This window comes from Lolium rigidum, chromosome 2, assembly GCF_022539505.1.
Source record: "Lolium rigidum isolate FL_2022 chromosome 2, APGP_CSIRO_Lrig_0.1, whole genome shotgun sequence".
NCBI classification, from domain to species: domain Eukaryota; kingdom Viridiplantae; phylum Streptophyta; class Magnoliopsida; order Poales; family Poaceae; genus Lolium; species Lolium rigidum.
This window is the reverse complement of record NC_061509.1, coordinates 8,374,868-8,663,225: the sequence shown is the minus strand read 5'-3', so window position 1 is coordinate 8,663,225 and position 288,358 is coordinate 8,374,868. Positions and strand designations below refer to the sequence as shown.

The 288,358-nt window shown below is 45.2% G+C and overlaps 4 protein-coding genes and 1 pseudogene across 6 annotated transcripts in view; 2 read left to right on the top strand and 3 right to left on the bottom strand.

The window, feature by feature from the left end:
* The first annotated feature begins 9,865 nt into the window (after window positions 1-9,865).
* On the top strand, window positions 9,866-36,817 carry LOC124689182 (probable staphylococcal-like nuclease CAN1). Its single transcript, XM_047222749.1, has 7 exons — window positions 9,866-10,030; window positions 35,010-35,087; window positions 35,175-35,362; window positions 35,444-35,503; window positions 35,593-35,752; window positions 36,263-36,331; window positions 36,461-36,817. Exons 1-7 carry the CDS (start codon window positions 9,866-9,868, stop codon window positions 36,560-36,562), a joined length of 822 nt encoding a protein of 273 aa, XP_047078705.1. The 3' UTR covers window positions 36,563-36,817.
* Window positions 36,818-39,573: 2,756 nt separating this feature from the next.
* LOC124685931 (BTB/POZ and MATH domain-containing protein 1-like) lies at window positions 39,574-41,007 on the top strand. Its single transcript, XM_047219954.1, has 2 exons — window positions 39,574-39,734; window positions 39,841-41,007. Coding segments are annotated over exons 1-2 (1,020 nt in total). The 5' UTR covers window positions 39,574-39,733; the 3' UTR covers window positions 40,860-41,007.
* An 88,031-nt stretch (window positions 41,008-129,038) lies between these two features.
* On the bottom strand, window positions 129,039-230,511 carry LOC124689181 (annotated as a pseudogene).
* Window positions 230,512-232,655: 2,144 nt separating this feature from the next.
* On the bottom strand, window positions 232,656-236,047 carry LOC124691246 (tyrosine-sulfated glycopeptide receptor 1-like). Of its 3 annotated transcripts, none has more exons than XM_047224516.1 (2): window positions 235,507-236,047; window positions 232,656-235,395 (listed from the first exon to the last, which is right to left on the bottom strand). In XM_047224516.1, exons 1-2 carry the CDS (start codon window positions 235,975-235,977, stop codon window positions 232,822-232,824), a joined length of 3,045 nt encoding a protein of 1,014 aa, XP_047080472.1. In that variant the 5' UTR covers window positions 235,978-236,047; the 3' UTR covers window positions 232,656-232,821. The 3 variants fall into 3 exon arrangements, with proteins under 3 accessions (XP_047080472.1, XP_047080471.1, XP_047080473.1); XM_047224515.1 differs by having other exon boundaries at window positions 232,656-234,714; window positions 234,799-236,046; XM_047224517.1 differs by having other exon boundaries at window positions 232,656-235,327; window positions 235,507-235,611.
* A 46,396-nt stretch (window positions 236,048-282,443) lies between these two features.
* The window catches only part of LOC124689180 (receptor-like protein 2), an 8,795-nt gene continuing 2,880 nt past the window's right edge, over window positions 282,444-288,358 (bottom strand). Inside the window, exons 2-3 of the mRNA XM_047222748.1 lie at window positions 284,890-285,286; window positions 282,444-284,628 (exon numbers count right to left, since the gene is read on the bottom strand). Coding sequence (XP_047078704.1) covers window positions 282,444-284,628; window positions 284,890-285,286 — 2,582 coding nt within the window. The remainder of the gene's footprint in view (window positions 284,629-284,889; window positions 285,287-288,358) is intronic.

Here is a 288,358-nt window from a genome sequence, read left to right as displayed (position 1 = left end):
TAAAAGACATATTGTAAACATTATAAGACTTTACACCGTCTTCCTTGTTGTTCAAACTCAATACTAGAAATTATCTAGACCTTAGAGAAACCAATTATGCAAACCAAATTTTAGCATGCTCTATGTATTTCTTCATTAATAGGTGCAAAGCATATGATGCAAGAGCTTAATCATGAGCACAACAATTGCCAAGTATCACATTACCCAAGACATTTATAGCAATTACTACATGTATCATTTTCCAATTCCAACCATATAACAATTTAACGAAGGAGAAACTTCGCCATGAATACTATGAGTAGAAACCAAGGACATACTTGTCCATATGCTACAGCGGAGCGTGTCTCTCTCCCATAAAGTGAATGCTAGGATCCATTTTATTCAAACAAAACAAAAAACAAAAATAAACCGACGCTCCAAGCAAAGCACATAAGATGTGATGGAATAAAAATATAGTTTCAGGGGAGGAACCTGATAATGTTGTCGATGAAGAAGGGGATGCCTTGGGCATCCCCAAGATTAGACGCTTGAGTCTTCTTAATATATGCTGGGGTGAACCACCGGGGCATCCCCAAGCTTAGAGCTTTCACTCTCCTTGATCATGTTGCATCATACTCCTCTCTTGATCCTTGAAAACTTCCTCCACACCAAACTCGAAACAACTTATTAGAGGGTTAGTGCACAATAAAAATTAACATATTCAGAGGTGACACAATCATTCTTAACACTTCTGGACATTGCATAATGCTACTGGACATTAGTGGATCAAATAAATTCATCCAACATAGCAAAAGAGGCAATGCGAAATAAAAGGCAGAATCTGTCAAAACAGAACAGTTCGTATTGACGAATTTTAAAATGACACCAGACTTGCTCAAATGAAAATGCTCAAATTGAATGAAAGTTGCGTACATATCTGAGGATCATGCACGTAAATTGCCTTAATTTTCTGAGCTACCTACAGGAAGGTAGACCCAGATTCGTGACTGACAAAGAAATCTGGAACTGCGCAGTAATCCAAATCTAGTACTTACTTTTCTATCAAAGGCTTAACTTGGCACAACAAAACACAAAACTAAGATAAGAAGAGGTTGCTACAGTAGTAAACAACTTCCAAGACACAAAATAAAAACAAAGTACTATGGGTTGTCTCCCATAAGCGCTTTTCTTTAACGCCTTTCAGTTAGGCGCAGAAAGTGTGTATCAAGTATTATCAAAGGGTGGTGCATTCTCAGCGGGGTGCGGAGTTTTCTCAACTATGCATACTATCTTTTCTATGTGAGTTTCAGAGGCTCCCTTTTCATTAGTCTTAGGCGTGCTACTCTCATCAAACAAATTTTCAGGAACAAGCCAAGCATAGTTATTTTCTAGTGCATCATTCATAGCTAGGAGCTTACATGGTATTGGTGCTTTGATCTCCCCACCATCATCAATATTATTAGTGTATCTTATTCTATCCATGTCCATCTTTTCAAGGAGACTAACAAAATTAGTATGGGAACCAAGCATATTAAATTTAGCAAAGACCTTTCCGGCTTCTCTTGCTAGACCACCAAATTCTCTAAGAAGGGTTTCTAAAACAAAATCTTTCTTTTCCCCTTCTTCCATATCACCAAGTGTGAGAAACATGTGTTGGATTATAGGATTAAGATTAACAAATTTAGTTTCCAACATGTGAACTAAAGAAGCAGAAGCAATTTCATAAGTAGGCGCAAGGTCTACCAAGTGTCTATCTTCAAAGTCTTCAATGGTACTAACATGATTGAAAAATTCTTCTATATTATTTCTCCCAACTATAGACCCACGTCCTACCGGTATGTCTTTCGTGGTAAAATTAAAAGGGAACATGATGAAATAAGTAAAGTAAATGCAAGTAACTAATTTTTTTGTGTTTTTGATATAGCAAACAAGATAGCAAATAAAGTAAAACTAGCAACTAATTTTTTTGTATTTTGATTTAGTGCAGCAAACAAAGTAGTAAATAAAACTAAGCAAGACAAAAACAAAGTAAAGAGATTGAGAAGTGGAGACTCCCCTTGCAGCGTGTCTTGATCTCCCCGGCAACGGCGCCGAAATCTAGCTTGATGGCGTGTAACTCACACGTTCGTTGGGAACCCCAAGAGGAAGGTATGATACGCACAGCGGCAAGTTTTCCCTCGAAAGAAACCAAGGTTTATCGAACCAGGAGGAGCCAAGAAGCACGTTGAAGGTTGATGGCGGCGGGATGTAGTGCGGCGCAACACCAGGGATTCCGGCGCCAACGTGGAACCTGCACAACACAACCAAAGTACTTTGCCCCAACGAAACAGTGAGGTTGTCAATCTCACCGGCTTGCTGTAACAAAGGATTAACCGTATTGTGTGGAAGATGATTGTTTGCGAGAAAACGAGTAAAACGAGTATTGCAGTAGATTGTATTTTAGTAAAGAGAATTGGACCGGGGTCCACAGTTCACTAGAGGTGTCTCTCCCATAAGACAAACGAGCATGTTGGGTGAACAAATTACGGTTGGGCAATTGACAAATAAAGAGAGCATGACCATGCACATACATATCATGATGAGTATAGTGAGATTTAATTGGGCATTACGACAAAGTACATAGACCACCATCCAACTTGCATCTATGCCTAAAAAGTCCACCTTCGAGGTTATCATCCGAACCCCTTCCGGTATTAAGTTGCAAAGCAACGAGACAATTGCATTAAGTATGGTGCGTAATGTAATCAACAACTACATCCTTAGACATAGCATCAATGTTTTATCCCTAGTGGCAACAGCACAACACAACCTTAGAACTTTCCGTCATCGTCCCAGGTGTCAATGCGGGCATGAACCCACTATCGAGCATAAATACTCCCTCTTGGAGTTACAAGCATCTACTTGGCCAGAGCATCTACTAGTAACGGAGAGCATGCAAGATCATAAACAACACATAGATATAACTTTGATAATCAACATAACAAGTATTCTCTATTCATCGGATCCCAACAAACGCAACATATAGAATTACAGATAGATGATCTTGATCATGTTAGGCAGCTCACAAGATCCGACAATGATAGCACAATGGGGAGAAGACAACCATCTAGCTACAGCTATGGACCCATAGTCCAGGGGTAGACTACTCACACATCACACCGGAGGCGACCATGGCGGCGTAGAGTCCTCCGGGAGATGATTCCCCTCTCCGGCAGGGTGCCGGAGGTGATCTCCTGGATCCCCCGAGATGGGATCGGCGGCGGCGGCGTCTCAGTAAGGTTTTCCGTATCGTGGCTCTCGGTACTGGGGGTTTCGTCACGGAGGCTTTAAGTAGGCGGAAGGGTAGGTCAAGAGGCGGCGCGAGGGGCCCGGACCATAGGGCCGCGCGGCCGGGCGGGGGCCGCGCCGCCCTATGCTCGGCTGCCTCGTGGCCCCTCTTCGTTTCGTCTTCGGACTTCGGAAGCTTCGTGGAAAAATAGGCCCCCGGGCGTTGATTTCGTCCAATTCCGAGAATATTTCGTTACTAGGATTTCTGAAACCAAAAACAGCGAGAAAACAGCAATCGGCACTTCGGCATCTTGTTAATAGGTTAGTTCCAGAAAATGCACGAATATGACATAAAGTGTGCATAAAACATGTAGATAACATCAATAATGTGGCATAGATCATAAGAAATTATCGATACGTCGGAGACGTATCACTTGACGCGGAAGCTGCCTCCTTTCTTCTATTTAATGCAGCTGTCTGTTTTTCCAATTATCTGCTAACACGAGCGAGTCTATATTGATAAGCTTGCAATTCTTCTGCTGTCGCAGTTGTGGTCATTGGTTCAGTGCCATCCATGGCTCTTGCGGCTCTATCCCACGCTTCTTGCGGGAGTTGAACCCTTAGACGTGGTGTAGGCCCGACATATTTAGTGCCTAAACCTCGCCTAAGATCAGCGGGATCGACATATGGGTTTCCCGCATTGTCGAAAGCCTCTGATGTCCCCGGCTCTGCTCGGTTTGCTTCCTCATATGCGTATATCTGATGACATTTTGAATTTTGCTTTTTGTCAGGATTGGTGACACCATCGTATAGATTGGCGAAGACCTTTCAAATAACAACAGATCTGTCGATGAAGTTGAAGCTATCGACGCTGTCTGAGTCGCTGCTTATATCAGAGTCCGCAGATGACTCGAAGGACATGTCGCTGAAGATCTTGGCGAGCTTTTCGCTTGCCATGGAGCTGATGAAACGTGGCGACGAAATCTCTTCTTCGCCTGATGAAAAATCGGAGTCGATCGCTGATAATTCCGACGACATCGGAACTTCGAGACGATATGACCCTTCTTTCCCGACGCAGAATCGGAATTTTCCGAACGTCATCTCCATGGGCTCCTCCAGATACGCACATGCATCCAAACGGGAGGGTGGGTGAGGTACAAAATCGACTAGACCAGTTTCGATCTGTTTACCTCGATCCATCGCGTTGCTTGCTACTGACGAAGTCGATGATCTTGAACGTGCCATCGAGATCAGCTCCTTGACGCCTCTAATTCCCACAGACGGCGCCAATTGACAAGGTATTAACTTATCAATGCCTACAGATTGTAGACTAGGGTTTTGTTGGAAGTAGAGGGCAAGTAGATCTCGAAGGTTTCAGCCGAAAAGTACTCGACGATTATGAAACTAGGGTTTGGTTGACAATTGATTCGATCCTTTCTTTGTCCCTCGACTCCCCCTTATATAGGAGGTGGAGCCGAGGGTTTCGTAATATACAAGTTACAGATTCCGGGAGGGTTTCTAACCCATCCCGTAAAATTACAAGTCTCTATATTTCCTAATACAATTCTAACTTTCCTTAACACCAATTGGGCTTCCGATCTTTATATTCTTCGACTTGTAGGCCTCCAGTAAACCCCGGGTACCATCTTCGGCAGGCCCATTGGGGATGCCTATGTCACTTAGGCTGAAGATTTCGAGGGAACATAGCATTATAAACCATTGCCAATGTCTTTGTACAAAACTCAAGATACTCCCGAACTTGACCCGCATGGTCTTGGAATCTGACAATCCGTCGGGTCCGATCTGGGGTAGACCAAAAGCTAGAATTGTTTTGTAGAGCAAGTTTAACGAGAAGGTCTGCCCTCGCATCAACTCGTTGATCCTCGGCAGCAGCATCTAAAAAGGAGCCTACTCAGGGAAAAGGACACAATGAGGAGTGAAAACAACAGAATAAGTGAGAAGAAGAGTAAAATTTGTGAGGCATACCCGCCATATCCAGACTCGCGTCAGTCATCAAGTCAAGTATATAATCTTCTCGAGAAACAGCTTGTGCAGCCCCAGCAACTGCAGCTTCTTTCAAAGCTAAGGCTTCATGGGCCTGTTGAAGAGCTAATTTTTCCCGCTCGGATGATTTGCGGGACTGGTCAATAACGATAACAGTTTGTTTCGTCATCGATTGAAGTTGCTGTCGAAGTTCATCCAGTTTTTGCGAAAGTTCAACATTTGAAGAATCTTCAACAAAATCGTCGACAGGGGTTTTCCTCGAGTGGGAAGTAGCAGGCAAAGCATCCAAGGGACTAGGTGCCGCAGTATAGTTGTCAAAAACCAACTGGAAAGAAAAATCTCAACATCAATCATTTTGCAAAATAGCATTCCATTAATCATCATGATATCTACATGTTCATTACAAAAGTCGGCTCCTAGCGAACCGATAGTAAGCTGTCGCAAGTCACAACTAAGGTGACAGCATCAAAAGAAGAGAAAAAAGGAAAACACAGAGACATGATGGTCTACTTGAGCTCCGTCTTGGCAGTGCTGGTAGAACCAGCGGACTTCAGCGTGAAGAAGGCGATGATCTTCTTTGAGTGAGGCTTGGCATCCTTCACTATCGCCTTCCACTTGTCCTTGTTGATCTTGCCGACGACTCCAGCTTTGGCCCAGTCTACGTGTTGGCCGCTGTTAGCGACCAGAGCAATGGTTCCTTCAACACCGATCTTCAGATTCTCGCGTTGATAAGCCAGAGCGAGGTCTTCTTTCGGCAGGAAGCGCTTGACAAGGTCAGAGAAGATCTCCGGCTCGGTTTGCTTGGGGAAGAAGCGAGGGAAGAGTAAGCAGCCCTCACTACAAGAAAAGTTGCCATAGCCGACGAAGTTGAAGTCGTGCCGTGGTTGCTGGTGCACCATGACCGATGATTTTTGGTCTCTCCGTGGTGCATGCCAAAACTTTTTTTTCTCGTTTTTGAGGCCACCTAGCCCGACGAAAACGGCCAAAACGTCGCGTATGGTGGCCCGGGACGTGGTGCATCACGAATTCTCGGGTTCGCCGACCGAGTCAACGCAAATCCGCACCGCCCAGGGATGTAGGGCCCAGATGGCAGCCTCTCTAGCATTGTTTTTTTTTCGATCGCGCCATCTCGTTCAACGCTCTCCGATCTAGCCATCTCGATCGCGCCATCTCGAACTCTTCCTTCTGAAATGCTGGGCGTAAAAACGGAGTTTGACCGCAAAGTATTGCTCGTAGCAATATGGGCAAACCCTGTTTGCCGCTAATAGCGTGCAATTGGGGTATCGTCACCTGATGCTTGATGATGCTAGGTCCGTTTCTATTTTTTTTTCTTTTCTTTCTTTCGTCTATTTCATTGTACCTTTGTTCCTTTCTAGTTTACCTTCCTAATTTATTTCTATTTTGCAACCCTTTTGTAGTGTGGTTTATTTCTTTTCTGCTCTGACCTCTAACCTTTTTTATGCAAATACATGAATAGTTATTAAACACATAAGCATTTATTTTTGAGTGCTTGATTTTTATTTATTTAAATACATAATAATATGAATTTGTATAAATGGGCACCGTGTTCTGGTTTGCCTTTGGTCCCCTGAAATCCCAGTATCGGCCCCGTGCCCCACGTTGAAACTAGCATCTACTTTTGTCTTGGATGATGCATATGTCAATGTCTAATATAGTTCAAATTACATAAATTATTTAATTATATTTTGTTAGAGTTTAGTTCAATGTTGGCATCACATCCCCCGGAATCCGAGTATAGGCTCCCCACGATTGAAACTAGCATGTACTTTCACCTTTGATGATGCATATGTCAATATCTAAGAGCATCTCCAGCTGCGTCCCCAAAGCGTTCCCCAAAGGGATTTGAAGCGCGCCGAACAAAAAAAAGTTTCCAGCCGCGTTCCAAAGCCTCTTTTTGTCCGGCGCGGTCCAATATGGTGTCCGGCGCCCCGAGCCCGTCCCTGCCCCACAGGGGATGCTTCGGGCACGCTAGACATAACGAAAAGCGAGGCGGGCTCTCACATGTCGGCGACTATTTCCATAACCGTTGGTTCACGCCTTTTATTTCTCATCACGCCTTTCCTCCCGCGCCTCCCACCCCTCCGCTGCCTCTGGATTTGCTGGCCGTTTCGACGGCTGATCTCTTCTGAGAGTCGGCACCGTCGTCGCGGCTGGCACTCTCGCCGGCCGTTTCGCCAGCGCGTCCGAGAACGCGGCGTCAAATCCGTCCCACCTCCACGCACACAAGGTGTTCGACGACTTGTCAGGTAGGCGCGATTGGCCGTTGTTCGTTGCCTCGTCTGCCGCGACGTAATTTTAACCATTGATTTTGCTTCAGACATGGATAGCGAAGACGAGATGCTTGTCTGACTGTTGGAGGACGAGCAATCCTTCGACGACGACATCCGGGAGCATTTGCTGATCATCGCGTCCCTCGAGGACATGCTTGACGCCGAGGCGGAGAAGAGGAAGAGGCTGCACCGCGGAGGATCAAGGTCGGGGAGAAAGAAGTCGAAGCCCCGGCAGAGGATGGAGGGGCATAACATGCTGCACAATGACTACTTCGCAGATGACGCAACACAAGCCGACAATTTTCGGTGCCGGTATAGGATGAGCAAGGGTTTGTTCATGAATATTCTCCACGGCGTTCGAGAGTTCGACCCCTACTTCAAGCTCAAGCACGACGCTGTAGGCGTTGCCGGGTTCTCGTCGATTCAGAAGTGCACCGCCGCCATGAGGATGCTTTCATACGGAGCACCTGCCGATACACAAGACGACTACCTTCGCATGAGTGAGTCTACTGCCATTGAGTGCATGTACAAGTTTTGCCGAGCTGTGGTGGGAAAGTTTGGCAAATACTACTTGAGAAGGCCAACTGAGAAAGAGACTGCAAGGATCATGACACAAAATGCTGCCAGAGGATTCCCTGGAATGCTTGGAAGCATCGATTCCATGCACTGGTCATGGAAGAACTGCCTGTTTGCCTGGCAAGGTATATACAAAGGGCGTCAAGGATATTGTAGTGTGGTGCTTGAAGCTGTGGCAGATTATGGCATGTGGATTTGGCATTCTTTCATTGGCATGGCGGGATCACACAATGACATCAACGTGTTGCAGCGGTCTCCGGTGTTCAGCAGACTAGTGGAAGGGCATGCTCCACCATGCAACTATGAGATCAATGGCCACCAATATACCAAAGGCTATTATCTAGCCGATGGTATATATCCAAAATGGGCCATTTTTGTCAAAACAAAATCGGCTCCATCAGGTCAGAAGAATTCCCACTTTCTGCGCGATAGGAGGCTTGCAGGAAGGATGTCGAGCGGGCATTTGGTGTGCTTCAAGCTCAATTTGCAATTGTCCGGTACCCTGCTCTAAGCTGGTCTTATGACCAAATGTGGGAGGTGATGCATGCTTGTGTGATTATGCACAACATGATCACTGAGGATGACCGCAAGAATCATGCCAGGACACATGTTGGTCCCTATGAGTGTCAGGGCCCTTTTGCGGAGGTTGATCATAAGTTGCCTATACATTTTGCTGATTTTTTCGCCATGCATGCAGAGATCCGTGACAGCAATGTTCACGATCAACTTCAAGCTTATCTCGTTAAGCATATGTGGAGGATCAAAGGATTATCAGCAAATGCCGCGGCACCTTGATCTAGCCCCATTTATTACATTTGTTTAGTTGTTTTATTGTTTGTTGTATTTTCATTTGAAAACAATCTTCGCAAACATATTTATTTGTATGATATATTTAATAAATGACTGTGTTTTTATAAACCCTTTAAATTTTTTTGGGGGGCGGCAGCGTTTTGGGGACGCGGCTGGGGAGCAACGTCCTCCAAACGCGGCACGAACAAAACACGTCCCCCAAACCCTCGATCCGGCGCCGTTTGTGGCACAGTTTGAGGGACGCGACTGGAGACGCTCGAATATAGTTCGAAGTACATAAATGAAAGTTGAAATATATTTTGTTGACTTCAGCTCAACGTTGGCGTCAAAAGAGGTTGTACACTGCCAAAGATATTATCCACACAAAAAAGGAGGCTCCATGGAGGAAACATATGGTTGCTGCGCTCGTATTTACAAGTTTCAAAAGACCTAATTTTTTTTGGAGAGGTTATGGACACAATTTCTACGAACGTGCAAAATTGACTTAGAAAATATGCTGTATTTTGGTTTTACGAAAATGAGAAAAAATGGGGCTTTAAGTAGTCATTTACAAAATTCACTTTTGGAGTCTTTTATATGTAGGGCGCATATGACTGACCACATAATTCAATGAAAAATTCTACGTACATGGTAAACATCTATATGTACTTGTATGCTTTTTTTCGAAAACTTTTCGAGTGAAAACATGAGGTTTTCAAAAAGCAGGCTCCATGAAGCTGGGTTCCATTTGATGTTTTCTCGAGCTGAACGACCCGAAACGCCCAGTCGGGCCCAAGCCGCCGCCGCGCCGCAGCATCCCCACGCTGCTGACCTGGCCTTGCCCGGCGCCGGCGAGCCTCCCTTGCCGCCTCCGCGGCGCAGTGGGCAGTCGCGGCGTCCCCCAGGTCCGGCTCGGCGCTCGAGCCCCGAGGGTTCCATCTCCTCAAGCGCCTGGTGGCATGTACGCCACGCACAGCCACGGGCGCGTCGCCGCGAGAGGGGAGGTCCATGCCCATGGCGGCGTCGCCAGGAAGCGCGCATCGCTTTCTCCGCTGCAGGTGCTGTGCTGCTCCATCGGCGCCATTGTCCTCATCGCGAACGCTCGCCGCGCCCTGTTCCCAAAGGTATATATTGCTTACTTTCACTTCGGAACTAGACATCGCTAGTGAAAATAGCACCACCGAGTTCTTAAGCATGAACCGATGATTACTACATATGTCTGGACTAGCGACTTCTCATCAGATTTTTCGTTCCCGAAGAAGTTTCTGTTGGTTGACCTGTCAGGTTTAAGAGATAAACATTGACAAAAACGTTCTAGTCAAATAAAGTTAAGGAGGAGGCCCACGAACCAACGTTCGTGACCACCTCGTTCGCATCTCACGCGCCCTGATCGGGGGCACCAAAACCAACTCGATGGTTTGGTCCCCTGTCGCCTGCGCCATATAAAAGGGGGAAGCCTGGCTGCAATCGATTACCCCAGTTTTACGATCAGCTTGCTGCTTCCCCCACAACTCCTAAAGCCCTACCGATCTAGGGACGCACATAAGGGACGGGAAGACCAGCCTACACCCCGGCGGTGCCAGGCAGTGCCGCTAGAGACCGGAGGGGATCAGGAGGATCTCCAGATCATCTACCTCGCCCACAGCCTCTCTGCTTCACGCCTGCAACGAGCAGGCGACGGTGGGATCTTCAATGCCCCGTAATGCATCTCTGAACCACTCTGTTCATGTTCACTAGGTGTTCTAGACTGCTGCTTCTCGCGATCTAGTGCTACCCCTAATGTTTTAGGTCTAACCATGGTATCAGAGGCCTAGTACTGCTAGCAGTAGAACCCTATTTTTTTATCTAGATCATGTTCTTAGGCAAGTACGGTAATGTTTACCCCTCAGATTTAATGTTCCTGGTTAGTCAGATGCCGAATTGCCCAATATTATGCAATGAACTCGAACCCTAATTGTTGTTCCCCAATTTCTGAGAAAGAAATTGCAAGATTCGGAGAATAAAATCTCACCTAACGCCGCCGGGTCACTGCCTATCCCTCCGGGGCCGTCGGAGCAGCTGCTGCTCCGGCGAGGGCAGAGATCCCGCGCCGCCGTTCCTCCCGACGGAGGAGTGCGCGGGTTGATGCGCGGTAACGCGCGGAATGGACGAACCCGCCGGTGGCCATCGCGTCGCCGGCCTCTGTCGTCGCCTAACGGCTACCGGCCTCGCCGGTGAGCACCCCCACTCACAGACGCGCAAGCAAACGGCGCCAGTAGCCACACTCGACGGAGGAGCGCGCCGGACATGGTCCATCGCACGCTGCTCCGGCGAGAGCAGCCACCGCGCCGGGATGATGAAGGCGAGGCTCGCGCGCCTCGCGCCGCCGGGCCCTGGCCGCCACGCGCGCCTCGGTCCGCCTCGCGCGCCTCGGGCCGCCGGGCGTGGCCGCGTCGCGCGCCTCGCGCCGCTGTTTTTGGCCGCGTCGCGCGCCGGGCGTGGCCGCCCCTCTCTGTCGGCTGCGGAAGAATCGGGGGGAGGAGGCGAGAAATGATTTAGGGTTAGGGCTCGGCCGCTGTTTTTGTTCTGGCCGCGGGGGATCTCGGCCATCCGATCGATCGAACGGTCCAGATTGCTGCGGGAAGGGGAAGCCGGGCCGGGGTCCTTTTGGGCTAAATCTGAGGATGGGCTTCGGCCCAGGTTGTCGGTAGTCCAGTAAGTTTTTCTGGGCTGCCGATTTTCCTTGTCTGTTTTCTGTATTTTTGTGCATTCTAAATGTTTTTCCTTATGTTTTTTGCACTATTATACAGAAAAATCATTGCCTATAAAATATGATCAGAAACATGTTATTGTTCTGGAAAGAAATTAACCAACGAGATTTTCTTGTCTAGAATATTTAATATGTTTTAATGTTGAATACTCAAATTAAACACCAAATATGTTGTTCCTTAAATGCTTAATGTTGATGTTTAATTTTGAAAATGTCATGACTGCAAAAATAATTCTGACCAATGTTGTGTTATTTCTGCATGTCAACCCCCTAATGTTGTTTTATTTCGTGTCATTTCTGCCCAACGGTGTTTGACATAGAATAAGAATTTTATGGCATGTCTATTTTATATTCATGCAATTTTACTTATGAATGTCCATGTCAATTTTCAGCTTCCGCTGCGATGCGTTATGATGTTGTCGAGCAGTTGACCGGCAGCAACTTTCCTCGTTGGAAGAACTCCATTGAGCTATGTTTGGCTTTCAACGAGTTTGATTATGCCTTAAGGGAGGATAAGCCCGTGGCGCCGATTCTTGGTGCTACGGGGTATGATGAACTAAAGAAAACTTATGACTCCAAGATGGAGAAGTGGGACAAATCCAATCACATTGCAATGCTCGCGATGAATTCTTCCATTTCACCTGAGATTATAGGGGCTCTCCCCAAGAAAGATACTGCTAAGGAATTTATGGAAGCCTTGGAGGAGCAATTCAAAGGCTTTGAAAAGGTTTATGCTCATGAGCTTTTTCACAATCTACTTGGCAAGTATAAAAATGATGGTGATGTTAGGGGACACATACTGAGAATGATAAATGCTTCAAATAAACTGAAGCACCTAAAGTGTGAGCTCAGTGACAACCTCCTTATCATCATGATCTTGGAGTCCCTCCACGAAGAGTTCGATCAGTTCAAGATCAACTACAATTCCATGAAGGAGAAGTGGACACTTGCTGAGATATCCCCTCGGATTGTCCAGGAAGAAGAACGAATGATAAGGCAGAACAAGGATCATGCTTTTCATGTTGGCTCCTCAAAGAGAAAGCATGACGGGTCAGGCCCTTCAAAGTCGCCAAAGAAAACCTTCAAGAAGGAAATGCCAAAGTTTAAAGCAAAGGAAAAGGATAATGGACAGTCTTCAGCACCTACTGATAATGTGTGCTTCCACTGTAAGAAGGAAGGCCATTACAGGAAGGACTATTCTGAATACCTCAAGTGGATGATGAAGAAAGGTACAGATGGAATCACTTTTGTTGATGAAATGTTATATACTGATTTCTCTTGTACATCATGGTGGATTGATTCAGGTGCAACTGCTCACGTTGCTAATTCTATGCAGGGATTAAATACGATCCAAACCATAACAAGCGGGGCAAGACGACTTAGAGTTGCAAATGGAGTTGAAGTTGATGTCGAAGTTGTTGGGTCACTCACCTTGGAGCTCCACACCGGCTTTCACCTTCATTTAAATAATGTTCTTTATGTACCTACTTTAAGTAGGAATTTGATTTCGAGTCTCTTGTCTCGATGATAACATGTATGAGTGCAAGTTTGGTAACAAACAATTTGTTTTAAACTATTGTAATAAGGATGTTGGTCTCGGTGTCAGACGAGGCAAACTATATATGTTATCTATGAATGATTATGTTTTGCATGTGAGTAATGTTTCAAATGTTGAGAAGAAATGGAAGGGTACTAGTACTTCTTCGAAATTGTGGCACTATCGTTTAGGCCACATTTCGAGGGGGAGAATGGAAAGACTTGTTAAAAATGATGTACTCCTCCCATTAGACTTCTCTGATGCGGATAAATGTGTTGATTGCATCAAAGGTAAATATGCAAAAACAATTAAGAAAGGAGCGGTAAGAGCCACGAGTGTCCTCGAACTCATACATACTGACATATGCGGACCTCTTAATGTTAAGTCTATAGATGGTTTTGATTCGTTCATCACCTTCACAGACGACTTTTCCCGTTATGGGTAGATTTACCCTATACGTGATCGATCGGAAGCTTTGGACAAATTCAAAGTGTTCAAAGCCGAAGTTGAGAACCAACTGAATGCAAAAAATTAAAGTTGTACGATCTGATCGCGGGGGAGAATATTACGGTAGGCATGCTCCTTATGGGCAAATTCCAGGACCTTTTGCTAAGTTCCTAGCTGAGAATGGAATTGTTGCCCATTATTTGATGCCTGGTGAACCTCAACAAAATGGTGTGGCTGAGCGCCGCAATCGCACACTTTTGGATATGGTGCGTAGCATGCTCAGTTATGCAAGTTTGCCAGCAAGCCTATGGATGGAGGCATTGAAGACGGCTGCACATATTTTAAATCTTGCTCCCACTAAGTCAGCACCGAACACACCTCACGAGATGTGGACGGGAAAGAAACCGAGCTTGAACTATTTACGTGTGTGGGGCTATCCTGCTGAAGCTAGAATTTTCAATCCACAACTTAAGAAGTTAGATCCAAAAACGGTTAGTTGTTTCTTCGTCGGATACCCGCACAGGGGAAAGGGATATCGTTTCTATTGCCCCGGTCATACCACTAAGTACGTGGAGACCCGGAAAGCGGTATTTTTTGAGGATAATGAATTTAATGAAATAAGGAAGATCGATCTTGAGGAAAAGCGGGTGTGTGCTCCATCCCCGATTATCCAAGAGGTCGTTCTACCAATGCATAGGAGAATCACTTCTGATGTTGAGACTGAACCTCACAGTTCTGGTCCTCAACCTGATGGTGATCCTGAACCTAATAATAACGGAAATCCAGAAGGTGAAGAAAATCACCAGTCGGATAATGAAGAAGATCGTCATAATAATGATGCCCCTCCACCACCATCGCCTGTGAGAAGATCACATCGAGAAAGACGAAAAGCCATCTCAGATGATTATATCACCTACATGAGTGAGGATGTAGATGATATAGGAAAGGTGGAGGATCCAACCTCATACAAGGAGGCCATTAAGAGTTTGAATTCGTCCAAGTAGCAAATCGCCATGGAAGATGAGTTGAAATCTATGGGCTCAAATGATGTTTGGGACTTAGTAGAAGTTCCTAATGATGCCAAAAGAGTAGGTCGCAAATGGATCTACAAAACTAAGTACGACCCCAAAAGGGAACATCGAAAGGTTCAAAGCTAGACTTGTGGCAAAAGGTTTCACACAGAGAGAAGGAATCGATTACAATGAGACTTTCTCTCCTGTGTCATCTAAAGATTCTTTTAGGATCGTCATGGCTCTGGTAGCTCATTTTGACCTAGAATTGCATCAAATGGACGTTAAGACGGCATTTCTAAATGGCGATCTTGATGAAGACGTGTACATGACTCAGCCGGAAGGTTTTGTTGTGGAAGGAAAGGAACATTTAGCATGTCGTTTGAAGAAATCCATCTATGGCTTGAAGCAAGCTTCAAGACAGTGGTACCTCAAGTTCGATAAGATTATTAGAACTTTTCGTTTTACTGAAAATGTTAAGGACAACTGCATTTATGATAAGTTTAAGGGCAGTAGGTTCACTATATTAGTCCTGTATGTGGATGACATATTATTGGCCCGCGAGTGATAAGGATATGCTGCACGAGACCAAGAATTTTCTGTCTTCCAATTTTGATATGAAAGATCTCGGTGAAGCTTCATATGTCCTCGGCATTGAGATTCATCGAGATAGGTCTAAAGGTGTGTTGGGACTATCACAAAAGCCATACTTTGAGCGACTACTAAAGAAATTCAATATGCATAAGTGCTCTGCTCACCTGCCCCAGTAGTCAAGGGCGATAAGTTTGGGACATTTCAATGTCCGAGGAACCAAATTGAAACTGATCAGATGAAGTCGGTTCCTTATGCTTCAGTTGTCGGAAGCATCATGTATGCACAAGTTTGTACACGCCCTGACTTGGCTTTTATAACCGGGATGCTTGGCAGATTCCAATCAAATCCAGGACTAGACCACTGGAAGGCCTGATTGTTGGAGATATGCCCAAGAGGCAATAATAAATTTATTATTATATATCTTTGTGTTTATGATGAATGTTTATATACCATGCTGTAATTGTATTAACCGAAACATTGATACATGTGTGTTATGTAAACAACAAGGAGTCCCTAGTAAGCCTCTTGTATAACTAGCTTGTTGATTAATAGATGATCATCGTTTCATGATCATGAACATTGGATGTTATTAATAACAAGGTTATGCCATTATGTGAATGATGTAATGGACACACCCAATTAAGCGTAGCATAAGATCACGTCATTAAGTTCATTTGCTATAAGCTTTCGATACATAGTTACCAAATCCTTTCGACCATGAGATCATGTAAATCACTTATGCCGGAAGGGTACTTTGATTACATCAAACGCCACTACGTAAATGGGTGGTTATAAAGGTGGGATTAGGTATCCGGAAAGTATGAGTTGAGGCATATGGATCAACAATGGGATTTGTCCATCCCGATGACGGATAGATATACTCTGGGCCCTCTCGGTGGAATGTCGTCTAATTAGTTTGCAAACATATGAATGGTTCATAAGAGACTACATACCACAGTACGAGTAAAGATTACTTGTCATGAGACGAGGTTGAACGAGGTATAGAGATACCGATGATCAAACCTCGGACAAGTAAAATATCGCGTGACAAAGGGAATCGGTATCATATGTAAATGGTTCATTCGATCACTAAGTCATCGTTGAATATGTGGGAGCCATTATGGATCTCCAGATCCCACTATTGGTTATTGGTCGGAGAGAAGTCTCAATCATGTCCACATAGTTCGCGAACCGTAGGGTGACACACTTAAGGTTTGATGTCGTTTGAGTAGATATGGAATATGGAATGGAGTTCGAAGTTTTGTTCGGAGTCTCGGATGGGATCCAGGACATCACGAGGAGTTCCAAAATGGTCCGGTGCATTTATGGAAGGTTCTAGAAGGTTCTAGAAAAGTTCGGAAGAAACGCACTATGGAAGGTGGAGTCCCGGAGGGACTCCACAACCCTGGCCGGCCAAACCCTAGAGGGAGGAGTCCCAGGTGGACTCCACCTGTGGTGGCCGGCCACCCCCCCCCCCCACCAAGGAAAGGTGGGAGTCCCACCTTGAGTAGGACTCCCTCCTTGAGTAGGTTTCCCACCAAAGGTAGGTTTTCTTTTGGGGTCTTAATCGAAGACTTGGGATACAACACTTGGGGCTTCCACCTATATAATGAGGGGCAAGGGGAGGGGGCCGGCCACCCCAAGCACCACAGTTGGCCGCACCCCAGGCCGGCGCCCAAACCCTAGCCGCCTCCCCAACCCTAGCCGCCTCCTCCTCCACCACAACTCCCGCATACGCTTAGGCGAAGCCCTGCCGGAGTTCTCCACCACCGCCACCATGCCGTCGTGCTGCCGGGATTCCGAGGAGGATCTACTACTTCCGCTGCCCGCTGGAACGGGGAGAAGGACGTCGTCTTCATCAACACCGAACGTGTGACCGAGTACGAAGGTGCTGCCCGATTGTGGCACCGTCGAGATCAAGATCTTCTACGCGCTTTTGCAAGCGGCAAGTGATCGTCTACATCCACCCCGAGATCTAATATCGTTAAGCTTTGCGAATCTTTGAGGGTTAGTCTCTTCATCTCCTCATTGCTACCGTCTACTAGATTAGATCTTGGCTTGTGTTTCGTTCTTGCGGTAGGAATTTTTTTGTTTTCTATGCTACAAATCCCATCAGTGGTATCAGAGCCGTGTCTATACATAGATTGGTTGCACGAGCAGAACACAATTGTTTTGTGGGCGTTGATGCTTTGTTGTCTTTAGTTCGAGTACTTTGCATCTTTGTGGCGTAGTGGGATGAAGCGGCTCGGGCTAACTTTACATGACCGCGTTCATGAGATTTGCTCCACGCTCGACATGCAACTTGTATTGCATAAGTGGCTTTGCGGGTGTCTCGTCTCTCCTACTATAGTAAAGATCCAATTTACTCTTTCTATTGACAACACTAGTATCACCGTTGTGGTTCATGTTCGTAGGTAGATTGGATCTTATGCGAAAACCCTAAACCACGTAAAATATGCAAACCAAATTAGAACCGTCTAACTTGTTTTTGCAGTGGTTTGGTGATGTGATATGGCCATAATGTGATGATGAATATGTATGAGATGATCATTATTGTATTGTGGCAACCGGCAGGAGCCTTATGGTTGTCTTTAAATTTCATGTTGAGTAGTATTTCAAAGTAGTTGTAATAGTTGCTACATGGAGGACAATCATGAAGACGGCGCCATTGACCTTGGTGATACGCCGACGGTGATGGAGATCATGCCCGTTGATGATGGAGATCATGTCCGTGCTTTGGAGATGAAGATCAAAGGCGCAAAGACAAAAGGGCCATATCATATCACATATGAATTGCATGTGATGTTAATCCTTTTATGCATCTTATATTGCTTAGATCACGACGGTAGCATTATAAGATGATCCCTCTCACTAAATATCAAGATAATAAAGTGTTCATCCTTAGTATGCACCGTTGCTAAGACTTGTCGTTTCGAAGCATCTCGTGATGATCGGGTGTGATAGATTCTACATGTGCATACAACGGGTACAAGCCAGTTTTGTACACGTGGGTACTAAGGTTGCCTTGACGAGCCTAGCATGTACAGACATGGTCTCGGAACACGGGATACCGAAAGGTAGAGCATGAGTCATATGATTGATATGATGAACACTTGGGTGTTCGCCATTGAAATTACATCTTGTTCGTGATGATCGGATTTGGTGTGGTGGATTTGGTTCGTGCGATCACTAAGACAATGCGAGGGATATTGTTTTGAGTGGGAGTTCACCTAGTTTTTTATTTTGTTGAATTAAAATTTGAACTCAATTTGTCATAAACTTAGTCTAAACTATTGCAAATATATGTTGTAGATCATGGCGTCCCCATCAATCAATTTTAACTAGTTCCTAGAGAAAGAAAAGCTTAAAAGCAATGGTAGCAACTTCACCGACAGGTTCCGTCATGTGAGGATCTTCCTCAATGGCGGAAATCTGCAATATGTGCTTGATGCACCGCTAGGTCCCCCACCACCTCCTGCAGTGTCCGAGGAAGAAAGGAATGCTTTCGAGAATCAGACTAAAGTGTACTCTCAAGTTCAGTGTGCCATCCTATGCAGCCTAGAGGCAGAGCTCCAAAAGCGTTTTGAGCACCATGACCCCTGTGATATGATCAATGAGCTCAAAGTTATCTTTGAAACTCATGCGGCTGTGGAGAGCTATGAGGCCTCGAAGCAGTTCTTTGGCTGCATGATGGAAGAGGGCAGCTCCGTTAGTGAGCACGTGTTCGCTATGTCCGGACACGCGAAGAAGCTCAGTGACTTGGGGATTATCATCCCCAACCAGCTGGGTATTCATCGTGTTCTCCAATCACTGCCACCAAGTTACAAGAACTTTGTGATGAACTACAATATGCAGAACATGAATAAGGAGTTACCTGAACTCTTCTCCATGCTAAAATCTGCTGAGATTGAGATACAGAAAGAGCACCAAGTGTTGATGGTCAATAAGACCACCAAGTTCAAGAAGCAGGGCAAACCTAAGAAGGACCTCAAGAAGGGCGGCAAGAAAGCTGCCGCTCCTCCTGAGAAGCCTAAGGGTGGCCCTAAACCTGATACCGACCGCTATTACCGCAATGGGAAGGGGCACCGGAAGTGGAATTGCCCCAAGTACTTGGCCGATCCGAAGAGCGGCCTTGTCAAGAAGAAGAAAGGTATATCCGATATACATGTTATAGATGTTTATCTCACTGGTTCTCGTACTAGTGCCTGGGTATTTGATACTGGTTCGGTTGCTCACATTTGTAACTCGAAACAGGAACTACGGAATAAACGAAGCCTATCGAGGGATGAGGTGAAGATGCGCGTTGGAAATGGATCCAAGGTCGATGTGATCGCTGTCGGCACGCTCCCTCTACATCTACCATCGGGATTAGTTTTAGACCTCAATAATTGTTATTTGGTGCCTGCGTTGAGCATGAACATTATATCTGGATCGTGTTTAATGCAAGACGGTTATTCATTTAAGTCTGAGAATAATGGTTGTTCTATTTTTATGAATAATATCTTTTATGGTCATGCGCCTGAGAAGAATGGTTTATTTCTATTAAGTCTCGATAGTAGTGATACACATGTTCATAACATTGATGCTAAGCGAATTAAATTGAATGATAATTCTACTTATATGTAGCACTATCGTCTTGGTCATATTGGAGTGAAACGCATGAAGAAACTCCATTCCGATGGACTACTTGAGTCACTTGACTTTGAGTCACTTGACAGATGTGAAGCATGTCTAATGGGAAAAATGACTAAGACTCCATTCTCTGGTATTATGGAGCGAGCTACAGACTTATTGGAAATCATACATACGATGTGTGCGGACCAATGAGTGTAGCCTCGCGCGGTGGTTATCGTTATGTTCTAACCTTCACAGATGATCTGAGTAGATATGGGTATATCTATTTCATGAAACATAAATCCGAGACTTTCCAGAAGTTTAAGGAATTCCAAAGTGAAGTAGAAAATCAATGTAACAAGAAGATCAAGTTTCTACGTTCTGATCGTGGAGGCGAATATCTGAGTTATGAGTTTGGCATGCATTTAAAGAAATGCGGAATACTTTCACAGTTGACACCGCCAGGAACACCACAGCGCAATGGTGTGTCCGAACGTCGTAATCGAACTCTCTTAGATATGGTTCGTTCTATGATGTCTCTTACCGATTTGCCATTATCGTTTTGGGGTTATGCATTAGAGACAGTCTGCATTCACTTTAAATAGGGCACCATCTAAATCCGTTGCAACGACACCGTATGAATTATGGTTTAATAAGAAACCTAAGCCAGTCGTTCCTTAAAGTTTGGGGTTGCGAAGCCTATGTAAAAAAGTTACAACCGGATAAGCTAGAACCCAAAGCGGAGAAATGCGTCTTCATAGGATACCCTAAGGAAACTATAGGGTATACTTTCTATCACAGATCCGAAGGCAAAATCTTTGTTGCCAAGAATGGAACCTTTCTTGAAAAAGAGTTTCTCACTAAAGAAGTGACTGGAAGAAAAGTAGAACTCGACGAGGTTACTGAACCTTCTCTCATTGATCAGAGTAGCGCAGTACCGGAAGATGTTCCTGTGCCGCCCGCACCGGTAACAGAGGAAGCTAATGATAATGATCATGAAACTTCGAGCGAAGTAACTACTGAACCTCGCAGATCGACAAGGGAACGTACCACTCCAGACTGGTATGATCCTTGTCTAAATGTCATGATTGTGGACAACAATGATGAGGACCCTGCGACGTATGAAGAAGCGATGATGAGCCCAAATTCCAACAAATGGCAAGAATCCATGAAATCCGAAATGGGATCCATGTATGATAACAAAGTGTGGACTTTGGTAGATCTACCTGATAGCCGTAAGGCTGTCGAGAATAAATGGATCTTCAAGAGAAAAACAGATGCTGATGGTAATGTTACTGTCTATAAAGCTCGACTTGTCGCAAAGGGTTTCCGACAAATTCAAGGTGTTGACTACGATGAGACTTTCTCACCTGTAGTGAAGCTAAAGTCTGTGAGGATTTTGTTAGCAATAGCTGCATTTTTCGATTATGAGATTTGGCAGATGGATGTCAAAACGGCGTTCCTTAATGGTGACATTGAGGAAGAGTTGTATATGGTACAACCCAAAGGTTTTGTCGATCCTAAAAATGCTAACATGGTATGGAAACTTCAGCGTTCCATTTATGGACTGAAGCAAGCATCCAGGAGTTGGAACCGACGCTTTGATAAGGTGATCAAAGACTTCGGGTTTATACAGTGCCATGGAGAGGCCTGTATTTACAAGAAAGTGAGTGGGAGCTCCGTAGCATTCCCGATATTATATGTAGATGACATATTATTGATTGGGAATGATATAGAACTATTAAGCAAGTGTAAAAGGTTATTTGAATAAGTGTTTTTCAATGAAGGACCTTGGTGAAGCAGCGTACATTTTAGGCATCAAGATTTATAGAGATAGATCAAGACGCCTAATAGGGCTTTCACAAAGTACATACCTGGACAAGATTCTAAACAAGTTTAGAATGGATGAAAGTAAGAAAGGATTCTTACCAATGTTGCCAGGTAAGGTCTTGAGTAAAACTCAAGGTCCGGCTACGACAGAAGAAAGAGAGAGGATGAATCAGATCCCCTATGCCTCGGCAGTAGGCTCTATCATGTATGCCATGTCGTGTACTAGACCGGATATAGCACATGCCGTTAGTTTGACTAGCAGTATATCAAAGTGATCCAGAATGGAACACTAGACAGCGGTCAAGAATATCCCGAAGTACTTGAAAAGAACTAAGGATATGTTTATTTGTTATGGCGAGTGACCAAGAGCTCGTTGTAACCAGCTACACCGATGCAAGTTGGAACACCGATCCCGATGACTCTAAGTCTCTAGTCTGGGTACGTGTTTATATTGAATGGTGCTGCGGTAAGCTGGTGCAGCTCCAAGCAGTGCACGGTGGCGAAGTCTTCAACAGAATCGGAATACATAGCGGCTTCGGAGGCTTCATCGGAAGCGGTATGGATGAAGAGGTTCATTGTTGAGCTCGGTGTGGTTCCTAGTGCATTGGACCCACTAGTCATTTATTGTGACAACATGGGTGCCATCGCCAATGCACAAGAACCAAGGTCACACAAGAAGTCGAAGCATATCAAGCTGCGTTTTCATTCGATTCGCGAGTACATCGAAGATGGAGAAGTAAAGATTTGCAAAGTACACACTGATCTGAATGTTGCAGATCCGTTGACTAAAGCTCTCCCTAGGGCAAAGCATGACCAACACCAAAATGCCATGGGTGTTAGGTACCTTACAATGTAATCTAGATTTTTGACTCTAGTGCAAGTGGGAGACTGTTGGAGATATGCCCAAGAGGCAATAATAAATTGGTTATTATATATCTTTGTGTTTATGATGAATGTTTATATACCATGCTGTAATTGTATTAACCAAAACATTGATACATGTGTGTTATGTAAACAACAAGGAGTCCCTAGTAAGCCTCTTGTATAACTAGCTTGTTGATTAATAGATGATCATCGTTTCATGATCATGAACATTGGATGTTATTAATAACAAGGTTATGTCATTATGTGAATGATGTAATGGACACACCCAATTAAGCGTAGCATAAGATCACGTCATTAAGTTCATTTGCTATAAGCTTTCGATACATAGTTACCAAATCCTTTCGACCATGAGATCATGTAAATCACTTATGCCGGAAGGGTACTTTGATTACATCAAACGCCACTGCGTAAATGGGTGGTTATAAAGGTGGGATTAGGTATTCGGAAAGTATGAGTTGAGGCATATGGATCAACAAGTGGGATTTGTCCATCCCGATGACGGATAGATATACTCCGGGCCCTCTCGGTGGAATGTCGTCTAATTAGTTTGCAAACATATGAATGGTTCATAAGAGACTACATACCACGGTACGAGTAAAGAGTACTTGTCATGAGACGAGGTTGAACGAGGTATAGAGATACCGATGATCAAACCTCGGACAAGTAAAATATCGCGTGACAAAGGGAATCGGTATCATATGTAAATGGTTCATTCGATCACTAAGTCATCGTTGAATATGTGGGAGCCATTATCGATCTCCAGATCCCGCTATTGGTTATTGGTCGGAGAGAAGTCTCAATCATGTCCACATAGTTCGCGAACCGTAGGGTGACACACTTAAGGTTTGATGTCGTTTGAGTAGATATGGAATATGGAATGGAGTTCGAAGTTTTGTTCGGAGTCTCGGATGGGATCCGGGACATCACGAGGAGTTCCGGAATGGTCCGGAGAATGAGATTCATATATAGGAAGTCATATTCCAAGTTTGGAAATGATCCGGTGCATTTATGGAAGGTTCTAGAAGGTTCTAGAAAAGTCCGGAAGAAACGCACTATGGAAGGTGGAGTCCCGGAGGGACTCCACAACCCTGGCCGGCCAAACCCTAGAGGGAGGAGTCCCAGGTGGACTCCACCTGTGGTGGCCGGCCACCCCCCACCAAGGAAAGGTGGGAGTCCCACCTTGAGTAGGACTCCCTCCTTGAGTAGGTTTCCCACCAAAGGTAGGTTTTCTTTTGGGGTCTTATTCGAAGACTTGGGATGCAACTCTTGGGGCTTCCACCTATATAATGAGGGGCAAGGGAGGGGGCCGGCCACCCCCAAGCACCACAGTTGGCCGCAGCCCAGGCCGGCGCCCAAACCCTAGCCGCCTCCCCAACCCTAGCCGCCTCCTCCTCCACCACAACTCCCGCATACGCTTAGGCGAAGCCCTGCCGGAGTTCTCCACCACCATCGCCACCACGCCGTCGTGCTGCCGGGATTCCGAGGAGGATCTACTACTTCCGCTGCCCGCTGAAACGGGGAGAAGGACGTCGTCTTCATCAACACCGAACGTGTGACCGAGTACGGAGGTGCTGCCCGATTGTGGCACCGTCGAGATCAAGATCTTCTACGCGCTTTTGCAAGCGGCAAGTGATCGTCTACATCCACCCCGAGATCTAATCTCGTTAAGCTTTGCGAATGTTCGAGGGTTAGTCTCTTCATCTCCTCGTTGCTACCATCTACTAGATTAGATCTTGGCTTGTGTTTCGTTCTTGCGGTAGGAATTTTTTTGTTTTCTATGCTAAGAATCCCATCACTGATACCTTGTGAAGCACACGTTCATTGGGAACCCCAAGAGGAAGGTGTGATGTGTACAGCAGCAAGTTTTCCCTCAGTAAGAAACCAAGGTTTATCGAACCAGTAGGAGTCAAGGGCCACGTGAAGGTCGTTGGTGATGGAGTGTAGTGCGGTGCAACACCAGGGATTCCGGCGCCAACGTAGAACCTGCACAACACAATCAAAATACTTTGCCCCAACGTAACAGTCAGGTTGTCAATCTCACCGGCTTGCTGTAAACAAAGGATGAAATGTATAGTGTGGAAGATGATGTTTGTTTGCGAAGAACAGTAGAGAACAATGATTGCAGTAGATTGTATTCAGATGTAAAGAATGGACCGGGGTCCACAGTTCACTAGTGGTGTCTCTCCCATAAGATAAATAGCATGTTGGGTGAACAAATTACAGTTGGGCAATTGACAAATAAAGATGCACATACATATCATGATGATTACTATGAGATTTAATCAGGGCATTACGACAAAGTACATAGACCGCTATCCAGCATGCATCTATGCCTAAAAAGTCCACCTTCGGGTTAGCATCCGCACCTCTTCCAGTATTAAGTTGCAAACAACAGACAATTGCATTAAGTATGGTGCGTAATGTAATCAACACAAATATCCTTAGACAAAGCATTGATGTTTTATCCCTAGTGGCAACAAGCACATCCACAACCTTAGAACTTTCTCGTCACTCGTCCCGCATTCAATGGAGGCATGAACCCACTATCGAGCATAAATACTCCCTCTTGGAGTCACAAGTATCAACTTGGCCGAGCCTCTACTAGCAACGGAGAGCATGCAAGAACATAAACAACATATATATGATAGATTGATAATCAACTTGACATAGTATTCAATATTCATCGGATCCCAACAAACACAACATGTAGCATTACAAATAGATGATCTTGGTCATGATAGGCAGCTCACAAGATCTAACCATGATAGAACAAGAGGACAAGACAACCATCTAGCTACTGCTATGGACCCATAGTCCAAGGATGAACTACTCACACATCAATCCGGAGGCGGGCATGATGATGCAGAGCCCTCCGGTGATGATTCCCCTCTCCGGCAGGGTGCCGGAGGCGATCTCCTGAATCCCCCGAGATGGGATTGGCGGCGGCGTCTCTGGAAGTATTTCCGTATCGTGGCTCTCGGTAATAGGGTTTTCGCGACGGAGAGTTTAAGTAGGCGGAAGGGCAGGGTCGGTGGAGGCACAGGGGCCCCACACCATAGGCCGGCGCGGGCCCCATGCTGGCTGCGCCGCCCTATGGTTACGGCCCCTCGTGGCCCCACTTCGTATGCTCTTCGCTCTTCTGGAAGCTCCGTGGAAAAATAAGACCCTGGCATTGATTTCGTCCAATTCCGAGAATATTTCCTTTGTAGGATTTCTGAAACCATAAACAGCAGAAAACAACAACTGGCTCTTCGGCATCTCGTTAATAGGTTAGTGCCGGAAAATGCATAATAATGATGTAAAGTATGTATAAAACATGTGAGTATTGTCATAAAGGTAGCATGGAACATAAGAAATTATAGATACGTTTGAGACGTATCAAGCATCCCCAAGCTTACTTCCTACTCGCCCTCGAGTAGGTAAACGATAACAAAGATAATTTCTGAAGTGACATGCTATCATAATCTTGATCAATACTATTGTAAAGCATATGAAGTGAATGAAGTGATTCGAAGCAATGGTAAAGACAATGATTAAACAACTGAATCATATAGCAAAGACTTTTCATGAATAGTACTTTCAAGACAAGCATCAATAAGACTTGCACATGAGTTAACTCATAAAGCAATAAATTCTTAGTAGAAAGTTTTGAAGCAACACAAAGGAAGATACAAGTTTCAGCAGTTGCTTTCAACTTCAACATGTATATCTCATGGATAATTGTCAACACAAAGTAATATAACAAGTGCAATAAGTAAACATGTAAGAATCAATGCACACAGTTGACACAAGTGTTTGCTTCTAAGATAGAAAGAAGTGGGTAAACTGACTCAACATAAAGTAAAAAAATGGCCCTTCGCAGAGGGAAGCATGGATTACTATTTTTGTGCTAGAGCTTTTATTTTGAAAACATAGAAACAATTTTGTCAACGGTAGTAATAATTCATATGTGTTATGTATAAGACATCCTATAAGTTGCAAGCCTCATGCATAGAATACCAATAGTGCTCGCACCTTGTCCTAATTTGCTTGGATTTACATGGATTATCATTGCATAACATATGTTTCAACCAAGTGTCACAAAGGGTACCTCTATGTCGCATGTACAAAGGTCTAAGGAGAAAGTTCGCATTGGATTTCTCGCTTTTGATTATTCTCAACTTAGACATCCATACCGGGACAACATAGAAAACAGATAATGGACTCCTCTTTAATGCATAAGCATTCAACAACAGATAATATTCTCATAAGAGATTGAGGATTAGTGTCCAAACTGAAACTTCCACCATGATTCATGGCTTTAGTTAGCGGCCCAATGTTCTTCTCTAACAATATGCATACTCAAACCATTTGATCATGATAAATCACCCTTACTTCAGACAAGACGAACATGCATAGCAACTCACATGATATTCAACAAAGGTGTAAAAGTTGATGACGTCCCCAGAAACATGGTTACCGCTCAACAAGCAACTTATAAGAAATAAGATACATAGCAACATATTCAATACCACAATAGTTTTTAAGGCTATTTTCCCATGAGCTATATATTGCAAAGACAAGGAATGAAATTTTAAAGGTAGCACTCAAGTAATTTACTTTGGAATGGCAGAGAAATACCACATAGTAGGTAGGTATGGTGGACACAAATGGCATAGGTTTTGGGCTCAAGGTTTTGGATGCACGAGAAGTAATTCCTCTCAGTACAAGGCTTTGGCTAGCAAGGTTGTTTGAAGCAAACACAAGTATGAACCGGTACAGCAAAACTTACATAAGAACATATTGCAAGCATTATAAGACTCTACACTGTCTTCCTTGTTGTTCAAACACTTCACCATAAAATATCTAGACCTTAGAGAGACCAATCATGCAAACCAAATTTCAACAAGCTCTACGGTAGTTCTTCATTAATAGGTGCAAAGTACATGATGCAAGAGCTTAAACATGATCTATTTGAGCACAACAATTGCCAAGTATCAAATTATTCAAGACAATATACCAATTACCGCATGAAGCATTTTCTGTTTCCAACCATATAACAATGAACGAAGCAGTTTCAACCTTCGCCATGAACATTAAAAGTAAATGCTAAGAACACCAGTGTTCATATGAAACAACGGAGCATGTCTTTCTCCCATACAAAGAAAGCTAGGATCCGAGTTTATTCAAACAAAAACAAAAATAAAAGCAAACAGACGCTCCAAGTAAAGCCCATAAGATGTGACTGAATAAAAATATAGTTTCACTAGAGGTGACCTGATAAGTTGTCGATGAAGAAGGGGATGCCTTGGGCAACCCCAAGCTTAGATGCTTGAGTCTTCTTGAAATATGCAGGGATGAACCACGGGGGCATCCCCAAGCTTAGACTTTTCACTCTTCTTGATTATATTGTATCATCCTCCTCTCTTGATCCTTGAAAACTTCCTCCACACCAAACTCGAAACAAACTCATTAGAGGGTTAGTGCATAATCAAAAATTCACATATTCAGAGGTGACATAATCATTCTTAACACTTCTGAACATTTCACAAAGCTACTGAAAGTTAATGGAACAAAGAAATCCATCAAACATAGCAAAACATGCAATGCGAAATAAAAGGCTGAATCTGTCAAAACAGAACAGTCCGTAAAGACGAATTTTTATGGGGCACTTAACTTGCTCAGATGAAAAAGCTCAAATTGAATGAAAGTTGCGTACATATCTGAGGATCACGCACGTAAATTGGCATATTTTTCCGAGTTACCTACTGACGGGGCAGCTCAATTTCGTGACAGTAAGAAATCTGTTTCAGTGCAGTAATCCAAATCTAGTATCAACCCTACTATTAAAGACTTTACTTGGCACAACAATGCAATAAAATAAAGATAAGTAGAGGTTGCTACAGTAGTAAAAACTTCCAAGACTCAAATATAAAACAAAAGTGCAGAAGAAAAATAATGGGTTGTCTCCCATAAGCGCTTTTCTTTAACGCCTTCGACTAGGCGCGAAAGTGTGAATCAAGTATTGTCGAGAGATGAAGCATCAACATCATAATTTGTTCTAATAATAGAATCAAAAGGTAACTTCATTCTCTTTCTAGGGAAGTGTTCCATACCTTTCTTAAGAGGAAATTGATACTTAATATTACCTTCCTTCATATCAATAATAGCACCAACAGTTCGAGAAAAAGGTCTTCCCAAAATAATGGGACAAGATGCAATGCATTCAATATTCAAGACAACAAAATCAACGGGGACAAGATTATTGTTAACAGTAATGTGAACATTATCAATCCTCCCCAAAGGTTTCTTTATAGAACTATCAGCAAGATTAACATCCAAATAACAATTTTTCAATGGTGGCAAGTCAAGCATATTATAGATTTTCTTAGGCATAACAGAAATACTTGCACCAAGATCACATAAAACATTACAATCTTGACCTTCATCTTAATGATGGGCTCCCAACCATCTTCCAACTTCCTAGGAATAGAAGTTTCAAGTTTTAGTTTCTCTTCTCTAGCTTTAATGAGAGCATTCGTAATATGTTTTGTAAAGGCCAAATTTATAGCACTAGCATTAGGACTTCTAGCAAGTTTTTGTAAGAACTTTATAACTTCAGAGATATGACAATCATCAAAATCTAAACCATTATGATCTACAGCAATGGGATCATTGTCCCCAATATTTTGAAAAATTTCAGCAGTTTTATCACAAACAGTTTCAGCAGTTTTAGCAGTTTCAGTGCGGTTTTGCACGCTTTGCACTAGGAGTAGAAACATTGCCAACACCAATTATTTTACCATTGATAGTAGGAGGTTTAGCAACATGTGAAGCATCAACATTACTAGTGGTGGTAATAGTCCAAACTTTAGCTACATTATTCTCTTTAGCTAGTTTTTCTTCTCTTTCCCACCAAGCATGCAATTCAGCCATCAATCTAATATTTTCATTAATTCGAACTTGGATAGCGTTTGCTGTAGCAAATGACTTAATATCTTTATCTTCATCGGGCATAGCTTTCAATTTTAAAAGATCAACATCAGCAGCAAGACTATCAACCTTAGAAGCAAGAATATCAATTTTACCAAGCTTTTCCTCAACAGATTTGTTAAAAGCAGTTTGTGTACTAATAAATTCTTTAAGCATGACCTCAAGACCAGAGGGTACACTCCTACTATTGTTGTAAGAATTACCATAATAATTACCATAACCATTACTATTATTAGAAGGATATGGCCTATAGTTGTTACCAGAATTATTCCTATAAGCATTGTTGTTGAAATTATTACTTTTAATGAAGTTCACATCAACATTCTCTTCTTGAGCAACCAATGAAGCTAAAGGAACATTATTTGGATCAACATTAGATCTACCATTCACAATCATAGACATAATAGCATCAATCTTATCACTCAAGGAGGAGGTTTCTTCAACAGAATTTACCTTCTTACCTTGTGGAGCCCTTTCCGTGTGCCATTCAGACTAATTTATCATCATATCATCAAGAAGCTTTGTTGCCGCCCCCAAAGTAATGGACATAAAAGTACCTCCAGCAGCTGAATCCAATAGGTTCCGCGAACAAAAATTCAGTCCCGCATAAAAGGTTTGGATGATCATCCAAGTAGTTAGTCCATGGGTTGGGCAATTCTTTACCAAAGATTTCATTCTTTCCCACGCTTGGGCAACATGTTCATTATCCAATTGCTTAAAATTCATTATGCTACTTCTCAAAGATATAATTTTAGCAGGAGGATAATATCTACCAATGAAAGCATCTTTACATTTAGTCCATGAATCAATACTATTCTTAGGCAAAGATAGCAACCAATCTTTAGCTCTTCCTCTTAAGGAGAAAGGAAACAATTTCAGTTTTATAATGTCTCCATCTACATCCTTATACTTTTGCATTTCGCAAAGTTCAACAAAATTATTAAGATGGGCAGCAGCATCATCAGAACTAACACCAGAAAATTGCTCTCTCATAACAAGATTTAGTAAAGCAGGTTTAATTTCATAAAATTCCGCTGTAGTAGCAGGTGGAGCAATAGGTGTGCATAGGAAATCATTATTATTTCTGCTTGTGAAGTCACACAACTTAGTATTCTCAGGAGTACCCATTTTAGCAGTAGTAAATAAAGCAAACTAGATAAAGTAAATGCAAGTAACTAATCTTTTTTGTATTTTTGATATAGAGAAAGCAAACAAGACAGTAAATAAAGTAAATGCAAGTAACTATTTTTTTTTTTGTATTTTTGATATAAGAACGCAAACAAGATAGTAAATAAAGTAATGCAACTAATTTTTTGTGTTTTTGATATAAGAAAGCAAACAAAGCAGAAAATAAAATAAAGTAAAGCAAGACAATAACAAAGTAAAGAGATTGGATGTGAGAGACTCCCCTTGCAGCGTGTCTTGATCTCCCCGGCAACGGCGCCGTGAAAAGAGCTTGATAATGCGTGAAGCACACGTCCGTTGGGAACCCCAAGAGGAAGGTGTGATGCATACAGCAGCAAGTTTTCCCTCGCAAGAAACCAAGGTTTATCGAACCAAGAGGGAGTCAAGGGCCACGTGAAGGTCGTTGGTGACGGAGTGTAGTGCGGCGCAACACCAGAGATTCCGGCGCCAACGTGGAACCTGCACAACACAATCAAAATACTTTGCCCCAACATAATAGTGAGGTTGTCAATCTCACCGGCTTGCTGTAAACAAAGGATTAAATGTATAGTGTGGAAGATGATGTTTGTTTGCGAAGAACAGTAGAGAACAATGATTGCAGTAGATTGTATTCAGATGTAAAGAATGGACCGGAGTCCACAGTTCACTAGTGGTGTCTCTCCCATAAGATAAATAGCATGTTGGGTGAACAAATTACAGTTGGGCAATTGACAAATAGAGATGCATACATATCATGATGATTACTATGAAATTTAATCAGGGCATTACGACAAAGTACATAGACCGCTATCCAGCATGCATCTATGCCTAAAACGTCCCTTCGGGTTAGCATCCGCACCCCTTCCAGTATTAAGTTGCAAACAACAGACAATTGCATTAAGTATGGTGCGTAATGTAATCAACACAAATATCCTTAGACAAAGCATTGATGTTTTATCCCTAGTGGCAACAACACATCCACAACCTTAGAACTTTCTGTCACTGTCCCAGATTCAATGGAGGCATGAACCCACTATCGAGCATAAAAATACTCCCTTTTGGAGTCACAAGTATCAACTTGGCCAGAGCCTCTACTAGCAACGGAGAGCATGCAAGAACATAAACAACATATATATGATAGATTGATAATCAACTTGACATAGTATTCAATATTCATCGGATCCCAACAAACACAACATGTAGCATTACAAATAAATGATCTTGATCATGATAGGCAGCTCACAAGATCTAAACATGATAGCACAAGAGGAGAAGACAACCATCTAGCTACTCGCTATGGACCCATAGTCCAAGGATGAACTACTCACACATCAATCCGGAGGCGGGCATGATGATGTAGAGCCCTCCGATGATGATTCCCCTCTCCGGCAGGTGCCGGAGGCGATCTCCTGAATCCCCCGAGATGGGATTGGCGGCGGCGGCGTCTCTGGAAGTATTTCCGTATCGTGGCTCTCGGTAATAGGGTTTTCGCGACGGAGAGTTTAAGTAGGCGGAAGGGCAGCGTCGGTGGAGGCACAGGGGCCCCACACCATAGGCCGGAGCGGGCCCCATGCTGGCCGCGCCGCCCTATGGGTACGGGCCCTCGTGGCCCCACTTCGTATGCTCTTCGGTCTTCTGGAAGCTCCGTGGAAAAATAAGACCCTGGGCGTTGATTTCGTCCAATTCTGAGAATATTTCCTTTGTAGGATTTCTGAAACCAAAAACAGCAGAAAACAGCAACTGGCTCTTCGGCATCTCGTTAATAGGTTAGTGCCAGAAAATGCATTATAATGATGTAAAGTATGTATAAAACATGTGAGTATTGTCATAAAGGTAGCATGGAACATAAGAAATTATAGATACGTTTGAGACATATCAAGGCCGCAAAGAAAGTCTTGCGTTATATGCAAGAGACAAAAGGGTACATGCTTACGTACAGAAGGTCTGATAACCTACAAGTTGTTGGTTATTCAGATTCTGATCATGCCGGTTGTGTGGATAGTAAGAAATCCACGTCAGGTTATGTATTCACACTTGCCGGAGGAGCTATATCGTGGAAAAGCTCCAAACAAACTATAGTTGCTTCATCTACGATGCAAGCAGAGTTTATAGCATGTTATGAGGCCACTGGGCAGGCTGTATGGCTAAAGAATTTTATTCCCGGACTTAAAGTGGTCGACAGCATTTCAAAACCACTTCTATTGTACTGCGATAATGAACCCGCAGTTTTCTATGCGAATAACAACAAGTCAAGTGATGCTGCCAAACACATTGACATTAAGGGTGTGTTTGGTAGCCTGTGCCACTTCAGATTCACTTTCTCAGTTGAGATATCTGACCTCATACAAGCTTGCCTCAGATTTTGTGATGTGTTTGGTAGGCTGTGTGTGTTGAGACAAGCTGAACTGATACTTTGTTTGGTTAGCATGTATGGGTTGAGCTTGGCTCAAAAAATAAGGAATTACAGAGAGGTCCTAACTGTTGCACAAAGGACTCTAAAAAAAATAAAAAAAAGCAATCGGCCCCCTCGTCTCCACCACGCCCAGCTCGGTGTCGGCGGCGCACCGCGGGGTACCGACGGTGGGCGTTGGCTCGACACGGCGGCGGGTGGTGACGTGCCGGCGTGACATGCTTCCTGTGCTGGGGTGGTTCCCGTCTTCGTCAGCCGCCGGCGCGAGCTGCTGCCTCCCTGCTCGAGCTCGGGTCCGAGGCGTCGAACCTGGGGGAGGGCGGCGCGGGGCGGAGGTTTGACACGGCTAGGAAGCTCCGGCGAGCTGGCTCCGTGGCGAGGGAGCTCCGGTGGCGGCCCAGGCGAGGGAGCTCAGCTGGCCATGGCTGTCCGAAGTGAGGGAGGGGTGCTCTCCGGCCGAGGCGAGGCGAGGGAGCTCCGACCGGCGTCGTGGCGGGGGCGGCTGAGGTGAGGCGAGGGAGCTCCGGCCGGCGTCGAGGCGGGGGCGGCCGAGGCGAGGGAGCTCCGGCCGGCGTCAAGGTGAGGGGCACGCGCGGAGTTGAGGGAGAGCGGGGTTGGGGGAAAATGAGGTCGGGCGTCTCCGACCCCTGTTGGATTTCGTCCGGGTGCGAGGCGCGGGGGGATTTTTCCGGGCGAGGTCAGCCCTGCCCAGGTGCGAAGCTCGATTTCAGCTTCTCTACCGGGCAGGGCTGAGAGGCCTTTTTCGGGTGAGTCGGGCAGTGCCCATAAGAGATAACCGGGCTACCAAACAACCAAAATTTTAGAAATCTCTGCTGAGATGAGAATTGGTGGGTTGGCCCGGCCTACCAAACACACCCTAAGTATCATGTTGTGATGCATAGGATCCAGGATCAAACAACTAATGTTAAGCATATAAGTACGACTCGTATGCTTGCGGATCCGCTAACGAAAGGCTTACCACCAAGAATCTTTCGTGAGCATGTTGCCGGCATGGGATTACTGGAAGCCTTATGATTCTGGAATAAAGGGACCATAATAAAAACCACTCCCAATAAGTATTATGTTATCCATTTCAAGATAGGCTGGTATGCCATAAGTGTTGAGGTTCAATAGCATTTCATTGGTTGTTGTAACACCTCACTTTGGTTTATTATTCCTATGGAGAATGGGCAAATGATGTTAAACCTAACGATCAAGGGGGAGAATGTTGGTTGACCTGTCAGGTTTAAGAGATAAACATTGACAAAAACGTTCTTGCCAAATAACGTTAAGGAGGAGGCCCACGAACCAACGTTCGTGACCACCTCGTTCGCATCTCACGCGCCCTGATCGGGGGCACCAAAACCAACTCGATGGTTTGGTACCCTGTCGCCTGCGCCATATAAAAGGGGGGAGCCTGGCTGCAATCGATTACCCCAGTTTTACGATCAGCTCGCTGCTTCCCCCACAACTCCTAAAGCCCTACCGATCTAGGGAAGCGCATAAGCGACGGGAAGACCAGCCTACACCCCGGCGGTGCCAGGGCAGTGCCGCTGGAGACCGGAGGGGATCGGGAGGATCTCCAGATCATCTACCTCGCCCACAGCCTCTCTGCTTCACGCCTGCAACGAGCAGGCGACGATGGGATCTTCAATGCCCCGTAATGCATCTCTGAACCACTCTGTTCATGTTCACTAGGTGTTATAGACTGCTGCTTCTCGCGATCTAGTGCTACCCCTAATGTTTTAGGTCTAACAGTTTCTGCACGATTTGATTGGTTGCTGAACCTTGCCAGTGCTTGCAAGCAGCATTGAGCAGATTCAGCATGTGGAGCATGGCACTGAACTGACTGAATCCTCCCCTAATTCGATGCCTTTTTCGGTGATTGCAGGAGTCGTATCTTGGTTCCTTTTGGAGTACTACCACGAGCAAACCGCGAGGTGTGAAGTATGAGCTGCGGACGCTCCCTGTGAGTCCTTGTTGTCTTGATATGTCCTTCAGAATTGTCCAGGGAAGGTGAATGAATGGCTCACAAATCTGTACGCTAGTTCACTAGGTGGATGCAAAAGCTGTGGCTGATGATGACACGATCACCGTGTATGTTGACATGGTTAATCCTCACGAGTCCAGAAATGTGCCCCATGAAGTTCGGGAAGCAGCGGTGGAGCGGATCAAGGCACGGGCGGCCAAGAACTACCAGAAGGCTGACGCGCTTCAGAAGATCATAGTGGATGCTGGATATAGGTCACTTCAAATTAACATCGATGACCTGCCTGCTTGCGTATGGTGTCAGCTTCTAAAACTTTTTATGACTTCCAATTACAGGCAAGTCCCTAACTTGAGTGGGGAGCAGGTTCTTGCAAAGAAGTACCGGATCAGGCTAAGGTTTGTCCACTTCTTATGCTCAATGTTTGAGGACTTTGTTCAAGTTGTACTGCAGTTGAGATAAGATGGAACACAACAATGCAATGCAGAGGGATCGATGCACCAGAGAACGCGATGCCTTATGGTAAAGAGGCAAAAGTGGAGTTAGTGAAGCTGGTGCAGGGAAGAACCTTAAAGATTTCCATATATGATACTGACTGGTACGGTCGACTGGTTGGAGATGTTGAATGCAATGGGGTCTTCGTGCAGGTACGAAGTTATACTTATTTTGTTCGAATCTCAAAGTCATACTATTATCACTTTGGATTGTCGTTTTGGAGGTCTGTATACTGGAAATAATCAATGGAAGTACTGAATTCTATTTTTATCCGTGTGCTCTTTGGCTTCTTGTAAAATATCTCTACCCTTGCTATTGCATGTTCACAGTCAAAGAAAATAAATGTATTCAAGACTCTGAAAATGCCTATGAATCGGCACAACAGGCGTTTGATATCAAATTCTGCAACTGGAAATACCTACTTTACAAGCTTATTAGTAAATACTTTGCCACACTCTGACTAAGAAGGAAATAATTTTTAATTACATGTTTATTTGAAATTCTGCAGAAAATTCTAAATTGGCTCAGCTGAAAGTACCTAGTTCTGTATAACCTTGTTAACTACTTTGCGACATTCTGACTAAGAAACAACGAAGTTCTCATCTTGCTTTTGTTTTTTTTTTTTTGAAACGGGCAAAGTTCTCATCTTGCTTTTGGACCAGGAACACATGCTGAACAAAGGGCTCGCATGGCACTATACTGCTTATGATCGGCGGATGGAGCTCGCCAAGGTAAGCAGTGACACACAGTTGTCATCCTCAGTTGACTTGGCTGAAGAGCAGTAGAGCAACCTCTGCACATTTCTTCAACCATATATACACATGACATGAAAATGCCTTGACAAACTGGAATTTTGTCAGTGGGAGAGCCAGGCGCAAGCGAGCGGGCTGGGTCTGTGGGCGCTGCCGAACCCTGAGAAGCCATGGGAATGGAGGAAGGAGAAGCGCACAAGGAAATGGTGAGTCAGTCAGCCGTGACCTGTGACCATGAAGAGTTGAAGACAGAGCTTGTTTCATTCGCTCTCCTGTGATTCCTAGACCAGAGCAATAGCTTCAGACACTGTAGAATTTGTGCTCCGTCGACACATTCATGTTGTAACAGCAGCTGCAGAGAGAGAGCAGAGATCTGGGGATCTAGACATTTTTTCGCATTAGATTGTTGTAAACATGATGATAACTGGGTCTGATTGACATAGAATCATGAACTTTAATTTTTGACCAAAGGGATTCAAATTTTCTCTTGATTCCATTGTGGAACTTGTAACCCTAGATATCCATTGAGGCCTCGCTGATGGCATTGAGAACCTCCAATTGAGTTGTTGAGGCATGCCTCAACCTTTTGTAGGTTTCATAGCCACCTCGACCGGCACCACTTAGTGGAGAAGTGAAGTTTTCATTTGTAGCGGGTTCAGCGGAAGAAGGTGAGGCTTTTGTGGTGTTGGTTTTGTGGTGCCACACCTCTGTAATGTAGACGTACCTCCCTTAACAAGGAAGGAACTACGGGAAACAAATCTCGTGTCTCCTCGATATTACCTCATTCCTTCAACCCACTCTATTTGTTACTTGTTTCCTTTGCATTACTTTGTGTTTGTATCATCTAAGTTGTTCAACTTTGCAATTGTTCATCTTTACTTTGTTGCATAAACCTTTAAACTCGAAAAGAGTAAAACTTTGTTAGCATCTATTCACCCCCTCTAGTCACCACTAGAAACCTTTCACCAAAGTCATATAAAGTCAGAGTACATTTTTTCGATAAAGGGAATATATTAATATCAAAAGATACCAATTACACCCAGCCTCTGCAACAACGCCCCACCCTAATGGTAGTACGGATGCACACAGCCAAAAAAGAGAAAAGAAATCTAAGAAAGAAAAGTCCCGCTATAGCCTTCTAGACCTAGCAACAGCAATACAACCACCACCGTGACAACACCTGAAGTACAGACTCTCCAAAAGAGACGCCTCCAAGAAGGAAACAGTGCACCAGCGCCGTCGTCGCCCGACCAAAGGTCTTAGGATTTCTCCCTGAAGATAGTCCCCACTCTCAAAACAATGTCTCCAACAAGAACATTGCCAGGCACAACCAGTTAAGGTCAGACCTTGGGTTTTCACCCTGAGAGGTAAGACTCCGAACTTCCCCTGTGCTGCTGCCCCCACATGCATACCACTGCTGCAAGCCCGGAACGCCAAGCAGATCCCTCATCATCACGTTGACTCGAACCTCCTTTAGTCAGTCCACCAATCCGGCCTTCATGATATTCCTTCTTCGACTTCACCATGGACCAAAAAGTCACCGGATGTCAACACAGTAATATAGCTTCGCGGCGCTCCCTCCGGAACCAAACGGTCGGAATAAAAACATGGGTGCGCGCGACCGAAGACCACTCGATCCAACAAACCGCAGGCAAAATATGCACTGTTCCATTCGCCAGCGGAGCTTTCCGGAACTCATCTCTCCAGCCAGCATCAAAGCAAACTGACCTCCGGTAGATCTTCATCTTCGCTTGCGAGAAACCCGAGGACCGCCACCAAAAACAAAGCAAGACCAGCAGCCCCCACGCCGCCGGTCCCTCCCCGCCGGATCACCAGGGAAGAAGACGGCGGCGCGGATCATACGTACCACCGCTGAACCGTCACCGGGGGCGGAGGCCGCCACCGCTCCACCGAATCCTCCATGGCTACCGACGGAGAGCAATAGGCCCCGGCCAAGTAGCCGTGCCGCCCGGCTTCCTCCACCGACGCTTCATCACCTCCCATGGAACGCCACTGTGGAAACCCTCTCCCCCCCCCCCCTCGTCGTTCGACGGAAGGGGCGCCGCCACCGCCGCCGTGGCCGAGGCCGGGGTCGGGGCTGTGGCCGGGCCGGGGCCGAAGCCGGGGCCAAGGCCAAGGCCGGGGCCGGCAGCAGCGGCGGCCGAGGTACGGCGATCCGGGGGCGGCTGCTCGGGCGGGGCGGGTAGATCCTCCGCCGCCGCCCGGGAGGGGGGCGGGAGAGGAGGAGGCGGCAGCTAGGTTAGAGGAGGTCCTGGCGCAAGTCAGAGTACATGACATAGACAACTGCTCCATCCGTTACCTATCGCATATTTGGATGCATCTAGACACCTTTTATACATATATATGTTACAATTACAAGCTAAGAATGTAACACCTATAATTAAGTTGACTTCTTGCGCAACAAGGTCTTCAAGAAGTATACCCCCTCATGACATCATCATGTTCGGCTGCTACTTCCTCCATTTTATATATGTTATGGCTGATTTGGATGTATCTAGATATATTTTATGTATAAATACATCCAACTCTTCGACAAATAATATGAATTGGAGGAAGTAGCACGTAAGCAAGGAGAGGACACATTTGATAAGTTAATGTTGCAAGTTTCTGGTTGCTACTCATCAACCAATAAAAAGCAACAAGAGTGTGGATATAAAGTCATGCTCGAATCACCATCTTTTATAGATTTCTACATGAAAATCCTTCCAATTAATCGTCTTTGTCCTTGTTGATCTCACAAGCGTGTTCTTATTTTGACATCAAAATATATTATTGTCGAGAGATGAGGCAATGGTGTTTGTGTTTGGCATCTTTATGAACGAAAAACATATAGGTTGGGTACGGAACTCTCTGGTTTACACAATGAACACTTACGTCTTGACGAAATTGGTTCGGTTGACATAGAGCAACGGAAAATCTCAAAGATGCATTAGTGAGTGATCAAATGGTATCATAAATACACTTTCTATTCCTGTCAAAAAACTATTACTCTAGCTACTTTTATGTCGTTTTTTGTTTCCATTTTGGTTTCACTTTGACTGCGAGTACCTTAACCCGTGTAGTCCTAGTGCGGCCCATATACACGCACCACCAGTGTGGCCTCGTCGGAAGCCCGCAAAGAACAGTTCTGAGCTCAAGGGTTTCCCTGCGAGAGGCGGCGGCCACGATTGCAGGCGCGAGGGCAGCTCAGGCGGACGCACGGCGTACGGCGGAGGTTCCGAGACGGTGCGGGGAGGTCAGAGGATCTGTCGGCGGAGGTTCCGAGACGGTGCGGGGTGGTCAGAGGATCTGTCGGCAGAGCCTCAGCACTAATCGCCACCACCTTCAGGCCAACCGCCGCCACCCCCGGCAGCTGAAGCCAGTGAGTGCCCTCTTGTGCTCTTGTTTGATTCGCCGGATTGATTCATTCGCCTAGCTCAAATTTGTTTGCGGTAATTTGTTCTTTCATCCGCTTACAAATTGTTCAGTGAACAAGCGAGCCAAGATAGCAGAGCCGGAGGCCCGGGCCACCATTGTAGGCTCTTGTGTCCAGCTCAGAATTGACTACGAGCAAAGCAAGCAGCTTCCCATCGGCAAGTCTATCCTCTCCGACGTCATCTCTGCCGGGGGACACCTCTGGAGGATTGCCTTCTACCCGCATGGGAGAACGGTGGCCGACAAGGCCGAGTATATTTCCATCTTGCTCGTTCACATTAGCGAATCCAGGAGCGTCAGGGCCCGGTTGGAGGTCTCCATAATGGGCAGGGATGGCAAACCATCGGACATAGGAAGGATATGTGGAACCTTCGAAATCAGTGAGGATGACTCATTGGGATGGTCGTCTCAGTTCATGAAGCTTAGTGATGTAGAGAAACATTTCTTAACAGAGGGACACATCACATTCACATGCACGATCATGGTCATGGATGACAGTGCTATTCCAGTCCCGCCTTCAGACATCGGGACTCACCTTGGCCTCCTGCTAGATAATACTGATGGGACAGATGTGTCATTCACCGTCGACGGCGAGAAGTTCCCTGCTCACCGGGCAGTGCTTGCTGCCCGCTCACCGGTCTTCAGAGCAGAGCTGTTCGGTTCCATGGCTGAGGCTACAATGTCATCCGTCACGTTGCACGACATCACACCTGCAACATTCAAAGCTATGCTTCGGTTCATATACACGGATGAATTGCTTGCAGAACCCAAGCCTGCAGACTCCTCCATTGAGATGTTTCAGAATCTACTCGCTGCGGCTGACCGGTATGCACTTGACAGACTAAAAATTATTTGTGCCCAGAAGCTATGGGAAAAAGTGTCGGTAGATACAGTTGCAACTATCTTAGCTTGTGCTGAAACCCATAACTGTCACGAGTTGAAGAACAAGTGCATCGACTTCTTTTCGGCGGAGGAAAATTTCAAGGAGGCCATCTTCACCGATGGTTATGCAATGTTAGTTCTGAAATTCCCATCAATTACTGCTGAGCTCAAAAAGAGGGTTAGGGCATAACACGTCTATACTTCAGGCGTTCAAGCAGAGCTCTGGTATGGTGTTTTGGTATATACATGGCGAGTAGTTTGTAGTTCCTCACAGCAGGTCAAGCATACAATCTCTGTCTGGGGAGCCTGGGAGCTTGATATTGCAGAATCTTGCTAAGTGTTGGGCTTAGTTGCTATGAGTACCGATAAGTGTGCTGTCAGATAAATCAGATGCAAAGTTAAGGACGTTGTGTTAAATCAGCATCCCGTTCTGTTTTTGTTTCTGTTCTGGTTTGGACATGTCTTGTCCTGAAGCTTTTAGGATGTTCACTTTTGCTATGTTGGTCCATAACTATCTAACTACTACTATTTTATGATCGGTGCAAGTATGCTGGGAGTTAGAAATTCTGTGCACTTATGTTGTCATGACAAAGTTCTGGAATATGCCTTTTGCATAGTGGTATGTGTACTTCTATTACTCGATTCATCTGATACTGAAATCAGTGGTGTCGATGGGACCTATCACGTGCAAAAAGTACAGACTAGGTTTTGATTGTTATTCAAAGTTGCCATAAGGGGGAACAGTTTGCTGATTGGTAAGCAAATGAGTGTCCTATCATAAATACAATGTTTTTTTTCTTGGAAATGATACTTCAGCAATATAGAAAACAGAATGCTATTATTTTCATCAACTAGAAATTCTAAAACCATCAAACAAGTGATATTCCAAACAAAGAAAACCTTGAAACATGTAGAATGGGGGAGAGGGAGTGGGTGTTAGGATGGGTTCTGAACATTGGGAGGTTGATCTTTTTTCTTGAACTCTGAGAATCACAATTGCTCTATTGACTTGCGTCTGCGTGCTCCAGAGAATTCTGTAGGAATGGTTCAATATTTTCCAGACCATTTTGTTTACTGAAGATTGAAGATCCTGAGAATGAGAACAGTTGGACCCGTACATATTCACTTTGACGACATACTCATATGCTGCAGATCGTCTCATGTTTTGTATTCTGCGATGCATTTGGAGTTCCTGAGAATGACTACCGCAACCTGACATTCATAGACAAATTCTTCTACCATAGCTCAAAAGCTGCAAACACCATAAGAGCTACTGAAACAAAATAAATACTAGCATACATAACAGTAAAAATCGACGATCATACACTCAGCGATGGGTACGAATTTACCTATGGTGTAGAGGTGTATCATGGGGTAGCTTGGATTCAAACCATTACAGATGGTTGGTTCATGTAAAACAAACTAGAATTCAAAGCAGGTGTTGCTATGTACAATCCCGAGTCACCACTAGCACAACCAATAGTTATAACATCCAGATATCAACACCAATCCAATTCAAGCCATACATAATTCGGCTAGTTTTCATCATTATTACTGCGTCCAAGACTGCATCTCCCGAGGTGAAGCGGCATGCCAAATAATCATTCTGGGCTTGCTTGGATGTATGATTTGTAGCCACTTTCTTCTACTTGCATGTTATGATGATTACGGGGGGAACATTCACTTCAACCAATGCAATAACAAGGTACTGGTCAGAAAAAAAACTCTACTTGGTACCTCCTGAACAATCTTCTTTTCAAAGCATGTCATATATTTGTGTGCTTATCTTCACCCTCGCGGCATTGTACTATTGTTTGTTTCACGAGTGATGTTTATACAGTTTATAGAATCAGAAAAAATGAATTATGCTATTGTTCTGGACAGCCTTGTTGCCTGGTGATGTGGGCATAACCCTTCGGGTACTCGATATTGTCATACCCGGTGCAAATTATGAAGATGGACCAGCACAAGGACTCGACGAGCTGGACACGCAAGGAATATCAACTTGGACTACAACGAAAGAAGACTCCAATACGAATCCTACTAGGACTCTTGTAAACCCTAACTTGGCTGATATATAAAGCCAAGCAGGGGCACCCCTTAGGGACACACATATTCAGAAACATAGAACATAGAGGCGACACGCCTAGAAAGAACTAGACTAGATCCAACAACTCCGCCTATGGCGGCCCCTGTACACATATATTCATATAGTGGATTGCTAGCAGGACGTAGCAATCCTTCACCGCGGGGACGTGAACCTGGGTACGTCGTGTACCGCCTCGCTCCCGGGACTTCCATCGTCGCCTTTCTCTAAAACCCAAGCCCCTCATGGTGGGCATTTCCGAGAAACAGCCTCGTCAATTGGCGCCGTCTGTGGGAAGCGCGACGGCTGGATTTTGTCATCCGGACGGGATTCTTCATCGACATCTGCAACAAGATCTTCGACCAACATCAGGGGTAGCAAATTCATCTACAGCGAAGCCATCGCAGTGAACATGCCAAGAACACCACGCGCGGGCTTTACCGGGTAGCCCTGTGCCGCAGCACGACGGCACGCAGCGGAAGCAACTTGAAGCGTTCGACACCTCCAGATCATTCTAGACTTGAGTGCGCGGGTGACGAGCCGACCGAAGGGTCAAATCATAATCAAGACAATTAGATTATCGCGCAGGCCGATCTCCACCAACGCGTGCGCTTACGCGCGGCAACATCAATCTACGTACATACTAGAAGCCTATGCATTGGAAGAGAAGAAAAAGCTACATCAAGTCATCGTGAGAATCATGGATATATCAAAAGGAGAGATACAGATTGACTACCGGCCGGAATCAGGGACAAATTGATTTTTACCGATATGATCACTAGATCAGGAATAAGGTCAGGTGACTTTGCTTTGTCGACCCGTTTCACCATCATGTGTCTCACCCGTCGCGGAACTGCACGTTGGTTACGCCCTCTTCGTTGACTGCTACTCCCCTACATGGATCAAGTCATCCGAGTTCATCAGCAACGACCGTACACGCAAAAATTATCAGGTGCTATATTTCTAATTACGTAAAATTTACTTCGTAAAATATTCTTTGTCGTACTATTATTTGCGCGCAGGTTTGTGCGCCGTAACATAACTGCAGATTGAAGCAAAACTTCGATTACTCTGTTCGGTCGACCGCGCCCGCTGTCGCGCACTTGCCGTACTCGGGGACTTGCGTGTTACAGACCCGACATTATGGACTCAATATATTCGGATGCTCACCCGCTGCGGATCGGCCATGTCAACTGCGTCCTCTTCATCGGCCACGTCAGCCAGGCGCCGCATGGACTATCTTGGATGGCGCAATTATTTCGGCTGCGCCCGCCGCATGGACTATCTTGGATGGCGCAATTATTTCGGCTGCGCCCGCCGCATGGACTATCTTGGATGGCGCAATTATTTCGGCTGCGCCTGCCGCATAGACTATCTTTGCCGAGTTAATGGCTTCATCATCTCTGATTACTCGATGGACTTATCTTCTTCGGCTCAGGATATATCATCACCTACGGTTATTAATGGATTCATCTCCTATGGCTATATAATAAATGATCCGGTGCACTCCCGGGTCGATGGCTTCATCATCTATGGTTATCAATGGATATCATCTTATATAAATGATCCGATGTACTCCCGACACTGGAATTACTCGGGAGCTCCTGGAATATCTTCGAACTATTGCGGTTACTCTCATCGGGAGCGTTGGTTCGCTGCAATTACTCGGGGGCTCCTGGAATATCTTCGAGCTATTGCGGTTACTCCCATCGGGAGCGCTGGTTCGCTGGAACCTAAGAAGATATGAAGACTATTACTCCCATCGGGAGCGCCGGTTCACTGGAATTCAAGAAGATATGAAGACTATTACTCCCATCGGGAGCGCCGGTTCACTGGAATTCAAGAAGATATGAAGACTCAAGTTTTGAAGAATTGCAGTAATTCGGGACACCCGAACTACATCGTCAGGAACCTTGTTCGTATATTACAACGAACATCGGTGCGATGGAAAATACACCCAGAGATTGCACTCTAAAAAGCCTCTGAAACTACGAGTGCTATGATGCAAAATCGACGGGGATCTTGCTCTTTTCCTTTGCTATAGATGCCTCAAAGAGTGCCGCAGATAGCAAGGATCATGAAACACGTACGAAAACGACCCACGCTCGACACTTTAAATTACAGAAGTATCAAAGAGCAATGGAGTCATCGGTAGATCTAGTGCCACCGATCTATTCGGGAGCTGCTGTCAAGTCATGCATCGGTTGAAAGCAAAGTTGCACATACAACAGGTTTAGCAAAACCTGCAACACGAGCTGATCACTCAAATAATTTGCTGCCGATAAACTTACAAACAATGGCATCAACGATGCTCAAGGTGCATTAAAAATTGCCCCTTGAAATAAACAACATTGTGTCAACGGCACCTGAAGAAAACTATAAACATCGAGTTGCTCGACTTGAGTCTACTCACGGTTGCAAGCATTAGTGCCCAGACTCGGGGGCTACTTCCATCGGGAGCGTTGGACGCGCACCCGATAAAGTTATCGGCTCCTCCGGGATATCACCCTAATCATCGGCTCCTCTAGGCCATCATCCAAATCATCGGCTCCTCTAGGCCATCATCCAAATCATCGGCTCTTCTGGGACATCATCCAAATCATCGGCTCCTCTGAGATATCACCCAAATCATCGGCTCCTCTGGGACAAGATCCAAATCATCGGCTCCTCTGGGATATCATCTAAATCATCATCTCCTCCGGGATATCGTCTAAATCATCGACTCCTCCGAGACATCTACGGTATTCGACTCAGCATTTTTTACACCCTATACATAATTATTTCATATTCATATACAGGCTCAAGGGCTACTCCCATCGGGAGCGCTAGTTGCGCACCCGATAAAAAAATGGAAGCCTCGCCGACAATGAAGAATAAACCCGAAGACATCAACATTAAGATCTTCGAGTAGTACAACTTGAGTCTATGCGTGGCTGCAAGCACCCGCCCATAGACTCGGGGCCTACTCCAGCGCTTCGCGCACCCGACAAAAAGCAACTTCGACTCTGCATCAAGCGCAAGATTCAAGACTCAGTAGAAGATCAAGACATTCGGACGATAGCAACTTTAGTCCCTGCCCGAAGCTTCACTTCGGCCAGACACTCGGGGGCTACTGATGTGGGCATAACCCTTCGGGTACTCGGCATTGCCATACCCGGTGAAAATTATGAAGATGGACCAGCACAAGGACTCGACGAGCTGGACACACAAGGAATATCAACTTGTACTACAAGGAAATAAGACTCCAACACGAATCCTACTAGGACTCTTGTAAACCCTAACTTGGCTGATATATAAAGCCAAGCAGGGGCACTCCTTAGGGACACACATATTCAGAAACATAGAACATAGAGGCGACACGCCTAGACACCACAACCCGCAGATTAGAACTAGACTAGATCCAACAACTCCGCCTATGGCGGTCCCCTGTACACATATATTCATATAGTGGATTGCTAGCAGGACGTAGAGATCCTCCACCGCGGGGACGTGAACCTGGGTACGTCGTGTACCGCCTCGCTCCCGGAACTTCCATCGTCGCATTTCTCTAAAACCCAAGCCCCTCATGGTGGGCATTGCCGAGGAACCGCCTCGTCACCTGGGCTAGCATCTCAGATGTCCATCGCAGATGATAGTAACTTCAACAATGGAAAATGAATCACATCAAAGCCTACTTCACTGACGCCTATAACTAAAACAGACATTGCAACATGGGGAGCAGCGTTTTGGCTCCCGAGCTCATCTACTCCCGCTCGTTGATTGGCTATGAGGAGCATTGGAAGTCGTGCTGATGTATTTCACCTAGCAAATACAAGCCTTTTGAAAATATCGGATACGCATATGCATCGTACATCTAATGGACTATGTGAGTCTGTACCGATCCAGAATTTGCATCAGTTCCACTGGTAATACATGATATCTCATTCTCTCGACTGAGATTATCGGAGGTATCTAGTTGTATCTCCACGATTCCAACGAGACCTCTAGCATGGGAACGGCGGTGTGAGGAATCTTCAACGGAGGGACGCAACCGAATACTGATTGATCGTTTGAGTTTGCGCGGATGAAAAATGCGCGAACACGGGGCAACGCATAGTGATCAGATCATCTGCGGAGGTGCAAACGCGGTGTAAATTTGCGCCCGGATGCGTCGCGGCGAACGCTCTAAGTGTCCGCTCGCTTTTCCAATAGGCCCGCTTGGCAGCGAGCCACGACTGTATCGAGCGCATTGCTTCCGCGGTCATCGCTTCCGCGTCTGCATCTGCGCCGCAGCCTTCGCAATTAATATCGCGGTTGCCTCTTCTGCACGCCACTGGCGGGCGGTGGCTGGACTTCTGCGCCACCATCAATGACATCGTGTCCCGCGCGCGCCCTGCCTTAAAAGTCGACCGACATCGTTCCTGCCATTGCCCACACCACCGACACCTCCACTCCTACCCCTCACCGCCGCGCGCCGTCGCATAACCATGGGAAAGAAGAAGCACGACTCCGAGGCATCCATCAGCGGCACCAAGAAGGCGGAGCGGACGAACATGGTGCCGCTGCCCGTCAAGGTGGCGCGGCTCATGCACGAGAACTAGACGCCATGCGACGGCTGGCGGGACGTGCACCTGCCTGCCGGCGGCATGCGGCTCAGCCACCTCTGGGTGCCTATCCCGCCCGTGCCTCTGCGCGAGCCAGACATGAGCGCCGAGATCCGGCGCAGGCGGTGGTACCTGCCGCCGGACCTCCGCCACCGGCGTGGGCTGCTCCACCGCCGGCGGCACCGGCGTATGTTCCGCCGGTTGCCAACTGACCGTCTCCGGTACCGGATTTCGTCGTGCTCGACGACGATGGCGAGTAAGCGCAGGCGTTAGTTTTTTATTTTTTTATTTTCCTTTCTTTACAATGTAAATTATGTTTTTGTGTTGCAAAAATGCAAAACCGAAAAAACGCGTTGTGCCGCTGGGAGCACCCCGACGCAAACGGATGAGCGGTCGATTTCGACCATTTGAGCCGACGCAAACGGATGCTTGCGGATATTTTAGGCGTCCGAAATGTGTCGCCCCTTTGGAGATGCCTTGAAGGAAAGGAATTACGGTGTGGATGAATGAAGTGACCTCATCGAAATTGCAGCCGATAGAGGGTTAACATCAAATCCAACGCGTGCCCACGACTCCTGTGCCTGGTTATATCTGGTTTCTCCTTTGATTCATGTGCTCGGAACTCTTGGATCTGGTGTCTCCATCACCTTCAGATCATTTACGGTGATGTGCTTCCCACCCCGTGGCAGCAGGTCTTCCGCGCGCGACGGCCGTCACGACGCCCAAGTCCCTATAGCACAATATGTCCACCAAGCCCGTCCTACACTCTGCTCAAATCCCGCATCGTCATCTCCGCGCCCAATTCACTCCACCACCTTGCCTTGCTCCTCATGGAGTCTTTGCTTCGCCAACGCGTTCGCGCCCACTGTCTCCGCCGCCAAATGAGCTCGCCGACCCATCGCTCTACCACTACGACATCTTCTCCAAAAACATTGTTGTCCGTCATGGTGGCCTCCGTCGTGCGTGGCAACTGGCAATTCCCGAGCCCTCCCGCACGTCTCTCTCTCCCACTTGGTCAACGCCTCCATGTCTTGCATGTCACCTGATCTGTGTCCGCACAAGTGCAGCCTTCATGTCTTGCATGTCACCTGATCTGTGTCCGCACAAGTGCAGCTGCTCGTCGCCTCTGACTTCCCCTTCCTCAATGCCTCCTCGTTGCTCATGCTCCGGCAGGTTGAGGACGGGAACAATGTCGTGATGCCGTGTGAGCGCGACTACCTTTAGTTCTACCTTACCATAGATGTTGGCGTTGCTGCGCGAGCATGATGACCACGAATCCAGAGGCTGCTGACTCTGTACTGATGAGTCATGGCATGCTCGGTAATACTAGAGAGAGCGCCACAGCTGTACTGCCAAGCAACAAGCGGCTTTCGTCTCATTAATTGATCAATGAACGTGGACTACTGACACTGTGCGTAAAAACCAGAACAATTAAAATACGACGGAGAAATACAGCCGTTGGCATGGATACGGGTGACAGCCATTGGTCCAAGCCGCGGGAGCATCTAGACCCGAGTTCCGAATTGAATATCCGTTGCAACATGTGGCTACATAATTCAACAGTAGATTATAATTCATAAGTTTGGCTTAGCACAGCTCACCGGGGCTAAGCATCTTACTGTAAAACAAGTATATGTCCAATTGTATATGCTACAGCCAAGGCATGCTCAGCAATTTCGATATGCAAAATGTCATCGGAACCATGGAGGCAAGTAGAACTGTAGAAGGTCACAAACAGAGCTGTCACAAGCTACAGCAAGCATGTGCCATATGCTAAAAATTTGTATAGGGTCAAAACATTAAAAAGCCAGTTAAAAAAAGAAGGGAGTGTATAACCATCACCTAGCTGATTTTCCATTTGGCCATAAGTCAGATTTTTAGTCTCTGCTTTCCTGAGCCTCTCATTTGTCGTCTTTGATTTGTAAAAACGCTCAGTCAGTTTTCCTGGCGTCTGGGTTTTCCCCCTTTTTCCCTTCATTCCTCACATGGAACAACACATCTTGTGGTCTTCGCGAAAGCTGAAAGTATTTTTTTTTTTTGACATAGACTAATCTTATGAAATGGAATAAGTAACCGTTCAGCCAAGTCTTAGCATCTATGTTCAGAAAAAGACTAACTGAAAAAGATCGTCTACATAGGTCTTTTGAAGACTATAACCCTAGAAGCTAAAAAATCATTAAGTGATAGAACGTGAAAATGAACTAAACCTAGAACTAAGAGTGCATCTCTGATAACTGAAACCCCACCCAAGTTCATTTGATGTTTAGTTGGTGAGAAGAGAAGATGTCAAGACTGAAGAGAAAACTAAAGAAATAAGAGCATATATAGAGTACAAGTTTTACAGTGGTTGGCATTTTTAATAGCCGTTCATCTGCCCTGATCTGATGGTGGTAAATAGATGGAACCAAACAGACGGAACCAAAATCGTAGGACCGGAACCAAAATCTGTGGGACCGGAACCAATAATATATTTTACGAAGATAGTAAAAACCGAACAACCTTTAGATCCGCCAAACTATTGGATTAGTCTGCACAAATCTTAAAGTCACCCAAGTCTATTTACCCTGTTTTCCTCACCCATCTCTCGCATCTCTCAGTCTCTCACGGATGAACTCTCGTATCTTTCTCCCAATTCCGATGAGCGATGGCAGGCGAGGCAAGGATCAGCGGCGGTGGCCTGTCGCGCGCTACCCGGCACTGCCAGGTACTGCCCCCTGCTGGCCTCGTGCGACGGCCTCCGCTTGCTCGGCATCGGCCGCGCCGCCGGCCACAGCGTTGGGCAGTACCTCATCTGCAACCTTACACGTGAGTGGAGCAACCTCCTGCGGCCCTCCGGCAAGTACTGTCTCCGTCTTCAACATCCACGAGCCCTCCGGCAAATACTGGCTCCTGTAGTATGCCACGATTGAGTTGTTCATCAGCGGCCAAGCACCATACTACTACGTCTTGCCTTGTCGGCTGGTAGCGACGTGCCACGGAGGCTGAGCGTGCATGTCACGCCCATAGAGCAGATCGCCGCATACCTGGCGGAGACCCGACCATGAATTTGGAAGCTTCTACAACCTTATAATGCTGGCTCCACGGACACTTGCAGAGTTGCAGTGGCTGCAGCACATGGATTCTGGGCTCATTGGCAAGATGGTGGCGTTCGACACCGTGGCCGGCCGAGAAATTCCGGCGAATGCCTCCTCCGCCCGGACCGCCCGTGACTTGGAAGTAGAACTCGAACCTGCTCGTCGTGGATGGGTCGCTCATGGTGCGAGCTGGGCCATCTCACCTATGTGGCCAGTGGAAAGGAGAGGTGGGAGTGTCAGCACCACATCGAGGTGCCGTGGCAAGCGGACAGTCTGCTCGTCGCGGCAGGTGACGGCCGGGGACAAGGTTTGACTGATAATAATGAGATGGAATGGCTACAAGTCTACAAGGTTTTACTGGTTCTTTCTTGTTGATACCGAAGTTGCTGAAGCCGATGATTCTCTTACGTATTTTGACTGATGTTTTACTCGTAGAGATGGAGACCACCACCGCCACCAGCCATAGTTGGTGTGATACACCGCTGTTTAGGGACCGTTTTTCTTATATACGTATAAATATTTTCTTCAAAGAGAATGCACTCGATCTCATTGTTGGTGATATGACACAACCATTACTCATTGGTCTGGGATACTCAATCTAATGGAAAACTCATGAAAACTGGGAAAATTTCGTACTGACAGTGCATATGCTTTTCAAAACAGAGTGCGATGCCTAGTAGCCTCTATGGCATGTCTACTTCTTACTTTCAGTTAATCTTTGCTTCTTCATGTCTTCACACATTCGTAATACTTCAGCAGTATTATGCCTGAAGTTTAAACACGAGGCCGACAAGTAATAGCCCTTAGCGGTGTATGACTTGCCTGCTCAAGCCACAACATTAGATCGTCCACAAGAACAAAATGCTCAAAAGCAATTAAGCTCAATCTGATCGAGGCAGAGTCAACACATAAGACATATCATAATAGACTACTATCAAATGAAATGACAAGACTGGACATCAAAGCACACCCATTCTCAAGAATATTCTCCTATACTGTGTTTGTCTAGGTAAAAACACCATGTGGAATTCATAGCTTAGCACAATAATTCATGCTCGTAGATAAAGTACTAACGGCGTTGCCCAACATTGTTCGCATACTATCGTTTTAGGATAAGGATGAAGGACTTCAAAACTCTTGGAAAACAGAAAGCATCCTTTTCCAGGTTCGCTTAAAGAGTATTGTCCTGTAGGAGACCATCTCTGATCTGCTGGGCGACATCCTTGACGGCTCCAGGACCATGGGGATAAACACTGAAGAGGATTTGGACGAGTCCCCAATCTCCTCCATGGTGTCGAAGTACCAGGTCACCAGAACCATATCCGTGATGTCCTTTGCAGTGGTACCGTGCACATTCTCTAAGATTGCGAGGACGCTGTCTCTCAGCCCATCAACAAGCTACTTGGACTCAGTTTCTCCTTCAGCTCTCTTGATGTGAAGAATCTTCTCTGCTTCGGTTTTTTCATTGACTGCCGACCTCATTCTGGCAGCTGTTTCACAAAATAAAGGAAGATATCAATACAAAACTGAGCATCAACCCCAGCGGAGAATAAAATCATAATATCGTCTAGTATTAATCTGATGCATATGGACTGAAAGCAACCAATCATTAGCACTTACCTGCATTGATGTCATTCATGTGTATATATTCACAGAATACTGTAAAGGATTTAACTACCACGAACTGTAAATCTGACCTTCAAACACAAAAACTATATGTTAGAGCTAGCTGCTGGTTATGACCAAACCAATACAAGTAGCAGTTAATTATCTTTCGCTTTTTTGAAAGATCAATGCGCCATTTCATTGATTAGCATAGGGGAAACTGTACATGGAATGCCCTAGAGTAACAGCAACCACTGCGGTTGCTGTTTTAGTTGTGGATATATAACATATGTGCTTGGTCTACAGTAACCGCAGGCACTCCGGTGGGCGTTTCAACAAAACGAATATTGCAAGCAGATGGTACTACTCGTCACAACCATACAACAGGACTTTTTGATCTGTTGGGATGAAAAGCCTCCTGTGGCATAACTCCTATAAGTGAATAGGCTTGCTTTCATCCTATAATTGTACCAGTCAAACAAAGGATCCGAGGCCATGCATTTTCATAAATATATAACTAGCCCTACCAGCAATATTGTATCTAGTGTTGAACATGTAATAGCATGCCCTTTGCAATGTGATTATAACATAAATAAAAAAAATTCTAGAGTTTGTTGACTGAATGTTGTCCGCATCCTTCGGGATTAAGCTAACCACTTTAAATAGTTAACACCAAGATTAGCAAATTCTCTGTACAAAACTGAAACATGTGCAAGAACGTAATATGGTAGTGCTGGTGCATAGCTGTGATGCAAATTCAAACCTAATGAAAAACTAGATTGAACAAACTAAAATGATAAATATATGCTCTGTCCTGTTCGCTGTTTGCTGTGACAATCAATGCGAAGAGCAGGACGGGGCTAATGATGAATCGGAGCTTACCGACGGCAACAGAGGCGATCGAAGGAGGCGGCGTGGACGGGGAGGCAGAGACGCATCCGCCGTGATCTCGGGCGGCGCTCGTCAGGTAGGGGATAGGGGCTGGATGCTCCCGGCGATCCTAGCGACATTCCGGCCGATCCCCGCGATGGAGGGGAGGGGGCTGCGATGGAGAGGGTGGCGGCGGCTGGCGGCTGGCGGCTGCGACCAAGGGAGGGGCGGCGGCGGCGGCTGACAGCTGGGATGGCGATCAAGGCAAAGATAGCGGCCGGGTGATCGTCTGGACGTTGATTTCCTTGTATTGCAGCAGCCATCAAGTGGAGATCGCGGCCGGGTTCTCAGGTCCCTCCCGCAGCGATCAAGGAGAGAAGATCACGACGGGGATGTCCTACGGCAGCGACAGGATCACGGCTGGGAAGATTTTCTGTGGAAACGGATCTAGCAAGACTTGTTGACTTTCAAAATGTCCGTTTGGAATTGTTATAGTACTTTAGAAGTTACACACCGATTTAATCAACGGCTACGAAAATTTATATTAGACGGAACCTAGATTCAGTTAGACGGAACCTCGGTTCCATGCCAATCACCGTAAAAGAGAACTATTAAGACAAAAGAGACAATAACCGAGAAACTATTATTATAAAAGAAATCAACACCGATGAGTCCAGTATTCCTGGATTGATCAGCCTAACATTGAGCCTGTCATGCATTGATGGCAGCAATGAAGCCGATGTACGCTTTAGTGGTAAAGGAAAGGTACTTGGATACATTGGAAAAATTGTCAATGGACAGAGTGAGACTCTCGTTTGTTTCACACCAGCATTGGGCTCATCCGGACCAACCTAAAACATTAGAAACCAAAATCAAGGAAATTATCAGAGTTAAACTCTCGGTTGTTTCTCACTCGTAGTGGACTCATCCGAACCAACGTAAAACATTACAAACCAAAATTAAGGCAATTATCATTGAAGTGTAGTTCTCATAAAGGGCATCATAAAGAACGGGGCAGCCCGGAGTCAAGATCACTTTAGGTTGTGATTGTGCCCATGTATCTGAACAGAAACAAAACCACTATGAGATCATAGTTTTCATGCTATTACTCGGTTTCTGTTTTCGACTTAAGTTTGATAGTTGTCTCCTCTATCTCAATAACCATTCCAACAAACAAACGTGTGTGGTAAACAGATATGACATACTTTGCTAGTGGAATGATAAATTCAGAAGGGTTAGGAATATACTAAGGGTTAGAGAAAATAGTGAAACAACTGTTTGTATCTGCATCATGAGCTGCTGCTGCTGCTGCAAGAACACCTATATGTATGCATGCTATCGTCTGGTAGCACAGGAAACAACATAGTTGTCCGAGGACAATTTGCATGATGAATGCCCAAGAGAAGATGGTTATTATCACGTGTCCCTAGTAAACATGGAGAAGTATCTAGTGTAACACAAATAACAACCAACCTAAGGCATAATTCAATGCATCAACAACTTTGCAACATGGCAAAACCAACATGGGAAGACACAGTTGCCGGTGAAGACCGAGCCTTTTGGCGGGCGATGGCTGCGTTCTATGTTGTTACCTTGATGATGGCATCACTGAGCAACGACTGTCGACCTTCGCGTGCCGCTCCAGGGGAAACCCTAGGTTTTGGTCTTCTAGACCGGATGATGGCAGCACTGTGGTGTCGTTTTCTCTCTTGGGAGCATCATTTATGGAGTAGCACCGGATGACAGAGACTAGAGAAGATGTCAAGTCATGCATGTTCGACAGGTGCTACGCATGACAGATCTTCCATGGTGGCGTCGACAACAGGCCTGACAAGATCTATGCGGATCTCTACCCTGAAGATAGACCAATGGTTTTATGGTGGTGATGGCTTCTAATGCGAGGGCATAGGCGGTCGCCAAGGATCTACTAAACCGGTTGTAATCTCATATTTCACCATAGAGTGACTCATAGATGCCCTCAGTTTTTATGTGTGGGGCGTTTGTTTCTGTTTTTAGGGCAAAGGCATTACGACGGTTAACTTCACCCATTGTCGGATTTCTAGGTATTGAGTGGTGGCTTCGAATTTTGTGATGTATGATCTTGACAGTTCGCTATTGAATAATGATTAAATAAAGTTGTATGCATCGCTTTGATGGGCTAAGGCTCCCCCATTCCGGAAAAAATACAACTTTGCAACATGGGAGCTGCAAGAGATGAGTACCCAACCAAGCAAGACCACACTAACAGTCATCCTGGCAGAAATAAAAAGAATAATTCTAGTGATTAAAAGAATGCTAGAACCTGGCCTACGTGGCACGATTGACGTTGCGCACCGTTGACCAGCCGACGTGGCAGTGTGTGTGGCGCCGCTCCCACGGGCGCCATGCATTGAATGTGTGTCGCCGCTCGGAAGGGCGCCACACATCCTGTTATATGTGGCGCCCGAGCCGGGCCTTCTTCTCTTCTTTCTCTTCCTCTCTGCTTCGACATCAACTACCGCTGCCGGCCGCTTCTCCTCCACACCCACCCACCAAATCCACCACGGATTCGACAAATCTGGCCGGCCATTTCGATCCCCATCCATTCTTCAAGGTATTCCCGTTCGATTCCCTTCGATTCATCCAAGATTTGCTCAGATTTAATTTGATTTAGACATGGAACCTAGATGTGAAATTTTAGACGTTGAAATCCATATTAATCCATGTTCTCATGTATGTTGTTGGAACCCTAGATTTGTTGGAACCCTAGATATCAAGTTTCCATGAATGTGTATATGTGTTGGAACCCTAGATATGTATGTATCCATATTCTCATGTATGTACGTGTTGGAACCCTAGATTTGTTGGAACCCTAGATATCAAATTTCCATGAATGTGTATATGTGTTGGAACCCTAGATATGTATGTATCCATATTCTCATGTATGTATGTACGTATGTAGGTATGTATGTACGTACATACGTATGTATGTATGTCACTACAAGAAAAGTTGCCATGGCCGACGAAGTTGAAGTCGCGCCGTGGTTGCTGGTGTACCATGGCCGACGATTTTTGGTCTCTCCGTTGTGCATGTCAAAACGTTTTTTTCTCGTTTTTGAGGCCACCTAGCCCGACGAAAACGGCCAAAACGTCGCGTATGGTGGCCCGGGACGTGGTGCATCTCGAAATCTCGGGTTCGCCGGCCGAGTCAACGCAAATCCGCACCGCCGAGGGATGTAGGGCCCGGATGGCAGCCTCTCCGGCATTGTTTTTTTCTCGATCGCGCCATCTCGTTCAACGCTCTCCGATCGAGCCGTTTACGATGCGGGATCATGGGTCCCGCATGTCATCCTCTATGAACAAAAATTCTTTCTATTCTTGGATTTTTTTGACCCCCGATTTCCGGCTACTTCCTTTTTCTTTTGATCCCTTGCCGCCTTGGAAACGTTGAGACCGCTGCTGCTAAATGGGACCCGCATGTCATCCTCTATGTGCAATCAACTTTCTTTTCTTGGAGTTTTTTTGGCACCTCATATTTGGTCACTTGCCTTTTTCTTTCGATCCCCTGCCGCCTCTCAAACGGTGATACCGCTGTCTGCTAAATGGGACCCGCATGTCATCCTCTATGTACTATAAAACTTTCTTTTCTTGGATTTTTTTGGCACCTCATATTTGGTCACTTGCCTTTTTCTTTCGATCCCCTGCCGCCTCTCAAACGGTGATACCGCTGCTGCTAAATGGGACCCACATGTTATCCTCTATGTACTATAAAACTTTATTTTCTTGAATTATTTTTGGCTCCTGATATTTGGTCACTTGCCTTTTTCTTTCGATCCCCTGCCGCCTCTCAAACGGTGATACCGCTGCTGCTAAATGGGACCCGCATGTCATCCTCTATGTACTATAAAACTTTCTTTTCTTGAATTATTTTTGGCTCCTCATATTTGGTCACTTGCCTTTTTCTTTCGATCCCCTGCAGCCTCTCAAACGGTGATACCGCTGCTGCTAAATGGGACCCGCATGTCATCCTCTATGTACTATAAAACTTTCTTTTCTTGAATTATTTTTGGCTCCTCATATTTGGTCACTTGCCTTTTTCTTTCGATCTCATGCCACGTTTGAAACGTTGAGGAACCTGCAGGGTCATGGGACCCGCATGTCATCCTCTATGTACTATAAAAGTTCATTTTCTTGGTTTTTTTTCACCCTCTGATTTTTGGCTATTTCCTTTTTCTTTTGATCCCTGCCGCCTTTGAAACGTTGAGGACTCTGTCGGCTCATAGGTCCCACATGTCGGCCTCTATGTACAATCAAGTTTCTTTTCTTGAATTATTTTTGGCTCCTGATATTTGGTCACTTGCCTTTTTCTTTCGATCTCATGCCACGTTTGAAACGTTGAGGAACCTCTTGGCTCATGGGACCCGCATGTCATCCTCTATGTACAATAAAACTTTCTTTTCTTGGATTTTTTTGGCACCTGATATTTGGTCACTTGCCTTTTTCTTTCGATCTCATGCCGCCTTTGAAACGTTGACTAAGCTGCTGGCTCATGGGTCCCGCATGTCATCCTCTACGACAATAAAAGTTTTCTTTCTTGGAGTTATTTTTGACCCCTAATTTCTAGCTATTTGCCTTTTTCTTTTGATCTCCTGCCCCCTCTGAAACGATGAGGACGCTGTTGGCAGGTCGGTCCCACATGTCATCCTCTATGAACAATAAAAGTTTCCTTTGATGGATTTATTTTGAACCCCTAATTAATTTCCGGATATTTCCTTTTTTTCTTTTGATCCCCTGCCGCCTTGAAATCGGCGAGGATCGTCGTTGCCTCATGGGTCCCGCATGTCATCCTCTCAGAACGGTAAATGTTTCTTTTCTTGGATTTTGTTGACCAAACGATTTTTGGCTTATTTTTTCTTTCGATCTCCTGCAGCCTATAAAACGTTGAGGATGCTGCTGGCTCACGGGTCCCACATGTCAGCCTCTATGAACAATAAACGATGAGGATGCTGCTGCCTCATGGGTCCCGCATGTCATCCTCTTATAACGAAAATGTTTCTTTTCTTGGATTTTTTACCAACAGATTTTTGGTTTATTTTTTTTCTTTCCATCCCCTGCCGCCTTTAAAACGTTGACGATGCTGTTGGCTCATGGGTCCCCGATGTCAGCCTCCCCGTACAACAAACATGTGATATCTTGATTATTTTGCAGACAATAAACAGTGTATTGCGCTCTGAGCTATTTCAAACGGATAAATTAAATCTTTATTTTTACATAAACAAACTTATATGTTGAATCTCCTTGTTTTTTTGTTTTTGCGAAGCATAGGACTTTCCTGTTTTTTTTTAGAAAATTCCGAACTTTCCTGTTTTGGAGTGGGCTGAAATTGTACGAGTCAAAAGGCCAAGCAGGATAGTTCGAAGGCCCAGATGTCCAGATGCAGCCCAATTGAAATCTTTCTTCTTGGATTTTTTTCACCCCTTGATTTCTGGCTACTTCATTTTTCTTTTGGTCCTGTGCCGCCTTGGAAACGTTGAGACCGCTACTGCAAAATGGGACCCGCATGTCATCCTCTATGTACTATAAAACTTTCTTTTCTTGAATTATTTTTGGCTCCTCATATTTGGTCACTTGCCTTTTTCTTTCGATCCCGTGCAGCCTCTCAAACGGTGAGACCGCTGCTTGCTAAATGGGACCCGCATGTCATCCTCTATGTACAATCAAGTTTCTTTTCTTGAATTATTTTTGGCTCCGATATTTGGTCACTTGCCTTTTTCTTTCTATCTCATGCCACGTTTGAAACGTTGAGGAACCTGCTGGCTCATGGGACCCGCATGTCATCCTCTATGTGCTATAAAAGTTTATTTTCTTGGATTTTTTTCACCCTCTGATTTTTGGCTATTTCCTTTTTCTTTTGATCCCCTGCCGCCTTGGAAACGTTGAGTAAGCTGCTGACTCATGGGACCCGCATGTCATCCTCTATGTACAATCAAGTTTCTTTTCTTGAATTATTTTTGGATCCTGATATTTGGTCACTTGCCTTTTTGTTTCGATCTCATGCCACGTTTGAAACATTGAGAAACCTGCTGGCTCATGGGACCCGCATGTCATCCTCTATGTGCTATAAAAGTTTATTTTCTTTATTTGTTTCACCCTCTGATTTTTGGCTATTTCCTTTTTCTTTTGATCCCCTGCCGCCTTGGAAACGTTGGGTAAGCTGCCGACTCATGGGACCCGCATGTCATCCTCTATGTACAATCAACTTTCTTTTCCTTTTGATCTCAAGACGCATTTGAAACGTTGAGACCGCTGCTGCTAAATGGGACCCGCATGTCATCCTCTATGTACAATAAAGTTTCTTTTCTTAGATTATCTTTGGCTCCTGATATTTTGTCACTTGCCTTTTTCTTTCGATCTCATGCCGCCTTTGAAACATTGAGTAAGCTGCTGGCTCATGGGTCCCGCATGTCATCCTCTACGAACAATAAAAGTTTTCTTTCTTGGAGTTATTTTTGACCCCTAATTTCTAGCTATTTGCCTTTTTCTTTTGATCTCCTGCCCCCTTTGAAACGATGAGGACGCTGTTGGCAGGTCGGTCCCACATGTCATCCTCTATGAACATTAAAAGTTTCTCACATGGCTCCTGATATTTGGTCACTTGCCTTTTTCTTGCGATCTCATGCCACGTTTGAAACGTTGAGGAACCTGCTGGCTCATGGGACCCGCATGTCATCCTCTATGTACAATAAAACTTTCTTTTCTTGGATTTTTTGGCACCTCATATTTGGTCACTTGCCTTTTTCTTTCGATCCCCTGCCGCCTCTCAAACGGTGATACCGCTGCTCCTTAAATGGGACCCGCATGTCATTCTCTATGTACAATCAAGTTTCTTTTCTTGAATTATTTTTGGATCCTGATATTTGGTCACTTGCCTATTTCTTTCGATCTCATGCCACGTTTGAAACGTTGAGGAACCTGCTGGCTCATGGGACCCGCATGTCATCCTCTATGTACTACAAAAGTTCATTTTCTTGGTTTTTTTCACCCTCTGATTTTTGGCTATTTCCTTTTTCTTTTGATCCCCTGCCGCCTTTGAAAGTTGAGGACTCTGCTGCCTCATAGGTCCCACATGTCAGCCTGTATGAACGATAAAGCTTTCCTTTCTTGGAGTTTTTTTACCCCTAATTTCTGGCTACTTTCTTTTTCTTTTGATCTCAAGCCGCATTTGAAACGTTGGGACAGCTGCTGCAAAATGGGATCCGCATGTCATCCTCTATGTACAATAAAAGTTTCTTTTCTTGGATTATGTTTCACCCTCTGATTTTTGGCTATTTCTTTTTTTCTTTTGATCCCCTGCCGCCTTGGAAACGTTGACTAATCTGCTGGCTCATGGGACCCGCATGTCATCCTCTATGTCCATCAACTTTCTTTTCTTGGAGTTTTTTTTACCCCCTAATTTCTGGCTACTTTCTTTTTCTTTTGATCTCAAGCCGCATTTGAAACGTTGGGACCGCTGCTGCAAAATGGGACCCGCATGTAATTCTCCATGTACAATAAAAGTTTCTTTTCTTGGATTATTTTTCACCCTCATTTTTGGTCACTTGCCTTTTTCTTTTGATCCCCTACCGCCTTGGAAACGTTGAGTAAGCTGCTGACTCATGGGACCCGCATGTCATCCTCTATGTACAATCAACTTTTTTTTTCTTTTGATCTCAAGCCGCATTTGAAACGTTGAGACCGCTGCTGCTAAATGGGACCCGCATGTCATCCTCTATGCACAATAAAGTTTCTTTTCTTGGATTATCTTTGGCTCCTGATATTTTGTCACTTGCCTTTTTCTTTCGATCTCATGCCGCCTTTGAAACGTTGAGTAAGCTGCTGGCTCATGGGTCCCGCATGTCATCATCTACGAACAATAAAAGTTTCCTTTCTTGGAGTTATTTTTAACCCCTAATTTTTGGCAACTTCCTTTTTCTTTTGATCCCCTGCCGCCTTTGAAACGTTGAGGATTCTGCTGGCTCATGGGTCCCACATGTCAGCCTCTATGAACAATAAAACTTTCCTTTCTTGGAGTTATTTTGACCTCTAATTTCTGGCTATTTCGCCTTTTTAAAATCCTGTGTCGCCTTGGAAACATTGAGAATGCTGCTGCCTCATGGGTCCCGCATGTCATCCTCTCAGAACGATAAATGTTTCTTTTTTTGGATTTTTTTACCAACTGATTTTTTTCCGATCCTCTGCCGTCTTTAAAACGTTGACGACGCTGCTGGCTCATGGGTACCCGATGTCAGCCTCCCCGTACAAGAAACATGTGATATCTTGATTATTTTGCAGACAATAAACAGTGTATTTCGCTCTGAGCTATTGCAAACGGAAAAAATAAATCTTTACTTTTAAATAAACAAACTTATATGTTGAATCTCCTTGTTTTTTGTTTTCGCGAAGCATAGGACTTTCCTGTTTTGGAGTGGGCTCAAATTGTACGAGTCCAAAAGCGTCCAGCAGGATAGTTCGAAAGCCCGAACGACGCGATGCATCCCAATTGAAATCTTTCTTTTCTTGGATTTTTTTGAGCCCACGATTTCCGGCTACTTCCATTTTTTGGAAACGTTGAGAACGCTCGCTGCAAAATAGGACCCGCATGTCATCCTCTATGTACAATAAATTTTTTTCTTGGATTATTTTTGGCTCCTGATATTTGGTCACTTGCATTTTTCTTTTGATCTCATGCCGTCTTTGAAACGTTCAGACCGCTGCTGCAAAATGGGACCCGCATGTCATCCTCTATGTACAATAAAAATTACTTTTCTTGGATTATTATTTTTGGCCCCTGATATTTGGTCACTTGTCTTTTTCTTTCGATCTCATGCCACGTTTGAAACGTTGAGGAACCTGCAGGATCATGGGACCCGCATGTCATCCTCTATGTACTATAAAAGTTCATTTTCTTGGTTTTTTTTCACCCTCTGATTTTTGGCTATTTTCTTTTTCTTTTGATCCCCTGCCGCCTTGGAAACGTCGAGTAAGCTGCTGCAAAATGGGACCCGCATGTCATCCTCTATGTACAATCAACTTTCTTTTCGTGGCTACTTTCTTTTTCTTTTGATCTCAACTCTCAAGCCGCATTTGAAACGTTGAGACCGCTGCTGCAAAATAGGACCCACATGTCATCCTCAATGTAAAATAAAAGTTTCTTTTCTTGGATTATTTTCACCCTCTGATTTTTGGCTATTTCCTTTTTTTCTTTCGATCCCCTGCTGCCTTGGAAACGTTGAGGATGCTGCTGCCTCATGGGTCCCACATGTCATCCACTATGAACAATAAAAGTTTCTTTTCTTCGATTTTTTCACCCTCTGCTTTTTGGCTATTTCCTTTTTCTTTTGATCCCATGCCGCCTTGGAAACGTTGAGGATGCTGCTTCCTAATGGGACCCGCATGTCATACTCTATGTACAATAAAAGTTTCTTTTTTTGGATTATTTTTGGCTCCTGATATTTGGTGACTTGCCTTTTTCTTTCAATCTCATGCCGCCTCTCAAACGTTGAGTAAGCTGCTGGCTCATGGGACCCGCATGTCATTAACTATGTACAATAAAAGCCCATTTCTAGTTATTGGGCTTCGATAGCCTGAGCAAGTAGGCCTATAGCAAATACCATGTAGATGGCCGTTGGAACCCAAAAGTATTTGTTGCCTAGACTTAGAAAAAGTATTTGTTGCCTAGACTTAGATGCCAAACTCAGGCACTCAGCCTTATTGACATGAACCTTGCTATCCACACGACAATTTCAGTCCGATCCGTGTACGCAACACAAGATCAAATCCAACGTGTGAGGAAGCAGGTGGCAGCACACCTCCAGATGCTCAATCGTACACATATCATATAGGAGTTGTCGTATGTACATGTAACATCCCAAAAATTACAAAACAAAGGAAATGAATTTCCATAATTTTTCCCAAAAATTACAAAACAAAGGAAATGAATTTCCATAATTTTTGCAAATTTTGGAACCAACAAAAACTTTTCTTAAACTAGGTTTGATACATAGTGATCTTGCTTAATTATTGTTTTATTGCCATGATTGCTTGTTATTAGTTTTTGAAATGATCTTAAACCCTAAACCTCACCCCTCTTTTCACCACCTTAGTCAAATAAAATAAAAGGAAATTAAAGAAGAAAAAAGGTATATGTGCCTATGGCTATTTTTGTAAATCTTTACCCTAGGCCTTTCTACTTTGTTTAGAGGTTTGGAAAACCTTCACACACCTTACCTAGTACTTATCAAACCAAATCCAAGTTGTTTCCAAAGAAAATAAAAAGAAACTAAAAATGCCATAGAGGCATATGAGAGTAAATAGCAAATTTGTGAATTTAAGAATCTTGACCCTAAGACATGTTGTGAATGGTTGGATCACTCCTATATACCATTTCAACACTCAAGAACCTCATTTGGGTCTGTTGCGGTCAAAACCCACCGGCGGGCAGCGACGGGCAACACAGTAGAGCCGGGAACAACTTAGGGCTGCGGCTGGCCCTGGTCCCTCCGAGCGACGGCCCGCAAAGCCTCTGGTACACACGTCCGATGCTGATGCAAGGGCGTGCCACCTGACCTATACCCGGTCGGGAAGGTGATGGAGATGCCGCGCTTAGTTTCCTGCATGGCATACACGTAAACATTAAATACGAGCCTCGATCGGCTCTCGGGTTGTCTCCGTGAATCGGCTCAAAGAGCCGATCCAACCATGATTCGTACGAGGTGCACGAATATATGGTGGTCCTGCTTGATCAAGATAAAGCTAAAACGATCTACGACGATCTGGGGTTTTCACCGCATAATCGGATCATCCTACTCACGATTGGGCCTCGCGGCCACGCACGGTGATCGTAAGCCGATCCTAGATAGGGCCTAAAAACCAACACGAGGTTGATCCCCGGAACATCCTATCTAGGACTAGCAAACGACACCCTACGTGCCGCTGGATCCTCCAACCCTTTGTAAGGCCTAACTATTGCAGATGTTAAACTAATCCTTGTAGAACAAGGAGCAACCGTAACGGATCGGATCTACTAAATTATGATCAAACGGGGTGCCGCCCCCACACCTAAGATAGGTGTGAGGGCGGCTAGATATGCAAGGGTCGCACTACGATAGCATGTTATACGAAGAACTATGCTAACCCTAACACATCTATGATAACTACGTTGCTCGCCATCAAAAAGGCTTCAGTACGAGCAACGCATGAACAACATGAAGCTTCTGCTGCCTAGATCGCAAGATGCGATCTAGGCAGCATGATGCTTACCGGTAGAAACCCTCGAGACGAAGGAGTTGGCGATGCGCCGAGATTGATTTGTTGGTTGAACGTTGGTTGTTGTTTATTCCATAAACCCTAGATACATATTTATAGTCCAGGGGACTTTCTAACGTGGGAATAATCCCCACCGTGCACGAGACAAACTTTACCTAAACGACACGTATCCTACTATATTACAGATACACGGGCCAACTAGCCCAGACTTTGTATAACAGGCCGATTCACGTATTTCCTCCGTGTATATTCTTCAAATCCATCTTGATCGCGGCCCACCTCTGACTCGGTCAAATTCTGGTGATAACACATGCCCCCCTGGTTTTGGAATTGATAATTCCAAAATCACTCTGTTTTTCTTCGAAGGGTCATGTCGTGGCAGAGCAGAACCGTTGCAGTATCCTTCATCATGATGTCCTATCTTTTCAACTTCTCTGCCAAATTTGATAGCTTTGGCATCGTCTCCTCGTAAACTGCAATGGTATTAAATCTCCACCAGGCTCCTTATTATTTAACCGTGCCGATTAGTTAGCCCACTTCATCCCCTTCCTCTATTCCAGCTATCGGCACCAAAAAACCCTCTTCCCCTGTAGCAATGTCTTCCCCTTCTTCCTCCTCCGCCTCGTCGGTCTTCTCCGACTCTTCCTCATCTCGCGAGCCGACGCCGGAGTGGGGCTCGTTGGCGGCGCACGACATTCTCGCCCTAACATCGTGGGACAAGGAGGAACACGATTCCTCCGTTTGGTCCGAGGATGATAAATCCTTGACCGATGGAGAGGGCGACCTTCAATTCCTCGTCGACGGGGAAGAGGAGGCAGAGAGCGAGGATGACCGCTTCTCTTGGGATGATTTCACCTCCTCCGAGGAAGAAGCGGAGGAGGATGACGACGACTCCCTCGAAGGTTACCCACCAGCGAAGCGCCTCCGCACCTGGTGGGATGACGACGGTGATGACGACGATGAGGAAGACGAGGCTCCTGTAGAAGGTTACGGGAGTTCCGATGAGGAGCCTATCAGCAGCCGCGCCAGCGGCAGCGACGACGAGGGCAGCAACGGCCCTTAGATTAGGGACTAGTAGTAGTAGTCAGCTTTTGCCCCCTTCTTTTCTGAGCAATCGGCTCTTTCCTTGTAAGAAATCCCTCTATTAATGAAGAGAATGTTCCTCAATTAATTTCGCTTCCTTGTTAACTTGGCCGATCGTAGAACGAAGTCGTCGTATAGGGAGCCGATAGCAGGACATCGGCTCGTAGTACAAACGCGATCTGAGGCCAAGCCGTCGCCCAAACACGCGGTCCAACAGGTCTGACTCTCGCCCAAACCACATCCAAACTATCAGATTGAACCCCTCAGCAAGCCACTAGGAGACTCATCCCAAATGTCATGATTTCTGGCCTATACCGATCCCATTAACCTGCTAATTTGAGCTTATCCCTCTAGAGTCGATAGTAATATATCGGCTTTATTTATGCTGAAGTCGATGCCCGTACATCGGCTGTACTCTGCTGTCTCCGCATGTTTTCTTAAGTCGATGTCTGCACATCGGCTGTGATTTTTTTTACTGGCCGATTTAAAATCGGCCTCCATACCTTACTGCCCATCATCCCACATGCTTGGGAAATACTTCTTGAGGTGTTTACCATTGACGGCTACTGGGAACTTCTCGCCGTCTAACTCTTCCATCATGTATGCATTACCCTTCAATTCTTCAACTGATGATTTTGAGATCTGGTGGATAAAGTAGAGTCTTCAGGAAAGCCTTTGAATTCTTCCAACCAAACCTAATGGTCTTCTTCAAACACTCATCATTTTGTGAAGAAGGTTGCGACGAAAGATCAGCCGATGGTACCCCAATCGGCTCTTAAACAGAGCATCTACCAGGCCTGCTGCCCCCCGAGCCTTACTCGAGGCGAGAATGTCAGTGAAGATGCACCAAAGCCGATCACCTTTCTCCCTTCGAAAGCCGATATACCTCTTCTGTCAACACTGCTGAACTAGCACCAAGGGCTGAAAATCCTCGACAAGAAAGTTCAGGAACCCGAATCGGCTCAAGGCAGCTGAAGAAGCTCTCATTGTTTTTTCTCCCTCGAAGAAGCAGAAGGTCCCACAGCTGAACTGCACTTGGCGGAGAAACTTGGTGAATATCCGGTAGACCTTGTATAATTGCACTAGAGTCGATGGCTGCGCATCGGCTTCGTTCCTTAGTTCTAAAGTCGATGCCCTTGCATTGGCTGTAAAATTTTTTTTTTTACTGGCCGATTTTTCCTATCGGCCCCAATATTTCTCCTGTGCATGTTCACATGTTCATCGTGTTCAGGTGCCCCCCGAGCCGAATCTGTCAGGGAACGGCAGATATCGGCTCTGTAATTTGTACGTCGGCTCTAGTAGGATCAATGTCGAACACAAGCAGAACATGTGGTGAGGATAATTTTGGCCGATTGCTGGAATCGGCCTCCATACTGATTGAAGCGCTCAACGAAGGCTCTGTAATGTTCCTTCATAGATCCTTGGGGCCGATCCAAAGGATCGGCCTCGCCACGTTTCTCATTGATTTGTTCTTGCTACTCGGTTAGGCCAGTGGATAAGACCAGCCTAACCCTGGCCTTCGTCACGTCGATGCGCTCGCAGTCGTCCACCTCGAGTGCATCGTGTAATCGTGGAGCACTAAGATCCGTCGGAAGGACGAGCACCATGTTTGTGCCAGCCGATGTTTCATCATCGGCTTTCCTTTGCTTAGGGCGCCACTCCATTTTCCGTGGACGACCCTCTTCGTCCAGGGTTCGCTGAACTTTCGCAGCCAGATCAGGTCGTGCCTTCCTCAGCGTATGCAAGTACAACCTTTCGGCTTCCTCCAAGCCGCGCAATCGCTGAACCCTGCGCTTTTGGGAACGGCTGAGCCCATCAGGGCACCACCTTGGACGGTGGTACCTGTCTTCTTCTTCTTCTCCCTCGTCTTCTGAATCTTCGAGATCTTCCAACCGAGGGGACTCAGCTCGTTTGCTCCGAGGCGGGAGAGGCCCTAGGCGTTTGAACACGGACACGTTGGCTGCCTCCTTCTTCTTCTGGTTGCATTCTGGGCAATTGCCGATTGTAGGCAATCGGCTCATTCCTGAATCCCAGCGAGTAGTCGAAGAAGGGACAGTCCCAGTGCCTGTCCTCGTCGTCTCGCTTCCTTGCCTTTCCTTTGGCACGGCGCTCGTGCTCCTCCTCATCGCGATCATGCCGACGATGTCTTCTGGCTTCTCTAGCCAGACGATCTCTTTTATCATCATCGCTGGATCGTCGGCGTTGGTCATACTGACTCACATACTTGTTGAGGAGGTGATCAGAGAGGGGTCGCTGACATCTCATGTTCTTCACTTCTCCCTCTGTGACGTAGCGCTTGCCATCATGACGGAGCCGATTGCGTGGAGCGGCCTCCTCTGCGTCCTTGCTACGAGAGCAGCTGCCCTCGTCTCCATCCTTGCCAGAGGGGTGTCCAAGTCCTACCATGTTGATGCTGAACGAGGATCCTGGCTGGCACCCTTCAGGGTAAGTGCATTCCACCATGTTAACGGTGGGGAAGGGTTGGGTGTCGACTTTCATGGCGTACTGACTGAATATCAGACGTCCTTGTTCTATCGCCATTTGGATCTGCTGACGCCACACCCTGCAGTCGTTGGTGGCATGGGAGAGCGAGTTGTACCATTTGCAGTATGGCTTTCCGTTCAGCTCTTGTATCGTGGGGAATTTGAGACCTTCGGGTATCTTCAACTGCTTCTCCTTGAGCAGGAGGTCGAAGATTTGCTCAGTTTTGGTCACGTCAAAATCAAAACCCCTGGGCGGACCTGGTGGCTTAACCCATTTGCAGGACACGGGGATTGCCCCCCGATTCCATTCAGCCACTGCTACCTCTTGATCTCCCGCAGAAACTTCATCTTCCTCTGCCTCGACCAGGACTACTGCACGCTTGAATTTGTCCTGGTACAAGTCCGGGTGGCGCTGTTCATATGCCGACAGTTTCTGAACCATGTGCGCCAGTGAGGGGTAGTCTGCTTGGGAGGCCATGTCCTTGAGCGGTGCTGCAAGGCCCGCTACTGCCAACTCGACTCGCTTCCTTTTCGGTCACACGAACCGAATAACATCGGTTCCTAAGATTCTCGAAGCGCTGGATGTGATTCCGTCACGGTTTCTCCACGCTTCGACGTATTTGTGCTAGATCGGCAAGGCCGGACTCGGAAGCCTCCGAGTGGTACTCGCGTATGGAACTGTTCTTCCAACCGCTTCCAAGTCCGGATCGAGTCCGGTGGCAACGAGGTGTACCACCCGAAGCCGATCCCGTGAGGGACCGTGAGAAGAGCCTCACGCGTAGTGGATCCGACACCGAGGCCGTTCCTAGGCTGTGCCAAATATCGGCTCACATGCTCGATGGAGCTGGAACCATCCGATCCACTGAATTTGGAGAAATCGAGGAGCCGATATTTAGGTGGTAGCGGGATCAACTCGTACTCGTCGGGGTACGGCTTGGAATAGCCGATTGCCCTCCTTTTCGGCACCATGCCGAACTGGTCTCTCGATATAGTACCGATCTGATCCGCTGTGTCTGGCCGCGGGAGTTGAACTCGAAGATTCGCCGGGTGGCGTACTTAGCCAGCCATGCTTGCTTTTCCAGCTCCGAGCCAACCTGCGGAGCTGAGCTCTGGAGGTTCGTCGGGGTGGCATATTTAGTTAGCCACGTCTGCTTCTCAAGATCTGTTGCTGACGTTCCTCCTGCTTTCCCAGAAGTCCCTGATATAGCGGCCTGGTTTGTGAGCGCCCAGTTACCGCAATCTGGCACATACGTGCACATGTACCCGTGAGGGATCTCCTTAGGCGCCTCATGCAAGAACTGGCAGTCACTAGGGTCACCACCTATCTTGTAGACGACGAATGCCGGTGAATTCGGCACTTCCGGTGCTGCCCACGCAAATGGCGGCGGTGGACGGGACCGGAGTGGCAACTCCCCTTGATGCGTCCCGAGAGCTGGTCCTGACGGCGAGTACTGGTGCCTCATGATCTCCTGGATCACGCGAAGAGCGACACGCTCCAACGTGTTTACCAGGTTCTCAGAGTGGCGGTGTAGCGAGTGAGCCACCAAGTAGTTGATCTCCTGCCGCAGGGACCTGGTGCGTTCTTCTGACGGGGCAGAGGTCTATCCCATCGAGTGCACCATCAGGCGTGAACCCCTTCCACCTGATGCCATGTGAACGGGTTCTGTGGAAAGAGCCGATGAGGTCGGCTTCGAGGATGGCTTTGACCTCGTCATACTTCTTCTTGAGCTCGTCGGTCAGATCCTCGTACGTGACTGGCGTGCCGTCCGCCATCTCAGATGTAGATGGCGATGTGGTTGATGTAGACGATTGTCCCACCGGGCGTGCCAGAATGTGTTGCGGTCAAAACCCACCGGCGGGCAGCGACGGGCAACACGATAGAGCCGGGAACAACTTAGGGCTGCGGCTGGCCCTGGTCCCTCCGAGCGACGGCCCGCAAAGCCTCCGGTACACACGTCCGATGCTCGATGCAAGGGCGTGCCACCTGACCTATACCTGGTCGGGAAGGTGATGGAGATGCCGCGCTTAGTTTCCTCGCATGGCATACACGTAAACATTAAATACGAGCCTCGATCGGCTCTCGGGTTGTCTCGTGAATCGGCTCAAAGAGCCGATCCAACCATGATTCGTACGAGGTGCACGAATATATGGTGGTCCCGCTTGATCAAGATAAAGCTAAAACGATCTACGACGATCCGGGGTTTTCACCGCATAATCGGATCATCCTACTCACGATTGGGCCTCGCGGCCACGCACGGTGATCGTAAGCCGATCCTAGATAGGGCCTAAAAACCAACACGAGGTTGATCCCCGGAACATCCTGTCTAGGACTAGCAAACGACACCCTACGTGCCGCTGGATCCTCCAACCCTTTGTAAGGCCTAACTATTGCGGATGTTAAACTAATCCTTGTAGAACAAGGAGCAACCGTAACGGATCGGATCTACTAAATTATGATCAAGCGGGTGCCGCCCCCACACCTAAGATAGGTGTGAGGGCGGCTAGATATGCAAGGGTCGCACTACGATAGCATGTTATACGAAGAACTATGCTAACCCTAACACATCTATGATAACTACGTTGCTCGCCATCAAAAAGGCTTCAGTACGAGCAACGCATGAACAACATGAAGCTTCGTCGCCTAGATCGCAAGATGCGATCTAGGCAGCATGATGCTTACCGGTAGAAACCCTCGAGACGAAGGAGTTGGTGATGCGCCGAGATTGATTTGTTGGTTGAACGTTGGTTGTTGTTTATTCCATAAACCCTAGATACATATTTATAGTCCAGGGACTTTCTAACGTGGGAATAATCCCCACCGTGCACGAGACAAACTTTACCTAAACGACACGTATCCTACTATATTACAGATACACGGGCCAACTAGCCCAGACTTTGTATAACAGGCCTATTCACGTATTTCCTCCGTGTATATTCTTCAAATCCATCTTGATCGCGGCCCACCTCTGACTCGGTCAAATTCTGGTGATAACAGGGTCAAGCCAAGTCATATTAGAAATCAAATGCAACATATGCATAGAGGCATATGTGACACCTAGCCTTTTCATCAAACCTTGACCTATGACTTCAAACCTTGACCAAATGGTGTGAAACCATCTATAAACCTAGTATAACACTAAATTTACCCTAACCTATGCCTAAGTAAAGCAAGGGGGAACAATTTACAAGAACAATGAAATTTGACATATCACCTCTTATGTGTTATTGCCATTTTTGCAAATCTTTGAACTAGACCAATTGGAATGGTTTCAATGGTTTGGAAATTGTTCCAAACTAATAAGAATCACCTTAGAGTCAAGAAAAGTCAAATCAAATGAAGAGAAATCAATTAGTGAGAAAATCTCATTTTTCCTCACATACACATAAGGCCAATTTAGCAAATCATCACCAAAGGCCATCTTTGCTTGATCTTTTGCTTGTAGAACACTTATATAACTTAAACAAACACAAATGCACCAAAGAAACCTGAATCAAATCCAAATAAATCTCAAAACCATCTCACATATGATCATGGTCATATGTGCACTTTTTAAACATGTTCCTCACTTTACCCCTCTCGGTTTTATTCCTTCTTAATCTAAACTTGGTCAACCATTGACACCTCATCCAAGACCATGTCAAAGTCTACAACTTTCATGCTGACCACCATGGTTAAAGTTGACCAGGATGACCGAGTAGAGAATGGACAAGTGGTGACTTTGAATCAATATGAAGATGACCTCAAATTTGAAATGTCGTAAATCAATTCCAAAATGAACACCACCACCACCAATCTTTCACTTCAATTATATAAATGAGATGTACCAAAAAGATTTCCAAAATTCACCAAAAAAGTTCTTGCGGGCATTGTGCCGAACACCTTGCTGGCATTGTTCCAGGATTGTGTTACACACTATTATCCAGTGGTTTCTTGCCTAAACCCCTTTAACTTGTGATCATTAGACCCTCCTGCATCCTCTGCACCGAGCTTGGTACGTGCTGTGGTCGTTTAAAGTGGAAAAGAGAGGAGAGATGCACCTCACCGAGCCATGCCGGCCACCTTTGGCATCCCTCTCTCTGGCCTCCCTCTCAACCTTTCTCCTTGTCCTGGAGCATCTCTGCAGCTCAAGGACACCGACGGTACACGCCCAAGCAAAGCCAAGCCACGGCATTGGCCAGAACGAGCTCGCCCAAAACCCTGCCAGTACACGCCCGTGCACGCGGTCACCGCGCTCTGGACGCGCCAGGACGCCGCGCGATCGAGCACCCTACTCCACCCCTGCAAAGACTACGTCTGCGTCGAGCATCTACTCCACACCCTCTACCGCCTAGACACACTCGAGGAGCTGCGGCGGCCTCATCACCGTCGTCCTCGTCGGATAAGTACCGCGGGTACTGGGCATGATGAGCACGCGCCCGATCGCTCCCATCTTCTTTTCTCTGCGCTCGCTGCACCCTGAGCCTCGCCAGGACGACGCCTAAGCATAGCCGTCCTTGCCTTGCCCCTTTGAGCACCAGAAGCGCCGCGCCATGGACGCTCCTCCACAGCACCCTTCGGCCACCTCCCTCCCGCTATAAATAGAGGACCTCAGCCCTCCATTTCTTCACACAACCTGCTCCCCTCTCCTCACTGATCCTTCTCCCCCAGTCAATTTCACCCCACCTCGCCGGAGTAGCTCGAATCGAGAGCTCGAAGCCACCGGAGCCCGCGGAAGCTCTGCATCGACTGGAGCCTCACCGAGCTCCGCCGCTGTACCAGGGACTTCCTCATCTACTTCCACTTCACCGAGCAGCCTGCCCTTCCTCTCCGACGGCCTGGTACCCTCTCCGACCCCCTAGTCACGCCGTGAGCTCGTCGGAATCCCGTCGGAGACGACGACGCTCACACGCCGTTGATCTCTGTTCTAATCCAACGGTCTGGCTTGCGCGTACCGTTTCGCTCCGTTAAGAGCCGCTGACAGGTGGACCCCACCTCGTCAGGGCGGCCCAAGCGCACCAGTTGCTTGTTGGGCTGCGCAGTGAAATTCAAAACCGTTTCGGCCCGTTACCATTTCCCGCCTAGCCCACAGATTCAAACCTAGCATTAATATTTATTCAAAAACCCTGCTGATGCTGTAGTAAATTTTGAATAGTTTGAAATCTACCAAACCAAATCTAGCAAACTTCATACCGTTGGAAAGCCAACGAAATTATCTATCCAATGCCACTGGTCTCATCTCCAATTTCGTATTAGAATTAAAATGCTAAAAATAACAAGACAGGGACTTTTGCAAATTGAAACTTAATTTAAAATTTAACCAAAATTGATTTTGAGTTGATTCCAACTCTCATAAATCACAATTGATGTTCTTTAATTGTTTATGCAATAATATAGCCAAGTTGTTTGCATGATCATGTACTGGATCAAAATAATGGTTAAATAGCCATTTCTAGTGCATTTAAATTATGGAATTTAAATCTTATAAATAGTATGAGAAGCCAATCTCTCATTTAAAACTTGATCCTAAGTAATTAAATAAGAGGTAATGACCTTAGTCTAATGAACCTCATATTTTATTACTTAGTGATATTAAATCATTACCATGCTAGTATTAAAAAGCATGAGGTGTAGCACCTCATTTAAATTCTACTCTCAAATATTAGATATGAAGTGTTGACCTTAGTCAACCAATGTTCATACCTTATTATTATTTGAAGAGATTAAATCTTAACAAGATTCAATGAGAGGAAATTATTTCCTCCAAAGCATTAAAGAACTATACCAATAAATAATTATAATGAGAGGAAATTATTTTTCTTTAAAATAAAACAAAGTAAATCACCAGGTTAATAAGATGTGATGCTAGCATAGGCTTGTGTAAATATTTGGTGTGTTTAGTCTAGCATGCAAGTTTTAGTGTGGTGATTGTATCCTCGTATTCGTTTATAGACACTAGTACTGAAGGCTACGAAGGGGACGACGAAAACATCTACGGAGAAGAAGAAGGAACATTTTGATCAATACACCAACCAAGGCAAGCTAATATTCTTGCAAGCTATTACCAATGCAAGCTAACACTCTTGCAAAGCACCAAGTGCAAAGCTCTACAAGAGCAAGGCACCATCACCATTTATTTTTATGTCCAATAAACCTATCCCATGTTTTTACCTTGCAATTATTTTGCTTATTGTATTTCAAAGCTTATTTTTGATTTATGATTCACTTGGTCTAGATATAGAATAGAACAAGAGCATCAAACTTAGCCTAGAAAGCTATAAGCTAGTTAGCACCCCTCATGACTAGTTGCTAGTGCTAACAAATAAAATTGACTACTCTAGATGGGAACATGTGAAATAAAAAGACTTTGAAAACCTTGGAATAATGATTCATTCTATTGAAAGATTTTGAAGGTGAATATGACTGGTGAATGAAATGGTGAACTTTACAAAAGCTGATGGTTGGGTTCGGATGCGATACCATTCCAATTTACAAGTACCCCCACAATACCTGATTATGGGTAGGGCTTAACTGGAAGTTTATGTGTCTTAGTATGGGTTCCCTCTAAACAAGCGTCATCGGGGTTATGCCGAAAGCTGCCTCCACAACACAAAAGAAACGACGTTAAAGATGAGGTGAATGTCCGGCCCAAGCCCTGTGCAGTTCCCAGGCTGACCGTCTGTCTTCACTGGGAGGCCAAGGTCATGGGGAGAGGTGCCTATACTAGGATATGTAAGTGAAAGGTTATGGTTGATGATCCGCGTACCGAGTTACGATTATTCAGGGTTACCCCTGACGGATGTAATCAAAAGTTGTGGCACAAGTGTACAACCTCTGCAGAGTGTAAACCTATTCGAATAGCCGCGTCCACGGTTAAGGACGGTTGGAAAGGCCATACTGTTCCGTCATCAGACCATTTTCGAAAATGTGACATATGACTTGTGTTTTGAATTTTAAAAGGTGAATAGCGAATTTGATTTAAATCACAACCGAGTTGTGGGAATGACACTAATGTTCCCACTTGAATTAGTTAGCAAATGAGGAGGCTTTTACTAAATGTTTGTGAACTAAAATTGGCTTTATGCAAATAAACTTAGAGCTTAGCACCCCTTACTAAAATTGATAAGTACTTACCTTAGTATTAGTTTGCGAGTACTTTAAAAGTATTCATGGCTTTGTCCCTGGCTATTCAAATGGCCAGACTTTGAAGGGGAACAACAGTACGAGGAAGATGGACAGCAGGACGTCTACGACAACTAGGACTACTCCTGACGTCAAGCGTTGGCCTGTGGATTAGATAGCCACTACTACTTCGCTTTTCCGCTATTTGTGATGTTCGTTGATCGATAGGTCAACTACTATTGTAATATTGGATCAGGTGATCCACCTGTGTAAGACGATTATGTGTTGTAATAAATGGTGACTCTATGATATTCAACTATTATGTCTCGCAACAACAATATTCCTGGGATTGCGATGTATGGCATAATAGGCATCTGGACTTAAAAATCCGGGTGTTGACAAGTTGGTATCAGAGCCATTGTTTGACCTTAGGAGACCCTAGTTAGAATGGACGTTCTGAAAAATCTAAGTTCAAAAACAAATGAAGTGAATATTTTTGAAAAACTTAGCCACTTTCGTCTCTTTGAGATCTTGTTGAAAATCAGAAGTCATGCTCTTCCTTATAAACCTACATAAAATTTTGACACACTCGTTCACTCTCTAACTTACTCATCTAATTCCCTTTCAGATGGAGCCAACCAACATCAAGTTTTACCAGCTTGGGAATGGCGGAGACTTGATCTTCGAGAGGGACCTTGATGCCCTGTCGGACTTGGACGCCCCCACCCCGAGTTCCACGGAGTTGAGGTCAACGACCAGCAAGGCGGGGAGCTTCAGTGGGTGATCACCGCTGATCTGAGAGGCAAGATGGAGCCTCCTACTTCTGAGAGGATCCTCTTCTCTTTCAGGGAAAGCAACTGGCTGGACGGACTGGCACGTGCTCTTCAGGAAGCACTTGCCCGTCTATGCGGGCAGAATGAGGCCGCCATCCAGGGAGAGCGCTTTGCGCATCTCGCAAGGCATGACTCCGATGGAGAACCCATGGGCCTGCCGTTCCACCCTGAGCTGAGGCACCATGTGGATCACCTAGACTTCATGCTGTTCCAGACCCAGAAGGAGCTGGACAACTCGCGTGCCTACGCCAACCAGACCCACATGGCATTGGCTCATCATGCCGATGCTATCAAGCTGCTCGCCAAGGACCACAAGTCACTCCGTCTGCAGCGTGCCAAGAAGGACGCTACCCTTGAGCGCCTTCGCGCCCGGATAGCATCCTTGGAGGCCACTATCAAGGCTCAAGAAGATCAGCTGAATGGGATGGATGAAGACGGTGAAGAAGGTGAAGACATCCAGGGAGGAGAAGCCTTCCTGAGTGATGACGAGGACTTTGAGGAGGATGAGTTCACTGATGAGGAGGACTATGAGTTTCTGGAGGCCGGAGAGGATGGAATCATCCCGATCGATGTGGATGAGTAGTTGCACCTGTTCACATGTGTAGGTGTGGGTTTGTATCAGGATCCCCTTGTATCGTAGAGCGATGAATGGTTCTTAAAACCAACGGTGTGTTAGCTTTGTAATGGGTGATGTTTGGTATGAATGAAAAAGTGTTGTTGGTTGTACCCCCTCAACACTACTCAAGTTTGGAACTTTTCAAATTTTATCTCAAACAAACCATAGAAATTCCCCCCTTATCTTATGATCTACCTCATTGTTTAGATGGCCCCTCCTACCCGCAACAACCCCCGGCCCAAGCCAACCGGATGCACATTGAGCACGCCAAGATGGCTGACACCATCAACATCCTTGCAATGGAGCGCAAGGCACTTCGCCATCGAGCACGCCAAGAAGGACTACCTCATTGCTCGCCTCCGCGTGAGGATAGCATCACTGGAGCAGCTCATCCCAATACCCAACCATGCCCCCGGAGACAAGTCCACTTGTGACTTGCTATGAATGTGGTCTTACTGGTCATTACTCTAATAAGTGCCCGATGAAAGCCGCCAACAATGCCCCAAGGATCGGAAGCAATGCTTGTACCCATTGCCCAAAAGGACAAGTCAACGGTAACCTGCTATGAATGTGGAACTGTGGGTCATTACTCCAATGAATGCCCCAAGAAGCTTGCCAAGATTGCCCTCAATACCGCTGCACCTGCCCAGCAGCAGCGCTGTGTCGCAACTAGAAGGAAGTTTGCCCCAAACTACCCAAACAACCGCAACGGTCGTTACTACCGCTTGAATATCACTGAAGCCCAGGAAGCACCTCAGACCATGCCAAGTATGTCTTCCTGTTAATCCAATTACTCAATCTCTCTTAGGAACCTAACTTTTCTTAAAATCTCGGGACGAGATTTGTTTAAGGGGGAAGGGTTTGTAACATCCCAAAAATTACAAAACAAAGGAAATGAATTTCCATAATTTTCCCAAAAATTACAAAACAAAGGAAATGAATTTCCATAATTTTTGCAAATTTTGGAACCAACAAAAACTTTTCTTAAACTAGGTTTGATACATAGTGATCTTGCTTAATTATTGTTTTATTGCCATGGTTGCTTGTTATTAGTTTTTGAAAGGATCTTAAACCCTAAACCTCACCCCTTTTTTCACCACCTTTGTCAAATAAAAAAAAGGAAATTAAAGAAGAAAAAAGGTATATGTGCCTATGGCTATTTTTGTAAATCTTTACCCTAGGCCTTTCTACTTTGTTTAGAGGTTTGGAAAACCTTCACACACCTTACCTAGTACTTATCAAACCAAATCCAAGTTGTTTCCAAAGAAAATAAAAAGAAACTAAAAATGCCATAGAGGTATATGAGAGTAAAATAGCAAATTTGTGAATTTAAGAATCTTGACCCTAAGACATGTTGTGAATGGTTGGATCACTCCTATATACCATTTCAACACTCAAGAACCTCATTTGGGTCAAGCCAAGTCAAATTAGAAATCAAATGCAACATATGCATAGAGGCATATGTGACACCTAGCCTTTTCATCAAACCTTGACCTATGACTTCAAACCTTGACCAAATGGTGTGAAACCATCTATAAACCTAGTATAACACTAAATTTACCCTAACCTATGCCTAAGTAAAGCAAGGGGGAACAATTTACAAGAATAATGAAATTTGACATATCACCTCTTATGTGTTATTGCCATTTTTGCAAATCTTTGAACTAGACCAATTGGAATGGTTTCAATGATTTGGAAATGTTTCCAAACTAATAAGAATCACCTTAGAGTCAAGAAAAGTCAAATCAAATGAAGAGAAATCAATTAGTGAGAAAATCTCATTTTTCCTCACATACACATAAGGCCAATTTAGCAAATCATCACCAAAGGCCATCTTTGCTTGATCTTTTGCTTGTAGAACACTTATATAACTTAAACAAACACAAATGCACCAAAGAAACCAGAATCAAATCCAAATAAATCTCAAAACCATCTCACATATGATCATGGTCATATGTGCACTTTTTAAACATGTTCCTCACTTTACCCCTCTGGTTTTATTCCTTCTTAATCTAAACTTGGTCAACCATTGACACCTCATCCAAGACCATGTCAAAGTCTACAACTTTCATGTTGACCACCATGGTTAAAGTTGACCAGGATGACCAGTAGAGAATGGACAAGTGGTGACTTTGAATCAATATGAAGATGACCTCAAATTTGAAATGTTGTAAATCAATTCCAAAATGAACACCACCACCACCAATCTTTCACTTCAATTATATAAATGAGATGTACCAAAAAGATTTCCAAAATTCACCAAAAAAGTTCTTGCGGGCATTGTGCCGAACACCTTGCTGGCATTGTTCCAGGATTGTGTTACACACTATTATCCAGTGGTTTCTTGCCTAAACCCCTTTAACTTGTGATCATTAGACCCTCCTGCATCCTCTGCATCGAGCTTGGTACGTGCCGTGGTCGTTTAAAGTGGAAAAGAGAGGAGAGATGCACCTCACCGAGCCATGTCGGCCACCTTTGGCATCCCTCTCTCTGGCCTCCCTCTCAACCTTTCTCCTTGTCTTGGAGCATCTCTGCAGCTCAAGGACACCGACGGTACACGCCCAAGTAAAGCCAAGCCACGGCATTGGCCATAACGAGCTCGCCCAAAACCCTGCCAGTACACGCCCGTGCACGCGGTCACCGCGCTCTGGACGCGCCAGGACGCCACGCGATCGAGCACCCTACTCCACCCCTGCAAAGACTACGTCTGCGTCGAGCATCTACTCCACACCCTCTACCGCCTAGACACACTCGAGGAGCTGCGGCGGCCTCGTCACCGTCGTCCTCGTCGGATAAGTACCGCGGGTACTGGGCATGATGAGCACGCGCCCGATCGCTCCCATCTTCTTTTCTCTGCGCTCGCTGCACCCTGAGCCTCGCCAGGACGACGCCTAAGCATAGCCGTCCTCGCCTTGCCCCTTCGAGCACCAGAAGCGCCGCGCCATGGACGCTCCTCCACAGCACCCTTCGGCCACCTCCCTCCCGCTATAAATAGAGGACCTCAGCCCTCCATTTCTTCACACAACCTGCTCCCCTCTCCTCACTGATCCTTCTCCCCCAGTCAATTTCACCCCACCTCGCTGGAGTAGCTCGAATCGAGAGCTCGAAGCCGCCGGAGCCCGCGGAAGCTCTGCATCGACTGGAGCCTCACCGAGCTCCGCCGCTGTACCAGGGACTTCCTCATCTACTTCCACTTCACCGAGCAGCCTGCCCTTCCTCTCCGACGGCCTGGTACCCTCTCCGACCCCCTAGTCAAGCCGTGAGCTCGTCGGAATCCCGTCGGAGACGACGACGCTCACACGCCGTTGATCTCTGTTCTAATCCAACGGTATGGCTTGCGCGTACCGTTTCGCTCCGTTAAGAGCCGCTGATAGGTGGACCCCACCTCGTCAGGGCGGCCCAAGCGCACCAGTTGCTTGTTGGGCTGCGCAGTGAAATTCAAATCCGTTTCGGCCCGTTACCATTTCCCGCCTAGCCCACAGATTCAAACCTAGCATTAATATTTATTCAAAAACCCTGCTGATGCTGTAGTAAATTTTGAATAGTTTGAAATCTACCAAACCAAATCTAGCAAACTTCATACCGTTGGAAAGCCAACAAAATTATCTATCCAATGCCACTGGTCTCATCTCCAATTTCGTATTAGAATTAAAATGCTAAAAATAACAAGACAGGGACTTTTGCAAATTGAAACTTAATTTAAAATTTAACCAAAATTGATTTTGAGTTGATTCCAACTCTCATAAATCACAATTGATGTTCTTTAATTGTTTATGCAATAATATAGCCAAGTTGTTTGCATGATCATGTACTGGATCAAAATAATGGTTAAATAGCCATTTCTAGTGCATTTAAATTATGGAATTTAAATCTTATAAATAGTATGAGAAGCCAATCTCTCATTTAAAACTTAATCCTAAGTAATTAAATAAGAGGTAATGACCTTAGTCTAATGAACCTCATATTTTATTACTTAGTGATATTAAATCATTACCATGCTAGTATTAAAAAGCATGAGGTGTAGCACCTCATTTAAATTCTACTCTCAAATATTAGATATGAAGTGTTGACCTTAGTCAACCAATGTTCATACCTTATTATTATTTGAAGAGATTAAACCTTAACAAGATTCAATGAGAGGAAATTATTTCCTCCAAAGCATTAAAGAACTATACCAATAAATAATTATAATGAGAGGAAATTATTTTTCTTTAAAATAAAACAAAGTAAATCACCAGGTTAATAAGATGTGATGCTAGCATAGGCTTGTGTGAATCTTTGGTGTGTTTAGTCTAGCATGCAAGTTTTGGTGTGGTGATTGTATCCTCGTATTCGTTTATAGACACTAGTACTGAAGGCTACGAAGGGGACGACGAAAACATCTACGGAGAAGAAGAAGGAACATTTTGATCAATACACCAACCAAGGCAAGCTAATATTCTTGCAAGCTATTACCAATGCAAGCTAACACTCTTGCAAAGCACCAAGTGCAAAGCTCTACAAGAGCAAGGCACCATCACCATTTATTTTTATGTCCAATAAACCTATCCCATGTTTTTACCTTGCAATTATTTTGCTTATTGTATTTCAAAGCTTATTTTTGATTTATGATTCACTTGGTCTAGATATAGAATAGAACAAGAGCATCAAACTTAGCCTAGAAAGCTATAAGCTAGTTAGCACCCCTCATGACTAGTTGCTAGTGCTAACAAATAAAATTGACTACTCTAGATGGGAACATGTGAAATAAAAAGACTTTGAAAACCTTGGAATAATGATTCATTCTATTGAAAGATTTTGAAGGTGAATATGACTGGTGAATGAAATGGTGAACTTTACAAAAACTGATGGTTGGGTTCGGATGCGATACCATTCCAATTTACAAGTACCCCCACAATACCTGATTATGGGTAGGGCTTAACTGGAAGTTTATGTGTCTTAGTATGGGTTCCCTCTAAACAAGCGTCATCGGGGTTATGCCGAAAGCTGCCTCCACAACACAAAAGAAACGACGTTAAAGATGAGGTGAATGTCCGGCCCAAGCCCTGTGCAGTTCCCAGTGCCGACCGTCCGTCTTCACCTGGGAGGCCAAGCTCATGGGGAGAGGTGCCTATACTAGGATATGTAAGTGAAAGGTTATGGTTGATGATCCGCGTACCGAGTTACGATTATTCAGTGGTTACCCACGACGGATGTAATCAAAAGTTGTGGCACAAGTGTACAACCTCTGCGAGTGTAAACCTATTCGAATAGCCGCGTCCACGGTTAAGGACGGTTGGAAAGGCCATACTGTTCCGTCATTAGACCATTTTCGAAAATGTGACATATGACTTGTGTTTTGAATTTTAAAAGGTGAATAGTGAATTTGATTTAAATCACAACCGAGTTGTGGGAATGACACTAATGTTCCCACTTGAATTAGTTAGCAAATGAGGAGGCTTTTACTAAATGTTTGTGAACTAAAATTGGCTTTATGCAAATAAACTTAGAGCTTAGCACCCCTTACTAAAATTGATAAGTACTTACCTTAGTATTAGTTTGCGAGTACTTTAAAAGTACTCATGGCTTTGTCCCTGGCTATTCAAATGGCCAGACTTTGAAGGGGAACAACAGTATGAGGAAGATGGACAGCAGGACGTCTACGACAACTAGGACTACTCCTGACGTCAAGCGTTGGCCTGTGGATTAGATAGCCACTACTACTTCGCTTTTCCGCTATTTGTGATGTTCGTTGATCGATAGGTCAACTACTATTGTAATATTGGATCGGGTGATCCACCCGTGTAAGACGATTATGTGTTGTAATAAATGGTGACTCTATGATATTCAACTATTATGTCTCGCAACAACAATATTCCTGGGATTGCGATGTATGGCATAATAGGCATCTGGACTTAAAAATCCGGGTGTTGACAGTACATTAGTTCTGTATTGACATGTTTTTTTCTTTGGTTAACATGTGGGGTCCGCACAGTCACTTAGGTCGCACATCAACTTCTTTGCTCATAGTTGATGCATGTTTAGTGGCCTGCAGTAAGAATCGCTGCCCCCAGGGATGTACTTTACCCTTTAGCGGCGAAAAAATAGGAATGGTCCTCTCATGACTATGATCAACAAGAGGTGGCTATATTATAAAGGACGTACACACATTGTAATTATAGTGCTGAAATAAAGTCAATCCTAAAACAGCCATGCATGGGTTATAATATGAAGGCAACACGAAATACAAAAGGAGGGCAGTGTTCAAATAAACTGATTCAAACTAGTACATACTAAAAACAGTGTACTACTTCTCAACACTTCAAGCATAATAAAAAAGTGTGTCAATGTTTTCTTAAAGGTAAACACCGAACGGGCAATGTTTAAAGCAGGCTTAAACCACATAGCCGCTTGTCGGACACTACCCCAACTATCTCTGGGAAGGCTGATAACTCCCACAGTCTCACCTTCATCTGGCTGGAGGTTGCGGCGCAAAATTTTAGGGTATTGATTATGAAGATACTTCCGGTATGCTCGTGTAGACGCAGTTTTTCCTCATAAATGGAACCAATGTGCCATCAGGAGCTTTGGATTCACGCTTCTTCAGGTTGGCAATGATCGGGTAATTGAGTCCGAGGTACAGAGAGTTGTCGCCGAGGCTGTTAACCTGCCTCCAATGAAAGTCCCCTGCACGTGCTGCAACGAACACAGATATGGGATCCTGCTCAAAGACGTAGGTGGCAACAGGAGGATACTGCCGTAGCTGAAGCCCATTAGCAGCATAGGGAATGTCAGGAGGTACTTCGACATTGGCAATCCCAATGTTGTTTACTGTAAGGATGATCATCAATCGCTTGCCATCAGCAGTTGGAGCGAGGAACCACGCGTACTGCTGATCATCCACCACCGGTGGCGGGATTATGAATGGGGACATCGGGTTTTCTGCAATATTAGAAATGGAGACGAATAGGGTGTTACTGGCAACCATATTCAAACAGCAGCACTGTTCATCGTTCATGCTCACAGTATAAATACGACTATGTAAGCTAAGGACATTGGTCATTCATGTGTTCAAATCGAGTGTCCAATATATCGGTTATACTTGCATGCATCCCACGAAACTAGTCTTAACTTCGCCAAAACTAGACACTAGTTAGTGTATACACGTTATATACTACCTCTCGTCCCACCGAAAGTGTACGAGATTTGTCCCAATTCAGATGTATCTAGACAAGTGAAAGCATATAGATACATTCAAATTTTGACAAATATATCATCTTAAGTTTAAGTCTCGTGTTGTAGTTAATTCCATTTGTCTTAAGTGATCCAACGGTGTATATGATTAGATATTTGTATACAATATAGGAGTACAGACAATCTAACCAGTTGGTCCAGTTTTAAACTGAGTATAGAGCTTCAATCATGACCCTTGGAGTGCTAAATCTAACGGTGCACAAAAGCAGGATTCTCTGTGAAGAGTGCACATAGCTAACTCTACAATATTTTAGAACCATCACGTGAGCCTTGGGTCTACCCCAAAAAATGACCAAATATCTGAAACCCCTTAAGCATAGGAATAACCCCGTTCAAAGAAATCGCTATTCAGCACTGCTACATGGATCAATGGAAGGTTCTTACGGTCTCAACTCTCAAGGAAACATCAAAGGAAAAGGTAGATAAGAAACGAGTGAGTGTTAGATGTACACATATTTTTTATTTTTTATTTGTTCCCTTCGTTTGCCGATCGATGGGAAGAAACATCTTTTTTGTAGGACCACTCTTGTTTTCGTATTTTATATATGCATTGTTGGCAATATTTTCTTTCGAAAACCATGAATATAGCTCGAGCTACATGTAGCATGGTTTTTGAAAATTTTGAGAGCTGCATTTTGAAGTTCCAAAGAAAACGGAGATTAAATACGGGTGTCAACAATGTTGTGTTCTACCAACATTCAAATGTCCAAATCAAAATATCTTATATTTAAGGTTTTGCAACAACAACAAAATATGACATATATTTTCCAACATTTTGTAACTTCAAAATCTATCAGATTCTGTCATTTTTGTGCGGCCCAAATATAGGGTATCTCAATTTCAGATTTTACACTCTGGTAGAATAATACATTATCTACATCTATTTTTTTTATAGATTTTTTATATTCTTTCAAAACTTGCGAAAGGCATGCTATAAATATTCTTTTGATTATCAAACAGAATCTTTAATGGTTTGACGTGCATACATACTAGTAATATAAAAATATAAAAGTTCTCGCCTTGTACATATTTTGTTGATTTTTTGGAATGAATACAACATTCAATTTGGTAGATAGAGTACTAAACATTTCATGGGAAACTTAAAGCAGCTTGGCAAACAAAGGCTAATAGAAAAAAAAATAGAGGTATGACAGGCATAACATCCACGATGGGGTTGAAATATGCATAAGCTTCGGGCAATTTGGCAAAGAAAATCTAGCCGGATAAAGAACAGAATTATAAAAGGTACAAGTTAAACTAAGTAAATTAGGCATAACAAGTATTTCATTCTTGTTTAGTAAATAATTGGATTTTGATTGAGTTACTTTTCTAAGGGAAAAAGGAGAAGGCAGATATTCAAGACACTTTTGGTGGGACGGAGGGAGTAAATCAAAAGTAAGAAAAAGTTATAACATGTTTCATGAGATGGAGTACTAAATAACGGCCATATGCATCTCTTCGATGCAGAGGCCGGAGTACCTCGCCCTCTATTTCGAGCAAAAATCAACTAGTTATATGAAACAATGGGTGTAAAAGTTAATCAAGAAGGGTGCCTTCATTGTGCTACGTTAACATTTGAGATACTTGTTAATTACATCCATATTCTGCGAGTGGATAGAGTTACTAATTCAGGATTGCATTCACATACGGAGTATACTATGTTTGCTGATGACTGATTAGTACTAATTCGTTGCAAGCAACGGTTCATTCATATTCAGATAAAGGATGTGATCGTTAAGTCATATACTTATGAAAGTCCTTATGCATCTCTCTGATGCAGATGGCGGGGTCTCTCGTCCTCCTTTTGGAGCAAAAATCAATTAGTTATATATGAAACAATGGGTGTAAAAGGTTATCAAAAAGGGTGCCTTCATAGTGCTACCTTATCTTTTGAGATACTTGGTTAATTACATCCATATTCTACGAGTGGCGTAGAATTACTAATTCAGGATTGCAATCACATACGGAGCATACTATGTTTGTTGGTGACTAATTAGTACTAATTCATTGCAAGCAACGGTTCATTCATATTCAGCAAAAGGCGGTGTGATCATTAAGTCATTTATGAAAGGTAAAATATAAACAAGGTAGTTCATGAATAACTTCATTGATTAAGGCAGTGTATCATGCAATGCAACATAAGGACTGAAAAATACCATTTGCGGTGTCCCAGCAGTACGTGTAGCCCGTAATTTCGTCCACCGCAAAAACTTGGCCACCGAGTTCAATGGCATCACAGAACGTCGGAAAAATTTGTTCAGGTGTACGGTTCTTCAGCATTCTCCAGTCGCCACCCCCTTCAAGGTAGAAAATCCTTTTGTCGAACAAGGCGATGAGCTTGTAATCTGCGTACCTCCCACCTTTTGTGGGCACTTGGCAGATTACAATCTTCAACAAATTAATTGGTCGACCCCATAAAACAGAGTATACATCATTAGCAGAATCATATGAAGCACTATAATGACCAATCTTCGGATCAGGTAGGGATGGAAGGGGGATATGTCGCTCGGTGTAGACGTTCACGAGGCAGAACTGGCACCCATGATGATCGGCGGCGGCGATCCAGTCGCCGTTCGCGCCAAGCCATTTTCTGTCGTGCATGAATGGCAGGGCGACAGAACGGCGAGGATGGTCGAGGGGCACCAAGTCGTACACGGTATCATGCGAGACGAGATGCCGTCGCCACGTCCCAGTGTTCATCGAACCAATAAGCGAGCGGAGGCATCGGCGGGCAGGGTTCATCCCAATGGTGCATCTTACCTTCATCATTGCTGATCTGGTCGTAGAGCTCCCTGGAACATGCGGCAAGTCGGATGGTGTAGGTAACGTCCAGATGCGCAGCGATGAGGTCGATGTTGTCGCCGGTGAGAGCCTCCAAGTGGCCGTCCCCGCCGCCCTGGCAAAGCCTAGAATATTCCATCACGTGAAGATGGATTTAGGTGGATGGCGGATGCAACTGCGCTTGGGGTTTTCGGAGGAGAGGGCGAGCGCTATGGAAGGAACGATGCGGTGCGCGGCCGGCTGGGGTGAGGAGAGAAAGGTATAGTACTAGTGATGCGGCGTGGTGGGGATCGAGATCCTGCGCGTGCGCGTGATTCTGGGAGGGTGAAGAAGAAGATGATAGACATGCAAGGGGCAAAAACTAGGTAGTACTCTAGGCTGCTGCTGCGATTGGGCGCCGATTTGACTGTTGGTATACTAGCACGCCACCCATCTATAAATTTGCGACGACGTTTGGTGCAGTGATGTTTCGTCACATCAGGTTGACCAGAGAGCGGTTTTTTTACAGTTTCCATTTCGATATATTTTTCGCCAATAATCGTAGTTCTCTACATGCCAGAGACACGTACCTTAACACGTGGGCAGCATGCAACTGCGCGAGTACCAAAATGAAATGAGAGATGTTTTAGAGCAGAACTTCATTTTCAATGCCTTTCCTAGCTTGGTTTGGAAACCGGACAGAGCTTCAGTGACTTGATGCTTCCAAGATACATTGTGACTATGTGCCACCATCTACCATCCATTTGAGATCCAATGTTCCAAACTATAAATCGAAATATGCATGATTTAAACTAAATATATATTTGCTCACAAACCTATGATTCAAATCGAATGAAACTTCACCAAAATATAAATCGAAATATGCATGATTTACTGGAAGTTTTTCAAATTTTTCATGGTCCATGGGGTCCTCCAAAGTGCAAGTTTTTTTTTCTTGGTTGGTACTTCAAAACCGAGTTTGGATGGTGGCAAGACTTGCACAAAGAGGATGTCAAAATTTTGGCCTTTGTGAACTTTGCAATCAACATCAAGTGTCGGACTCTCGAGAAAAAATAAGAGTTGGCGCCCACCTTTCTTTCAACCGTTGGTTCTCAATCCGAGGGTGCTCCAACTAGCTCACAAAATTGGCTTGGTATTCATGGTCTTGAACCAACGATTTGGCATGGCTTTCAATCGGTATGAGAGGTGATGTATGGAGGTGATTCATATGAGAGGGCAATAAAGAAATGTTTTGCCCTCCTCGCAAAGCTAGTCTATTTGGAAAGAAATGAATAATTGTTTTTCGCAACGTTGCATGATACTAATTCATGATACTATGCATTGAAGGTGTTGTATCATAAACTAGTATCATATGTATGATACTAGTCTACGATACTTCCCATTGTGACTAGTCTAAGTGCTTTTGCACCATGAACACTAGCTATGCACAGACCTCAAAAAACACTTCTCCATTATTCTACTATTCACACTTTCTTTTTCTAATAGAACTACCATTGTTTTTAATATAGTCTTGTGACGACAATATATATTTATAAATAGTCATTTATGTTTCGCATAAGCTCAAAGAGGGGTACTTAATTATGAGAGATATCTTTCAACTAATATGTTGTAGGGGTACTTTAATTATGTGAGTTATCGTGTGAAATGCTTACTAGAACGAGTACAAAAGGTGTTTGATAACATTACAGGCCACACGCCCAGTGTAGCCTGCATTGTAGGAGCATTACATCAATTTAACAACTACGGAGGAGTAGCCTAGGTAGAGATAACAGGCAAAGGAAATAGTTCAACAGATAGTACAACACAACTACGGAACGGGAGTAGCCTAGGTAGAGATAAACATGCAAATGAAATAGTTCAACAGATACAAATCTTGCATTACAACACGAGTATTACATAAAGTACATCAGCCTTTCTTTCTGGACCTGTGACGCGAAGGCAGGTTCCATTGTCGGGCGTTGACGAAGCTTGGGATGAACCACAACGGAACCTGCCGCCATGTCCATCTAATGTTGGTTTGGAAACCAACAGTACAGTCTTCAGAATTCAAACTGAAGCGGCAAATTTCTGGACAAGGAGGATATACAAGGCCTACTGCATGGTGCGATGTGTAAACAGAGTTGCTTCTCGCCATATTTGGACGGTCATGTTCTGCCCCGTCTTCTACTGGAATGATAATCGGATAGTTCACTCCAAGGAAGAGAGAATATGATCCAAGGGAAATAATCCTCCTCCATGGCCTCGGTGGCATCAACTGACAGGTTTCCATGTTGTACACCTCGCAGCCAAGTAAACCCTTACCATACCCACGAATAGTGCGACCATGACGACCCTCAGAGGTAGCAGCAGCAGGTAAATTCCGAACCAGTCCAGTATAATCCCGCCCGTCAGCAACGCCCCAGGTATGGACCAGAAAAAGTCTAGAACCATCAGGAGATCGTGCTAACTGAAGGAGATATGCCCTAGAGGCAATAATAAAGTGGTTATTATTTATATCTTTATGTTTATGATAAATGTTTAAATATCATGCTATAATTAACCGAAACATTAGTACATGTGTGATATGTAGACAAACAAGAAGTCCCTAGTATGCCTCTTAAACTAGCTTGTTGATTAATGGATGATTAGTTTCATAATCATGAACATTGGATGTTATTAATAACAAGGTTATATCATTATATGAATGATGTAATGGACACACCCAATTAAGCGTAGCATAAGATCTCGTCATTAAGTTATTTGCTATAAGCTTTCGATACATAGTTACCTAGTCCTTATGACCATGAGATCATATAAATCACTTATACCGGAAAGGTACTTTGATTACACCAAACACCACTTGCGTAAATGGGTGGCTATAAAGGTGGGATTAAGTATCCGGAAAGTATGAGTTGAAGCATATGGATCAACGATGGGATTTGTCCATCCCGATGATGGATAGATATACTCTGGGCCCTCTCGGTGGAATGTCGTCTAATGTCTTGCAAGCATATGAATAAGTTCATAAGAGACCACATACCACGGTACGAGTAAAGAGTACTTGTCAGGAGACGAGGTTGAACAAGGTATAAAGTGATACCGAAGATCAAACCTCGGACAAGTAAAATATCGCGTGACAAAGGGAATTGGTATTATATGTGAATAGTTCATTCGATCACTAAAGTCATCGTTGAATATGTGGGAGCCATTATGGATCTCCAGATCCCGCTATTGGTTATTGGTCGGAGTGAGTACTCAACCATGTCCGCATAGTTCACGAACCGAAGGGTGACACACTTAAAGTTGGATGTTGAAATGGTAGAAATTGAATATGGAATGGAGTTCGAATATTTGTCCGGAGTCCCGGATGAGATCCCGGACATCACGAGGAGTGCCGGAATGGTCCGGAGAATAAGATTCATATATAGGATGTCATTTTATGTGAATTAAAATGTCGCGGAAGGTTCTATGGAAGGTTCTAGAAGGTTCTAGAAAAGTCCGGAAGAAAGCACCAAGGAAGGTGGAGTCCACATGGGACTCCACCTCCATGGCCGGCCAACCCTAGTGGGGGAGGAGTCCCAAGTGGACTCCCCCTTAGGGGGCCGGCCAACCCCCCATATGGGAGGTGGAAATCCCACCTTTGGTGGGAGTCCTAGCTTGGCTAGGTTTCCTCCTCTTATGGGAAGTTTTTGGTTCGGGTCTTATTCGAAGACTTGGAGACCAACTCTTGGGAATCCACCTATATAATGAGGGGCCAAGGGAGGGGGCCGGCCACCCCAAGACCACAAGCTGGCCGCCCCCCTTGAAGTGGCCGGCCACCCCCTCCCAAACCCTAGCCGCCCCCCTCTCCTCCATATCTCCCACGTAGCTTAACGAAGCTCCACCGGACTTCTCCACCGCCACCGACACCACGCCGTCGTGCTGTCGGATTCAAGAGGAGCTACTACTTCCGCTGCCCGCTGGAACGGGGAGGTGGACGTCGTCTTCATCAACAACCGAACGTGTGACCGAGTACGGAGGTGCTGCCCGTTCGTGGCGCCGGAACCGATCGTGATCAAGATCTTCTACGCGCTTTTGCAAGTGGCAAGTGAACGTCTACCGCAGCAACAAGAGCCTCCTCTTGTAGGCTTTGGAATCTCTTCAAGGGTGAGACTCGATAATCCCCTCGTTGCTACCGTCTTCTAGATTGCATCTTGGCTTGGATTTCGTGTTCGCGGTAGAATTTTTTTTGTTTTCTATGCAACGTTATCCTACAGTGGTATGATACGTCTCCAACGTATCTATAATTTCCGATGTTCCATGCTTGTTTTATGACAATACCAACATGTTTTGTTCACACTTTATATCATTTTTATGCGTTTTCCGGAACTAACCTATTGACGAGATGCCGAGAGGCCAGTTGTTTGTTCTACTGCTGTTTTTGGTTTCGAAATCCTAGTAACGAAATATTCTCGGAATCGGACGAAATCAACGCCCAAGTTCCTATTTTCATCGGAAGCATCCGAACACCCGGGAAGGACCGAGAGGGAGCCACAGGGGCCCCACACCACACCCCGGCGCGGCCGGGGGGGCCGCGCCCCTATAGTGTGGGCCCCCCAGAGACCTTCCGACTCCGATTCTTCGCCTATTTAAGCCGTCGTGACCTAAAACTTCGATACCAATTGACGAAACTCCAGAAAGACTCCAGGGGCGCCGCCACCGTCGTGAAACTCCAATTCGGGGGACAGAACTCTGTTCCGGCACCCTGCCGGGACGGGGAAGTGCCCCCGGAAGGCTTCTCCATCGACACCGCTGCCATCTCCACCGCCATCTTCATCACCGCTGCTACTCCCATGAGGAGGGAGTAGTTCTCCATCGAGGCTCGGGGCTGTACCGGTAGCTATGTGGTTAATCTCTCTCCATGTACTTCAATACAATGATCTCATGAGCTGCTTTACATGATTGAGATTCATATGAGTTTTGTATCACAATTCATCTATGTGCTACTCTAGTGATGTTATTAAAGTAGTTCTATTCCTCCTGCATGTGTGTAAAGGTGACTAGTGTGTGCACCGTGTTGGTTCTTGGTCGTAGGCTATGATCATGATCTCTTGTAGATTGTGGAGTTAATTATCATTATGATGGTATTGATGTGATCTATCTGGTTATGTTTATCTATCTTACACTATAAGGTTACTAAAATATGAACAATATTGTGGAGCTTGTTAACTCGCGGCATTGAGGGTTCGTGTAATCCTACGCAATGCGTTCATCATCCAACAAGAGTGTAGAGTATGCATTTATCTATTCTGTTATGTGATCAATGTTGAGAGTGTCCACTAGTGAAAGTATAATCCCTAGGCCTTGTTCCTAAATACTCGTTGAGTTACTACTTGCTTGTTTATTGCTTTCTTGTGTTACTACTCTGCTGCAATACTACCACCATCAACTACACGCCAGCAAGCTACTTTTCGGCACCGTTGCTACTGCTCATACTATATTCATACCACCTGTATTTCACTATCTCTTCGCCGAACTAGTGCACCTATTAGGTGTGTTGGGGACACAAGAGACTTCTTGCTTTGTGGTTGCGGGGTTGCATAAGAGGGATATCTTTGACCTCTTCCTCCCCGAGTTCGATAAACCTTGGGTGATCCACTTAAGGGAAAACTTGCTGCTGTTCTACAAACCTCTGCTCTTGGAGGCCCAATACTGTCTACAGGAATAGGAGCGCAAGTAGACATCAAGCACTTTTACGGCGCCGTTGCCGGGGAGGAAAGGTAAAAGGCACTCACACTCCGATCCTCGGCTACCAAGCTATTTTTCGCGCCATTGTACGTGTACTCGAAGCTATTTCCTTTAGATCCTGCAATTGCATCTTTTTGTTTCTTGTTTACACTAGTTAGGCATAATGGAAAACAACAAAAAATTTAGTGAGCTTTTTAGTCTTTTTCCTGATTTAGAATTGTTTGATGCGAAAATTAAAAAACCTATGGAACCTTATTTGCATGCTAGTAGCGATGTTATTAGTATGAATGCGATTACTTGCTAATGCTATGAAGAAGTCTAAGCTTGGGGAAGCTAGTTTTTGTGGTCTTTTTAGCTTCCCATCTTTAGGGGAGAAAATTTGTTACGATAATGCTTTATCTCCCATATGCGATAACTCTAATGATGCTTCGATATTTTAAATCCACCTGCTGAAAGTATTCCGTATAAAATACCCATGAAAATTATTGAACGTGTTATGGACAACCACTATAAAGGGGATGGAACTGTCCATCCTAGAGATCATTTACTTGTTTTTGCACGAATTATGTGGGTTATTCAAGTTTGCAGGTATCTCTATGGATGAAGTGAGGAAGAAGCTATTCTCTGTTTATTGTCATGCAGTAAAGCGGCGCATTGGTATAAATTGTTGGAGAATAGGCATTCTCTTGGTTGGGAGGAAATTGCATCTCTCTTTCATTCTAAATTTTATCCTCCGCATGAAGTGCATATTGATAGGAATTATATTTATAACTTTTATCCTCGTGATGGAGAGAATGTTTCTCAAGCGTGGGGGAGATTGAAGTCACTAATGCTCAAATGTCCCATTCATGAGCTCCCCCGTAATGTTATTGTTAACAATTTTTATGCGAGGCTTTCGGGACAACACAAGGACTATCCGGACGCGTGTTCGGAGGGATCTTTCACAAGCAAGGAGGTTGAAGCTAGGTGGGATCTTCTTGATCGGATTGAGGACAACGCTCGAAGGATGGGAGAACGACAAAGGTAAAGAGTCGGTATAAATTATGATTATGAATGCATTGAAGCTTTTATGGATACCGATGAATTTCGAAATATGAGTGCTACTTATGGTCTTGACTCTCAAGTTGTTGCAAATCTTTATAAAGCCTTTGCTTCTCATTTCGAATTGCCTAAAAATAATTTTGATAAGTATCATGAACCTTTTAAAGAGGCTTGCATGAAGAATGAAATTGTTGTTAATTATTGCAATAAGCATGCTCAAACTCCTAAGAATGCTATTTCCTATAAGCATGTTAATTTTTGTGGAATACATAGACCTTGTGGAATTAATCAAATCAAAGATGAATATTGCATCCATCATGCTAATGAAAAAACTAGAAAGTGGTTTAGGGCTCTAGATGATCTTGGTAAAAAAGTTTGTGCCCTCTATCCTTTTATTTGTGAAGTTTGCCATGAAGTGGGTCATTTTAATTTTCAATGTTCCTCCAATGATATTTTGAACCCAATGAGTGCTGCAAATTTGTATTGTGATGATGAAATTACTCCTAATCAGCATGATGAACTTACTTTATTTTTGGGGTGTGAAGAACTGTCGAGAAAAATCTCTTTGTTACATATGAGTGATCTTGATATTGATGATGTCCTGCATGGGTGTTTTTCTTATTGCATTGATAATAGCCATACAAATACTTACATACAAAATATTTTAGAAGATGACACCTTGCCAAAATATGATAGGACCGCTGTGTGTTTTCAACTAATTAATGAAAAGGAGGGATCCTCCCAAGTTTCTTCTATTGTTTCGAAAGTAAATCAGGTTATGCGGACAAGCCACCCTTCAAGCCTCTCCCTCCTGAAGAAGGGAATGATGAGAAGGAAGAGAAGGAGAAGAAGAAGGGAACGAAGAAGAAGAAGAAGAAGAAGAAGAAGAAGAAGAAGAAGAAGAAGAAGGAGAATAAAAAGAAAGAGGTAACATCATATCCCCGCGTATATGAGATAACAATAGGTAACCGTAAGTATGTTGCTCCTAATGATTATTGTGATAATGAATCTGAATATGATGATCTTCCTATGCCCTTTACATACATTAGCAATAATGATTTGAATGAGCACACTACTTTTGATATTGCAAATCTCTCGGGAAATTAATTCTGAAAATGATGACAATGTGCCTCCGATCCCTAATGATTATTATAAAGAATGCTATGATATAGGTTCTAACTATCCTTATGAAACTTGTCATAGTCATGATTGGGTTACTAAAAACAATTCCCTTAATATGACAACTTGTTTACCATGTTCAAATTCTTGATAATAATCTTGCTCCAATTACTATTAATGAGAATAACTCTTCTTACGCCAAATTTAATGATACTTCTATGCATATGAACCATGATAAGAATGGTTTAAGTGATGGGTATATTGTGGATTTCATCAATGATGCTACTGAAAGTTATTATGAGAGAGGGAAATATGGTCGTATGCATCTTAATAATATTAAGTTTCCCCTCTTTATGTTGAGAATCTTGAAGTTACTCGTGTTTTATTCTCTTATGCTTGTCACCTTGTTCTTCATGAATTCATTTGTGTACAAGATTCCTCTTCATAGGAAGCATGTTAGACTTAAATTTGTTTTGAATTTGCCTCTTGAAGCTCTCTCTTGCTTCAAATACTATTTCCCGCGAATGGATTATGAAAACTGCTGAGCCCATCTTAATGGCTATAAAGAAAGAACTTCTTGGGAGATAACCCATGTGTTATTTTGCTACAGTACTTTGTTTTATATTTGTGTCTTGGAAGTTGTTTACTACTGTAGCAACCTCTCCTTATCTTAGTTTTGTGTTTTGTTGTGCCAAGTAAAGTCTTTGATAGTAAAGTAAGTACTAGATTTGGATTACTGCGCAGAAACAGATTTCTTTGCTGTCACGAATCTGGGTCTAATTCTCTGTAGGTAACTCATAAAATTATGCCAATTTACGTGAGTGATCCTCAGATATGTACGCAACTTTCATTCAATTTGGACATTTTCGTTTGAGCAAGTCTGGTGTCCTAATAAAATCCATCTTTACGGACTGTTCTGTTTTGACAGATTCTGTCTTTTATTTCGCATTGCCTCTTTTGCTATGTTGGATGAATTTCTTTGATCCATTAATGTCCAGTAGCTTTATGCAATGTCCAGAAGTGTTAAGAATGATTGTGTCACCTCTGAACATGTGAATTTTTATTGTCCACTAACCCTCTAATGAGTTGTTTCGAGTTTGGTGTGGAGGAAGTTTTCAAGGGTCAAGAGAGGAGGATGATATACTATGATCAAGGAGAGTGAAAGCTCTAAGCTTGGGGATGCACCCGGTGGTTCACCCCTGCACATATCAAGAAGACTCAAGCGTCTAAGCTTGGGGATGCCCAAGGCATCCCCTTCTTCATCGATAAATTATCAGGTTCCTTCTCTTGAAACTATATTTTTATTCAATCACATCTTATGTACTTTAATTGGAGCGTCTGTTTGTTTGTTTCTATTTTTGTTTTTGTTTGAATAAATGCTTGTGTGGGAGAGAGACACGCTCCGCTGTTGCACATGAACACATGTGTTCTTAGCTCATAATATTCATGGCGAAGTTTCCTCTTCGTTAAATTGTTATATGGTTGGAATTGGAAAATGCTACATGTAGTAATTGCTATAATGTCTTGGGTAATGTGATACTTGGCAATTGTTGTGCTCATGTTTAAGCTCTTGCATCATATACCTTACACTTATTAGTGAAGAAATACATAGAGCTTGTTAAAATTTGGTTTGCATGAGTGGTTTCTCTAGAGTCTAGATATTTTCTAGTAAGATGTTTGAACAACAAGGAAGACGATGTATAGTTTTATAATGCTTGTAATATGTCTTTTATGTGAGTTTTTCTGTACTAGTTCGTGCTTGTGTTTGCTTCAAACAACCTTGCTAGCCTAAACCTTGTATCGAGAGGGAATACTTCTCATGCATCCAAATCCTGAGCCAAACAACACTATGCCATTTGTGTCCACCATACCTACCTACTACATGGTATTTTCTCGCCATTCCAAAGTAAATTGCTTGAGTGCTACCTTTAAAATTCCATCATTCACCTTTGCAATATATAGCTCATGGGACAAATAGCTTAAAAACTATTGTGGTATTGAATATGTACTTCTGCACTTTATCCCTTATTAAGTTGCTTGTTGTGCGATAACCATGTTCACTGGGGACGCCATCAACTACTCTTTGTTGAATTTCATGTGAGTTGCTATGCATGTTCGTCTTGTCTGAAGTAAGAGCGATCTACCACCTTATGGTTAAGCATGCATATTGTTAGAGAAGAACATTGGGCCGCTAACTAAAGCCATGATCCATGGTGGAAGTTTCAGTTTTGGACATATATCCTCAATCTCAAATGAGAAAATTATTAATTGTTGTTACATGCTTATGCATAAAAGAGGAGTCCATTATATGTTGTCTATGTTGTCCCGGTATGGATGTCTAAGTTGAGAATAATCAATAGCGAGAAATCCAATGCGAGCTTTCTCCTTAGACCTTTGTACGAGCGGCATAGAGGTACCCCTTTGTGACACTTGGTTAAAACATGTGCATTGTGATGATCCGGTAGTCCAAGCTAATTAGGACAAGGTGCGGGCACTATTAGTACACTATGCATGAGGCTTGCAACTTGTAAGATATAATTTACATGATACATATGCTTTATTACTACCGTTGACAAAATTGTTTCATGTTTTCAAAATCAAAGCTCTAGCACAAATATAGCAATCGATGTTTTTCCTCTATGGAGGACCATTCTTTTACTTTCAATGTTGAGTCAGTTCACCTATCTCTCTCCACCTCAAGAAGCAAACATTTGTGTGAACTGTGCATTGATTCTTACATACTTGCTTATTGCATTTGTTATATTGCTCTGCATTGACAACTATCCATGAGATATACATGTTACAAGTTGAAAGCAACCGCTGAAACTTAATCTTCCATTGTGTTGCTTCAATATCTCTACTATGAATTTATTGCTTTATGAGTAACTCTTATGCAAGACTTATTGATGCTTGTCTCGAAAGTACTATTCATGAAAAGTCTTTGCTATATGATTCAATTGTTTACTCATTGCATTTACATTGTTTCGAATCGCTGCATTCATCTCATATGCTTTACAATGTTATGATTAAGATTATGTTGGTAGCATGTCACCTCAGAAATTATCTTTTATCGTTTACCTACTCGAGGACGAGTAGGAACTAAGCTTAGGGATGCTGATACGTCTCCAACGTATCTATAATTTCCGATGTTCCATGCTTGTTTTATGACAATACCAACATGTTTTGTTCACACTTTATATCATTTTTATGCTTTTTCCGGAACTAACCTATTGACGAGATGCCGAGAGGCCAGTTGCTGTTTTCTGCTGTTTTTGGTTTCAGAAATCCTAGTAACGAAATATTCTCGGAATCGGACGAAATCAACGCCCAAGTTCCTATTTTCATCGGAAGCATCCAGAACACCCGGGAAGGACCAGAGGGGAGCCACAGGGGCCCCACACCACACCCCGGCGCGGCCAGGGGGGGCGCGCCCCCCTAGGGTGTGGGCCCCCCAGAGACCCTCCGACTCCGATTCTTCGCCTATTTAAGCTGTCGTGACCTAAAACTTCGATACCAATTGACGAAACTCCAGAAAGACTCCGGGGCGCCGCCACCGTCGCGAAACTCCAATTCGGGGGACGGAACTCTGTTCCGGCACCCTGCCGGGACGGGGAAGTGCCCCGGAAGGCTTCTCCATCGACACCGCTGCCATCTCCACCGCCATCTTCATCACCGCTCGTTGCTCCCATGAGGAGGGAGTAGTTCTCCATCGAGGCTCGGGGCTGTACCGGTAGCTATGTGGTTCATCTCTCTTCCATGTACTTCAATACAATGATCTCATTGAGATTCATATGAGTTTTGTATCACAATTTATCTATGTGCTACTCTAGTGATGTGTTATTAAAGTAGTTTTATTCCTCCTGCATGTGTGCAAAGGTGACAGTGCGTGCACCATGTTAGTACTTGGTTTATGCTATGATCATGATCTCTTGTAGATTGAGAAGTTAACTATTGCTATGATAATATTGATGTGATCTATTCCTCCTACATATGCATGAAGGTGACAGTGTGCATGCTATGCTAGTACTTGGTTTAGTCTCGTTGATCTATCTTACACTAAAGGTTACTAAAACATGAGCATTATTGTGGAGCTTGTTAACTCCGGCATTGAGGGTTCGTGTAATCCTACGCAATGTGTTCATCATCCAACAAAAGTGTAGAGTATGCATTTATCTATTCCGTTATGTGATCAATGTTGAGAGTGTCCACTAGTGAAAGTGTAATCCCTAGGCCTTGTTCCTAAATACTGCTGAGTTACTACTGCTTGTTTACTGTTTTACTGTGTTACTACTGCTGCAATACTACCACCATCAACTACACGCCAGCAAGCACTTTTCTGGCACCGTTGCTACTGCTCATACTTATTCATACCACCTGTATTTCACTATCTCTTCGCCGAACTAGTGCACCTATTAGGTGTGTTGGGGACACAAGAGACTTCTTGCTTTGTGGTTGCAGGGTTGCATGAGAGGGATATCTTTGACCTCTTCCTCCCTGAGTTCGATAAACCTTGGGTATCCACTTAAGGGAAACTTGCTGCTGTTCTACAAACCTCTGCTCTTGGAGGCCCAACACTGTCTACAAGAATAGAAGCTCCCGTAGACATCACTGGCGCTGCTGGCTGCCGCCCTCGACCCGACGCATGCGCTCTTGGACGACCTTCTGCAGCAGCACAACAACATCTTCACCGAGCCACAGGGCCTACCTCCGGCGCGGGCCTGCGATCACCGCATCCACCTGCTGTCGGGTACGCCGCCTGACGCAGTACGGCCGTATCGCTATCCCCAGCTGCAGAAGGATGAGCTCGAGCGCCAGGTGGCGGTCATGCTGGCCCAGGGCATCATCCGGATTTCGACATCACCCTTCTCGGCGCCGGTGCTCTTGGTGCGCAAGCCCGACGGCACGTGGCGCTTCTGCATCGACTACCGCACGCTCAACGCCGTGATGTCCAAGGACAAGTTCCCCATCCCGGTCGTGGACGAGCTACACGGGGCGCGCTTCTTCACCAAGCTCGACTTGCGCTCGGGCTACCACCAGGTGCGGATGCATCCGGATGATGTTCCGAAGATGGCCTTCCACACGCACCACGGCCACTTCGAGTTCCTGGTGATGCCGTTCGGCCTCTCCAATGCGCCGACAACATTCTAGGCTTTGATGAATGACGTGCTCAGTCCCTACTTACGCCGTTTTGTGCTTGTTTTCTTTGATGATATTCTCATCTACAGTGCCTCGTGGGCGGAGCATCTACAGCACGTCGCCATCGTCTTCAATGAGCTTCAAGCGCATCATCTCCACCTAAAGCGCTCGAAGTGCTCGTTCGGCACGACCTCCGTCGCCTACTTGGGACACGTCATCACGGCGGAGGGCGTCGCGATGGATGTTGATAAGGTCGCGGCCGTCGCTGCATGGCCGACGCCGCAGTCACCGCGGGCCCTTCGTGGCTTCTTGGTGTTCGCGGGCTACTATCGGAAGTACATCCGGGACTTTGGCCTCATCGCCGCGCCTCTGACCCGCCTCCTGCGCCGCGACGCCTTCGCCTGGGACGCGGAGGCAACGGAGTCCTTCAAGGCGCTTTAGCGGGCGCTCACGACGGGGCCCGTGCTCCAGATGCCGGACTTCGACCTGCCTTTTGTCGTGGACTGCGACACCTCCGGCATCGGGTTCAGCGTCGTCCTCCATCAAGGAGAGGGGCCGCTGGCCTTCTTCAGCCGGCCGTTCGCCACTCGCCATCTCAAGCTCGCAGCGTACGAGCGCGAGCTCATTGGGCTTGTTCAGGCCGTGCGCCATTGGCGGCCCTACTTGTGGGGGTGCACCTTCCGGGTCCGCACGGATCATTACAGCCTGAAGTTCTTGCTTGATCAGCGCCTCTCCACCGTTCCGCAGCACCAATGGATCAGCAAGCTCTTCGGGTTCGACTTCACCGTCGAGTACCGTCCGGGCCGCCTCAACACGGTCGCCGACACGCTCTCTCGTCGTGACACGGAGGAGCTTGCGGACTCCCTCGACGACGGCGGCGTGATCATGTGCATCCGCTCGGGGCCGTCGTTCGCCTTCATCGACGACATCCGCCGGGCCACGGTGGGAGCCGCGTGTCAACACCCGGATTTTTAAGTCCAAATGCCTATTATGCCATACATCGCAATCCCAGGAAGATTTTTGTTGCGAGACATGACAGTTGATATCATAAGTCATCATTCATTACAAACCATAATCGTCTTACAAAAGTAGATCAGATGATCCAATATTACACAAATAGTTGATCTAATGATCAACGAACACATTACATAGCGGAAGCGTAGTAGTAGTAGTGGACTATCTAATTCCACAGGCCAACGCTTGACATCAGAAGATCTCCTAGTTGTTGTAGACGTCCTACCGACCGTCATCTTCATACTGCTGCTCCTCTTCATAGTCTGGCCATTTGAATAGCCAGGGACACAGCCGTGAGTACTCTTAAAGTACTTGCAAACTAATACTAGTGGAAGTGCCATCAATTTTATTAAGGGGTTGCTAAGCTCTAGGTTTATTTGCATAAAGCCAATTTTAGTTCATAAACATTTAGTAAAAGACTCCTCATTTGCTAACTAACTCAAGTGGGAACATTAGTGTCATTCCCACAACTCAGTTGTGATTCAGTTCAAGTTCACCATTCATGTCACCATTCATTTCACCATTCAGTTCAGAAAACATCTGGCAACGGAATAGTTTGGCCTTTCCAATCGTCCGTAACCGTGGACACGGCTATTCGAATAGGTTTACACTCTGCAGAGGTTGCACACTTGTGCCACAACATTTGATTACATCCGTCAGGGGTAACCCTGAATAATCGTAACTCAGTACGCGGATCATCAACCATAACCTTTCACTTACATATCCTAGCTTGGCCTCCCAGTGAAGACAAACCGTCAGCCTGGGAATTGCACAGGGCTTGGGCCGGACATTCACCTCATTTCACGTCATTTCACATCATTTCACTTTTAACGGAGGCAGCATCAGCATAACCCCTATGACGCTTGTTTAGAGGGAACCCATACTAAGACACATAAACTTCCAGTTAAGCCCTACCCATAATCAGATATTGTGGGGGTACTTGTAAATTGGGAAGGTATCGCATCCGAACCCAACCAACAGTTTTTATCAAATTCATCAGGTCATTCAAGTCACATTCACCTTAAAAATCTTTCAAAGTCATTTCATTTCACATGTTCCCATCTAGAGTAGTCAATTTTATTTGTTAGCACTATCAACTAGTCATGAGGGGTGCTACTAGCTTTGATTGCTCTAGGCTAAATTTGATGCTCTTGTGCTACTCTAGACCAAGTGAATCATTGAATCAAAAAGTAACTTTGATAAATCAAATTCAATAAAGCTTGTAAAATAAAAACTTGGGATAGGACCATTAAGCATAAAATAAACTGTGGTGATGCCTTGCTCTTGTAGAGCTTTGCACTTTGCAAGAATATTAGCTTGCCTTGGTTGGTGTACTGATCAAATTGGTATTCTTCTCCCTGAAAGTAGACCTCCTCCTCCTCCTGGTATTCCTCGGTACTAGCGTCTAAAAACGGATACGGAATACACAATCACCAAACAATGCTTAAGATCTAGGCTAAGCACACACATGTGTCACACAAGCTAAGCTAGCATCACAACATTAGTATGGAAGAAGTCCATTTTGCGTCCTTAAGCTTTTTCAGAAGTTCATTTTTCGTCCTAAATGTTCTTTTAGGTACAAAACAACCCCTCAACTTTGCTAATGGTCTAAACAAGCGGTTTTGCTGGATTTCATGGGTTACCAGAAAACCACAAGCTAAAGGAGAAAAAAAACCCAGACCCGTACCTAATGTAACCCAACCCGGACCAAGCCCACACTAGTCAAAATAATGCGGGAGTCGGCATTCGATTCCCCATGGTGTAGGTCGTCGGCGCCTCGGCGGCATGCCATGGTCGGCGGATCGTCTGCCGTCGCCTTCGCCCGCTGGGTGGTTCCACACCTCTGCCAACCCCTAGTCCGCTACGTCGGGCCCGCTCGTCCGCCGCGTGAGATCTTGGGCGACCAGGCTCGTCGATCTCTGCAGCCACCGAAGAAGCAAGCACGGACAATATCCAACTACTCTAAGAAAACTCTATCTACTTTGCAGCTGAAACCCATACAAAATGTGAACAGGTTCATACGTACAAATCTACACACGTCGCCGAACAACATAATTCAGTCTCTTGTCATGCTCCTAATCTTCCTTCAGGTGGGCAGATGTAGCAGGACGTGTAGTTTGCAAGAGGCCGCGTGTGGCGGCGCTGCTAGGGTTTCTGGTGTTGCTTACGTGAAACTGGAAGGGAAAGAGAGAAACGAGGATGCGCACACACACGATCAGTTCCATTTGATTCGCCCACGATCGGTTCCGCCTGATTCGCCCTTCCTCTTTCTTTTGGGTCTGGGTTTTGGCACTGGTCTGGCTTTTTACCTTCGGTCTGTGGTTTTCTCGTAACCCATGAAACCCAGCAAAACCACCTGTTTAGACCATAAGCAAAGTTGAGGGATTGTTTTGTACCTAAAATAACATTTAGGACGAAAAATGAACTTCTAGAAAAGTTCAAGGACAAAAATTGGACTTTCTTCCATTAGTATTATGTTGATTGACTTTGTTTTCTTCTCAAGAAAAATAATTTCATCTCATTACAAATATTAATTAGGGTTTTTATTTAATTCCTTTGAGAAATAATTTCCTCTCATTGAATCTTGTTAAGGTTTAATCTCCTCAATTAATAATCTATGGTATAGGTTGACCAAGGTCAACTTCTTCATAATCCTCATTTGGGCAAATGATTTAAATGAGGTGCTAAACCTCACGCAATTTAATACTAGCATGGTGTTGATTTAATGTCACCAAATAATTCACTATGAGATTGTATAGACCAGGGTCATTATCTCATGTTGAGTTACTTGAGACAAGATTTAAATGAGAGAATTACCTCTCATATGATTTAATAATTATTAGTTAACAGTATAATGGAACCAGCAGGAGCTCTCCACAGCGCTCGGACGTTCTGGGCCATTGGATGCACGTATTCAACGCACCAGATCATCCCTTACTGGAACCAATTCCCCGTTAATTCGCATGAAAGGCTAGCCCAACATTATATGGGCCGCTACTCTGGAAGCCAACCTGGGAGTTTTGTGGTTAACCGGGCCGAAAATTCTTCCATACAGGCCAAGTGGCCCACCATCCGATCCACTTTGCCCCTTGCCGATCGATGTAATCATGTCGCATCCACACCTGGTGCAAACACGGAGTTAGAGCATCGTATTTCGCTGCCCCGTATAAGTCTCTTATTTCGCTCCGTATCGAAAAACTGCTCCATTTCGAGCCATGCCGTCTAGCAGACCCCGTATTTCGCCCCGTATTTTCAAAAATTAAAACCCCGGGAAGTTCATCTTCATTGATCATACTAGGGATCATACATACATTTTGATCATACTACGGATCATACTACATCTAACCTACGTCTACTCGTCAAGGATGACGTAGGGGATGAAGGCGATCCTCGCCGCCTCCTCCTGCGCCTCCCGCGCCTGCCGCGCCTCGAACTCCTGGACGGCGGCGATGGCCGCCGCCTCCTCCTCTGCCTCCGCCGCCGCTTTCTCGGCGGCATCCGCCTCGGACAAGGCGACCGCACGGCGGTAGGCCGCCTCCTCTTCCTCCTCTTCCCGCCGCCGCCGCTTCCTCCTCGCCGCCTCCGCTTCCTCCGCCGGCTGCTGCTGCTGCCGATGGTCGCCCTCCATTCCGCCAACGCCGCGCGGTCGCGCCGCCGCTGCGCGCGCCATTTCTCGAACGCCTCGCCGCTCATCGGCTTGAGCGGCGGGTCCTGCTTGTACCACCGCCCACCCGCGGCGAACTCGCGGAGCGGCTCCGGCACGTACGGCGCGCCGGCGTACTTGCGAGCCGCGCGACGGCTCCCGGCGGAGGAAAGCTTGCACTTCGGCCGCCACGCTTCCTCTACGGTGTCCGGCGAGCGGGATCGCTTCGATCCGCTCGCCGGCGAGGCCCTACTGCGGCGGCGGGAGTCCATCCTAGCTTTGGGGTGGAATGCGTGGCGGGGAGCGGCTAATTGCTCGGCTGGAGCAGCGAGGAGGAGGCGGCGGCGCGCGGCGGAGCTAGGGTTGCGAGTGAGGGGTTAACCCCTCACTCGCACCTGCGCCCACTATATGTACGGGGCGACGGGGCCGATTTCCTGGGCCCCGTATTCCGCCGAAACGGGGCGGCCCGAATACGGGGCCTGCTAGACGGCCCAAACCGCGCCTGCCCCGTATGTCGTCGGAATTTTACGGGGTGGGCGGGTTATACGGGGCCTGTTAGACATGCTCTTAGGGAGGGGTGAAGCGTCGCTGCAATTGCAGAGTTATGTGTTCCGGGCGATTGAAATCTCCATTGAAGGAAGCAGTGATGTGTGCCACTCGCTAAATCAATAAATGCCGGTACGTTAATGTCTCCGGCGAAACGAAGGGCCTCTCCTCCTCATCATCGTTTGTCTTCCCTCCACCTCTCTCTTTCATGGGGAGCTGACGATTGTACACCCAAAACCCTAGCTGTGACTCATGGTCGATGGCCAGGCGGCTGGGACGGTGGGTGTGAGGGGCCTCCAGGGAGTCATGTATGTGTGCGTTCGAGCATGTCGGCGGCGGAGAGGACCACGGTGAGGCTGGAGTGCGGCCATGAGATCTTCTATCTCAGTAAGGACTAAGAAGTTATATAACACGAATCTTCCAGTAATTTGATTCTGAGTTTCGATCCCCACCCACCTTATTTTCTCCTTTCTGTAGCAACCATGCTTTTTGCCCAGGTAGCAGGCCTCATGCCTTGGTAGTTGGTGCAGATCCGATAGGGTCGTTGGGCTTGCTCCCTCCCTATGATTTGATCTTGAGTTTTAAGTTTCAAGTATTTGACAAAATGTTAATGATACTCATGTATTATTGACAGATATAAGGGACAAGCTAATAGGGGCAAAAAAAATCATATTTTCCTTAAAGAGCATTGTGTTTACTACAGTATAATTTAGTAAGCAGAGATTGCAGAGACTACTCATAAGAATGAATGAATCACCTGTTAACGATGAGTCTGGTGAGGCAAGGCTAACCCTGGGGAGGCCCTCTCCGTGCCGAAGTCACTGGCGTTGGTACAGAAGCTTGCTGGTTCATGATCTTCTTTTCGGCAGCGGGCAGGCGTAAAGGAGGAATGGGGGAAAGGCTGTAGCTGCAGCTTGCCGATGCAACTGAACACGATGCCACCTTTCTTTATCCAGGTGCCCTGGTGCTCTCGATAATTTGCCTCTCTTATGGTTACAAAATTGTCCTACTGCATGGTTTTTTCTGGTAGCAAATTGTAATGGTTTGTTTTTCCGCAGGAGTATAACAGACTGAGACCATCAAGTTACCGTGGATCTGATTTGTTTCTTTTTTCCTTCTCACCTATCAGAAGGCCAACTGTAAGAATGTCCCAAGCTTTCAGTTTAAAGAATATTCCAAGGAAGGCACCAGACTTATTCTTATTCATCTTATGCGAATAAATTTTTGCTCTATCTATTGCTGGTTCCAAAAGTTCCTTGGATAATTCTATGACATCTTTTGTATGGCTACTTTCAAAGATCTGACTATCTTATAAGCTTGTTGGGCTCTTGGCATGTCTATCATGATCGATGAATGGTTTTCTTCTTCAGTGACACCTGTGCAGAATGTTGCTTACCACATACATTTTTTGAAAAATTAAATATATCTAATTCTTATATAGAGGTGCTTGTTCTCATGCATGTGAGCTATTAACCTACCACTACGGTTTCGATGAACATCAGTCCAAGAACTGTTATTTCGTGTCCACTACAAAAGGTTCTTTTCAATCGGTACTGTTGTGTTAATATTAGTACTAAAATTTTCTGATGTGATCTTGCATTTCTATATTGTTTTCCATTTCAGGGGCTAAGAGTTTTTGTTTTCCTTATATCATTGGAACTGTTTATGATTGCCAGGTGTGATATCCCGAAGATTTTATCAACAGCCACTTATAGCACTTTGCTTACTAGAAGGTTTATCAGAAAATGCTAACTCCAAATTCAATATGTACAGATAATTTCTTTCATGTGAAAGCACAATGTTCTCCATCTAAAAAGACATGGATCTAGGATTGCAAATGATGGTTTGCCCTAGATACCCACAAGTTGTGGTGCCGGTTTAATGATTCTTCAAGTCAAACAGTTTGCAGGTCAGAACACTTATTCTACTTATGTGCTCTCAGCCTCTCACACATGAAGCACCTATCCCAATCACATCCACTGTAAGATATTATTACATTCAACAATATATGCGTATATTGGATGTAATAATGTGAATTATTTTTAATTCTATTTCAAAATGTCAAAAATTCCAAAAAAAAAATCACCTGTGCCTACATCCAGACACTCTTTGCTCACAAAAATGCGCGGGAAAAAAGACATTTAAATGGACCATGTAAAAAGACAAAAAAAATGTAAAGCTATTTTGAAACACTGAAAATTTTCTTTGTGTGCGAACATACTATGTCTTGAAGTACAAACAGATTTTATTTTTAAAATTTTTGACATTTTTATGCAGAGAGTGTATCTACACCTATGAGGAAAAAAATTCGATGTAATAGCATCTTATATTACGGGACAAACGAAAAATCTAATAGCAAGTACAATGGGACTTAAACAATCATAACATTGATGAGTATATTATTCGAAATTTGGAACAGTAATATATTTTACCCATATATTTGCGAAAATTTCATTTGTTTATATCAAACAGGACGGGCGCAGCAACGCGCGCCACTATGGTCTAGTGTTTGGATAAAGTAAATGGACTAGAAATAGCCATAGAGCCATTATTTAATCTAGACCATGATCATACAGACAACTATGTGATGTTTTTACATAAACATGTAGAGTAGATGAAATGTGATTTTTGAGAGTTGGAATCAACTCAAAATCACTTAGGGTTGATTTTTAATAATTGTTTGAAATTACAAAAGTCTCTTCCTTGTTATTTTTGTCACATTAATTCTACAAAGAAATTTGAGATGAGACCAGTGGGGTTGGATAGAGTTTTTCACCAGCTTTCCAACAACACCATATTCATCAAATTTGGTTGGGTAGATTTGATTCTATTCAATTTTGAAAATAGCATCTGCAAGCAATTTTGGAAATAACTGAAAAGTCGAATTTGAATTAAGTGGGCTGGCGGGAAACGAAACTGGGCCTAATCCGTTTAAAAATGCAAAGGCCAGCCCACCACGCGTCCAGCACGCGTGCGCTGCCTGATAGGGTGGGCTCCACCCGTCAGTCACTCATCAAACGCGAACCGGTAAGTTCTAATCCGCGCCGCACGATTAGAACCTGATCCAACGGATCAAGTTCATCGTCGTCGACAGCGAGAGGGGAGATCTGACGCGGCGAGGGGAGGGGGTCGACGGCTCACGGGCGGCGCGGCGATCGTCGGCGATGGGTTGCGGAGACGTTGTCGAAGACGGTGGACCTCCTGGTAGCAGTGGCGTCTCCGGGGATGGCGCCTATCTTCGGCGAGCTTTTGCGGCGGAGCACGGGAAGTGATGAAGCGATTGGGGGTCTATGGTGGGCAATGTTGAGCAGAGAGAGGTCGAGGAGGGTCAGAGAGGAGAGGGGAAGCTTGCGGTGTGCTTGATTTGGAGAGGGAGGCCCTCCTTTTATAGCGGCGAGGCGAGGCCAGGGTACTGCGGAGGTGGCGACCATGGCGACGCGTCTACAGGGGCGCTAAGGCACTGGCGATGAAGCGCGTGAGTGGGCGAGGTCATGGTGGTCACGCCAGGCGTGATTGTGGTGAAAACGAGGCAAGGACGAGGGCAGGAGGGTGACGAAGGCTGGCAGTACCGCGGCGGTGGTCGTCGACGAGGTCGTCGTCTACATCGTTCCCGCGGCCAAGTGGGCATGTCCTGGCGTCTCCTGGTGGCGTGGCGCAGCTGCTGGCGAGTGGAGAGAGGGAGTGGTGGCCATGGTCAGCGGGGCGACGTCAGCGCCTGGCGCGCTCTGGCGCGTGCCCGTGCGCGTCCTGGCACGTCCTGGGCGTCGCTGGGCGTGCGTGTTCTGGTGCGTGCGGTGCACCAAAGCGTCGAGGAGCGTGTCTAGCAGGTCCAGGAGGGTGCGATGAGGCTATGTGACAAGGTTGGACACATTGGAAACGACCAGAGAGGGGAGTGGCATGGAGAGGGGTTGGCATGCCACGTCATGGCAAGATTTTGTCAAAGTGGTGACGAATTGGTGTACCACTTCTTGTCTATGGGGCTTGGCAGGGTGTAGAGGGGTCAGAGGAATACAAGTGATGACCTAGGGTCGATGGGAGAAGCTTTGGTCCACTGGATTTTGCAATGCACCTAGTTGGCAGGTTTATGCACACAACCTGTTCGACCCAATGGCCACAAGAAAAGAAATTTGGAATTTTTGATTGAATTTTGGTGGGTTGTAATCATATAATATTTGAAGTCTACTGGTGGTGGTGGTGGTCAAATTGGAGTTGGTTTGCAAAATGTCAAAATGCACATAATCTTGAATCTGCTTCAATATCTCCACTTTGCTTGATCATAACTTTGAATCTAGAGGGAGTTTGTAGGGGTGTTCTTGAGCAAAGTTGTTCTCCTTGATGAGGTCTTGGATGAGGTGCAAAGAGTTGGATTTGATTGGTTTAAGAAGCTCTAACTACAGAGGCTCAAAGTGGGCATCGTGCTAAAAATGGCAGATTTGACCATTAGTGCATGTGAGCTCATTTTAAATTCAAATTTGATTTTATTTGAGTTTTTTTGATTCACAAAGTGTTATTAAGTGTTTATTAACATTTTACAAGCAATGGCACAAGCTAACTTGGCCTAGATCAAAGATTTGCAATTTGGCCATAAGCACATGTGTGTGTTGAAATTGTAAATTTTCTATTTCTTTTTATTTCTCTATTATTGATCATGGGATCATGGGTTAGGGTTTTAGCATCATTGTTCAACAAACAATCAAGTATCATGGCAAATGCAAACTAACATAATAATTAAAGATGAGTTCTATGCATATCACTTGTATTATTAAAAAGTTTTTGTTGGTTCTAAATTTTGCATTTTGGGAAACTCTCTTTCTTTATTTATTGAAAATTGGGATGTTACACCGCCAGCGCCTCGACGCGGGTGAGCTCGCCGCGCCCTGGCACCTGGCCGACGGGCTGCTTCTCCATGTGCGCCGCATCTTCGTGCCCGCTCAGGACGATCTTTGTCAGCAGGCCCTGCTTCTCGCGCACACAGCAGGTCACGAGGGCGTGCAAAAGACGCTCAAGCGTCTCCGGGATGACTTCTACATTCCTGGTGATGGTGCGCTGATCCGCGACTTGGTGGGGTCGTGTGTGACGTGCCAGCGCAACAAGACGGAGACATTACGGCCAGCGGGGCTACTTCCAGGGCCGGCCCTGGGGGGGAGGGGCCGCGGCCGCCCCGGGCCCCTGGACCCAAGGGGGCCATAGGTCCCAGCTAGGCAGTTAGATATGTTATGCTGGGGATGCGGCGCCATTAGAGCTGGCCGTAGGAGAATTTTTCTGTGCTAATACAACAGAGACGAAGGGTAACACACGAAGGCTACCGTGAAATTTCTTGGGCCCTTTTCGTTTTGGTTAGATGGGCCTTATTCATTTGATTAGCCTTTGGCATTTTACCCTTTAAAAAATATATGTACAAAGGTATTAAAATCGCTGGAGCCCATGGATGGAGCCGGTCCAGCAACACATCCAGCACATCTTCCTACCCAACAGAAAAAAACTGATTCATATTCCTTTTGTATCGACTGTCCATTTCACTAATAGTTGCAAAGCTGAAAATTATGATACGTTATCTAAAATTAATTTGGTATAAATACAGGTAAAATTGTTTATTTGTATAATTTTATAGATACATATATAATTTATTATTGTTACACTCATAGGCCCCGGATCAAAGAAGGGTCACGTTGCTGATTTGATTTTTCCTCCGTTCACAATAAGTAAAAACAACAATTTATCAGCTTCGGTATGAATTTCAAAATATTAAGAATGAAGTCAAATTGAGCCGATCGGCGCAATCGAGTGTTACACGGTTGCCTTTCCATGCGCTGATCTGCATGACTGCAACTGCATACTAAATGGTGCCAAACCTAGGCGTAAGAATCCAAAATAGATTTTGTGAAGGGTTCGGACAAAAAAATAGTTTCCCTCAAAGCTCGGATTTATCAAAAAAATATCGCATCAAATAGTCGTGTCATCTAAAATTTATGAATTGGGCGGTGAAAAATAATTAGTCAAGCGACGCATAGATATTTATCGATAATTTAAACCGATATCTATAACTTTATGCATCAGAAGGTGAAAATAATTTATTATTATGTAATAAATATTTTAAGGGCCCTAATTTTTTGTTTCGCCCCGGGCCCTCGAAATCATAGGACCGGCCCTGGCTGCTTCAGCCGTTGGACGTTCCCTCGCAGGTGTGGGCGGATATTTCCATGGATTTCATCGAGGGCCTCCCTAAGGTGGGCGGCAAATCCGTCATCCTGACGGTGGTCGACTGCTTCTCCAAGTACGCCCACTTCATCCCGCTCGGCCATCCGTACACAGCCGCGTCCGTGGTGCGGGCCTTCTTCGACGACATCGTGCGCCTCCATGGATTCCCGTCGTCAATTGTCAGCAACCGGGATCCTGTGTTCACGGGGCATGTGTGGCGCGATCTCTTTCGCCTGGCGGGTGTGAAGCTTCGCATGAGCACGACCTTCCACCCGCAAACGGACGGCCAGTCCGAGGTGGTTAATAAGATTATTGCCATGTACTTGCGTTATGTTACAGGGGATCGTCCGCGCGCTTGGGTGGACTGGTTGGCATGGGCGGAGTACTGCTACAACACCTCCTATCTCTCCGCCCTGCACGCCACCCCCTTTGAGGTGGTCTATGGGCGTCCACCGCCGCGGACGCTGCCTTATGAGTCAGGCTCGGCCCGTTCGGAGACCGCGGGCGACTTGCTTCGGACCCGTGATGAGATTTTGGCTGAGGCGCGCCAACGTCTTCTTCAGGCTTCTTCAGGCACAGCAGCTTGCGCGGAAGTATTATGACGCTCATCATCGCGACGCTGAGTTCGCCGTGGGCGATTGGGTCTGGCTGCGCCTACTTCACAGGACGGCGCAGTCGTTGGATCCGCGTGCCAAGCGCAAGTTGGGGCCTCGCTATGCCGGGCCCTTTCGCGTGCTGGAGCGTGTCGGCACGCTCGCCTACCCCTTGGAGCTGCCGGAGGGTTCCCGTCTCCACGACGTCTTCCATGTGAGCTTGCTGAAGGCTCACAAGGGAGATCCTCCGGCCAAGGCACCGGCGCTTCCTCCTCATGATGATGGTCGCGTGCTTCCGGGTCCCGAGAAGGTGTTGAAGGCGCAGCCGCGTAGGGGCGCTTGGCATATACTGGTGCCGTGGGCTGGCCTGCCCTCGGAGGACGCTACATGGGAGAAGCTAGAGGAGTTTCGGCAACATTTTCCTGATGTTCAGCTCGAGGACGAGCTGTTTGAGAAGGCGGGGAGAGATGTTATGGTCGGTATCTCCTATTCCAGGAAGGGGCCCAAATAGTGGGCCAAATTAGGGGCTTAGCCCAGTTATTCTATTATATAAACAGATGTAATCAGACTATTTCGATCAAGTAATAATCAATCTCATTATTGCCGATTTCCAGAGGAGTCGGCCTTCTCCTGCTGCGCCGCCTCAAACCCTAGCCGCCGCCTTCCCAGCTCTCGTGACGGCGCCCTGCCGCCGGCGCCGCCTCTCTCTCTCTCGCTTGCAGCACTTCCACCCCTACAACCTACGCCCTCGTCCTGGTAGAAGCCTAGCCTCTACCACGTGCACTATCAAGAACTCCATGTAAACCATTGTTAGGGAAAGACAGGTACTCCAACGAGGTTACATTGAAGAGTTCATCTGGTAGTGTTCCACTGATGTTGTTGTACCCAGCCCTTAGCTCTGTCAGCATGGAGCAATCACCAAATCCTTGGGGTATGCTGCCACTAAATTTGTTGAAACGCAGATCAAGCACAGTGAAGGATCCCAAGCGACGCTGAGATGCGCCCTTCGAGGCGCTTTGAAACCAGCAAGACACTGGTGACCGTCCTGTTTGGGCTGCAGGTGATCCCTTCCCGCTGGCAGCAATCTGTGGCATGCTGCCAGGACGCAGAGAGGCCACCGTCTTGTGAGAGCCCATCGAGGAACTGGAGGAGAGAGCCCTTCTCCTCCTCGGTGCAGGAACTGGTAGGAGATGCCAGCAAGGAGATCAGCAGCACAAGAGCAAGGCCAAGGGAAGGTAATCTTCTGTTGTATTTCATGTATGGAAAGTGGAGTGGCTGCATGGTTTGCTGCTGGAGCTAGCATGTAAGCCAGATGCTTATGTTTTTGTCCTGGCTGTATAAAGCATCAATCAATGGCCTAATCATGAAAGAGCATGAGGGGAAGAAGAAGCAGATCTTGCTGCTCCCATTTTGTTTTGTCCCTTGTCGTGTAGCCAGTAGTCCACCAGCAGCTTCCTGGTTCACACGCTGACATTTCAGTGTTTCACTATGGGCCGCCTGCTAATAATCTACTGACAAGTCGATTGCCCAATCTTACCTTAATACTGAAAGTACAGCCATCTTTCGTAGTCACCCCTGACTCTATTCTTATTGAGTTTTGACAACATACTTGGCCTGACATCACTTCTCTTAACGGTTTCTCGAAGCAACTCTAAACCTCTTTCCCACTAACACTTGACAAAAATTTATTTCTTGATACATCTTTTGCCCTTTGGTGACCAGGAAAGTTTTACAAGATAGTATCACCAGGAGATTTGCCAGGACACCGATTTGGGAGATTGTTCGGAAAGGCCCTTGCAATCTAGACCAGTCATCAGCGTCGCAGTCAGTGTGTGGATGGCAACAAGTGCAATCATGTAGCCTAATTGACGTGGTGGATTGGTGGGTGACGAGATCTATGCTCTCATCTCACCTTCGCCTGAGGCGTTTACTTCCTCTTATCACACTAGCTTTGCCTGATGGACATGTTTTGCTGCTGATGTCCATTTCCCGGCTCCACTCGCGCACTACTGTGGACCAGTAGGAGCTGGTCGATCACTTGGCTTTGAGCGTCTGACCATGCTTGTGGGAATGCTTGTGTCGTGTGGACTTGGTCTCAATGGGAACACATGGTGATGGGATTGTTAATTCTAGTTTAGTAAGTACACCGGTTGAATAATTGGTTTTACCAATTACATGTCCTCGTGTGGACTTGATCTTTGGGATGGGAACATATGGTGATGGGATTGTTAATTATAGTTTAGTATTACATCAGTTGAATAATTGGTGTTACCAATTACATGTCCTTTTCCGTGCTTGTTTCGTTGAGTTTTTGGATTATGATGTGCTGATGCTAGCTGCACTGTATCACTATTATTACACAGAAGATGTTGCACTCCATCATTAATAACTGTAGATGTATTTAATGGTATTCCTCTTCTGTTTGAGAGAAAGCAGCAAGTGGCTGGCAGTGGCGGAGCCAACAGGGTGAAAGGGTGGGGCCCCACCCTAAGATTTGGCCCAGCCCATATGTCTTATATAAAAAAAATAAAAAAAAATACAAAAGCCCAGCTAAGTAAGGTCTGCCCCACCCTAACACAATGGGCTGGATTCGCCACTGGTGGCTGGCATCCTACAAAAAGAATGCTGCCAGAAATTGCGAAAGTATCTTGTACAGTGCTCGTTCAAGAACTTGTTTAACATGTTTCGGGGACTCTAAAAGATCTGAAAATAAATATACACATTACAAAATAGGAAAAATTATGTTGTATTTTGGGCTATACAAAAAAGATGGATTTCTGACAAAAAATGGAGTTTTCTATCCCTATTTATAGCCAAAAGAATTTTCTTGTATCTCACACGTGTACAGAGAACGCGTAGTAGATTGATTCGTAAAGGAGTCGCAAACAATGATTCGTAAACCATGCATTCAAAGTACGACAAAGAAATAATTGAAACTTATCATCATGAAACATGTTTTTGGTGAAGAGTGTCATGGGTGACAGCTGTAAGAACGAGCTTTGATTCCGATGCTTGATTCAAAAGATATTTCATTTTCCTATTCAACTATAAAAACAAGAGCATCCACACCATTGCTCGAGATGACTCTCTACCGAGTTGTGTATGAGGATTGATGAGGGTACACATGATGGAGAGAACTCCCCAAGGCATGGTTGAAAATGAAACGGAAACGGACGGAAACATGCTTTATCGTTTTCGTTTCCCTCTATCTTGTCGGAATCGGAAATGGAAACGGAATCCCGGAAACGAATATAAAAACGGAAATCATCAGATATGAATACGGAACGGATACGTAGCGGATACGTTACGAAAACGAATATTTGCCACAACACAATGCGTCATGATACCTTGGTTTGTAAACCAAAAGACACACATAAAGAAAAAAGACAGTAAAACAAGATATAACATTTAACTTCGATATGCGGAAATTCACATAAAGTAACTCACATAGTTTAACAGCTGCATGCACACGCAATTATACATAGTGATTAGGGTTAGAGTACTTAGTGGACTTGATATGTGGCCAAGGCTGGTTTCATGTGTAAATGTAGGTCTGCTAAAGGCACGGGCCTTTCTAGGTTATATTTCCGGAAACTTTTCGTATTTATTTTTCCGAAATTTCCTCTGCAGTTTCCGTTTCCGTCGGAAAGGGCTCCCTCGTTTTCTTTTCCGTTTCCGTTTATGCTTTTGTCGTTTCCGTTTCGTTTCCTCAAAATGCCGCTTCCTTTCCCATATTTGGTCCTTCATTTTCTTTTTCTTCGAAAACGGACGGAAAGTTTCCGTTTCATTCTCAACCCTAGTCATTTGGCATAGGAGATACCTAAAAATTAACCTCTTCAGGATGGCACCCTTTTGTAAATAACTGTTGATTTTCAAAGAAAAAAAATACGCCGCGACATACATGTTATATTTGAGGGAGCATATAAGGATGAGACAAATACACATACCATCACACATCAGTCTACGAGACGCGGTAGCCACCCACATAAAATAAATATGCACTGTTCTTCTTTTTAGAAATCCTGGTATTTGCTAGATTGGTACTTTTTTTCGAGCTCACTTATCAAACTCCTTTTTTTAAGGGGAGACGCTTGTTTTTTTCAAAGGAAGCTACACATAAAGAGAAAATAAGTAATTGCACTTGTTCAGCCCGGCCCGCTTCAGTGCATCCTACTATCGTTCGAAGCCCAACAAAACTCCACTTAACAGCTTAGGAGAAAAACTAAGTAATTCCTCACACGAGGTTGCTCGGCGCGGCGGCGCCGCCCTCCTCCGGCGGCCGTGAACTGCGCTCTGCCAGGACAGCTCCCTGTCAGGGGACGGTTCTCACTGACTTGGTTTTGGCACAAGATAGGAGTGAGTCGCTCCGGCGGCGCTCATCGACGAAGGGAGGGAGACGATAAACAGGAAAAGTAGGGTTTCATATTTCATAGCGTGCCTCCCAGCCACCCACCCCTGCCCTTTATATACCGGGACGGGGTCACGCTTAGTTTAGGTAAACTTGATTACAAACTGCTAATAGCAATTAAGGCGGGAAAAACACAAATTAAACACGATCACCAAGGACCGTTGGATCTTGTCGGAATCTCTATGAGCCGCCCGATAACTGAAGGAGTATCACCTCAACAGGTCACTGTCCTGACAATGCTCCCCCCTTGAGACAAGACCTCAGGGCTTGAATTCAGGGAATGTCTTGGTGATGAAGTCGGCATCTTCCCACGTGGCTTCATCAGCTGTCATTCCTTCCCATTGGATGAGCCATTGAGGCACCGCAACATCATATTCACCAGCACTGCGAGGGACTTGGCGTCGCTGCAACAGAGCCACAGGACAGTACTTAACCTTACCTGCTGGTGTTACCAAAGGCAAGTTCTTGGAAGGAATAGCATTAGGGCCGAGGTGCTTTTTGAGCTGGCTGACATGGAAAACATCATGTAGTAAGGTGCCTTCTGGTAACTGCAATTTGTAGGCTCTGTTTCCCACTAGCTGTATCACTTTGTAGGGTCCATACCACTTGGAAGCCAGCTTCAAAGGGTTGCCTGCTCCCAGTGCTGTTTCTCTCTGTGGCATCATCTTTAAGTAGACCATGTCCCCCAGATCAAAAGACCTTGGTGTCCTATGCAAGTCAGCATACTTCTTCATAGACTTTTGAGCTTGAGCCAAGTTATGTTGCAGAGTCAGCAGCATTTTTTCTTTGTCCAGTAGGGTTGTTTGTGCAGCAGGTGTCATAGAGGAGGGTGCAGGCAGTTCAGTCAATAGGGGAGGGGCATACTCATACAATGCCTCAAAAGGTGACATCTTGATTGCAGTATGATAACTACAGTTGTACCAGAATTCAGCTGCTGGGAGATAGTCAATCCATTTCTTGGGCTGCTGAAAGACCATGCATCTGAGGTACTGCTCTAGACATTGATTGACTCTCTCAGTTTGCCCATCAGATTCAGGATGATAAGCAGTAGAGAAATGCAGAGAGATTTTTAATGCAGCAAATATTTCCTTCCACGGTTGCTCAGGAATATGGTGTCTCTGTCAGAAGTGATCACTGTTGGAGGACCATGTAGCTTGATGATGTTGTTGATGAATATGTCAGCCACTGTTTGGACTGCATAAGGGTGAGACAGAGGAAGAAAGTGGGCATATTTAGTGAGTCTGTCCACTACCACCAATATCACATTCTTCCCTTTTGACATAGGTAATCCTTCTACAAAGTCCAAACTCACCTCAGACCACTTCTTCTGGGGAATATTCAGTGGTTCCAATAAGCCAGGGTACTGGACCTTTTCTGTTTTTGAGATTTGGCACACGAGACGATCGCAATTTGCTCTGCTACATACTTGTTTCATCTTGGGCCGATAAAAGCTATGTTTGAGTTTATGATAGGTTACTCTTGCTCCAGAATGCCCTCCAAATATGGAAGAGTGGAAAGAATCAAACACTCTCTTCTTCAGGTCAGTTGTTATGCCAATGTATACTCTTCCTTTGTATCTAAGGATGCCAGATTGAACAGAATAATTAGCATGGCTGGTTGGAGCAATTGTTACCTCTTGAAGGAGTTTGGAGGCCACTTCATCACTACAATAGGAAGCAGTAATGTCATGTGTCCAGGAAGGGACAGCCATAGGTAAAGCTTGGCATTTTTCTTGTTCCTCAACAGTTTCTGGAGGTTGGTTTTTCCTGGAAAGGGCATACGCGGCAGTATTTTCCGACCCCTTTTTGTATTGGATGGAATAATCAAATTCCAATAGTTTGAGCATCAGTTTGTGTTGAATTCCCTCCAACAGCCGTTGACTTGTAATGTATTTGAGGCTGCACTGATCTGTTCTGATAATAAGCTTGTTGCCCATTTCTTCAAGGTTTTCATGATAGCCAGTGCCTCCTTTTCATAGACAGACAGAGCTGCATTTTTTGGACCCAGAGCACGACTGAAATAAGCCAAAGGGCGTGCTTGTTGCATGAGGACAGCTCCTAAGCCAATATCACACGCATCAGTTTCCAAAGTGAAGGGCATGGAGAAATTTGGTAAAGCCAGCAAGGGAGGTTGAGACATGACTTGTTTGAGTTTGTCAAAAGCTAGTTGCTGTTCGTCCTCCCATGCAAAGGAATTTTTCTTCAAGGCCTTGTGAAGGGGTTGGTAGATGAGAGCATAGTGTGGTATGAATCTCCTGTAGTATCCAGTCAACCCCAAGAATCCTCTCAATTGCTTTATAGTTTGTGGTGTTTTCCAGTCCATGATGTCTTGGATCTTGGAAGGATCAGTTGCCACTCCTTTGCCAGATATGATGTGTCCCAAATATTCCACTTGGGTCTGTTCAAATCTGCACTTGGATAGTTTAGCCTTAAGCTGGTTGTCTTGAAATGTTTGCATCACAATTTCCAAGTGTTTCTTGTGCTCTTCTATATTTTTGCTATAAACCAGTACATCATCAAAGAAAACCAACACAAATTTCCTTAGATATGGTGCAAAGATGGTGTTCATGAGCTGTTGGAAGGTTGCTGGGGCATTGCATAGTCCAAAGGGCATTACCAGATATTCATAGTGTCCCAAATGAGTGGAGAATGCAGTTTTGTGGATATCTGCCTCATGCATTCTGATCTGGTGATACCCAGAGCGCAAATCAAACTTAGAGAACAGTTGTGCCCCATGTAATTCATCCAGTAAATCCTCAATGACAGGTATAGGAAATTTGTTCTTGATAGTTTGCTCATTCAGGCCCCTGAAGTCAGTACACAGTCTCCAAGATTTATCCTTCTTTTTTACTAGCAATATAGGTGAGGAATATGGGCTAGAGCTCAACCTGATCTCTCTGTTCTGGAGCATTTCCTGGATAATCTGTTCTACAGTAGTTTTTTGGCTGTGAGACATTCTGTAAGGCCGAATGTTTGGTGGTTTGGAGCCAGGCAGCAATGGAATTGTGTGATCATGTTCACGTTGAGGAGGCAGTCCCTTTGGCAATTCAAATATGTCTCTGTTGACTGCCAAAACCCACCGGCGGGCAGCGGCCTTGTCAACACTGTAGAGCCGGGGGGAGCCTAGAGCTGCGGCTGGCTGAGACCCCTCCGAGCGACGGCCCGCAATGCTCTTCTGGTCACACGCGGCGTTGCGAAGTGCAAGGGCGTGCCACCCGACCTATACCTGGTCGGGAAGGTGATGAGATTGCCTCGCTTAGTTTCCTGCGGGGCATACATGTAAACGTTAAATACGAGCCTCGATCGGCTCTCAGGTTATCCTGTGAATCGGCTCAAAGAGCCGATCCACCCATGATCCGTACGGGGTGTACGAATACTTGGTGGTCCTGCTTGATCAAGATGAAGCTAATGAGATCTACGACGGTTTAGGGTTTTCACCACATAATCGGATCATCCTACTCCAGGTTGGGCCAGATGGCCACGCACGGTGCTCGTAAGCCAATCCTAAACAAGGCCAAAAAACCAACATGAAGTTGATCCTAGGAACATCCCGTTTAGGACTTGCGAACGCCACCCTACGTGCCACAGGATCCTCCCCCCCTTTGTAAGGCCAAACTATTGCGGATATTAAACTAATCCTTGTAGAACAAGGAGCAATCGTAACGGACCAGATCTACTAAATAATGATCAAGCGGGGTGCCGCCCCCACACTGGGATAGGCGTGAGGACGGCTAGATATGCAAGGGTTGCACTACGTAAGCATGCTTAAACGAAGAACAATGCTAACCCTAACACATCTAATGATAACTACGTTGCTCGCCATCAAAAGCGCTTCGATACGAGCAACGCATGAACAACGTGGGGCTTGTGCTTGCCTAGATCGCAAGATGCAATCTAGGCGGCATGTCGCTTACCCGATAGAAACCCTCGAGACGAAGGAGTTGGCGATGCGCCGAGATTGGTTTGTTTTTGGGGTTGAACGTGAGTTGTTGTTTATTCCATGAACCCTAGGTACATATTTATAGTCCGGGGGACTTTCTAATGTGGGCGTGCACTAAACCGTGCACGACTAAGATTCTATCTCTTATAATAAACTACTAAGTAAAGATACACGGGCAATTCAGCCCAAGACCCTTCGTGCCGGGCCGCCTTAGAATCCTTTCACGGGTAATCGGCACAAGCCCGGCCCACCTCCTGATTCGTCTAAAATCTGGTGATAACACATGCCCCCCTGGTTTTGGAAATAACATTTCCAAAATCATTATGCTTTCCCTTCGAGAGGTCACGTTGTAGCAGAGTAGAGCCGTTACAGCATCCGTCATCATTATGCCCTGTCTTCTCGAGCTTCTCTAAAAATCCCGACAGCTTTAGCATCGATCCCTTGGAAGTTGTAATGGCATTAATCCTTCGCCGATTCATCATTATTTAACCGCGCCGGCCGGTTAGCTCTCTCTCATTCCATCCCTGCTATCGGCACCAAAAAACCCCCTCTTCCTGTAGCAATGTCTTCCTCTTCCTCTTCTTTCTCCAAACTCTTCCCCCAATCTTCGCCGAAGAAGAAGACCGAAGGCGATCTCCACCCCGCGGTGAATCCCTTCTCCTCCGACGAGGAGAAAAAGAAGGAGAAGCGGCGAAGGCCAAAGCCTCTCCTTCTGCCCAGCTCCCGCCGAAGAAGCGCCCCCGCATGTGGGCGGACAGCGAGGACGAGGATGATGACGAAGAGGAAGAGGAGGAGGACGACTCTTCCTCCTCCATCGAGTACCCGCCGACCAAGCGCTTCTGCTCCTGGGCGGACAGCGAGGATGATGACGATGACGAGGAGGAAGAGGCTCCGGCCAAGGGCTGGGGCAGCAGCGACGAAGAGCTCCCTGGGAGCAGCGCCGACGACGTCGACGGCGGCGATGACGAGGACAGCGACGACTAGTAGTATAGGACTAGTAGTAGCGAGTGCACTAGGCACCGAGATCCCTCTTTTGAGAGCCATCGGCTCTTTCTTGTAAAGCCGCTCCTTGGAATTAATGAAATTGTTCTTTCCATTTATCCTTTAATCGCTCCAATTTCATTCCCTCCGTTTGCCATGCTAAGACCGACGGCAACGCGTCGGACTTCTTTCCTTTCTTGCGGCAACGGCACGGTCCAAACCCTGTACTAGGCGTCGGCTTTTCCTTCCCGAGTTCCTACCGAGACGGCCATGATGCGGCCGCGGCCGAGGTAATCTTGATCGGCTCCCAAGAACAAGGCATCTTCCGGGCTTGTTGCCCCCGAGTCTCGGCCAATGTAAAACGGAGACGAGGAATACGCGCATGAGCTGTGTAGACACTGGGCCTGATTGTGTGCGGGGAAATTCCTTATGTAGCGTCGGCCGATTTGAACACAAATCGGCCTCTCGAGCGGAAAGCCTTCAAGGTGAGCTGCCCCCCGAGTCCTTACTCGAGGCGAGAATGTGCCACGGCCGATCCTCTTTCTTCCTCGACAGTCAGACAATCTTCCGTTCCGAGTTGTACTAACCCCACAGATTGGATAATCCTCGCACAACCGAGTCGATGGCTACGCATCGTCTGTTTCTTGATTCTTGACATGCTGCTCTCGACATTGTCCTTGAAGAAATTTCCCTTGAGTCGATGGCCCCGCATCGGCTTTCATGTCCTTAAGTCGATGCCTGCTGCATCGGCTGTGCATCGAATTTTTTTTTTTTTTTTTTTTTTTACGGCCGACCTGTGTATCGGCCCCCATATTCCAATAACCATCAACAAAAGATGAGATGCTTCTGTTGTATACCCTCATATTTCCATATACTCAGGCGCCCCCCGAGCCGATTCTGTCAAGAAAATTGATGGTATCGGCTCCGTTGGATAACATGTTGAACCCGAGCGAGAAAGGTAGGTGAGGACAATTTTGGCCGATTGCTGGAATCGGCCTCCACGTTGCTTGTTCGTTGAAGGTTTTGTAAGTTCCCTTCGTAAATTTTTCGGGGCCGATCACAAGGATCAGCCTCTCCCGGTTTGCCCATTGGTTTGATCTTGCTACTTTGTCGAGCTGGATGAAACCAACCCAACCTCCGACTTGATGCGCCTGCTGTCGTCCACCTTGTGCGCTCCGTAGAGTCGTGGAGCGCTACGCTCTGTCGGCAAGACGAGTACCATGTTTGTGCCAGCCGATGTCTCATCATCGGCTTTCCTCTGTTTAGGGCGCCACTCCATTTTCCGTGGACGACCCTCTTCATCCAGGGTTCGCTGAACCTTTGCAGCCGAGATCGGGCCGTGCCTTTCTTAGCGTATGCAGGTACAACCTTTCGGCTTCCTCCGAGGCCGCGCAATCGCTGAACCCTGCGCTTACGGGAACGGCTGAGTCCGTCGGGGCACCACCTTGGCCGGTGGTACTGTCTTCTTCCACTTCCCCCTCGTCTTCGAATCTTCAAGATCTGCCCAACGAGGTGACTCAGCACGTTTGCTTTGTGGTGGGAGAGGCCCTAAGCGCTCGAACACGGACACGTTGGCTGCCTCCTTCTTTTTCTTATTGCATTCACGGGCAATTGCCGATTGTGGGCAATCGGCTCATTCCTGAATCCCAGCGAGTGTACCGAAGAAGGGGCAGTCCCAATGCCCGGCGTTGTCGTCTTGCTCCCTTGATGCTTCCGTGGCATAGCGCTCATGCTCCTCCTCATCGTGATCCTGCCGACGATATCTTACGGCTTCTCTAGCCAAACGATCTTCTCTATCAACGTAATAGGGTCGCCGGCGTTGACCATACCGATTAACATATTTGTTGAGGAGGTGATCGAGAGAGGGGTCGCTGATATCTCATATTCTTCACCTCTCCCTCCGTGACGTAGCGCTTGCCATCATGACGGAGCCGATCGCATGGGGCGGCCTCATCCGTATCCTTGCTCGTGAGAGCAGCTGCCCTCATCTTTATCTTTGCCGAGTGGTTTCCGGGCCCTACCATGTTGATGCTCGAACGAGGGGCCCGGCGGCAACCTTCGGGGTAGGTGATTCCTACCATGTTAACGGCGGGGAAGGGTTGGGTGTCGACCTTCATGGCGTACTTGGTTGAAAATTAGCCGCCCCTTCTCTATCGCCGCTTGGATGTGCCGACGCCACACCCGGCGGTCGTTGGTGGCATGGGAAAGCGAGTTGTGGAATTTGCGGTACGGCTTTCCGTTTAGCTCTTTCGCCGTGGGGAACTTGAGACCTTCGAGGAACCGTCAACTTGTTTCTCCTTGAGCGGGAGGTCGAAGATTTGTTCGAGTCTTGGTTACGTCAAAATCAAATCCCACGGGCGGCCCTGGTGGCTTTACCCATTTGCGAGCCACGGGGTTCCTCCCCGAGTCCACTCAGCCACTTGCTATCTCTTGGCCTCCCGCGGGCACTTCATCCTCCTCCGTATCGACCATGACTACGCACGCTTGAACTTGTCTTGGTACAGGTCGGGGTGGCGCTGTTCATATGCCGATAGTTTCACGAACCATGTGCGCCGGTGAGGGATAATCTGTTTGGGAGGCCATGTCCTTGAGCTGTGTTGCAAGGCCCGCTACGCCAACTCGGCTGCTTCCTTTTCGGTTATACGAACCGAATAACATCGGTTCCTAAGATTCCTGAAGCGTCTGGATGTATTCTGTCACCGTTTCCCCGCGCTTCGACGTAGTTGTGCTAGATCGGCAATGCCGGACTCGGAAGCTTCGTATGGTATTGCATATGGAACTCGTTCTTCCAATTGCTTCCAAGACTGGATGGAGTTCGCCGGTAGAGAGGTGTACCATCCAAAAGCCGATCCCGTGAGGGACCGTGAAAAGAGCCTCACGCGTAGCTGATCCGACACCGAAGCCGGTCCTAGTTGAGCCAAATATCGGTCGACGTGCTCGATGGAGCTGGAGCCATCTGATCCACTGAATTTGGAGAAGTCAGGGAGCCGATATTTTGGTGGCGGCGGGATCATCTCGTAATCGTCAGGGTACGGCTTGGAATAGCCGACCGCCCTTCTTTTCGGCATCATGCCGAACCGGTCTCTCGGTATGGTGCGATCCGATCCGCCGTATCGGCCGTAGGAGTTGCACTGCGAAGATTCGCCGGGGTGGCGTACTTGGCCTGCCACGTTTGCTTTTCCGGCTACGAGCCAGCTGCGGGAGCTGGGCTCGGGAGTTTCGTCGGTGTGGCGTATTTAGTTAGCCACGTCCGCTCTGCCGCCGACGTTCCTCCTGTCTTCGCCGGAGTCCCCGATGTTGTGGCCTGGTTTGTGAGTGCCCGGTCACCACAATCCGGCACATACATGCATGCGTACCCATGAGGGATCTCCTTAGGCGCCTCCATTAAGAACCGGTAGTCACCGGGGTCGCCACCAGTTCGCAGACGAGGAATGCCGGTGTAGTCGGCACTTCAGCGAGTGCTGCCAACGCAAATGGCAGCGGTGGACGGGACTCGGAATGGCAATTCTCCTTGATGCGTCCCGAGAGCTGGTCCTGACGGCGAGTGCGGTGGCTCATGATCTCTGGATCACGCGCGAGCGACACGCTCCGGCACGTTAACCAAGTTCTCGGAGTGGCGGTGTAGCGAGTGAGCCACCGGGTAGTTGATCTCCTGCCGCGGACCCACGGTGCGTTCCTCCGACGGGGAAGAAAGGTCTATCCCATCGAGTGCACCTTCGGTGAGAACCCCTTCCATCCGATGCCACCGAACGGGTTCTGCGAAAAGAGCCGATGAGGTCGGCTTCGAGGGTAGCCTTGATCTCATTGTATTGCTTCTTGAGGTCGTCGGGCGGATCCTCGTAGGTGACCGGCGTGCCGTCCGCCATCTCGGATGTAGATGGCGATGTGGTTGATGTAGACGATTGTCCCACCGGGCGTGCCGAAATGTGTTGACTGCCAAAACCCACCGGCGGGCAGCGGCCTTGTCAACACCGTAGAGCCGGGGGAGCCTAGAGCTGCGGCTGGCCGAGACCCCTCCGAGCGACGGCCCGCAATGCTCTTCCGGTCACACGCGGCGTTGCGAAGTGCAAGGGCGTGCCACCTGACCTATACCGGTCGGGAAGGTGATGAGATTGCCTCGCTTAGTTTCCTGCGGGGCATACATGTAAACGTTAAATACGAGCCTCGATCGGCTCTCAGGTTATCCTGTGAATCGGCTCAAAGAGCCGATCCACCCATGATCCGTACGGGGTGCACGAATACTTGGTGGTCCTGCTTGATCAAGATGAAGCTAATGAGATCTACGACGGTTTAGGGGTTTCACCACATAATCGGATCATCCTACTCCAGGTTGGGCCGGATGGCCACGCACGGTGCTCGTAAGCCAATCCTAAACAAGGCCAAAAAACCAACATGAAGTTGATCCTAGGAACATCCCGTTTAGGACTTGCGAACGCCACCCTACGTGCCACGGGATCCTCCCCCTTTGTAAGGCCAAACTATTGCAGATATTAAACTAATCCTTGTAGAACAAGGAGCAATCGTAACGGACCAGATCTACTAAATAATGATCAAGCGGGGTGCCGCCCCACACCTGGGATAGGCGTGAGGACGGCTAGATATGCAAGGGTTGCACTACGTAAGCATGCTTAAACGAAGAACAATGCTAACCCTAACACATCTAATGATAACTACGTTGCTCGCCATCAAAAGCGCTTCGATACGAGCAACGCATGAACAACGTGGGGCTTGTGCTGCCTAGATCGCAAGATGCAATCTAGGCAGCATGTCGCTACCTGATAGAAACCCTCGAGACGAAGGAGTTGGCGATGCGCCGAGATTGGTTTGTTTTTGGGGTTGAACGTGAGTTGTTGTTTATTCCATGAACCCTAGGTACATATTTATAGTCCAGGGGACTTTCTAATGTGGGCGTGCACTAAACCGTGCACGACTAAGATTCTATCTCTTATAATAAACTACTAAGTAAAGATACACGGGCAATTCAGCCCAAGACCCTTCGTGCCAGGCCGCCTTAGAATCCTTTCACAGGTAATCAGCACAAGCCCGGCCCACCTCTGGATTCGTCTAAAATCTGGTGATAACAGTCTCTGAATTGATGTAGTAGTTGGCCAATGGCATCAGATACTAGCTTCTGCCTGCCTATCTTGCTGTTGGTCCACTTCAGTGTATAGCAAGAAATACCCAGTAGCCCCTTGAGACAACAGCTTGTTGCATGTATCCGAAGAAATTAGCAGCTTGTCAGTAGGTAGAAGGTGATCCTTGAAGGTGAGAAGTTTTCCTTGTACCCCAATAGTGAGCTGTCTGCCAATGAAATCAAAAGTAACAGGGTTGTGTTGCTTGAACCAATCCACTCCCAATATGATGTCAGCCCCTTGCAACTCGAGGATTCTGAAATCTGTCATGAAGGTTGTGCCTTGGACAGTAAACTTGCACTTGTATGCCATGAAACCAGAAGCCAAGGTGCCTCCTCCTGCTACCTTTACTGTTCTTTCCTGAGTAGCTGTCAGGGGTATATTATGTGCTTTGGCAAAGGACAAATCCATAAATGTGCTTGTACTTCCTGTATCAGCAAGTGCCACTGCCTGTGCCTTGTGGAAGTTCAGAAGTAAAGATATAGTTGAATCACTAGGAGAGCCTGTATAAGCTGCATCTGAGATGCACATAGCTAATTCCTCTTGTTGAGCTGGTATCTGTTGATGCTCAGGTTGTTGTTCAGGCACTTGTTCAGGCCTTACTGCTACCTGTTGTATGGCTGGTGGTGGTGGATCAATCAACATTTGTGCAGGCTGATCCTGCTCCTCCTCTTCTTCATAACCTTGGAGGGCAATCATATTGAGTGTTCTCTGCATCTGTGGACATCTATGACCCAGGAAAAAAATTTCATTGCAATACCAACACATCCTAGGGCCCCTGTTGTTGTTTTGTACTCTGTTTCTGTTGTCTCTAGGAATGGCTGGTCTCTGGTTTTGCTGTTGAGGAAAAGGCCTAGGAATTCTGCATGTTGGGGCTTGCTTCTTGACATTCGGGAGGTAAGCTTGCTCATACTTTCTTGCATACCAATAAGCGAGATAGTAGAGTTTCAGGTTTTTGACATTGGACCAAGTGTTTGATGCTATCTTTGAGCCCACTGGTAAACCTGTCCACAAAGAAATCCTGTGGTAGATAGCTGCGTTCTCGTTTCATCTGTTGCATCCATAACTCATATTGGTCGATGTATGCATTGACCGTTGTAGTTTGCTTGAGCAACTGGAGTTGGTCCATTGGATCATTAGCTAGAGTATCTGGAAAGCGGTCAATTAACACTTGACTAAGTTCTGGCCATGTTAGTGATTGAAAATGAATGCCAGAGCTACAGATCCATGTCTTTGCTTGACCCCTGATATGTGCTAATCCCCATTTGACTCTGCTGGCCACTGGAATTTCCACGAGGTTGAACACATCTTCACACTCAAGTAACCAAGCTCGTGGTGCATCTCCTGTGAAGATTGGTAGCTCCACATGTGGTGTACGCAGGTGCAAGTCACTGGCTATGTGTTGCTGTTGGAAACGGTGTCAGGGAAAAGGTTGGTTTTGTAAATGATTGTGAGTATAAGGCATGGTTTGTTGGGTTGATTGGCTGTATGGAGGGTGTGATTGACTGATGTGGGGAGAAATTTGTGGGCTTTGGGTGGTGGTGGGGTTTAGTGGTGGTGGCTGTGGATGTGTGGCAAGCGTGGGTTGGTAATACTGGGGTTGTGTGGACGGGTTGGTGCACTGCACCTGGTGGTGGCGAGAGGATGAGCCTGCTCCCATGGACACGATGGGCTCGCTCTCCGTGCTCACTGCTTTCTGACGGACATCTTGTGTGCTCGGTGGTAGGGGCAACTGCGTTGGCGTGAGTCGACCCAAGTTTGGTGGGAAAGGTGGTGGATTTGCGGCGGAGGCTGGTGGATTTGTGGCGGAGGCTGGTGGGGTGGGCTGTGGTGTAGGGAGCTCAGGGATGGGGGAAAGGTGCGAGCTTGAGCGTGGAGGAGGTGTCACAAAGGTGGGAGCTTGGCCGGTATCGGGTTGGGGCGTACCTTCGGGCTGCGACAGCCGGTCGATGCTTGTCTGCATCCGCTCCATCAGCACGACCATGTTCTCCATCTGGTTTGTGAGCAGGTTGATGGAGGCCGTGGATTCAGCCTGGTAGTTGCGGAGGCGCCTCCCCACAGATCGCGCATCCCGCTCCTGGCGTTGCTGTGCTCGGAGCGCGGCGAGCTCCGCGTCCGTTGTCGACGCCGATCCGAGGATGGGAGCGTCGTCGTTGCTTCGATCCCTTGAGGAATTACGAGATCGGGATGAGTTCCTGGATCTGGGCCTGCTCGCCATGGTACAGAAGGAAGGTAGGTGGGAGGGTGGATGATTTGGGAGGGAGGGAGGGCTTCGCCGTTGCTTAGCCTTAGGTCCGAGAGCCGATTTGCTCTGATACCACCTTGTCAGGGGACGGTTCTCACTGACTTGGTTTTGGCACAAGATAGGAGTGAGTCGCTCCGGCGGCGCTCATCGACGAAGGGAGGGAGACGATAAACAGGAAAAGTAGGGTTTCATATTTCATAGCGTGCCTCCCAGCCACCCACCCCTGCCCTTTATATACCAGGACAGGGTCACGCTTAGTTTAGGTAAACTTGATTACAAACTGCTAATAGCAATTAAGGCGGGAAAAACACAAATTAAACACGATCACCAAGGACCGTTGGATCTTGTCGGAATCTCTATGAGCCGCCCGATAACTGAAGGAGTATCACCTCAACAGGTCACTGTCCTGACACTCCCCCGCGAGGGCGAGACTTCCATTGGCAGTGTCCCGGCGCGACGGAGGCTCAGAGTACCTGACGATAGAGCAGCGAGGTCAAGCCACGCGCCCGCACTACGCTCCCGAGGTACAGAAATCGTGCAGAAACACTTGCTGTGCGAAATTCGGGGGCGTAATTACCATCGTCTTGCCGAAAACCTCTGATATGCAATCCTTGCGAAATTTGTCCAGTCGAAGTGCGCTCCAGCCTCCCTTATGAGATCTATTCAATTGCTGCAGTTACTCTAGCAACTGCCGTCTATTTGTAAGAAATTTCGTGATGGGTTTCCGGGGTGAAACTGTTCGGGAAGAAGATTGTCATAATAGGTAGGTAAACATGAGTAGGACTAGCCTACAAACCTTGATAAAACAAAATAATGAGATCAAAGTACTAGCACCCCTTATACACGAGATACACTGGTTTACCCATCGTTTTTTTCTTTTTTGAAGGAACTCGTGAGCTTTATTGATTAGGCAATAGAATTCTTACAATCTTCAGTGATCTCCACCAGAACGTAGTCTGGGTAGAACCACTTAACACACCATTATTACCGTTTTTGCCTAAATGCGCTAAGGCATGTGCTACCCTATTGCTCACGCGGACTATCGCCTAGTTCTAATAAAAAACCTTGACAAGAATATCTGATCATACATCACACCTATACCGAGGAACGCACTGAAGGCAATCACAAAGACGGTCTTTTCTTCTGTTGAAAGAATAGTATCCCGAGATGCTTCTGTTGTAAGAGTAGTATCACAGCTGCAACTGAGAATACGGCCACATAGCTTTGTATTCCCATCGAAGCTAGAAGTTGGAAATGTGTTGAACTGGCCTCCAGATGGAATAGGACCTTCCAGGTCATTGTTAGAGATGTTGAATGCTGAAAGGAAGTGCAGCATGCTCAATGCAACTGGGATTGAACCTGTGAGATTGTTTCTCGACAAGTCTAGCACCAGCAAGTTTTTGAGATTACCTATTTGTTCTGGTATCTGTCCTGTTAAATCATTGAAGCTCAGATTGAGTGAAAAAAGGGCTTTCAACTGGCCGATTTCCATGGGGATCTCACCAGTGAATTTATTATTGCTTAGATCCAGCACTTTGGAGAAAGCACTGGGTACGCGATATTCAAGTGATAGACCTGCATAAAGAGGCAGCTCGAAGCGCCTTGGGTCTAGATGGGCTTCATTCTTCTCTGACTTTAGCATTGGCATATCCATCAGTGTCGTTGGAATCCCCCCTGTGAGATTGTTACTTGATATATCCAGATAGAAGAGATTGCTAAGGGCTTTGATCCAGGCCGGTATTGATCCAGTGAGTTGATTGTCAGATAAGATTAACATCTCTAAATTTGCAAGCTTTGATATCCACAGAGGTATTTTACCAAGCATATGACATCCTTCGATACTAAAAACCTGAAGATTCTCAAAACCATCAATTATATCATCCTCTGGTATGAACTCATGGTTGAAGTTGCCACCAATAAGAAGGGTGGTGAGATTCTTGAGTCCCCTAAGTATCTGAAGTGCACTTGTGATATTTGTAAGTGAGCAATCAGCAAGTGATAGGAATGACAGGGACTTCAGACTGCCTATTTTTTGTGACAACTGACCACGGAAATTATTAGAAGACAGCCTCAGTGCAGTTACATTGCTGCACAAGTAGATGCTTTCTGGAATTATTCCACTGAAGTTATTCCACATAAGATCTAAAGTTTTTAGATTGGGTAGATTGGAGAAGTTGACCTTTGTAAGCTCTCCACTGAAATTATTGCTCTTGAGGTCAATTGTTATGAGATTTGTGCAGTTGCTCAGTGTTGACGGCAGCTCCCCAGACATATTATTGTTGTTCAAATAGAGCTCCTCCAGTCTCTGAAGGTAGCCCATAGATTTCGGAACCTTGCCGCTGAAATTGTTCTCTCCAAGATCAAGGGTTGTCAGATTATTCAGTTTGACCATATGTGCACCTTCAAGTGTTCCTTGTAATCCATTATTGGGAAATGAGAGGCACTCCAACGAATTAGCATTAAAAAGTTCATCTGGCAGAGTCCCACTGAGGTTGTTGCGGCCAGCCTTCAGGACTATGAGTCTGGAGCAGCTACCCAGTCCAGGTGGAATTCTTCCACTGAACTGGTTGAAACAGAGGTCCAGAACCGCGAAGGATGGCGAGCTATTGCAGAATTCACTTGGTATTGGCCCTGTAAAGCTGTTATTGCTGGCATTCAGTGCTATAAGATTCTCCATTGCCTTCCATGTTGTGGTTGGAAACGTTCCTGTAAGTAAGTTGCTTGAGATATTCAGTACCTGCAGAGGCCGGGCAGGGGTTGAAGATGACAACTCCTGCAAGTCTCCCTCAAGTTGATTAAAGCTGACATCTATGATGATGATGCTGCCTGAAACCATCAATTCCTGTGGTAGGCCACCTGATAGAAGATTGTTTGACAGGTTGAGGCGCAGCAGTCCAGTGAGGTTCCCAAGAGAAGGTGTGATGTACCCCTGAAGACCCCTAGAAGCCAGCAAGACATCGGTAACAATATTATCTCTGCTACATGTGATACCTTCCCACTGGCAGCAATTTGTACCATGCTGCCAGGACGCAGCGAGCCCACTGTCTTGTGAGAGCCCACCGAGGAACTGGAGGAGGATGCCCTTGTCCTCCTTCAGACAGGAACTCGTAGGAGATGCCAATGAAATCAGCAGCAGAAGGGCAATGCCAAGTAAAGGTAAATCTCTGTTGTATTTCATGCATGAAAAGTGGAGTGGCTGCATGGTTTTCTGAAGAAACTAGCATGGTCTAATCAAGAAAGAGCATGGGTTGAGAGAAAGATACTGCGCCTGCTTCCATTTTATTTTGTCCCTTGTAGTCCTAGTCACCACAAAGAAAACTGGGGTCAAGAAAATTGGATTTTACACTACTGCAGTTTCCTAGTTTACACTGACGTTTCAGTGTTTGAATATGGGCTGCCTGCTATAATCTCGGACTATCAATCGTTGAATCTTCATTAATACTGGCCCTACAATTATCTTTTGTAGTCATCCTTGACTCTATTCTTATTGTGTTTTAACAACATGCCTTAATTTACTTGACCTGACATCACTTCTTTTAACGTTTTCAGTAAACAAACCAAACAGACTGACAAAAATATTATCCTTCTGCCATTTGGTGAACAGGAAAATGAGTGTATTTGAGAAACAAGAGATTTGTGAGGACTTGATCTGCAATGTAGTTCACGGGAACATCATTCGGAAAGGGGCTAGATGGGGAGCAATTATGAACGTCTCAGTCAGTGTGTAGACAAGGCCAAGTGGAGGGAAATAAGAAGTGCAATTTTCTAGCTTAATGGAGTGGGTGATCAGTGGTCTCTTCCATTTCTTTCACCTGAGGCGTTTACCTCCTCTTGTCAGTTATCATGCGGGCATCGTCCGATGGATACGTTTGGTGCTCTTTTTCATTCTCCTGACTCCACTGGAGCACTACTATGGACGATTTTGGCTATCATGAATTACGAAGCGGTTCAAGTAAACTGGGGTTGCGTGTGAGGGCTGGCAGTGTTGGCACTTGGTTCTGATGCTTTGTGTAGATAGACATTGTCTACAGGCCGGTGAGGCAGGGCTACTTGTAATAGTAGTCCCCTTGAGTAGTTCTGTTTAAATATTTTGGAGCAATTATGTTTTGATGTTCGTTAGTTTTTAGAGAAAAGGCCGGACCCCTGCTTTTTATAGGAAGCAATAAGTTCTTACCGACTTGATGTTCGTTAGTAGGGTAGATGTCCCTGAATATTGCATTGCACGGGTGACTAATAATACACTTCTAACTAACAGCTAGCTGTTTACCAATTGGCGAACAGTCACTTTTTCCACCGTCCGATCTTATTCTTCATTCACCGATCTCAGCTTTGTCCTGTCTCGTTGTTTTTGGGCTTGTGTGGGGCTGTCTATCTTTTTTTTTTCATTTCCACTGTCATTTTCGCTTGGGAGAGGAGGGGCAGGCCGGCAGAGGCTGCCATTGCGGAGCGGTCGGCGGTGACCCCGCAGCTGGCGCCACCGGTGATAGAGGGAGCGGTACTTCGGGTGCCAGCAGCACCCTCGGTGAAGATAGAAGTGTCCCCGCAGCCGTTGCAAGCGGTGTCAGAGAGATCGGTGTAGCGCGAGCCTGCTCAACCTATTATACCATACATCGCAATCCCAGGAATATTGTTGTTGCGAGACATAATAGATTGATATCACAGAACATCATTCATTACAAACCATAATAGTCTTACATCAAGGGATCACATGATCCAGTCTTACAATAATAGTTGATCTAATGATCAATTACAAAACACACCGCGAAAGAAACGTAGTAGCGGTATATCTGTTCCACAGGCAACGCTTGACGTCAGGAGTAGTCCTAGTTATCATAGACGTTCTGCTGTCTATCCTCCTGGTACTGGTTCTTCTCTTCATAGTCTGGCCATTTGAATAGCCAGGGACAAAGCCGTGAGTACTTTTAAAGTACTCGCAAACTATCACTAATAGAAGTACTAATATCTCTAATGGATTCTAAGCTCTAGGTTCATTTGCACAAAGCTAGTTTTATTTCATAAACACTTAGAAGTCAGAGACTCTTTATTTGCCTAAATTTACTCAAGTGGGAACATTAGTGTCATTCCCACAACTTTGTTGTGATTCAAGTCAAAGTCTCATTTCAAGTTCAAGTCACAAGTCACCAGTCACATGTCACATTTTGAAAAGTTCTAATGACGGAACAGTATGGCCTTTCCAACTGTCCATGACCACGGAAAAGTTCTGATGACGGAACGCCGGTGGTGACTTCATCAAGATTGAGCTCGGGACATGGGCTAGGCACATTGCCAAAGACATTGCAGCAGCACCTCGAGCTGATGAGGCTTGGAGATCAACGACTAGCTTCGGTAGAACGTCCATTTTCTGGATAAGATCGCGGACATCGCAGGTCCGGCTGTCCTTGATCGCCAAGTTGTGGCAGATCTTCCGGCAGGCTGAGATCAAGTCCTTGCAGTCGTCTCCGGCGAGCTGGATCAAATCGTCGCGCGGGAACATGTTGTGGCGGTCCTCATCATATCCCAGTGGTTCTGCACAAAAAATTTGATCGGAGTTAAGCATTAATTAGAATTACTGAGATTTTGCTGACCTTGGGTTTCCGGATACTTACCCATGACATCGGTGTTGAGAAGATCCCAGCCCTTCTCCGCCGTCATCATGTAGTCCCGGAGCCCCTGGACTTCATTTTGAAGTTTTTTCAACGTTTCGCTGTCAACTTTCCGCTTAGCCACCAAGTCAGCCTTTTCTTTGATAAACTCGGAGTTTTTCTCGGACAACCGTTTCTCAGCAAGCTCTCGTTTTTTCTCCGCCTCCTCCAGCTTTGACTCTAGGTCCTTGTTAGCAGAGCGCATGGCTTCGAGCTCTGATGAAGCAGTGGCCAAAGAAGTAGATGCACCTGTTCAAATAAAAGAAGTAAGTTTCAAGATCGGAATTTAGGAGTTAAAATACTTTGGCCGGAACCATACTTTGAGCTTCCGCCAGCTGCTTCTCCAGCTCCGCAATCTTTTCCTTAGCATCACGGATTCTATCGGCCTGGTTAAGGGTAACACGACGCTGCAAGGCGATATTCTTGTGGAGCTCATAGTGCAGCGCTTGTTGTTCCTATAACAGAAACAGAGTAGGAATAAGTTCCGAATGCGTTTTTAAATATTGACCTTTTCGAAGCATTATTGTCGGACATATTTCCGCTGTAACGCTTGGGGGCTACTATGACTCTTTAAAATTCTTTCTTAGTTTAGTTTACTCTAAGTATCCAGGTGCTAACTCTTACTAGTTTCCGCCTAGATAGTTGGGGGCTACTGGGAGGTACCTTGCGCTTGACGAGGAGCTGGTCGAGGAACTCTCCGATCTCCTTTTTCTGACTATGAATTTCAGAAGATTCAGTATCGGCTTTGCCCTAGGCATTGTTGAGCATGGAGCTTAACAGATCTTGTTCCAGCTCCCACTTCTCCAGTTCAGTGAGTTTATTAAATAACTTGTGAGAATATGCTTTTGGGGTGGATAAAAGGTCGGAGGGATCACCAAAGTTCTTCGGAAATCCAACGGCATTCTTAGCCGTAGCTTCAGCCTTTTCAAAAGAGTTAACTTCCGCCTCCTCGGGACCTTGGACTTCAGCTTCTTCTGGAGCAGGTCGCTTCGCTCCAGAGCTACTTCCGCCTCCTTTCTCGCTACTCACTGGGATAATTTCCACTTGAGCGTCGGCAGCGAGATCGGCGGAAGGTTGAGATTTGGGCGGAGATGGTTGGGGAGCAGCGTTGGAGGTGCTTGGCGGAGTTGGGGTGACGGGGCCGATAGCCGGAGATGCTTTCATATATTTTGTGATTGGTTTCTGGATGTTGGCCCGAAAGGTGGTGGTCACCGGATTCCTGCAATAAGCAAAGGAAAAATATAAGTAACAGAGCTATACAATCAGTAGGTATGTGTTTCCGAATACTTACGTGGCACCAGGGATTATCGGGCGAGATCCTTTTCCTGCTGTGGCCAGTAGCTTGATCCGATCACGCTCGGCTTTCTTAGAGTCGAGGCGCGGGAGTGGCTTGGTCTTGGCCTTCTCTGCGGAGGCCTCGCCGCTGGCTCCGGCTTCGGGGCTGGAAACCTTGGCACGGGGACGCTTTGCTGCGCGAGGGGCAATCTTCTTTGGAGCTTGCTCTTCCCCCTCGTCGCCCTCCTCCGGATCCTCCTCCATCTCTTCGGCGCTAGCAGGTACACGGAGAACATTTCTAAAACTATCCTCCGCCAAAGTATTGAGCTGAAGAGGAAATGTGGAAAAAGTTAGAACATTCCAGGACTGTGAAGCAAAAATGACTAAAATGCAAATACATACCGGAGGACACTTGTTGTTGATGGCGATATCTTTGTAAATCTCCGGGACCAGTTGGCCCCGGGTAATCTTCAAAAGTGTTCGGATCCTCTTGTTCAGAGAATCCATCGGCGGGTTGTCGCGGGTCACTCGCAGTTGGTCTTCGGCCCCGGAGTATTCACAGATCAGCCGCTTATTGTACTTGAGCGGCTGGATCCGGCGAGTGAACCAGCTGAGGGTTAAGTCCATTCCGGTTAAACCGTCGTGAACTAACCAAGAAATCCTCCGCGCGGCCCTATCCAGTTTCGGATACTGGGCGAGGGCGGGGATGAAGCTCCAGATGGCCAACTCCTCCGGGGGTTTGTTGATGAACTTTGGGAGACCTTCGTGGACGCCCGGAACCGAGATGTTCCTCACGTAGAACCATCCGGCGTTCCAGTACCGGACGGACTCGTGGGACGAGAGGGCCGAAAACATCCTCTGAGGGCGGAGCATGAACGTCATGCTTCCGCAGTTGACCATAGCCTTTTCTTTGGTGTAATGTCCCAGGTTTAGAGACGATCGAGGGGTAGATTTTAGAAAGGGATGTGCATTGCATAGTAAATTCTGGGGAAATTTCGCGCTTTTAAACAAAAACTGCATCGAAGGGGGACAAGTTTCTCTCACGACACCTTACAGGGATAGGGTTTCGAGAGTGCGACAAACTTGTAACTCACCTAATTGAACTAGGGTTTTGAGAAGAGAGGAGAGTATTGCATTACAACTTAAGTTGCATGATTGAATTCAAACACAAGAACTTTTGAATTTCAAATTTAAACATAATATGAATATCCCATAATTCAAAATTGAGGTAATTCATTAAACAAATATGAATAATCAAAGGATATAAACATTACATTTATTTAGTAAAGCTCATTAGGGAAACTTTGAGCTTTATTAATAATCACACAAGATACAATGTCATTTACAATATTCAGATTTGAATTAAGAAATTACAACACATTACAAGAATTGGATAAATAGAAACAGAAAAAGGAAAATTACAAGATATCTAAATGACCTAAACTACATGGTGATTTTCATGAGTTCTTTGATCCTGATGATCTTGAAGATCATCTTGGTCATCACTTTGTTCCTGCACACAAGCACAACAAAGAAAGAAATTATGCCAAGTGGCATTGCCACTTGGCAGGTTAGCTAATAATGGAAATGAAGAGGATATGATCAAGTTTCTGCCGAACCAATCCATCCAAAGTCCAAGTGCATAGTACCTGGTGTACACACACACACAGCCTGCTCACAAGGCTGTGTGCATGCAGCACACACACACAACACAGTGAGGAGTCACCAAAGTAACAAGCAAGTGTTGTCGACCATAGAAGCTAGGGCCAGCCATATAAAAGCATTTTCACCAGCAAACCCTAGGCTGCTCCTCGGCGAAAATCTCCAAAGGGTAAGAACTAGCAAGAACGGCTCAAGAACACCAAGAACGAGGTGAACGGCCGGAGTACGTCTCACCTATTCCCCATCACCACAAATCAATCAAGCATCACCAGCAAGGCAGGAGGAGCAGGGCAGGCACTAGATCATCACAGAAGCAAACCCTCTACATCAACAACCTTTCTAGGAGCTGGAGTGAGGTATACCACACAAGAGCCTGAGCAAGATTATATCTAGCTCATACTTAAGCATGCTTGCATCACAGGAGCACAGAAGGGTAGAAAACCCTAGGTGTATCATCATTTGGTTACTAAACCAATTGGTGCCAGCAAGTACAACTAAGGCTAACAGGAAAATAAACCGAGGGAACACTGGTTATGACAACACGAGTGTCAAAACCGAGAGAAATCCGAGCATGGATTTGTTCCTTGCAGCCAATTCGAGATCACAAAGCACCTATTGACCTAGCTAAACCATCGGACTTAGATAGGCAATACTATGCCTATTTTGTTTATCAACATCAAGAGTTACGGACAATCCAATAAATGAATCAGCCGGACAACCTTTGGTAAGCAACGAGCAAGCCAACGGATAGGGGAGCCATCCCGGGGCAGCACTTGTATACTGCCGGGATCACCTCAACCCTTAACCAATTCCAACAAAGAAACCATGCACGAGATATCATCACCCGAGTAGGGTTCAAAAGGAGGGTTAGGGTACACAGCCAGGTGTTGGCATCCATCTAACCCTACCAAATCCATTGAGATGATCATCACTGAATCTCGAGTTCACATCATTTATCCATCTAATCAAGCAAGGATAAACGGATAAATGAAACGAGACAAGCAATTGATGCACCGGGGTCTTGCCAATGATCAAATGGATCATGACGGGCATCAATTGATGCTTAAGCAAGCAACGACACACATCGGGCCAGGCACGTGTGATACACAAGAGAGCAACGGTGAGGCACAGACACCAAAGGGCAGCTGTTTCAAGCAACTGGTGATCATGTGAACACCAGAGGCTTGATAGAGCATGCTACTGCATGCTAGAACTCATTCTAAGCAATTAACACATGAACAGATAATTAATTAACTGAACAATTGCATCATAGATAAGGGCATCAGGCTTTATTATTGTATCCAGAAGCACATCAAAGGCTTGATGAACCAAAGGATCACAATATACAAGAAAAGCACATGACAATTCATCATCGAATCACCTTGCTAAGCCAACGATACAGCTCAATGGAGCATAATCATGAATATGAACTCAATGAACTAGCCCGGAAGCAACGGCACTTGCTAATATGCAAGAATTAACCACCACAATCAAGCCGAGGGACGGGATTAAGCACACACGGTATGCCCTAGTGACGGTAAAAAGAATAGGAGCATGCCGGTAGGCCATGAGCATCCTTTGGATGCTCATGAGCAATCACGGGAGGGCCACGGCCGAGAGATGGAAATGAACGAAACGACTAGGAAACACGAAGCATGGTAATCACAACACGATGGCAGGCATACGCATAGTTGTAGAGCAAGCACACTAGCTAGGAGCCATGGCGCGAGCGAGCGAGCGAGCACGGGCACAAGGAACAACAAGAATGGCCGGAGTTAGTCTAGAAGGAAGGGGAGAGAGAAAGATCAAGCGGTAGAGCGAGAAGGAGGCGGTGTACACTTACGAGTCACGGAGGAACACGGCCATGGCGGCTACGGCGGCACGCGCCGGAGCACGGCGGCGCCAGGCCAAGCCGGGCCATGGCGACACCACGGCACCACCCGCACCACGGTGGCGAAGCCAGGGCGGAGTCCAAGCACCAGGAGCGCCTGGAACGGCGGGATCGAGCAGATCCCGTAACCCTAGCCGCCGCGAGGGAGGACGGAGACGAGGCCGGAGCAGCGCCCGCTCCGGATCGACGCGGATGAGGATGACCGCCGTCGAGAGGCGCGTCGATTGCGCCCCATGGCGTAGGCCATGGCGGCCAGAGTCCGCCGGAATCGACCGGCGACGACACGGGCGACGCAGGTCGCCAGTGAGAGCGGAGGGGATTAGGGTTAGGACGAGCGGCGCGTGGCGTGGGAGTGAGCGACCGACCGCTCGGGTCGGTTGGACCCGAGCTGGTCTAGCCAAACCAACGGGCTCCACTGACAGGTGGGCCCAAAGGGCAAAACAGACTTTTCCAAATTCCATTAAAAACCAGGAAATTGGAAATTCAATAGAAAATTGATAAAAGCTCTAAACAAATAATTAAAAATATGAAAACAGATTAGCATAAAATTATCTATCATAATAAAATACCAAAAGAGAGTTTTTAAAGACAATTAAAAATAAGTCTTCATTTGAGGATTTAAATAATTATTTAAATCACCCATCAAATTTTCAATAATAAAAATAAGTCCATTAATGAATTAGGACTTCAAAAAACACCTTGACAACATTTCAAGGTTGGTTTTTACTTTAAATCATGTATCCCCAAATTATTCTTAGTATTAACCTCTTACATGAAATAATAACGATATCGGAAGGGGGGAAAACAAACCCTAAAAGCTGAATCATGCATAATTGCTTCTTTAACCATTGCCCTTATCGGACAATGATGCTATTTTTCAGAACAAGAGGACAAGGGTCGGTCCACACCATCCAAGCTGCAGCACTTTGCGGTGTTCGAGCAAGTTCATCACTTGCTCATGTCATTTGAAGTATTTTTATCAAATTACTTGCAAAGTATTATGGTTATCACTATTGCACAAAAATCAAAACCACTACTTTCATAATTATGAATATGACTATGTGGTGGGCAATGGAACCATGGATTGTGATGATATGGTGGAGGTTCCATTGCACGGGCTTATATCCATCTAGGATTAAACAACAAATGTCGCCCGTGATTCTTGTGCCGTAATATCCGTGTTAACCATAAGATCCGGAGTGGGACGGAGTAGTCAAAAGTGTTTCCACCTCTCGTTCATCAACGGATGCGCTTTACCGTAGACACTTGTATCTGTCAGGGCAAGCGGTGGGCTGGGGAAGCCTTAAGTCCCCACGGCATAGTCAGTAGACACTTGTCGCTCGAAGTGCAAGTGGTGGGCTGGGGAAGCCTAAAGTCCCCACGGTATTGCGGTCTATGATGGGTTGCGGCTACCGGCGAAGGAGTTTGGTTCGATCCCAGAGCTGTCGTCGTGGTCGGGGTCCACCCGTGAAGTACGGGAATAATGGGACCGGCGAGGACCCAGGGTCGGGGCATGCAACAAAGGGTGGGTGTTCGAGGTAGCGGAGGAACATGATTGTCTAGACCTTATACCGGGCCTCACACCTAAGGAAGTGTGGACGGGAAAGCTGCCCGGTTGGCACCAAGGTTAAGATCTCTTATGGGTAAAGCAACACACCTCTGCGAGTGTAAGAAGCTGTGACCTGTCACTCCCTGTTCCGGGATTGAGGAAGCTGCGAACGCGGCCGGAAAGGAGCTCCATGAAGTTCTAGTAAACCGGTGAAGGTTGACGGACATAGCTCTTTGAAATAAAAGCAATCTCTTGAAGAAATGTTTATCAAAACTTGCATTGGTATTAGACTTTCTGGTCTAATATCGTAGCTAGTGCATTAAACACCTCTTATCTATAATGAACTTGTTGAGTACGCTCGTACTCATACCACTCTTAAACCCCATGCTTAGATTGTCTGAATCGTCTGGAGGAGGACTACGACAACACTGAAGGAGCCGAGATCATCGGCTATGAAGAACCTGACCTCTCAGGAGGTGTGGAAGGCGTAGACTACATCATCGTCTACGGATCCGGGGAGGCTTCCGGAGGAGAACAAGCCTAGAGATATCTGAGGAGGAGTAGTAGCCGAGCAGCACGAACTCTTACCGTGTTGCTGCTCGATTAAATAAATGTTTTGTTTAATGAGACAATGGTATTGTAAGTTAATATGGGTTCACCTCGAACCCGGGAGATGTCCTCTTAGGACCCAAGAGGAGCTACGAGACGACTTGTGTATGTGTATTGTAATAATATGTGAATGAGTTATGGACCTTGCTATGTTACTGTTGTACTACTGCGAGGGATGTGATATTTGCGGAATGGTACTTCGCGAATGTTATATCAACGGCGGCATACTACAACATGCGGTGGTATGCGGGGTCACCACGGTTGGTATCGAGCAAAAGCTTTGACCTTAGGTTGGAACCTAGTAAATGGGACTAAAACGTTAGGAGTCAAATAGGATTAGTAAAGAATTCTCTAAAAATATGGTGTATATTCAATTGAGAATACAACAATCATATCTTTTAGTGCGATAATTCTTTATTATCTCTATTATGATGCATTATTACTAATCTCATAATCTTTCTATTTCTACAGCCATCATGGCATGTTCACGACCAGGGAGAAACGTGAAAGTTATGGATTCCACACTGAACGAGTACCAAGGAGGACTTGCTGATATCCTACGAGCCATGTTACTAGAATTTGGGTGCGATCCCCAGATTCCAGTAAAGAAGTACATGTTCTATGATGGACCGGTGTTGGCCAGGTGCAGAGTAGGACTGCGACTTCCCGAATCTTTGGGAATGAGCGTAGTCATGCCGATTTGGAGAAGCTAGGACAACCAACACAGCCTATCATATAGCTGTTATGAGAGCCATAACCGACATTCGGGAGCATAAGACGAAAGCGCTTATGGGTTCCGAATTCACCCACATTCCTCATATGGAGGAAGATAATGATCCCATGCTGAACCATTTCAAATATGCCAAAAGTAAACCAGTCGAAGCAGCCAAATACATGGACAATAGCCGTAACTTCATATCATTACTCTTTCAGTTGAATCATCATCTGATAGGAGCTATTGATACGATGCTTGAGGAGTTCACTGAACCCAAGGAGGAGAGTAGGGGCAAAGAACCTATGGAGAATGTGGTACACACACCAGTTTATTCAGCTGGTGACTACATCGGTTTTGATCCACCCGCACGTGAACCTACACTGTTACACCCGGGAACTACCTGAATAGTTCCTATGGGGGATACTGAAGGCGGCGAGGAATCCGGAAACAATCAGCGTTCCGAGACTCCAATCGAGAATTCCAGGGGTTGGCGTTGGGGTAGTGATATCGGAACCCATAGTACTACCGAGTACTATGATGGAGAGATGAACGATGATGCAACAACCCGGAACCGAGCTATCCTAGTAATGAAGGAGTGGATGGAGGATATCCGACACAGGTTGAGTCGGGTATGGGTTTTGGTAACCCTTATGGTTGGGCTACAGGAGAGTACACCCGATGGGTGGATTATGATGCACTCAACGATCAGTTTGTGAACACTGATTTCTCCTTAGGGTCATCATCGGATTCGGATTACAAGCCAACGGGGAGACCTTATGTTCCAGGGTCTATCAGGAGGACGACACGTTCGACCGGATGGAAGCCTGGAATGTATCGGGAGTGAAGACCGAGTAGAAGTCCACCAGGGGAGGCGTGGCTATAATACACAAGTACCACGTGTATTATGGTTTGTAATATTTGTATAAATTTGTACATACACTTTAATAAGTGAGTTTGCATACTCACATCGACTTGAGTATTGTAATAAGACCACTTATGTATGTATATACAGGGTATATGTTTTGTATGATTTGAATTTGCTTCTTGATTTCCATTGCGTGACTAGTTCTGTGCACAATGTTGAGCTCAGAAAACTTGCGCATGGAGTAATTATGAGTATCATCTTGTGTTGCAGAACTAGGGGGATTATGTCGGGAACGTTAGGAAATGAGACGGAAGCGCAGCGCATGGAGCGCGAAGCAAAGGAGAAGGAAGAGGCTGAGAGTGCAACTAGAGATCAGTTTCCACCACCACCACCCATGACGCAGCAAAACTTTATCCAATATATGCAACTGGCGGAAGAGAGGCAGCGTGTAACACTGGAGCTGCAGAACAAATTCCTTCAGGATCTGATGCAGCAGAATAGGGTGGAGAGACACGAGAACCGGGGAGTCACATTAGCAGACTTCCAAAACACCAAGCCGATATCTTTCGCATACGCGCCCGAGCCGATGGACGCGGAAGATTGGCTGATGGATACTGAGCGCAAGCTCAACACTGTTGGATGTAATGACCAAGAGACGGTTAGATATGCTACCCATCTTTTGTGTGGACCTGCCGCAGCATGGTGGGACAATATTGTAGCCGTGTATCCGGCGAGAAAGGTATTTACACGGGAGGAGTTCGCAATGAAGTTCGGGGAATCCAATGTCCCCGAAAGTATTGTGGAAGCCGAAGCATCGAGAGTTCGAGAGTCTCGAGCAGAAGGATAAGGCAATCCTGACCTATGTCAGGGAGTTTTCCAAGCTGTCCCGGTATGCGATTGAGGAAGTCAATACCGAGGACAAGAAGAAGAAGAGATTTCTGAGGGGGTTAAGTCCCCAGTTCAAGGTACGGCTACGGATGATGAGAGCAACGGAATTCCAAGAGTTGGTGGATGCAGCCATCACTCTTGAAGATGACTTTAAACAAGCTGCAAGAAGAAAAGAGGAAGAAGGCCAAGTATGAGCCTAAGAGGTTTGTTAGTAACAAGCCCAATACCAGCTTGAGTTTCAAGCCACGGTATAACAACAACAACAACAACAACAACAACAACAACAACAACAACAACAACAACAACAACAACAACAACAACAGCAATCAGAGGAGGAACCAAGGATATCAGTCTGTCAATCAGATTAAATGCCATTCCTGTGGTTTAAAAGGACATGTCATGAAGGATTGTAGGAAACCCAAGATCATATGCTTTGGGTGTCGTCAGGAGGGGCACATGCTGAAGGACTGCCCCAAGAAGAATAGTGGAGGAGGAGGAAATCGAGGAAACACCGGAGGGAATTGGAAGAATAAGAAGCCATTCGGCAAGCTGAACTGTACCAGTCTGGAGGAGGTGGTCAACTCGACCGAGGCGGTGATAGGTACGCTTCGGATACTCACTCATCCTGGCAAAGTACTTTTTGATATCGGTGCAACTACATCATTCATTTCTCAACAATTCATCATTAAACATGGGATTAGTTGCACTAAGTTAGATACACCCATAACCATACTTTCACGCGGGGAAACGATAGTAGTAACCCATGCCAAACAAAAACAAGTCATTATGATCAATAAGTGCGCGTTTGACGCGGACCTGTTCATTTTACCGATGAAGGACATTGATGTCATTCTTGGTATGAACTGGTTAGAAGCTAATGGAGCATTGATCGACTGTGTAAACAAAACGGTGTCATTAAAAAGTCCCGATGGAAGTAGAATGATCTACCAAGGAGACAAACATACCCAGATTGAAGTTGAGCTACAGCTGAATAGTATGAAGGAGGTGAAGTTAGAAGATATACCTGTAGTAAATGAATTCCAGGATGTATTTCCTGCGGAATTACCTGGTATGCCACCAGATAGGGAGATAGAATTCACTATCGACCTAATTCCAGGAACAGCACCGATTGCCAAAGCACCATATAAAATGGGGCCTAAGGAATTGAAAGAACTGAAGGAGCAGTTGGATGACTTGGAACAAAAGGGGTTCATTCAGGAGAGTGTTTCACCATGGGGATCACCTGTGATCTTCGTGGATAAAAGGGATGGAGGAAGAAGGATGTGCGGAGACTACAGGAATCTGAATAACGTCACAATCAAGAACAAGTATCCACTCCCAAGAATACAAGATCTATTTGATCAAGTAAGAGGCGCGGGAGTCTTTTCCAAGATTGATCTAAGATCCGGTTATCACCAGATAAAGATCAAGAAGGAAGACGTTCCGAAAACTGCCTTTGTCTCAAGATATGGACACCATGAATATCTTGTAGTACCTTTTGGATTGACCAATGCCCCAACAATATTCATGAATCTCATGAATAAGATTTTTATGCCATATCTAGACAAGTTTGTCATCGTGTTTATCGATGATATCTTGATATATTCCAAGAACAAGGCTGAACATGCTGAACATTTGAGGTTAGTGTTGCAAACACTAAGGGAACATCAACTTTATGCCAAATTCAGCAAGTGTGAATTTTGGCTAGATCAAGTGGAATTTCTTGGACACGTCATTAGTAAAGATGGAATAGATGTTAACCCGAGCAAGGTAGCAGCAGTTTTAGAATGGGAAGCACCCAAGACTGTCAAGGAGATCCGAGGATTCCTAGGAATGGCAGGATATTATCGGAGATTCATTGAAGGATTCTCCAAGATAGCAGGACCAATGACAAAGCTGTTAAGAAAGAACACACCATTCGTGTGGTCAGAGGAGTGTGAGAAGAGTTTTCAAACTATGAAGGAAAAACTCACCACGGCACCGGTGTTAGCAGTTCTCGAAGTCGGCAAGGACTACACCGTGTACTCGTGACGCATCCAAACATGGATTGGGTTGTGTACTCATGCAAGATCGGAAAGTGATATCTTATGGATCGAGGCAACTCGGACCTCATGAAGTGAAATATCCAACACATGATTTGGAATTAGCAGACGATCGTATTTGCACTCAAAACTTGAAGACATTTTCTCTATGGAGCTAAGTGTGAGCTCTATACAGATCATAAAAGCCTCAAATATTTCTTCACTCAGAAGGAACTCAACATGAGGCAGAAAAGATGGCTAGAATTGATTAAGGATTATGATCTGACAATCAATTACACACCAGGGAAGGCTAATGTAGTAGCAGACGCCCTGAGTAGGAAGAGTACCGGAGGAGTGGAACAAGAAATATCACCGGAGCTGAGGAAGGAGATAAGCCAAGCCCAAATACAACTTTGGGAGAAGGAAGCCCATGAAGGATTATCGGCGTTGCAAGTAGCCGATGAATTGAATGTCAACCTGAAGAATGAGATAATGATGGGTCAGTTGGACGATCCATTTATTGTAGAAGAGATGAGAAGAATAGATGAGGGAAGACCATCAGAATTTCATCGCGGAGAATCTGGATCATTATGGTTCCAGAAAAGAATTTGCGTTCCGGATATTGCTGAAATTAAGGAAGTAATACTCCGAGAAGCTCATCAAACCCCATATTCCATACATCCGGGAAGTACAAAGATGTATATGGACCTAAAGGAACTATTCTGGTGGAATAACATGAAGAGGGAGATAGCACAATATGTTGCAGAATGCCATACCTGCCAGCGAGTGAAGGCTGAACATCAGAGTCCGGCAGGGAAGTTACAACCTCTACCTATTCCGGAGTGGAAATGGGAGGAAATAGGGATGGATTTCATCACCGGACTACCCATGACTAATAAAAAGAAGGACATGATATGGGTAATCGTGGACCGGTTGACGAAAAGCGCCCACTTCTTAGCGGTAAACCAGCAGGATAAAGGAGAGAAACTCATTGATCTTTACATCAAGGAGATCGTGAGTAAGCATGGAGTACCTAAGAAGATAGTATCGGATCGAGGATCCGTGTTCACATCAGCATTTTGGAAGCAACTTCACGAAGCTTTAGGATCCAAGTTGGACTATAGTACCGCTTACCACCCACAAACAGGCGGACAAACTGAGAGAACCAATCAGATCTTAGAAGATATGCTTAGGGCTTGTGCCCTAGACTTCGGAGGATCGTGGGAGGAGCATCTACCTTTAGCAGAGTTTTCTTACAACAATAGTTATCAAAGCAGCATCAAGATGGCACCATTTGAAGCTCTGTATGGAAGGAAGTGTAGATCACCCATTTGTTGGTATGAAGCTGGAGCAAGCAAAGAGTTCAATCCCGATTATGTCAAGGAAAAACAACAAATCATTGACATTATCAGAGACAGGCTCAAGATAGCCCAGAGCCGGCAAAAGAGTTACGCCGATCAGAAGAGAAGGACATGGGAGCCACAAGTTGGAGACATGGTTTATCTTAAGGTGAGCCCGATGAAAGGACTTCAGAGATTCGGAGTAAAAGGAAAGTTGAGCCCTAGATACATAGGACCCTTCAAGATACTGAGTCAGAATCGAGGTTTAGCCTTTGAGTTGGATCTACCGGGAAGGTTAGCTCAAGTTCATAATGTATTCCATGTGTCACAACTTCGGAAATGTTTGAAGACTCCAGATGAACCAATATCACATGAGGAGCTTGAGTTACAACCAGATTTAACATACATCGAGAAGCCAGCCAAGATTCTCGAGGAAAGCTGGAAACAACTCAGAAATAAGGCGATCAAGTATTGCAAGATACAATGGAAGCATCACCCCGAGAGGGAAGCCACCTGGGAAAAAGAGGAAGACCCGAGGAAAACATAACCCGAACCTGTTCGGGTATTACAACCACAACTTCGGGACGAAGTTTTCTTTAAGGGGGAAAGGCTGTAATGTCCCGGGTTTAGAGACGATCGAGGGGTAGATTTTAGAAAGGGATGTGCATTGCATAGTAAATTCGGGGAAATTTCGCGCTTTTAAACAAAAACTGCATCGAAGGGGGACAAGTTTCTCTCTCGACACCTTACAGGGATAGGGTTTCGAGAGTGCGACAAACTTGTAACTCACCTAATTGAACTAGGGTTTTGAGAAGAGAGGAGAGTATTGCATTACAACTTAAGTTGCATGATTGAATTCAAACACAAGAACTTTTGAATTTCAAATTTAAACATAATATGAATATCCCATAATTCAAAATTGAGGTAATTCATTAAACAAATATGAATAATCAAAGGATATAAACATTACATTTATTTAGTAAAGCTCATTAGGGAAACTTTGAGCTTTATTAATAATCACACAAGATACAATGTCATTTACAATATTCAGATTTGAATTAAGAAATTACAACACATTACAAGAATTGGATAAATAGAAACAGAAAAAGGAAAATTACAAGATATCTAAATGACCTAAACTACATGGTGATTTTCATGAGTTCTTTGATCCTGATGATCTTGAAGATCATCTTGGTCATCACTTTGTTCCTGCACACAAGCACAACAAAGAAAGAAATTATGCCAAGTGGCATTGCCACTTGGCAGGTTAGCTAATAATGGAAATGAAGAGGATATGATCAAGTTTCTGCCGAACCAATCCATCCAAAGTCCAAGTGCATAGTACCTGGTGTACACACACACACAGCCTGCTCACAAGGCTGTGTGCATGCAGCACACACACAACACAGTGAGGAGTCACCAAAGTAACAAGCAAGTGCTGTCGACCATAGAAGCTAGGGCCAGCCATATAAAAGCATTTTCACTAGCAAACCCTAGCTGCTCCTCGGCAAAATCTCCAAAGGGTAAGAACTAGCAAGAACAGCTCAAGAACACCAAGAACAGGTGAACAGCCAGAGCTGTCTCATCTATTCCCCATCACCACAAATCAATCAAGCATCACCAGCAAGGCAGGAGGAGCAGGGCAGGCACTAGATCATCACAGAAGCAAACCCTCTACATCAACAACCTTTCTAGGAGCTAGAGTGAGGTATACCACACAAGAGCCTGAGCAAGATTATATCTAGCTCATACTTAAGCATGCTTGCATCACAGGAGCACAGAAGGGTAGAAAACCCTAGGTGTATCATCATTTGGTTACTAAACCAATTGGTGCCAGCAAGTACATCTAAGGCTAACAGGAAAATAAACCAGGGAACACTGGTTATGACAACACAGTGTCAAAACCAGAGAAATCCAGCATGGATTTATTCCTTGCAGCCAATCTGAATCACAAAGCACCTATTGACCTAGCTAAACCATCAGACTTAGACGAATATCGTCTCGTTTGTTTTCAACATCAAGAGTTACTGACAATCCAATAAATGAATCACCAGACAACCTTTGGTAAGCAACAGCAAGCCAACAGATAGGGGAGCCATCCCAGGGCAGCACTTGGATACTGCCAGGATCACCTCAACCCTTAACCAATTCCAACAAAGAAACCATGCACAGATATCATCACCCAGTAGGGTTCAAAAGGAGGGTTAGGGTACACAACCAGGTGTTGGCATCCATCTAACCCTACCAAATCCATTGAGATGATCATCACTCGAATCTCAGTTCACATCATTTATCCATCTAATCAAGCAAGGATAAACAGATAAATGAAATGCAGACAAGCAATTGATGCACTGTGGTCTTGCCAATGATCAAATGGATCATGACAGGCATCAATTGATGCTTAAGCAAGCAACGACGACACATCAGGCCAGGCCTGTGTGATACACAAGAGAGCAACAGTGAGGCACAGACACCAAAGGGCAGCTGTTTCAAGCAACTGGTGATCATGTGAACACCAGAGGCTTGATAGAGCATGCTACTGCATGCTAGAACTCATTCTAAGCAATTAACACATGAACAGATAATTAATTAACTGAACAATTGCATCATAGATAAGGGCATCAGGCTTTATTATTGTATCCAGAAGCACATCAAAGGCTTGATGAACCAAAGGATCACAATATACAAGAAAAGCACATGACAATTCATCACTGAATCACACTGCTAAGCCAACAGTACAGCTCAATGGAGCATAATCATGAATATGAACTCAATGAACTAGCCCAGAGGCACTGGCACTTGCTAATATGCAAGAATTAACCACCACAATAAAGCCAGGGACAGGATTAAGCACACACAGTATGCCCTAGTGACAGTAAAAAGAATAGGAGCATGCCAGTAGGCCATGAGCATCACTGGATGCTCATGAGCAATCACAGGAGGGCCACAGCCAGAGATGGAAATGAACGAGAACAGACTAGGAAACACGAAGCATGGTAATCACAAGACAAGAAGCGAGCATACGCATAGTTGTAGAGCAAGCACACTAGCTAGGAGCCATGGCGCAGGCAGGCAGAGCAGCACGGGCACAAGGAACAACAAGAATGGCCAGAGTTAGTCTAGAAGGAAGGGGAGAGAGAAAGATCAAGCAGTAGAGCAGAAGGGAGGCGGTGTACACTTACGAGTCACGGAGGAACACGGCCATGGCGGCTACGGCGGCACGCGCCGGAGCACGGCGGCGCCAGGCCAAGCCGGGCCATGGCGACACCACGGCACCACCCGCACCACGGCGGCGAAGCCAGGGCGGAGTCCAAGCACCAGGAGCGCCTGGAACGGCGGGATCGAGCAGATCCCGTAACCCTAGCCGCCGCGAGGGAGGACGAAGACGAGCTGGAGCAGCGCCCGCTCCAGATCGACGCGGATGAGGATGACCGCCGTCGAGAGGCGCGTCGATTGCGCCCCATGGCGTAGGCCATGGCGGCCAGAGTCCGCCGGAATCGACCGGCGACGACACGGGCGACGCAGGTCGCCAGTGAGAGCGGAGGGGATTAGGGTTAGGACGAGCGGCGCGTGGCGAGGGAGTGAGCGACCGACCGCTCGGGTCGGTTGGACCCGAGCTGGTCTAGCCAAACCAACGGGCTCCACTGACAGGTGGGCCCAAAGGGCAAAACAGACTTTTCCAAATTCCATTAAAAACCAGGAAATTGGAAATTCAATAGAAAATTGATAAAAGCTCTAAACAAATAATTAATAATATGAAAACAGATCAGCATAAAATTATCTATCATAATAAAATACCAAAAGAGAGTTTTTTTGAAGACAATTAAAAATAAGTCTTCATTTGAGGATTTAAATAATTATTTAAATCACCCATCAAATTTTCAATAATAAAAATAAGTCCATTAATGAATTAGGACTTCAAAAACACCTTGACAACACTTCAAGGTTGGATTTTACTTTAAATCATGTATCCCCAAATTATTCTTAGTATTAACCTCTTACATGAAATAATAACGATATCGGAAGGGGGGAAAACAAACCCTAAAAGCTGAATCATGCATAATTGCTTCTTTAACCATTGCCCTTATCGGACAATGATGCTATTTTTCAGAACAAGAGGACAAGGGTCAGTCCACACCATCCAACTGCAGCACTTTGCGGTGTTCGTGCAAGTTCATCACTTGCTCATGTCATTTGAAGTATTTTTATCAAATTACTTGCAAAGTATTATGGTTATCACTATTGCACAAAAATCAAAACCACTACTTTCATAATTATGAATATGACTATGTGGTGGGCAATGGAACCATGGATTGTGATGATATGGTGGAGGTTCCATTGCACGGGTTTATATCCATCTAGGATTAAACAACAAATGTCGCCAGTGATTCTTGTGCCGTAATATCCGTGTTAACCATAAGATCCGGAGTGGGACGGAGTAGTCAAAAGTGTTTCCACCTCTCGTTCATCAACGGATGCGCTTTACCGTAGACACTTGTATCCGTCGGGGCAAGCGGTGGGCTGGGGAAGCCTTAAGTCCCCACGGCATAGTCCGTAGACACTTGTCGCTCGAAGTGCAAGCGGTGGGCCGGGGAAGCCTAAAGTCCCCACGGTATTGCGGTCTATGATGGGTTGCAGCTACCGGCGAAGGAGTTTGGTTCGATCCTGGACCGTCGTCGTGGTCGGGGTCCACCCCTGAAATTACGGGAATAATGGGACCGGCGAGGACCCGTGGTCGGGGCATGCAACAAAGGGTGGGTGTTCGAGGTAGCGGAGGAACATGATTGGCTAGACCTTATACCGGGCCTCACACCTAAGGAAGTGTGGACGGGAAAGCTGCCCGGTTGGCACCAAGGTTAAGATCTCTTATGGGTAAAGCAACACACCTCCGCAGAGTGTAAGAATCGTGACTCGTCACTCCCTGTTCCGGATTGAGGAACTGCGAACGCGGCCGGAAAGGAGCTCCATGAAGTTCTAGTAAACCGGTGAAGGCTGACGGACATAGCTCTTTGAAATAAAAGCAATCTCTTGAAGAAATGTTTATCAAAACTTGCATTGGTATTAGACTTTCTGGTCTAATATCATAGCTAGTGCATTAAACACCTCTTATCTATAATGAACTTGTTGAGTACGCTCGTACTCATACCACTCTTAAACCCCATGCTTAGATTGTCTGAATCGTCTGGAGGAGGACTACGACAACACTGAAGGAGCCGAGATCATCGGCTATGAAGAACCCGACCTCTCGTGAGGTGTGGAAGGCGTAGACTACATCATCGTCTACGGATCCGGGAGGCTTCCGGAGGAGAACAAGCCTAGAGATATCTGAGGAGGAGTAGTAGCCGAGCAGCACGAACTCTTACCGTGTTGCTGCTCGATTAAATAAATGTTTTGTTTAATGAGACAATGGTATTGTAAGTTAATATGGGTTCACCTCGAACCCAGGAGATGTCCTCTTAGGACCCAAGAGGAGCTCCGAGATGACTTGTGTATGTGTATTGTAATAATATGTGAATGAGTTATGGACCTTGCTATGTTCTGTTGTACTACTCTGAGGGATGTGATATTTGCGGAATGGTACTTCGCGAATGTTATATCAACGACTGGCATACTACAACATGCAGTGGTATGCAGGGTCACCACATTTGGTCTCCTTCTTGACACGGTAGAAGAACTGCCAGAGGCGGACATCGGGGCGGATTCCGAGATGCTCTTCGCAGCGCGTCACGAAGTTGGAAAGAAGAAGATAGGAGTTTGGGCATATGTTGTGAGGCTGGAGGCCGTAAGTGTTGAGGATAGATAGAAAAAACTCGGAGGGAGGAAGAGATATGCCACGCTCCATCCAAGCCTTGGTGAAGACGCGCTCGTCAGGTTCCGGCTTGGGGGTGCTGGAGTCCTTCTGGAAACTCCAAGTTTCCGGAGCAATCAGGCCCTCCTTCTCGAAGGCTTTGAGCTCCGAATCTGTGACTTCACAGGGCCACCACTGACCCTTTTCACCTTCACGAGTCCGGGCCTTGGACCCCTTCTTTTGTTCCTCTTCCAGTACCTTCGCATCCATCCTTGCCTGTCCTTCTAACTCTTCTTGGATTTCTTGAAGTGTTGGGATCTGGCCTAAGTTATTGCTGGAAGAGGCAGAAAAAGGTTGAGATAACCTGGTATCGGAAATATGGGGCGGTAGGAATGCTAAAGGTTCAGAGAAAGATGGTTCCAGAGAGTTTGGCTTTGGGCTATTCAGAGTAATATCGGTGAATTTAGGTGAATTAGTGGACATGTTTCCGGTTGCATGCATATGGTGAAACGTTTGAGTATCCGGAACTAACTAACTAACTAGGTCGTCTTCTACGAGTCCGGTGGACTTACCGGCAATGGCGTGGCGGTTCCACGTGACACCGGTGAGGAGGAAGGACCCGGACTTGGCGAGCAGAGCTCCGGTGTGACCACGAATCGGCGGCGGAAGTGATTTCCCGATCAACCATGAGCAGCTCAGGTCGAGGAGGGCCTTGGAGTGGCAGCAGTTGAAGCTTTCTGGGGAGCAGTTCGCCGGAATCAAGATCTTTTGGGCGGCGCTGGCGCGAGGAAGGAGATGAAGTGGTGAGTGCGGTGAAAGAATGGAATTGACCGCACGCGAGGGGTATTTATAGACCTCGAGCGGAGATTCGTGAGTCGAATCCGACGGTGGGAACGGAAGGGTCACACTATTGGATGGCCGCCACGTGTCTTAGGTCAAAGCGGTGAAATGGATGCAGTGGTGACCTAACTGCGCGCCTCCAAAAAAATTCGGCTAAAAGACTCGCATCTCCAAAAATTTAGCGCCGGAAAAGAGTAAGTTGTGCGCCATATGGACGAAAAATCTGCTAAGTTACCGTTACAGAAGAACAAATGATTTCCAGTTGAATGAAGCCGGAAACGAGGAAGTTTTGGAAGCTCTTCAAGATTCTCTTCGGATCTGGGTAGATGGAGTAGGAAGAATGATGAATCTCGGAGAACTTCGGGGGCTACTGTTGTGGGTATACTTTTATGGGTATATCAACGGCATGGCTAGATCCTGCAAGCCCGGCTGGCCCACAGACGGTGATGGTGGCATGTGGCTCATTGGGCGACCCAGTTGCTGTAGATCAAGATGGACGAAGTCCAGCCCAGGAAACAGGAGCCGGATCTCAACCGACCTACGAAGATAGTCAGATCCGTGAAGGCCCATGAAGTATCCGGATCCAGTACGACGAATAAGGGAAGCTGGATCCTTGACGTGCACGACAATGTAATATTCCGTAGTTAGACATCTTGTATTCCGGTTAGGACTCTCCGAGTAAGCCTAGATCTTGGCGCCTTTATAAGCCGGATCCTGGGAGCCCAAGAGGCACAACCACAACTCATTGTAACAACGCGAAACCGCCCAGATAATTCCAGACAAGCAGCAGTAGGCCATGTCATCGTGTAGGTGTTCCGAAGCTGGGTAAACCGCGTACCACCGTCCTAAGGAATCTCTGCCCGATGGCCCCTACTTCTTCTTCCCTCCATGAGGATCCCTCCTATGGAGTACCGTCGAATAGACAACGACAGTTGCTAAAAAATGTCTCCTCCAGCAGGCAAGACATCACAATTAGCTGAATAATCAGCATTCTTGTCTAGCCTTTTCCTAATTTTTGGGCATATTCTTCCATGCCATTTGGTTTGTGCTTCAATTAGCTTGGACTCCATTCTGTGAATCAGCTTCCGCAATATATTATCGAGCATGGACTGTATTGGAAGCTCCCTAGCTTCTAATATGTAGCTGACAGTCAATGCTATTTTACCTGTTTAAAACCTCACATATGTTGTTGAGAAGGATATCACACTTTGGAAAATCAGAGAAGAATGCTTTCACCCATGTGTTAGGTGGCAGCTGCTCTACCCAGTCATAAGCATCAATGCTGTCAGACTTCATCTTCTCCATATTCTTCTCCCACCTAGGAATATTTGAGCTTCTAGCAATTGCTGTAACATCCCAAATTTTAAAACAAAAAAAATGAATTTCACTTATTTCAACAATTGGAGCCAACAAAAAATTTGGGTTTACTTTCTCTTATGTGCATAGTGCTCATACTGAGTATTGTGAGTTTTGCTTTGATGATTGTTGAAGTTAATTAACAATGCTCCTAAAACCCAAACCTTGCTCTTTGAAGTCAAAAAGAAACCAAACAAAAGAAAAGGGAAATAAAAGAAAAAGACATATGAGAGCAAATAGCAATTTTTCAAATCTTGGCCTAAGCCATTTCTACATTGTGGAGATGGTTGGAAACCATTAGTAAACTTAACCTAACACTCATTGAACTCAAAACAAGGACCTTTGGTCAAAGAAAAATAAAATAAAATAAAAACATGAAATCCACATATGAGGCTATGGCCACTTTTGCAAATCTGTAAACTATGACATTTTACTTTGTGCCAATGGTTTGGAAACATAATTAAACACTAAATAACACCTTTTGGATCAAGGAAACACAAATCAAATCAAAGGAAATATCAAAACCGAGTTACATGTGATAATGGTCACATGTGACAATTTTAACATCTTACCCTCTTTGAGCCCCTGTGTTAATAGATTCTTAAACCAAACTCTCCCAACTCTTTGCACCTCATCCAAGACCTCATCAAGCTGAACACTTTTGATGTTGACCACTTTGACTAGTTCCTTTTCTATTTCTTAATATAAGGATGCAAAGTGGCAATGTTGAATCAGATTTAAGATCACCCCACATTTGGATTTTCACAAAACCACTCAAATTTGCCCACCACCACCACCAACAGAAGCCAAACCATATTTGTTTCACACCCATAAAAGGATTTGGCAAAATTCAAAAATAATTTTCTTTCGGCCATTACATCAAACACCTTGTGTGCAATTTTGGTGATATGATCATACCCTCTAATATCCATTGGGTATTGGTCTAAACCAGTGCTCAAGTGTGATGATTATCATCCTTGTACCTCCTCTGGATCAAGCCGTTCTTTGCAGCAATGATAAAAGTGGAGAAATGATCTGATGAGGACATCCCTACCACACTACCACCTCCGTCATTACCTACTGAAGATGAGCCTGCTGTGAAGCTCAAGTCCAATGAAGTCAGGATTGGACCTATTACAAGAGCTCGTGCGAACCTACTTAAACAACAGGTGAACTTGTTCCTAAACGATACTTTGATTGATCAGAACTTTATACTACCTAAGTCCTATTACTTATGTATCATCAGGTATGAAGAGGAGACAAGCATCGCACGAGGAGGAGAGGAGCAGCTGGACGTGAAGATGGACGTGGAGCTGGACAAGGAGATAGACATGAAGATATCTCATGGACACGCGAGGGAGGAGCGGGAGGCATGCGCGAGAGGAGAAGATGAAGTCCATGCCGGCCCAGCACTCGGTTAGACCGGCCTCCACGTCGGCGCGCCCGGTTCCTGGCCCGGTCCGACCGGGCGGCAGGCCGGATCCACCCCGGCGCCAACCGGGCGCCACGCTGACTGCTGATACGTCTCCGACGTATCGATAATTTCTTATGTTCCATGCCATATTATTGATGATTCCTACATGTTATATGCACACTTTATGTCATATTCGTGCATTTTCTGGAACTAACCTATTAACAAGATGCCGAAGTGCCAGTTGTTGTTTTCTGCTGTTTTTGGTTTCAGAAATCCTAGTAACGAAATATTCTTGGAATTGGACGAAATCAAGTCCCAGGGTCCTATTTTGCCACGAACCTTCCAGAAGACCGAAGAGCATACGAAGTGGGGCCACGAGGTGGCCAGACCACAAGGCGGTGCGGCCAAAGGGGGGCCCGCGCCGCCCTGTGGTGTGGGCCCCTCGTCAGCCCCCCGACTCTGCCCTTCCGCCTACTTAAAGCCTCCGTCGCGAAAACCCTGAGGAGAAAAAACCACGATACGGAAAACCTTCCAGAGACGCCGCCGCCGCCAATCCCATCACGGGGGATTCTGGAGATCTCCTCCGGCACCCTGCCGGAGAGGGGATTCATCTCCCGGAGGACTCTACACCGCCATGGTCGCCTCCGGAGTGATGAGTGAGTAGTTCACCCCTCGACTATGGGTCCATATCAGTAGCTAGATGGTTGTCTTCTCCTCATTGTGCTTCATTGTTGGATCTTGTGAGCTGCCTAACATGATCAAGATCATCTATCTGTAATGCTATATGTTGTGTTTGTCTGGATCCGATGGATAGAGAATACCATGTTATGTTAATTATCAAGTTATTACCTATGTGTTGTTTATGATCTTGCATGCTCTCCATTATTAGTAGAGGCTCGGCCAAGTTGAAGCTAGTAACTCCAAGAGGGAGTATTTATGCTCGATAGTGGGTTCATGCCTGCATTGACACCAGGGGAGTGACGAAACCCCTAAGGTTGTGTTGTGTTGTTGCCACTAGGGATAAAACATTGATGCTATGTTCGAGGATGTATTTATTGATTACATTACGCACTATACTTAATGCAATTGTCTGTTGCTTTGCAACTTAATACTAGAAGGGGTTCGGACGATAACTGATACGTCTCCGACGTATCGATAATTTCTTATGTTCTATGCCATATTATTGATGATACCTACATGTTTTATGCACACTTTATGTCATATTCGTGCATTTTCTGGAACTAACCTATTAACAAGATGCCGAAGTGCCGGCTCTCGTTTTTCGTTGTTTTTGGTTTCGTAAATCCTAGTAACGAAATATTCTCGGAATTGGACGAAACGAAGACCCAGGTGCCTATTTCGCCACGAACCTTCCGGAAGATCGAAGAGCATACGAAGTGGGGCCACGAGGTGGCCAAACCACATGGCGGCGCGGCCAAGGGGGCCCGCGCCGCCCCGTGGTGTGGGCCCTCGTCGGCCCCCGACTCTGCCCTTCCGCCTACTTAAAGTCTCCGTCGCGAAACCCCTGAGGCGAAAAACCACGATACGGAAAACCTTACTGAGATTCCGCCGCCGATCCCATCTCGGGGGATTCTGGAGATCTCCTCCGGCACCCTGCCGGAGAGGGGATTCATCTCCCGGAGGACTCTACACCGCCATGGTCGCCTCCGGAGTGATGAGTGAGTAGTTCACCCCTGGACTATGGGTCCATAGCAGTAGCTAGATGGTTGTCTTCTCCTCATTGTGCTTAATTGTTGGATCTTGTGAGCTGCCTAACATGATCAAGATCATCTATCTGTAATTCTATATGTTGTGTTTGTCGGGATCCGATGGATAGAGAATACCATGTTATGTTAATTATCAAGTTATTACATATGTGTTGTTTATGATCTTGCATGCTCTCCGTTACTAGTAGAGGCTCGGCCAAGTTTTTGCTTTTAACTCCAAGAGGGAGTATTTATGCTCGATAGTGGGTTCATGCCCGCATTGACACCGGGACAAGTGACGAAAGTTCTAAGGTTGTGTTGTGCTGTTGCCACTAGGGATAAAACATTGGCGCTATGTCCGAGGATGTAGTTGTTGATTACATTACGCACCATACTTAATGCAATTGTCCGTTGCTTTGCAACTTAATACCGGAAGGGGTTCGGATGATAACCTCGAAGGTGGACTTTTAGGCATGGATGCGCTTGGATGGCGGTCTATGTACTTTGTCGTAATGCCCAATTAAATCTCACTATACTTATCATGTCATGTATGTGCATTGTTATGCCCTCTCTATTTGTCAATTGCCCGACCGTAATTTGTTCACCCAACATGCTTTTATCTTATGGGAGAGACACCTCTAGTGAACTGTGGACCCCGGTCCATTCTTTAATACTGAAATACAAATCTGTCGCAATACTTGTTTTTACTATTTTCTCTGCAAACAATCATCTTCCACACAATACGGTTAATCCTTTGTTACAGCAAGCCGAGTGAGATTGACAACCTCACTCGTTTCGTTGGGGCAAAGTACTTTGGTTGTGTTGTGCAGGTTCCACGTTGGCGCCGAATCCCCGGTGTTGCGCCGCACTACATCCCGCCGCCATCAACCTTCAACGTGCTTCTTGGCTCCTCCTGGTTCGATAAACCTTGGTTTCTTTCTCGAGGGAAAACTTGCTGCCGTGCGCATCATACCTTCCTCTTGGGGTTGCCCAACGAACGTGTGAAATACACGCCATCAAGCATATTTTCTAGCGCCGTTGCCGGGGAGATCAAGACACGCTGCAAGGGGAGTCTCCACTTCTCAATCTCTTTACTTTGTTTTTGTCTTGCTTTATTTTATTTACTACTTTGTTTGTTGCACTCTATATCAAAAACACAAAAAAAATTAGTTTACTTGCATTTACTTTACTTGATTCATCATGTTTCCTTTTAATTTTACCACAAAGAACATACCGGTAGGACAAGGGTCTATAATTGGGAGAAACAATATAGAAGAATTTTTCACTCATGTCAGTACCACTGAAGATTTTGAAGATAGACACTTGGTAGAACTTGCTCCCACTTATGAAATTTTTGCCGCTGCTTTAGTTCGCATGTTGGAAACTAAATTTGTTAATCTCAATCCTATAATCCAACACATGTTTCTTACACTTGGTGATTTGGAAGAGGGGGAAAAGAAAGATTTTGTTTTAGAAACCCTTCTTAGAGAATTTGGTGGTCTAGCAAGAGAGGCTAGAAAGGTCTTTGCTAAATTTAATATGCTTGGTTCTCATACTAATTTTGTTAGTCTCCTTGAAAAAATGGATATGGATAGAATAAGGTACACTAAAAATACTAATGATGGTGGGGAGATCAAAGCACCAATACCATGTAAACTCCTAGCTATAAATGATGCACTAGAAAATAACTATGCTTGGCTTGTTCCTGAAAATTTGTTCGATGAGAGTAGCAAGCCCAAGACTAATGAGAAGGGAGACGCTGAAACTTATGTATCCAATATACCATGCATGGTTGAGAAAACTCCAAACCCCGCTGTAGGTGCACCACCCTTTGATAATACTTGAGATACACTTTCTGCGCCTAGCTGAAAGGCGTTAAAGAAAAGCGCTTATGGGAGACAACCCATGTTTTTACTATAGTATTTTCGTTTTATATTTGAGACTTGGAAGTTGTTTACTACTTTAGTAACCTCTCCTTATCTTAGTTTTATGTTTTGTTGTGCCAAGTAAAGTCTTTGATAGAAAAGTAAGTACTAGATTTGGATTACTGCGCAGTTCCAGATTTCTTTGCTGTCACGAATCTGGGTCTATCTCCCCGTAGGTAGCTCAGAAAATTAAGCCAATTTACGAGCATGATCCTCAGATATGTACGTAACTTTCATTCAATTTGAGCATTTTCGTTTGAGCAAGTCTGGTGGCCTAATAAAATCCATCTTTACGGATCTGTTCGTTTTGACAGATTCTGTCTTTTATTTTGCATTGCCTCTTTTGCTATGTTGGATGAATTTCTTTGATCCATTAATGTCCAGTAGCTTTATGCAATGTCCAGAAGTGTTAAGAATGATTGTGTCACCTCTCAACATGTGAATTTTTATTATGCACTAACCCTCTAATGAGTTGTTTCGAGTTTGGTGTGGAGGAAGTTTTCAAGGATCAAGAGAGGAGTATGATGCAACATGATCAAGGAGAGTGAAAGCTCTAAGCTTGGGGATGCCCCGGTGGTTCACCCCTGCATATTATAAGAAGACTCAAGCGTCTAAGCTTGGGGATGCCCAAGGCATCCCCTTCTTCATCGACAACATTATCAGGTTCCTCCCCTGAAACTATATTTTTATTCCGTCACATCTTATGCACTTTGCTTGGAGCGTCGCTTTGTTTTTATTTTTGTTTTGTTTGAATAAAATGGATCCTAGCATTCACTTTGTGGGAGAGAGACACGCTCCGCTGTAGCATATGGAAAAATATGTCCTTAGGCTCTACTCATAGTATTCATGGCGAAGTTTCATCTTCGTTAAATTGTTATATGGTTGGAATTGGAAAATACTACATGTAGTAATTCTAAAATGTCTTGGATAATTTGATGCTTGGCAATTGTTGTGCTCATGTTTAAGCTCTTGCATCATATACTTTGCACCCATTAATGAAGAAATACTTAGAGCTTGCTAATTTGGTTTGCATATTTGGTTTCTCTAGAGTCTAGATAACATCTAGTTTTGAGTTTTGAACAACAAGAAAGACGGTGTAGAGTCTTATAATGTTTACCATATGTCTTTTATGTGAGTTTTGCTATACCGTTCATCCTTGTGTTTGTTTCAAATAACCTTGCTAGCCTAAACCTTGTATCGAGAGGGAATACTTCTCATGCATCCAAATACTTGAGCCAACTACTATGCCATTTGTGTCCACCATATCTACCTACTACATGGTATTTCTCCGCCATTCCAAAGTAAATTGCTTGAGTGCTACCTTTAAAATTCCATCATTCACCTTTGCAATATATAGCTCATGGGACAAATAGCTTAAAAACTATTGTGGTATTGAATATGTACTTATGCATTTTATCTCTTATTAAGTTGCTTGTTGTGCGATAACCATGCTTCCGGGGACGCCATCAACTATTCTTTGTTGAATATCATGTGAGTTGCTATGCATGTCCGTCTTGTCCGAAGTAAGAGAGATCTACCACCTTTATGGTTGGAGCATGTATATTGTTAGAGAAGAACATTGGGCCGCTAACTAAAGCCATGAATCATGGTGGAAGTTTCAGTTTTGGACACACATCCTCAATCTCATATGAGAATAATAATTGTTGTCACATGCTTATGCATTAAAGAGGAGTCCATTATCTGTTGTCCATGTTGTCCCGGTATGGATGTCTAAGTTGAGAATAATCAAAAGCGAGAAATCCAAAATGCGAGCTTTCTCCTTAGACCTTTGTACAGAGCGGCATGGAGGTACCCCATTGTGACACTTGGTTAAAACATGTGCATTGCAAAGATCCGGTAGTCCAAGTTAATTAGGACAAGGTGCGGGCACTATTAGTATACTATGCATGAGGCTTGCAACTTGTAAGATATAATGTACATAACTCATATGCTTTATTACTACCGTTGACAAAATTGTTTCATGTTTTCAAAATAAAAGCTCTGGCACAAATATAGCAATCGATGCTTTCCTCTTTGAAGGACCTTTCTCTTTACTTTTATGTTGAGTCAGCTTCACCTATCTCTCTCCACCTCAAGAAGCAAACACTTGTGTGAACTGTGCATTGATTCTTACATACTTGCATATTGTACTTGTTATATTACTCTATGTTGACAATTATCCATGAGATATACATGTTACAAGTTGAAAGCAACCGCTGAAACTTAATCTTCCTTTGTGTTGCTTCAATACCTTTACTTTTATTTATTGCTTTATGAGTTAACTCTTATGCAAGACTTATTGATGCTTGTCTTGAAGTACTATTCATGAAAAGTCTTTGCTTTATGATTCACTTGTTTACTCATGTCATTACCATTGTTTTGATCGCTGCATCCACTACATATGTTTACAAATAGTATGATCAAGGTTATGATGGCATATCACTTCAGAAATTATCTTTGTTATCGTTTTACCTCCCGAGCAGAACTAAGCTTGGGGATGCTTGATACGTCTCCGACGTATCGATAATTTCTTATGTTCTATGCCATATTATTGATGATACCTACATGTTTTATGCACACTTTATGTCATATTCGTGCATTTTCCGGAACTAACCTATTAACAAGATGCCAAAGTGCCGCTCTCGTTTTCTGCTGTTTTTGGTTTCGTAAATCCTAGTAACGAAATATTCTCGGAATTGGACGAAACGAAGACCCGAGTGCCTATTTCGCCACGAACCTTCCAGAAGACCGAAGAGCATACGAAGTGGGGCCACGAGGTGGCCAAACCACATGGCGGCGCGGCCAAGGGGGGGCCCGCGCCGCCCTGTGGTGTGGGCCCCTCGTCAGGCCCCCGACTCTGCCCTTCCGCCTACTTAAAGTCTCCGTCGCGAAACCCCTGAGGCGAAAAACCACGATACGGAAAACCTTACTGAGACGCCGCCGCCGATCCCATCTCGGGGATTCCGGAGATCTCCTTCGGCACCTCGCCGGAGAGGGGATTCATCTCCCGGAGGACTCTACACCGCCATGGTCGCCTCCGGAGTGATGAGTGAGTAGTTCACCCCTGGACTATGGGTCCATAGCAGTAGCTAGATGGTTGTCTTCTCCTCATTGTGCTTCATTGTTGGATCTTGTGAGCTGCCTAACATGATCAAGATCATCTATCTGTAATTCTATATGTTGTCTTTGTCGGGATCCGATGGATAGAGAATACCATGTTATGTTAATTATCAAGTTATTACATATGTGTTGTTTATGATCTTGCATGCTCTCCGTTACTAGTAGAGGCTCTGGCCAAGTTTTTGCTTTTAACTCCAAGAGGGAGTATTTATGCTCGATAGTGGGTTCATGCCCGCATTGACACTCGGGACGATGGACGTAAAGTTCTAAGGTTGTGTTGTGCTGTTTCCACTAGGGATAAAACATTGGCGCTATGTCCGAGGATGTAGTTGTTGATTACATTACGCACCATACTTAATGCAATTGTCTCGTTGCTTTGCAACTTAATACTGGAAGGGGTTCGGATGATAACCTCGAAGGTGGACTTTTTAGGCATAGATGCAGTTGGATGGCGGTCTATGTACTTTGTCGTAATGCCCAATTAAATCTCACTATACTTATCATGTCATGTATGTGCATTGTTATGCCCTCTCTATTTGTCAATTGCCCGACCGTAATTTGTTCACCCAACATGCTTTTATCTTATGGGAGAGACACCTCTAGTGAACTGTGGACCCCGGTCCATTCTTTAATACTCGAAATACAAATCTGCTCGCAATACTTGTTTTTACTATTTTCTCTCGCAAACAATCATCTTCCACACAATACGGTTAATCCTTTGTTACAGCAAGCTGGTGAGATTGACAACCTCATCTGTTTCGTTGGGGCAAAGTACTTTGGTTGTGTTGTGCAGGTTCCACGTTGGCGCCGGAATCCCCGGTGTTGCGCCGCACTACATCCCGCCGCCATCAACCTTCAACGTGCTTCTTGGCTCCTCCTGGTTCGATAAACCTTGGTTTCTTTCTGAGGGAAAACTTGCTGCTGTGCGCATCATACCTTCCTCTTGGGGTTGCCCAACGAACGTGTGAAATACACGCCATCAATAACCTGAAGGTGGACTTTTTAGGCATAGATGCAGTTGGATGGCGGTCTATGTACTTTGTCGTAATGCCCAATTGAATCTCACTATATTTATCATGACATGTATGTGCATTGTTATGCCCTCTCTATTTGTCAATTGCCCGACTGTAATTTGTTCACCCAACATGCTTTTATCTTATGGGAGAGACACCTCTAGTGAACTGTGGACCCCGGTCCATTCTTTTAATACCGAAATACAAATCTGCTGCAATACTTGTTTTTACTCGTTTTCTCTCGCAAACAATCATCTTCCACACAATACGGTTAATCCTTTGTTACAGCAAGCTCGGTGAGATTGAAAACCTCACTCGTTTCGTTGGGGCAAAGTACTTTGGTTGTGTTGTGCAGGTTCCACGTTGGCGCCGGAATCTCTGGTGTTGCGCCGCACTACATCCCGCCGCCATCAACCTTCAACGTGCTTCTTGGCTCCTACTGGTTCGATAAACCTTGGTTTCTTACTGAGGGAAACTTGCTGTTGTACGCATCACACCTTCCACTTGGGGTTCCCAACGGGCGTGTGCTTTACGCGTCATCAACTGCAACCGGGCGGGTTACTGCGCCACAATTCTGAAGCCCGGTTGTCACCCGGTCCCTGGCCCGGTTTGAACCGGCCAGACCGGTCCCAGGCCCGGTCGACCGGTCCCCAGACCGGCCGTGTCCGAGTCTGTCTCGACCAGATCTATTCTGGGTCGCTTATTCTTGTATCTTTTCGACCAGAAGTCGTCCCGGACGCCTATATAAGTGCCCAGGACGCCCCCTAGCTGCTTTAGACCTCGTTTAAGATAAACCCTAGTTCTTAGTTGTTTGCTCTGCAAAACTATTGAATTCCCTACACCATATTGCTTGATATTGTGTAGATCCTGTTAAAGTCTTGTGTGATCTGCTGTTCCATTGGGAATTAGACGGTTGCGACTTACCGCTTCGTGGTCGGCGGCTATGTGCGCAAGTGTGTGGAGTTGCGAATATCTTGCAGGGTTGAGAGCTATTGCATTGGCGATAGGGACCAATCGAGAGATCTCGTTGCGTCATACAAGTTATCTTCCACTACATCGTCGTGTTCCTCCGCTGCTATCACCCCGTGATCATCATCACCACCGTTGCTTACTGAGAAGATCGGGCCGCCCCATATCATCTTGGTATCAGATTTCCATTTTTCCTCGGTAAGCCATCCACAATCCACCCCATAGTTGAGTTGTGAGTGTTTCCTATCCAGAAAAAGGCAAAAAAAATTAGGGTTAGGGTTTGCCATAGCCTTAGATTGCACTAATTTCAAGTTTTTGTTGCTTTTCGTAATTGTTTTTGCGTATCTTTTCTTGCATTTAGTATTGTTAGGGTTTGAATCTCTATTATCGTCTAGTGTCAGTTTTGTTACTCCGAGTCCACATAGCGTACAGTATGCTTGTTTCCAACCATAGACACAGCCTATCGATATAAAGTGACTAGGAACTTCCCCAGAAGAGACTAGTTTTCCCGCTCGACAGGCTGCCCATTAGGGTTTCGGTGCTTTGCATATCTTGTTGGCCGTGTTATCAAGGAGTTGTGTCATAAAAAAACAGAAAAAGTGAAAAGAAGCAAAAAGAGCTACATAGCTGCATTACAAAAAGAAAATCCAAAAAGAAAAGTGAAGTGCTAGTTGAATCAAGTGAAGGCCTAAGTTTACTTTACCGCACCCGTAGTTGAGCAATCTTGTGCCCGTCTCGTTGAGCTTTGCTAGCGTCTCTCTAGTGCATTGCAACCTTTCCTCCATATAGTTGCATTGCCCCATTATATCGCCTTGTGTGAGTATCACTGGTTGTCTACGGTCAGCGGTAGAGCTTGTTATTGGTGCAAACAGGTAGCCTACCTACAGCCCCACATATACCCTGCTTTGTCGTGTGATTTGTTCTTATATCCTTGATATTCGCTTCGCTACATCCGTGCACTAGTTGTTACTACAAGTGGTAAACAACACTAATTTACTTTGGAATGGTAAGATCGCCTTTTCTTATCAGTTGTTGAGTGAGTTGTGAGAGTACCACCATATATTTTTGATTTAGTGCACTAACCTACTAACGATGTCTGCTAGTGATCATAATCTTGTTAACCAGGAAAACAAGAGTGCTGCAGACCTCATCACATGGAGGGAGTTTGAGGCTCTTCGTAATGAGATGCGACGTGAATTCCGCGCTCAGGACGATGTGCTTAATGGGAAGGTTGAAGAGATCAACCAAAAGTTGGATGCTACTAATGCGACCGTCACCACAATGGCTGATCAAGTGACGGATATACAGCGCAATATTGCAGATATGCGCCTCGCTATTGAGAATTTAACCGCACAACAACAACAAGACGAAGACGAAGATCCTGAGCTTCAAGATGACGCATACAATGCTCGTGGTGCGCCGCATGGTAATCATCCTCGAGGATGGGCTCCACTTGGCCACAATGGTCGTGGACATGATGAGGAAGACGGATTGGGTAAGCCCAAGTTTACTATACCCAAGTTTGAAGGCGGTGCTGATGTTGAAGAATACCTCACTTGGGAGCTCAAGATTGAGAAGTTATGGAGCTTACATCCACATTATACTGAAGATAGGAAGATCAAGCTTGCTTCTTCCGAATTTGATGGCTATGCATTGCGTTGGTGGGATGCTTTTGTTCGTAACCGAGATGAGGATGGTGAGCAACCTATACGCACATGGCGTGCCATGAAGGAGGCAATGACTTCTCGCTTTGTGCCTACAAATTACTTGCGAAATATATACGATAAGCTGACTCTATTGAGACAAGGTGTGAAGACTGTGGATGAATACTACATGGAGATGGAGATGCTTATGCAGCGTGGCCGTGTCCGTGAGTCTCTCGAGATGACAATGCAGCGTTTCCTCAACGGATTGAAGTATGATATCAAAGGCATTGTTCGTCACTACAGTTACACCAATATGAATCAATTGTTACATCATGCAAGAGAAGCTGAATCACAGTTGGCTGACGAAGCAAAGATTAAAGGTCGAGCTTCAGGAGCTGGGCGTTTTACACCCCGCGCGGCCCCATCTACGGTGCCCGCGCCTTCGACGCGCTCCGCCCCTTACTCTACTCTGCCTAGCAAGCCGGTCTCCAAGGTGTCTCACACAAAGAAGTCTGAATCTGCTGCAAGTACGAGTGGCTCTAATGTGTCTACTGCGCGTAACCATGATATGGCTTGTCACACATGTGGTGGCAAAGGTCACTTTGGAGAGATTTTCCTAACCGCAAAGTCATGATTATCAATGAGGACAATGAGTATGAGACTGGAGATGATGTTGATCCTAATGCTCCAGAAGATGATGACTATGACACTGATGGTGAAGATGCATATCCGTCTGATGCTCGCACCATTGTTGTGTCGCAGCGTGCTCTTAATGTGTTGCCTAGTGCCTCTACTCGCCGCTGCAGCTTGTTCCAAACAAAGGCTTTAGTTGGTCCTGACAAGGCTTGCAAGGTCATTATTGATGGCGGGAGTTGCCGCAATTTAGCAAGCAAAGAGTTGTGTACCAAGCTGAAGTTGAAGTATCTACCGCACCCGCATCCATACTATATTCAGTGGTTGAGCGGCAATGGTGAGATGAAGGTAAACCACATGGTGCGTGTTGAGTTTTCTATTGGACCGTATAAGGATTGCATTGATATTGATGTGGTTCCTATGACGGTGTGTCACCTACTATTGGGTCGGCCTTGGCTATATGATCGTTTTGTGCAACACAACGGCCGTGCCAATACATATCACTTGCAGTTCAAGGGCAAGAAAAACAACTTACAACCTATGACACCACAGCAAATTGTCAATGAATCTCGTCAGAAAGTTGAAGTAAACTTGGAGGATGCTTCTATAGATAGGCGAGAGAATTGTAATGTTGTGAGTGATATAACGAAAAGTGAGAGAGTGAATTCCTTAGTCTCATTAGCCACCAAAGAAGACATGCGAGAATTTAGTGAGGATCCTACAACCATGCCTCTTGTGCTTTTGTACAGGGGTACGGTTTTGGTTTCTAACGACAGGACCCCTCTTCCTCTTGGTGTTTCTAATGTTTTGCAGGAATTTGGCGACGTGTTTCCGGATGAGGTACCCGCAGGGCTTCCACCATTGCGCGGTATTGAGCATCAAATCGACTTGATCCCCGGAACTTTGCTACCCAATCGGGCACCATATAGAACGAACCCCGAAGAAACGAAGGAGATACAGAAGCAAGTACAAGCGCTACTCGACAAAGGTTATATCCGCATAAGCCTTAGTCCTTGTGCTGTTCCTTTTATTTTAGTTCCTAAGAAAGATGGTACATGGTGTATGTGCGTAGATTGTAGAGCTACAAATAACATCACTATTTGATATCGTCACCCTATTCCCCGTTTAGAGGATATGCTAGATGAATTGAGTGGTGCTGTTGTGTTCTCTAAAATTGATTTGCGTAGTGGTTATCATCAAATTAGGATGAAAGAAGGGGATGAATGGAAAACAGCCTTTAAAACAAAATTTGGTTTATATGAGTGGTTAGTAATGCCTTTTGGTTTGACTAATGCACCTAGCACTTTCATGAGACTGATGAACCATGTTTTGCGTGCCTTTATTGGCAAATTTGTGGTTGTGTACTTTGATGACATATTAATCTACAGCCGCAATGAATCTGATCATACTATACATATTCGACATGTTTTGCAAGTGTTGCGTGATAATAAACTCTATGGTAATCTTGAGAAGTGCACATTTTGCAAAGATAAGGTCATATTTCTGGGTTATGTTGTCTCTCAGCATGGAGTAGAAGTAGATGTGTCTAAAATTGAAGCTATTCAAAATTGGCCTACTCCCATGAATGTGAGTCAAGTTAGCAGTTTTCATGGTCTAGCTGGGTTTTATAGAAGATTTGTGCCCAACTTTAGTACTATTGCTGCACCTTTGAATGACTTAACTAAAAAGGGTGTAATATTTGAGTGGGGCGCAGCCCAAGATCATGCTTTTGATGAACTCAAGAGATTGTTAATATCTGCACCGTTGCTTGCACTTCCTGATTTCAGTAAGCAATTTGAGATTGAATGTGATGCTAGTGGTATTGGAATTGGTGGTGTGTTGATGCAAGAGGGTCGCCCAATTGCATATTTTTCTGAGAAACTGTCTGGTGCTAAGTTGAACTATCCTATATATGATAAAGAATTGTATGCCTTAATTAGAGTTCTTGAGGTTTGGCAACATTACTTGTGGCCAAAAGAATTTATCATACATTCTGATCATGAAGCTTTAAAATACCCGAAAGCTCGCCTACTTTGCATAAGCGTCTTGCTAAGTGGGTTGAGTTCATTGAGTCTTTTCCATACATAATTAAGCATAAGAAGGGAAAAGATAATATTGTTGCTGATGCTCTATCTAGGAAGAATATGCTATTAACTCAACTTGATGTTAAAATTCCTGGATTAGAAGTACTATGTGATTTGTATGCTACTGATCATGATTTTGCTGAACCATATCGCTTATGTGCTCTTGGTAAAGCATGGGAAAAATATCACATACATGATGGGTTCTTGTTTAGAGCTAACAAACTATGTGTTCCAGAATCGTCTGTGCGTTTGCTCTTATTGCGGGAATCACATGCCGGAGGTTTGATGGGTCACTTTGGGCGTGAGAAGACGCTACTCATGCTAGCTGACCACTTTTATTGGCCAAAGATGAGGCGGGATGTGGACAGGTATGTGAAGAGGTGCATTACTTGCAACAAGTCCAAGTCCAAGCTGAAGCCTTACGGTTTTTATACTCCTTTACCGGCACCTACTACACCATGGGAGGATATAAGTATGGATTTTGTGTTAGGTTTGCCACGTACTAAGAGAGGCCATGATTCTATATTTGTGGTAGTGGACAGATTTTCTAAAATGTCACACGCTATTGCCTGCCACAAAAGCGACGATGTGTCGCATATTGCTAACCTGTTTTTCAGGGAGGTTGTACGACTACATGGAGTCCCCAAGACTATTGTTTCTGATCGTGATGTGAAGTTTATGAGCTACTTCTGGAAGACGCTGTGGAGAAAGCTGTGGACGAAGCTACTGTTCAGTACTACTTGTCATCCCCAAACTGATGGTCAAACTGAAGTGGTGAATAGAACATTGTCACAACTATTGAGATCCATGATCAAGAAGAACTTGAAGGAGTGGGAAGAGTGTTTGCCGCATGTGGAGTTTGCTTACAACAGGGCGGTACATTCTACCACGGAGCTATGTCCTTTTGAAGTGGTGTATGGTTTCAAACGCATTACTCCACTTGACTTGTTGCCTTTACCCATACATGAGAGAGTTAATATGGAGGCATCCAAGAGGGCAGATTTTGTGCGAAAGATCCATGTGAAAACTAAAGAGTTGATTGAAAAGAAAGGCAAGAGCAATGCTGCAAGGATAAATAAGAAGCGCAAGGAGATGTTGTTCAAGCCTAGTGATATGGTCTGGGTACATTTTCGCAAGGATAGGTTCCCGAAGCTACGGAAGTCGAAGTTGAAGCCTCGTGGTGCTGGTCCTTACAAAGTGCTTGCCAAGATCAATGATAATGCATACTCGGTAGATCTTCCAGTTGATGAGTTTGGTGTCAGTAATTCTTTCAATGTTGCTGATTTGACATTGTATGACGGAGAAGACCTTGGAGCGTCGGGGTCGACGCCTTTTGAAGGGGGCGAAGATGATGAGGACATCCCTACCACACTACCACTTCCGTCATTACCTACTGAAGATGAGCCTGCTGTGAAGCTCAAGTCTAATGAAGTCGGGATTGGACCTATTACAAGAGCTCGTGCGAAGCTACTTAAACAACAGGTGAACTTGTTCCTTAACGATCTTTGATTGATCAGAACTTTATACTACCTAAGTCCTATTACTTATGTATCATCAGGTATGAAGAGGAGACAAGCATCGCACGAGGAGGAGAGGAGCAGCTGGACGTGAAGATGGACGTGGAGCTCGACAAGGAGCTGGACATGAAGATATCTCATGGACGCGCGAGGGAGGAGCGGGAGGCATGCGCGAGAGGAGAACATGAAGTCCAGGCCAGCCCAGCACCCGTTCAGACCGGCCGCCACGCCGGCGCACCCTGTTCCTGGCCCGGTCCGACCGGGCGGCAGGCCGGATCCACCCCGGCGCCAACCGGGCGCCACGCTGACTGCAACCGGGCGGGTTACTGCGCCACAATTCTGAAGCCCGGTTGTCACCCGGTCCCTGGCCCGGTTTGAACCAGCCAGCCCGGTCCCAGGCCCGGTCGACCGGTCCCCAGACCGGCCGTGTCCGATTCTGTCTCGACCAGATCTATTCTGGGTCGGTTATTCTTGTATCTTTTCGACCAGACGTCGTCCCGGACGCCTATATAAGTGCCCAGGACGCCCCCTAGCTGCTTTAGACCTCGTTTAAGATAAACCCTAGTTCTTAGTTGTTTGCTCTGCAAAACTATTGAATTCCCTACACCATATTGCTTGATATTGTGTAGATCCTGTTGAAGTCTTGTGTGATCTGCTGTTCCATTGGGAATTCGACGGTTGCAACTTACCGCTTCGTGGTCGGCGGCTACGTGCGCAAGTGTGTGGAGTTGCGAGTATCTTGCAGGGTTGAGAGCTGTTGCATTGGCGACAGGGACCAATCGAGAGATCTCATTGCGTCATACAAGTTATCTTCCACTACATCATCGTGTTCCTCCGCTGCTATCACCCCGTGATCATCATCACCACCGTTGCTTACTAAGAAGATCGGGCCACCCCATATTATGATCAAGACTTGTCCATGCCGTGCACCATGATCACCACCCTGCCAACCCTCACCCTGGTCCTCCCCTCTCTCTCCCACCATGTCAACTATGCTTGTCTCACTCCCCTGACCTTACTGGCGCAAGCCCTGGCCCAGGAGAGCAAGCCAACGCCGGGAACACGCACGGCAGGACGCCTATATAAGTGCCCATGATGACAGAACGCTCCAGAACGCGCACGGCGACGCTCTGGACGCGACAGAACACCTGCCCGCCCTTGTCACCCTGACCTCCTCTCGCCCCCTTTCTTTCTCCTACACGATCACCAGGACCACGGCTACCTCGTAGACACGCTCGATTGCCCACGCATGCCCTGTCACCGTCGCCATGGATGACGCTTGTCCACCACAGTACCCGGGTACGTGAGGATGATGACGATGCCCCCGTCCCTCTCCTGGTGCGCCATGATGCGCTTTAGGAACGCCTCAACATAGCCTACAGGACGCAACCACCCCGCTGACCTCTAGCGCCCTCTAGCCCCGTCGTCACCACTCACCTGCCCGCGCCCCCTCGACCACCCCTCGCCGCTATAAAAAGGAGGCATTCCCTGGATGAATTCCTCACACCATTAGCTTCTCCTATCCCTCCTGAGCATCCCTGACTTCCTCCCTTCTCCGATTACACCCTCAGTCGCCGGAATTTGGTCGGAGTTTCCGCAGCAGTAGCTGTAGGGAGAAGGCGATTTCGTCCACCTCAGCACCACCTACGACCCTCCATCGACTCATCGTCGTCTCCGTCACCATTTTCCCGCCTCGCCGACCTCGCTGGACGCCGGTAAGCCTCCCATCGCGACCCCGCTACCCGCCAGTAGGGTTTGGTCTCTGGCGAGCCCTGTCGAGGAAGGTGACGACATGCAACTGTTAGATCACCTTTTAATCCAACGGCTCACCTCGCTACGCACCGCTTCGCTATTTAAAACCCACTGGCGCATGGGACCCAGTGGCAGGCGGCCCGCATGTGCGAGACACACTGCTAGGCCGGCCCAACTCTTTTTCTCCCTCTGGCCCAGTCATTTTCCCGCGCGAGCCCATGTGTTTGAATTTGGGTTAAATAGTTTATTCAAATTCAATATTGGTGCTTTGCTAAAAATTGAGTAACTTCAAATCTACTGAGCCAAATTTGATGAATTTTATATTTTTGGAAAGCCTATGAAATTATCTATCAAACCCCACTGGTTTCAAATCCTAGTTCGTTATAGATCACCTGAAATAAAAATAACAAGGCAGTAGGTTTTCAAATTTCAAACTTTTATTAAAAATCAACCATATTGAATTTTGAGGTGATTCCACCTCTCATAATTAACATTTCGAATAACCTAATTGTTTATATAAAAACATAGCATTGTTGTTTACATGATCATGGGCTAGATTCAAATAATGGGTATGTAGTCATTTCTAGCTCATTTAAATTATTTCAAAAATAGTATTTAAATCCTATGAGATGTAGCATCTCATTTAAATCACTTTCACAAGTAATTCAATGTGAGGTGATGACCTTAGTCTTCATGACCATATATGTTATTACTTGAGAATATTAAATCCTTGCCAAAGTATTATGAAAATTGTATGAGAGGTAGTATCTCATTTAAATCTTTTTTCCCAAATGGATAAATATGAAGTGGTGACCTTGGTCAACATGATCTCATACTTTATCACTTGAGGAAATTAAATCTTAGTATTGGTTTTTCAATGAGAGGAAATTAGTTTTTCAAACTAAATAGAAAACCCTAGTATGAGGTTGAGTGATGAATGTGATGATGATAGATCATCTTGAGTAAGCCATTAAGGCTAAGTAGCCCCCTTAAGTATTGATTGGTGTTTGTTACCGTGTATCCGTTTATAGACGCTAGTACAGAAGGCTACGAGGAGGAGGAGGTCTTCTATGAGGAAGAAGAAGAACACTTTGACCAGTACACCAACCAAGGCAAGCTATACTCTTACAAGTTACCCAAGTGCAAGCTCTACTTGAGCAAGGCACCAATACCATACTACTTTGTGTCTTACTTTCCAAGTCCCAGTTTTTATCTCACAAAGCTTTTATTTTGATTATCAGAGTTTACTTTTATAGTTAACTTGAGTCTATATATGGAGTAGTACGAGAACATCAAGGTTAGCCTAAAGAGCTACAAGCTAGTTAGCACCCCTCATGATTAGTTGCTAGTGCTAAACTAAAATTGACTACTCGTGATGGGAACTTGTGAAGAAAGTGATTTTGAAAACCTTGGAATGATGGTTCATTCTATTGAAAGTTTTGAAGGTGAATATGATCCTTGAATGATATGGTGACTCTTTGACAAAAACTGATGGTTGGGTTCGAATGCGGTACCATTCCAATTTCAAGTAGCCCCACAATACCAGAATCTGGGTAAGGCTTAACTGGAAACTTATGTATCTTAGTATGGTTTCCCTCTGAACAAGCGTCATAGGGGTTATGCCGAGACTGCCTCCGTTGAAAGTGAAATGACGTGAAATGAGGTGAATGTCCGACCCAAGCCCTGTGCAGTTCCCGGGTTGGCGGTTTGCCCTCACTGGGAGGCCAAGCTCATAGGGAGAGGTGCCTATACTAGGGTATGTAAATGAAAGGTTATGATTGGTAGTTCGCACACTGAGTGTGATAAATCAGGGCCAGTTACCCCTGACGAATTATTGCAATTATTGTGGCACAAGTGTACGACCTCTGCAGAGTGTAAAACTATTCGAATAGCCGCGTCCGCGGTCATGGAAAATTGGAAAGGCCATACTGTTCCGTCATCAGAACTTTTCAAAATGTGACTAGCGACTTGTGACTTGAAAGTGAAATATGACTGTGACTTTGATTCACAACAGAGTTGTGGGAATGACACTAATGTTCCCACTGGAGTTAAGTTAGGAAAATGAAGAGTCTTTTGATTACTAAATGCTTATGAAATAAAACTGGCTTTATGCAAATGAACTTAGAGCTTAGAATCCCATTGATATAGTTGATAGTGCTTACACTAGTATTAGTTTGCGAGTACTTTAAAGTAATCATGGCTTTGTACCTGGCTATTCAAATGGCCAGACTATGAAGAGGAGCACCACTACCAGGAAGACGGACAACAGGACGTCTACGATAAGTAGGACTACTCCTGACGTCAAAAGTTTCCTGTGGAATAGATGGACTCTACTATGTATTCCCGCGATGTGTTTGGTATTTGATCCTTAGATCAATTGTTGTAATGAGACTGGATCATGTGATCCTTTGATGTAAGACTATTATGGTGTTGTAATGAATGATGTGCTGTGATATGAACTTATTATGTCTCGCAAAAACAATCTTCCTGGAATTGCGATGTATGGCATAATAGGCATCTGGACTTAAAAATCCGGGTGTTGACAATTGCACATAGGTCATTTTTAAAGTTGGAAATGTGTTGAACTGGCCTCCAGATGGAATAGGACCTTCCAGGTCACACTACAAGAAAAGTTGCCATGGCCGACGAAGTTGAAGTCGCGCCGTGGTTGCTGGTGTACCATGGCCGACGATTTTTGGTCCCTCCGTGGTGCATGTCAAAACTTTTTTTCTCGTTTTTGAGGCCACCTAGCCCGATGAAAGCGGCCAAAACGTCGCGTATGGTGGCCCGGGACGTGGTGCATCGCGAATTCTCGGGTTCGCCGGCCGAGTCAACGCAAATCCGCACCGCCGAGGGATGTAGGGCCCAGATGGCAGCCTCTCTGGCATTGTTTTTTTCTCGATCGCGCCATCTCGTTCAACGTTCTCCGATCGAGCCGTTTACGATGCAGGATCATGGGTCCCGCATGTCATCCTCTATGAACCAAAATTCTTTCTATTCTTGGATTTTTTTTTACCCCCTGATTTCTGGCTACTTCCTTTGTCTTTAGATCCCTTGCCGCCTTGGAAACGTTGAGACCGCTGCTGCTAAATAGGACCCGCACGTCATCCTCTATGTGCAATCAACTTTCTTTTCTTGGAGTTTTTTTGGCACCTCAAATTTGGTCACTTGCCTTTTTCTTTCGATCCCCTGCCGCCTCTCAAACGGTGATACCGCTGCTGCTAAATGGGACCCGCATGTCATCCTCTATGTACTATAAAACTTTCTTTTCTTGGATTTTTTTGGCACCTCAAATTTGGTCACTTGCCTTTTCTTTCGATCCCCGCCGCCTCTCAAACGGTGATACCGCTCGCTGCTAATCGGGACCCGCATGTCATCCTCTATGTACTATAAAACTTTCTTTTCTTGGATTTTTTTTGGCACCTCAAATTTGGTCACTTGCCTTTTTCTTTCGATCCCCTGCCGCCTCTCAAACGGTGATACCGCTGCTTGCTAAATGGGACCCGCATGTCATCCTCTATGTACTATAAAACTTTCTTTTCTTGGATTTTTTTGGCACCTCAAATTTGGTCACTTGCCTTTTTCTTTCGATCCCCTGCCGCCTCTCAAACGGTGATACCGCTGCTGCTAAATGGGACCCGCATGTCATCCTCTATGTACTATAAATCTTTCTTTTCTTGGATTTTTTTTGGCACCTCAAATTTGGTCACTTGCCTTTTCTTTCGATCTCATGCCACGTTTGAAACGTTGAGAGACCTGCTGGCTCATGGGACCCGCATGTCATCCTCTATGTGCTATAAAAGTTTCCTTTGTTGGATTTTTTTCACCCTCTGATTTTTGGCTTGCCTTTTTCTTTTGATCCCTCGCCCCCTTTGAAACGTTGAGTAAGTTGTTGGCTCAAGGGACCCGCATGTCATCCTCTATGTCCATCAACTTTCTTTTCTTGGATTTTTTTCACCCCCTAATTACTAGCTACTTTCTTTTTCTTTTGATCTCAAGCCGCATTACAAACATTGAGACCGTCTATTGCAAAATGGGACCCACATGTCATCCTCTATGTACAATAAATCTTGTATTATTTTTGGCTCCCGATATTTGGTCACTTGCCTTTTTCTTTCGATCTCATGCCACCTTTGAAACGTTGAGTAAGCTGCTGGCTCATGGGTCCCGCATGTCATCCTCTACGAACAATAAAAGTTTCCTTTCTTGGAGTTATTTTTGACCCCTAATTTCCGGCTATTTGCCTTTTTCTTTTGATCCCCTGCCCCTTTGAAACGATGAGCACGCTATTGGCAGGTCGGTCCCACATGTCATCCTCTATGAACAATAAAAGTTTCCTTCGGTGGATTTATTTTTGACCCCTAATTAATTTCTGGCTATTTCCTTTTTTTTCTTTTGATCCCCTGCCGCCTTGTAATTGTTGAGAATGCTGCTGCCTCATTTTTCTTTTGGTCCTGTGCCGCCTTGGAAACGTTGAGACCGCTGCTACAAAATGGGACCCGCATGTCATCCTCTATGTACAATAAAGTTTCTTTTCTTGGATTATTTTTGGCTCCTGATATTATGTCACTTGGCTTTTTCTTTCGATCTCATGCCGACTTTGAAACGTTGAGGATGCTGCTGCCTCATGGGTCCCGCATGTCATCCTCTCAGAACGATAAATGTTTTCTTTTCTTGTATTTTTTTACCAACTGATTTTTGGCTTTTTTTTTATTTTCGATCCCTGCCGCCTTTGAAACGTTGACGACGCTGCTGGCTCATGGGTCCCCGATGTCGACCTCCCCGTACAAGAAACATGTGATATTTTATTTTGCAGACAATAAACGTTGTATTTCGCTCTGAGCTATTGCAAACGGATAAATTAAATCTTTATATCTACATAAACAAACTTATATGTTGAATCTCCTTGTTTTTTGTTTTTTCGAAGCATAGGACTTTCCTGTTTTTTTTTTGAGAAAAATTCGACCTTTCCTGTTTTGGAGTGGGCTGAAATTGTACGAGTCAAAAGGCCAGCAGGATAGTTCAAAGGCCCAGATGTCCAGATACAGCCCAATTGAAATCTTTATTTTCTTGGATTTTTTTTCACACCCTGATTTCTAGCTACTTCATTTTTCTTTCGGTCCTGTGCCGCCTTGGAAGCGTTGAGACCGCTGCTACAAAATGGGACCCGCATGTCATCCTCTATGTACAATAAAGTTTCTTTTCTTGGATTATTTTTGGCTCTTGATATTATGTCACTTGCCTTTTTCTTTCAATCTCATGCCGACTTTGAAACGTTGAGGAAGCTGCTGGCTCATGGGTCCCGCATGTCATCCTCTATGAACAATAAAAGTTTCCTTTGTTGGATTTATTTTTTTCCCCTAATTTCTGGCTATTTGCCTTTTTCTTTTGATCCCCTGCCCCTTTGAAACGATGACGACGCATGGTGGCAAGTCGGTCCCACATGTCATCCTCTATGAACAATAAAAGTTTCCTTTGATGGATTTATTTTTGACCCTAATTAATTTCCGGCTATTTCCTTTTTTCTTTTGATCCCCTGCCGCCTTGAAATAGTTGAGGATGCTTGCTGCCTCATGGGTCCCGCATGTCATCCTCTCGGAAAGGTAAATGTTTCTTTTCTTGAATTTGTTTACCAACTGATTTTTGGATTATTTTTTTCTTTCGATCTCCTCGCAACCTTTAAAACGTTGACGACGGCTCGCTGGCTCATGGGTCCCCAATGTCGGCCTCCCCATACTTGCAAATCCTCTTTACGCAAAGGTTGTATTTCTAGATAGATAAGGTGGATTCGAATCGCCATGGTTCGAGCAGCTCGGGTAAGCCTTCTTGCATCGATTAATGGAAGTAGTGTATAGCAAGGTCAAGACATGTGGCTCGGTGTAATGAATCTATTTGAATCATGTTGTGGGTTCAATCCGATAGTTCTCTAACGAGTCAGCCAAAATAGAAATTAAGTTTTTTCTAAAACGGAAATGCAAATTAAGATGAACACAAACATTAATTATCATAATAGCTGATCATACATACATACTTGCTAAGAGCAAAAGCTTGCCAGATTTTTACCACCCATAAAATTAATTAGCAGTTCAGATAAGATAACCTTATATAAGTATAACTACAAATGCATTTGCTAAGGGCTCATGGGGAAACAGAACTAGACAACCGTGAACTTTATGACCAGCATGTCACAGCGGCATCGAAAGATCTTGACCTTCAACTTTGATCCAATGCGAAGTTTGGCACCGTCAATGAAATTTTTCCACCTGGAAGTAACAGCCAACCAGCCATCTGTGGGACTGACGGAGTACCGTCCCTCCACGGTGAGACCTTCACTCTCCATGACGAGGGACTTTTAGGCAATTTCTGATTCAAAGCAAGAGATACCACCAAAAATTAGTCAATGGCACCAATGCACTGAACCATGTGAGACTTTGAGCAGAGAAGACATCAAGATAAGAGCAGTTATGTTGTCATATACTCACGAACATAGCCTTCAGATGCGTCCTGGTCACCACACGGGTGGCCACGGCAATGAGCTGAGACCTCGGTGATCTGGCTGGGGCAGGTGCAGGAGCCTGGGCTGGTACACGAGCTGGTGCTGATGCAGGAGACTGCTGGGCAGGTGCAGTAAACGGTGCCTCCAGAGGAACCGGTGCCGATGCAGAGAGGCGATGGGCGGGTGCGGTAACGGTGCGGCTAGAGGAACCAGTGCTCGATGCGGGGAGCTCGCTGGGCAGGTGTAGTATATGGGGCCTCTACGGGAACCAATGCTGATGTAGGGGACTGCTTGGGTAGATGCGATGAACGGAGCTGCGTACGGAGACCGGTGTCGATGCGGGGAGAGTGGGAAGCCGGTGCCGGTGCTGGTGTGGTTGCCCTTTGTGACATCCGCTCATGTTCCATCAGGGGATCTGCAGCTTTGATCATGTTAAACCCGAGCAAGCTAGAACAGAGGGAATGGTTTAGAACAACTGCTCAGAACGAGTTATCAAAAGATATGAGTAGATAAAAGTTACATATTATATATTTGGAAGTGTCTCCAACTACGTAAGCGATTACGTATATCTGCCCGTTTGAGTTTCGATCCTCGGCTCGTCGCCCTTCTTCGGACCGTAGTCAAAAGCAAACTTTCTCCAATCATGTCCATACAAATATGTGATGGCTCGCGTCTTGTAGACATACACCTCATAGACCGTGTAGGTGTTCATCAATTTGTCATTGCCATGCATAGTGAAAGACCCTTCATGTGGACACATCCGGTTAATCATTGGACGAAGTTCACAAGGTACGATCTGCATGTGAAAATTGATACAAATGTAAGAAGCGGGAAGACTAAAAACAAGACTTTACTATATGCCAATTCATGCTAAACCACCGAGAATACATACACTGTAACTACGTGAAGGAGCTACTAGAAAGGTAGATAGAGCCATAGGAGGTGTTATATGCGGGGTATGTACATGGGCCCGCCATATTCCCGCAAGCTCGGCATCGGGATGGTGAAGGAAACATGGGAGGTACTACTGGTGCGTAGCGCTGAATGTAAGTGGAAGAATTAGGTTGTGTAAAGTGCATAGTTCGAGCAATGCAAATGTTGACAAGCGAGTGCATAACACTATGTTACAAAGCGAACAGTGAAAAATTAGTGTATGATGAATATAAGCATGCTAATTTGGTGTTTCCGAATTCCAAAAGCATTAGACAGAGTCGGTGATAATATCGGACATAAATCATGGCATGTATATGTGGCTTAAGAAAATATACCCGAACCCTTGGATGGTTACGGCCCGGCTGGTCCTTGGACTTGAGCTTATATAAGCATCCGGAAGGTGGGGCTGACGAGTAACTTGGTGGCAGCCTCTGCAGATGCCTCATCGGCAGTCGGCTTGCAATCCTTTTGACCAATGAAGGGTTAGCGGTTTCGATCGCATATGAAAATTGAAGAGCAACGGACATCGGCGGTGATATATAAAATGAATCTATGAGACAACGATGCATATAGTGCTGGATGTAAGTGTAAGAATAGGTGTGTGTGTTTCGAACTATTGGTACGCATTAGACAAAGCCGGCAATAAACGGACAAAAATCAAATCATGTATGAGGATTAAGAAAATATACACGCTTACTAAAAAGGGTACCACCCAGTGGCCCGTGGCCTTGTGCTTGAGGAGGTTTTCGGAAGATGGTGGCGGCACCATCGTCTTCACGAGCAGCCTCATTAGGATCATTTTTTATCCATTTGAGTAGAGGCACGAAGTTTCATCCTGCATATGAATAGCAACGAGAACTCATCATTGATATTTAATAAATCTATGAGATAGACTGATGCAAATAGTGCGGGTGTAAGTGGAAGAATAGGGTTGTGCATAGACAACGATTGACAACAATGCAAATGATTACAAAAGAAGCCAATGGAAATCAACGGTTTATATCTTGGATGAGACAGGATCGAAAAGTGAAAAATTAGTGTATGATGATTGTAAGCGGACGCGAGTGTTTCGAACTTTTGGTAAGCATTAGACAAAGCCAACGGTAATTAAACGAGATAATAATGAAATCATGTATGTGGATTAAGAAAATATACCAGATTCATTAAAAGGTCACCACCCAGCTGGCCCATGGCCTCGTGCTTGTAGAGGTTTTTGGAAGATGGTGCCGGCACCATCGTCCTCACAACAGCCTCATTAGCCTCATTTTGCATCCACTTGAGTAAAGGCGCAGCAGTTTCAGCCTGCATAAGAATGGGAACAGATCTCAGCGAGTGATATTGAATGACTCGAGACATGCTGATGCATATAGTGCTGGATGTAAGTGGAAGGGTATGGCCGTGTATGGACAACGAGTTCACAACAATGCAAGGGTGTGTTCGGTTCCGAAACAGCGTGGAATGGAATGGAATGGTTCCATTTCGGAGGAATGGAATGGTTAAATTTTTGTTCGGTTGGGATAAATGGAGAGCGGAAGAGATCGAGGTTAAACTAACCATTTGTCTCAAAATTGTAATTAACAATTGCAAATGACATTTTAATCTCAAAGTCGTAATTAACAGCGCCTAATGGTGCTCTTTTAATCTAAAAATCGTAATTAACATCATTTTTTGTTGGGTTAGGGAAGCTGGAGTAGATGAACATTACTGTATGATGATTGTAAGCAAACGAATTTGGTGTTTCTAAACTTTTGGCTTCGAGATCTTATGGGTTTCAACTCTAGCCTACCCCAACTTGTTTGGGACTGAAAGGCTTGGTTGTTGTTGTTGTTGTTGTAAACATTTGGCAAGCATAGAAAAAACCGACAATAAACAGAGAAAAATCAAGGCATGTTTTGTGGATTAAGAAAATATACCATATTCATTAAAAGATCACCACCCAGCTGGCGCGTGGCCTTGTGCTTGTAGAGGCATTTAGAAGATGGGGCGGCATCAACATATCGCGCACTGATCAGCCGCGAGTTTGATCTTCCTTTTGAGTAAAGGCCCTAAAGTTTCGATCCGCATATGAATAGCAAAACAAAAGGCAGACCTCAGCGGTGATATTGAATTACTGTATGAGATAGGTCGATGCATATAGTGGATGCTCTTAGCCTTTTGCAGCGTGAACACTAGCTATGGAGAGACAAAAAACTAGTTAACTCAGCTTTGTCTAGATATGAATGTACTACCACCATCCAAAAGCTTAAGCCTTATTTATTTTTGAGAAATCAAAACAAGCAAAGTTTGACCAAAATTTTAGAACATTCTATCAACAAATATAATACTGTGTAGATACCAGTAGGAAAATATATTTTATTATCTATTTAATGATATTAATTTTGTATTTTGCATGTTACTTGATTTTTGGTAAAAGCTTAGTCAAACATGGTATAGTTTGAATTTCTAAAAATAATATAAGCCCAAAGCTTTGGGATGGAGGCGATAGTATCTAGAGCTAAAACACATCTAGATACATCCGTATCTACGGATAGTTGAGTCAATTAATTTGGATCCGAGGGAGTATCGGATTCGAGACTACATCATGGTAAGTTGGTTAAAAAAAATTACCCACAGGCGGTCCCCGCCCGGTTCGGCGGTGGCATTTCGCTTCTTGTGCTGCAGATCGGGCCATGCTCCTGCAGCAGGTGGGGCGCTATTCTCGTTCCCCATAGCCTCAGCACGGAACCTGGAGGTACCAACCTGATACGGAGAATATAGAGCATGGTGTCACAGAGGCTTTACGCACAAACAGCTGAAGACATGTGCTACTTTAAGCATATTCCAGAACAGGAGCAGATTGAGGATGCGAGAGAGACACTTAAAAGGTAAAGAGTGGATAAGAAAACGGAGTACACCTTCGCGGGGCTGGGGACGCAGACTCGGGCTCAGCCAACTGCCCACATGCGTGGTGGCCTTACGCTCCATTGCCCCCACCGCCGAGGTCTTACCTTTCTGTACAAGGCGACAAAAGATACGGTGAGGATCGGCGAAACTACAAAGGTTGCAAATGTCGACAAATAAAGGAAGAACACCCCAATTCAAGCAAAGGTAGCCCCCGCCCCCCACCCCCATCAATCACTCCCAGCTCGAGGGTGACCAGAAAGACACACCCGGCCCTTCGCCCAGAATAGGAAAGAGATGCGCAAGATATCGAGGAGATGAAAAAAGAACCGATCTCGAGAAAGGAAAGAACATTAATAGTCCTACCTAATCCGCTTGGTCTAGATGCAGCTTGCCCCTCCAAGCTGGATGCCTGGACGGTGGAGGCGAAAGGAGGGGATCGAGCTAGCGGCTTGCATCCGTCGGCAATTGGCACTCGATCGGGAGAGAAGGGGTGCTACATAAAGGGGAGGGGTAACATATTTTATTACACAGTGAACTTAGTGATGTGACTAGTCATTACATGTCTCACTGAAACTAGGGCCCATAGCGTGGCACCCCAAATTCACTTGAAGCTGCCCGGCGGGACGCATTGGCGCGTCAAGAAACCCCGAATTGTAGCGGGGAAATGAAACATTTCACAAAAATTCGAAATTCAAGCACACCGCCACGCGCCAAGCACGCGGCTGTTCCTTCCTCTTCCTCGGTTCCTCCTCCCCTATCCGAAAAAACCCCAAATCCCAAGCTCAAACCAAAAAAAAATCCCCTGGCCGCCATGCATGTCCTCGTTAACCCGCTGGAGATCGTTCCCGGACGATGCGGACCCCCCGCCCTGAGATCCAGAATTCCGTCCACCTCGAGGCACTACGTGCTGTCTCGCAGCAGCGGCTTGAGGGCGCTGAAGAGGAAGTTCCGCCGGAAAGTGCTCATGGCAACCGTGCAAGCTCACCGGCGTGCTGCATCCCGAGAGGAACTGGTCAAAGCTTTGCTATTCGCCACACAAAAAATTGCGGGCCAAGATCTGGTCAAAGCTTCGTCGATGGCTTGCCGCGAGAGGCTTGGAGTCCAGAGTCAATAAACTAGCTGCTCGAGGATGGGCCGTTTACACGGATTCATATTAACTGACTCAAGTTTGTTAGTCTAGTTAACAAATGCATCTAGATACATCCATATCTAGACAGAATTGAGTCAATTAATATGAATCGAGAGGAGTACACTGAAAGTGTTTCATGCTACCAACTAATGCACTGGCAGGAATCGTCGTAGAAGTAATTGTGCTACTACTCATACGATGAAGCGATTGTGTAGGTGTCGAATTTTGCAACGCGATCATCCCGCGAATGCTTAATCTAGCGCCAAAGGCGTACAAAGCATAACATACTACAGCACCAGAACATAAGAGTACGAATCATAAAGTAGCTCAACATTTTGCATCGAGGCTGGGTGGTCCCGAGACTACCGGGACGCCCACGATGATCTCCGGTGTGCATCCTCTTCAACGCAAAGATGTGTACTCGGTCCACGGCCTCCTTCGTAGGGCTGGATAATCTCAGGTGCGGGACCTTCGTCTATGAGAGGCTCGTCATCGGTACCATCCACGGAGTGCATCGGGGCTGGGTGGTCTTGAGACTACCCGGACGCCCACGATGATCTCCGAGCGTGCATCCACTTCAACGCAAAGCTGTGTACTCGGTCCACGGCCTCCTTCGTAGGCTGGATAATCTCGAGTGCGGGACCTTCGTCTATGAAAGGCTCGTCATCGGTACCATCCACGAGTGCATCAAGCGAGATTCATCTTCAAATCTCCCATCAAGCCGAGAGACCTCTTCAACTCTATGCTTACGCAATTAGTACATCAACCGATTAGACAAACATCTAAGGGATGCAACTCTGAACAAATGCCGTTTTACATATTTACCTTCTCATCCGGCACAGACACATGTCCCGGAGCTGAAACCCGTTTCTCGAAGCAAGCGCTTTTTCTCTCCTTCCCGTCCATCCATCCGCAACAAGTTAAATTTGAGTACGGAACCTTGCACGACAATGCAAACTATTGATTGAAACAATGGCGGCATCAATATAAATAATTAACTACATATGCCGAGCACACATACGGTGTGAGCAAGATCTCGCTTCTCCGCTAAAGGATCATTATATGGTTCACCATGCTAAACCCGCCTAACATATGTGCGGTCCATCCCAATAATGTGTAAATGATCTCGCCACTACGGGGTGAGGCCTCTTCTCACCATTCATACATGTGCGGCGCGGGCAATACACGTCCGAGTTGTGACCTTCATGAGCTCTAATAAACCCCATAAAGGGTTGAACACCATTTATATATGAAGGGGAACATAAGTGTCCATGCGGTATCCAAGTTACGTCCATCTGTTTAATTATGAGATACGGTGGTTGGTGATTAATTTAAGGCGAAGTAGGAAATGTATATCAATCGAGTATAAAACTATACTACATGATTATGCATTTCAGCAATCATGTCGAATACAAAACAAAAAAATGCCCATCGACATTTTAGCAAACAGATCGTATACAAAACTCTGCCATGGCATTTCAGCAAATTAACGGATCGAGTGCAAAACTGACTCTATATGCCCACGCAAATGAACAAATTAATCGATGACAAATCGAGCGGAAAACTATAAAGTGCCAATTAGTTCGAGCATACTGACAAATTTTTTAGCGAGCATCAAGAAAATATAAATCGTTAGGCCGTCTTGCCGATACATGATTGAGCTAGAGATAGCGGCCTCTACGGTGGATCAACTTGACCGCCGGTGCGTCTCGAGAAGAATGACGGGGAGGGAAGCTTCTTCTTCGCACGGACGGGACGGGAGAGGAAGCTCTTCGCACGGACGGGGATAAGTTGTGTAGGGGTGGGTGGGGGGTCATGCGGCGGGCCGCCGGGGTGATAATTAAATGGCGTTTAATGGAGTTGCGTGTGTAATTTGCCGTGCACAAGGTTGAGGAATAGGCGGTTCCCTTTGCCGCGCGCACAATTCAAACTATCCCGCCCATGTAGTTGAAATTCGCCATATTTTCGTTAAATCGACATAAAGTCATGTGGAGTGGGGAAAAATTAGCAAAGTTGCTTGAAAAATAGTAAAACTCTGGAATTATCCTTTAAATATGCTCTACTTCGTGTGGAAATCGGGGTGTGGAAGCATGTTGAGCTGTTTTATTTGTAATTTCTTCATTAAAACTCCCATTTTATGCACTTTGGATGGAAAGAAATCATTTGTACATAAATCTATACCTAATAATAAAGAAAATAAGGCTTCTTGTTGGTCCGTTTTTTTATTACCCATGACTTTCAGTCGAAATTACAGTGCGTTGCCACCGTGAAGTGAAATAACGATTGGTTTTAGACACCAGTGGAGGGGATCCCCTCCTCTGCCTCCTCCTTCGGCGGAAACGCCCAGCCTCCTCCTCCACTGAAGGAAACGGCCCTCCGCTCCCCTTTCTCCTTCTCCACAGGTAGCCGCGCCCTGCATCTGCGTTCGATTCTGGCAACCCCTTCCAGCGCAGATCGATCCTACGCCCCAAGAGCTCTATCTGACAACCACATCGCGCGCCATCTATCTGATGCAATGGCGCACGGCGGCGGCAGCTTCAATGCATAGTGTGGTTGCGATGGCTTGAGGCACGCGGGGCGGAGGGCTTGAGGACGAGAGGGCCAGGAAGTAGAACCGGATCTACATCGTGCCAGACGCTTCCTTGGTCCTCTCGCGGCACCTGCCTCTGCATCCCACCGGTCCATGGAGAGGCCATGCCATTCGTCTGCATCGCGCCAGTCAGTAGGCTGCCTGCGTCGCCGGCAAGCTCCCTTCGGTCATCAAGTACTCCACCTCCGGGATACATCCGGCCTCCTTTCCTCCTCTACCGTCGCTCTCCAAACGATGCAAAACAGCAGATGATGCAGCATGCCGCCCCGACCCCAGCCTCCCGTCGGGCCCCTTTTACCACCCCGCCACCCCGTACAGGCGTCGATCCCTCCCTGCACGGCTGCGCCCCATCCCGTGCGCGAGCGCTACCAACAGCGTCGCAGTTGCCGCGCGTCTGCAGGCAGGCGGAGCTCCTGCTCATGCCCACTTCAGGTTTGGTTTTCTTGATTCGTATTCTACCGAGACATTCTAGATGAACTTGTTTGACTCGTCGTGGGCAGAAGCCGCAGAACAGTGGGACAACGACAACGATCCGAGCCTGCTGTGATTTGACTTTAATTTGCTGTTGGATTTAGAACGCTTTACACCGTTGTCTGGATGGTCGATCGTTTGGGTTTCTGCATATTGATTTATTCATTGCTTGGCCCGTCTCCAGCTGTGAGAAATTTGCCGTAGATTGGTTGTATTTACTTCAGAGCGTGGTGCCTATTTGGCAAATGTCACATTTAAAATTCAAATCCGAAGAGACGTTGTCTGAATTCTGCGTACATGATGTACTGGATGTGGTGCCTATGCCTGCAGCCAAAATGGCGATGTAAGTTGATCGGCTATTTAACTTAGTGACACTGATGACTTTTCTCTGCTATTTGTATTCTTCTGTTCTGAACATCTCCCGGCATTTATCCTGGTCCTCAGCTTAATGAAATTGAAGCAACGCTGCTGCCTTCCGTCCAAAAAAAAAAAAACACTGATGGTAGATGCCTCCTGCCTACATGTTTTCTTCACTCACCAGCTCGGTTTACATTCTGTCTATTCTGTCCTGGTTGTAGGAAAATAGGCTGACATGTTCATCGGAACAAACGCTGTTTAGACATTATTTCATCATTTTTTTCTCGGTAGTTCAATAATTACATCTTTATATTCCTAATACAGCAACATTGTCCATATCAAAAAGTGTAACTTTTAGTTCATAATAGCACTTTGTACTTTGGCCAATTGATTTAAATAGATCCTATATTTATACGGTGTATAGATGGAAAGGTGCACTATAAGAGCTCGCAAATTTGTGTAGTCCTGTGGTGAATACAAAAGCCTACCACCTTATTGTTTCTTCAAAGGTGAGGCAAGCCTCTTAGTAGATGTAAGAGGGACAACTAGATAGACAATGCAAGCTGTAAAATTAAGAGTATGTTTTTCATATGCATGGAATTCTAAACTTTTTTTGCGTTCGTTGAAACACTCAATCATATTTCTTATACTAAATAATATGTATTTCTATACCACCATGTACCAACAAAAATTTAACCCTTCTGATCCATAAAAAAAAGTGTTATGGGTTTAGTTGATTTTAGTCTCCCGATGCAACGCACGGGCATTTTTCCTAGTCTATACCTAATAATAAAGCAAAAAAGGTTTCCGTCGTCCGTCACTTTTTATTCCGAATTTACCCTTATGAGTTTGTGAATATTACAATCTCTGCCACCGCCAAGTCAACCGGTCATTTTTCCCCTTCCGTTCACCTCTGACGTCTTCTTACCCCGACCCTTCCACCGCCGCCGGTTGATTCGGCCGTATCTGATCACGCCGGGATACATAAGCGCTTCCTCCGCCTCCATTCCCGCCTCACTTTGAGGAGAGGAGCATGTGGCCTCCTCCCTCGATCCGGGAGCAGCAGATAATCGTCGCCTCCTGACGGTGGCGCTCAGGGAAAGATGAACGAATTAGGCGGTGCGGGTTTCTAGCGCCTACCCAATCTGGACGGTATGGCGGCGACTGGAGGCGGCCAGGACCTCGGATCCGTGGTTCTCCAACGGGATGAGGTGCTTCCTCTGCGGGTGGTTCCGTCACCTGGCCTCATGTGCGGGTTTGGGGCTGCAAGTGAGCAGCATGCGCCGGCTTGCCGCCTCGATTTGGTGTGTGCGGGAGCTAGAGCCGAGCCATCTCGGCAGATGGTTCCTCGCCCGTATCGTGTATGGAGGATTGGAGGAGGCCAGTACGTTTCGACGATGATTTAAGCATTTTTCTCTACTCTCGCCCTGATGTGCGTAGCCCCCTGGCAACTATATATGTCGTTCTTTCAGGTTGACTCAAGGCAAATCTGACCGGGAATTCAGAGTTCAACATAGCGTCTGCTAGCCTACCTCTAAATCTCTAACGAAGTACAATATCGATCGGGTTTGCTAATGTATATAGATAGATGACTAGATAGGGAGTGATGTACAGCTAGGGGAGATGCAAGGCTGCCTGCTCAGAGTTTGATGCTGCTTTTGTGAAGCCTGCTGGAGCGTCGTTGCTTCTGTGGCTTCACGGATTTAATTGTTATGATTTCTAGCTGATTGTGTGTGACTAATTGATTGGGAATGTCAGATTTATTTACTTTTAAGAAAAAACACATTTTAATTAAATTATGTGGATCCATTTTATTTAGTACAGTGTTGACTTTATTTATGTGGAAATCATTTAACTAGAATTCAAAATAAGACATAAATCGAGGGAATAAGAAAAACTGGAGGAAAAAATGGACGTGAACAATTTGAGAAATGCTATTGACAATAGGCGCGATTGGTAGCCCGCATCAGGTCGAAATAGGCCATAGGAAGAAGAATTCAGCCTGTTTGGTTGCACAGAACATCCCACGTAGAGGCTAGCGCGTGCGAAGCAGCCCGGAGCTAGCCCTAGCTTGAACGTTCGAATCGACCGTTTCCCAGAGCCAGAGCCAGAGCCAGGCCCGGGAGACAAAAGTCCTCTCGATTTTTGCACCGGTGGCACGCGTGGAGAAACATGGGAGATGCGGGATAACTCCCCTTTCCCACTACCATGATTCCAGTCACCGCATCACTGCCAACCTGCTCTTTTCCCCTTACGTCCCATCAACCACTCCATGGATGCCCCGCCTCCTTCTCTGCCACCTCACCCGACCGTACCGGTGAGCAAGATGACTCTAGAACAAGCCGCGGCGAGCGTTGGCGCCATCCGCGACTACGAGGCGCGCCACCTCCAGAGCACGACAGCGTCGATTGGAGCAGGCGAGGTCCCGAGGTCCCGACTATCAGTCGACCCTCGCCATTCATGACGATGCGCTCGCGCGCGTCGACACAGGCGTCGACGGCTGCCATGGCTTAAGCGAGAGGTGCACAGGCGAATCTGCCGACTGGCAGATTCAGTCTCATCCCTGGCGGATTCGATCCCCTTCTTGGGATCGATCATCGCCGTCGTGAGGAAATCAATGCCGGGGTGTCGCACGACTAGAATCCATGGTGGCCCCGTCGCCGATACCACGTACTATGGACTCCGCCACTCGTCCACCACAAATTCTCCCTCCCCGTCCCGAGGTAAATACTCTTCTATAGAATCAAATTTCTTAGGTTAGGGTTTTTGAGCATCAGTATAGATGGTTTCAAATCGAGGGGGGATTGCTCGAGGTTGCAGTTGAAGCTTAGATGTAGTATCGTTGGTGTTGTTCATGCGTCCGATTTGACATGCACACTCTGCTTTTAGGCCAGAGGACGTCATGTGGCCACGTTGATCACTAGCATTGCCGTCCAAGACAATGTCGGTGATCACCGTGCCATGACAGCGCGCTTTGTTCATCGTGCTCACCATAAACAGGATTGGGATGAGCTCGTGGCCTCGTACTTCCATCGCTCTCTCGGGGAGGAGGACACGCTCCCGGTGAACCCTTACAACGATGCTAGGCTTGAAGTTCTAGGGATGGTGGCTCATTTGCAGGCGAGGGTGAAGGTGGGGCGCAGAGCGCGCCTGTGACATCACGATGTCCCTGCCGTGCCAAGGCGCTTCTACGCGCTACTCAGGGAGAGTAACCTGATAGCTCTGTCCGTGCCGCCACACATTGCGCCGGAGGTGGCAAGACAACTAATGTTCACTACGCATGCACCTGTCAGCATGGCACTCAGGAACAACGAGTTCTGCGAATACACCGTGTTGATGGAGTGGTTCCATGGCTCCCAGTACTTCATGAGAAGCTGGAACAAGTCCGCTAGGATGGCGAAGCTCACTAAGAAGGACATCATCGACTTCGAGTTGGAACACGGTGGCTTCAACTTGATGATCATCCAAGCCACCACCTCCTGCCAGCGTTCCGAAAGTGCCGCGACATGGCATGACGGTGTCACCCTAAGTATGTTCTCCTCTGATCTCCCGGATTCTGTAGATCGCTTAATGACCTTGTTGTTCTAGGGTGTTGTCCGAACCCTCATTTTATGCCAGGAAAGTGTTCCCCTGGTGTGCAGTCTCCTTAAACCATGGTAGCTCTTGCTGATAGGTGTAATCTAAACCCATATTTTGGGCTAGGGGAGTGTCCCCTGGTGTCTTTGGCTGGTTATGAGCGATGATCATGCTATGATGTGTGTGTTTATCTGCAATGATATGATCTTGTGTTGTATTATGTTATGTGTTGTGCTACTACCGTTAGAAGGTAAGCTCATCAAAGTTTGAAAGTGGTGATCACATCTCAGTGTGAGTGCTCATTTGGCTAGAATAATGGCTAACAAACAACCCACACTTTGCTCTGGTCGGCCAAAAACAGAGGCAGCGGACAACCAATCAACTTAGGCTTTCTGGCTCTATGGATGCCACTTGGGCTATCAAACAGAGTAGAGATGTTGATTCTTGGCCCGTTCCATCCGATCAAGGCCCCCAGCGCCTTGCTCATGGGAGCCAAAAAAGTGATGTGGCCAACCAATCCCGCCCAATGTGACTCCAATCTGTCGTCCTGCTAAAGTTTAAACAGTGTGAAATAAAAAATTCAATGCAAGTAGTGGATCCTATTCATTCGCATAAAATTGACATTAATCTTATATGAATTGTGTAGAGAGTAGTTCGCTCATTTTCGTGGTATGGTACCGCTCTCTTGCAACGCTAACAGTTGTGTTTTTCCGTTGCAACGCACGGGCAATTTTCCTAGTTTTGACAACGCCATTTGCAAACACTAATTGTTTTACATGCCAAGATGCACCCATCCACCAAATATATATGGGGCAAAAGTTTATCACAATCTAGCAGATATGCACAATTAGTGAGGGACCCCTTTTGATTTTGTGCAATTTCCACTAATTAGGTAGAGAGAAGGGGTTAATTAATTAGGCCATGTTAGGGGTTATGTGTTTTAGAATAGGTTGTGTGGATTCAAATACAACTTCTTTATTTGTGTGCTATGATTAATCAAAACTAGATTGATCGATTGCGCACACATTATTAGAGGCGCATGCCTTTGCGCACAAAGTGCATGTGTGTGTTGTTGGCCACCAATTAACGAGAGAGAGAGAGAGAGAGAGAGAGAGAGAGAGAGAGAGGTAGAGAGAGATCTACATACGAGAGAGCGATTGAAATCCCCAAATTAAACACATATATATATATGCATGGCACATTTAATTTAATTAGAGGACCGCGAGCTAAGGCACCCCTGGCCTGCTTGATGCACAATTAAGTGTCATTGGCCTATATATAGGGTTTAATTAGGGTTTAGGGTTTAGGGTTAGGAGGTTAGGGTTTAGGGTCTAGGGTCTAGGGTCTAGGGTTTAATGTTTATGGTGTTTAGGGGTTTAGGGATTAGGGATTAGGGTTTATTTAGGGTTTAAGGTTTATGGATCATCGATCGAGTGCGCACACACACATTATTAGAGGCACACGCGCCTTTGCGCATAAAGTGCATGTGTATATGTGTGTGTTTTTTGGGCAACAACGATATATAGATGATCGAGAGAGAGAGAGATTGAAATTCCCAAGAATATGTTCAAATATATATTAAAATATATGCACGAATGCATGCATGGTAGGCCATGCATGCACACTAATTATATATATATATTATGAGGAAACTTAATCAAATGTGTTTTCATTCGAGAGAACTTGTCAAAATTCAAGTTAATTAATTTATCATCGATAATTATATAATTAATTAATGAATCTCGGGGAGATGTTATACAACATATGATCGATATAGGCCATGTCGTATATATTAATTGGTGTTAATCTACCGTTTAATTTGCTAGCTAGCTGCTATATATATAGATCGAGCATGTTTTTATTAGATCGGGTTATAGCTAGCTAGTATAGTTTAGGGTTATGTGTTTTAATGAACTAGGGTTTGATTAGCTAGGGGTTAGTTATATATATGGTTTAGGGTTAATGCATGGCACATTTAATTTAACTAGAGGACCGCGAGCTAGGCACCCCTGGCCTCGCTTGATGCACAATTAAGTGTCGTTGGCCTATATATAGGGTTTAATTAGGGTTTAGGGTTAGCTAGGGTTTAGGGTTTAGGGTTTAGTGTTTAGGGTGTTTAGCTAGGGTCTAGGGTTTAGTTTAGGGTGTTTAGGGTCTAGGGTTTAGGGTTTAATTAATTAGTGTTTAGGGTGTTTAGGGTTTAGGGTTTAGGGTTTAGTGTTTACGGTGTTTAGGGTCTAGGATTTAGGGTTTAGTGTTTAGGGTGTTTAGGGTCTAGGGTTTAGTGTTTAGGGTGTTTAGGGTTTAGGGGAGTTTTAGGGTTGTTTAAGGTTATTTAGGGATCATCGATCGAGTGCGCACACACATTATTAGAGGCACCCCGCGCCTTTGCGCATAAAGTGCATGCGTATATATGTACGTGTGTGTTTTTTGCCACCAACAACGATATATAGATGATCGAGAGAGAGAGATTGAAATCCCCTAGAATATGTTCAAATATATATTAAAATTGATATAGGCCATGTATATTTTAATTGGTGTTAATCTACGGTTTGCTAGCTAGCTGCTATATATAGAGCATGTTTTTATTAGATCGGGTTATAGCTAGCTAGTACAGTTTAGGGTTATGTGTTTTAATTAAGTAGGGTTGATTATCTAGGGTTAGTTACATATATATGGTTTAGGGTTAATGCATGGCACATTTAATTTAATTAGAGGACCGCGAGGCACCCCCTGGCCTGCTCGATGCACAATTAAGTGTCGTTGGCCTATACATAGGGTTTAATTAGGGTTTAGGGTTAGCTAGGGTTTAGGGTTAGGGTTAGGGTTAGGGTTAGGGTTAGGGTTTAGGGTCTAGGGTGGTTTAGGGTTTAGGGTTAGCTAGGGTTTAGGGTTAGGGTTAGGGTTAGGGTTAGGGTTAGGGTTTAGGGTCTAGGGTTTAGGGTTTAGTGTTTAGGGTGTTTAGGGTTTAGGGATTAGGGATTATTAGGGATTAGGGATTTAAGGTTTTAGGGGTTGTTTAAGGTTTAGGGATCATCGATCGAGTGCGCACACACATTATTAGAGGCACCCGCGCGCGCCTTTACGCATAAAGTGCATGCGTATATATGTGTGTTTTTTGGGCCACCAACGATATATAGATGATCGAGAGAGAGAGATCGAGATTGAAATCCCCAAGAATATATATGTTCAAATATACATTAAAATATATGCACGAATGCATTGTAGGCCATGCATGCATGCACACTAATTATATATATATTATGAGGCAACTTAATCAAATGTGTTTTCATTCGAGAGAACTTGTCAAAATTCAAGTTAATTAATTTATCACGATAATTATATAATTAATTAATGAATCTCTGGGATATGTTATACAACATGATCGATATAGGCCATGTATATTTTAATTGGTGTTAATCTACGGTTTGCTAGCTAGTTGCTACATATAGAGCATGTTTTTATTAGATCGGGTTATAGCTAGCTAGTATAGTTTAGGGTTATGTGTTTTAATTAAGTAGGGTTGATTAGCTAGCTAGGGTTAGTTACATATATATGGTTTAGGGTTAATGCATGGCACATTTAATTTAATTAGAGGACCGCGAGGCACCCCATGGCCTGCTCGATGCACAATTAAGTGTCGTTGGCCTATACATAGGGTTTAATTAGGGTTTTAGGGTTAGCTAGGGTTAGCTAGGGTTTAGGGTTAGGGTTAGGGTTAGGGTTAGGGTTAGGGTTAGGGTTAGGGTTTAGGGTCTAGGGTTTAGGGTCTAGGGTTTAGGGTTTAGGGTTAGCTAGGGTTTAGGGTTAGGGTTAGGGTTAGGGTTAGGGTTAGGGTTTAGGGTTTAGTGTTTAGGGTGTTTAGGGATTAGGGATTAGGGATTATTAGGGATTAGGGATTTAAGGTTTTAGGGGTTGTTTAAGGTTTAGGGATCATCGATCGAGTGCGCACACACATTATTAGAGGCACCGCGCGCGCCTTTACGCATAAAGTGCATGCGTATATATGTGTGTTTTTTGGGCCACCAACGATATATAGATGATCGAGAGAGAGAGATCGAGATTGAAATCCCCAAGAATATATATGTTCAAATATACATTAAAATATATGCACGAATGCATTGTAGGCCATGCATGCACACTAATTATATATATATTATGAGGCAACTTAATCAAATGTGTTTTCATTCGAGAGAACTTGTCAAAATTCAAGTTAATTAATTTATCACGATAATTATATAATTAATTAATGAATCTCCGGGATATGTTATACAACATGATCGATATAGGCCATGTATATTTTAATTGGTGTTAATCTACGGTTTGCTAGCTAGTTGTTATATATAGAGCATGTTTTTATTAGATCGGGTTATATCTAGTATAGTTTAGGGTTATGTGTTTTAATTAAGTAGGGTTGATTAGTTAGGGTTAGTTACATATATATGGTTTAGGGTTAATGCATGGCGCATTTAATTAATTTAATTAGAGGACCGCGAGGCACCCCTGGGCTGCTCGATGCACAATTAAGTGTCGTTGGCCTATACATAGGGTTTAATTAGGGTTTAGGGTTAGCTAGGGCGAGGGTTAGGGTTAGGGTTAGGGTTTAGGGTCTAGGGTCTAGGGTTTAGTGTTTAGGGTGTTTAGGGTTTAGGGTTTAGGGATTAGGGATTTAGGGTTTTAGGGTTGTTTAAGGTTTAGGGATCATCGATCGAGTGCGCACACACATTATTAGATCGAGGCACCCGCGCCTTTACGCATAAAGTGCATGCGTATATATGTGTGTTTTTTGGGCCACCAACGATATATAGATGATCGAGAGAGAGATTGAAATCCCCAAGAATATGTTCAAATATACATTAAAATATATGCACGAATGCATTGTAGGCCATGCATGCACACTAATTATATATATATTATGAGGCAACTTAATCAAATGTGTTTTCATTCGAGAGAACTTGTCAAAATTCAAGTTAATTAATTTATCACGATAATTATATAATTAATTAATGAATCTCGGGGATATGTTATACAACATGATCGATATAGGCCATGTATATTTTAATTGGTGTTAATCTACGGTTTGCTAGCTAGTTGCTATATATAGAGCATGTTTTTATTAGATCGGGTTATAGCTAGCTAGTATAGTTTAGGGTTATGTGTTTTAATTAAGTAGGGTTGATTAGCTAGGGTTAGTTACATATATATGGTTTAGGGTTAATGCATGGCACATTTAATTTAATTAGAGGACCGCGAGAGGCACCCCTGGCCTGCTCGATGCACAATTAAGTGTCGTTGGCCTATACATAGGGTTTAATTAGGGTTTAGGGTTAGCTAGGGTTTAGGGTCAGGGTTAGGGTTAGGGTTAGGGTTTAGGGTCTAGGGTTTAGGGTTCAGTGTTTAGGGTGTTTAGGTTTAGGGATTAGGGATTATAGATTTAAGGTTTTAGGGTTGTTTAAGGTTTAGGGATCATCGATCAAGTGCGCACACACATTATTAGAGGCACCCGCGCCTTTACGCATAAATTGCATGCATATATATGTGTGTTTTTTGGCCACCAACGATATATAGATGATCGAGAGAGAGAGAGATTGAAATCCCCAAGAATATGTTCAAATATACATTAAAATATATGCACGAATGCATGGTAGGACATGCATGCACACTAATTATATATATATATATTATGAGGCAACTTAATCAAATGTGTTTTCATTCGAGAGAACTTGTCAAAATTAGAGTTAATTAATTTATCACGATAATTATATAATTAATTAATGAATCTCGGGGATATGTTATACAACATGATCGATATAGGCCATGTATATATTAATTGGTGTTAATCTAAGGTTTGCTAGCTAGTCTGCTATATATAGAGCATGTTTTTATTAGATCGGGTTATAGCTAGTATACGTTTAGGGTTATGTGTTTTCATTAAGTAGGGTTGATTAGCTATGGTTAGTTACATATATATGGTTTAGGGTTAATGCATGGCACATTTAATTTAATTAGAGGACCGCGAGGCACCCCCCCTCGCCTACTCGATGCACAATTAAGTGTCGTTGGCCTATACATAGGGTTTAATTAGGGTTTTAGGGTTAGCTAGGGTTTAGGGTTAGGGTTAGGGTTAGGGTTAGGGTTTAGGGTCTAGGGTTTAGGGTCTAGGGTTTAGGGTTAGCTAGGGTTTAGGGTTAGGATTAGGGTTAGGGTTAGGGTTAGGTTTAGGGTTTAGGGTTAGTGTTTAGGGTGTTTAGGGTTTAGGGATTAGGGATTAGGGATTATTAGGGATTAGGGATTTAAGGTTTTAGGGGTTGTTTAAGGTTTAGGGATCATCGATCGAGTGCGCACACACATTATTAGAGGCACCGCGCGCGCCTTTACGCATAAAGTGCATGCGTATATATGTGTGTTTTTTGGGCCACCAACGATATATAGATGATCGAGAGAGAGAGATCGAGATTGAAATCCCCAAGAATATATATGTTCAAATATACATTAAAATATATGCACGAATGCATTGTAGGCCATGCATGCATGCACACTAATTATATATATATTATGAGGCAACTTAATCAAATGTGTTTTCATTCGAGAGAACTTGTCAAAATTCAAGTTAATTAATTTATCACGATAATTATATAATTAATTAATGAATCTCAGGGATATGTTATACAACATGATCGATATAGGCCATGTATATTTTAATTGGTGTTAATCTACGGTTTGCTAGCTAGGTGCTACATATAGAGCATGTTTTTATTAGATCGGGTTATAGCTAGCTAGTATAGTTTAGGGTTATGTGTTTTAATTAAGTAGGGTTGATTAGCTAGCTAGGGTTAGTTACATATATATGGTTTAGGGTTAATGCATGGCACATTTAATTTAATTAGAGGACCGCGAGGCACCCCATGGCCTGCTCGATGCACAATTAAGTGTCGTTGGCCTATACATAGGGTTTAATTAGGGTTTTAGGGTTAGCTAGGGTTTAGGGTTAGGGTTAGGGTTAGGGTTAGGGTTAGGGTTAGGGTTTAGGGTCTAGGGTTTAGGGTCTAGGGTTTAGGGTTTAGGGTTAGCTAGGGTTTAGGGTTAGGGTTAGGGTTAGGGTTAGGGTTAGGGTTAGGGTTAGGTTTAGGGTTAATGCATGGCACATTTAATTTAATTAGAGGACCGCGAGGCACCCCATGGCCTGCTCGATGCACAATTAAGTGTCGTTGGCCTATACATAGGGTTTAATTAGGGTTTTAGGGTTAGCTAGGGTTAGCTAGGGTTTAGGGTTAGGGTTAGGGTTAGGGTTAGGGTTAGGGTTAGGGTTTAGGGTCTAGGGTTTAGGGTCTAGGGTTTAGGGTTTAGGGTTAGCTAGGATTTAGGGTTAGGGTTAGGGTTAGGGTTAGGGTTAGGGTTTAGGGTTTAGTGTTTAGGGTGTTTAGGGATTAGGGATTAGGGATTATTAGGGATTAGGGATTTAAGGTTTTAGGGGTTGTTTAAGGTTTAGGGATCATCGATCGAGTGCGCACACACATTATTAGAGGCACCGCGCGCGCCTTTACGCATAAAGTGCATGCGTATATATGTGTGTTTTTTGGGCCACCAACGATATATAGATGATCGAGAGAGAGAGATCGAGATTGAAATCCCCAAGAATATATATGTTCAAATATACATTAAAATATATGCACGAATGCATTGTAGGCCATGCATGCACACTAATTATATATATATTATGAGGCAACTTAATCAAATGTGTTTTCATTCGAGAGAACTTGTCAAAATTCAAGTTAATTAATTTATCACGATAATTATATAATCAATTAATGAATCTCGGGGATATGTTATACAACATGATCGATATAGGCCATGTATATTTTAATTGGTGTTAATCTACGGTTTGCTAGCTAGTCTGTTATATATAGAGCATGTTTTTATTAGATCGGGTTATATCTAGTATAGTTTAGGGTTATGTGTTTTAATTAAGTAGGGTTGATTATCTAGGGTTAGTTGCATATATATGGTTTAGGGTTAATGCATGGTGCATTTAATTAATTTAATTAGAGGACCGCGAGGCACCCCTGGGCTGCTCGATGCACAATTAAGTGTCGTTGGCCTATACATATGGTTTAATTAGGGTTTAGGGTTAGCTAGGGCAGAGGGTTAGGGTCTAGGGTTTAGTGTTTAGGGTGTTTAGGGTTTAGGGTTTAGGGATTAGGGATTTAGGGTTTTAGGGTTGTTTAAGGTTTAGGGATCATCGATCGAGTGCGCACACACATTATTAGATCGAGGCACCCGCGCCTTTACGCATAAAGTGCATGCGTATATATGTATGTTTTTTGGGCCACCAACGATATATAGATGATCGAGAGAGAGATTGAAATCCCCAAGAATATGTTCAAATATACATTAAAATATATGCACGAATGCATTGTAGGCCATGCATGCACACTAATTATATATATATTATGAGGCAACTTAATCAAATGTGTTTTCATTCGAGAGAACTTGTCAAAATTCAAGTTAATTAATTTATCACGATAATTATATACTTAATTAATGAATCTCAGGGATATGTTATACAACATGATCGATATAGGCCATGTATATTTTAATTGGTGTTAATCTACGGTTTGCTAGCTAGCTGGTATATATAGAGCATGTTTTTATTAGATCGGGTTATAGCTAGCTAGTATAGTTTAGGGTTATGTGTTTTAATTAAGTAGGGTTGATTAGCTAGGGTTAGTTACATATATATGGTTTAGGGTTAATGCATGGCACATTTAATTTAATTAGAGGACCGCGAGAGGCACCCCCGGCCTCGCTCGATGCACAATTAAGTGTCGTTGGCCTATACATAGGGTTTAATTAGGGTTTAGGGTTAGCTAGGGTTTAGGGTCAGGGTTAGGGTTAGGGTTAGGGTTTAGGGTCTAGGGTTTAGGGTGCAGTGTTTAGGGTGTTTAGGTTTAGGGATTAGGGATTATAGATTTAAGGTTTTAGGGTTGTTTAAGGTTTAGGGATCATCGATCAAGTGCGCACACACATTATTAGAGGCACCCGCGCCTTTACGCATAAATTGCATGCATATATAAGTGTGTTTTTTGGCCACCAACGATATATAGATGATTGAGAGAGAGAGAGATTGAAATCCCCAAGAATATGTTCAAATATAAATTAAAATATATGCACGAATGCATGGTAGGACCTGCATGCACACTAATTATATATATATATTATGAGGCAACTTAATCAAATGTGTTTTCATTCGAGAGAACTTGTCAAAATTAGAGTTAATTAATTTATCACGATAATTATATAATTAATTAATGAATCTCATGGATATGTTATACAACATGATCGATATAGGTGTCAACACCCGGATTTTTAAGTCCAGATGCCTGTTATGCCATACATCGCAATCCCAGGAATATTGTTGTTGCGAGACATAACAGTTGAATATCATAAGTCATCATTCATTACATATCATAGTCGTCTTACAAATAGATCACAGGATCCAATATTACAATAATAGTTGAACTATTGTTTCAACACACATCACCAATACATAGCGGAAGCGTAAAGATAAGGGACTCTCTAGTCCACGAGGCCAACGCTTGACGTCGGGAGTAGTCCTAGTTGTCGTAGACGTCCCGCTGTCCATCCTCTTCATACTGCTGTTCCTCTTCATAGTCCGGCCATTTGAATAGCCGGGGACAAAGCCGTGAGTACTTCAAAGTACTCGCAAACTAATACTAATGTAAGTACTAACATTTCTAGTAAGGGGGATGCTAAGCTCTAGTTTCTTTTGCATAAAGCCAATTTTAGTTCACAAACATTTTAGTAAACAACTCTTCATGTGCTAACTAACTCAAGTGGGAACATTAGTGTCATTCCCACAACTCAATTGTGTTTCAAGTCAAAGTCGCCATTTCAAGTTCAAATCACAAGTCACCCTTCACATGTCACCTTTTAGAAAAGTTCGATGACGGAACAGTATGGCCTTTCCAACCGTCCATAACCGTGGACGCGGCTACTCGAATAGTTCTACACTCTGCGAGAGGTCGTACACTTGTGCCACAACATTTGCAATAATCCGTCGGGGTTAACCGGCCCTGATTTATCACACTCCGTGTGCGGACTACCAACCATAACCTTTCACCTACATACCCTAGTATAGGCACCTCTCCCCATGAGCTTGGCCTCCCGAGTGAAGACCAACCGTCGGCTCGGGAACCGCACAGGGCTTGGGCCGGACAATTCACCTCATTCACGTCATTTCACATCACTTAACATTTCAGTTGGAGGCAGCCTCGGCATGACCCCGATGACGCTTGTTTAGAGGGAACCCATACTAAGATACATAAACTTCCAGTTAAGCCCTTACCCATATCAGGTATTGTGGGGGTACTTGCAAAATTGGAATGGTATCGCATCCGAACCCAACCATCGGCTTTGTAAAATTCACCAAGTCATTCACGAGATCATATTCACCTTCAAAATCTTTCAATAGAATGAATCATCATTCCAAGGTTTTCAAAGTCATTTCATTTCACAAGTTCCCACCTAGAGTAGTCACTTTTATCGGTTAGCACTAGCAACTAGTCATGAGAGGTGCTAACTAGCTTATAGCTTTCTAGGCTAAGTTTGGTGCTCTTTTTCTGCTTTATATCTAGACCAAGTGAATCATGAATCAAAAAGTACTTTGATAAAACAAAAGTAAGTAAGGTCTGGTAAAGTAAAACTAGGAAATAGGATCATAAACATAAAGTAAATGGGTAATGCCTTGCTCATGGTGAGCTTTGCACTTTGCAAGAGTATTATCTTGCAACAATAGAACTTGCAAAGGTGTTAGCTTGCAAGAGTATAGCTTGCCTTGGGGGTTGAGGTGGTCAAAGTGATCTTCTTCTCCTTCCTCTTCGTAGAAGACCTCCTCCTCTTGATACTCCTCGGTACTAGCGTCTAAAATACGAATACGAGGATACAATCACCAAGCTAATTCAATGGCTATCACACATATTCACACAAGCTACTCTAAGCACACAATTAATATAATTAGGGTGCATTGGTGGTGTTGCTTGAGGACAAATAATTTCCCCTCATTATATACGTAAATGATAGTTTCCATATGGTTCTTGAGAAATAATTTCCTCTCATTGAAATCTTCTTAAGATTTAATTTCTCAAACAATCACACATGAATTCATGTTGACCTAAGTCAACCATTCATCATCATCATTTGAGAAAATGATTTAAATGAGGTAGAGTACCTCATACTATTTAACAATGCTGATTATGATTTAACTTCACCAAGTATTTTATGTAAGAGTATTTGACCGGAGGTCAATACTTCATATGAAAGTATTTGGGACAAGATTTAAATGAAGTGAAGCACTTCATACAATTTAATCCTAACATGGTAGTGATTTAATGTCACCCAATAACTCAATATGAGATTATATATACCATGGTCACTACCTCATGTTGAATTACTTGAGAACAAGATTTAAATGAGAGGAATACCTCTCATATGATTTAACACATAGTTGTAACTAAGTTAACAACTACTATTGAGGTGAGTTAATATCATCAACAATTCATATGAGACATATATGACCAGAGTCTCTACCTCATTTTGAATTGTTCATGACAAGATTTAAATGAGAGAAAAACTCCCCTATGATTTATTAATAGTTTTGGACAATATCTTTGACTAGAAATAGCCATATAGTCCTTTATTTAAACTATGGCATGATCATGCAAAGTAAGCATGGTATATTTTTGCATAAACAATTAGTACAAGTGTAATGTGACTTATAGGAGTTGGAATTAACTTAAAATCATTTGTGGTTGATTTTTAATAATTATTCTAAGGCAGAAAAGTCCCTGCCTTGTTTATTTTCCTACTTTAATTATATAATAGAACTAGGGTTCAATCCAGTGGCATTGTGTAGATAAAATCCTAAGCTTTCCAAATATATAAAATTTGTAAAATTTGGCCAAGTCAAACAGATTCTATGAATTTTCAAAGTTGGGTTCAGTATTGAATTCAAACTAAATTTATTTAACGAAATTTGAATTAAACGGGCTGGCGGGAAGCGTTACTGGGCCAGAATTGAATTAAAAAGGCCCAAGCCAGCCCACCACGGTCCACAGACGCGTGGGCTGCCTGACAGCGCGGGACCCGCCTGTCAGCGGCTCACTAACCCCGAATCGGTACGGGGAGGGACGACCGTTGGATTACAACGCGATCGTGCGGCGCACGATCGTCGTCTCCTCCGACGAGAGGGCTTACTGGCGCGGCGAGGCACGGGGGTCGACGGCGAGCTGAGGCTCCGGCGAGGGTCGGCGTTGACGCGAGGCGGGGTTGTCGTCGACGGCGAGTGCGCTGGTACCGGTGGCGAGGCTGGAGGTGGCCTGAATCGACGCCGGCGAGATGAGGTCATCGGCGGGCTCCGGCGGCTAAATTGGGGAGCTCCGGTGATGAATCGAGAAGGGGAAGTGGTCGAGGAGGGTGAGAGAAGAGTGGAGAGGCTACTGGTGTGCTTGGATGGCTGAGGGGAGCTCGGTATTTATAGACTGGCGAGTGTGCTGCGAGGCGCGGACGAGGTCAACCGGCGAAGTCGTCGGTCCACCGCGGCGAAGGAGCGAGGAATGTGCGCGGGAGGTAGGCGACGTCACGGCGGTCCTTGGGGCCTTAATGGCGCGGTACGGCGAGGCGTACGACGATCGGGCGAGGGCGGTACTGTCGCGGCCGTGGCGGGCGCGTTCGTCCTCTCCGGCGGCCGTGGTCGCCAAGGCATGACGTCGGCGCGTCCGGCGACCTCCGCGTGGCGAGGAGGGTACCACGGCGCGCGGGCTTGGTCGGGGTACGGTGGTGTACGGCGAACGCCGCGTGGCTGTGCCGCGCGTGTCCGTGCACGACGACGTCACCGTGCCGCTCGCGGCGCGCCAGGGACGTCGTGGGCGCGCGTCGTCCGGGGCGTGTCGGCGTCCTCGCGACCAAGGGCTTGTACCGGCGATCTTCTCGGGATTCTTGGCGAGCTCCCGGACATGGTGGTGAGGCCGATCGTGGAGGGAAAGAGAGGGGAAGGTGTCGAGGTGCGACGTGGCCGGCATGGCCATGTCCACGCCATGGCTGCTCTCTCCTGGTGGTTTCTTGGCATGGGCTTGGTGTAGGGGTGTCCTCTGGTCATGGCTAGGGCAAGTAGTGGTCAAGGAGTGGTCTGGTTTGATCAATTTCGAATTTGTGGTGATCTTGTTCTTGATAAAATGTCTCCACTTTGCTGGCTCATATATCCCGATCCAAAATGAATTTGGTATGGTGCCCTTGACAAAAGTTGTTCATCTGGTTGTGTACTTGGATGACATGCAAAGATTTGGATTGGTTTAGTTTAGAAAATTTGATATAGAGAGGCTCAAAGTAGTGACCGGACTATAAAAGTCGAAATGACCATTATCATATGTGATCCTATTTTCACATTTGAATTTGGTTTAAAATAGTATAGCCTTGATTCTCCAAGTTGTAATTACTCATTAATATCATATTACAATTATTGGTGAAGATCAAATGGGTCTAGGGTTAAATTTACAAAAATGACATAGGGCCATATGTGAGGGTTTTGGGATTTTCTAGCTTTTATTCTTTTATTCTTCTTGGCTTCACTTTGACAAGAGTGAGGTTTATTTGGTGTTCTATTGAGTTGGGTGAAAGGTTCACACCATTTTGAGGCAAAGGGGGTGTCTAGGTCAAGATTTGCAAAAATGGCCATAACACATAAGAGGTGATGTGTCAAATTTCATTAAACTTGTAAATTGTTCCCATTGCTTTACTTGGGCATGGGTTAGGGTCAATTTAGTGTTATATTAGGTTGAGAGATGGTTTCACACCATTTGGGTAAGGTACAAGTGCATATAACAAGAATTGGTGAAAATGGCTATGTGTCACATATGCCTCTATGCATATGTGGCATTTGATTTTTAATTTGACTAGGCTTGACCCAATTGATGTTGTTGAGTGTTGAAATTGTATATAGGAGTGATCCAACCATTCACTACAAGTCTTAGGGTCAAGATCCTCAATTTCACAAATTTGATATTTTGCTCTCATATGCCTCTATGGCATTATTACTTTCTTTTCAAAATCTTTTGTTTCACTTTGGATTGTGTTTGAGAAGTACTAGATAAGGTTTGTGAAGGTTTTCCAATCCTCTAAATAAAGTTGGAAAGGCCTAGGGTAAAGTTTTACAAAAATAGCCATAGGCACATATGCCTCTATGCATATGTTTGATTTTATTTTGTTTCACACTTGAATTGGTTGGTAAGTGCTTTGTTGAGTGTGTTGAGGTATTTCAATTCATCTACTCAAGGTAGACAAGGCAAAGCTCATCATTTTCAACAAGTATCCATAGGCTTGCATATGCCTTTTTCTTAAATAAGATCTTTCCTTTTTATTTTATTTCTCAAAGATTGATGACACAATGGATGAGGTTTAGGTCTTAGTGGGGTTTACCATGGTTCATCACTATTTAGAGAAGAAAGAATGGTAGAGTTCAAAAATTAGAGCTATAGGCCCACATATGTCTTTTTCTTTTATCTTGGTTTCTCAAAATAGATCCAAATGATTTTTGAGAAGGTTAGGGTTTAGGGTTTTTCTTATTTGACTTCTTTCTCTTTTATTTTATTTGGTTGCTGATCTTCACTTGATCACTTTAGGGTTTTAGGGTTTATCACATAGCAAAATAACACACATCATGACAAAACACAATTATTATGTATGAGCACTAGACATAGTACTCTATGTAAGAAAAGTTTTTGTTGGTTCTCATTTTTGGAAAAAGGAAATTCATTTTCTCTTTGCTTTAAAATTTGGGATGTTACAAACCCTTCCCCTTAAACAAATCTCGTCCCGAGATTTTAAGAAAAGTTAAGTTCCTAAGAGAGATTGGGCGATATGATTTTAGCAGGGAACATACTTGGCATGGCTTGGGGTGCTTCTTGGTCTTCTGCGGCAGTCATGTTGTAGAGGCGGCCGTTGTTGTTATTCGGGTTCCTTCTTGCGGCAAAGCGGCGTTGGTTCTGAGCGAGTGCGGCGGGGTTGCCGGCAATCTTGGCGAGTCTCTTGGGGCACTCGTTGGAATAGTGTCCCACAATTCCACATTCATAACAAGTTATGGTTGACTTGTCCTTGGGGTTGATGGGGATGGCATTACTTCCAGTCTTTGGGGCAGTGTTGTTGTTGTTGTTGTTGCTGTTGTTGTTGTTGGTGCGATTGTGGTTGTTGTTGCCTCCGGGCTTCGGGGGTCCTCCGTGGTTGTTGGTGTATTTTGGGCGGTAGTTCTGTGCAGGGGGCTTGTTGTACTTTGGAGTATATCCTCCAGATGAGTTGTTGCGGTACTTCTGGGTATTGCTGGACCCATGCTGATTCATCATCCGGCGCTTGCGATTCTCATTGGCTTGGTGAAGCTTCCCTTCCATCTGAATGGCGGAGTCCACCAGAGCTTCTAGGTCAGCAAAGGGAATGTTGACCAGTACGGTCTGCATCTCATCATGTAGTCCGTTCAGAAATCTCTCCTTCCGCTTCTCATTGGTGTCGGTCTCATCCGGAGCGTACCTTGACGAGTGAGGAATCTGTCGCGGTATTCTACCACGGACATTCTACCTTGCTTGAGTTCGCGGAACTCGTCTCTCATCATCTTGATCAGTCCTTGGGGCACATGGTACTTGCTAAACTTCAGCTTGAAGTCTTCCCGAGTCATCATCTCGTCCAGCATTCATTGCGCGGGCGCTGGTCCACCGAGGCTCGTGCGGGTCCCGACGAGATAGTGGGTGGCGAAGAGTACTTTCTCTCGTGGCTTCAACTTGCGCAACTTCGAGGTTGTTCTCCATTGTCTGGAGCCAGTCATCAGCATCGAGGGGCTCTTCGGTCTTGCTGAAAATAGGTGGGTTGGTGTTTTGAAAGTTTTTCAGTTTTGACCCAGGGTGGTCGTGGTTTCCATGGCCATTGTTGTTCGAGCAATCAGCTGCAGAGTGCAGCAATGTTGGCCTGGCGTTCGGTTCTCTCGGCTTCGCGGTCGGCCATCATCATCTCTAGCATCTGCATCATGGCGTCTTGGTTGGCGCTGCGGGTTGGTGGGGCCATCCGAAGATTGAGGTAGATGATAAGATAAGAGGGAATTTTCTATGGTTTGTTTGAGTTAAAGTTCAAAAAGTTTCAAAGGTTCAAAACTTGAAAACTTGAGTAGTGTTGAAGGGGTAATACCAACAACACTTTTTCATTCATACCAAACATCACACAGTACAAATCTAACACACCGTTGGTTTGAAGAACCATTCATTCGCTCTACGATACAAGGGGATCCTGATACAACTCACACCTACTTAAGTGCTGGAGTGATACTACTCTTCTGGGTGGATTCTTCGTCTTCACGGGTGATGTGCTTGGCGAGAGGCGAGGGCGTTGTCCAAATCCCTGCGGGTTTTGTACAGCCTGAAGTCCTGGTGTGCTACATAATGGTTCATCTCCATGTGTGGTGGCATGGTCATCGGTCTTCCCATGGAGTCATGTCTTGGGTAGTAGATGAAGCGAGTGTTCCGGATCGTGTTCTCATTTTGTCCGCACAGACGGGCAATGGCTTCTTGCATAGCACCGACTAGTCCTTCCTTCCGGGTGATTCTCGTTACGGAAAACCGAGATGGTTTCCCATACCGGGGCTCCAAGATTTCTTCGTAGATCGAGTAGAAACTTCCCACCGAGGGGTTCTCCGGAGTGGTTGTTGAGGGATATTCCGAAGAACTCGGGATACGGGTGTCCTAGATATTCCACTAGTTGCTTCAAATCCTTTTCGAACTTTAGGTCGACTCCGTGACCAAGCTGGTAGAACTCCCATGGGTACTCCATCTATGAACAAAGAGGAGAAGTAAATTAGAGAAGTATTCCAGTGTGCAAAATTTTATGTAGGAATGGCAAGGAAAAGTAGGGCATGAATTCCTCCTTTTGAAAAAGATCTCAAGGATAAGAGTGAGAATAAGTTTTTCGCAAATATTCACTTCTTTGGTTTTGAAACTAAGTTTTGCAGACGTCCATTCTAACTAGGGTCTCCTAAGGTCAAACAATGGCTCTGATACCAACTTGTCAACACCCGGATTTTTAAGTCCGGATGCCCGTTATGCCATACATCGCAATCCCGGGAATATTGTTGTTGCGAGACATAACAGCTTGAATATCATAAGTCATCATTCATTACATATCATAGTCGTCTTACAAATAGATCACAGGATCCAATATTACAATAATAGTTGAACTATTGTTTCAACACACATCACCAATACATAGCGGAAGCGTAAAGATAAGGGACTCTCTAGTCCACGAGCCAACGCTTGACGTCGGAGTAGTCCTAGTTGTCGTAGACGTCCCGCTGTCCATCCTCTTCATACTCGCTCGTTCCTCTTCATAGTCCGGCCATTTGAATAGCCAGGGACAAAGCCGTGAGTACTTCAAAGTACTCGCAAACTAATACTAATGTAAGTACTAACATTTCTAGTAAGGGGGATGCTAAGCTCTAGTTTCTTTTGCATAAAGCCAATTTTAGTTCACAAACATTTTAGTAAACAACTCTTCATGTGCTAACTAACTCAAGTGGGAACATTAGTGTCATTCCCACAACTCAATTGTGTTTCAAGTCAAAGTCGCCATTTCAAGTTCAAATCACAAGTCACCCTTCACATGTCACCTTTTAGAAAAGTTCTGATGACGGAACAGTATGGCCTTTCCAACCGTCCATAACCGTGGACGCGGCTACTCGAATAGTTATACACTCTGCAGAGGTCGTACACTTGTGCCACAACATTTGCAATAATCCGTCAGGGTTAACTGGCCCTGATTTATCACACTCCGTGTGCGGACTACCAACCATAACCTTTCACCTACATACCCTAGTATAGGCACCTCTCCCCATGAGCTTGGCCTCCCAGTGAAGACCAACTGTCAGCCTGGGAACTGCACAGGGCTTGGGCCGGACAATTCACCTCATTCACGTCATTTCACATCACTTAACATTTCAGTTGGAGGCAGCCTCGGCATGACCCCGATGACGCTTGTTTAGAGGGAACCCATACTAAGATACATAAACTTCCAGCTAAGCCCTTACCCATATCGTGTATTGTGGGGGTACTTGCAAAATTGGAATGGTATCGCATCCGAACCCAACCATCAGTTTTGTAAAATTCACCAAGTCATTCACAGATCATATTCACCTTCAAAATCTTTCAATAGAATGAATCATCATTCCAAGGTTTTCAAAGTCATTTCATTTCACAAGTTCCCACCTAGAGTAGTCACTTTTATCGGTTAGCACTAGCAACTAGTCATGAGAGGTGCTAACTAGCTTATAGCTTTCTAGGCTAAGTTTGGTGCTCTTTTTCTGCTTTATATCTAGACCAAGTGAATCATGAATCAAAAAGTACTTTGATAAAACAAAAGTAAGTAAGGCTGGTAAAGTAAAACTAGGAAATAGGATCATAAACATAAAGTAAATGGGTAATGCCTTGCTCATGGTGAGCTTTGCACTTTGCAAGAGTATTATCTTGCAACAATAGAACTTGCAAAGGTGTTAGCTTGCAAGAGTATAGCTTGCCTTGGGGGTTGAGGTGGTCAAAGTGATCTTCTTCTCCTTCCTCTTCGTAGAAGACCTCCTCCTCTTGATACTCCTCGGTACTAGCGTCTAAAATACGAATACGAGGATACAATCACCAAGCTAATTCAATGGCTATCACACATATTCACACAAGCTACTCTAAGCACACAATTAATATAATTAGGGTGCATTGGTGGTGTTGCTTGAGGACAAATAATTTCCCCTCATTATATACGTAAATGATAGTTTCCATATGGTTCTTGAGAAATAATTTCCTCTCATTGAAATCTTCTTAAGATTTAATTTCTCAAACAATCACACATGAATTCATGTTGACCTAAGTCAACCATTCATCATCATCATTTGAGAAAATGATTTAAATGAGGTAGAGTACCTCATACTATTTAACAATGCTGATTATGATTTAACTTCACCAAGTATTTTATGTAAGAGTATTTGACCGGAGGTCAATACTTCATATGAAAGTATTTGGGACAAGATTTAAATGAAGTGAAGCACTTCATACAATTTAATCCTAACATGGTAGTGATTTAATGTCACCCAATAACTCAATATGAGATTATATATACCATGGTCACTACCTCATGTTGAATTACTTGAGAACAAGATTTAAATGAGAGGAATACCTCTCATATGATTTAACACATAGTTGTAACTAAGTTAACAACTACTATTGAGGTGAGTTAATATCATCAACAATTCATATGAGACATATATGACCAGAGTCTCTACCTCATTTTGAATTGTTCATGACAAGATTTAAATGAGAGAAAAACTCCCCTATGATTTATTAATAGTTTTGGACAATATCTTTGACTAGAAATAGCCATATAGTCCTTTATTTAAACTATGGCATGATCATGCAAAGTAAGCATGGTATATTTTTGCATAAACAATTAGTACAAGTGTAATGTGACTTATAGGAGTTGGAATTAACTTAAAATCATTTGTGGTTGATTTTTAATAATTATTCTAAGGCAGTAAAAGTCCCTGCCTTGTTTATTTTCCTACTTTAATTATATAATAGAACTAGGGTTCAATCCAGTGGCATTGTGTAGATAAAATCCTAAGCTTTCCAAATATATAAAATTTGTAAAATTTGGCCAAGTCAAACAGATTCTATGAATTTTCAAAGTTGGGTTCAGTATTGAATTCAAACTAAATTTATTTAACGAAATTTGAATTAAACGGGCTGGCGGGAAGCGTTACTGGGCCAGAATTGAATTAAAAAGGCCCAAGCCAGCCCACCACGGTCCACAGACGCGTGGGCTGCCTGACAGCGCGGGACCCGCCTGTCAGCGGCTCACTAACCCCGAATCGGTACGGGGGAGGGACGACCGTTGGATTACAACGCGATCGTGCGGCGCACGATCGTCGTCTCCTCCGACGAGAGGGCTTACTGGCGCGGCGAGGCACGGGGGTCGACGGCGAGCTGAGGCTCCGGCGAGGGTCGGCGTTGACGCGAGGCGGGGTTGTCGTCGACGGCGAGTGCGCTGGTACCGGTGGCGAGGCCGGAGGTGGCCCGAATCGACGCCGGCGAGATGAGGTATCGGCGGGCTCCGGCGGCTAAATTGGGGAGCTCCGGTGATGAATCGAGAAGGGGAAGTGGTCGAGGAGGGTGAGAGAAGAGTGGAGAGGCTACCGGTGTGCTTGGATGGCCGAGGGAGCTCGGTATTTATAGACCGGCGAGTGTGCTGCGAGGCGCGGACGAGGTCAACCGGCGAAGTCGTCGGTCCACCGCGGCGAAGGAGCGAGGAATGTGCGCGGGAGGTAGGCGACGCCACGGCGGTCCTTGGGGCCTTAATGGCGCGGTACGGCGAGGCGTACGACGGTCGGGCGAGGGCGGTACCGTCGCGGCCGTGGCGGGCGCGTTCGTCCTCTCCGGCGGCCGTGGTCGCCAAGGCATGACGTCGGCGCGTCCGGCGACCTCCGCGTGGCGAGGAGGGTACCACGGCGCGCGGGCTTGGTCGGGGTACGGTGGTGTACGGCGAACGCCGCGTGGCTGTGCCGCGCGTGTCCGTGCACGACGTCGTCACCATGCCGCTCGCGGTGCGCCAGGGACGTCGTGGGCGCGCGTCGTCCGGGCGTGTCGGCGTCCTCGCGACCAAGGGCTTGTACCGGCGATCTTCCGGGATTCTTGGCGAGCTCCTGGACATGGTGGTGAGGCCGATCGTGGAGGGAAAGAGAGGGGAAGGTGTCGAGGTGCGACGTGGCCGGCATGGCCATGTCCACGCCATGGCTGCTCTCTCCTGGTGGTTTCTTGTCATGGGCTTGGTGTAGGGGTGTCCTCTCGGTCATGGCTAGGGCAAGTAGTGGTCAAGGAGTGGTCCGGTTTGATCAATTTCGAATTTGTGGTGATCTTGTTCTTGATAAAATGTCTCCACTTTGCTGGCTCATATATCCTGATCCAAAATGAATTTGGTATGGTGCCCTTGACAAAAGTTGTTCATCTGGTTGTGTACTTGGATGACATGCAAAGATTTGGATTGGTTTAGTTTAGAAAATTTGATATAGAGAGGCTCAAAGTAGTGACCAGACTATAAAAGTCAGAAATGACCATTATCATATGTGATCCTATTTTCACATTTGAATTTGGTTTAAAATAGTATAGCCTTGATTCTCCAAGTTGTAATTACTCATTAATATCATATTACAATTATTGGTGAAGATCAAATGGGTCTAGGGTTAAATTTACAAAAATGACATAGGGCCATATGTGAGGGTTTTGGGATTTTCTAGCTTTTATTCTTTTATTCTTCTTGGCTTCACTTTGACAAGAGTGAGGTTTATTTGGTGTTCTATTGAGTTGGGTGAAAGGTTCACACCATTTTGAGGCAAAGGGGTGTCTAGGTCAAGATTTGCAAAAATGGCCATAACACATAAGAGGTGATGTGTCAAATTTCATTAAACTTGTAAATTGTTCCCATTGCTTTACTTGGGCATGGGTTAGGGTCAATTTAGTGTTATATTAGGTTGAGAGATGGTTTCACACCATTTGGGTAAGGTACAAGTGCATATAACAAGAATTGGTGAAAATGGCTATGTGTCACATATGCCTCTATGCATATGTGGCATTTGATTTTTAATTTGACTAGGCTTGACCCAATTGATGTTGTTGAGTGTTGAAATTGTATATAGGAGTGATCCAACCATTCACTACAAGTCTTAGGGTCAAGATCCTCAATTTCACAAATTTGATATTTTACTCTCATATGCCTCTATGGCATTATTACTTTCTTTTCAAAATATTTTGTTTCACTTTGGATTGTGTTTGAGAAGTACTAGATAAGGTTTGTGAAGGTTTTCCAATCCTCTAAATAAAGTTGGAAAGGCCTAGGGTAAAGTTTTACAAAAATAGCCATAGGCACATATGCCTCTATGCATATGTTTGATTTTATTTTGTTTCACACTTGAATTGGTTGGTAAGTGCTTTGTTGAGTGTGTTGAGGTATTTCAATTCATCTACTCAAGGTAGACAAGGCAAAGCTCATCATTTTCAACAAGTATCCATAGGCTTGCATATGCCTTTTTCTTAAATAAGATCTTTCCTTTTTATTTTATTTCTCAAAGATTGATGACACAATGGATGAGGTTTAGGTCTTAGTGGGGTTTACCATGGTTCATCACTATTTAGAGAAGAAAGAATGGTAGAGTTCAAAAATTAGAGCTATAGGCCCACATATGTCTTTTTCTTTTATCTTGGTTTCTCAAAATAGATCCAAATGATTTTTGAGAAGGTTAGGGTTTAGGGTTTTTCTTATTTGACTTCTTTCTCTTTTATTTTATTTGGTTGCTGATCTTCACTTGATCACTTTAGGGTTTTAGGGTTTATCACATAGCAAAATAACACACATCATGACAAAACACAATTATTATGTATGAGCACTAGACATAGTACTCTATGTAAGAAAAGTTTTTGTTGGTTCTCATTTTTGGAAAAAGGAAATTCATTTTCTCTTTGCTTTAAAATTTGGGATGTTACAATAGGCCATGTATATATTAATTGGTGTTAATCTAAGGTTTGCTAGCTAGCTGCTATATATAGAGCATGTTTTTATTAGATCGGGTTATAGCTAGTATACTTTAGGGTTATGTGTTTTCATTAAGTAGGGTTGATTAGCTATGGTTAGTTACATATATATGGTTTAGGGTTAATGCATGGCACATTTAATTTAATTAGAGGACCGCGAGGCACCCCCTCGCCTGCTCGATGCACAATTAAGTGTCGTTGGCCTATACATAGGGTTTAATTAGGGTTTTAGGGTTAGCTAGGGTTTAGGGTTAGGGTTAGGGTTAGGGTTAGGGTTAGGGTTAGGGTTTAGGGTCTAGGGTTTAGGGTCTAGGGTTTAGGGTTAGCTAGGGTTTAGGGTTAGGATTAGGGTTAGGGTTAGGGTTAGGGTTTAGGGTTTAGGGTTAGTGTTTAGGGTGTTTAGGGTTTAGGGATTAGGGATTAGGGATTATTAGGGATTAGGGATTTAAGGTTTTAGGGGTTGTTTAAGGTTTAGGGATCATCGATCGAGTGCGCACACACATTATTAGAGGCACCCGCGCGCGCCTTTACGCATAAAGTGCATGCGTATATATGTGTGTTTTTTGGGCCACCAACGATATATAGATGATCGAGAGAGAGAGAGATCGAGATTGAAATCCCCAAGAATATATATGTTCAAATATACATTAAAATATATGCACGAATGCATTGTAGGCCATGCATGCATGCACACTAATTATATATATATTATGAGGCAACTTAATCAAATGTGTTTTCATTCGAGAGAACTTGTCAAAATTCAAGTTAATTAATTTATCACGATAATTATATAATTAATTAATGAATCTCAGGGATATGTTATACAACATGATCGATATAGGCCATGTACATTTTAATTGGTGTTAATCTACGGTTTGCTAGCTAGGTGCTACATATAGAGCATGTTTTTATTAGATCGGGTTATAGCTAGCTAGTATAGTTTAGGGTTATGTGTTTTAATTAAGTAGGGTTGATTAGCTAGCTATGGTTAGTTACATATATATGGTTTAGGGTTAATGCATGGCACATTTAATTTAATTAGAGGACCGCGAGGCACCCCCTGGCCTGCTCGATGCACAATTAAGTGTCGTTGGCCTATACATAGGGTTTAATTAGGGTTTTAGGGTTAGCTAGGGTTAGGGTTAGGGTTAGGGTTAGGGTTAGGGTTTAGGGTCTAGGGTTTAGGGTCTAGGGTTTAGGGTTTAGGGTTAGCTAGGGTTTAGGGTTAGGGTTAGGGTTAGGGTTAGGGTTAGGGTTTAGGGTTTAGTGTTTAGGGTGTTTAGGGTGTTTAGGGTTTAGGGATTAGGGATTAGGGATTATTAGGGATTAGGGATTTAAGATTTTAGGGGTTGTTTAAGGTTTAGGGTTCATCGATCGAGTGCGCACACACATTATTAGAGGCACCCGCGCGCGCCTTTACGCATAAAGTGCATGCGTATATATGTGTGTTTTTTGGGCCACCAACGATATATAGATGATCGAGAGAGAGAGATCGAGATTGAAATCCCCAAGAATATATATGTTCAAATATACATTAAAATATATGCACGAATGCATTGTAGGCCATGCATGCATGCACACTAATTATATATATATTATGAGGCAACTTAATCAAATGTGTTTTCATTCGAGAGAACTTGTCAAAATTCAAGTTAATTAATTTAACACGATAATTATATAATCAATTAATGAATCTCAGGGATATGATCGATATAGGCCATGTATATTTTAATTGGTGTTAATCTACGGTTTGCTAGCTAGCTGTTATATATAGAGCATGTTTTTATTAGATCGGGTTATATCTAGTATAGTTTAGGGTTATGTGTTTTAATTAAGTAGGGTTGATTATCTAGGGTTAGTTACATATATATGGTTTAGGGTTAATGCATGGCGCATTTAATTAATTTAATTAGAGGACCGCGAGGCACCCCTGGGCTGCTCGATGCACAATTAAGTGTCGTTGGCCTATACATAGGGTTTAATTAGGGTTTAGGGTTAGCTAGGGCAGGTTAGGGTTAGGGTTAGGGTTTAGGGTCTTGGGTCTAGGGTTTAGTGTTTAGGGTGTTTAGGGTTTAGGGTTTAGGGATTAGGGATTTAGGGTTTTAGGGTTGTTTAAGGTTTAGGGATCATCGATCGAGTGCGCACACACATTATTAGAGGCACCCGCGCGCGCCTTTACGCATAAAGTGCATGCGTATATATGTATGTTTTTTGGGCCACCAACGATATATAGATGATCGAGAGAGAGATTGAAATCCCCAAGAATATGTTCAAATATACATTAAAATATATGCACGAATGCATTGTAGGCCATGCATGCACACTAATTATATATATATTATGAGGCAACTTAATCAAATGTGTTTTCATTCGAGAGAACTTGTCAAAATTCAAGTTAATTAATTTATCACGGTAATTATATAATTAATTAATGAATCTCAGGGATATGTTATACAACATGATCGATATAGGCCTTGTATATTTTAATTGGTGTTAATCTACGATTTGCTAGCTAGCTGCTATATATAGAGCATGTTTTTATTAGATCGGGTTATAGCTAGCTAGTATAGTTTAGGGTTATGTGTTTTAATTAAGTAGGGTTGATTAGCTAGGGTTAGTTACATATATATGGTTTAGGGTTAATGCATGGCACATTTAATTTAATTAGAGGACCGCGAGAGGCACCCCTGGCCTGCTCGATGCACAATTAAGTGTCGTTGGCCTATACATAGGGTTTAATTAGGGTTTAGGGTTAGCTAGGGTTTAGGGTCAGGGTTAGGGTTAGGGTTAGGGTTTAGGGTGCATTGTTTAGGGTGTTTAGGTTTAGGGATTAGGGATTATAGATTTAAGGTTTTAGGGTTGTTTAAGGTTTAGGGATCATCGATCGAGTGCGCACACACATTATTAGAGGCACCCGCGCCTTTACGCATAAATTGCATGCATATATAAGTGTGTTTTTTGGCCACCAACGATATATAGATGATCGAGAGAGAGAGAGATTGAAATCCCCAAGAATATGTTCAAATATACATTAAAATATATGCACGAATGCATGGTAGGACATGCATGCACACTAATTATATATATATATATATTATGAGGCAACTTAATCAAATGTGTTTTCATTCGAGAGAACTTGTCAAAATTAGAGTTAATTAATTTATCACGATAATTATATAATTAATTAATGAATCTCAGGGATATGTTATACAACATGATCGATATAGGCCATTTATATATTAATTGGTGTTAATCTAAGGTTTGCTAGCTAGCTGCTATATTTAGAGCATGTTTTTATTAGATCGGGTTATAGCTAGTATACTTTAGGGTTATGTGTTTTCATTAAGTAGGGTTGATTAGCTATGGTTAGTTACATATATATGGTTTAGGGTTAATGCATGGCACATTTAATTTAATTAGAGGACCGCGAGGCACCCCCGGCCTGCTTGATGCACAATTAAGTGTCGTTGGCCTATATATAGGGTTTAATTAGGGTTTAGGGTTAGGGTTAGGGTTTAGGGTATAGGGTTTAGTGTTTAGGGTGTTTAGGGTTTAGGGATTAGGGTTTCAGGGTTGTATAAGGTTTAGGGATCATCGATCGAGTGCGCACACACATTATTAGAGGCACTCGCGCCTTTGCGCATAAAGTGCATGCGTATAGTTTAGGGTTATTTGTTTTAATTAAGTAGGGTTTGATCAGCTAGGGTTAGTTACATATATATGGTTTAGGGTTAATGCATGGCACATTACTGTTATCACCAGATTTTAGACGAATCCAGAGGTGGGCCGGGCTTGTGCTGATTACCTGTGAAAGGATTCTAAGGCGGCCTGGCACGAAGGGTCTTGGGCTGAATTGCCCGTGTATCTTTACTTAGTAGTTTATTATAAGAGATAGAATCTTAGTCGTGCACGGTTTAGTGCACGCCCACATTAGAAAGTCCCCTGGACTATAAATATGTACCTAGGGTTCATGGAATAAACAACAACTCACGTTCAACCCCAAAAACAAACCAATCTCGGCGCATCGCCAACTCCTTCGTCTCGAGGGTTTCTATCAGGTAGCGACATGCTGCCTAGATTGCATCTTGCGATCTAGGCAGCACAAGCCCCACGTTGTTCATGCGTTGCTCGTACTCGAAGCGCTTTTGATGGCGAGCAACGTAGTTATCATTAGATGTGTTAGGGTTAGCATTGTTCTTCGTTTAAGCATGCTTACGTAGTGCAACCCTTGCATATCTAGCCGTCCTCACGCCTATCCCGGGTGTGGGGGCGGCACCCCGCTTGATCATTATTTAGTAGATCTGGTCCGTTACGATTGCTCCTTGTTCTACAAGGATTAGTTTAATATCCGCAATAGTTTGGCCTTACAAAGGGGGGAGGATCCCGTGGCACGTAGGGTGGCGTTCGCAAGTCCTAAACGGGATGTTCCTAGGATCAACTTCATGTTGGTTTTTTGGCCTTGTTTAGGATTGGCTTACGAGCACCGTGCGTGGCCATCCGGCCCAACCTCGGAGTAGGATGATCCGATTATGTGGTGAAAACCCTAAACCGTCGTAGATCTCATTAGCTTCATCTTGATCAAGCGGGACCACCAAGTATTCGTACACCCCGTACGGATCATGGGTGGATCGGCTCTTTGAGCCGATTCACGGGATAACCCGAGAGCCGATCGAGGCTCGTATTTAACGTTTACATGTATGCCCCGCAGGAAACTAAGCGAGGCAATCTCATCACCTTCCCGACCGGGTATAGGTCGGGTGGCACGCCCTGCACTTCGCAACGCCGCGTGTGACCGAAGAGCATTGCGGGCCGTCGCTCGGAGGGGTCTCGGCCAGCCCGCAGCTCTAGGCTCCCCCCGGCTCTACGGTGTTGACAAGGCCGCTGCCCGCCGGTGGGTTTTGGCAGTCAACACATTCCGGCACGCCCGGTGGGACAATCGTCTACATCAACCACATCGCCATCTACATCCGAGATGGCGGACGGCACGCCGGTCACCTACGAGGATCCGCTCGACGACCTCAAGAAGCAATACAATGAGATCAAGGCTACCCTCGAAGCCGACCTCATCGGCTCTTTTCGGAGAACCCGTTCCGGTGGCATCGGATGGAAGGGGTTCTCACCGGAAGGTGCACTCGATGGGATAGACCTTTCTTCCCCGTCGGAGGAACGCACCAGTGGGTCGCGGCGAGAGATCAACTACACGGTGGCTCACTCGCTACACCGCCACTCGAGAACTTGGTTAACGTGCTGGAGCGTGTCGCTCGCGCGTGATCCGAGGAGATCATGAGCCACCAGTACTCGCCGTCAGGACCAGCTCTCGGGACGCATCAAGGAGAGTTGCCATTCCAGTCCCGTCCACCGCTGCCATTTGCGTTGGCAGCACCTGCCGAAGTGCCGACTACACCGGCATTCCTCGTCTACAGAATTGGTGGCGACCCCAGTGACTACCAGTTCTTAATGGAGGCGCCTAAGGAGATCCCTCATGGGTACGCATGCATGTATGTGCCGGATTGTGGTGACTGGGCACTCACAAACCAGGCCACAACATCGGGGACTCCGGCGAAGACGAGGAGGAACGTCGGCGGCAGAGCGGACGTGGCTAACTAAATACGCCACACCGACGAAACTCCCGAGCCCAGCTCCTGCAGGCTGGCTCGGAGCTGGAAAAGCAAACGTGGCAGGCCAAGTACGCCACCCCGGCGAATCTTCGAGTGCAACTCCTACGGCCGGCACGGCGGATCAGATCGGTACCATGCCGAGAGACCGGTTCGGCATGATGCCGAAAAGAAGGGCGGTCGGCTATTCCAAGCCGTACCCCGACGATTACGAGATGATCCCGCTGCCACCAAAATATCGGCTCCACGACTTCTCCAAATTCAGTGGATCGGATGGCTCCGGCTCCATCGAGCACGTCGGCCGATATTTGGCTCAACTAGGACCGGCTTCGGTGTCGGATCAGCTACGCGTGAGGCTCTTTTCACGGTCCCTCACGGGATCGGCTTTTGGATGGTACACCTCTCTACCGAGCGAACTCCATCCGAGTCTTGGAAGCAATTGGAAGAACGAGTTCCATATGCAATACCATACGAAGCTTCCGAGTCCGGCATTGCCGATCTAGCACAACTACGTCGAAGCGCGGGGAAACGGTGACGAGAATACATCCGGCGCTTCAGGAATCTTAGGAACCGATGTTATTCGGTTCGTATAACTGAAAAGGAAGCGATCGAGTTGGCGATAGCGGGCCTTGCAACACAGCTCAAGGACATGGCCTCCCAAACGGATTATCCCTCACCGGCGCACATGGTTCGAAACTATCGGCATATGAACAGCGCCACCCCGACCTGTACCAAGACAAGTTCAAGCGTGCAGTAGTCATGGTCGATACGGAGGAGGATGAAGTGCCTGCGGGAGGCCAAGAGATAGCAGTGGCTGAGTGGACTCAGGGAGGAACCCCTGTGGCCTGCAAATGGGTAAAGCCACCAGGGCCGCCCAGGGGATTTGATTTTGACGTAACCAAGACTGAACAAATCTTCGACCTCCTGCTCAAGGAGAAACAGTTGACGGTTCCCGAAGGTCTCAAGTTCCCCACGGCGAAAGAGCTAAACGGAAAGCCGTACTGCAAATTCCACAACTCGCTTTCCCATGCCACCAACGACTGCCGGGTGTGGCGTCGGCACATCCAAGCGGCGATAGAGAAGGGGCGGCTAATTTTCAACCGAGTACGCCATGAAGGTCGACACCCAACCCTTCCCCGCCGTTAACATGGTAGGAATCACCTACCCTCGAAGGTTGCCAGCCGAGGCCCCTCGTTCAGCATCAACATGGTAGGGCCTGGAAACCACTCTGGCAAAGATAAAGATGAGGGCAGCTGCTCTCACAGCAAGGATACAGATGAGGCCGCCCCATGCGATCGGCTCCGTCATGATGGCAAGCGCTACGTCACAGAGGGAGAGGTGAAGAATATGAGATATCAGCGACCCCTCTCTGATCACCTCCTCAACAAATATGTTAATCAGTATGGTCAACGCCGGCGACCCTATTACAGTGATAGAGAAGATCGTTTGGCTAGAGAAGCCGAGAAGATATCGTCGGCGAGGATCACGATGAGGAGGAGCATGAGCGCTATGCCACGGAAGCATCAAGGGAGCAAGACGACAACGCCGGGCATTGGGACTGCCCCTTCTTCAGACACTGCTGGGATTCAGGAATGAGCCGATTGCCCACAATCGGCAATTGCCCAGAATGCAATAAGAAAAAGAAGGAGGCAGCCAACGTGTCTGTGTTCGAGCGCTTAGGGCCTCTCCCACCACAAAGCAAACGTGCTGAGTCACCTCGTTGGGCAGATCTTGAAGATTCAGAAGACGAGGGAGAAGTGGAAGAAGACAGGTACCACCGGCCAAGGTGGTGCCACGACGGACTCAGCCGTTCCCGAAGCGCGGGGTTCAGCGATTGCGCGGCCTGGAGGAAGCCGAAAGGTTGTACCTGCATACGCTAAGAAAGGCACGGCCCGATCCGGCTGCAAAGGTTCGGCGAACCCCGGATGAAGAGGGTCGTCCACGGAAAATGGAGTGGCGCCCTAAACAGAGGAAAGCCGATGATGAGACATCGGCCGGCACAAACATGGTACTCGTCTTGCCGACGGAGCGTAGCGCTCCACGACTCTACGGAGCGCACAAGGTGGACGACGGCAGGCGCATCAAGTCGGAGGTTGGGTTGGTTTCATCCAGCCGACAAAGTAGCAAGATCAAACCAATGGGCAAACCAGGAGAGGCTGATCCTTGTGATCGGCCCCGAAAAATTTACGAAGGGAACTTACAAAACCTTCAACGAACAAGCAACGTGGAGGCCGATTCCAGCAATCGGCCAAAATTGTCCTCACCTACCTTTCTGCCTGGGTTCAACATGTTATCCAACGGAGCCGATACCATCAATTTTCTTGACAGAATCGGCTCGGGGGCGCCCGAGTATATGGAAATATGAGGGTATACAACAGAAGCATCTCATCTTTTGTTGATGGTTATTGGAATATGGGGGCCGATACACAGGTCGGCCGTAAAAAAAAAAAAAAAAAAAAATGAATGAAAATTTTCGAACACAGCCGATGCAGCAGGCATCGACTTAAGGACATGAAAGCCGATGCAGGGCCATCGACTCAAGGGAAATTTCTTCAAGGACAATGTCAGGAGCAGCATGTCAAGAATCAAGAAACAGTCGATGCGTAGCCATCGACTGCGGTTGTGCGAGGATTATCCAATCTGTGGGGTTAGTACGAGTGGAACGGAAGATTGTCGGCACGTCAGAGGAAGAAAGAGGATCGGCTGTGGCACATTCTCGCCTCGAGTAAGGACTCGGGGGGCAGCTCACCTTGAAGGCTTTCCGCTCAGAGAGGCCGATTTGTGTTCAAATCGGCCGACGCTACATAAGGAATTTCCCCGCACACAATCAGGCCCAGGTCTACACAGTTCATGCGCGTATTCCTCGTCTCTGTTTTACATTGGCCGAGACTCGGGGGGCAACAAGCCTGGAAGATGCCTTGTTCTTGGGAGCCGATCAAGATTACCTCGGCTGCGGCTGCATCATGGCCGTCTCAGGTAGGAACCCGGGAAGGAAAAGCCGACGCCTAGTACAGGGTTTGGACCGTGGCTCGTTGCTGCAAGAAAGGGAAAGAAGTCCGACGCGTTGCTCGTCGGTCTTAGCATGGCAAACGGAGGGAATGAAATTGGAGCGATTAAAGGATAAATGGAAAGAACAATTTCATTAATTCCAAGGAGCGGCTTTACAAGAAAGAGCCGATGGCTCTCAAAAGAGGGATCTGGTGCCTAGTGCCCTGCTACTACTAGTCCTATACTACTAGTCGTCGCTGTCCTCGTCATCGCCGCCGTCGACGTCGTCGGCGCTGCTCCCGGGGAGCTCTTCGTCGCTCGCTGCCCCAGCCCTTGGCCGGAGCCTCTTCCTCCTCGTCATCGTCATCATCCTCGCTGTCCGCCCGGGAGCGGAAGCGCTTGGTCGGCGGGTACTCGATGGAGGAGGAAGAGTCGTCCTCCTCCTCTTCCTCTTCGTCATCATCCTCGTCCTCGCTCGTCCGCCCACATGCGGGGGCGCTTCTTCGGCGGGAGCTGGGCGGAAGGAGAGGCTTTGGCCTTCGCTGCTTCTCCTTCTTTTTCTCCTCGTCGGAGGAGAAGGGATTCACCTGCGGGGTGGAGACTGCCTTCGGTCTTCTTCTTCGGCGAAGATTGGGGGAAGAGTTTGGAGAAAGAAGAGGAAGAGGAAGACATTGCTACGAGGAAGAGGGGTTTTTTGGTGCCGATAGCGGGGATGGAATGAGAGAGAGCTAACCGGTCGGCGCGGTTAAATAATGATGAATCCGGCGAAGGATTAATGCCATTACAACTTCCACGGGATCGATGCTAAAGCTGTCAGGATTTTTAGAGAAGCTGAGAAGACAGGGCATAATGATGACGGATGTTGTAACGGCTCTACTCTGCTACAACGTGACCTCTCGAAGGGAAAGCATAATGATTTTGGAAATGTTATTTCCAAAACCAGGGGGGCATGTGTTATCACCAGATTTTAGACGAATCCAGAGGTGGGCCGGGCTTGTGCTGATTACCTGTGAAAGGATTCTAAGGCGGCCTGGCACGAAGGGTCTTGGGCTGAATTGCCCGTGTATCTTTACTTAGTAGTTTATTATAAGAGATAGAATCTTAGTCGTGCACGGTTTAGTGCACGCCCACATTAGAAAGTCCCCTGGACTATAAATATGTACCTAGGGTTCATGGAATAAACAACAACTCACGTTCAACCCCAAAAACAAACCAATCTCGGCGCATCGCCAACTCCTTCGTCTCGAGGGTTTCTATCAGGTAAGCGACATGCTGCCTAGATTGCATCTTGCGATCTAGGCAGCACAAGCCCCACGTTGTTCATGCGTTGCTCGTACTGAAGCGCTTTTGATGGCGAGCAACGTAGTTATCATTAGATGTGTTAGGGTTAGCATTGTTCTTCGTTTAAGCATGCTTACGTAGTGCAACCCTTGCATATCTAGCCGTCCTCACGCCTATCCCGGGTGTGGGGGCGGCACCCCGCTTGATCATTATTTAGTAGATCCGGTCCGTTACGATTGCTCCTTGTTCTACAAGGATTAGTTTAATATCCGCAATAGTTTGGCCTTACAAAGGGGGGAGGATCCTGTGGCACGTAGGGTGGCGTTCGCAAGTCCTAAACGGGATGTTCCTAGGATCAACTTCATGTTGGTTTTTTGGCCTTGTTTAGGATTGGCTTACGAGCACCGTGCGTGGCCATCTGGCCCAACCTGGAGTAGGATGATCCGATTATGTGGTGAAAACCCTAAACCGTCGTAGATCTCATTAGCTTCATCTTGATCAAGCGGGACCACCAAGTATTCGTACACCCCGTACGGATCATGGGTGGATCGGCTCTTTGAGCCGATTCACGGGATAACTCGAGAGCCGATCGAGGCTCGTATTTAACGTTTACATGTATGCCCTGCGGAGAAACTAAGCGAGGCAATCTCATCACCTTCCCGACCAGGTATAGGTCAGGTGGCACGCCCTTGCACTTCGCAACGCCGCGTGTGACCGAGAAGAGCATTGCGGGCCGTCGCTCGGAGGGGTCTCAGCCAGCCGCAGCTCTAGGCTCCCCCCGGCTCTACAGTGTTGACAAGGCCGCTGCCCGCCGGTGGGTTTTGGCAGTCAACAATTACATATAGTTTAAATCTCAAGAATGTTTATACATGATAGGCCATATGTGCAAAGGAATTTTTTTCCCTGTGAACTTGTCAAAATTCAAGTTTATCAGTGCCAATGGAAACTAGTCCAAAAAGTTACATAGAGGACCAAAAGTACTAGACAATAACTAATAGAACCTGCAAATTTACAAAAAGGACCCCCAAACATATAGACGAAAATCAATCGAGTCCTTCAAGACCGCACATCAGATCTCTGCTCCGCATCCTTTCCAGCAACTCCGTCGCCGGGGACGCACCACTTGGGACGGTGTCGCCGGTAGTCGCCAGGACGAAGGAGAAGAAGGGCCTCGGCAACGGCATATTGGCTGCGAGAAGGGCCGCCGAAAGGCCAAGATGTGCACGGGCAAGACGGATGACGCCGTCGTATGCCCCGAGCTTGTGAACTTTAGCAGCTTGACTTCCCCATTGGCCGGATCCGAAGCACCGACCAAAGCAAGCCTCACCGTTAGCGTCATCACATTGATGGCACCAGATCGGGGTTTGGCCGGCAAGATCCGCCAGATTCACCATAGGCCAGATCTGAAGCCGATGACGAGATCCCCGACTCCATTGCGCCATTTTGCTCATGGGAAACACGGGATCTAAGCTTACAACAACACTAACTCCCTCGGATCCAAATTAGCTGACTCAACTTTGCTTATCTAAATATGGATGTATCCACACATGTTTTTACTCTGGATACATACACGTCTAAGGAAAGTTGAATCAATTAATTTAGTTCGGAGGGTGTACAATATACAGAGAGAAGTCGGCCTCGTCTCCGGTCGGCGAGGCCGCCAGAGAGAAGGGGAAAGGAGCCGGGGGAGTGGGAGAGACTCGAGAGAGAAAGAGAAGAGGAAGAAATGAGAGCTCCCTGGGGAAGAACATTATTTTTGTCGTTACGCTCGTAGCTTGAAACTGAAAATTTCGGCCGCGCGCCAAATCATCCCGCCGCATCCATTCGAAAATCCCGTGACCAGTTTTACCCTTTTAACCCTGGTCCGGAAGCTACAACCCACCGACCATGGAGGGCTCATTCGGTAACAATGAAATATCTTGCCTAGATCCCGAACCCTCCCCACGGGCCCACACCCACCCACCAACCATTCGCCCCATTATCTCAAAAATACTCTCACACGCCAAAGCTGCGACTCTCTACGAGTACTAGATCCGCCGCCGCCGGCATACTCCTCCACAGCGTAGCCTTGATCGTGTTGGCTGTCCACCCACCTGATCCGCTCCCCCGCCGCCCTCGTCACCGACGGATCTGCTTCACCGCCGACCTCGCCACCGACTACCTCGGCGCAGCGGCTGTATCAACTTCACTGAATCCCTTGCCAGCCAACCAGATCTGCTTCACTAACGCCCGCTTCTACTGAAACAGGGTCGATTCATCGTCTCCCGCGTTCGCCGCCGCTGGAATGCAAGTTGCCGCCCCCGTCCACCCCGCCGCAGCTTGGTTAGTACGCCGGCCCGTTAGATCGCGGTGTTTCTTTAGCCATGTTTTGTGTAGTTATTTGCGGATCTCATATGCCGTTAACTTTCTTGATGTGTTGCTTCGCATGAAGTTTGTTTAAATATTGTACGAGTACAAAAGCATTATTCGGTCGCTACCATCCTGTTCATTCTACCGACACCTGTGTGCATCCACATATTTATAGCCTTATACCCATTCATTTGCTGCTAACTTGTTTTTGTATCGCATGCTATTGTCGCACTGCTTTTATAGTCATGCTATGGGCATTTCCAATCTGCTTGTTCTTATACCACATCATTAGCTCACCGCTAGCTGCTAGTTGTTTTCTCGTGTCTGCTATTCTCACACTGCTTTTATAATCATGCTACGTGCATTTCCAATCTGCTTGCTCTTATACCTCGTCTTTAGCTTATATAGTTATTGCTGCGTGCATGTCTGGTCTTTGTATTATCGTAGACTGACTTGTCAATGTTATTTTTCCTAGGGATTGATCATGCGAACCACTTATTAGAACATCCAGCATTAACAGCGGGGACGCTAGGGAAGGTTGGAATCTGAGTTTTTGGTTGGTAATTTTGGCAGTTTACTTCCGTTATTATCTATAACCTATATGCATTGTTCCTTATGCAAGAGATTAACACTTGGAACCCTGCCATAGCAATGCCATTCATGCTTTACTATGTTTATGCCTATTTGATATGCTTGTCTTGGAGAAACTGCGAAGGTGATTTGAACTCGACATTTGGTCATTCTTAATGCCGGTTTACTTTATGTGGAAAACCTTGGCATTACCCTACTCTAAATCCGAATGTCTGAAATTCGTATCTCATGCAAAGCAACATCTAGTTGGTTTTAATATGATATCCGGTAAATATTGGCTTATTCATTTGGCGGATCAAGTTTTTTGTTATTTGAAACCAGGTGACTTGGTCTTAAATGTGATATCTAAACACAGATTAAGGACAATGGAGCAGGAGGATTAGCATTTCACTTGATGGCTGAACCTAAAATGACAAGCATGTTGACCACGACTAGTGCACGCAAGAGAAGGACCTGCAGCGAGCCAGTATGTGCTTAGTACATGCATCTTATCTTATCTTGTGCTTATTTCTGCTACATGCTGTTATCTGATCTCTACATTGCGTAATACATGTTTGAACAGTTAATTGTTGTAACTATGTTTGCAATGTTACCAAAATGCAGTTTTAATGAAGCAGTCATCATTAGAAGATAGTCGCCAAAAAAGGATCCGTAGCGACCTCGTGCAACATTATGATGTAAGTTTGTGCTTAGTACAAGTTCCATACATTGTCTTATTTATGCAACTTGTTATTATCTTATATCTACATTGCATAATAAATGTTTGCATAGTTCATCGTTTAACTCTTTTTGCATTATTATCGGAATGCGGTTGTGATGAAGCAATCTTCATTAGAAGTGAGGCCCACAAAAACTTCGATATTTCTTCGATGCATCTTCTCATAGCCGTCAACCTAGACCATTGCTTTCATCAAACAAGTAAATATCTCAAGGCTGTACTTTATAAAAGACATGGTATTGCTTGCTTTAAGATCTGTAGCTGATATGTTGACAAAGAGTACACAAGATTCAATCAAGGCGATTGCCAAATGTCAACGTGTTATTGATGATGCTAATAGAAGTCCTCAATGATTCTATGTAATTTTTTTTATTTGGGCACATGAATTGCCTTGTAATTTTCCTACTTGTTTTATTTGTGTATGTAATTGTGTGTATCATTGATATCAGATTTTAGGCTCATGAAATTTAATGCAAGTTGACTAGTCAAACAAATAGGGCACTACAACAGATTGGGTCGGCCCACTTACAGTAGTGTGGGACCCACTTTCATTTTGGGCCGGCCCACTTCTTTAGTAGGCCGGCCCGGTTACACGATAGTGGGATCCACATGCTTATTGGGCCGGCCCACTATCTTGTTGGGCCAGCCCATTTGCTATATGGTGGTCCCACATGGTAAATGGGCCGGCCCTTTAACAGGAAGGTGGAACCCACATGTGTTTTTGGCCCGGACCACTATCTTGTTGGGCCGGCCCACTTGCTATATGGTGGACCCCACATACTAAATGGGCCGGCCTTTTAACTGGAAAGTGGGACCCACCTGTGTTTTTGGCCCGGCCCACTATCTTGTTGGGCCGGCCCACTTGCTATATGGTGGACCCCACATACTAAATGGGCCGGCCTTTTAACAGGAAGGTGGGACCCACCTGTGCTTTTGGCCCGGCCCACTATCTTGTTGGGCCGGCCCACTTGCTATATGGTGGACCCCACACACCAAATGGGCCGGCCCTTTAACAGGAAAGTGGGACCCACCTGTGTTTTTGGCCCGACCCACTATCTTGTTGGGCGGCCCACTTGCTATATGGTGGACCCCACATACTAAATGGGCCGACCCTTTAACTGGAAAGTGGGACCCACCTGTGTTTTTGGCCCGGCCCACTTGCTATACGGTGGACCCCACACACTAAATGGGCCGGCCCTTTAACAGGAAAGTGGGACCCACCTGTGTTTTGGCCCGGCCCACTTGCTTCTTGGGCCGGCCCAGTTGCTGTAAGGTGGACCCCACATGTTAAATGGGCCGGCCCATTTAAGTTTTGACCAGTCAACCTTAGAGGTTAGGCCCGGCCCACGTAACTAATGGACCAACCCAGCTATATAGTTGACCGGTCAAACTATGTCAGCTGGCCCGGCCCGCTTAAGACGTGGCAGGCCTCGTGTGGGCCTACCATCTACCACGGGGTTTCAGCCGGTTAACGCCGTTAGCCGCGGTTAACGGCGTCCGCCACGTGTCGGCTTGCATGACGTCGGCGGTCAACGGGCTCCGGAAACACTTGCGCAACGGTTCGATTTTCCGTGGCGGAAGGGCGCCCAAGCGCGACGGACCGAAAAACGTCGTTGGACTTTGCCTGACGCAGTTTCCACAACAGAACCCATATCGTCGGGTTAGGCCCATAGGCGACGAAAAATACCCCTTAGCGGACGATTTTGAGACGTTGTCTATCAGAACTTTTCTTGTAGTGTCATTGTTAGAGATGTTGAATGCTGAAAGGAAGTGCAGCATGCTCAATGCAACTGGGATTGAACCTGTGAGATTGTTTCTCGACAAGTCTAGCACCAGCAAGTTTTTGAGATTACCTATTTGTTCTGGTATCTGTCATGTTAAATCATTGAAGCTCAGATTGAGTGAAAAGAGGGCTTTCAACTGGCCGATTTCCATGGGGATCTCACCAGTGAATTTATTATTGCTTAGATCCAGCACTTTGGAGAAAGCAATGGGTACACGATATTCAAGTGATAGACCTGTATAAAGAGGCAGCTCGAAGAGCCTTGGGTCTAGATGGGCTTCATTCTTCTCTGACTTTAGCATTGGCATATCCATCAGTGTCGTTGGAACCCCCCTGCGAGATTGTTACTTGATATATCTAGATAGGAGAGATTGCTAAGGGCTTTGATCCAGGCTGGTATTGATCCAGTGAGTTGATTGTCAGATAAGATTAACATCTCTAAATTTTCTAGTTTGGATATCCAAATAGGTATTTCTCCAAACAATTGGCAATCTTCGATGCCCAAAACCTGAAGATTCTCAAAACCATCAAATGTATCATCTTCTGGCATGAGCTCTCCCTGAAGTTGTGGCCGATAAGCAGGGTCGTAAGATTCGGGCACTTCTTGAGAACTTGAAGTGCATTTGTGATGTTTGTAATATTATTGTTACCAATTGACAAGAAGGATATATACTTCAGATGGCCTATTCTTGACGAGAGCTCTCCATGAAAATGGTTGACTGATAGCTGTAGCATGATCAAACCACTACAGGAGTAGATGCTTTCTGAAATTGTGCCAGTGAAGCTGTTGTTGTAAAGATCTAAAGTTTTCAGATTGGACAGTGTGGAGAAGTTGACATTGCTAAGTTCTCTGTTGAAGTAGTTGCTCTTGATGTCAATTGTTATGAGATTTGTGCAGCTGCTCAGGGCTGATGGAAGCTCCGCGGACATCATGTTGTTGTTCAAATGTAGCTTCTCCAATCTCTTGAGCTGACCAATAGAATCTGGAATTTCGCCGCTGAACTTGTTCCCTCAAAGATCAAAGGTTATGAGGTTTCTGAGGTTCATTATGTGTGCACCATCAAGCACTCCATGCAAGGCATTGTTAGGAAGTGACAAATGCTGCAACGAGGTAGCATTGAAGAGCTCATCTGGGAGTGTCCCATTGAGATTAGCATTTAGCACTCTGAGCCTGGAACAAGTACCAACTTCAAGGGGAATGCTACCACTGAATCTGTTGTAATCTAGTTCAAGCACCTCTAATGACGGCGAGCTTTTGCAGGAATGAGTTGGTATCCTCCCTGTAAAGCTGTTATTGCTGGCATTGAGTGCGATCAGATTCTCCATCACCCTCCATGTTGTGGATGGAAACTGTCCTGTAAACAAGTTGCTTGAGATGTTCAATACCTGTAGAGGGTGACCAGCAGTTGAAGATGGTAGCTCTAGCATGTTTCCATTGAGGAGGTTAAAGCTGACGTCTATGACGATGATGCTACTGGATGATACCAACTCCACCGGTAGGCCACCGTACAATGAGTTTGGGATAGGTTGCGGCGCAGCAAGCCTCTGAGCTTGCCAAGGGATGGTGAGATGCTCCCTTCAAGGCCCTTCGAAGCCAACAAGACATTAGTGATTGTCCTGTATGTGCCACAGATGATCCCTTCCCATGTGCAGCAGTCGGTGTCGTTCTACCACGACGCCTTGAGGCCACCGTCCGACGAGGTGCCAGCTAGGAACTGGAGGAGGGAGATCTTGTCATGTTCTATGCAGGAATTGATGGGAGCGTCCAAGCAGAGGAGCACCACCGCCACAAGAGCAGGGCTGAGGAAAGGTACAGGAATACCATTGCTGCGCCTTCTCTTGCACAACGAATGCGGTTGCTGCCGCATGACTTGCTGACGAAAATTGCTCAAACCTGTTTCTGGCCTGATAACAATGGCCCTGATCAGGAAAGAGCATGTGGATGGAGAAGAACGATTTGGCTCTGCGTTCTGCGGTTTCTGTAGTGATAATCGCTGAGAAATGAAAGGGCTGGTGGGTCAACGGATCATGGAGGGAGAAAAGAATGCTGGTCTCGCTTCCATTTTGTTTTGTGCCAACCAAAAAGTATTTCGGGATCAAGAAAATTGGATTTTACACTAATGCCCCCAGCCCACTCCTTATTGAGTTTTAACAGCATGCCTTTACTTCGTCTGACATCACTCCTTTTAACGGTTTCACTAAATAATCTAACCTCTTCCCACTAACACTGACTAAAATATTGTTACCTGATGTATCCTTTGCCCTTTGGTGAACAGGAAAAGGCGCGTATTTGAGAAAGGAAAGGTTTCCAAGATTCTTACGCGGGGGGACTACCGAAAGGCACTTGTGACCGAGTAATCATCGTCGTCTAGTCAGCAACTCAGCATGTGGACGAACCCAAGTGGAGGGTAGAAGAAGTGCAACCCTCCCTTCCATCACCTTGACCCGAAGCATTCACTTCCTCTTACCGCACGAGCTTAATTTGTTTGATGGATATGGCTATTGTTGTTTCCAGTCTCCTGGATTTACTGGCGCACTATTGTGGACCATGGACCATGGCTCCTGAGCTCGGAAGAGATTCAAAGTTAACTTGGGTAGCGTGTGAGGGCTGGCAGTGTCTCAGCTATGATGCTTTGTGGGAATGCTTGTGTTGTATCATTGTATGGACATGGTCTTTGAACGGAACCACTTGGTGATGGGGTTATTAATTATATTTTAGTACTTGAGTTGAACAACTGGTTTAGTTATTGGATGATGATGTGCTGATGCTACATGCATACTACTTTTGGAAGTTCAAAAAGGGTTCTCTAAAATCTATCGACATGGAATTTAGTTTTGAAGATCTCGTCACTAGAAGCGCAAAGGTGAAATCGGTTCTTAATTTGGGCAAATGGTTCTCACGATATTTTGTTTCTTTAAAAGTTAAAAGCTTAGTCCTCCCATCTCCCGTGGCCCCCTCTAATCCTCATCTTAACTTTGCTTTCCCTTGCTACAACTGATGATCGATCATGCAGAGAACCAACATGATCACATAGAGGGGCAAGCTACACTTGGTGAGACAACAACGTAATAATGATTCTGTCGATAACGTAACTACTACCTCCAATCGTGCGTGTTTAATCGACGCGGAGTGTAGAGTACTACACTACACTCTATGATTGAAAATACCGGCCCAGTTGATTAATTGCAGGGGCGGCCTTCTAATTTCACTCGGCCTGGAAAGCCCGTCACGAATGCCCATGAAAGCCTACTCGGACAGAGAAAGCCTCTTCCCTCAAAAAAAAAAGGAAAAAAAACAGAGAAAGCCTCTTCCCTCAAAAAAAAAGGGAAAAAAAAACAGAGAAAGCCTCTCTCTGTCGCCCTCGCCAGTCGCCACTGCTGCTCCCTCCCTCTCCCTGTGGAAACTCACGCTGCTCTCACCGGAATCGCCTCCCTCGCTTCCGCCACCGCATCCTTGCTTCCCTCCGCGCCCCCGGCATCCACGGAGCCACCCCGTCGACTCAATGCCGGGTTTTCTTTTTTTTGTGCCCATTGCCGGCCGTACATGCCGGCAGCAGCGCACCCAGGCTGTTCGGCGAAATGCCGAGCAGGATGGCTTCCTACACCGGGGCCGTGGCCGTCGAGAAGCTAGGGCGGGATCATAGATCAGGTTCGGGGTGCATTATGTGAGGCCCGTGGTTTCTTCTTGGCCACGTGAATCCTTCCACATGGTACGTAGGTACTTGCTTCTGATCGCCATTCCTCCCATGTTTTGCTATTGGGATGCATATACTATTCTTCTGCTAGTGGCTACAAATTCTTGAACCAGATATTTCCAAGAAGAAAATCTAACATTACATAGTATCTGCATCTGAGTGGCAACCATGTTCAATCTTTCACCGAGAAAACAAGACAACCATTTCATATGTTTTATACTTCTTCAAATGCTTGCGGAACTTAAGCTGCTAATCATATACTTCACGAAATATCAAAAGGAAGACGAGCTTTTGCAGAACTCTTCACTTGTGGTAGTACAGAAAGCACAAAACTGCAAGCTGTTAACTTATGTATCTATGTATAAAACAAACTGTAAGATTATCAATGGCAACTCTTCTGAAACTGGGAATTCACAACTACTCCATGCACAAAAATGTATAAGTTTATGTATCATGTGTAGTTAGTCGTATCTTTGCTGCTCTTTACATCTGCAGATCAGCGTCTATACTGTCTAGGCAAGAGACTACTTCCATGATAGTTGGCCTCATGAATTGGTTATGGTTGACACATTTGCAAGCGGCTTCAAGCACCTTCAGCATTTGCTCTTCGCATCCTGTACCTCGAAGTGCTGGATCAAGGACCTCAACTTGCTTTCCCTCAGACTTCATCTCCAGCACCCATGGGACTAGCTCTTTTGATGTGGATAGGATTGGAACAGGTCGCATCCCAGTGAGAAGCTCAAGTAGGACTACTCCGAAACTGTACATATCGCCTCTCAATGTAGCAACCCATGATTGTCCATACTCGGGAGGTATGTAACCCATTGTGCCGGCCAGTTCAGTTGAAACATGAGTTTGGTTGGGAAGGATCAATCTGGCTAGCCCAAAATCGGCAACATATGCTTTAAATTCTTTGTCCAGTAGGATGTTACTGGATTTGATGTCCCGGTGAACAATTTGAGGGTTGCAGACATCATGGATATAAGACAGGCCTAGGCTTGCTCCCTGTGCGATCTTGAGCCGAGTCGGCCAGTCAAGAAACGAGCTAGCATCATCATAACTGTTGTGAAGCCAATCATCCAGGCTGCCATTTTCCATGTAGGAATATATGAGAAACCTTGAGTTTCCCTGGATGCAGTAACCCCACAGTGGTACAAGATTTTCATGTTGTGCCATGGAAAGTGCGTCAACCTCTGCACTGAACTCCCTTTCCATCAGACACATTTCACTATTGAGCTTCTTTATTGCCAGCTTGGAGCCATCAGCTAGCTCTGCCTTGTAGACTAATCCATAACCTCCACATCCGATGACATTCTCCTTGTCAAAATTATTTGTAGCCTTCAAAATGTCAGTGAATTTAAGCTTGCTTTCGTCTCCCTTGCCCCGTGGCATCCGCATCATCACTAATGTTTGCTCTGAACTGGAGTAGAATGAAGTTGATTCAGCATCTTTGTTGTTCTCCCTTCTGTTTTTTGCTGTAAAACTCCTCATCCTGACGGAGACAAGGATGCGCCCAACCAACAAAAGTATAGCAATGCCTCCAAAAAACACACCAAATGCAATTGCAAGAACAGTCTTCTTATCTCGGTGATTGGTGGAGGACGGAGGTGGTGAGGATGAAAGGCATTTTTGGGCTACAATGGAGCTGCAGAGCTTTGGATTATCATCATAACTAGAATTCGAAAAAGTATTAAACTGGCCTCCAGATGGAATAGGCCCTTCAAGGTCATTGTGAGAAATGTTGAATGCTGAAAGGAAGTGCAGACTATTTAATGCAGCTGGGATTGCACCTGTGAGATCATTGCTAGACAAATCTAGCACCTGCAATCTTGTGAGGTTGCATATTGATTGTGGGATTTCTCCTGTGAGCTGATTGAAGCTGAAATTGAGTGCAAGGAGGGCTTTCAACTGGCCTATCTCGGAGGGGATCTCACCAGTGAATTTATTTTGGCTTATATCCAGCACATTACGCAAAGCAATAGGTACACGATATTGAAGTGATGGACCTGCATAAACAGGTAGTTCAAAAACCCTTTGGTCTAAATGGGCTTCAGTATTCTCTGACTTTAGCATTGGCATATCCATCAGTGCTGTTGGAATTCCCCCTGTGAGGTTGTTGTTTGATATGTCCAGATAGAAGAGTTTGGTTAGGGTTTTGATCCATGATGGTATTAATCCATTGAGTTGATTGCCAGATAAAACTAATACCTCTAAACTTGCTAACTTGGATATCCAAAGAGGAATTTGTCCAAACAATTGGCATCCTCCGATACTCAAAAATTGAAGATTCTCAAAACCGTCAATATTGTCATCCTCTGGCATGATCTCTCCTCTGAAGTTGTAAGCGATGATCAGTGTGGTAAGGTTCCTGCACCTCTGAAGAATGTGAAGTGTATTTGTGATATTCTGAAAATAGTTTTTTGTAAGTGACATGAAGGCGAGGTACTTCAGATTGCTTACATTTGGTGAAAGCTGCCCAGCAAAGTTATTGTTTGCTAGCCGCAGTGCGGTCAGATTGCTGCAGGAGTATATGCTTTCTGGAACTGTGCCATTGAATTGGTTGAAGTAAAGATCTAAAGTTCGTAGATTCGGCAAGTTGGAGAAATTGACTTTGGTAAGTTCTCCGCTAAAATTGTTGCTCTTCAGGTCTATCGTTATCAGATTTGTGCATTTGCCCAGAGCTGATGGAAGCTTCCCTGTCATTTCGTTGTTGTTCAAATGGAACTCCTTCAGTTCCTCAAGCTGGCCGATAGAATCCGGAATCTCTCCACTGAATTTGTTCCCTCCAAGATCAAGGGTTTCGAGATTTCTGAGGTTGAATATGTGTGTATCAGCAAGAATTCCATGTAAATGATTGTTGGGAAAAGAAAGGTATTCCAATGAGGTAGCATTGAAGAGTTCATCTGGGAGTGTTCCACTGAGGTTGTTGTAGCCGGCTCTGAGCTCTCTCAGCCTGGAGCAATCACCAAGTCCTGGGGGTATATTGCCACTGAATTTGTTGAAACACAGATCAAGCAAAGTGATGGATGGTGAGGTGTTGCACAATTGACTTGGTATCTGCCCAGTAAAGCTGTTATTGCTGGTATTTAGTGCAACCAGATTCTCCATTGCTTTCCATATGCTGGATGTAAACGGTCCTGTAAGTAAGTTGCTTGAGATATTCAGTACCTGCAGAGGCCGAGCAGGGGTTGAAGATGGCATCTCATCGAGCGTTCCGTTAAGCTGGTTGAAGCTGACATCAAGAATGGTGATGCTGCTGGACAAAACCAATTCCAGAGGCAGACCACCTGACAGCGAGTTGTGAGAGAGGTCAAGGTGTTGCAGCCTGCTGAGGATCCCAAGAGACGGTGAGATGTGCCCCTTGAGTCCCTTCGAAGCCAGCAAGACATCAGTGACCATCTTATCTCTGTCGCAAGTGATCCCTTCCCACTTGCAGCAATCCGTGCCATTCCGCCATGAGGCGGCGAGGCCACCATCTCGTGAGAGCTCAGCGAGGAACTGGAGAAGGGAGCCCTTCTCCTGCGCCGTGCAGGAACTGGCAGGAGAGGCCAAGCAGATCAGCAGCACAAGAGCAACACCAAGGGAAGGTATTTGCAATATCTTGCTGTCTGTCCTGTTGGAAAAATGGAGTGTATGCATGGTTTTCTGGTGGAACTAGCTTGGGAACCAGGAGGAGCATATGTTGTACCATGAGTCCATGAGTGGATAAAGCATCATTGGTGGTCTAATCATAAAGGTGCACGAGGGGAAAGAAAGAAGCACATCTTGTAGTCGTAGTCACCGTACAGAATTCTGAGTCAAGATAATTGGATTTTACAAAACTGCCCCCCGGCCCACCAGGCAGCTTCTTAGTTCACACTGATGTTCACTATTGGCCACCTGCTGTAATCTAGTGAAAAGTCAACTTCCTGAATACTGACCGTACAAAAGAAAGCCCTCTGACTCTGTAATCATCCTTGACTCAGTCCTTGCCGACTTCTTACATCATGCCTTAATTTAATTGACCTGACATCACTTCTCTTAACGGCTTCACTTCTTAATGCATTCTTTGCCCTTTGATGAACGGGGGAAGGCGTATTTTTAGAAGGAAACATTTGCTGAAGATTTCCTGAAAATTCTGCCGGGCAGATAGTTCACGGGAAGTTAATTTCCGAAAGGCGCCTGCCATCGAGAGCTATCATCGCTACATCATGGAGTGCGTGGACAAACCCAAGCGGAGGGCAAGAAGAAAGTGTAGTGCTGTAGCTTAATGGATGTGGTGGGTGGGTGACCTGTGCTCTCTTTCATCTCCGTGACTCCAGGCGTTTACTTTCACTTTGTCCGATGGATACGTTTGCTGTTATTTTCCATTCTCATGGCTCCACTGGCGCGCTATTGTGGACCATGGACCAACGGACCGTGACTCCTTGTGGTTATCATCTGAATTCGGAGGAGATTCAAGTGATCTGGGTAACGTGTGAGTTTTGGAAGTGGCAAGCTGTTTGATCACTTGGCTGGTCTTTGGAACGGAACCATTTATTAATTATAGTCGAATAATTTAGTTGAATAGTTGGTGTTAGGGAGAAAGAGCCTTAGCTCACTTGAATACTTGCCAGTGCACATAGCCCACCAGGTTTGAATCTTGTAGTCGTATTCACTACTCTGCTTATAAATATAATGCCTGGCTGTTCCTCGCTCGCTCCTTGGAATTATTTTGATAGTTGGTGTTAAGAATACCATTTCCTTTTAGGTACAGGCTTAGTTTTTTGGATGATGTGCTGATGCTCTGTACTAGGTGTAGGTGCATTGTATCATTACTCTTTCTACATGATGGGTTCTCTTATTGATCAGTGTACATGGGGTCTACTGATATTCCTCTTCTGGTTGAGGGGGAAAAAATCAGCAAGGTAAGCTGTCATGGACCGGATGATGATCACATTCACTAGCACCTCCTGGAGACAACCACAACGGTCGATCAGTGGACGAACGGCTAAGATGAAGACAACGTCTCCTTTCGAACTTTACAGTTGTAGCTTCGTACCTGCTACCTTGTCCTGTAGCTTAGAGCATCTCCAGCCGTTGGGGCTCCCCAGGCTGAAATCCGGCGCTATTTAGCACCGGATTGGATGAAAGTTTGGCCTGAGGAGACCCATTTTCCTGGCAGCGAGCTCAGGGCGGATGAAAGTTTTTAACAAAATACGGCAAATTCGGACAGAAATAGGCGAAACTCGTGCAAACATAAGCGAAATTTAGTGATATTTAGCTTATATAGGCGAGTTCGTACATATATAGGCTGGTTCGTACATATATTTGAATTCAGCGACAGGGAAACATTAACTTAAACTAATAGCGGCCTCCTACATGCCGAAATGGTAGTAGAAGGCCGTGTAGTCCGCGCCGTCGTCGTCGTCGCTCGAGCTGGCAGCGTCCTGGGGCGGCGCCGCCTCGTACCAGCGGCTCGAACCCTGGCTAGGGTCACCGGCGCATGGCGGCGTCGGCTGGTACATGTCATCGTCGCAGCTCTCCTCGAGCTTGATCAGCTCGACGGGCCTGGGCGCGACGTTCGTTGCCGCGGACGGTCCGGTGGCTCGGACGGCGCGTTGCCGAGCGATGGCCATGTCCAGCAGCCGACGCTGCTGCTCCGCCTCCTGGCGCTCCCAGTCCCGCCTGGACCACTCGAAGGCGGCTTCGATGGGGAGGGTGTTGTTGGCGGGCACCAGGTCGTTCAGCGACCTGGCGATCGCCTCCTCCATCGCGGCCTCCTCCGCGCGCTTGGCCTCCTCCTCGGCGAGCTGGTTGGCGGCGGCCTCCTTCTTCGACGTCTTTCTCTTCCGCCCGCGCGATGGAGAGGAGGGTTGGTCGCGGATGACGAGGGCGCCGCTCCTGCGCCCTCTGGTTGGCGGCGGAGACGCTGGCTCCTTCTTGACGAAGACCGGCATCGACGGAGACGCCGACTCCTTCTTGATGAAGACCGGGGGCGTCGATCCGCCGGACTTGGACGCGGACCTCGACCCAGACGAGGAGGAGGACGCCCAGTGGCGGAGCCAGGATATCAACCTTGTGTAGTCATTGTAATGTTGTGTAGTCAAATACATATATTTATATAAATTTTTAATTATTTTTTGCATACTATAAGGTTGTATTGCCAAAAGTCTGTGTAGTCAATTGACTACACAGCATAGGCGTGGCTCCGCCACTGAGGACGCCGTCATCCTCCTCGGCGTCCAGGAACTGCTGTGTCGGCGCGAAATGGTAGCCGCCTCCGGCGGCGGCATCCCCAGAGGGGGGAGTTCCCACCCTCGATGTGCGCGAGCACATTCGCGAGGGTGCGGTTAGGCACGCTCCACCACCGGCGGCGGCCGGCGGCGTTGTTCCTAGCGGGAGGGGGAGGAGGCCCGTCGTAAGCGGCGAGTTCACGCTCGTACCTGCGCCGGAAGAAGGCGGTCCACGCCTCGTAGTTGTCGGGGAAGAAGCGCGGCTCCGCGCGCTGCTCGTCACTCAGAGTGACGAGCACCGCGTCGATCTCCGCCTCCAGGGCGGCGCGACCCATCGGCGGCGGCGGGATCGGGATGCCGCCCGCGCTGAGTCGCCATCCTCCCGGCGCGCGGAAGTCCGGCGGCGTCGGGTAGCCCGCCATGTGGAGAAGCCGACCCTCCCATTGGTGGAGAGAGCGGCGGCCAAAGCCATTGTTGGCCGCGCCGTCGTTCGCCATTGTTTGATTGCCGCTAGCTCGCTCGAGATTAGAGAAGATTGGGGAAGATTGAGCACAGTGAGCGTGGTGAATGCGGCCAGACGCGGTAGTTCAGCGATAAATAGAGGTCGACGCGCGTGAAACCGAGGCGACTGCATTAACTCGCCGCGTGGAAACGACGTGTCTGGCGAAGACTGACCGGCGGCAGGCTTTTTCAGCGCGCGGAAGACGATACGATGAGGACGACAATCGTTCTCTCTCGCCGATAAGTTGGGGCCACCAGCCGCGCGGGAAACTTTCTCGGCGTTTCCCGCGCTTTCGATTCATCCGGAGTTCCCGAGCGCTCCCCGGGGGGCCGGGGATGGCCTAGGCTCCCCGGACGGATGAAAGGCCTAATCCGAACGAAATCGAGGAACCGGGGGTGTGACTGGGTTTTCGTCCATCCGGATGAAAAAAAAACACGTCCTGAAAGTCTCGTCGGGGAGACGGCTGGGGATGCTCTTAGCTTTTGGCTATATCTATCTAGTCTCCCCTCTGAGAGGGTTTATTTCGCAACTAGGCACCTTTGTAATAGCTGAATTTCTCTTAATATAGACCTGAAATTCGTGCCTATTTCTGTGTGTGATCTGAGTGATATTTCTATGATTTCGTGAGTGAGAGGTCCAGGCCTAACATAAGCCTGCATTAATAAGGTGATCAGAAATTGCAAAGCTAGCATCACATGGTTTACTTGTTTAATATGTATACGTATCACTAAAAAAGACCTCCCTGTTTTGTGCTGTTAGGTGCAAGATATGCACATGTTATTTTAGGTACAGTACTACTGATTCTCTCGCAAAAAAAAAACTACAGTAGCAATTGAAGAACTTGGGGGTTTGTGGGCGCTGACTCCTATCGAGTATCCACTAGCAGCCCAGCCCAGGTTACGCGGCCCAGCCCAAGTGCCCAACCGGGCTGTTATCGTGTGCGGGCCGGTTCCTGGTTTGCCTGCTCGCGTTGCCTCTATAATGTATCGCGGTTTACGTACGTATGCGGTACGCCCGTGCGTTCCCCTCAAAAACAAAAGGTGGCGGGATGTTTACTCGTTTATTTAGTACCACACCGCTAACGTTGTGGAACACCTTGCGAGATAAAAGGTGGCGGTCGGGAGCCGTATCACACCGTGCGGTAAGCATGGTACAGCAACCCAATTGAGATATGAACAACCACGCACAAGGTAACTACTGCGCTCTTTGATTCAAAATAGAGGCCCAGCCTGTTACACTATGGAAACTAACCAAAGACGCCCGTCGTCCTTGCAGGGCGGCCTTTTTGAAAAACCACTTGATTGCCGTACACACGATTGCCCAAAAGATTTAGTGCTACTGAATGCTTGACGCGAGGCCCTGAGCTGATGAAATGTTGACACCCCCGTGTACTGCAGCAGGTAGCCTCTACAAACTACTGAATGCTTGATGCGAGAACCTTGAACATCTACGTCTTTTTTTCATTAGGCTGGTGGTTTAAATTTAAATTTTTGCTCAAATTTCAGTGAAAATCTGTTGTAATATAGCCTATATTTGAATAAAAATTGGTCAGATGCCTTGAAATTATCTTTTAAAAATATGGAAAAACTGATGGGTGCCTCTATTGTGGGCACATGCATTCAAGCATAATTTAGGGCCGTCTGGACACATTTTAAGGGGCGTATAGTGGAGATGATGTAAATGTTGGATAACTAGGCAATAATTTCGTGAGTAATTCCTGAATATTAAAACATGATGGTAAAAGCTATTATGATCTCGAACATATACCAGATCTATTATCAACATGAATAATAGCAGTGCATACGCTACAACACCCACGACTAACGAGGATCAGAATATGCCACCCGCATACCGCTTTTCAAAAATCTAATTCGCATCTCTGATCCCATATAAGATCACAAAGGTGAATGGTTTCGGAGACTTGCTTTCCCGTTCGCCGGTGCACGCCGGCGGGCGGATGAAGTAGACTACCGTAGAGGAGAGGGCAGAGAGTGCTAGCAAAACCCTAACTTGGTTTCAGAGTGTCTGCCGGCAAGACCTTTATGTAGATCGATCAGAGATAGTAAATGAATATTCATATATCTCATTAATATGTCCATGAACTTGAGACCTAAGGAAGAAAATAAATAAAAAGTAGAGGTAAAACCACCATTAGTACAACAACTTGTCCTTGATGTGCATTTCCATTCACCATGTTAGAAAGTGTAGTTGGGTGGTACAAAACATTGTCCTGGATACGCGCCGGTGGTACAAGTGCCCTCTGCAGCTGACACGCATCCTGGGCCACGGTGGAAGACGATTTTGCAGGATGGTCCTCATTCTTTGGCGATTTTGCGCAAAGCAATACAAAAGCTGCAATTTTGCTCGTTATCTCTATCCTCTCTCCAGCTAGAAAGTGCGGGTATCTAGCTTCCGCCTTCGCCAAAGTGTTGTATCGTTTCTAGATGCAACTTCTAGAATGGTGCACCTGTATCCAACAATCTTTCCAAATGGCATAGACTCCGGAAACTCTACCCTTATGAACGATATACGACAGCATCTCTATGAGTAAGATAAATAATATACATCAGTAAAACAAATTCATAGATAATATACGACATAGTGACACAACATTTAAAAAAAGTCAATTACCTAGAGATGGGCCTCATATAAAGATACGCGACAAAAAAGGTCAACTAACATGACCAAGTAAAATGCACAAGCAATATGCAAGAACAGTTTACAACACACGACTTATAGATCATTCAAAACTAAACCTAGGCAATTTTGTCATACAAATTAATCAGCAACATCGTCACTTTCGACTCGACCTCGAAGGGAATGGGCGGAGGCCATCAAACGTCATGAAGTCTCGATGATCGCCCTGTAGATGACAACGCTCTTCTATCTACCTCTGACTTGGTTTTACAGGGCCATAGTAGAACAACTCCTCCGAACTATAGACATCTTTTCTAATGAGCAAGTTTACGCTTAATGCGACACAACTCAAATATAAAATCTTTCTCACTAAAGTTGGCAAAGTCCTTGACCCATCTTGTAAGACTAGATGGATCCACAAGTAGCCGAATACACGCGTGTCATTGATGACTAATTCTCTTTTCAAGTTGTTACCCTTCAAGTAGTAGCGGTTGCGAGCATCATCCAGAAGGTTCCTGATGTTGGTGAGTTCCTCGGTTTCGCACTCCCCGAATCAAAATACGCGGCGTGCGAGTGCTTGAGGTACAAAACAATGAGGATGCAATATTGGACTTTGTGCAACATAATTCAAACATACCACTTTTTATCCTGAATTCAAAAGAATGATATAAATATATACAAAAGCATCTGGCACTAATGAGTGACTTACTCGGGAAAATGAGGAAGGATAAACATTTCTTTGACCTAATCTTTCGATGTAATACATCGCACTGAGTATGTTCTCATAGGTGACCAAGTAGCTCTCATATAGATACTAAGGTCCGGAATAACTCTTGCTCTTTTCTGACATGGTAAGCCTCAGCGAGCGCAAATAGGCAGACGAAGTTTTGGTGGAGTCTATTCATTTGAAACATTGAGAATATGTCTTCAAATCTTAGAAATAACATGTCCACTGGGTATTTATCGACAAAGCCAAGGCCCCCAGGAAGCTTGACAACAAAAGGCGGGTATGTTGGAGATGCCATACAAAGAAGACGCCTTTCTTCAGCAAGAATGATGTCATGCAGACTCTTCATATCACCGGATTGCGTTAGGTACTTTTCCCACGATAACATAGGTTCACCCGTCACATGATATTGCCGCTCTTGTGTGGAGATCTTGTCCAGAATGGGTTGTCTGGCAAGAGATATAATCCTTTTTCTTAAGTCTTTTCCGTCCTTTTTCTTCAAACCGCTTGACATGATGTGACGCCACATGTGTTGCGGGCTCGGCAAGATCAGACACCACATTGCCTTGCTTGACGACAACTCAACTGATGTTTCCTGGTACTTGGGATGTGGCCCTTGTCGACCTCCAGCAATACAATCTTCGATCGACTAGATTAAGATAGGATGGTGGCCATTGACCCTATCTTCTTGATACGTCTCCGACGTATCGATAATTTCTTATGTTCCATGCTACATTATTGATGATATCTACATGTTTTATACACATTATATGTCGTATTTATGCATTTTCCGGCACTAACCTATTAACGAGATGCCTAAGAGCCAGTTGTTGTTTTCTGCTGTTTTCGGTTTCAGAAATTCTAGTAAAGAAATATTCTCGGAATTGGACGAAATCAACGCCCAGGGTCCTATTTTCACACGAAGCTTCCAGAAGACCGAGGGGGGAAGGAAGTGGGGCCACGAGGCGCCGCCATAGCAGGGCGGCGCGGCCCAGGTCCTGGCCGCGCGGCTCTGACGTGTGGGGCCCTCGTGTGCCCCCCCCCCCCCGCGTTGCCCTTCCGCCTACTTAAAGCCTCCGTGACGAAACCCCCAGTACCGAGAGCCACGATACAGAAAACCTTACTGAGACGCCGCCGCCGCCAATCTCATCTCGGGGGATTCAGGAGATCGCCTCCGGCACCCTGTCGGAGAGGGGATTCATCTCCCGGAGGACTCTTCACCGCCATGGTCGCCTCCGGAGTGATGAGTGAGTAGTTCACCCCTGGACTATGGGTCCATAGCAGTAGCTAGATGGTTGTCTTCTCCTCATGTGCTTCATTGTCGGATCTTGTGAGCTGCCTAACATGATCAAGATCATCTATCCGTAATTCTATATGTTGTGTTTGTCGGGATCCGATGGATAGAGAATACTATGTTATGTTGATTATCAATCTATTACCTATGTGTTGTTTATGATCTTGCATGCTCTCCGTTATTAGTAGAGGCTCTGGCCAAGTTTTTTCTCTTAACTCCAAGAGGGAGTATTTAAGCTCGATAGTGGGTTCATGCCTCCATTAAATCTGGGACAGTGATAGAAAGTTCTAAGGTTGTGGATGTGCTGTTGCCACTAGGGATAAAACATTGATGCTATGTCTAAGGATGTAGTTATTGATTACATTACGCACCATACTTAATGCAATTGTCTGTTGTTTGCAACTTAATACTGGAAGGGGTTCGGATGATAACCTCGAAGGTGGACTTTTTAGGCATAGATGCATGCTGGATAGCGGTCTATGTACTTTGTCGTAATGCCCAATTAAATCTCACTATACTCATCATATCATGTATGTGCATGGTCATGCCCTCTCTATTTGTCAATTGCCTGACTGTAATTTGTTCACCCAACATGCTATTTATCTTATGGGAGAGACACCTCTAGTGAACTGTGGATCCCGGTCCATTCTTTTACATTGAATACAATCTCTTGCAATACTTGTTCTCATCGTTTTCCGCAAATAATCATCATCCACACTATACATCTAATCCTTTGTTACAGCAAGCTCGGTGAGATTGACAACCTCACCTGTTTCGTTGGGGCAAAGTACTTTCGTTGTGTTGTGCAGGTTCCACGTTGGCGCCGGAATCCCGGTGTTGCGCCGCACTACATCCCGCCGCCATCAACCTTCAACGTGCTTCTTGGCTCCTCCTGGTTCGATAAACCTTGGTTTCTTTCTGAGGGAAAACTTGCCGATGTGCGCATCATACCTTCCTCTTGGGGTTCCCAACGAACGTGTGAGTTACACGCCATCAAGCATATTTTCTGGCGCCGTTGCCGGGGAACAAAGAAAAGCTACACAACAAAGATTTCTAACTCCCACGTCAACTACACGCCAGCATATTTTCTGGCGCCGTTGCCGGGGAGATCAAGATACGCTGCAAGGGGAGTCTCCACAATCCAATATCTTTACTTTGTTTTTGTCTTGCTTTATTTTATTTATTTTCTTGTTTGCTGCATTATATCAAAACAAAAAAAATTAGTTGCTAGCTTTACTTTATTTACTGTCTTGCACTCTATATCAAAAACACAAAAAAATTAGTTACTTGCATTTTACTTTTGTTACTATGTCTAGTTCTGCACTTGTTACTTCTTCACCTGAGGAATTAGTCTTCACTTTTAAACAAGGGGATGAGGAGAGTTTTAAAGATGCTTGGTCCAGAATTTTTACTTCTTATCGTAAAACCGAACCTCAAATGACTCTAAGTTTGCTCCTTAGTAATTTTTATTTTGGTCTTATGATTCGCTATAGATATGCCTTGGATGCTCTAGTGGGAGGAGATTTCCTTCATTGCAATGGGGATCAAGCTTTTAATGCCATAAAGAAGTTGGTTGCATCACATGATTCAGCTAATAACTTTGATTCAGCCCTTATTAGCATTTATAATAGATTAAACACTCTTGAGACAAGTGCATCTCGCTTGAATGAAAATTATGGATATGTTCGTAACCGTCTTGATCAAGTTTAGTGAAATCTGAACCTTCATTATGGGATCCTACTATTAAAATTGTTATCGGTGACCAAACTCTTCATGCTAATTGTGATATTATGTCTGAATTTTGCCTAATGCCTAAGAGTATTCATGAATCTTTGAAACTTTGGGAATTTGTTGAAGGGGGAGAAGGAATAACTCTTATTGATAATTCCGTTATAATTCCTAAAGGAATAGCTGCGGGTGTGCATACAATCATTCTTGGGAGAACAATATCCATTGATTATCTTGTTATTGAATCTGCAGGAACAGGACAAATCACACTCGGAAGATCCCTGCTGAAACTATTGGGAGCAGTCATAGACATGGGAGAAGGCACCCTAAAATTCACCTCTACACCCGGGGATAGACATATATTCCCTAAGCCAAAGAGTAAGAAAAAGAACAAGAAAGGTAAGGGTAAAGCCCAAGGTAATGTCGATGCTTCATCTCTTGATAACACTTGATACACACTTTCTGCGCCTAGCTGAAAGGCGTTAAAGAAAAGCGCTTATGGGAGAAAACCCATGTTTTTACTACAGTACTTTTATTTTATATTTGAGTCTTGGAAGTTGTTTACTACTGTAGCAACCTCTCCTTATCTTAGTTTTGTGCATTGTTGTGCCAAGTAAAGTCTTTGATAGTAAGGTTCATACTAGATTTGGATTATTGCGCAGTAACAGATTTCTTTGCTGTCACAAATTTCGACCTGCCTCTCTGTAGGTAGCTCAGAAAAATATGCCAATTTACGTGTGTGATCCTCAGATATGTACGCAACTTTCATTCAATTTGGGCATTTTCATTTGAGCAAGTCTGGTGCCATTTTAAAATTCGTCTTTACGAACTGTTCTGTTTTGACAGATTCTGCCTTTTATTTCGCATTGCCTCTTTTGCTATGTTGGATGAATTTATTTGATCCATTAATGTCCAGTAGCTTTATGCAATGTCCAGAAGTGTTAAGAATGATTATGTCACCTCTGAATATATAAATTTTTATTGTGCACTAACCCTTTAATGAGTTGATTCGAGTTTGGTGTGGAGGAAGTTTTCAAGGATCAAGAGAGGGAAATGATGCAATATGATCAAGGAAAGTGAAAGCTCTAAGTTTGGGGATGCCCCGGTGGTTCACCCCTGCATATATTAAGAAGACTCAAGCGTCTAAGCTTGGGGATGCCCAAGGCATCCCCTTCTTCATCGACAACATTATCAGGTTCCTCCCCTGAAACTATATTTTTATTCCATCACATCTTATGTGATTTGCTTGGAGCGTCGGTTTGTTTTTGTTTTTGTTTTTGTTTGAATAAAATGGATCCTAGCATTCATTGTGTGGGAGAGAGACACGCTCCGCTGTTGCATATGGACAAATATGTCCTTAGGCTTTACTCATAGTATTCATGGCGAAGGTTGAATCTTCTTCGTTAAATTGTTATATGGTTGGAATCGGGAAATGCTACATGTAGTAATTCTAAAATATCTTGAATAATTTGATACTTGGCAATTGTTATGCTCATGTTTAAGCTCTTGCATCATATACTTTGCACCCATTAATGAAGAAATACGAAGAGCTTGCTAAAATTTGGTTTGCATATTTGGTCTCTCTAAAGTCTAGATAATTTCTAGTATTGAGTTTTGAACAACAAGGAAGACGGTGTAGAGTCTTATAATGTTTACAATATGTCTTTTATGTGAGTTTTGCTGCACCGGTTCATCCTTGTGTTTGTTTCAAATAACCTTGCTAGCCTAAACCTTGTATCGAGAGGGAATACTTCTCATGCATCCAAAATCCTTGAGCCAACCACTATGCCATTTGTGTCCACCATACCTACCTACTACATGGTATTTCTCCGCCATTCCAAAGTAAATTGCTTGAGTGCTATCTTTAAAATTTCCATCATTCGCCTTTGCAATATATAGCTCATGGGACAAAATAGCTTAAAAACTATTGTGGTATTGAATATGTACTTATGCACTTTATCTCTTATTAAGTTGCTTGTTGTGCGATAACCATGTTTCTGGGGACGCCATCAACTACTCTTTGTTGAATATCATGTGAGTTGCTATGCATGTTCGTCTTGTCCGAAGTAAGGGAGATTTACCACTCATTTAAATGGTTAGAGCATGCATATTGTTAGAGAAGAACATTGGGCCGCTAACTAAAGCCATGAATCATGGTGGAAGTTTCAGTTTTGGACATATATCCTCAATCTCATATGAGAACATTAATTATTGCTACATGCTTATGCATAAAAGAGGAGTCCATTATCTGTTGTCTATGTTGCCCCGGTATGGATGTCTAAGTTGAGAATAATCAAAAGCGAGAAATCCAAATGCGAGCTTTCTCCTTAGACCTTTGTACATGCGGCATAGAGGTACCCCTTTGTGACACTTGGTTAAAACATGTGTATTGCGATGATAATCCTGGTAATCCAAGCTAATTAGGACAAGGTGCGGGCACTATTAGTATACTATGCATGAGGCTTGCAACTTGTAAGATATAATTTACATGATACATATGCTTTATTACTACCGTTGACAAAATTGTTTCATGTTTTCAAAACCAAAACTCTATCACAAATATAGCAATCGATGTTTTCCTCTTTGAAGGACCATTCTTTTACTTTTATGTTGAGTCAGTTCACCTATTTCTCTCCACCTCAAGAAGCAAACACTTGTGTGAACTGTGCATTGATTCCTACATACTTGCATATTGCACTTGTTATATTACTCTATGTTGACAATATCTATGAGATATACATGTTATAAGTTGAAAGCAACCGCTGAAACTTAATCTTCCTTTGTGTTGCTTCAATACCTTTACTTTAATTTATTGCTTTATGAGTTAACTCTTATGCAAGACTTATTGATGCTTGTCTTGAACTACTATTCATGAAAAGTCTTTGCTTTATGATTCAGTTGTTTACTCATGTCATTACCATTGTTTTGATCGCTGCATTCATTACATATGCTTACAATAGTATGATCAAGGTTATGATGGCATGTCACTAAAGAAATTATCTTTGTTATCGTTTACTGCTCGGGACGAGCGAGAACTAAGCTTGGGGATGCCGATACGTCTCCGACGTATCGATAATTTCTTATGTTCCATGCCACATTATTGATGATATCTACATGTTTTATACACATTATATGTCGTATTTATGCATTTTCCGGCACTAACCTATTAACGAGATGTCGAAGAGCCGGTTATTGTTTTACTGCTGTTTTTGGTTTCGAAATCCTAGTAAAGAAATATTCTCGGAATTGGACGAAATCAACGCGCGAGGTCCTATTTTCACACGAAGCTTCCGGAAGACCGAGGGGAAAGGAAGTGGGGCCACGAGGCGCCGCCACAGCAGGGCGGCGCGGCCCGAGTCCTGGCCGCGCGGCCTCGGCGTGTGGGGCCCTCGTGTGGCCCCCGCGTTGCCCTTCCGCCTACTTAAAGCCTCCGTGACGAAACCCCCGATGCGAGAGACACGATACGGAGAACCTTACCGAGACGCCGCCGCCGCCAATCCCATCTCGGGGGATTCGAGAGATCACCTCCGGCACCCTGCTGGGAGAGGGGATTCATCTCCCGGAGGACTCTTCACCGCCATGGTCGCCTCCGGAGTGATGAGTGAGTAGTTCCCCCCTGGACTATGGGTCCATAGCAGTAGCTAGATGGTTGTCTTCTCCTCATGTGCTTCATTGTCGGATCTTGTGAGCTGCCTAACATGATCAAGATCATCTATCTGTAATTCTATATGTTGTGTTTGTCGGGATCCGATGGATAGAGAATACTATGTTATGTTGATTATCAATCTATTACCTATTTGTTGTTTATGATCTTGCATGCTCTCCGTTATTAGTAGAGGCTCGGCCAAGTTTTTGCTCTTAACTCCAAGAGAGAGTATTTATGCTCGATAGTGGTTTCATGCCTCCATTAAATGCGGGACGAGTGACGTAAAGTTCTAAGGTTGTGGATGTCTTGTTGCCACTAGGGATAAAACATTGATGCTATGTCTAAGGATGTAGTTATTGATTACATTACGCACCATACTTAATGCAATTGTCCGTTGTTTGCAACTTAATACTCGGAAGGGGTTCGGATGATAACCTCGAAGGTGGACTTTTTAGGCATAGATGCATGTCTGGATAGCGGTCTATGTACTTTGTCGTAATGCCCAATTAAATCTCACTATACTCATCATATCATGTATGTGCATGGTCATGCCCTCTCTATTTGTCAATTGCCCGACTGTAATTTGTTTACCCAACATGCTATTTATCTTATGGGAGAGACACCTCTAGTGAACTGTGGACCCCGGTCCATTCTTTTACATTGAATACAATCTACTGCAATACTTGTTCTACTGTTTTCTGCAAACAATCATCATCAACACTATACATCTAATCCTTTGTTATAGCAAGCCGGTGAGATTGATAACCTCACTGTTTCGTTGGGGCAAAGTACTTTGGTTGTGTTGTGCAGCTTCCACGTTGGCGCCGGAATCCCTGGTGTTGCGTCGCACTACATCCCGCCACCATCAACCTTCAACGTGCTTCTTGGCTCCTCCTGGTTCGATAAACCTTGGTTTCTTTCTGAGGGAAAACTTGCTGCTGTGCGCATCATACCTTCCTCTTGGGGTTCCCAACGAACGTGTGAGTTACACGCCATCACTTCCACTTGGTTTTCGACAATGATGTTTGCTTTCAGGGTCACCAATTCTTGCTTAAGTTCATGAAGTTCTTCTTGGAGGGTGCGTACTGTGTCTGCATTTCTTCTTTGCATCCACGCCAACCGCTTGAAGATGACCCGGCGACAATGTCATTGCGTTAACACTAACCAAAATTGAAAACAATTAGTAATAAAAAAAATCACGGAAAAATTTGGCATGACATTTTCTTAAAAAAAGGACATACAGAGAGCTATAAATTTTTCAAAATGGAAATTAATCAACATTCCAATAAAATATCAGCAACTCATATTCTTGTAAAACAAGGCATTTTTGCCATGCATTATATATCCATGCAACTAATCAAGCATATCCATGTAATCACCGCTTCTAATCAACCATATAGTGTAATCGGCATTATATCAAGAAGGTGTAGGGCGCATGTTCATACTGGGGTGAGGGCGGGGGAGGGGTCGGGCGGGGCGGCACAGAGTAGCGGGCGAGCTCAACGACAAGGAGAAAGGAGGTGCGGCGCGGTCGGCGGCCGTTTTGATGGCGACCGTGAGGCGCGAAGGGAGGTCATAGGCGCGGCACGGTCGGCGGCGTCGAGGTCGAGCGCTTCACCGTCCAGAGAGATTGACGAAACTGTGTCGTGTGTCGATTAAACTTTTGGTTAAGTCCATATAATGGTAGCGGACGGCGATAGGGTACCCTACCAGTATTTGGCGCACCCTCGGTCACAAACTATTGGCAGCGGGTGGTGTTGACGGCACGTGGCCCATAAGGGCGTACTAGCCGCGTGCCGCGATGGCCACACGCTACGTCTAAGTTCTGTGCCCAGGCATCTGGGACCCACATACTTGCCGCGTGCCCGGTGCAGCGGCGTGCTTCTAGTAAGCATATACTAGTTGCATGCGCCTTTTCGGCACACGACAATTAGGAGCAGCCGCGTGCGCTTAATTGGGTGCGCTGCCTATAAGCCTGCTCTTATAGTCATTTTCGTGCTAGTGCGTGTAAGCTTATACTCGGTCCCACTTGTAAACTTTAAGTGGGTCCCACCTTTGACCACAAATAGACAAATTAAGGGCATGGAGCAAACTCACCATTTTGTTGCTTGTGATGTTGGCTTCGAAGGAAGGAAGAGGAACCACATAGTTGGTACGTATATATGTGAGATTATTTTCAATTCTGAAACTTCAAAATATAATTCTTGAATTTTAGAGTACCCAAGGGGCTAGGAAAACTTGGAGAGAGATCGGAGTTGATGTGCACTTCTTAGTACTCACCACTCACGGTTTGGGTAGTAGTGCCTTCAAAGTTCAAAGGGCAATGGCGACTTGTCGTAGAGTAAAGCAATGTGTGTGGTTGACCATTGATTCAATTAAGTGATATAAACAAACTGCAACCAACTCAGGAGACCATGACAATGTGAGGGTCCACGGTAGAAATTAAGTGATTTCACTAATAAAATGACCTAACTAATGAACATATTTGTTTTAGCGAGTAAACTTTTTGCCTGACAGGGGTACTGGCTACTGCCATGGAAGGCAAGCGACATGGACACACATGAGAGCGCAATGGGCCAAGGCGTGGAATTTTTTCACGTTCGCATGGTGCGTGTAAGCTTATACTTGGTTCCACTTGTAAGCTGTAAGTGGGTCTCATCTTAGGCCTCGAACGGAAAAAGAGCACGGAACAACAAACACCGGTTTGTTACTTGTGAGGCTGGTTTCGCAGGAAGGAACAGGAACCCTTAGGGCCGGGGGGCAAGGAACCAGTTTTTCCTAAAAGACATGCATATGTAGATGACACATAGCTTGTATATGTGGGATTGTTTTGAATTCTGAAACTTCAAAATACAATTTTTGATTTTTAGAGGATCCAAGGAGCTAGAAAAAGATGGAGAGAGATCGGAGTTGACGTGCACTTCTTAGCATTCAGGGTTGGGTAGCAGTGCCTTCAACGTTCAAAGGACAATGGTGACTTGTCGTAGAGTAAAGCAATGTGTGGTTGAACATTGATATAATTAACTGATATAAACAAACTGTAACCCACTCACGAGACCATGACAATGTGAGGGTGCACAATAGAAATCATATGATTTCACTAATAAAATAAAAACATGACCTAACTAATAAAATGTACGGGACAAAACCTACTAGCACGAGGACAACTCCTATAGAGACCAAAGTATGAATTATCAGTAAAGAGAAAATTGCAGCTAAAGTCGACCTCGAAAAAAAAATTGCAGCTAAACATCACAAGGAATGCAAGAACTAGCTAATACACACTAGTTGTAGTGCTTTGCAGAACTAGTGCTTCATTGCCATGCTCGATTGTCCTGAGAGCTTGCCAAATTGGACTCTCTTCATCCTCCAGCAACTCGAGCGTCTTGTGGCTACGAGGATCCAAACTCCCAACACGCAGCAAGCATCCCGTCCACGAACCGGCAGCGTAGCAATTCTGCGTCACCGCCCCTTCCGTGAAGGTCTCAGTCTTCGGATCATATATCCGCGGCATACCGTCGTGGGATTCATCCGTCGTCGACGACCAGACGACGATCCTCCCGTCGTTCAGAACCTGCAGGGGCTTCTCGAACCGGAATCGAGAAGCTCCATGGTCTGGCATGGCGATCGTGTAGAGTGGGTACCACGTGCGAGTGGTTTTAGTTTTTTCCATCATGAACCACAGCTTCACAGAAGAGGCGCCGTGTCTATGGTGGTGAGCCGCGACCAGGAAATCGTTGACCTCGGCCAGGCTAATCTCACCGTGGTCGTCGTCCTCGCCGTCGCGTGCCGTGGGGACGTGAGAGATACTATTCGGCAGCCATTCTTCCGTCTCGAGGTTGAACTCCAGGATCATGTGCGCTTCTTGTTCATGGCCGTGCAAACAGGACTCAATGGAGAAGTAGGCGACCCCCCTGACGACGGCCACGTCCTTGTGCCGCCGCCCCACTATTGCCGGAGGGCTTCCTATCTCCCTCCAGCAGCCACCACCGTTGCTTCCGAGGGTGAGCACCATGCCGACCTGGTAATTCCCGTGCCCCCACCTGCGCGTTACGCTGACCATGGCCAGAACCTTGTACTCTCCCGTGGAGGGCACCCTCCCAAGCGTGCACGTCAGGGCCCTACGAGGCTTCCGAGGGTAGGTGGCGACGGCGCCGGTAGCCGCGTCGAGCACGCGGATACGCCGGTCCGTTCCGACGAGGCAGGAGAGCTCGCGGTGCGCGCACATCCCGTAGACAGACGACCGGGTCACAGCGGCGTCGCTTCGTATCTTCTTGACCACGTTGCCGGACGTGTCCAGGAGGTTGACGCCCATCACCATGCCGTCGCTGCGGCCGCGCACGGTGGCGGCGATAAGCGGGGCCTGCGGGTTGCGGGCTCTGTGGGCGGCGATGAAGTTTGGGTGGCGGAGGAGGGATCGCCACGACGCGGAGACGCAGCGAAAGCGGCAGATCGCCGCGGCCGTCGGGACGCGCAGTAGGATTTCGCACATCACGTCTAGTGGGAAGATGCCATCGTTGGAGGAGGCGGCGAGGACGATGCGGAGCATTATCGACTTGCCGTCGTCGTCTGCGGCGGTGTCTTCCTGCCCGTGTTTGGAGGTGGCGACGAGAAATCGCCGTTCAGCATAGCTCAGACCGGGTTTGCCGGCGTCGCCGTCTGTGGCAATGGCGACAAGTTGTCCACTTGCTGCCAAGTCCACGGACAGGAGGTCGTCGTTGTCGTCAGTGCTATCGTCCAGGGGCAGCACGCAGTCGTCAATGTCTGTAGCGGCGTCCAGGGGCAGGAGTAGGCCGGCGTCGCCATCGACGTCGTTGGTTTTGGCGGAGAGTTGGTCGCCGTCCTTGGCTATCGGGACGACATCAGGTTCGGCGCCTCGCACGTCCAGGGACAAAACGCCCTCTTCGACGGTGTCGACGAGAGGATCCATCGATCGATCGGGCAGAGCAAGAGAAGCTAGCTTCTTTTCGTCGCGCTTGGTTTTCCCTTTGCCTTTGGTAGTACGTGTTGATCATAGCGTCTACTACTTTTTAAGTATACACGGCAGGAGGGGCGTACTGCCATAGAATACAAGCCCGACACGTTCGTACGGCTACTCCGGCAGAAACCGACGCCCGACGGTTCATGTGTAAACTCTAACTCCATCTGGACTAAGGTTACCTACAATCTTGAATATATACGTATCTGACTGTGTACAGTTTGACACAAATTCAAATATTCACGCCAGCATGACATCCAAAGTCTAATTCAAACACTAGAATAGAGGGGTCCGCCCGGGTCACGGTGGGCTCAAAATTCATTATTTCTAAGAGCATCTTCAGTGGATCGACCCAAATCGACAATCCATACAGTCTGTTTATGTGAACTCTAACTCCATCTAGACCAGGTTGCTTGCAATCTTTCTTTTTTTGACTTGTTTGCCTGCAATCTTGAATATGTATCTAACTGTGTACAGTTTGACACAAACTCAAACTCATGCTAGCTTGCTAAGCATTCGAGCATTTGTTATAGATTAAGATCAATTTTCATAAAAGTGAATTATTTTGTTTTGGCGAGGTCCAAGACGAGTTCAACCAATATACCAAACTTTTTGGATATGGGTTGGGCAGTTTTGTCAGTTATCTGGACATTCCGATCCATCATTGGAGTCTCACGCTTGCTGAATGAAAATAGCCGAGAAAAGACTAAAAAGCAACTTAGTAGTTAGAAAGGAAAATTACCATCTTTGAGTGGAATATTAGTCATCATAAATTCAGTATTCACAAACATGGTACTGTATATGATTTTTTTCTTCTAGTTGCCTAAAGGAATTTTGCATGAACTACTTCCGATCTAGATTCTTTTGGAAAGAAGATAGTGAGAAAAAGAAGTATTGGTTGACTAAATGGAGTGTCGTTTGACATCCAAAAAACCAGGATGGATTTGGTGTCCACGATCTGGAGGTTAAGAACAAAGCCTTGCTAGAAAAATGGTTGGCTGGATTGTTAAACAAAGATGGACTATGACAAAACTTATTGCGGAGAAAGTATGTTGGCTCAAAAGCATTATCTCAGGTTATTTGGAAGCCTGGAGATTCACATTTTTAGGCTCGTATTATGGCTACCAAAAAGTACTTTTTCCATATGGTTCTTTCTCTATCAAGGATGTGTCAGATATAAGGTTCTGAGAGGATAAATTGTTGGGAGCAACCACCATTCGAGAACAATATTCATCCTTATACAATATTGTACGTCATAAAGGTGGTACCTTGCCATAAGGTGATGGAAATATCTCCACCGTCAATGACGTTCAGGCGGGATCTTATTAGACCCGTTTGGCTTCTTGGAATGAGTCGCTACAACCCTTACCCTTAGTCCAGTTGTTACACAGATCTAATGAATTCCGTTGGAAACTTAACAAAAATGGTGTATTCTCGATAGGGTCCATGTATAAGGCTTTAATTGAACCCATTTAGCCGATGCTTAATAATAAAAGCATTTGAAAGATGAAGATACCATTGAAAAAAATAATTTTGTATGATACCTTCGTCATGGCGTTATTCTTACTAAAGATATTCTTGCAAAACACAACTGGCATGGTTACGAATCCATGAATGGGTTTTGCCTCCTATGACCTTTTTCGGCTGCCTAGTTGTTTTTCTATCCGCACTCTGGTATGTTTCATATTGTTGGACGACTATGTGCATCTTGGCAATGCAGAGGTCGAGTGTAATGCTTAAAATTGTTTCATACCCTCAGTCACAGGATTTTGCCTCCTATGACCTTTTTCGGCTGCCTAGTTGTTTTTCTATCCGCACTCTGGTGTGTTTCATATTGTTGGACGAAGTATGCGCATCTCCGCAATGCAAAGGTAGGATGTAATGCTTAAAAAACTTTTGAGTAATAAAGTGTTCTTTATCAAAAAAATGACAGCTTGTTAGTTTAGTTGAATAGTTGTTAATAATTTTGTTGAGCTACGTGAATGCTTTTCATACAAATTTATCAGCTCTATACTTATGTGATATAGGGAAAAAAATTCTCGAGTTGTATGAACATTTTATGACACATGACAATTTTTATGCACCATGGGCAGATTTTCCTTCTAATGAGTGCGACTATTTGCATACCGCTCCACAACAAATGAACCAAACCAGTCTACTTTTTTAAAAAGAAAAACCAGTCTGCTTGTAGCGTCCAAAACAGTTCAGTGATATTAGCCCAAATTGTTTTCTGGGAGATTTTGGCCCAAATGATTTTACCAACGTGGAGTCCTGCCAACTTGCAGCCCGGCCCCTTTCCAGTTCTCAGGTCACAGGACGAACAAGCAGAAGCATACCCGCCGCGGCGGGCGGCAGGGGACCGACCCTCCTGCCTGACGCGGGACGAGGCGACCTGGATCGAGGCGGCCCGACTGACAAATGCCGCGAATTTGAGGTAAATATAGAAATCACGGCAGTTGCTTAAGAGCATCTCCAACATGCGCGCTATATAGGCTGCACGGCATAAAAACGTTCGATATAGCGCGCGCGGGAGGGAATGTGGCGCTCCAGCAGGCGCGGTAAACGGCGTGGCGCTGTAAAAAATTTAGAGCGTGCGGCGTTTTGCACATACCGGAGCGGCATATCTGGCGCGTCGGCTACAGCGCGCGGCAACGCTCGTCCAAGCGCGAAAAATCCCCCGCGCTGAAACTTCCTCTTCCGCGTCGCTGCCCCGAGCGCCCAATCCGTCGTCTCCGCGCGCCGCCGGCGATCCCGACGATGGACGACCCCCCGAGCAACCCGCCGACCCTCCCTACTCGTCCCACCCTCCGCCGCCGCCACTTCCGCCGCGCCACCGCCAAACCCTAGCGGCGGCGCCGGCGGCGGCAACCCAACGGCTGCTGCGCGCGCGCTCTTCGTCCCGCCGCGCGGGCGCTGCACGCGAGCGCGCCGCGCGCGCGGATGGCCGCGCAGGGCACCGGCAATGCGCGGCCCGCGCCGAGGAGGGTGAAGGCGCCGTCGACCAAACGGCCGCACCTCGGCCCCGCCGCCGTCGCGCCGCCGAAGAAAGCGAAGGCGCCCGTCCCCCGCCGGCAGCCTCCTCCTCCGGCGCCGAACCAGGCGCCTCCTCCTCCTCCTCCTCCGCCGACCCAGCCGACGCCTCCGTCCGGCAACCGCGCGGGCGCACATATGGTGGATGATGAAATGCCTGAGAGGTAAAAAACACTAGTTTTTGTCGAATTGTAGATGCATACCTAGCCGTATAGTAATGAATTTCATTGCAATGTAGAGTGGATGATGCGGCATTCATGGAGACAATGAATGTTGGATCCTCGTTCTTGCATGATGAAGCCGCCGATGGGGAGGAGGAATATGAGGATGTAGATGAGGAAGGAGAAGGGTTGATTGAACCTCGCCCTCCCGGCCGGTCCGCCAACTACACCATAGCGGAGGACAAGTTGCTTTGCAAGACGTGGTTGACAATTGGAATGGATCCAACAACCGGTACCGATCAAACAAGAGAAACATATTGGATGAGGATGACGGAGTACTTCAACACACACAACACAAGTGGGATCGAGCGAACCATGCGCTCACTTCGGTCCCGTTGGTCCGGTATCAACACCGATTGCCAAAAATGGGCGGGCGTGCAAGCCAACATAGATGTTCTCAATCCAAGTGGCACTAATGAGAATGATAGGGTAAGTCATTCTACTATGTTCACCATATGGCTCATATGAGAAGAATATGGTTGTACTTCATATGGCTCATCTATTTTCTTTTCCGCATATGTGTAGAACTCCATGGCTCAAGGATTGTTTAGGGATGTGGGAAAGAAGAACAAGAAAGGCAAAAAGATTCTTGGCAAGTCATTCACCTTGCATCATTGCTATGACGTGCTAGGGAATGAAGAGAAGTGGAAGACGCGTGGCAAGTTGGATGCGGCAACTATGGCGGCCAATGCTACCGGTGATGCAACAATCATCGATGATGATGATTCAAGTGATGAAGGGAAGAAGAGAAGCTCCACTCCTCACTCCGTCAACAATGGGCGGTGGAATGTGCATGGTAGGAAGACCGCCAAGGAAATGAAGGGAAAGAAGGCCGGAGATGATGACATTGCCATGGCTATGGAAAGGATTGCAAATGCAAGGTTGCAAGCAAATGAAGATAGAAAGATGCAACGAAACTTGGAGAAAGAGGCTATGGATGCTATTGAAGCTAGGAGAGCCGCTTTGGAGGAGAGGATTGCCGCCAACGAGGAGAGGAAGTTGGCTTTGGAGGAGAAGAGGCAAGCCACCGAGGAGCATGCACGCCTAGCGGAGGAGGAGAGGAAGCTTTTCTTGATGGATACTTCCCATATGGATGAGAGGCAAAAGGAGTACATCAACCTTCTTCGCGATGAAGTGTTGGCCAAAAAGAGATTGTTGGTAGCCAACATGAACACTTCCACTACCGGCATGTTTGGAGGAGGCATGTTTGGAGGAGGGATGCCGACGTTTGGAGGAGGCATGGGAGGCATGGCCGGCATGGGAAGCATACCCATGGCCGGCATGGGAGGCTATGGAGACTGTAATATCCCAGGTATTGGGGTTACAAAAATAGAGGAAACAGATGTGTGCATTGCATTCATGCATAGAAAATCTGGGGAATTTTCGCACTTTAAAGTAAAACAGTCACGATGAATCGAAGTTTCACTTGACCTTGGTGGAATTGAAGTAGCTCATCAAGTCAAGCGCTATAAACCTCAATGTGACTTTGTTTAAAACCTTGTTTTGGGTAGAGATGATTTGATCTAAGGGGTTAGATCAAATGGAACTAATAATCAACACAACAACACTTTACTCAATGATCAACTACTTGATCTTATAACAGATCATAATATGGTAATCATTTCCATAACACAAGAACATCTGTTCAATTACAAACCAAGTAACAATAAAATGGAGAAACCATTCTTGACTTATCTTTTCCATGTCCTAAACTAATCCTTGATCCTACCATGAACCTCATGGTATTCATTCTACTTTATTCTTGAAAACATAACAAGGAGATCAATTCTAGAAATATATATTCTTCTCTATTCCAAATAGTTAAGCATCAAACCTAGAGAGGTGAGAGTTCTATTATAATTATTAGAGAAGCATTAACAAACCTTGAGTTAAACCTTGGACATACATCCCAGTATTCAAATCATCATCTTTAAGAGGAACCCTAGGATCTTATTCAAGATGTTTCCTAGAGAGACAATCCATTTATGTTAACCATAGATATTGGTGACCACATCATTCTCTATGGAGCCTAACCTTAGGTTAGTATCAAAGTCTTTCCCAAATGAGAGAGATCATTCATACTAATCCTTGATCTGTCTAATTTTAGAATAAAGGACAACCTTTAAACTAAAGTATTAGGTTGTAAACCATTTCCCTTGGAGTGGTGGGATAACCTAACATCACATGGAATAATACCATATCCATGAACTGATAAAGTAAGGAGGAGCTAAATTCAACCAAGATAGCCAAGTGGAGTTTTAGACTAAATACCTATTGAGATATTGTGAATACACCATAAACCCTAGAATAACTATTCCTATGAGAGGGAGCTCAAGTTATGGTGTTACACTCAAGTTAGTGAGGCAACACTTGGATTTGAGGGAAAGAACTATCCATATACCCAGATGATTATATCATCATTCCCTGGAAAGAACCCTAAGAAATATCTCAGGCATTCTCCTGGGATATAATCTATAGAGACAACCATAGCCATGTCCAACCAAGAAACTATAAGAGAGATATTATGCTTAGCTGATCAAGACAACACTTGATCATGGAAGTGAAAACCATTCCATTAAAAATACTTTAGGAAGCCAAACCTTAAACATTATAAATTGAGTAATGATCATAAACCCTAAGAATTTGAGATAGAAGATATGAAGAACAAGTTGATCATGCCTAATCCATGATCATGCTCTTGAGGTATGTGAGAATAAGATAGATCCTAATAGGATTAGTAGATGTTATCCACCACATGAAATCATAGGGAGGTAACTAGTAGGCAAACCTAGGCTTACATCCCAACCTTAACTTGTGAACCACTTGGTGATCCTAAGTAGAATTCTACCACAACTACATTCCACTTATTCTTCACCTAAGAAACATAAGAAAACCTTAGAGTAAAACTCCATACTTAAAATGGTGGGAAACCATCCATCCATATGACCAAAGTTAACTATAAAAAGAACCATAACCACTTTAGTTACTTTAATGATAAATTGAGGATAGCAATAGAAGTTAATTGGGAGAAGACAAAACAAATTCTTAAGTCCTTAGTAACTAAAGGAGAATCTCAACTATTAAGCAAGTAACCACCTTAAAATGGATAGGGAAACTAAACCCTGGTTGTGTATCACTTGGGTGATCACAACTATAGGCCTAGTTCACATATGAGTTTCAAACTATTTACCATTAGGTGAATATCATTAGAACCCTAGAATTGCTCACAAACTAAATCTTAGGCTTCAATTATTGAACCTAAGATTAACCTAGAGCTAAATACTATAATTAAAACCATATGTGTGATCAACCACTTAACCCCATAAACCCAAGCCCAAACCATGATGAGAGTAATTTCTACTCTAGGTATTTCTAAGTGTTGTTAAAAATATGATACTTGTGCTAACTCTAAAATAGGGTTATGATAACAATCTACATGACCTTACTAAATAATTGCTCACATGAAATCATATGTAAGTAACCAACATCTCAAATAAGAGGTCAAGTTCTAATGATAACTTCTAAAGTACTTGCAATAGGAATTATCAACTCTAAATAAGTAAAAAAGAGAGTTGCAATCCAAATAAAAAGGGAACTTAAAGAACACCTGAAATCATGCTTAATTGATATTTTGAATAAGCCCACATGTATGAAATAGAATCAAATATAAAATTCCTTCTTCCAATAAGAAAGTGGTGTAATAACCATTGCACTAATTCTTCATGGAATTAACCTCATTGAAATACCTGCAAAATAGAAAAGAATGGAAATTTAAATTAAAAACAGAATAAAAAATAGGAAATACAAAACAGTGAATAAAAGAAAGGAAGAGAAAATGGGCTCACCTGACTTACCTGGACATCCACCGAGCCCAGCAGCAGCCCGTGGAGCAACCACCAAAGGCCAAGCCCACCAGAACCAACCCAGCCCAATACCCCTTCGAATAAACACGAAGTGGACGAAGACGTCTTCGTCTCCTTCATCTCTGTGAGCACGGGAGGGTGCCACGGCGCCGACCAGAGAGCCACGTCCCGGCCGCCGTTGCTGACTGCGCGACCACCAACGACCGAAAGATCGCCGTATAAAGCCCTGGCCGAAACCCTAGCTTCCAATTTCTCCTCCTCCCTGCTTCATTTTTCCCCAAATTAAAACCCTAGCATCTCCGGCCATCTCTCACCATCATCGATTGGGACCTCCCCGAGCCTCGGCGTGGTCACCATCGTCACCACCACCCTCGACATGCCCAGCATACGGGAGGAATCGAGCCGATAAGCCCCGGAGCGTCTCCGGCGAGCTTGTCTTCTCCGACGATGGGAGACGTCGATTGCGCCGATTCCGACCTCCCCTTGCGCCACCGTCAAGCCCTTCGTGATCACGGTGAGCTGCTGATGCTCAAGCACCCCGTAGCTTCCTCTACTCCCCTTTGCATCGCCACCACGACGCACCTCTGCGTGAGCCGCCGCTCGGCATCACCGGCGGTGAAGCTCCGATGACCAATAGGAGGGGCGCCGCCGCCCGTAGGCTCAGTATCGCGCGGCGAGTCCAGTCCACACCTCAGCTCAGGCGCGGGAGCGCCGAATCGCCGGCGGCAAACCCGCCTGGTCGCCGGCCGACCACTGCAGTGCCACCTCGGCGATTTTGACCATGGTCAAAAGCCACGTGGTGGCTGACGTGTCTCTGACCCATAGGTCAGTGACCATATGGGTAGTTTAACCCGGTACAGTTAGTATTTTCTGTTTAAATTTAATTCCAGTAAATTACTGCAACTTCAAATAAATTTAGAAAATCCAATTTAAGTCAGAAAAATATAAATGAGATATTAAAATTCTTAGAAAAGAAAACTCTATCCAATAAAAATATAAAATGAAATTTTTATTTTTAATAAAAATTCGATTATTTAATACTTGTTATTTAAGCCTTTAATTTTAAATTCTAAATACAATTAAAAATTCAGAAATTAAGAAACCATTTATAAATTAAATAAAACCAGTAAGCAAATAAAGAAAACATGAAAACTAATTTTCTTTATTTGCAATCCTATTAAATCATTATTAGGGAAATTTAAACCCTAATTAATAATTACCCTAATTAGTAAATTATGTAAAAATAATAAAAAGCCAAATTGAATATTAATTTTATTTTAAAGTTACTAATAACTTCAACTTTAACATGAAGTTATTAATCATAGAATTAAATTGTAAATAGCAAACCCTAAATTCCACATGGAATGATATTATAACCCTATCATTTCATGTGACTCCTAAAACCCTAAATTAACTAGGAACCCTAGTTCCATTATTACATGTAAATCCTAAACTGCTTCTAACCTAAACCCTAGGTTAGAACATGTGATCATGGTACCTTCTTTCAAAGCATAGAACCCTAGTAGCAAGTAAATACCTGTCTTGGCCACATAAAATGTAGAAGACCTATCACTAATATATGGGTATCCCATGTGTTCATCATCATCAGACCTAAATAATCCAGTAGGGTCAACCAAGTGTAAATCCTAGATCCTATTACCAAACAACCATCCTTAATTATCCATGCTTAGCATCACACCATTGTGATGAACCCTAATAGCAACCATGCCCATTATCCTGCATTACCTAACCATACTCCACTAAACCCTATCAGTATGAGATAATTATTAATCTTCCTATTTAGGGAACCACCATTCCTTACTTAGTAGATCCAATAGCCAACCCTAGACAACCTCAACCCTAGTTGCTATACTTCTTATTATTTAAGAAGTATGTTCTTCAAAAGTTATTCTTTTGAAGTAAATAAAGAATCGTCATCAACCCTGCTTATAAGGACCTATAAACCCTAGCTGGCTATCACCAATAAGATGAACCAGTCCGGATAGCAACCTTGTATGAATAATTGCTTAGGATGCCTAGGCTTAACTCAACCTTACAAGCCCTAGGTGTTGATGAATCCAACTAGGTTGTGAGCCATCCACTACTTACTCCAGAAACCAATTAGAACCATAGAAAACCATAGAACCCCACAGAACCCCACAAACCTAATTATCATACTTGTTCTTCATTAAAGAACATGTTCTTCAAAAGTTATTCTTTTGAATTATATAATAAGTAATCATCAACCATGCATTATAGGACTTAAAATTGACAAATGCTCTTTACTTATTATACAGCTACTATTCCTGGTTGTGTATGATTGTTACCATTCATTTTGCCACCTGCTAATAATTCTAAAACAAAACAACCCTGAATAAGAACCTTGTTTGTAAATCACTCTAAAAGTGCAACACACCCTAAACCAATCATTACATCTCACTGATCCTAAATCATCGGGGTTAGGTCACGCATAGAGCGATTGCATCTCATTCTTATGCATTATTGCATCCTTGCCAATCTTTTAAACATCGTCCTTACCGGACGGTGATGCTATTTCAGAATTTGGAGTTATTACATATCGAAGACCTTGCCTGCATAATCTTGCAGTCAAGAAAGGCAAGTTCATCACTTGCTCATGCCATTCGAGTATTTTTATCAAATTACTTGCAAAGTACTATGTTTATCACTATTGCATAAAAACCAAAACCACTATTTTCATAACTATGAATATGACTAAGTGGTGGGCAATGGAACCATGGATTGTGTTGATATGGTGGAGGTTCCATTGACGAGGGATCACCTCGGCAATGCCTACGGATTGTAGACTAGGGTTTCGGGAGAGAGCGACGATGGAGATTCCGGGGACGAGATTAGGCACACGACGTACCCAGCTTCGGGTCCCCTCGGTGGAGGATCCCTACGTGCTTGCTAGCAATCCGATATATGATCATAGATGTATTTACGGGGTGCCGCCGTAGGCGGAGCTATGTTGTCTATATTCTGTCTATCCGTTCTCCTCTTTATTTCGGGTGCCCTGGCTAGCTTTATATATGCAACCAGCCTAGGGTTTTACAAGAGTCCTAGTCGACTACTTCTTCGGGTTGCCTTTGTTAGGCCTTCTCCATATTTGGTCTTCTTCATATTGGGCCGAGCCATGTATACTAATAATGGGTACCCGAAGGGTATGCCCATGTCAGTAGCCCCCGAGTTTATAGGGAAGTCGAAGACTTGCGTAGAAACTCCAAGCATAACCATCTCCGGAGTCGAAGAAAATACAAGGCGAGGTCCATGTCGCAGATCATGTGTAGCGTAGATGATGTCGACGATTCTTGAAATTATCGGGTGCGCGGCAGCGCTCCCGATGGGAGTAACCCCGAGTCTATGGGCAAGTGCTTGCACTTGGGCATAGACTCAAGTTGTACTACTCGATGAAGAACTTTAACTATATTTACGGAGGATTTGATGAAATCCATGTGCTCCCGATGGGAGTAGGCTCCACTCGAGTCGTAGAATCGAGTTGAGTCTACAAACCTTGATTGTCATAGATGATGTCGAAGTTATTTTTCTATCGGGTGCGCGACCAGCGCTCCCGATGGGAGTAGCCCCCGAGGCTACAGCCAAGTGTTTGCACTTGGGTGTAGGCTCAACTTGCTTGTAATTGACTCCACAATTTTTCCTCTTTCTTATCGGGAGAGTGAACAATACTCTCGATAAGAGTAGCCCCGAGCCTATGAGCAGGTGCTTGCACCTAGGCATAGGCTCAAGTTGTACTACTCGATAAACAACTTGGCGCATGCCCTTTTTTTTTTATCGACTCCAGACCGTTGCTATTTTTATTTGACATTCATATCTATATTGTACAGGGATAATGGTAATTGGGGCTAGTTCATCTGACGGATCAGGTACTAGTTAACTGCTCTAGTGGCAATCCGCAAAAACCTACTTCAAGATCACGTCCCTGGACATGATCTCGGGATACTGGTGCGAACTTCGACAGGTGCCGCTTAAGGTCTTACCATTCTGTCGAGTCCCAGTAAAATTTATCGGGTACCTAACGCGTCCATTAGGATTTTTCTTCGTATCTGTTGATACGGATAAAAGTAGCAGAGCGCAGTCTTCGGCGATGCCACGCCCAGCGGAACGGATCTGGGTCTTACCTTCGCAAATTTGCGGCATTCAGAAATTGATCGCAACTTTGGCGTTCTGAGAATATATTGTCGAGTGCCTTGTTCGGCTGATGCAATGACCTATTTTGCGGGTTCTTCTATTTTTCTCTCGGGCTTGATGAGACAGCCGAATATATTGGTTCTTCTATATTGTTGGATACATCACCGATGCTCTTGCTCGGAACAATATGACGAGTCAATGGACCCGAAGATTTGTCCATCCTCTTTTTTTTCTCCTCCTTTTTTTTTTTGGTTTCTCCTTGATGAAAATTTCGTCGAGTTCCTCTCTCAGGAAAATTTCTTCGGGTCCTCCTTGAGGACAATTCTTCGGGTCCTCTTTGAGGATAATTTTTCGGGTCCTCCCTGAAGATAATTCTTCGGGTCCTATTCTTTCTTGAAGACAATTTCGTCGAGTTCTCCCTTTAGACAATTTTGTCGGGTTCCTCTTTTTTGGATGCAACAGAGTCAATGAAGAAGCAGGTCGTGTGTCGGAGTTGATGAGGCCGGCGAATGCAGTGAAGAAGTCGAGTTGAAATAGAAATTGTCGAGTAGCCGATGTCGAGGCCGCCAAGTCATCGATGAAGAAACACCGAGCCCCCGAGCACTCCAGATATATATGCGAGTAGGCCACACATATTCGTCGTAATAATCGCCTGAACGCCACGTTGTCGTCATGGTTAGGGGCGAAGTCGCTGTCAAGCCCCCGAGCATTGGTTTTGCACCGCCACAAGATGATGAAGATGTGGCCATATGCCGAGCGCGTCGATGTCGATCTGGTCATGCGGCTCGAGGTCAAGTGCAGGTGAAAATGTTGATGTAGTCATGAGTTGATGCACTGAGCTGAGTCATGGCTACTCCGAGGCCAGCGATGCCCATCACGGTGATATAGGTGTCCATGCAGCCGCGTGCAGAGAGTGCGATATACGAATTTGCTCCGGATGTTGCATCATTCGCAACTGACTGTCTCTCTATAACCTGGTTATCATCGTGGTATGGCCATATGGAATTGAGTGTGCATGTGATGTCTCGGAACCTGATCCAACTCCTCAATCAGCTGTCGATGAATATGGCTCGGCGCGCTTGCACCTTCGCCCGTCTGGCTTGCATGTATTTATTTTCTGTCCATCTCTAATTTGTCTGAAAAGTGTGTAATGCTGGCGAGGATTGCTTTTGCTAAACTTGCCCTTCTTTCCTCAAGTTCCTTGTACTAGTATTTTGCACATCGAGTGACATATTGAGTACATATCACTTGACTTTTTCAGCTAGAGACTCCAATAAAGAATAAAGCCTTGCTCGTGGCTTTCTCCCGTATAAAATGGCCAGAAATTTCTAACAAAGTGCGTGACTGCTCTTGTCCTCATTGGCCCAAACTAAGTAGTCTTTGGTATATTGATTGGCTTCAGTTCGCACGCTATGATTGCCGCTTTGGCACTTGGCCGATAAGTTCACCCGTACTGTAGCAAAATCTGTGTCATCTTCTCAGTCACATCCAAAAACCACTACATCCAGGATCACCCGTACGGTATAGCTTCATTTTGATGTATACGCGTGGATCGGGTATTGCTACTTCTCTTGAATGCCAGATAACACCAGCGACCCACGCGTAGTGAAAACGGGGAACCACTGGAGATTAATTTCTTTTGCATTATTAATCAAAGGCAACGCTGATGTAGAGCCCCTGGGTACTGTGACGTATTTAGCGTGTTGAAGAAGATGACTCGGTGACTGGGCACCTTCTCAATGTAATGGTTTTTGGTACCATGTATAAGTGATCCTGTGTATAAAAAGTAATACCAAGTGGAGAAAATTCGATGGAATAATTAAATTTACAAGACAAAATACTCAATTGGATGAATAGCACCTGGTTCTGTTGAAAAGGTCGCTGTTGTTATTGATGAAGAAGTCTTCAAGCTCTCAGATGCGGTCAAGTGCTGTCTGCCTCACCGTTATCATTGATGAAGTTGTTGGCTCCCAGAGTTGCATCAGGCCAGCGATTATATAAGATGAAGCCATTGAAGATGAAGCTATTGAAGGTGAAATCCACTGAAGATAAATCCCTTTGAATATTTAAGCCAAAAATTAAGCCATTAAAGATGAATCCGTTGAAAATTAAACCATCAAAGATTGAGCCATTAAAATGAATCATTGAAGATGAATCCACAGAAGATTAATCCATTGAAGATGAATCCACTAGAGATTAAGCCATTAAAGATGAGACTCCGAAGCTGAAACCACCATAAATTAAGCCATTTGAAGATTAGACCATTGAAGGTTACGCCATTAGAGATGAAGCGTTTGATGATGAATCTACCGGAAATGCATCGGGTAATATTGTAGAGGAGAAAACCAACAATAGCCATATAGATGAGTCCACTGACCCGGAAATACATCGGGTAGTATTATATAAGAGGAAAACGAATAATACACGGGTATATAAATCCACTGACCCAAAGAAAATAAATCGACCGGCCCAAAGAAAATAAATCCACTGACCCGGAAGTGCATGGGGACAGTATTATATAACTTGCCGCAAATTCCATGCAAACAATTGCAATGTTTCTTGCCTTCACGCACAGTTGTGCTTTACCTCATCGCATATGTGCACAAATTTTCCAATATCATAACTGTAGCCAAAGTAAATCGCCATACCGATCAGTCCATGAATTCACGATCATTGTTGAAGTTTGATCCGACGATTCAATCAATGTAATGGGCCGCGACGTCATATGGAGTCGACGGAATCACGGTAATGACGATGCTGGTTCCTCCGAAGTCAATGGTACTGGAGATGCTCCCGTTTGAAGTCGTTGGCGACCGTCAGTGCCTTGATCGACTGCCGCATTTCCTTTTCTTTCCCTTTACGTGAAGCTCTTGATTTGGTTGGTTTGTCCTGCACACTAATTCCATGCACGTGAAGTAGACCTTGCAGCAATTTTGTGATTGGTGCTCCGGCCGCTGATTCCATGCACGTGAGGTGCTCTTCATGTCCTGCACACTAGATCGGCAGGGTCACGATTGCGCGCAATGGTTTAAAAAGTGCAACTTGACTTTTTGTCGGGTTCGGCAACTTGGCGCAGTATCTCGTCGGAACGTCTGGAGTCGATGCTCCCAGCACCTGCCAAATACGCTCTAGGAACCGCCGGAAGCTGTGTCGGGTGTGGATCGTGTCCTTGTAGGCTGGTCCATCAAAGTGTCTCGATTGCATGTGAACTTTCACGTGATCCGGCCGATGCACCACTCTTGTGAAGATCCGCGCGTGAAGGAAGCTGCATATCGACGCGTGCACACGCCTTGAGATTTGTCGCCGAGATCGTCGACTCAACCAGCTTCACGGAGTTGCCGAAGTTAATCGTAGATGAACTCCCCAGATGCGATCTAACTGCCCATGTAGATTAAGGATCTCGCCCGGATAACAAAATCCAGTCGTCGCGATTCCCACAGACGGCGCCAATTGACGAGGGATCACCTCGGCAATGCCTACGGATTGTAGACTAGGGTTTCGGGAGAGAGCGACGATGGAGATTCCGGGGACGAGATTAGGCACACGACGTACCCAGCTTCGGGTCCCCTCGGTGGAGGATCCCTACGTGCTGCTAGCAATCCAGTATATGATCATAGATGTATTTACAGGGTGCCGCCGTAGGCGGAGCTATGTTGTCTATATTCTGTCTATCTGTTCTCCTCTTTATTTCGGGTGCCCTGGCTAGCTTTATATATGCAACCAGCCTAGGGTTTTACAAGAGTCCTAGTCGACTACTTCTTCGGGTTGCCTTTGTTAGGCCTTCTCCATATTTGGTCTTCTTCATATTGGGCCGAGCCAGGTATACTAATAATGGGTACCCGAAGGGTATGCCCATGTCATCCATTGCAAGGGTTTATATCCATCTAGGATTAAACAACAAATGTCGCCAGTGATTCTTGTGCCGTAATACCCGTGTTAACCATAAGATCCGGAGTGGGACGGAGTAGTCAAAAGTGTTTCCACCTCTCGTTCATCAACGGATGCGCTTTACCGTAGTACACTTGTAATCCAAGGGGGCAAGCGGTGAGGCTGGGGAGTCCTAAGTCCCCACGGCATTGTCCGTAGTACACTTGTCGCCCGAAGGAGCAAGCGGTGAGGCTGGGGAGTCCTAAGTCCCCACGGTATTGCGGTCTATGATGGGTTGCAGCTGCCGGCGTAGGAATGTATGGTAGAGCCCTGCATTGACGTCGTGGTCGGGGTCCACCCTGAAATCTATGGAAATAATGGGACCGGCGTGGACCCAGGGTCGGAGTTTGCAACAAAGGGTGGGTGTTCAAGGTAGCGGAGGAACATGATTGGCTAGACCTTATACCGGGCCTCACACCATAGGAAGTGTGGACGGGGAATATGCCCGGTTGGCACCAAGGTTAAGATCTCTTATTGGTAAAGCAACACACCTCTGTAGAGTGTAAAGAATCGTGACCTGTCACTCCCTGTTCCGGGATATGGAACTGCGAACGCGGCCGGAAAGGAGCTCCATGAAGTTCTAGTAAACCGGTGAAGGCTGACGGACATAGTTCTTCTGAATAAAAGCAACCTTTTGAAGAAATGGTTATGAAAACCTGCATTGGTATTAGACTTTCTGGTCTAATGCCGTAGTTAGTGCATTAAACACCTCTTTCCTATAATGAACTTGTTGAGTACGCTCGTACTCATCCCACTCTTAAATCCCCTGCTTAGATATGGAGGCATCGAAGGAGTATCTACATTGCAACTCGAAGGCCGAGGAGTCAACAACTACTTCAAGAGACAAGACCCTGTCAGAGGAGTCAGATACCACATACATCAAGGAGAAAACCTAGTTTAGCCATAGAAGGGAACTAGTTTCCTAAACTTAGCTCCTACTTAGCTAGAATCTATTCTTAGCCTCTATAGCTAGTTAAATACTCTACAAGTAGAGTCCGTGATAAGATTAGATCACGAGTCGTTCTTCTGGAGTTTATTTGCAGTTTTACCTCATTGTAAAGTAGGAGGCTGTGAGGATCTTTTGTAAAGAGTCTGTGTTGTAATTCTATAGACATGTCTTGGACCCGCATATGTTTCTGTTGTACCATTCTGAGCGATATAATACAAGTGGAACAGTGTTTCATTGGTGTTATATCAGACTTGCATACTACACCATGCAGTGGTATGCCGGGTCACCACAGGCATGGCCGGCATTGGAGGACCAAGCTATGGAGGAGTGTTTGGAGGGACCATGGGAGGCTCGGTGAGTGGTGTGTATGGGAGTATGGGAGCACCACCGGGAGGCTTCGTGTCTTCCATGAATGCTACTATTCCTCCTTCAACCCAAGATGACGAGGAGGAAGAAGAAGGTGTTGACTTGGAAAGTGCGGAAGTGTGATATGCATTATGTGTTCCAATTTGTCCATTTGAACCATATGTCGTGTGTCATTGTTGAACTACGTCATTTTGTTGTGTCGTTGTTGAACTACGTGATGTTGTTGCACTTTGTGTCATTTGTTTCATGAATTATGTGTGTTTATTTGATCTTTGTGAATGCAAAATAGTCTAGAAATCTGTTTTCCGCGCCCGCGCGCGCTGTATTTTGCCGCGCTTGGCGGAGGACCATTTTTTCAGCCCGCGCACGCGCTGCATATTAGCGCGTCCGGCGGAGGAAAAATCGGCACCGCGCGCGCTATCTGTTTACCGCGCGCAAAATTCTTAGTTTTAGCGCGCCGCGATATAGCGCGCCTGTTGGAGATGCTCTAATCCGTGCGCCTGTTGGAGATGCTCTAATCCGTGCGACATTGCAGCGGTATCGAGAGCATGTCCATCTGATGAATATTTTCGTGAATATTTCTTAAAGTTTATTTTAGCGCGTTTTGTTTGAAACTAGATCGAGATTTACACGGCAGCGTGACTCCGTCCTGTCTTTCCCATGATTGGCTATGAAAGCTCCGGTCTTGCTTAATTGGCTATATTTTGTTACGCTGCTGGTGGAAGCTCTGCAATCTCAACTGCGTGTCAGTTGGAGTTTTGCATGCTATGTGTCCACCTCTGATCCAAGAGAAACATTCATCACCCTTTCCAGACTGAACAAATAGTTACACATCTATCTATTATATACTAAAAGCAAAATAAGGAGTTTTAAATAGAGACACAAGGTTAATCCACATCATCCAAATTATTTTTAGTCATTAGATCTGTAATTTGTGGCTAGGATTTAATAAGAGATAAATATTTACGTAAACGCGCATATGTGTGACTCAGATGTGAACTTGACACGTTCTATTATTTTCACAAAATATCCAGACCTTCATGGCTAGGTATGTAACTTACGACCAGGATTTTATAACAAAAATAGTAGTATCAATTTTTCAGTTGACACGGAGCAAGTCTAGGTCACGTAAAAGTGTATTTGAAAAAGAAAACCATGAAAACCAGAGTCACGTTTCTATACGAGTAGAGGATTTTTTTTCCTTGACCATAAGAGTCTTAGTTCATCACGTCTAGGTGAGATCTACATTAAACGCATACATGCACGTGCCTGTTTACGTATTCTAGCACGTTTAGGTAAGATTTAAAAAGAAAGTTTAGGTGAGGTATCTATGTACTGTATTGTGTTAGCGCTGGACGTGTTGTATGTGTAACTTTTCTTAAACCACATGTGCATGCTCGCGGGAGCTGAGCAAGAGTGCCGACGAGGAGAACGGCTTATGCTGTCGTCCTTCCGTCGAGTCGGGTAGCTCAGAAGATGACATTAGAAATTATGCTAAATAGTATGAATTGATTTATACTACATGAATTAATTATATTTAAGCAATCGGAAGAAAAAAATATTACCCCTCTCCCTTGAGAAAAATGTAGCAAATTTATCTAAATTCAGATGTATCTATAAAAGCAAATAAGGGGTTTTAAATAGAGACACGAGGTTAATCCACATCATCCAAATTATTTTTAGTCATTAGATCTGTAATTTGTGACTAGGATTTAATAAGAGATAAATATTTACGTAAACGCGCATATGTGTGACTCAGATGTGAACTTGACACGTTCTATATTTTTCACAAAATATCCAGACCTTCATGGCTAGGTATGTAACTTACGACCAGGATTTTGTAACAAAAATAGTAGTATCAATTTTTCAGTTGACACGGCAAGTCTAGGTCACGTAAAAGTGTATTTGAAAAAATAAACCATGAAAACCAGAGTCACGTTTCTATACGAGTAGAGGATTTTTTTTCCTTGACCATAGGAGTCTTAGTTCATCACGTCTAGGTGAGATCTATATTAAACGCATACATGTACGTGCCTGTTTACGTATCCTAGCACGTTTAGGTAAGATTTAAAAAGAAAGTTTAGGTGAGGTATCTATGTACTGTATTGTGTTAGCGCTGGACGTGTTGTATGTGTAACTTTTCTTAAACCACATGTGCATGCTCGCGGGAGCTGAGCAAGAGTGCCGACGAGGAGAACGTGTTGTGTCGGCTTATGCTATCGTCCTTCCGTCGAGTCGGGTAGCTCAGAAGATGACATTAGAAATTATGCTAAATAGTGTGAATTGATTTATACTACATGAATTAATTATATTTAAGCAATCGGAAGAAAAAAATATTACCCCTCTCCCTTGAGAAAAATGTAGCAAATTTATCTAAATTCAGATGTATCTATAAAAGCAAATAAGGGGTTTTAAATAGAGACACGAGGTTAATCCACATCATCCAAATTATTTTTAGTCATTAGATCTGTAATTTGTGACTATGATTTAATAAGAGATAAATATTTACGTAAATGCGCATATGTGTGACTCAGATGTGAACTTGACACGTTCTATTTTTTTCACAAATATCCAGACCTTCATGGCTAGATATGTAACTTACGACCAGGATTTTATAACAACTAGTACAAATGCCCGTGCGTTGCCACGGGACGCAAATTTTATTTCTAAATGCACATATATAAGGGATACACATTCTTTGTAGCAAATAACTTCAATGGAATCATCTTTGTCCACACTATGGTTCAACTCTAATCACCGACCCATTGAGGCACATGTGTTCAAAGAAAATGCAAGAAATTGGGCATCAAACGATAACGTTAAAATAGTGTTATATTTTCGACAAAGTCGTCACATTTTATTCTTTCCTTCAACAAATCTATCAATTAAGAAGCAACACTACAGCTAGGCCCTTAATTTAGTATTCCAAATCCATACTTCAGCTTCTTCATTTTTGGCTTGCAATGAATACCAATTTCTTTCTTGCCACTTCAGGCAGCACCATGCATCCACTTGATTCTCTCCCTCCTTGGTTCCTTGTTGCACATCTTTTCACACCACTAACTGCAGGAAGTCAAAGACTTCTCTTACTTCTTTCTTCATCCTATCAATGTTCTATGCCATTATCTTGCAAGTTGCTTTTGGGAGATTAGAATAATCAAAAATCTGTCAGTTGATGTTATGCTATTCCAGTTGCCGTGTCTCTTCAATCTCATTACTTTCTTAATCAGTGACTCAATAATTCATATCTGATAATCATTACATATCATATAAGTCACAACAATAAGTTACACCAATAAGTTACAATATATTGATCTATTGCAAAATATGAAAGAAGGATAGAACAACATGCCTTATAAGCTTCGGTCATTATGCACATATTGTATCATAGTAGTCATGGAAAAAAAATGTTTGATAACAGAACAGTGAGGTGGCTACACTATAAGATAGAGCATGTGTGCATCGTTTTTGTTTAAACGAAACAAGCATACATAAGAAGAGAAGACACTTCTCTATTGAATTATAATTCCAGAATGTAATGCAACCATGTTCTTGACAACGTCTCCGTCCATCTTCTTGATGGTGTTCGACTCGTCCCCTTTTTTTGAACCATGTCTGCTGCATATCTGCATATAAAAGATAGAGAAAAATCAAAGTAATAATTCACAATGAATCGCCGATCCGGCCAACGGCTGTGTGAGACAATAGTACAAACAAAGGTCAGGTTGGTTGATAAGTGTGATTGTTAGATGTGGACTGGAATTCACTCATCTCGGTACCTCTGAGACCCTGGAGGCACAAATTCTTTTCGGACGCTCTATCTGGAAAAGATACCCGAAGCAGACATCACCGAATAGCTCCAAGCTAGCGCACTCGATCCACATACTCTACCGCCATGATACCCAATCCAAGTAGACGAAAAACCTACAACACAACAAAATTAGCTTTTCTTTTCAATGTTATATCTAAAGAAGGTACATGAAGAACTTTAACTAAGCAGATCATACGACCAACAGTGGAATGAGCGTAATGATAGGGTCTTCCGCAACAAAAGTGCTCCATTTGATGTAGTTTTTGATAGAGTTAAGAGAGAGGCTAGGCTTTGGGTTATTGCAGGCGCCAAAAGGTTAGGCGGAATGATGCCGGGAGAGTAATCTCTTGTAATTCATTTGCATGTACTTTCATGTTAAACTTCTTCACTTAATCAATAGATTGGGGCAAAGCTTTTGCCTCCGTTTCAAAAAAAAAAACATTAGATCTACACCTGCTATGTTTCACAAAAGTAAGCAATTTACATTTTTCCTTGTGGCATGTTCCCTACAAAGAAACAGTAACTTGGGGTGCACAAGATATTCCCTATATGTTTTAAGCATGGATTCGGATTCAACTAATGTTAATTTTACATTGTGGACATCGCAGAAACGAGCAAGAAAACTAAGAAGTCAGTATCAATACCTCAGCAAATCATGATTACCAGAGATGCAGCTTGCACCAATATTGACATTACACCTAATAAGCAGATGAATCATCATGCAGCAACTGATGCAATCTTAATTTTGAACACAAATAAATTTCTGATGCTCATGTCTACATGTGGTAAATGCAAGAGAAACATTAGCTTCATAAAACCCCTTATACAGTTGTACAAGGTATCTAGAGAATAGAATAGAACTTATCCACGGTATCTTAACACAACTATCATCCATTGGAGGATTTTTTGTAGAAGTGCAACCAGGAACCATTCCAACACCTTGCCACTAACATAGACACAAGCTCCGAATTTAAGATGTGACATAAATGCAGTCACCAAAACAGCCAGCCAGGATAATGTACCCTGGGGAACAGGGTACATCCTGCAGGTCTAAACAAGAATCGTAAGGAAACATCCAAGAATTTTTTGTTGTCTTCTCCACTAAAAACATATATTACTTCATGAGTCATTCAAGTGCCATGTGTCTCTATACATGTAATCAGCATTCTAAAATATAAACCATGTACTGTGATTGTTCCAACACAAAACATGTACCGTGATGCAATTATACAAGTCGTTATTGAGCTGCAGATCAAAGAATATAATCTTTTATGACAATTAACTCCACATATATTCTTTGTGAAATGAAGGGAGCTGGTTGAGATGGCAAACGTCAAAATCATAAATCACGAATAAACAAAAAATGGAAATCCTCATTAATAGAACCCATGAAAACAGAGAATGTTCAGTACAAGCACAATCTATGTTGCCCAATTCAGCTATACGTATGCTATAAAGGAAAGCAGATAGATTAAGACCAGACATGGTATTTCTACATTGCTACTGAATTTCCTGTGCAAGACCATTTTCACATTCCAAAATTCTAAACTACTTAGCTGCAAATCCAATGAGTGTTTTAAAAACTGAAATAGTTTTGCATCTACACAACACAGTGAAGCAAGACAATGAGCTAAATTAGTGCATCCAGCACATTTATGACTCACTCTACACTCTAGGCTTTACGTAGCATCACAGTAATCTCAGGTCACTCATGAGAAATCAAACAACGTGAAAATAAGATGTGCATATGGTGAATGGAGGAATTAAGCCATAATAGATTACTGACATGGAGAAATTCGTCGCACCGTGCTGCAAAACCAAAATAGAAAATTCGTCGCACCATGCTGCAAAACCAGGAAAGAAAATTCAAACCCCCTCTTTCCCAAAGCCTCTTCCCTGGAAATTTCTAAAACACAAGAGCACCACATATCATGTCATGCTGAGCACCTCCGCCCTATTATGGTACTCATATCACAACATAAAATAAAATACAAAATATAGATAGCGACATAATAGGCCAGCAGTTTCCTGTGCTGACATAAACTAAATGCAGAAAATAGAAAGGCAAATTAACTCAAAGTAGAAAATGAATCTTAGTTTGAGCAAGACAATAGATATTACAGACCGAGATTAATTTATCAATAGACATAAAGAGAGGTGAGATGGGGATAGTGAGTAAACATGTAATACTACACCCAGAATTAGCAAAGGAAATCACAAAGTGCGAGTATGAATCTGTAGTTCTTGACAGATCTCTAGTAAGGTTTAAAGATGAACGAAAATCATCCTATTTCTCATGAAGGATAGAATGGAAAGAGGAGCATATGTACTATATATACTGTATATTTAGAACTGTACATATATTCATATTAATAAGTTGTATTGTATGCTCACGCTTGAGTAAAACTATGAAAGATAAGTCAAGAACCTCTGTATTATTTTCCCCCTTTACTGGTCATTGCTGGAGAATTGCAGTCCTGTGATGTTGAGTCAAACATGGTGCTGCATTATAAGCTTGTGTCAACCTGGGTTCCTGCATTCTAAAGTAATGATTAATCCAATTGAGAAATAGGATGATTAGGACAACAGATTTGTCCAAGCACAGTATGTGACCCACATTCAGTGTCTCCTATAATTAGATCCACATTGTAGAGGTTGGAAAATACCATCACCAGCATCAACGAATAGGCCTGCAAAAGTAAGTAATAAAATTAGGTAATGCATATAAGGCTACAACAGAAATGGACTTGTAAACTCTTAAAACAGCAATGAAGAGCTTAGGATTGCTGCAGACAAGGAAAATCACCTGTTCAAGAACATTGACCTTTTAAGAACTTTTCAAACTCCATGGTTTCATTCTTCTAGTATGATGCAACCAAGTTTGCCATTGCGATGATTGCAGGATCATTTTGGTACCTGCGGGCATTAAAGGAGTTTCAGAGAGGGATAATTTACGTTCCTTTGGATTTACAGTTTTACCACATATAGGTAAACTGATATTACAAGAACTCTATTTTTCTTAAGAACACTCTGTTTTCACCTGCAAACGGGACGTTATTCATGGACTTCATCTCATATATTGTCCTACCACAATGCCATTTGAACCAAAAGTCCATGTACAATGGAAACAACTTCTAATGTTCAGGTTTCAACCAACGGCGTGAATCAAGTACCTTTGGTTCATGTCATCAACACCACTATTCTAATATACTTCAAGGTATAATTTTCAGCATACATGTCTCTTCTATCATGTCGCTCTGAATGTCTTTACACAAACAGATAATTCATCCGAACTGTATATATTTGATTACCATATGGAGTTTTCTTTTTGACGCCCACCGCAACGCACACGGAACTATTGCCATGAACAAACACCATGAGTAATATGACCTTAAACATATTTCTGGACATGAAGAATTGTAGATTGAGATAACAACCTCGTCAGAATTGGGTGGTGAAAAATTAGCAACGTATCCTTCAAATTTTGATTCGAACGGCGTAAAAAACTTTTATCATAGCATATGAATTGAGTTGATGGAAACAATAGATCAGAATATTTCCAATTAATCCAGAACCAACTTCTAGAAGATAAATATGACATGTAAATCGGTAGGATAGAAAGTGCCTATAGTCAGATCTAAGAGTCAAAATCACTGGCTATAAGCATAATACTGAAAGCCCAATTTGGGAACACTTTACATCAAATTAATCAGCTCAGAAATATGGCAGCCATTGCGGTCAGTAAATTGACCTAAAATATTGTTGATTCATTGCTTGTATTGCAGCAGAGTATTACCTGACGAGGTTCCCTTGGTGGCAGCCGGGAGGAGGAGGCAGAGATCGCTGGGCGAAAGCTTCAGCAGCAGCAGGCTGCGCCAACAAGAGACGGAGGTGCTGCGGCGAGAAGGTGGCGGAGGAGAGCCAGGCCTACACAGTGTATTCCGGCACTCAGCGCAGCGGAGCAGCTAGGTGGCGGCGCGGGGGAAGGAGGGGAGCACACGGAAGAGGCCGATGGGTAGGGGAGGTCGGACGCGAGTCGGACGAGGAAGATCGCGGATGGGATGACCTAGAGCTCCGGGTAGGGAGGTTTGGGGCCTCCGTGGTCTAATTCCACCGGCCAGATGTGGTGGAGATCGACGGGGTTGCGGCTAGAGGCGAGCGAGTGGAGGTAGGACGCCATGTAGAAGAGGGCGAGAGGGACAAATCACCGTTTTCCTTCGCCAGAAGACCCGCGTTGGCCTTCGTTGTCGATGGATCGAGCACCCATGCTCAAAGATCTTGAGGGGCAGAGGAGGCCGAGCTACGTATTGTGGGCGGCGTCGTCCTGCGCTGTGACGACCAGCGTCCGCGCTGGAGGTGAGGGGCGTCGGCGATGATCGAGATGGGGATGGTGGGCGGCATCGGCATCGGGGACGTTGGGCGGCGTATTTTCGGAAATGGCGGCGATCATGGCGCAGCAAGGGGATCCCGCTTTTGAGGTCAACGACCATCAACAAGGTGGAGCAAGGGAGCGGCGGCGGAACCATAGCCGGCGCTTGCGGGCGAGAGAGGGAGAGAAGGTGGGGGAGCGGCGCACAGGAGATGGAGGAAATCGACTCGGGGAGAGAATGGTGGGATTTGGCCCACTTGTCGGCGCGTTTGGGAGAGGTGGAGAGTAAAAGGACGACGAAAGTAGGGGGAGAAGGGGGAACACGTTCCTTCTTTTTAAGTAGTAGAGAAAATAGTAGTATCAATTTTTCAGTTGACACGGCAAGTCTAGGTCACGTAAAAGTGTATTTGAAAAAAAAAACCATGAAAACCAGAGTCACGTTTCTATACGAGTAGAGGATTTTTTTTCCTTGACCATAAGAGTCTTAGTTCATCACGTCTAGGTGAGATCTACATTAAACGCATACATGTACGTGCCTGTTTACGTATCCTAGCACGTTTAGGTAAGATTTAAAAAAAAAGTTTAGGTGAGGTATCTATGTACTGTATTGTGTTAGCGCTGGACGTGTTGTATGTGTAACTTTTCTTAAACCACATGTGCATGCTCGCGGGAGCTGAGCAAGAGTGACGACGAGGAGAACGCGTTGTGTCGGCTTATGCTGTCGTCCTTCCGTCGAGTCGGGTAGCTCAGAAGATGACATTAGAAATTATGCTAAATAGTGTGAATTAATTTATACTACATGAATTAATTATATTTAAGCAATCGGAAGAAAAAAATATTACCCCTCTCCCTTGAGAAAAATGTAGCAAATTTATCTAAATTCAGATGTATCTATAAAAGCAAATAAGGGGTTTTAAATAGAGACACGAGGTTAATTCACATCATCCATTAGTCATTGGATCTATAGTTTGTAACTATTATTTAATAAGAAATAAATATTTACATAAACGTGCACATGTATGACTTGGACGTGAATTTGACACATACTTTTTTGACAAAATATGCAGACCTCTATGGTTAGATATGTAACTTATTTTTTTGGAGCAACCGGCGGGAGTACTGCCTTTTCATTAAGCAAGGGAAAAAACCGACCAAACTGTACATGAGAGGGCATATTTAGCTTAAGGTGGGAATATGCCCCAGAAAACCACGCAAAGAAAAAAAGAAGAAAAAAAAAGAGGGGAAAAACGGTCAGTCAGGTTCGGCCGGTATGGCCGGCCCGAAGCCGTTGATGGCACGATCCCTCTGGAGGACGTCTTCCTTTGCGATATCGGCGACCTCCAGATAGGTAAGGCGGCGCCCAATGAAAATGCGTCTATTTCGTCCCTTCCAAGCATTCCAAAGAACATATAGGAACCGGCCGTTGATGCGTTTTTGTTCCTTTGTAGCCTTTCCAGAGATCAAGTCATCCCACCACTCAGTGATGGATTGGTGGACGTGGCGATTATCAGGGCTGTCATCATTGTCCCAGGTCTTCATCCGGTTCCAAATGGATATAGTGAAGGGGCAATCTTTGCATAGGTGGTTGGCCGTCTCGGGCGCATGTAGACATAGAGGACATAGAGGTTCATGTGGCCAGCCCCTAATGGCGAGCATATCAGCAGTTAGCAGCTTTCCGTGCAGGGCAAGCCATCCAAAAAGCTTACACTTCGGTTCGGCGTGAGCAGCCCAAATCTTTGTTGCTAGAAATCTAGCCTGACCACCGAAGAACTGTGCCTTGTAAGCAGAGCTAGCACTGTAAGTCGAGTCGGTAGTGAGAGTCCATATAATGGATATGTAACTTACGGCTGTGATTTTATAACAAAAATAGTACTATCAATTTTTTTCACTTGACACGGGATCTAAGTTACGTAAAAGTGTAGTTTAGGGGAAAAAACATGAAAACCAGTCTCTTTTCCATACGAGTAGAGGATTTTTTTCCTTGATGTAAAAGTCGGCCTATTTGATCACCTCTAAGTGAGATTTACATTGAGACATACATATACGCGCATGTTTGCCTATCCTGTCACGTTTAGGCCAAGCTTTTTTAAAAGGTTTAGGTGAGGTATCTATGTAGTGTGCTAGCGCGTATATGTTTAATTTTTTTGAAACCACACATGCATGCTAGCGGGAGCTAAGCAAGAGTGACGGCGAGGAGGACGTGTTGTGCCGGTTTATGCTGTCATACTGCCATCGAGTCGGGTAGCCTAGAAGACGGAAGTGGAAATTATGCTAAATAGTGTGAAGTTATTTATACTATACATGAAATGAGTATATTTAAGCACTCAGTAGAAAAAAATATTACCCCTCCCTCTAGAGAAAGATGTAGCAAATTTGTCTAAATTCCGATGTATCTTTACACTTACACTAAATTGTGTATAGATACATCTAAATTTAGAAAAAATGGAACAATTTTTATCAGACGGAAGTAGTACAATGAAGAGCACATGTATGCATGATATACAAAAATAAGATTTTATATCCATAAATATTACGGATCTTGCTTCATAATTAGCTCGAAGGTTGGATAAAGTCTTTCTCCACAACTTCAGTTGCAGGTAATACCGTCCGTCATTGCCCTATCACACACTCATGGTGACCACATGCTAACATGTGTTCGTCACACATACATGCCATTGGGTGTAATTGGTTCCTAACGGTGAATATGCTCCATTTTAGACAAATTATATTTAATAGAGTCAATTTTTCGAAGAAGCATGGTAGAAAAAATCTCTATATATGATTAAAAATACAATATTATATGATTTTGGATTTATAGCTCACCACCATGTTTGACTACATTTATTTACAAAAAAATTCAATTGGTAATTTCAAGATAGACATGTCCCACTTCTCAGCGGGTGACATAAATTTATGGTTATACTGATTCGGACTACAAGTGAGAACATACGACGCGGTAAAATAAACAACAATTATAATTGTATTGCTAATTTATTTTTATTTTAATATGGAGTATTTTTGCATGAACTTAAGTGGTTTTATCAAAATTTTCACATTGGCGTAAGGATAGTGAATCAGGACAAAATTGCTTCATCTACCAAGTTAGTTATAGAAAGATCATGTTAACAACTTATTTGGAATCGAACTCAGAACTCAGTGATACATAAGTAATCCACTAGCATAGTTGGACTAAACAGAAACGATGATAAGAACAATATGTACATGGAGGTGGTTCGCCGGTCTATTATTAAAGAGAACAATGATGCAAGTGTAGGAGTAGCAATAATAATATGTTGGATTATCACGATAAAAATTTACTAACGCAAGGTTACACCTTTGATATCGAGTCAAAAAATAGTGGACTTTTAATTACCAAAGAACAAAATAGACAATCATTTTGATTTGTGAAGAATATTTACTATGACACCATAAATTTATACCATCAAGAGTTTTAACCTGTTAACGGTGATGCATGCCCTCGCATTTGCGAGGGCCACCTTGCTAGTTCCATAAAAGCAATATGCTTACACACGGTTGACATTTCTCACTCACAACTCATTGTCCTGTTACACGGGTGCAGTGTGAATATCACTTACCCAAGATACCATGTTCACCAGTGATGTTGATCTTGCTGGGGCTGGAGCCACTGGCATGATCACGTCATGGTTTGGAGGTGGTGGTAACAGTTTAAAGAGTTTAGCCAACGTATCTGGATAAGACAATTTGATCATATAGGACTCCTGCTACAAAAAAAACACCAAATGCGATTGCAAAAACGACCTTAGTGCCAATACCTTTTGTGGAGATAATGGTGGCTTGACCTGCTTCTGTTGAACTGCAATGGTTTACAATCATAGGACCACACAATGTTGGGTTTCCATCAAAGCTAGAATCAGGAAACGTGCTAAGCTGGCCCACAGTTGGCATCGGTCCTTCGAGATCATTATTGGAAACATTAAATTTTGACAAGAAGTGCAGATTATTCAGTGCAGCTGGAATTGTACCAGTGAGACGATTGTTCGACAAGTCAAGTACTTGCAGATTCTTTAGGGTGAAGAGCGATTGGGGGATCTCTCCAGATAATTTGTTGGAGCTCAAATTTAGTGAAAAGAGTGCTTGCAACTTACCGAGTTCTTCAGGGATAGAACCAGCAAAGTTATTCATACCCAGATTCAACATTTTTGGAAAAGCGCCAAGTCTGAGGTACTGGAGCGATGAAATCTTATCATAAACAGACAGCTCGAAGACGTTTGGGGCAATGTTGTTGTCTGATCTTAGCATTGGCATGTCCATTAAGGCTGATGGAATTTTCCCCGTAAGGCTGTTGTTTGATATGTCTAGACAGAAGAGGAAGTTTAGGCTACTGATCCAGTCAGGTATTGTTTCAGTGAGTTGATTGTTGAGTAAAAATAACATTCTCAAATTTGTGAGCTTTGATAACCAGTGAGGTATGTTTCCAGACAATGAACAATCATTTAATCCCAGAACCTGAAGATTCTCAAAACCATCAATAGTGTAATCATTTGGCATTGTCTCATGCATGAAGTTGAAACCAAGAAAAAGGGTTTTGAGGCTTTTGGAAGTCCCAAGGATCTGAAGAGTTCGTGTGATATTTGTAAGAGAATTGCGAACAAGTGATAGGAATGATAGAGACTTCAGATTGCCTATTCTTTCTGACAACTGGCCATAGAAATTGTTCTGAGACAGCCTTAGTGCAGTCAGCCTGCTGCAGGAGTATATGCTTTCTGGAATTATTCCAGTGAAGTTGTTGTACAGAAGATCTAAATATTTTAGATTGGGCAGGTTTGCAAAGTTGACCTTGGTAAGTTCCCCACTGAATTGATTGCTCATGAGGTCAATTCTTACGAGATTTGTGCAGTTGCTCAGAGCGGATGGCAGCTCTCCTGACATGTAGTTGAGTTCCGGATGTAGCTCCTCCAATCTCTTCAGCTCACCTATAGAATGTGGAATGTTGCCGCTCAGCTCATTCACTCCAAGATCAAGGGTGACCAGATTAGTGAGATTTATGATTCCATTCAGTGCTCCTTCTAACCAATTGCTAGGTAACGAGAGGTGCTCTAGTGAGTTAACCTTGAAGAATTCATCTGGAAGTGTCCCACTGAGGTTGTTGTAGCCAGCGTTGAGCAATTTCAGCACAGAGCAATTACTGAGCTCTGGTGGGATGTTCCCACTGAACTGGTTAAAACTGAGTTCGAGCACAGCAAAAGATGGCGCGCTAGCACAGGGTGTAGTTGGTATCTCCCCAGTAAAACTGTTGGTGCTGGCATTCAGCGTGACCAGACTCTTCATCACCTCCCATGTCGTTAGTGGAAACCTTCCTGTGAACAAGTTGCTCGAGATGTTAAGTACCTGCAGAGGCTGGACGGGTGCTGAAGATGGCAGCTCACTCAGGCTTCCTGTGAGGCGGTTGAAGCTGACGTCAAGGACAATGATGCTGCTGGACTGCATTAACTCAAGTGGTAAGCTACCAGACAGCGAGTTGCAGGACAGATCGAATCGCAACAGGCCAGTGAGGTTGCCAATGAATGGCGAGATGGATCCTTCAAGACCTCGAGAAGCCAGCAAAATATCCGTGACCGTCCTATTGGGACTGCTGCAGGTGATCCCTTCCCACGCGCAGCAGTCCTTGTCGCTCCGCCATGATGCCATGAGGCCTCCATCCCGTGAGAACCCAGCAAGGAGCTGGAGAAGAGAGATCTTATCCTGCTCCATGCAGGAGTTGGTGTGAGACGCCAATGAGACTAGTAGCGCAAGAGCTAACCCAAAGAAAGGTATGGGAATTCGGTTCATGTGTGAGCGATTGAGGATCTGCATGGTTTTCTCGACAAACAAACTGGAAACTAGAGGCTTAAGCTTTTGTCTGCAAAGATGGAGTTGTTAGATGTATATATCTGTATATTGTAGTTTCTCCCTATGTTAGGAGGCTTTCTGCATATGTGCACCTGTATATGTACTATATATTGTGGCCTTTGGCCCCCTGGTAATACCACAAGTATATTGCTCTAACATGGTATCAGAGCCGAAATTGGTTCTCTAAATTTTCCGGCCGACGCTGCTTGTCCGTCGCCGTTCGTCTCTCCGTCGCCCGTCTACTTCTCGTCTTGGATCGATCTCCATGCGCCTGCTCTGCCCCCGATCAAATCGAGGTGAGCCCCGCTCCCGATCTCCTTCGGCGCGCCAGGATCTCCGGCCCTCCACTTCCCGCGCCGCCCCGCTCCTGCAAGGTTCCGTCCCCAGGCGCTCTGCCACCTCCAGGCGCTCTGCCGACGAAGCTCCTCCAGGCGCCCGCCTCCCGATCTCCTCCAGGCGCTCTGCCGACGAAGCTCCTCCAGGCGCCCGCCTCCCGATCTCCCACGAAGCTCCGGCCCTCCACTTCCCGCCATCCTCCAGGCGCCCGCCTCCCGATCTCCTGTGCAGCAGCAGCCAGCGGGCCGCCGCGCGAGCCCCAACCCGCCCGCTCTGCTCTCTATCTCCAGCTTCGCTCCGATCCGTTTTCTGTCTCCTGCAGTTGACTTGCTCTAAAAAAAAGCAAAAAAAAAAAAAAAAAGCAAAAAAAAAAAATAATGTCGTCGGCTGTTGTTACCCGATGTCTTCTTCCGCTGATCCCGCTTTATCTTTGGGCCTTCCTTCGGTACTTGGTATTTGTCCGCTGCCTCCGTGTATGACAGTCTGCCGCTCTACATCGACTTTCACGGCTTTTTCACGCGGCTCTGCCCGTGCTTCGCCGACTTCGTCTACGTCGGCCCGCCGCTCTACATCGACTTTTGCGGCCTCTTCCCGCGGTTATGGCCGCGCTTCGTCGACTCCGTCTACGTCGGCCTACCGCTCTACATCGACTTTTGCGGCCTCTTCATGTGGTTATGACCGCATTTTGCCGACTCTGTCTTCATCGGCGTGTTGCTCTCCGTCGCCCCCTTTGGTGGCCTCTGTGTGTGTGGGTGATAGCTCCTTGTTGGCACCTGATTGTACGTCGACCTCTCCAGTCGCGCCCCTCTCTGCGCATGAGATAGCGCAACTTCACTGCCTGCTTGATGCTTGGGATTCCAGTTTACGTCAGCAGCCTCGCGGTCCGAGTCTCCGCCCTCGTCCTCATTGCACCTATTGTGGCAAGGTTGGCCACACTTCCTCCACCTCGCCGGACGCGGGATCCCGGCTTACGTCGCGCAGTTCCAGGATCGTCGCCAGGCTGGCTCTTCAGGATCTTCTGCAGTTGCACTCTCTGATCAGGACATTCTCAGGGGTCGTCGTGGTCTGCTCGCTACTATAGACTCTTCCTCGCCGAGCGCTGCTGGTTCTGTGACTGGCTCTTCTGGCACTGTGCGACCACCACTTTCTACACAGTCAGGTATGTCCCCGTGGTATCTGGATTCTGGTGCTTCCTTTCATATGACCTCTGAGTCTTCTATTCTGTTTGCTCTTCGGTCTCTTATTTCTCCTGTCCGTGTTGTCACGGCTGATGGTACCTCTATTCCTGTTTCTAGTACAGGCACCCTTTCTACTCCCTCTTTCTCTGTCCCTGATGTTTCTCATGTTCCTCGCCTTCAGATGAACCTTTTCTCTGCTAGCCAGCTCACTGATTCTGGTTGTCGCGTCATTCTTGACGCTGAGTCTTGTGCGGTTCAGGATCGTCGCACATAAGCCCTAGTTGGAGCTGGCCCTCGTAGCCGTAAGTCTCCGGGGCTTTGGGAGTTAGACTGGCTTCGTGTTCCTTCCGCTGACACTCCATCTGCCAGTTCTCCTCCGGTTGTTGCCTCTGTCACCGGCTCTTTTCAGCAGTAGCATCATCGTCTTGGTCACCTTTGTGACTCTCGCCTCGTCGTCTTTGGTTCATCGTGGCCTTCTGGGGTCTGTCTCTGGAGATGGGTCGTTACACTGTCAGGGTTGTAGGTTAGGCAAATAGATTCAGCTTCCCTATCCTACTAGTGTGTCTGTCTCTCAGTGACCGTTCGATTTAGTCCATTCAGATGTTTGGGGTCCGGCTCCCTTCGCTTCGAAAGGGGCCACCGATACTATATCTTATTCATTGATGATTTTTCATGGTACACCTGGGTGTTTTTCATGCGCTCTCGCAGTGAGGTGCTCTCTATTTATCAGCGTTTTGCGGCCATGGTCCGCAATCAGTATTCCTCACCCATTCGCGTGTTCCGTGCTGATTCTGCTGGTGAGTATATCTCCCAGCACCTTCGTGGTGTCCTTGCTGAGGAGGGCACCCTCGCTCAGTTTTCTTGTCCCGGCGCGCATGCTCAAAATGGTGTCGCCGAGCGTAAGCATCGTCATCTTCTTGAGACCACCCGTGCTATGATGATTGCTTCATTTCTGGGCTGAGGCTGTCGCTACGTCGGCCCACCTCATTAACATTCAGCCTTCCGCTGCTCTACAGGGTGGCATTCCTCTCGAGCGTCTCTCTGGTGTTTCTCCAGACTACTCGACTCTCCGTTCATTTGGTTGTGTTTGCTATGTTCTTCTCCCTCCTCGCGAACGCACCAAACTGACCGCTCAGTCTGTTGAGTGTGTTTTTCTCGGATACAGTGATGAGCATAAGGGCTATCGCTGTTGGGACCCTGTTGGTCGTCGGATGCGCATCTCTCGTGACGTCACGTTTGATGAGACGCGTCCCTTCTATCCTCGCCCCACCTCGGGTACTTACCCCGTGGATGATATCTCTTTTCTTCTTTTTCCGGATGCACCCCCTGCTGTCCCTCCTCCTCTCCCTCCTACTTCTGATGCGCCCCCTTCGGCGCCATCCTCTCGTTCGTCTAGTCCACCTAGTACTCCTCGTTCTCCGGCTTCGGATTCTTCTGATGCTGTCCCTTCTTCTTCTGATGAGTTGTCTTCTGCCGATGAGCTTCCTCCTTCACGGCCTGTTCGTCAGCGTCGTGCTCCAGTTCGTTACTCTCCTAGTCAGTATGGTCTCTCTGTTGTTTCCGAGCCGACTTCTTATCGTGATGCCGAGCGTCATCCTGAATGGCAGCTTGCCATGGCTGAGGAGATCGCTGCACTTGAGCGCACTGGCACTTGGGATCTTGTTTCTCCCCCTTCTGGTGTTCGTCCTATCACGTGTAAGTGGGTTTATAAAATTAAGACTCGCTCTGATGGATCTCTTGAGCGCTATAAAGCGCGTCTTGTGGCTCGTGGCTTTCAGCGAGAGCACGGCCGTGACTATGATGAGACATTTTCCCCGTGGCTCATATGACTACTGTGCGTACCCTTCTTGCCGTTGCTTTCGCTCGCCGCTGGTCCGTCTCCCAGCTTGATGTTCGGAATGCTTTTCTTAATGGCGAGTTGAGTGAGGAGGTTTACATGCAACCTCCTCCTGGGTATTCTGTTCCCGATGGGATGGTTTGTCGTCTTCGACGTTCTCTCTATGGTCTCAAACAGGCCCCTCGTGCCTGGTTTGAGCGCTTCACCTCTGTGGTGACTGCTGCTGGTTTCTCTCCTAGTCTTCACGATCCAGCACTTTTCGTTCACACTTCTCCTCGTGGACGTACTCTTCTTCTTCTCTATGTTGATGACATGATCATTACTGGTGATGATCCTGAGTATATTGCCTTCGTCAAGGCTTGTCTTCGTGATCAGTTTCTTATGACTGA

What these genes read in the sequence shown, in the direction of transcription:
- LOC124689182 (XM_047222749.1), top strand. Translation starts at nt 9,866, where the DNA reads ATGTACGCCACGCACAGCCACGGGCGCGTCGCCGCGAGAGGGGAGGTC. An exon ending in ATGAGCTGCGGACGCTCCCT is followed by an intron (nt 35,088 to 35,174) that starts GTGAGTCCTTGT and finishes CTAGTTCACTAG; the next exon opens with GTGGATGCAAAAGCTGTGGC. An exon ending in AAGTACCGGATCAGGCTAAG is followed by an intron (nt 35,504 to 35,592) that starts GTTTGTCCACTT and finishes AATGCAATGCAG; the next exon opens with AGGGATCGATGCACCAGAGA.
- LOC124691246 (XM_047224515.1), bottom strand. Translation starts at nt 235,977, where the DNA reads ATGCATACACTCCATTTTTCCAACAGGACAGACAGCAAGATATTGCAA. An exon ending in CTGGGCAGCTTTCACCAAAT is followed by an intron (nt 234,715 to 234,798) that starts GTAAGCAATCTG and finishes CACATTCTTCAG; the next exon opens with AGGTGCAGGAACCTTACCAC.